Source organism: Micrasema longulum, unplaced genomic scaffold (assembly GCF_059751315.1).
Source record: "Micrasema longulum isolate JH-2025_06_02 unplaced genomic scaffold, ASM5975131v1 h1tg001653l, whole genome shotgun sequence".
NCBI classification, from domain to species: Eukaryota; Metazoa; Arthropoda; class Insecta; order Trichoptera; family Brachycentridae; genus Micrasema; species Micrasema longulum.
The window spans coordinates 1-216,986 of record NW_028278832.1 but is presented as its reverse complement, the minus strand read 5'-3'; the positions used below and the strand labels follow the sequence as shown (position 1 = coordinate 216,986).

Below are 216,986 nucleotides of genomic sequence, written 5' to 3'. Positions count from 1 at the left end.
TCGACCTTCCGGGTCTAAAGCCGTACTGAAGCGGCGACAGTCGCGTCTCTAGGCAAGGCTGCAACCTTTCGAGAATCATTCTCTCTAACACCTTTCCCAGCCCGTCCAGCATGCAGAGAGGTCTGTATGCAGACGGGCCCGGTGGTTTGTTGGCCTTGGGAATCAGGACCAGCCTTTGCCGCTTCCAGGGTGCGCCGAAGATGCCCTCATTGAGGCACTTATTGAACATGTCGAGCACCTCACCGGAGAAGTTCTCAGCGACCACCCGTACCACCTCGTTTGGAATTCCATCGGGTCCTGGTGCCTTGCCATTTTTCAATCGCCCGACAGCCAGGGATAGTTCCGCCCGAGTGAAAGGTGGTGGTCGGGTAGACTCCTCTAGTGAGTCATCCAACGCGTCCCTCCTCATCGGGCCATGATCAGGAAAGAGTTTCCCTACCACGGCTCGCACGTTCTCCGGCTCGCTGAGGAACGGGTCAAAGACGCGGCCACGCAGTTTCTGCCGCACAAGTTTGTACGGCAGCCCCCACGGGTCCGTGTCGATCAGTTCACATAGTTCCAGCCAGCACCGTTCTTTGCTCTCTTTAATTTCCTTTTTTAAGGCATTTTTTGCATTTTTGAAGAGAACTCTTCTCTCCGAATCTTCCGGGCGTCTTTGCGCCCTCCTACTGGCGGCGAGACACGCCCGCCGGAGGCCAGCTATAGTGTCGTTCCACCAATACACCTGCCTCCCGCGGGGCCCGCCACCCCGCTTTGGCATAGAGGCGTCGCAGCCCCTAATTATAGCTGCAGTCACCTTAGTGACTGCTTCTTCAGCGGTGTCCTCAGGACGTAGGTCAAGTTCCTCCGCGATGGCCTCGGATAGGACGTCAGCTCGAAGTCGCTTGACACTCCATCCGATTGGCGAAGGGTCAATCTGGCGGCTTCCACCATTCATAAGCTGAAAAGCTATATAGCGGTGGTCGCTCGCCGAATAGTCATCTGTCACCTTCCAGCCTTTGATCTTTCCTATTGTCGTCTCATCGGCGAAGGTGACGTCGATGACTGACCGGGATGCGCCTCTTCTAAAAGTCGGCGCATCTCCAACATTCGCCGTATGTAGACGCAGAGAGGCCGCTAAAGCGCCGAGAATCTGCCCTCGTCGGTCTGTCGTCGCGGATCCCCACTCCGCCGCTTTCGCATTGAAGTCGCCCGCGACTATGACCGGGATCCTCGCATTTTGGGCATCATCTCGAAGGCCCTCCATTTGCTCTTCGAACAGCTGTGTCGAGGTATTCGGGGAGCAGTAACAGGAGTAAATCCTGTACCCGTCTACCTCTATCCAGGTCCATCCGGTTCCTCCACCACCTGGCGCAGCCTTTGTGATTTGTAGGCCTGAGGGCAAGTAGATCGCCGCCCTCGTGGTCGGATCTGGGTACCATCCCCTTTTCAGGTTTCGGTACTGCTCCGACACAATGACGACATCCACCCGCCGCTCTCGTGCCACCTGCAGCATCAGATCCTGGGCAGCTTTGCAGCCATTCAGGTTGATCTGCAGGAATCGGATGGTCAAGGAAGGGCCTTCTTTGGTCTCTTTCTCGCGGATGCGAGCGCCTCTTGGAATGTCTTACATCCGGAGCTTCCACTCCGGTGTTTGACACTCTCTCTGCGGCCACTGCCAGCACAGAGGAAACAGTGTGGGCTTCCCCGGCAGTCCGAGGCTTTATGTCCTGGCTGGCCGCAGTTGCGGCACATTCCAGATCTGTCCGTGGACTGACACGTTGCAGCCAGGTGCCCGTACTCCAGACAGCGGTAGCATCGTGTGAGGCTAGCCCGCTCCCGGACTCGGCACACAACCAGGCCAATCCTGAGCTTACCTCTATTCAGGAGCTCGGTGGTGTGTCGTCCATGAGGAAGCACACACCAGCACACCTGGGTGCCTCCAAACGAGGGTCGCAAACTCAGAACCCGGATGTGCTCCGTCCTATCCGGGTCAGCCTGTTTCACCAGGGCGTCCATAACGTCCCCGATAGTAACTCCTTCGTCAAGGTCCCGAATGGAGACCGTTGTAGTGGGGATCATACGACGCACGATCGTACCTTCCCCAGCAATCTCCTTGACGATCATTAAAAGGTTTGCCACGGATCTCTTGGCTTCCAGCAGAAGATCTCCTGACTTGGTGCGTCTGGCAGCTCTTACCTGAGGCGCATCAGGAGCGATCATCTTCGGATGTTTGGCCAATTTTCGGCAGATTTCCGCATAAGAGGCTGAATCTGTCGCCTTGACAATGACTGCCTCACTTTTGCATGGTCTGCCGACATTCCCTGTATTTTCGCGATTTTTTCCTTTATTTTTCTTCTTCGCGACTTTTTTCCACTCCCCATCTGTTGGTGGTGCCATCCGTTTCGCTTGAGCTGAGGTGGAAGGAAGACCCTCTAACGGAGAGATGGCGGGGGATGGAAGGAGACTCTTTGCCTTGGGCATTTTATCTCTTTTTAGAGCCGGTTCTGGCGGTTTTGCAACTTTTGCTTTTTTGCCATGGATCGAGATGTTCAAGGGCACATTTTCCTTTCCCGTGATGGAAGTGGGAGACGCGGAAAGATCCTCCAAGTGCTCATCAATTAGTTGGAGGGAATTGGTGAGAGACACGATTCCCTCCTTCACAGGAAGATGAACATTTGTTCTCCCTCGGATAAAGATTTTGAGTTTCTCCAACTCAGCGCGATGTAGCGCAAGCAACTCTTTCAGCCGCGAAAAGCTTCCTGTAGCAGAAAATGCGGTGGGGGCCAGGTCGGCCACCCCCTCCGCACTGCGGTCACTGGCTGACGATGCCCGGGAGCCCGCTTGCTCACTCCCGACCACCGGTACTGGGCGTCCGACACCCTGCACCGTAACTGTAGATAGTGAATTTGACATAATCATACAGGTTGTGTCTGTTCTTAGTAGTCACCGAAGTGACGACAAGCCCCCCTACCACGACAAGGTGACAGACGCAGGGGGGAACCTAACCTAACCTAACCTAACCTAACCTAACCTAACCCAACCTAACCTAACCTAACCCAACCTAACCCAATATTTAACAAAATGAGAAAGGCTGATCTTGAATTTCTACAGATCATTGTTTAAGTATTCTATTAACACGTCTGTGAGTAAGTCTAACTTTTCTGTCTTTTTTTCAAAGGACCTTGCCATAGAGAACACATTGTTTGATAGATTTTGAAAAAAAAATAATTTATAAACCAATATAATGATTTATTATAGAAATAAATGATTAGTGATACTTTAATCCACAAATTTGGAATATCCAGTGACTGGTTTCATCGCCTTCGCGACATCTTCGAGACTGGTATCTTTGGAGTTCGAGCAGATGAAATTGAGGTGCATGTCTGAGTTTGTGAGGATAAACTCGAGGTGCATGTCTCAGAGATATTTGTCTCCGTCAAACACAGTGGGCTCTGCTCAGAGATTAAATGTATAAAATTCGGAGTTTCACAAATCACAAATACAGTTCAAGGAAAAAAATTGTTTTGTTAGTACAGTAGAGTCTGTGTTATCCGACCGTTTCGCTTATCCGACCTTGCCGCGGCCGGTTGAGGTCGGATAGTCAAGACTCTACTGTAAATCTAATTTGACATGACACTTCATCTGTGGTCATTAGGTTTGAACCAATCCCACTTTACATGGACCCTGTGCCTTCTGAACTGGCTGTACCTATTATTTGCAGTACTTTTTTGGTTGCTTCGCTCAGCGAAGGTATGGTTGACGAGTTCACTGTTTATCTGCGCTTTCTTCGGGATTCTGCATTTTCGCTTCGAGCCTTACGTTTTAAGACTCACCAAGCCTGAAATACAATTTTATTCATTAGTGAACATTCTAAACTTGGCAATGCCAAGAGATAATATAAATAAGTATATATATTTATTACCATGCGCCATCAGTCTTCCGTTTGGGTGGGCCTAGCTCAGCCAGTTCGTTGGCCAGCCGATTCCACAGCTACCAATCTCCCAGCCGCAAACTCTGAGTGATTGCTCATAAAATTGATTAGCCCTTCTATTTGATTATTATTGATGCGGGTTTGTTTACTGAAATTTAAAATTAAAAATGTAACTTTGATTCAAATAACAATATTATTTTTAAATAAGCGATAATTTAGTTACAATTTTCGCGTAATTTCCATCGCATGCGGATGTGCACTTCAGGCTTTACGAGTGGTAATAATTTATTCTTATTGATCTGTCACATTCGGTTTGTTCATGTTTTCCATTGTTTTCAAATTGATGCAATATGATACAGTGTGACGCGTAGAAAACATAAATACCCCACCTGCAAACGTTATAAATTTTCATTCAGGATAGCAAAAACGTTATATTTGGTGATAGGTATAGTCAACTCGTGAGTGACGCATGCGCGTGTGCACGAGTATTTTTTCTCATTTTTTACACTCACGCTAAGGGTATAATTTGTGCTCACGCTCTTGCGATTAGATGTTGAACTATGAAACGTCAATTATAAAACCGTCTAAATAACGAGAAAAAACTAATGCGTCTGGTCAATCCAACATAATTAAGTATTTTGGATCATGCTTAAGGTCACAATAATGTTTCTATTGAAAATCATCATTTTTGGTTTTATGTGTTCGAATTCATTTACGTAATTTGACCATGTCAAATTGACCATGACCAATTTAAAATGTAATCATCAGTATTGCCATATAGGAAACCAAGTTTAACCGCGTTCAAAAAATAAAAATCCCTAAATTACACCACGTTATATTCTCGTCCGAAAGTCGAGATCTTCTCGTGGGTATAGAGAGGGTTCAGAATACCACCCCTGGTGCGATTCCCGACATGGTTGATATGAAATATTTATTTAAAAGGGTGTTTTCACACTAGAATATTTCGTAGTGCCGGGACTGGTACCTGAAGCGTAAGACTGATCATCTTACCTTCATGTAACAAAAATGATCAAGATATGCTGCGATTGGTGTACCAATGCAGTGCTCTATGCACCTTTGGGTGTGGAAAGGAGATGATGATCATGATATTTTAGTTTCCCTATCTACAATGAACCTTTTCCTAAAGCCCCCATTTACACTTCATGCTGAATTATTATTTATTTATTTTATTAGGTAAACAAACAGTATGTACACATATATTGCCAATTTCTTTGTATATTAGAGTAAGAAACTCATGCACACACCAAAAAAATTGTTTACACTTAATACAATAATTTAAATTATGTTCAATATAATAAATGTAAAAGTAACGAAATGAAAAAATATTTATATAATAATAATGTTAAATGTCTGCTTCTCTCAAAATTTCAATAATTATACAAACATAAAGCTTTGTTATTACACTGTGAGCAATATTATGTATGTATAGTGCAGCGTTGCCAGTACTACCGATTTTTCGGTAGATCTACCGATTTTAGGAGCAATCTACCGAATTCTATCGAAATTCTACCGATTTCTAAACATTTCCTTGTTTTTTTTTTCATAGAACAAAATTTCAATACAAATAAAACGAATACATATTACAATAATTTATTGTTTGTTTGCTCACTTAGGTCGCCATCTGTTGATTGTTAAAAAAAATCCTTATCTATCATACATAAATGTACAATGAATTATATATTAATGAAATGCATTGGTTAGTATTGTTGAATGGTGATTCCCGGTTATTTTCAAATACATAATATTGTGGTCAGGGCCGTCTTAAACTAGGCTGGGGCCCTTGGGCACACAAGAATTTGGGGCCCTTTTGGAAAGCAAAAAAAGCGAATTATAATAACATTTTTTTACTAATAAGTATAAGTATGACCATTTATTATAGGTAATCAAATACAGTATGATATAATATGTCATTAATGATATCGGAATGCTGCTGGTTTTTTGGTTACGATTACAATAACTGTTTCTTTCGGGATTTCTGTTGAGCAAAATCTTCTATTATATCCTTAAAGTCAATTTTTTGAAGGATATCACTTTCTATGCACATAATTGACAAATTACTCAGTCGTTCTTGTAACATTGTTGTTCGCAATTCATTTTTCTTGTATATCGCACACATTCTTGTATATACCTTCTGATAAGATTACTGATTTGTGAAAAAAGTGTAATGTGCCCGACAAAAATGTTCTGAGAATAAATGTGTGAGAGAAATTGTCGGTCCTTTGGGGCCCCCCTGAGATTGGGGGCCCTGGGCACAGGCCCCGTGTGCCCTTATGGTAAAGACGGCACTGATTGTGGTATGATAAATCATGACCATAGAATTTCATGACATTATTGAAAAATGCATATATATCTTTGTTTATCTTACGAGGAGAAATGTAAAGGGATCACCTTGCATATAAAAATGATAGAAATGGTTTTTTTTCAGTTAATTAAATATTTAAATTTAGTTGAATCATTTTGTCTTAAGTAATTTTTTCAGTACTTTAGCAGTTAGCAGATTTTACATTTAAAGAACTTTAAAATATTCATTATTTCTTTGTTTGACAACAAAGTTTGACTGTTGATTGTAAAAATGACTAGGAGATATAGAGACAGAAGACCCATCAGTGTCAGGACCTCTATACTGCAAGACGCTTCTACCTGCAAAAAAAAACTATTTATACCAAGTCATTGACAGGCCTACAATACACAATACTTGTATTTCCACAGAACGGGTATTAATATACATCATTGAATATATTTTATGAGAATACATTCAACCGATGTATCTTTTCTCATAAAAAAATCATGCATAGGTAACTTAGTGTTATATCACTAATATCTATGCCTTAAACCCTTGAAGAGTTTGTATGGTTACACAAAATACAGTATTGTTGAAATAGAAATAAAATATCAACATAACCTCAAAGTAATAAAACTAGTTTGACTTGTATTCAGGGCCAGTTTTGCTAGCCGGAATCAATGTATTTTGGTGATTCACATATTGCAGTCCTTTTGGTTTTCAATTGCTCATTTATCAAGCGTTTTCGACTATTTAAAGCAATTGCCTTAGGCGAAACGGCGCTTTCATTTTGAACAAATGACAAATTTTATTTTTGCCCCCCTCTTCACCTTTCCCGAATCTACCGATTTATTTTTGATCCATCATCCACCGTAATGAACATCCACATTTCCTCAACTCTTCCATCTGTTGACGTTTGTGAAGTAAAAGAGCTAAAACCTTATCACATGGGTGAGATTCACCCGGCTGAACCAAATCACCTAACAAGGCAACGCTTGAAAACAATTTTCCAATTTTTATACTTCTTCTTTTACCAGGTAGTTAATTCAACAATGTTTGAGTATGTCCAAATGCTTGCAGACTGGCTGGATTTCTTCCCTAGGGAGTTATTCATATTTAAATTTATTTCAACAGAGGGAAAATATTTTTGAGACGAAAGAAAATTTTTGAGAAGAAAGTTTTGTAAATGCCTAGACATCCATATTCCCTTCTCAAAAATGTTTTCCCTCTGTTAAAATACATTTAAATATGAACAACTCCCTAGGGAGAAAATCCAGCCAGTCTGCAAGCATTTGGAAATACTCAAAAATTGTAGACATTAGTTGTTTCTTAAAGTATATTTAATATCTTTTTATAATTGTTCTCTCGGTATTATGCTATAAAAATTTTTAAAAAAATATTGTTATATTAAGATTGATTGTTATTTATTTCTTTGGACATATTTTATGTGCGTTTTTTTCTGATAGTAATTTTATGTCAAAATTGTTTTTTTTTAGGTGTGTGTATGTATATTATATAAACTTTTATGTTACTGTTTTTTGGTTAGAAATGTGATTTTATTAATAAAAATGTAATATATCGAATCGGTCTTTTTTTTCTGCTTTTATTCCTAAACATAAATTTACTTTACCAATGTCGACCAATATTGATCGATTTATACATATCCCTATTACATCGATATGGACGATCGAGTTCACAATGTGGCGCAGCACTAAGTCAGTTACTGCATAATCTATGACTTGCTATATTTACACGAAGACAATACAATGAATATGACAATATTGTCATGTCCCGGCTCTGCGGACAGCCTCGACTGCGCAGAACATAAACGCTGGGACAATACGAAAATTTGGCCACAGTTCACACGTCACCGCTACGAAAATGAATACACGACGGCGTTGGTTAGTGATTCTGAAGAAATTTGAGACATCTTCCATATGCAGAACGCGTATTGGACACTGTTGTAATGGTTCTCACCTGTTCAGAATACATGTCCGGGACTCTGCCATGTGCGAATCATGCTTTTTTTGGATGCCCCATTAATGATTGTTATCCTGAGTTCCTATGCGACCTCTCCGATAGCAACATCCCGTTCCTTATTCATATTCTTACTCTCCTGTCCCCACCCAATAAACGTGTATTTAAAGTTATATGTAAATATCTAGTTATAAATGGTGTAAGGCTGTTAATATGTTATATTATTATATGTATATATTACATTAAATACTAACTCACTAACTTGTATATATTATATTACTAACACATGTGTAAATTTGTAAAAAAAAAAAAAAACTCGACACTGGCCAGAACACCCGAGTTGAGATGTGAAAAGGCCATAAAAAAATGAAGAAGAAGAAGACGGCGTTTGTTACGAGCGAGTTCTCGAAAAATCTGATTTCTTTTATATTTATTTATTTATTTTAAAGAAACAAACAGTCGACAATGATATAATAACATTTTTTTAAAATACAGTTTAAAGACAGACCAGCAAAGTTTCTAAATAAAAATCATACATATATTGTGTTACAACAAAAGGATGTGTATTTGTATGAGAGTAAGTGTAGATGTGTATTAGTGTGGGAGTAAGTGTTCAGGAGTGTGCATCATTAAATAGTAAGTGGGATCGTATCGCAGCCAGAAATAATAAGTCTTAATTAATTTTTAAATAAATTAAGGGGCATGTAAAATATATCAATAGATGAAAAAAAAACATTATAGTTAGAGCAAAAACGATAGAGGAAAGAGTGTTGTGCATAGTTAGTGCTACAGACGGGCAGATGGAATAAATACTTATTTCTTGTCACGCGAAAGGGGACATTAGGATGTATTGGAATTGTTGGAAGATGAACTAGATAATAATAAGAAAAAATTATGGATTCGCAATTGTATGGCGCGCAGATATCTAAAAATAGTCACTTGAAATAGTATTTTTATTATATATTGAGTCTTAAAAATGGTGAAGGAAAGCAGTTGAACTTTCCGACAAATAATGCTTGACGATTGCGAGACGGTCGATTTATAAATAAATATATACCTATGTAAACATCATAATGGCAAAAACATTTTATTTTAATTATTATTATCCCAAGACATGTTTTTGTCCTACCATTGCTGTTTACACGTGGACAATGGTCGAGTCCTGCGCGCGGTGGTGGGGGGTAATCATTGTTCCGCGGAGGATAGTTTGCTCCCGGCCTGCCCATCTATCTCGGAGGCGATGTCCAGAGACAAAGTTTTGTCCTACAAATTGCTGTTTACACGTGGGCAATGGTCGAGTCTTGGGACAAAACAATATTGTATTGTCTACGTGTAAACAAGGCTTTACTGTCATGTATCGGAGTGCTCATACGCTATACTTGTCCCGCGCTATCTTAGATTCAAAATGAAGATACTAACTCTTTTTTTTCTATGATATATTTTGTTGTCCTTTAATAATAAGGAATATTTTTATGTTTTTTTTTAATGTTTTCTATTTCCTTTTTTAATTACTATAAAATAAAAAAGTACCTTACCATCTTTTTCAGAATATTTTCTTTTCTCTTTCTTAATAATAAAAAATATTATACCTGTCTATTTATCATAGGAGCAAAAACTCATAAACATTTCTTGTATACCCACGAACAGGCCATGCATTTGTGCGATTTTTTGTTTACTATTTTTACCGTTAATATGTATTTCATTGCTATGTAATTATCCTTTATTTTTTGTATACTTTGTTTTACCTCTTATGTATATTGTAAAAAAAAAAATTATTCAAATAATTTAAAAATAAATCAATTAAAAATAACACATTAGTTAGATACACATCTCTTCTGGTCTTTGAGGTGTTGACTGAGCATACCCTAGAGAAACTTAGCGGGATAAAGCCATGGGTAATATCCGCATAGTATGAGTACTTCAACTTAAATGGTCCCCAAATCATCGAGCCACCAATTCTTAGTACTTGTGTACTACCGAAAACCCTGGCAGTAGGCAGGACAAATTCTAACATATTTAATGAACTACTACAAACTGTTTCGATCTGATCTGAACTTAAGTCCTTTATGGTACAGATTGTTCTGAATTGTCTGATTATTTAAGTTATGAATCATCTTTTAACAATAGATAACAAATTCAAACATATGGTTGGGGAGACTTCAAATAATCTGTAGATTGAGGAAGAAAAAAGTTTAAATAAAACAAATGAATTTTCATTAATATATTTGTACAAATAATGGAATATTTTACATAGGAGAAGGTGCCACATACAAAACTATTGCACTATCTACTTTGTCGATTACAGTAAATTATCCAATTCAACCATAAAAAACTTTAAAATTACATAAGAATATTGTTACGCATATACAGACAAATATTAATTCACCTATTGGTAATGATATTCTGCACATTGAGAAAGGCAAACATTTAATTTTGATATTTATTATTTGAGTATGAATGTAGGTGTTCCATGTTTACAATATTATTTAAGTTTAATATTTGGAAAGGAAATAACAGAAAAACAACAACCTAGTTTATGTCTTTAAAGAATACTGCAGAATGTTGAATATAAGTACAAACTCAACGCAATGTTATGTCAATGACACAGTTGCATGTTTTTCTTTTTCACGAAAGTTAGCAAGTGCACAAATTACTTGGAAAATTTGGTCCTGATCTAGGTAAACATTATGCTTGCAGATCTCTTAAAACAAATAGTTAAATATAGATCATTGCAAAAACATAATATGTACTTACTGTTTCAAAAGAAAATCGAAAGATGTGGGAATTTAAGTATTATGCAAAAAATACTTGAAAATTCTTTACAAAAATCATTACATAAAATGCAGTATTTTGTTTTAGATTTTGTAATGATTATGGTGCCTATCAAATTGGTATGTACTTTATATTATTCTTATTAAAAGTTAATTCTATTTTGATATTAAATTATGATTTCAAAGATGAGACACAGAATTGATATGATATTAATTTAACATTATGACATTCTCACATAGAATTAAGATTCTTAATTCCATGTATTCTCATATAAATAATGAAATGGAATGTCATGCTCTTGCTAATTGCAAATCAAATGGTCTGCAATTGATTTAATGAAAATATTTTCAGTTTTATTTAATACCATTCAGCCCTTTTTATGATCTCTTTGTACTAGTAAGATGAAACAAATTACTGGGTAATTTAGGAGTAAATAACTCTTGTAAACTCTGTAACAAGCGGACTTTTTATAATATTGCAATAAAACAAAGCATTCAAAATATTGTGTGCCAATTTTAGAAACAGAACCTGCTTCTATTTGTCAGTAACAAGTCTTTATTTGATGTAATTATTAATTTGGTTAACTCAAAATTTTTGTGTTGCATGTCTTGTGATCTTTTACTTAAAGTTATCTTCTAAAGCCAGCAAATCCAACTAAACCTTTTCTTTATCTTAGTGCTGATGTTATCGTGTTTTCTTTTGTATCACGGTTAGATCTGTGATAAACATAGAAATATGTATAGTTATCGATATTCGAATAACAATTTTCTCCATTTTACTGATCAAATTATTTTTTTGGGGTTACATTATGAATTTCAACAAATATTAAAAACACATTCCCCAATTTGACAAATCATTTTTCGCAAAAAATTGTCCATTTGTTCTATGGTGATTACAATGAAGGCAACTGTGAAAATCTATAGTATTAACGGTAGATTCATTTGGAGACATTGGAGACCAATCTTTAACCGTGGCCTTTCAGTATGGACATTTACAAATAAATTGCAGTTGGATAGTCTGAGCTTCTTCGTTGAAAGACAGAAGTCTAGAAAATGACTATGTTTTAAAGTTTGCTTTCTATCCGGCATTCCAATATTTCGTATGATTTGCTTTATATTCGCCTGGGGTTTACACATATTTATTTGATTTACATATTTTGTTGTGCATTTGAATGAATTAAAGACATTACTTTAATCCAACATCCATTTAAAAATTAACAGAAAAAGCACACAGCCACAGTAAAGATATTAATAGCTGGTGAACAAAATGGGATCAATTCAATTTTATAGGACAGCCGAAAAATGAAAACATCTAACTCCACGCAATTTTTAAAGGAGTATTGCCATAGAATTAGACTATTATGATTCTATGGAGTATGCATTACATTACATTTATGCATAACTGCAAACTGCAAAATTATATCGTTTTGATCGTCAGCTCCTTATATGTTTGTAATAAGTAATAAACATATCTTAAATACAATGTTGCTATCAAAACAATTCAATTGATTAGGTACTCATTAATAATATAACTATATTTAAAAAATCTTTGGTTAATATCATAAGTTTTCAGAAAACAAACAATAAATTTAGTACAGCGTATTGTGAAATTCACAATCCAAACATATTTCAAAAGCGTATAAATATTTCTCGATCTGTCAATTAATTAATATTCATATCTTTTCAACTTATTAGTACGTGAAAGTGTTATTATTTAAAATGATATGTTCATCAAGCATTCCGAAAAATTCATAACACTTTTTTACTAACGTAAATTATGTTTCCCATCAATATTTCTGGTTTCATTCATGTAATACAATATTATATATAAATAACTTCTTAATTAGTTTACAGGCTATCACATATTAGTTTCTAAGTACAAATTGCATGTTAAAAAGATGACAAGGTGCATATACAAACATCGGACATAAAACTATAATTGAAAATACACTATCAAAACAAATGTTACTCGAAACAAAAAATCAATGTCACTGTCTTCATAAAAAAATCAGAAATCCACGATTTTGCAGTCTGATTATTTATACATTGATTTATTTTTACATAAAATTATTCCATTGCTTTTCTTAAGTATTTTTGTCCAGGCAGGTAAAGAATACAGTTCTGTGAGTGAAATAATAGAACCAGAACTCTGGAAAACTGTTTTTGACTTAATGGCTGCTTTCAAGTAAAAGTCCCGAATAACAAAACTGTGTTCAGATAAGTCCGCCTCGTTTTAAAGTTGTTAACATGGTTGCCTACCATTCTTGAGATCGTAGATTTGAAGGTGGGTGGATGTAAAATATTGATTTTATAGGTTTTTTTAACTGCAATATTTCATTGTTCCTGGACTGACAACTGAAGCATAAAACTGATCACCTTACCTTCATGTAACAGATGTTCAAACTATGATGCATTTGGTTTACCAATGCAGTGCCCTATGCACCACTAGGTACGAAAAGGGGGATGATGATAATGATGACTTAAAAAAATCATCTTATTGATAAGCTGAAAATATATTAACTTCAAATTTTTGTTTTGACATTTTCAAAGACTTTTTAAAATTAAAATTTAGCATTTAACGAAGACGTATTCTTTAGTCTTTTCAAAAAACATAATAATGTTCATCATGTTTTTGTGAATATTATGTTTTATTTTTTGATTATGGAAGTCCAGTGATGAGTTTTGGTACTGTCATAAAATTGTGGAAATTTATGAATTCCTTACAAATTAAAATATTGAAATGATTCCTGGACTATTTTTACAAAAATTATAAAAGCCTTCACAATAAATAAACGTCTTACTCATTGGAATAACAAAATTGTGTTTTTAGTAAATAATCTAAGTTAAAATGAATAATTTATTTTATTCTTTAAATAAATATATTATGTACATAATAGATGCATGTAATTGACTGTTTGTATTGTTTTGTATGTGAATCAATTAGCTTTCTTGAATTTTTTAAATATTTATAACAGTATGGATGTTATCAATTTGAAATAATAAACAATTATAATTATGTTTTTAAAGTAAATAATAACTTGAGTTAAATGTATTATGAATATTAAAATGATGGAAAAGTGCCTTGTTAAAAAAATGACAATCGACTTATTAATGTAATAAAAATAATATCTTGTTGCTGTCGTATGTAAAACTTAATTATTTTTATTGTTCAAACCTTTTTTTTATAAAATAACAATACAATATACTCAAAATATATGTCTATTATTGTCTAAAAGTGGTAAAAAAACTGTTGTGTTTCTAATTCACAAATTATGTTTTTAAAGAAGGGATTTCAACTAGTAAAAAAACATAAGTTTGAAATTATTTGTAAAAAATGAGATACATTGGTTTATTTGAAGGTAATATTCAAGATTATAGAGTTTACAAAAGTGTTCGAACTAATTAAAAGATCTCGTGTAAAAATGGATAAATTGTATTTTATGTTTAAGAAACGTGCTTAAAATTTGCTGATTCTTATATTTTAATATCTTTATGATTATCCTAACAATTTACGGTAAAGATTACTATGGACATTCATTTTATTGTGTCTACAAAGAGATATATTAAACATATTAAAGCACTTTGTATTTTTTTTCAAGTTTTACATTAAGAACTTACATTGCAAATTGTATACTCAATTACAGTAAAACTTATTATATCAGTTGATTCACACGTCGTGTTAATGCAGCGTTATGAAAATTCTACACAATTATTATTATTAATATACTTTATTTATACACATTCTTACAAAACAAAATAAAAATGCCTCTTACTCTATTCTATGTCTTACAAGAACAGAATGTTAGTTGCGGTGGTTGTAAATATGAAGCGAGTTAGATATTACAAGGAACAAAGCAATTATAAAACAAAAAATGAAGGTGTTCGATTTACAAATTTAAAATAAGATTTATGATAAGTATATTTTTTCTTTGTTAGAGTAGAAAACAATTGAGGGCGCTGGTGTTCGTGCAGCATTTTAAAAACAGTGGAGAACAATTGGGTGTTGCCAGCGTAAAAATAACTGATTTTTACTCTTTTTTTTTTGACAGCCTGACGCGCAAAAAAATGGCCGAAATATTAACTTCATAGCTTTATGAAAATGTCATCTGTTCTTGTAATACTGAGACAATGATAAGCTTATATTAATAATAGTTTATTTACCTTTTGATCGACAAGTTTGTATTTTAAATCCCCCAGAATTTACAATTACCCCATTTTTTTACATGCACGTGATGTAATATATATAGTCAAATCTACATAAAAAATTTCAACAAACAAATTTTCATGACTAGGGTCAAATCAGGCAACAAAACATTTGAACAGTTTTTTTTTTAGAATATTGAGTAATTGAAAATATAACAACTACACATAAGTTAGAAACTTTACAGTACTTTAGTAATAGTTCCAAAATATGTTTGTATTTTGATGACAATGGGCTTATCAATAAATAGTTAATTTATATACACATTTAATTATCTTAGTATATAAATGTAGAAGAACACTTAGTTTTCTTCACAATGGAATGAACAACATTGAAATAGAGTTTGTTTTCATAAAACTTAAATAAATTATGGCATCAAGACCTGTTTCATGATACAATTAGTTTTTTTCCTAACGATTATCATTTTTAGAAGTGATTATCTGTAGATGATATAAATATGCAATATAATTTTCATTTCATATGTCTGTCATGTCTAAAATATATTATTATAATTCTTTAAATGAGTCAAAATATCTTTAAATATTTTAGACTTTTATAATATTATTATTTTTTATGGTAAAATTACAATAAAAATAAAATAATGTGTAACATTTGAAATAACAATGAAAAAAAAACACAATCATATATCAAAACTCGTATTTCTGTATTCATTTTTGTATTTCTATCACCTGTGATTTATTTTGTTAATTTAAAAAGTTTGATTTCTAGATACATTAAAAAACGTTTTTTTAATTAAACCAGAAAGAAAAAAAAAATTGGGAGATAACCAATTAGGAAAAAAAGAGTCCCATAACGCATGTATAAGGGTTTTAAATGGTACAATGAGTTACCTTAAGAAACAAAAGTAATGGAAAGTCTTCAAATATTTCATATCCATTAAAAACATATTCTCGATAATTTTTAGTATTAAATGTCATCTTGTTAAAATTTTATATTAGTTCTTAAGATGTTTTAAATTAATAACTTAATAAAGCACGAGTGAATCAAAAGTAATACAGATTTTTTATACATAAATCAATTAATTTTGAACAATTTATACCAAGTAGTTTTTTTTCATGAAACAGATCCTATTTAATTATGCAATCACCAAATTAAAGGCTATGCTATAATAATGATGAAACTATAACCTTCAAACAAATGCATTTCAATTTAATTATGCCAAAAACTGATATGTTCCATTTAGTTGACTTTCGGTTCTTTCTTAAATCCATAGATAAACGTTCCTTAAATATGAATCCAAAATGTAACTAATTAAGAACTTCCTAACTAAATCCATCTTGAAAATAATAGGATGCTTTTCTTTTCACTATTGATTAATTGGAACAATTACAGATAAGTATCTGTCAAATAATTTTGAATCCTTCTTAAATATATACATGCTTCTACTTTCTATTCTGTTGTATCCCAACTTAACACAGGCCAAGGCCTCATAGAGTTAGGGATACGTTATTATTATTTTTGTAATATGCATAGAATTAGAAGTATATTATAATTCTATGGTAAAATGTACTTTTGTATGAATTAATAAATGAAAAATAAAAAAAAACATTATTTTACTGAGATAAAATATAACTTTAAATTTGTCCCAGTAATTTGTTTCAAACTATAAATTATAGAAAAATTTCAGTCATTCAACAGCCGATATGAACATCAATATTTTAGTATAAACATACTGTAGAAATTACATGATTACAACAAAAACATTCTTAACTTAACAAAAAAAAAGAAATCATAAATACGTGATAAGTAGTTTGAACTAAAATATTTAAACTATATTAATATGTATTTTTAAATGATATTTGAAGGTTTAATTAACGAAAAATACCACAAAATTTGTTTGATTAACAATCTTTATATTTCTTTACAAAAACGAAAATTTAAATTTGTTTTTCATTGCTTTTTTATTTAGTCTATTATCTTCAAACTGTAGAACATATTTTTCTATTTTTATCACTAGCTGAAAATAACTATTCAATTGAAATATTTGAGTTAGTCATAAGTGCACACAAATTTATTAAAATAATAAAACAGTTTTTGGCATAATTCATTGTGACAATTCTTATATAATTGGAATCTAGTGTACTTACTATGTATCCGGGGAATGTTAACATCACAATATCTAAAAGCAATCTATGTAAATAAATCCTAACACTCACACACACACTTTAGTTTCACGAGTGCAATCCTTAATTAGAATTTTCTAGAAGTGTCCGTTTGTGTTCTAGGGTGGACATTTGTGAACATTTCTTAAGGTTTTGTGGTCGTGTGATGACAAGTTGATAGGGATTTGCAGGTCTCTATCTAAAATCAGCTTTGAAATGCAGCCTTTTAGGCCGACGTTGTAACGCCCCACTGTTTCTGGCCAGATAGCTGCCATGCCACCTGGAAAATATTTGTTTAAAGATACAAACTTTTTGAAAATTATGTTCTCAATTCCGTAGCTCTATACTTCAAACTAGTGACAAATAAATTAACCGAATTACATTTGAAGCATAAGGTACACAGGTGAAACGATACATGACAACATCTTAATATTAGAGCATCCAATGCCGTGTCCTTCTGAAAAGATAGAATGAGGGTCGTCCTGCTGGCAGAACCCAAGCCCCATGCGTGACTCCGGGTGTTTTTGACACTGTGTTCATAAAAAAATGTCTCTTTTACCTATACGCAGTCGCCAGGTCTTATAAACCCACTATTTTGGCCAGGCTGATCCTAGAAACATGATTTTAAAATTTTGCTAAAAAAGGAAGAGGCGCACTACATACAAAAACTGTATCCTGCTAGCAGGTATAGATATCCTAATATAACCAAAAATATATGTTTTATCAGTAAGTCGTAATGTCCTGCTAGTAGGACCCAGGACGTTCTATCATTAAAGATGACATAAAATTATTCTCACGGTAGAGAATTGAGTATTCAAATGTTGAAATAAAATATGCATTTGGTAGTATTACAAAATTGAAAAGAAATAGATACATGAATTTTGCAGTAAAAATCAGGTAAAAAACAAGAATATTGCAAATCAAAAGACAAAAAACAATATTAATATCGCCATAGAAAAATAAACAATTAATTTATTAGGTCTATTTTACATAAAATTTGATTTCTTCATTTTACCCTCCTGAACATTTACATGATTTTCTATCGGCATGTTCTAGCCATATTATACCCTATGTTAAACAATACTAAAAATGATTTATTTATTACATTTCTTAAGGGCAGGCAGCCTTTGCTGGTGCACCTATATCGTTTGTACTGCTTTTTGTTTGCATTTTTCTTCCTTAAAAAAAGCATCCAAATGGTTTTTTAGCTGGTCGACCGAAATGCCTTTGAATCGTTTCACATTCCTAAGAGGTATGTTTTTCTTTTACGCAGTCATCCAATTTGCTTAAATTGGTGATACCAGCAGCAAATGCTTTTGTTTTTGAAAATTTTATGTCAAAATTAAAAACTTTCGGATCTCCTCTTTCCACCAATTTATATAAACAATATTGATTACCTATGAATAGCCCAGAATCTGTGTTCAGAGGTCTCATTCGACCAGGAGAGGCCTTTCCAACTGCTCCAAGTCCATCTATCTCAAGAACTCCAGACTGACCCTTCCTGTAAATAGAAAATACATGAAAATAGTGTATTTTAAAAGCACCTCTTAGCAATTGAACACAATGCAGCTACATTTTTCAATGCACCTGTTTTAATATTTGTTTGCACCACAGGCCAAAAGACCTGACAACCGTGGTGTATTGCAGGACCAAATACCTTGTGTTAAGAAAAATGATATCTTTTTTTTAGTACCGGGAATTGAACCCATGGGGGATATTCCAAACGCTCTCACGGCCGTAGAAAAAAACATTCATCTCGGGTACTTGCAGGGCAGATGAGGAAACATCTATACACATTCTATGTGATTGTGACGCTTTACATCATAAAAGGAACCTCATCCTCGGGGGACCACTGCACTGGTTAAACCTGAGGATGTTAAAGAGCTCGCCCCCTACATAATAACCTAATACATTAAGGATCTGGGCTTGAAGGGGAAGATTTAGGTTTGAGAAAAATCACATTTAATTTTTGTGTTCTCACCAAGAGTTGAACCCTGAACCTTCTATGCGTGAGTCAAGGGTTTTAACCATTTCACCACGCAGGTTGCCGGGATTTAAAAAATATTATAACTGAGTGGTTTTTACAGCGTTATTCTGAGTGACAGATTATTATTTTTTTTTTAAATAAATATTTGTGTTCTAAGCATTATTCTGGGTGACAGATAATTATTATTTCATCCATTTTTTTGAATAAATATTTGTGTTTTTATGATTTACCTATTTATTTATTAGAAAATGAGAACCAAGTTGTGGTAGAGTGTGGTACGATGCTCGGACCTCTGATCCCTGGGTCCGGGACACTACCCACGGAACCACACTCCTGGGTTATTATTATATTTAGCAATCTTTATATTTTAAAATAAATATTTTTCAAAAAATAAATTGTGAGGCTCAAAAGGATGAAATTTCATAGTGCCCGAGATTCTAATAATTTAAATGAGGCCTGAAGGGCCGATCAACTGAGGCCCTCAGGGCCGATAAAGCGAGGTCCGAATATCCTAGCGTGTAACTGCTAGTAAATATTTATTTATTTAAAATAAAACCGGAATTAATTTGAACTAATGGTAGTGCAAACTATTGTATAACTACTTATCGGCCTTCGAATTTTTTTTTCACCGGTTTTCAGACGTACCCATCTCTCTGTCAAGACTCACACTTTATCGGATAATATTATCTAATTACTAAAATACACCATCACCAAAGTACACGAAGTATTCAGGAAAATATTTAATTACTTGCACATATTTTTTATATTTTTTTTTATTCACTACATGGAAATATTTTTTGACCCATAGTAAAGGACGTGACCGAACACTGTTTGTTTCACCTTCACCATTCACATTTATTAGATATATCCGCTTGGAGAAGACGAAAATCACCCAAAGTTGTCAGTTTAAATATTTGACCATAAAGTTAATGCTTTTAATATAAATAATAAATTTATTTGATTTATATTACCTGACTGCTCTCGCTCTATGCCACAATCCATCGTCAACTTTAGTTTGGTTCGCCCTTATAATAATTTCACCATTGCCAGCGTCATATCTGGAAAATCATGGTCATTATTAAAATTAATATTTTCTTAAATATATGCGTATAACTGCAAAAGAGATAATTAGGAAGTCAGTGCTACTGGAAATTAGATATAAAAAATGTGTTCTTACACCCGGTAAAAATTACAGCATTTAATTATTGTATATCGAAGTTTCTTGAAAATGTAAGAAAAATGGTTTGACTAAAATAAACAACGCCACAAGTTCACTCGGATAAACCGATGATAGTGATGTGATAGATTTCCTGTTTTCGGGAAGCTAACTCACTAATCAGCAGAGCTCTCCGACGAGAATTGTGACATCACGCGCGGTGTAATTTCAAAATTACAAAGACACAATTCTGAATACATTTTTTATATTTATTGATATTAATTTATTTATATTTTTCTAACATGATCTACAAAACTTGGACATTTAGAAAAAAGTTAATTATGTATTGAATAATGAGAATTAATTGGTTGCATTATTAATGGCTCCATAAACAGCACTGGATCAAATGGGCGCTAGCACTTTGTCACTAACTGAAAAGAGATAAATATCCCTCTATTCATTACAAGGACTCAGAATCACTATAATACAATAATCATTGGTGCAAGTGTTGATAAGTACTTCACACTTATCAACCATTTAAATACATTTAGTAATTAATGCCTTCAGTTAAAAAAAAGAGACTACTTTAACATATTAACCTAAATGTCAAAAGACCAGCTTCGACTCCAAGAGACATGAAGGTATCGCCAGGAGCCATTCCATCTCTTCCCAACCAGAGAAGAAGTCCTTCTGAAGAATGGCTACGGAATCTGATGTTTATGTCAACTGCATGGCTGCTAAGCCTATAAGCAATATAAAAAAAGACATTGGTTTTATTTAATTATTATAGTTCATTTAATTAGTAAAGTTCCTTTAATTATAAATTTAGGATGACCAGCAAAATTCGTTGTCTCAGCATTAAGAATCTACGTAATACACGAGCCAGCAAGATCGAGTAAATACCATTTTAAACATTTTGTACGAGATCGATGAAACAATGTATTTTTTTATTTACAAGAAAAAGAAAAATTGCATACTGTATTTGCCCGAACATAACGCGGACTTGAATGTAACATGACCTATATATTTGGAGTAGGAATGAAAGGAAAAATTCAAATATGAAAAAACAATTGATTAGGTAAGTCGTCTTATAAAAAATATGATTATATGATACCTCTTCTGCCCCCAGATCTCACCTACGCAACCAACACGCGCCCAAACTGTGCGTGCTGTTAATATAAATGTGCGGCGAAAAGGCTTGGATGTGTGCGTAGGTAGTGTGAACTCTTCTAGACACATCCTAAACCCCCGGATATAACGCAATTGTTTTTTTTAAAAGTATTTTTATAACTTGGTAATTTTATTCAAAAAAACGATTAAGTGTTTTTTGTTGGAAAAAAATGTAAAACCTTAATGTGAAATTAAAAATACTAAATAAAGACCTTCACTTAACAGATTTTGCTGGCGCCACGACAATAAGAATATTATTAAGGGAAGATTTTTCAAATTTATTTGTACGTATGTTTTTGGTTTGAATAAGTTTCGTCCGTTTTTTTTTAAAATTTGAAATGAGGACCAAAAGTAAAACAAAATTATAAAGGTTGTAACGTCAGTCAAAATAAAGTTTTCTGTCCTACAAGATATTGTATTTTGAACGCTTGTAGTCAAATAAAATAATATTTGTAACATAAAAGCAAATACAATATCTCGTAGAAGAGAAAATTTGCTTTTACTTTTGGTGCTATTTTTTTTAATTTGGAACAATACAGCCATAACTTATATTAACATCTAACACCTTTGTCTTAAAAACTCGTTTTTAAAGTAGGCATTCAACTGGGCTTAACTCGAATCAAAACACTTATAATTTTTTGGGTTGTGGCTTATTATTGCATGGCTCATTTGGTACCTAATTCATTTAAAGATCCATCTTTTATTCTAATACAATTTTCAAATATTCAAGTAAATTGCTATTCTTTAATTTTAATTGTATTATTTTACTCTATTTTCTTTCTTTAATTTTTTTTTTCTTTAAACTATTTTTATCTGTTCATTATTTTATTTTATTGTATGTTTATTATTTTATATGTATACAGTATTATGTCTGTACTCTTTTGATTTGATTATTAATCAAAACCAATGTCTGAGCACCCGATGACCAACTATTATTGAATAGTTTATCGTGACAAAATATATTTTAATACTTTGTTTACTTTATAATGTATTTATATTGTAATAATGTGTATATTTTATTGAATAAAGACTCCATGAAAAAAAAAAGATGGCTTATTGTTATGCGCATAACTAATACTGTAACTATAGTCCTTAAAATATAGCTTGATTAGAATGACAGCTGTCAAACTAATTTAATTAGTGATGGGAAATTACTGATCACTGATCAAATCGATTTTATCAGTTATTTCATGCAATCACGAAACTCTGTTTCCGAAAATTGATATAAAAATCGAAAAAACTAGCCTATTGTAGTGTGTATAACACAATTGTTCACCAAAAAATGAGACATTTATACTTTTTTCATGAACAACATCAAACGAATAATTTTTTTATTCGATCAATTTACATTGATCAATTTGTCCCATCTCTAACGTTTTTGCAAAATGATGTAACCTTGTAAAGCTAGGGTTTCCTAGGACAGCGGTGCCCGTATTTTAACGGCCGTAGTGAACGGTGATGCGGTGGACAGCCGTCGTAACGATGACTAGAGTGTGGTTTTCTAGGAAAACGGTGTTATCAACACTATTTAACACCGTTTCCCTAGGAAACCACTCTCTAGACGACGTTACGACGGCTTCCCATCGCATCACCGTTCACTACGGCCGTTAAGATACGGGCACCGCTGTCCTAGGAAACCCTAGCTTTAGAACGTCGTAAATAATTAGGCTTATTTTAGTTTTTTTTAGTTTTGAAGCTGATTAATGTTGATTTATGTTTTAAGCATTGTAATAAAAAAAAAATTATCACGCCAGATACAAATGATTTTTCGTGTGTCAATATACATAACTCCTTTGACGTTGCTACAAAGTTATGTCGTCACTTTTTCTGACAACTGTCATTCTAATCATGTTACATTTTAAGGACTATAATAATTAATATGTACGTAGTTTTTTTTACCTTTTTAAAGCAAGTGGATCTGTTATTTTGATGAAACTGTCATATCCTTCGAAGCTAGGGATATCTTCAGAGAGGTCTAAATATTTTGAAGTCTGTTTAGACTCTAGAGTACTCCATAGTTCATCTTTCATTATACTTTTGTCTTCTTCGATTAAACGTCCAACATGCACCTGACTGTTTAAGAAGCTCAATTTAGATGCATTGTCTTTAGCGTCACTTAGCACCCAATCTGTTTGAACATCAGAGATTTCTGATTCTTCCGTAGGAGATGCGGTAGTTATGAACGTTGCATCGATATTGTCCTTGTTTTCATCACGAAATTGTGAAAAGATGTACGGTTTTGGACCTTTCTTGGCCACAATGCTTCTATGGATGGAAGAGTTTGATTGTTTATAAGGGACATAGCGTATTTTTTCAGAATGTCCGTGTGAGTGCGTGTGGTTGCTCACATGGACGTGAGGTTCTGATGTTTCGTTGAGGAAGATAGTACATTTTTCATTTTTAATTCTGAAACAATAAAAAATATATTATTTCCAGTTATTATCAGGTACGATGTACGATGCATATGATATAATGAACATATACTTATTTCATATCGTGGGGCAGTTACGACAACTAGGTAACCTCAAAATTAGCATTTTTGAGTTACCCACTAAAAACACATATTTGTATCTTCCTCCATGAATGCTACAAATAGACAAGTCGTGATTTATGACTTGTAACTCACGAACGCTCATTTTTAAGCTACCTAGTTGAAGTAATTATCGATATAAACTATCAATTTCAAAGTTGCAATCTGCATTTCGTTGAGTTTTAACAAGCATAAATAATCTATTCTACCGCGAAACCGTCCAATTTTGCCCGTTTTTTGCAATTATGTTAATTTTCTCCAAAAAAATGTAAGTTGTGCTTTACTTTTTAATTACGAAGAATGACCTTGGTAATCATTGAATTGGGCTACAATTGTAAATTCAGTCATATTTAAATGCGATTCAAGCAATTTTAAATTTTGATGGCGGGCAAAATTACCTCCATGTTCCTCCATGTTTGCCCGCAACCATTATTTGTTGAACTGTAGCTCATATGACGTTCTTGTCTAAGAACAACTTTATTGCATTATTAATTCAAGGGCAAAATTGTCGTTTGAGTATATTTTCAATGGCTAACTAATAAAATATTCGTCTAAAAACAATTGGGAAAATTTACCTGCCAAACTCTATTTGTTTTCATACAAGCAATTTATAGGCCTTAGGGTTGTCAAAATCTGGTTAATAACTTAAGAAAAATTAATAAATCTCGTTAATTTCAAGAAATGTTTTATTTAAGTACAAATACCAATAATCCTAGTCTCAATTACCTAAATGACAATTTTTAATATCAGGTAGGTACAGACATTTAACGAAATGGCAAATACTTATACCTATGTTGTGAGAAATAATAACTGTTTCAGGAATATAGTTAACGAACAACTAAAAAGGTTAAAACTAGACGACATTAATTAAAAAAATTAATATAAATTATTTTGGAATCAAAGTTCATAGCCACGAAAGTGAAAAAATATCGTTTAAGGGTGGATAATAATGGAGGCTGGTTAACTCAAGACAATGAAAATGATCTCATGTAGAAACAAATTGTATACCACGCAAAAAATGATAAATGCTTCAGAAACTATTAAAAAGTAATATAAGGAATATAAAAACATATTATCAAATAAATTAAGAAAGGCAAAAAATAATTTAATTAAATTATCCACAATAATGATAATATTTTTGAAATTCTAAAATACCTTATGTGTGCAAAACCTTCATAATAGTTTTGATTTAATTTAAACTAATCATTAAAATAATAAAGTGACAACCCTAACACATTTTTTCGTTTGGGCAAAATTGACAACCCAGAGGCTCAACTTACGCCTTTTAATTTGCCCATCGTCATAATTCTAGATTTAAGCTACTGACAGCACATAATATAAACAGGACATGATCTAAAAACCTTTGTCTATATTATGCAACAAGAAAAACTTACCTTTGTCTTTGCTATTGAGCAGTATATTAAAAAACACAGAGTCGTAATTGGCCCGCAACAAATTACACTCGCTCTTTGACAGTTTCTGACAAGCCACCGAGTAAAGTTAGCGACTAAAGCTTCTGAGGGAAGTTAGTGACATAAATCTTCTTTCGTCCTTAATGTACCAAATTTACCGAAATCAAATGGAAATATATTTTTTTAAAGGTTGATCATCGATTAGACTTTTGGGGCAAAATATCCATCCATGGCAAAATTGGACGGTTTCGCGGTATCTCAGTTTCTTTCACTACGATATTCCCATTCGACCATTTCAATAGTTATTTTTCCTACTAAAATTTTAATTCCCTTGTCATATGATCTTAAATTAAAAAAAAAATATTTTTGCACCACAACAGGTCTGAGACCCACATTTAATTTATGTGTTTTCACCGGGAATCGAACCCGGAACCTTCCGTGCGTGAGTTGAGTTTGTTAGCGATTACACCACAGAGGCCGCCAACATTTAACATTCATCAGAAATCACTCTCCTTGAATACATCGTAGACTTTTGTAATGAAGAATTGCAGGTCTTCTTCATTCGTAGCAATAAGAAAGAATATAACTGCTTTTTGATTGTATTGAAACACTGAAAATGAAGGGTTACCCAGGGCTGCAGACACAAGTGTAGTGATGTAGTCTCGGTCGACAGAATGCTTCTCCACAAGCTCCCGGTATGCAGGCATGGGGACAGCCATCTATGTTGACTCCTCCGAGAGCTGAGGACACTATTGAGACCTCGTGATCATTAATGACAACCTGAAACGTTGAAAAAATATTATCATTTTTGGGTCATCATTTTAGGCAAGCAGCCTTTGCTAGTTTGCCGGTGAGTAATACAAATCATTTACTTCGTTGTACAAAGTGGAGTAGGGCACTTGTGTTTTTTATCAGATGAAGATCAAGAGGGTCGCAGACTTAAAATGAGGCTTTAGGGAAATTCGCATGCCAACAGTTTTCAGTCACAAACATGCATCAGCGGATGGAGAAGAGCCTTTTTTCGGTAGAGACCGTGAAGATCTATAGGACTTATTTATTTTTTAATAGAGAGTTTTATTATTTGCCTTGTGTGATTAAGGTTCTGTAATGGGTATTCTAACCTTTAGATGTTTTTATTATGTGAGGATCTGGTGGGATATTTTATACAGGGTGTTCTTTAAACCCTGTCACATCCGAAACCACGATGATCAGTATGGGCAAGAAGACATATTAGTATATTAAAAAAAATATTTAGAATGAAGAAATTAAAAAAAAAATATGAAAAAAACAAATGGTTACTGACCTCTGCAGGGGAGAAGCGAGGAGGGCATGGCCACGCGGTTGACAGTGTATCAGACTCCCCCTCCCCTCTCCTCGTTTCTCCCCCGCATAAGTTAGCAACCAGTTGTTTTATTTGATATTTTATTTTTGTAAATTTTATTCGTTCTAAAAAAATATTTTAATCTGCCAGTATGTCTTCTTGCTCATTCTGATCATCGTGGTTTCGGATGTGACAAGGTTTAAAGAACACCTGTATATATATTTTTATTTAAATTGTTGACCTCGCTTATAATGTACAAAGTTTATATTTTAAAAGGGGTTTTTGTTTCCTGGCTATCTTCTGAGTAATATTAGAAAAGGGCTATTTACTTTTTATTGTTAGCTATTTAGGCTGTTGACATTTATGGGAACTTTTCCACATTTGTTTAATGAAAAGGAAATCACAGAAAACTTATTCAAAAGAAGCCGGACTACTCATAGACATCAATAGTCCCCCATTACACTCAAAGAGATCACGGTATTTTGTGTCCTGTTATCGTTTATCATCTTTGTTACCTGTAGTAGTCTACCATGTAAGATACTAGCTCTTGCGGTAAATCCTTGTGATTTATTTCGGAATGGTCAGCGATCAGTCTCGTCAGTCCCGTCAGTTTTATTCGTAAACTGGTTCGAATTTGCCGTAGTGACGAAAAAACTACCGAAAAACATATTCAGCAGATGTAAAACTATTAACAGACATCAGCAGACCTAACTTGGAAAGAGAAAGCACTTCGTTGATGCTTATAGTTTACATAAATTTCGAATCGGTGCAACATCGTTTGCTAAGAAAAGTAGCATGGATGATTGGCCTCGAGAGGGGAAACTACACTTACGGAGAAATTGAGTCAATGTAAAAAATCTCAAGTCTACAAAAACGTAGAAATAACATCGACTCCATATTTATGTTTAATTTACTGAATGGCTTAATTGATGTATCTTTGTTACTGGAACAAGTGGCATTCAATGTTCCAATCCGCCGGTTGCGAAATAATAATGTGCTGTTCCTCGATCAACACAGCACAAACTATGGCTTGCATGCACCAATGTCCCGATTGTGTCGTATTGTAAATTCGAGATAAGATCTGGAATTTTTGGTGTAAGTCTTTATAGATCTAAAAAATCACTAAGATATGCCGGATCTTGTCTTGAGGTAGTAATTTAATTTTTTTATTGTCCTAGCTTTAATTTTATTTAATTGTATTTTATTTTATTAGTGCCTGTATTTATTATAAGAAATTGTATTTACCATCGCTAGAATGGACTGCATAAGTCCGTCAAATAAATAAATAAAGGCTTATAAAATTTACTGCCACAGGTATGTTCCTTCTAGGTTAATTTACTTTTTAGCTGTGACTTTAAATTATGTTTTGATTTTCACACGCACATTAGGTTAAAAAAATCGTGTGTGGCGTAAAACGCTTATGTATATTTTACTTTTTTTTTTTTAGACCTTTTGTATGCATCCCGTAAAAGACTCGTTGATCCCTATTCGTTTTTGGACAGCTCTGTACTGGGGTAGCCCTCCCAAGTATAGGTTTTGGGACAGCGACAGTTGGGTAAAGGCCCCGGTAGTGAGTCCTTGAGCGGACTGTGATACGGTGAACTCGTCCCTATCGTTTTCAGGAGCCAGGGAGTGAGAGATCAGAGTGAGGATTGCTAGCCGACCCGTTCTGGAGACGTTTACCGTATACCACTCTTGGAGATCGATCTTCTTTGGACTCCTAAAAATAAAAAAAATATAAAAAGTTATAATTCAGTATCACCCTTTCCCTTACTTTACCTGTGAGCACACGAATTTCTCACTTCATGCTCTCTAATATATTATGTCTAATGAGTCTGGCAATTATCTGACCAATTCCAACTCATTCTATTTCAATGGGTCAAATGTGAGAAGCTTTGTCTCATGTGCATGTAGGCGTATTCTGCTTAAGATGACATACTTAAAGGAGAAATTCGTATTTAAGATAATTATTTTTAATAACAAAATACAAAACAACGTGTACTATTTATCTGCTTTAATTAATAAAAATATATTTTAAAATTTTTCTAAAAAGGAATAATAACCCGCCAAGCCTCTATTTTGAGGCTTGTCAGCTGGTGGGATATAGAGGATATGGAAGGAGGTAATGATAAATACACCACAACACCCAGACCAATTGAGAAAAAACATATTTCTAGGATTTTTTTTCTTGCAACTGGCGGGAATCGAACCCACGACGCCAGTGTCACAGTTGGCCGTCTTACCAACTGCGCCATGGCGCCTGTGATGTTAACATTCAATTTCAATGGAATTATAGTAATTATAGAAAAAAACAAGACATTTTACACGTTCTTAAGATGGCACGAGTGTGTCTAAGATGACGCACTGCTCTTTTTTGCATAATTCGCGTGCATCTGCATTTATCTTAATGTTTTTTTTAGATGGTATGTCAGCACACAATGTGTGGCACCACCTTGCACATAATTGACAATCATCAGATTTTCTCCTGGTTTTGCATTTGCCATAAAAATAATTGCAATCCACCATGGTGGATAATCATCTTGGGTCATATTTTTACTGTAAACAGAAGCAAAATCATAATTTAGACGTTCTTTACGTATGACTCTATTAACACTTTATTTTCGTGAACTTTTTCAAATGTTTTTTTTATTCCTCTTATATTTTTTTCGTATGTCATCTTAGACCGTGTTGATTTACGTATAGAAACAAAATGTTTGTTATGTTTATCCAAAAATCTTGACATGATCCTTATTTCTTCGCTACACTCCAAGAATAAGATCCACGTTAATAACGTAATAAAACTTAAAGTATCACAAACCTGCCATTCATGCAAAAGTGAAAAGCAAAAATCAACACGACGCATTTGCGCGCACTATCCGCTGTATATAATTGTAATATTAGCTCTATTTGTACACGTTGCTTAAACTATATTTCAAGACTCTTAAGTTAATGATTTAATGTTTATTACCAGTATGTCATCTTATCAGGTATGTCATCTTAAGCAGAACTCCCCTACCTGTTTTCTCATATCACATGAGTTTCAAAACTCGTCTAGGTACAAGGGTTTCATTTTTATAATGAGTTTCCCGAATAAATAAACGAAATCGAAACCCCCAAAATACGAGTATTTTGAATCGAATTTGAAAAATATTAGAAAAAAATATTGATATTAAGTGTAACGTAAATTTAATGAAAATGTTCTAACGATTTTATGAACTGACCTTTTAAAAAATATTAATGTTTTGAGATAGAAAATGATTTTGTAAACAAATAGCGGAGATCTGCCTTAGTTGACGATACAACGGAGTTTTAAATTATTTTATCAAAATTATTACATTACATTTTTACAATTCAATTTTATTTAAAGCAATTAAAAAGTATTACGAAATGGAAAAAAATATTTATGAAGAAAAAAACATATCAAAATTTAAAATAATGGTCAAGACATATGTGATAAACAATTTATAAATTAAATATATTTGCAATGTTATTATTAGAACACACATAACAATATGTATGATATGTGTGCCCTACTTTAAGATTTAAATTAAAAAAAAAAAAAAAATATAAGCTCAGTAAATGCCTTGACTTCCATATTCCCTTATTTAAGGTATTCTCCATCCCTGTTGTAATTTTTTAATCTAAATGACTCCCGAGGGAGTGAAATCCAGTATTTTGTCTGCGAACATTTGGACAAACTCAAATATTGTAAATCCAAGAAAGTTTTTTTTTCTCAATTGGTCTGGGTGTTATGATGTATTTTTCATTACCTTCTTCCATATCTCCTCTATCTTACCTGCTGACAAGCCTCAAAATAGAGGATAGCGGGTTATTCCTTTGAAAAAAAATATTTTTAAAAAAAAGTGGTAGTGTAGGTACTGGGTATTTCAAATTAATAACTAATATATGTTTACATATATTTTTAAAGAAAAATAAATAAATGCGTTCTTATGATTTACCCAAATATTTCATTTTTACTGCCATTTTCAGCGAGTTGTAGATAGTAACTCACTATTAGAAAATGGAAATAAAGTTGGAGTAGAGTACGATTCGAACCACGGACCATTGGTCGGTGAGTCCGAGACACTAGCCACAGGACCACAAGCCGATTCATATTCAAGTCTAAGTTTTTGTGTATTTTTATTTCGCTGTAATACCCGATCTAAAAATGAATCTTCGTCAACTAAGGAGGATCCACCCTATCGGAAAGACGTTTACCTTCCCATTGTACCTAATCAGGGCACAGATGCTTACTAAACCTAGTAACATATTCAGCAGATTATGTGACATACCTTATTATGCCCTGCCCGGTCCCAAGATCGAAAGCGAATTCCACGTGTCCATTTTTTAAATAGAGGGCGAAGAAATCCCCCATTCCATCCACCCTGTGAGAGTTATACATGACAAGTCCATTATTGGCACCAGCTTTCAAAGTAACCTAAGGAAAAAGTAACATTATTATTTGACAATTCTATTACATAATTTCAATGCTTAGCTGAAAACGAGGAAGGCCGAGAATAATGAGGAACGCCTTCGGGGAATTGGATACAAAAAATATTTTTTGACGCGCGGTAAAAATAAAAGCTATAAATTATACGGAAAAGTTTCTTGAAAATGTAAGAAACACATTTTAATATAAACTAACTACTTTGAATGACGTCACTAATTCACATGAATCAACAAATGATAAGAGGGCTGTGGAAGGTTTCCGGTTTACTTATCGTCAACGGACCAATCGGCAGAACTAACCGATAAGTAGCGGAAGAGAACTTGAGACGTCACACGCGGATTAATTTAAGAAAAACAACATTTAAAAAATCATAGCGCTGATAATAGCATACTTAAAAGTTAAACAAAAAAAAATTTTTGGCTTAGCATAAAAGTTTCCTTGGTCTTCATAGACCAACTCTTCTTTTGACCAGTTTTGGTTGGCTTTGGTATTGCTTTAAGCAAAATACTTTTTATTTGTACTCGAAGATTTACAGAAAATAAATAAAATAAAACTAAAAAAAACTAAAAAAATAATTATAAAATAAATAAAATAATAATAATAAATAAAATAATAAAATAAATGCAATCAATCAAATTTCAAATTATAAGACAGAAATGTTTAAAATACGTAAAATAAATCAATTAAATAAAATGAAAACTAGAACTTTGTCGATAAATTCTTATATTTTGTTAATGAGTTAAACATTTTTGTTCAGCTTTTATTGTTTATGTATGGAAATATATAACACACTGTGATTTAATTTAATATTTTAACAAATAAGAAAAATAAACATATTACAACAGAGATAAAGAACATTTTAGAGAAGGTAATGTACTAGTCTAGGCATCTACAGGGCTTATGACCTGTCATTGGCTGGTTTAATGGCCACTTTACACTTACCATTTACCATTCTGCCCATGTAAATAAAATAAGAAATAATTCAATGAGATGAATCTTACCCGCATAAATAAAGGTTTCAACTCTTCGACTTCACAAACATTAACAGATGAAAGAATTGAAGGAATAAAGCTGTTCAAATATGGGCAGAATGGTGAATGTTAGGCGGTGTGTAAAGCGGCCACTTAAACCAGCCAATGACAGGTCATAAGCCCTGCAGATGTCTAGAATACTATATTACCTTCTCTAAAATGTTCTTCATCTCTGTTGTAACATGTTCATATTCACAGCTCCCCAGGGGAAATATTGTGTTCTTTTATTTTATTATTTTGTGGAGGGGCCTATTGTCGGATTTATTTTTCTGAAATTACTCCGCGTGTGACGTTTCAAGTTCTTTTCCACTTCATCTTGGTCAGTTCTGCCGATTGGTTCGTTGACGGTAAGTAAACCGCATATCTTTCACAGTTCTCTTATAATTAGTTGATTCGTATGAACTAGTGACGTCGTTCGAAGTAGTTAGTTTTTATTAAAATATTTTTTTGAATGACAGATCATATGCCCTGTAGATGCCTTGACTGCTATATTACCTTCTCTAAAATGTTCTTCATGTCTGTTGTAATATATATATTTTTTTTATTTGTTAAAATATTTAATTAAATCACAGTAAGTAATACATTTCCATTCATAAACAATAAAAACTGAACAAAAATGTTTAAAAAAAACGGTAGACCGCGTACATTAAAAAAATTCTAGACAAAAAAAATGGGGTTCGATGTTATTAATTTTAAAATAATAAAAAAATTACTTTGCAAGGATGACAGATTCAAAACAAAGGAGAAATCCCCAAACCCCGTGAGGTCCGGGACCATTAAAGGTAACCATTTTGTTGATATAATTTGACTGCATTAAATTTAATGTTAACACTTTATAATTTCGTGTTTTTAGATGGTCCCATCTTCAGAATTTCCTGTCCAAACATCTCTCTCTCTCTCTCTCTACACGCTTAGATGATATTAAAATTTACGTAACTCAGAAATTTCGAGCGGTCCTATCCACTTAATGGCAAGCTTTTGTGAAAATATGTACCGAATAAATATTTAGTTTTCATTTTGTTTAATGTAAAGTAAAACAAATTTTCTAAACAGATTAAGAAATAGAAAAATACCTGTCCATTGACAAAAGATACCTATTATTATATAATATAAACAAAAAATAACGCTGCGTTTTCAAATCGTACTGAGTCCGCTTGTTTTCATGAAATTCAAAATCTTGTAACTCGTCATCATGCAATAGGAAATTTCTTTATAAAATGGTAAGTTAATCACGTCTGAAGAAACATCTCCTTTCTCTTCCCTTATCTCTCCTCCTTTCCCTTTTCCTCTATTTTCCTCTTTCCCATTGAGTAATAGTTTTGATTTAAGGAAATGTATAAACAAATACGTTTATTTCTATTTTTATATATCCTAAGCTTTTAATTTTTATTTTCTATTGAATATGTTATGTAACTTGAATTATAAAAATAAAACTATAATTTTATTGGTTGGTTGGAAGAAATTGCCACTTGGCAATAAGCCCGCCAATGTACAAATAAAATTATTTACAAAAAGTTAAATAAATAAATAAATAATTAAGGTAATTGATATTCCTTAATATCAAAACAAAGAAAATGCTTAATCCTTAATTGCAAATTTTATAATTAAATTTAACTGTATTTAAAAAACGTTAAACATTTTTCTTTATATTATTTTAATTAAATCCTCTTATTTAAAAAAATGTTAATCTGGGGTTACTCCGTGTGAATCTGTTAGGGATCTTTTTTTTAAAGACCGAGTTAACAAAAAACATTTTTTTTTCTTGTATTTCATTTCAATTTAATTGTAATGATAATATTTTCTTTTTTAACAAATGAAGCCATACACAAGTACCTATGTTTTTTTGGCATTGTATTTAGTGATATTCAGGAAACTATTGCTCAAACTATAATGCTTTTTTTTTTCATTTATTGGTATATTTAACATGCCCCTTAATTTATTCAAAAATAAATTCAGACTCATTCTTTCTGGCTGTGATACGCTCCCACTTGCTATTTAATGATGCTCACGCTTACACACACCTGAACATTTACTCCCACACAAATACACACAAACACACCTCTACACTTACTCTTATACAAATACACTCAAACACACCCCTTTGTTGAACCACAATTTAATATGTATGATTTATTTAGAAACTTCGCTGGTCTGTCTTAAAACTGTATCTTTTTAAAGTTTTTATTTCATTGTTTACTGTTTGTTTCTGTACAATAAATAAACAAACTATAATCGACCTATGATTTTGGTTTATTAGTAAATCCTGTTTATTTTTATTGGTTATGTTTATTGTGATTATTTAAGTTTGCATTGCTTATTATGTTAATGATAATTAGGTCAATTAGATTATATATGTTTTTATTTTATTATTATGTTAACTTTGTTAAATAACTAATTTACGGCATGTTTTACTTATTGTAAAATGTTTCCCTCGGCACGGAACACCCCAGTGAGGGAACATTATTCTGTATAAAAAAGAATACAAACATTCTAAAAGTATAAATACATGGCTTTTGTTTCCTTTGAATAAATAAACGAAATAAATCAATATTTTTACATATTAAAACTAAACAGAAACAGATGAAAAAAATATTTTTTTTACAACGTGATTGACTTAGGCCATAACATTACGATTATAAAATGAATTCAAAATGTACAAATGTTTTTATTTTTGAATTTAGAAAAACTTAAAATCCAACCTGCAGCTCCAGCCAAGACAGCGCTCTCTCTCCTAAGCCATGGTATCGAAGGAATGATGATCCGTTGAATCTCGGTACCTGAAAAGAAAAAAGAAGTACTTAACATCATTACAAGGGGAGAAATCACCGAGGGCGTTGTTCCAAATACCCCCCACCGATGGGAGCAGTTGGAAGAAGTGTACGAGGAACTGCTCCGCATATGTTGGACTGAAGAGGGCTGCAGAGAATAGAGACCAATGGAGGACGAGATGCTGGACTTTGCTGCAAACCAACTAGGATTGAGAATGCGAAAAAGAATAATATGGGAGTTGCAGTATTATTAACCTTTCTTATAATGCAAAAGGATTCTGTTTCCTGTGCCTCGATTATGAACGCTATCTTCATGTGTATATATCGAGACGGTATACTTAACTTCTGTGCTATCTGTATCTTACCTCGGTATGTTCTATCTACTTGTCATATCGACATCATATGATTGAAACAAGCCAATGGAATGACCGCTAACAATTAGTCCGCGTTCCTTACGTCATTAACATTTAAAATAGTTCTCATTAATATTTAAAAAGGCTTCTTTAATAAAAAGTGCTCACTTTAAAGCGATTATAAACTCCAATAAATCCCAAATCAAGCAAAAAATGCTCGCTTTAACATGAATTTTGCATGACTTGTGGAAATCAACTAGACGGTACGCTTAACGACCGTCTGTATGTATCTACCAATCGACTACAAAGCCGGCTCCTATAACGTTTCGATACATACACTCGGAAAGATAGTAAAACAGATGGAAAAAAATATAATAACTAAATTATTTTTTTACAGTGGTAACTTTCTGACGCATATAATTTGTGTATGACGCTTAGATACTCTTATTTGTTAATGGGATAGAATTTAGCGACACTATTTTCACATCTAGGTGTTCGTTCAATTAAAGTGACAGTTATTTCGGAATTTAATTCGCCTTCAAAGATGACTTATTTCTCCCTCATATTTTTAATAGGCTTTTGAGAAAAAAAGTGTCAACTTCAAAACGATTAACATTTTTAATAAATTATAATTAAAGGAAAAATTGCTCGGTGAAATTTTTTTTGACACTTTTAATGCGTAGATAAACGTATCGGGGGGTTCTAGACCCGTCGGTACAAACCGATGTACTCACATCAAAACTTGATATCGGTAGTGTACCTTTATAGTCAATCTGAATACTTTTATCTTCAACTATGACGTCATACTGAAGTTATGTCATTTTAGAGCGTAGATATGTGTACCGTGACGTACGCTTCCCCTTGTTTCATATCGATGTAACCGATACAAAAAAAACAAAATCAGTCAAATTTTTGGGAACGGAAAACGGAAATTAGAGACCTCGATTTTGTCGATTTTAGTTAGGTATAATCAGTTCGACGTGCTGTTATATTTTTTGCACAGTATTCAAAAAGGTATCTGCAAGAGGGTGACAGAAACACTATATTCAAATCATAGAATTAAGAATAGTCCAGAAGGAGCGTAGAACCGTATTTGAATACATCGGACTGAGTCCGAAAAAATCCCCACTTAGCCCCACTTTCACCACGCGCATGCGTAATATTGCCAGATCGCGAAAAATATAATCATAACACAAATTTAAGATATTAAAAAAAAGCCAGTTATTAATTTCTCTAAAATTTTATTGTACACGCGGAAACATTGATTGACACAACAGAGTAGTAGTAAAGGATCATTTAATAAGAGTAATTTAATTAATTAACTTTGAACTTAAAAAATAAAACAAGTTTTATTTGACATAAACGGATATTTTTATGTCATGTTAAGTAATATTTGATGTTCTAAAAATAATGTCAGTCAAACGTCCACCACGACGTTGTTTAATCCGAGAAGTCCAATTTTCATTAGTTCTCTCATTAGATTAGCAAAGTAGAATGACTATCCTGGCAACAGTAATAAAACATCAATTTTGTTTTCTTTGACAATCTGACAGATGGAAAAATAATTTAGTTTTTAAGTAATGCATTTGCTACTTACACATGCATTTGCTAATTACACATGAAATGTGATTGCATCCTGATTCTTGAAGATCCCAGCAGTATTTTTACATTTTAAAACGATATAACACGGCATAGTTGAATTCAAATCGGGGGTTGAGTACTGAGCGACCACGTCGTCTACAAAGAAAATAATGGGTCAAAACGTAAAACTGCCTTTTTAAGAGTAGTTTAGTCGCCTTCTGTTTGATGCGCGTATGCGGTTTTAGGATTATTCTTAATTCTACGGTTCAAATACTCTTAAAATTATTTTATACGGCCATTCTTCCAATACGGCTGAAGTATTTCTCAAACTTTTCCTTCCGGGCGTATTTTTCTTTCGCTTTCACGATTCCTACTGAGGAGGTAAAAAATTTTTTGTGTACCAACATCAAGAAAATTACACAGCAAATATCATTTCCCGCCGGCGAACACAATTTCGCACATTTCTGATTTTCCGCAATAAAAGCGAAGATTTCTCTTTCTTCGCGTTTCAATATTTTATTTCGGCGATTCGGAGCGGCCCAAGTGAAATAAAGTGGAAAAACTCGATGCTTATGAAAGTGAAGTTGTACATTACGCTGGGAATTGTAAATCTCCCCGGGAAATTTGAGGGATGTTCAATATATTACTGGATTAAATTATTAATCGCTGGTCGGAATTCTTATTTGATAATTTTCAATATCATTCAACACATTTATTCTGATTTTTATTTTAAAAATGCGTATTAAATTACGATAATTTGATTTTGTATCTGTGTTTTATAAGCGTTATACAACTTAAAATTGTAAAAAAGACGCACATTTTTGTTTAAATGAGTTTGTTTTTAATGACTTTTAATATATATATATATATATATATAAATCATTGAAATATACCTACTCCGTTCCGACACTACCCCTGAAAATGTCCGTTTTGAGTGAAATATGCCATTCGAAGCGTAAAATTATGTTATTTGAGAGGCAAACGTCACCAAGGCGATTTTTTTTTTTAAAGTTGCATAAATCAATTTACATTGAAAGACCAAGTCATACCTCCTATAAATATTTGTATTCACACAACAAAATGCAATGAAGGATATCAGTTTCATAATGATAATTGCCTTCAAGTCACTGAAAAAAATAGCATAAATATATTTGGGCATTCTAATTGATAAAAATATAAAATAGAAGGAGCAAATAAATAATATTGTAAATAGAATGAGAAAACTTAAATGTATATTTATTAAATTAAGGAATATATTAACCATCGAAAAATTAAAGTCAATTTACTTTGCATTCGCCCAATCCATATTATGTACGGAATAATCGGATGGGGTGGTGCTTTCAAAACAAATATTTAACCGGCTGAAAAAATATAAAAATTAAAGTTATTTTGAAAAAAACGTCTACATTTTTCACTGTTTAATTATTAAAAAAATTTAAGGTTTTAGATATAAAATTGCAACATTAAAAGAATTTTTTGCTTCAAATACATTAAGATAAAATAAATATTAGTATTTCTAGTATTATTATTATTATTTTTAGTAGTAGAACAGTTGGTAATATCTTAATTCCTAAATTAAAAACAATCACTGCACAACATCATTATACTTACAGAGGAATATTTTTATTCAATGAAATGAACAAAGATAATAAAAAGTACAGTGTATTCCTATACAATATATTTAAGAAAGAAGTGAAAAATTACATCTATAATTCTTCTTTATGTAACACTAATTGAAAACATCGTTTATATCTTTTTCGTAATTTATTTATGTTATCCTAAATATATTAATATATAAATAAACTATTGTAAGACGTCACTCCCCATTATGTACACAACCATTGTTTATTTCTTTTACGTAATGGGAAACGTTAATGTAAATATATGCATTTGATTAATGTAAAAAATTGTATTTAGTTGTAATATTGTATTTTTATTTGTTATTAATAAAAAAACACGAATTATTTGTATTTTACTATTTGACTTTATATTATTATAAACGAGAGTATTAAAAACTAACATAGAGGCATATTTGAGGTGATTTTCACAAAAATGGCGCTTTATAAATTATTCAAATATAATAATAGAAATCTCCACCAAAAACGGAAAATTAGTAAGTGATGCCTAAATAAACTATACATAAAAACCTACCTACCTAAATAATAGCGTAATTCAAAACCGTCTCTAAATCTTGCAAAAACAGATTTCAATTACACTACTTGACACCGCAAACTTGGTATTCTGCATTGAATTATTGAAGCATGATTAGAAAATTCACAGTTCTTTTTTCAAAGTTTTTCGCAAATATCTCAGTAATTCCTTAAGTGGAGATTTCTTAGTTTGCTTCTAATACCCTAATATAAAAACATGCAAAAAGCATACTTGAAAATATTTCTTTAAAGAAGAAAATGTTTTTAACCACAATATTATTACTATTTCTAATATTTACTCAACAACAACAACAACAACAACAACACTCTTTACTCTCTTTCACTAATACCCGTATGCAGAGACGGACCTTAAGGTGAGGAGAGTACGTTCTATTGTCTTCACCTTCGGGTTATTCTCCGCATTTGAAATTAGAATGAACTTTCCTCACCTTAAGTTTTGTCTCTGCATACGGGTATAACTCTAAAAGCTTGCATTTATTTTTTTATTACATAATATCTGTGATATTTAGGTAAAGAAGTACTTGTCAGTAAAATTAAGAAAATAAGTTATATCTCCTCTCTTCATAGTAAAGTGTTATTTTTTTTTAATACATATATTTATTTTTGTTAATCTTTGCTTTTAATTTTTGTGTAAAATTGTAAGATTCAATATGTCCATGTATTTATAATTTTCTCAAACTGAACGGTTTGGGTAGGTAGGAAGAAATTGCCTTAAGGCAATATGCCCGCCCTTATATGTATATTTATTGTATATGTATATAAAGTGTCAATAAATAAAATAAATATGCAGTTCCACTCTATAAGGTTCACGGAAGGTTTAGTGAAGACATGAAATTTAGGAAAAAATAATTCATTTCAACAACTCAATGATAAAATTAGGAGAAAAAAAAACGGCTAAAATACCTTGTTAGTACAGCTAATTTATTATGAAAAATGAACACAATTTATCCTTTTCATAGTTTTTTTTAACATTCCAATACTTCAATTTTTTTATATGAAATTAATTTACTATTGAGAATTAACACAATTCACAAATATCTTTCTGCGTGATACTATCCCTATTAAACATACTTCCAAACACAAAATCTACTTGTTTTTCATTTAATCCAACATTGATTTCTTTCAAAAGCCATCAAATTCCGTAAATTATAAAAATTAAGTATGAAAATTATAATTGTATATTATCTATTAAGTGTTAACATAAATTGTGTCAGTTGATTTCCAAATTGAGAAGACACAACAAAAAAAAATAAAACAAATTAGACAATGAATCGTAGCATTTTCACCGTACGCTGCATAAATATCGCGAGCAGCTTTGATAGCTTTAATCCCTTGATTGAACACAAACAGAAGGAGGTGTCAAAAATGTTAATTCTCGTCTACGTTATATTTTATTTTGAAGGCATGTTATTGAACAAAATAATGTCTTATAGAGCAGAAAATTTTCCTTCAAATTACTTTTGGTGCTCATTTTTAAATTTGGAAAAAAACGGACAAAACTTATGTTAACACCTAAATTTCATCTGCTTATTAACTCTCCTATTAATAATTATCAAAACATCTTACACGTTAATATATCACAACAGAGATGAAGAACATTTAAGAGAAGGTAATATAGAAGTCTAGGCATCTACAGGGCTTATGACCTATCAATGGCTGGTTAAAGTGGCCACATTACACACTGCGTAACATTCACCATTCTGCCCATATTTGAACATCTATATTCCTTTATTTTTTTATCTGTTCTTCATCTCTGTTGTGATATGTTAATGTGAGCGGCTCCCCAGGGAGTTGAATCCAGTCCTTGTCTACAAAAATTTGGACAAACTCAAAATATTGTTGATCTTACACGTTTCCTACTATTTATCTTCCTTGAAATATTTATACGTTGATCAAAGTTATTTTAGGATATGTTAACACGAACTTTGAGAAAGCCAAGTGTTATTATATTATAAGCAAGATAACAATGTATTTTTTTAGAAATACGATGTTCTAAAATATTAATATAGCTTATTCAGGATCCAGGCGGTTTGTGTGTGCAATAGATTCAAAACGTGGACGAGTGTTTTCGACTCGACCGCTGCTCTCAGGTAAAAATAAAATCAATGAAAGTAGAAAAAAGAGAAGGAAAAAAAAACATAAATGAAAGTTGTTTAAAAATAAAATATAAGTTAAAAAAGTTATTTTAAAGTTTATAGTTAGTATTTAAAAATGAAAATAATATTTAAAATGAAGAAAATTTGTAAAAGTAATTAAAATAAAGAATGAAAAACATGCTCAGATGTAAAAATAAAATAAAATAGTAATAACATTTTTAAAAAAGGAAAAACATAAATATACAATACATACTTTAAGGGAATTCAAAGAAACGATGAGAAGAATCTTTAAGTGAAATATAAGACTATAAATTTAAGTCAATTAAAAAAACATCTTCAAAATTAATTGCACATTATAGTAAGAGCAGCAATATATTGATTTGAAATACATATATAATATATAATATACTAAACTATCTGACGTGAAGGGGCCTTAGTCTATAGTCGATGACACACACGTGTTAAATTAGTTCACCTGAAGTAGACTAATGACTGACGATGCAATGTCATCATTTTCTATCGAATCCAATACATACGTATAATGCAACTCTAGCAATATTGCACATAAAGACGGGGTCGTCGCCTTGCAGTACATTCACATCGTCTCTACCATGGAGAAATGAACTACAAAGGAATATGGTCTATAAAGAGACCACAGGACGCAGCCAACATCAGTCAGCCCGTTCAGTTAGTGAGCGCAACAAGTTCAGTTTACTTCAATCCAGTTCGATGACGTCACACAGTTCCAGCATGTAGTTCAAGTGCAGTCTCTTCAACCCATCATCGCCGCTACGCTCATGCTACACAACCAAGTGCTTTATCTTATTCGCCATTTAATAAATACGCATCAAACAGCAACCTCGTGTCTTCTCTGTCAATCTTTAACTGGGGTAGGAACTCCAACCAAACCCTCAACTACTTTATTCCTACAGACGTGATTAATAATAAATATTAATAAAAAAACATAGCAACACATGTATGTGTAGGGGAAGATATCTTCCCTCGGTCCTATTTGAAGTTTTTCCTTCACCATTTTTAATGCGTATTTTGAAATACATTTTTACAACGTCCTATCATAGTTCAACTCGTTAACTAGTTGTAAGATTTCAATTTGGCATAAAAATATGATTCATTTTTGAGCTACGTCCGTTTTTAAAAAAAAGTGGATGTATCGTCTTAATGGTACTGGAACATGGCAATCTCGTAAATCAAACAGTAGAAAACATTTTGATTCAAATTTATTTTATTTTTCACTTATTTAGAAGTATAATAATTGAGTTACATGATCGCCTTCTGGGGAACTGGCAACAAGACAGACATAACGAGAATACAAAGACAACAAAATAAAATTCTTAAACTAACATACAACCTACCCTACCTGACCTCTACGACTGAACTGTACAAAAAAACACACCAGTTTGACGTAAACTACTTGACTTAAATTGAGACCTTAAAAATTGTGCACAAAATAACACTGGGAAACATACAAGACGACGACACAATATTAGTCAAAAATGCTGACATACACAAATATAGCACCAGACAACAACAACACTATCATATTGAAAAAGCAAAGACAAACACAGCACAGTCAAAAATACTACATAATGGACTTAAACACTACAACGACTTACCTTACTACTTGAAAACTTTTACTGGAGACAAATTTAAAATCAATCTGAAAAAGCACATGATGACTGAACTAACTAGACTAGACGAGACATAAAATGACTAGACAGTATTAAATTTCTAATGTAACCCTAACGGTTTTTTTAAAATTGTAAAGAAATAAAAAAAAAATAAAAAAAATAACACTTTCAAAACAAAGCGTAGATGTCAACTTGCGAAGAAAAGGCGTATACAAATAGAAGAAACGAAGTCCGTATACAGAGACAAAGTAATACGGCGTTTTATCCTCTCCGCCGACCGGCGCCGGCGTTAGTACACACTCCACTGATCAAACTAAAATTGTTCCACTGTCTCTTAATTCTGACTACAGTCTGCCTCAATCTACCCGCGTTCCCCTTTTATACAAGAGAACAATTAGTTTTTGTTATAAACAAATGGCCGGCGTCAAGACGCCATAGTTAATAATTGATTCGTCTAAAACAAAACTGCGTAATTCCAAACATGACAAAGTTCTATTTCCTTTATAAGAAATATTACGCAGCAAATCTAAAAAAATAAGAGCTTTACACACGAATTGCATTGTTCAAAGAAATAAAGTCATACCAAAATATATTTTTCTTAAAGCGCCCTGTTTTACCTACTCTTATAATGTGACAAACACAATACACATTGTTTCTTATTCAAGACACAATAGTCTAAAAATAATGATAAGGCAAAAGTACATCTTTAAAGCTTCAAAGCTTAAATACAAGTACAAGAGAATATTAGTATTAATTGCGTCATACAAAATATTATCCATGCGCTTACGCGAAAAGACATAATCAGAATACTCTAGTAGGCCAAATAGAAAAATAAAATATCTTCAGAAATCGGCTCATAAAAGGTCTAAACAGTGCATTTGGGACCAAGGTACCACGCATGTAATGTGATTTGGTCTTAGAGGTGTTGTACATTGGACCTTTAAATACTATTTGAAGGAAATCAATGATTTTGAACACGGATTAGCGTTTATTTTTCAGATTTACTAAACACAAAATAAATATAAGTACGCGAAAGAATAAACAACTTTAAATAATATTTTCATCAATATTCTATATAAAATGAAAATGAAAGTAGGTTAAATGCTGTCGAAATGCGATCCCTCAGGTTAATCTGTGGTAAACCGATGTATGATAGGTGTACAAATGTCGAGATCCGTTAACCGTGTAAGGCTGAGATATGCATTATTGACAGAACCAAGAAAGGGGTCCTGCGTTGGTTTGGACATGTAGAGCGAATGGACAGCAAAAGAACGGCTAAAAGGATCTACGATGCGAATGTTGATGGATGCAGAAAACGAGGAAGGCTGAAAAAGACATGGCACGATCAAGTCTATCAAATACTTGAAGATGGACATGTCAAAAATAGGAATAATCGGCGTGTGTGCATGAGAAGATGTATGAATGTAGAGAGAGCGAGGTCTGTATTCAAAGATATAGTGATATAAAGTTCTATCCTCTCTGCCTACCCTTACGGGGAAACGGCGTGATGGTTTGTTTGTTTGTTTTGTGTTAAATTCAAACTGAAAGTAATGTTTTAAGAATGACATGTAGATCCTATACTGTAGATAAAAAAATATCCTATTGAGTTGAATCCCAAAAAAATATCCTTATTGGTTATAAGAGAGAAATGTACCAATGGAAAAAAAAATTGTTATGTATCTCGGACCGGTCCAAGGTACATATCATTAAAAAGGACCAAGGTACAACACCCCCACTTCACGTAAGAAATTACCAAATAGCCATTTTTAGGTTAGGTTTTTATATAAAAAAGTCATGTGATAGTAAGCTAAGATTAAATAATAACTGTCTATTTATCATAGGAGAAAAATTCATAAACTTTTCTTGTATACCCACGAACTTTGTGGGATTTTTTTGTTTACTATTTTTAGTGTTAATATGTTTTTCATTTCTATGTAATTATCCTTTATTGTTTAATGCTCAGTTTTACCTCTTATGTATACTGTAAAAAAAAATACAAAAAAAAATATTAAAAAAAAAAATACTTTCAATCATTAAAAAATATCGATTGAGCAATAATAAAATACAGGGGGTGAGGAAAACATACAATATATAAACAAAAAAACTTACTTTCTTGATCGAAAAAGGTTTTTTTCACTTCACTCAAATGCTTTGAAATTAGCAACTGTCAAATGACGTTAATAATCCGATCTAGTGGATTGATTACAAAATTATCATCAATTCATTTTTTTGAAAGCTACAAGATTGCACACAATGGTAATAGGACCCAGGTACACCTGGGTCCAATGTGCGACATCTTCCCCTATATAAAATGGTCACACATACAAGTTTTATTTGACATCGACCCTCTACAAAATGATGGCAAGAAAAATATGAAATCTGACATGGACTTGTCTAGATCCAAACAACAGAAATATTGATTTTAAAAGTTGTTTAAGCTGCTATATTTTATTGTTCCTGGACTAGCATCTAGCACCTGAAGCGTGGAATTGATCACCTTATCTTCTTTGGTTTACAAATGAAGTGTACTATCCACCACGGGGTGTGGAAAGGGGAATAATTGTAAATTTCTGAGAGTCTAGACATTTACATGGCTAATGACTTTATATGTTATTTTTTTTATTTTATTTTTCTTTTCTTTTATTTTTCCTTTCTTTCTTTTCGTGGTCATGTCATACCGCATAAATGTGCTATAAACTTTTTAATAATTAAAAAAGGAATGGCCCCCGCTCAGACGCTGTAGTCTTTGTGGGCATTTTTTCCAATTTACGTCAAAGCTTAATTTTAAGATGTATTTTTCTAAAGCGTATTTTTGTAATTATATTTCTATGTAAATCAATAAATGTATGGAAAAATAAAGAAATTAAAAAAAAAAACAATGTAATGCTGTTTAAACAGTATTTTTTATACACGAATTTCCACAGTACAAACTGAAAAAAAAATAAGACGTTTCTGATATTTTGTTTTCGAAAATTTTTCGACACTTCAATTGAAACCTTTTGCGAATCCACTTAAATTGCATGACTTAACAGTTTTCGAAACTGGCTGTTAAAACCAAAGATTTACGAATTAAATAATTATCCAGTAAAGCTATTTAAAAAAATTAAATCATCTAATGGATTCTAGTGTTTCAAGAGTTGTTGGTTAATTTCTATCGACCATAGACTTAAAGTATTCCCATAGAAAACAATCAAATGTCGTCAAATTACAGGGTTGTGGAGATGTGGAGAACTATTAACAGGACCATTTGTGTCGCCAAACTTATTACGCACTTATTTAGGGGTTCCATAAGGAGGTTTACACGTGTGGTGAACTGAATACTAATTTAAAAAGTAAATTTTCACTATTTGCAAGCTTTGTTCCAGTTTAAGGTTGATATATTTGGACATGATAATATTGCCAATTGTAAGTTCTATCACGATAATTTTTTTTTATTTGTTTTAAATGCATTTGAGTTCAGTAGAAAATCAATTCGTTTAATGTTATTCAAACATCCATATTCAAGAAATGTAGATGTTCGAATTTGGGAAGAATGTTGAACATTAGACAGTGAGTGAAGTGATCACAACCAATCAATGACAGGTCATTAGCTTTGTGAATGCTTTTATATAGTATTTTTTCTTAAAGGTCAAACAGCACTAAAGCGTTACTGCGCTGCACTGCACCGCGCATCGCAGCAGTAAAAAACAATAATTTCATTGTTTTGCATGAAACAAACCGGACTAGAGCTGCGCTACGCTACGCAGCACTCCAAATAATATTTTGACGTGCAGAACCTCTGCACTGCAGCTACGCTCAATTGTGGATTGACTTTAAAGATGTTCTGCTACTGTATTTTCGTTATTTATCTATCCTTACTAATTTAGTTAAAATGATTTCAAATCAATTTTATATTTGAAGCACTAACTGTGGTTATTCATCATAAAAAAACAACTTAGTTTTTAATCACCAATTTTTTTTTCCTCTTACCGGTTTCAAAGCTAAACAAGTTTCTTTTTCAAGGTCTACTCAACTAATGAATTCTTTTCTATTTTATTTTATCATTATGCTGCCAACGAAGCTAATAAATCAAGTCATTTTGTCTTGAAAGGATGGTTATGTGAAATGGGTACGAAACTAAACAGGAGTGGACTAAAAGAAATATTGTTAATTTTGTTATTTATTGTATTTTTTTTATTTATTAATCTTAAGGGAATGAAATATGAGAAGTTAAAAAAGCGATTCGTAATAAGAAAAAAATAACCGAATAAACAATATTTATTTTAGTCCACTCCTGTCTAGTTTTGAACGTATCCATTTCACATTACCATCTTTTTAATACAAAAATACTTAATTTATTAGCTACGTTGGCAGTATACTGATAAAATAAAAGAGGAAAGAACTCATCAGTTAAGTCAACTTTGAGAAAGAAGCTTGTTTAGCTTTTAAACCCGTCGGTGAAAATAAATAGTTAGCTGTGCATAATCACTTATTTTGACGATTTGCTCCTAGTATATCTCGATTTCAGTCAGTGGTTATTTTTCTTTCTTTCGCGCCTTTTATTTTTGCAGTAAATTCATTATACTACGCATCAAGATAGATCAAATGTCGCTTGAGTTAAGCACCTCAATTGTAAAGGTGTGTTTCCAAAGGATTATAAGAAAGCCTAAAATGCTACAAAGTGAAGAGATAATTTATAAAGTGAAACTTTATACTGCGTATAAAAGGATTTAAGATTATCCTGACACCCAAAAGTCCTATATTAGGAAGCCATCTTGCACTAAGTAGTTTTATAAAATACTAGTGGACCCGACAGACGTTGTCCTGCCCGAACGTTGGATTGCCTGCTATCATCTTGGAAAATAATTTTCATCTAGGTACTTGTTTGTGATTAAATAACAAAACTAAAAATTGTTGACATTCAAAAAATATTGAATTTAAGTAGGTACTTGTTTATGGTTGATTTCCAAAACATAAAATAAATATTTTTTCAAATATGGCATTCTTTTTGCAAACGTCAAACTCCGGTCGTCTCACCAACAAAGTGGTGTACTTATGTAGGAATACGATTTTTAAAAATGTATTGAATTTAATATTATTTTAGTGTTAACAAAAATCTAATAAAATGAAATAAATAAGTGGAAATAATAAGGAATTTAATGAAAGAATCTGATTGAGATCCACAAAAAACCAATGCTGTTTGTAAATTTTATACGCAAAAAAACAACATGTTTACATTTTTTTGCAAATGCATTCTCCTCGAATGCAACCCTGGTAGATAGATGAATAAAACATTTATGCTCCTAACTTTTTTACATATTCGATTGAAGATTTCAATATCTACGAACACGCACAGCGCAAAGATCTATATTTCTCTGAAAAACGCACATAAATCGGTTTAGCCATTTAGGAGGAGTACGGTGACATCACGCGTACACAGGAATCATAAATATAAAGATTTCTTGGTGATATGAAGTATTTTAAATATTGTACTCATTTAAGTATATTTTAAACGTCCTAGCGACAAATAATATGAAATTAATTATACTTATTACTATACAAGATAATAATATTGATGTTTTTTGTTGATATTTCTTGATAAAACTCTACAGTTGATGATTATAATAAAATTATAAATAAACTTATGAATGAAACTTCTTGGTTTAGTTTTACTTTTTATTATTTTGACCAACGAGCTCTTTCGCCTAAGTAGGCATCTTCAAGACTGGTGAATTGTTTACAACGTTTACAGTTTTTATACTATTCTTAACAAATTTTGGAGATAAGATCAAATAAGTATATTAACAGGAGGCAGAAAACATAAATATTTACAACTAGTTTGCTAAACAGTTCATTTTTGGGAGTTTTGGGACCAAAATTGGGATTAAGCTTTTATTATTTAAAAGGTCTAGGTGTAAAAATAATTATTTGATCTTATCTCCAAATGTGTTTAGAATAGTATAAAAAGTGTAAACGTTGTAAACAATTCACCAGTCTTGAAGATGCCTACTTAGGCGAAAGCGCTCGTTAGTCAAAATAATAAAAAGTAAAACTAAACCAAGAAGTTTCATTGATAAGTTTATTTATAATTTTATCATAATCATGAACTATACAAGATTATTAAAACCATTATTTAACCTATCTGGAACACTAACCCCATAATAAATTACAGCAGTGCTACTGAAAGTGAACTCATGTTTTCTTTTAAATACATAATAAATTAAATACGTACTTTTTAATAACATACAAAATGATAAATCAATCCTTATACCACTCACACACGCATTTGTCTAATTTAATTGTAAAAAAATCAATTGAACGAGAATGGTGCGTACCTATCGTAAAACGAAACAATCCAGACCAAAATTGACACCAAGTCATTGGAACAATACGCACCATCCTTCGGTAATGGCATATATGTATGTGCATCTACCATCTTTCAGAAATCAGCGAGCAGCCTGTTATTCACATGCACGGCAGTAACTGTTATACCTACAATCTACAAAAGCTACCCTTTGGATGTATTGCTTTATTTTGTTGACCATAATGTTGAAACAGTACTTTATTTTTTATTTTTACTATCTACTTTTTAGCATGAACTCTCGATAAATTATCTTCTCTGCTCAATGTTTATTTTTTGTAAATTCATTGGTGTAATTTTTAGTTACAAGAATTCTACGCGCCCATGCGCTCTGTAGCTGCAAGACGATTGGTAATCTAGCTTCAATATGTCAATTTTATCAACCAAAAAGTACTTAAATTTTGTGAATGGCGTCTAGAATTTCAACAGTCTATGCGCTCAGTAGCCACAAAACTTGTGAGTAGGTAGCCGTAAATCGGGTTGTGGGTCCTGTGGCTAGTGTCTTGGACTCACGGACCAAAGGTCCGTGGTTCGAATCCCACTCTACCCCAACTCGATTCCATTTTATAAAAGTGAGTTATTTACAACTTGTTGAAAATGGAACTAAAAATTAAATATTTTTGATAAATCAAAAGAACGCAAATATTTATTTGAAAAAAAACTCCTATTTTTAAAAACGAGTTTTTTTTTTACATCATTTAAACTCTTAATTTTTTTATCAAATTAAAACATAATGCAAACGGGGGCTAGATTACTTATGGCTCCTTGCGATTGCGTTCTGCGCTCTGCGCTGTAAGACATGCGGTCTGTAGCTGCAAGACATTCTGTAATCTAGCTTCTATCTGTTATAATTAAAATATACCACAATTGGAAACGAGGAACTAGAATCCTAATCGTCCACGCGCTCTGTTGTTGCAAGACGTGCTGGGATATTTATTTATTGTGCAGAGCCCTTGAGGTGATTTTCCCAAAAATGGCGATGCACAAATTATCCAATTCTAATAATAATAATAATAATAATAAAAAATACGACAAACTTTGGATGATAAAAAAAAGTATTTCTTTTCAAAAACAAAAGGTAAAGATTTTGCTTTGGTTACGTTTTTATTGAATTTATTATCTTCAAATAATTATACCAAAAGCCTTCTCATGTATCTAATTTTAGTCTGAATTTCAAGAAGCGTAATCTGTAAAAATATTCCAAAATAGTTAGAAGTAAATAAATGAAAATTAAATACCGCTAAAACAAAATGTAGGTATGAATATTGTAAGAAAAATATACCCCAAGGATACGATATTAATATGTATAATGTAGCCATAAATTCTGTGGATAAAATAAAGTATTTCGGAGTGTACTTGGACGAAAATTTATATTTTAAAACACACTCAATATGGAAAAATATAATTTTTGATTAAAAAATGATACAAAAAGTTGTGTTCTTATTTGTAAAACAATCATATGCCCACAGCCCACATATAAATTACGGTTTTTATATTTTATTTTTATGTGATGAAGGGGATATTAAAAATATGCAAATTCGGAAAAATAAAGCTTTGAGGATTATACTGAAAATAAAAATATATTTTAATGTAAGAATCATAGAATTAAGACTTTTCTTAATGCCATGGTAAGAATACACAATTAAGTTGGCTAACTTACTGTAAAGTAACAAATGAAATGTAATTTGAAAATTTTTATACGTAAAATAAGCATAAATAAAATAAAAAATCCAATAAAATTTAACTAACAACATCGACTTACGAAACTAGGGATAAAATAGATTAGATTACCCATGAGATATTAAACTACTGGGAGTTTTACTCAATTCTGACCTATCTCTTGACGCTCAAATTAGTAGAACGATAAGTTCATGCTTCTACCAGCTGAGACAAATTAAATGCATACGCAAAAATTTGCCGGTTGATGCCGCCCGTCAATTAATAAATGCGTTTGTAGTGTCTAGAGTCGATTATTGTAATGGTATCTATGCAGGTCTACCAATGAACAAAATGACTCGCCTACAATCTGTATTGAATGCCGCAGCGAGACTTATTTTGGGAATCTCTAAGTTCAGTCATATCACTCCACTACTTCGGGAACTACACTGGCTACGTTTTCCACAGAGGGTCGAATACAAACTCTGTTGGCTTATGTATAAGTCACTGCACAACTCGGCTCCGGAATATCTAAGGGAACTATGCATTCCAGATGAACTAGCTGACAGGCGTCTCACGCTTAGATCAGCTACGTCTACGGCGAGAGGAAAAGTTATTATACCTCTACGCAAACAGCGCACTAAATTTGGTGAGCGCGCATTTGCGGTCGCAGGCCCTATGGCATGGAATGCTCTCCCAGCAGAGGTGCGAGGCTGTGAAAGTGAAGTGATGTTTCGGAAAAAACTTAAAACCCACTTGTTCTCTAAATCATTTGAATAAATCCGTAGCACGTGACAACAAAATAAATGGTTTTGATTAAATTACAAATTTAAAAGCTTCAATTAAATTAACTTAACAATAGAATCACCATGTAAAGCGCCCTTGAGGTATTTTATTACGAAAATGGCGCTATATAAGTTATCCACAATAAATAAATAAAATAAATGAGGAGAAAAACATATTGCACAAATGTACAAGGGATTAAAATTGTACAATGAGTTGCTTGAAGAAATAAAAGAAATGAGAAGCCTTGAAATATTCCAAATTAATTTGAAAAAACATGTTATTAAGAATTGTTTATAGAAAAATTAAATATTAAAAGTTTATATTAGTTATTAAGATGTTGTGAACTAACTTAATGAAGCATAAATTAATGATAAAATGGCGGATTATACGCGCTGTTAATACCAGGATTTTTATCTTATTCTAAAAAAAAATCTGTGCCGTAATTTATGCCAGTATATAATTAATTGAATAAGACTCTCCATGTTAAATTCACTGCAGAATTTTCTCTGGAAAAGCGAGGTAAGTCCGATTTAATACGGATAGGATTTCTAATTTGTTAGTAATGAAGTGACTCCTACTCTGCTAGTGCACTTATCCGTCTAAATAGTTAAGCTAAAAGCTTCTATTAACTACTGTTTCAGAGCTTTTAAACAGTCAAGTATTCTCATATATAGAAGCACAAGCTCCTGCAACCTATAAATGAAACAGCTTTTGATTAAAAACAAATTCCTTGAATGTGATGATTATTAAATTTACGAATTTTGAAACGAAGTCGAATGTATTATTTTTTTAAATTGTATAATGACCTGAGAGTCCCCTTTACTATTTTTAATTTCAGTTCCAAAATAAGGCGTTTATTAGCAAAAATAATACCTATAATTTACTTGCAAAACCAAAAAATAAATAAAATTAGAGTAAGTGCTTATTTTAACGAGAACCCTAGACGAATGTTTTAATAAAACAGTTTTGATTCAAAACAAATAATTTTAAAGCAAAGTCAATCGTATTAAGTTTTTTGTTTAACGGCGATGTTTTGAGTTTGTCCAAATTTTCGTAGACATGAAATGAATATACGACATTTTAGAGAATTCAATATGGAAGTCTAGTCATGTAAAGGGCTGATGACCTGTCATTGGCTGGTTTAAATGCCCACATTTCGCGATGCGAACATTCACCATTGATAATAATTATGTTTAAAAATACACATTTCTTAAATCTAATCTCCATTTTTTTTTTTAATTAATGAGCTAAAATCTTTATTCATACGGGAGAGATTCATCTGACTGAATTATTTCCCTGTATAGTGGACAACGTATTATACATATACATTTTACGATTTGTTGGTTGGATTAGTTGGTTTATTAACCTAGTAAGTAGCTGCAAGACGTGTTGGGATACTTGTAAGGCTAAAAAACAAACGTGGAAATCTCCGTTTTAATCAAAACTGAGTTAATCGGTTTTTATATTTAAACGAGCAATATAACCAGACGTATTTCTATTGCTTTAAAACTGTTTTCTTAACAGAAAAAATGAGATGGCTATGTTTACATTTAACATTATTATTCTTATTATAAATAAAAAATCTCAAAAATGACGGTGGCTGGAGATAGCTACTTTTGTTTTTTAGCGTCACGCTCATTGTTACAATTTAAATGAATTTCACAAAAACAGAGCTATATAAATTTTCAATAATAATAATAAATATATATTTAATCAGCCTCGTGGTGTAATAGTCAGCGCGTTAGTCTGCCATGCAAGAGGTCTCGGGTTCGATTCCCGACATGGTTGATATAAAATATTTATTTTAAAGGGTGTTTTCACAATAGAATATTTCAGAGTCCCTGCGCTGGTACTGGTGATTAAGAAACGCTGCGATTGGTGTACCAATGCACCGTATCCTATGCACCATTAGGTGCGGAAAAGGATTGATGATGATGATGATGATGATATTTACTCTAGTATTTGTGCTTTGTGTCATGGACGGTGCTGTAAAATTATTTAATTTATATGGTAGTTTAACCTTATACATGTTTTTTATGTAAGAGATGATCGAGATTTACCAACTTAGTACCCTATGTACCATCAACTGTGGAAAAGAGTAAATTTGATGATGATAATTCGACGTTTTGAAGTAAATAATAAAAAAATATGCCTCAGCGGTTAGTTTATGATTTGATGGTGTCTCCATATTTTGACATTTTACTGTGTACATTTGAAGAGTGATTTTTCAAACATTGAGTCAATATTTATGAATTTCATTGTAATCACAATTGATATTTTCTTCTTTTTTTCATTTTTGCCCAAGGGCATTTACAAAAAATAAAAAAATACATGATAACATACTTACAAATAAAACACAAAATATACAGAAAAAATATGTAAAATTACAAAGAAAAGTTAGAGAGTTAGAAAAATTAGAAAATAAATAATAAAAGAGTTATACAAAGTAATAAAAAAATTGTAATAAAAGTTAACAAGATAAAACAAAAAGGATATAAACAAAATATGCAAAGGTATTTAATGATATAAATTCTGGAAAGCATACAAAGTAAATAAAGTGTTACGGTAAGAAAGAAAGAAAAATGTGAGTAAAATGAATAATCAAGCAAGTAAATTATTATTATCGAGAAAAAAGAAGAAATAAAAAAAAGAAGAAAAAAAAAATGAAATGCGTATTTGCCAATACTTACATTCAATTGGATATTATAGCAAATAAAAACAAGTATAGGGTAATAAAAATACCCAAGTTAATACTTTTTTAATTTATGGAATTTAATTGTCAATAATAGTTTGACGAGCAGCTACAAATAAACTTAATATTGTGGACTAGCAAGATATGTTATTCTGATATGTTAAACTTAAATGTAATTCTTATTTATGTATTATGTAGGTGCGTATAATATGTATTTGTATGTTCGTTTTGAATCAACGTTCGCGTATTGCCAAACCTTGTTTTATTGTTGACATTATATCGTATTTACTGCATTTTGTGGTTACCTACCGTACTCGTATTGTATGGGACTCGCCGCTCATTATTCTTTCAGTGTGTATTAGTTAAATTTTAAAATAAAATGTTTTTTTCTTTAGAATACGGTTTTGAAATTTGACATACTTTTAAATAATACAATTTATAACATTTCTTGATTAAAATTTTAACAAAAAGGTTTCAAAATTTTTACCAAGCTCTTTCTTGTACCATTTTCAATATAATTACAAGTTTACAACAATTATTTTTTTATACTTACGCACCCACGCACACGCGCCCTCTTCCTCATTCATTCCCACACGCACATGTACCCTCTCCCTCATTCATTCACGCATACACACATTCACATACACATGAATACAAACGTCACACACATACAATTACGTAAACTCTTTTCTTATTATATTATGTGTATTTAGATTTACAGTGGATTTTTTAAATTGGCTCTAGTATTGTGAATTCTATTCTACTTATTTTGTTAATGTAATAGCTGTAAAAATCCCAAATAAAATAAATAAATAAATAATAAAGTATTAGACAAAATGTCTGCAGCCATTTCATAAGTGTTACCTTACTTATACAGTCTAGGTATCAATGAGCTGTTATGTTCTTTGAAAGAACAAATAAGCCGTACAATCAGCAATAAAATATGTTTACTAACTGTCACTAAAGTCTGATAGTTAGAATTTCACATTTGTTTTCAAAATACACACAAAAATCCTTATTTCAATAAACGTTTTGAAAATGTAAAGTTACCAAAGTGTATTAATTAATCTTATTGCATGATTCAAGTCTGAAATCACCTTGACATGTAATGCAAAATAAATCACTTGATCTGATAAAAGTGGACAAAACACAAATTACTGTTTTTCTAAAAACGGTCATTTTGGGAAGGCACTTTTCATTTGAACGCATATTTTATTTATTCAACAATTGTAGTCAGAATTACTTGACGTGTTGTTAAACCCGTGATGTAATAGACTGTAAATATTAGGTATAATAACATTATGAATGACAAGTTAATGAATAGAGAGCTGTTTAGCTGACAATTTGAATAGAAAAATATCTCCATGTTATCTGCGGAAGTCGTATTCAGTAAGACAATTGCCTTATTCACGGGTGAATTCATTTATTTTATTTTATTTATTTATTTCACATAAAACATTATATTTTTTCGTTTCTATATGAACACCTCACTGGGCATAACCCGTGTCGAGGCATTCATTTACATTATTTTAATATTATGTTGTAGTACATAGTAAATAAATATAATATATTTGATGATACTGTATGGATTTAAATATAAAATATAAATAGCAGACATGCAACAATAATTCCGCTTGACTCACACGCGGAAGGTTCCAGGTTCGATTCCCGGTGAGAACACTAAAATTAAAATGTGATTTTTCTCAAGCCTGGGTGCTCTGTGATGTAATTCACCACTGTAATTAGGCCTCCTGGCCTGTTGTGGTGCAAAAAAAAAATGTAAAAAAATGTTAATTCCATAGACAACTGTTTAGGTGGGGTGACTATTTCAAGGCAGTTTTCGGGATCCAAATCCAGAAGCCATTTTTTATCAACTGATTTAAATTTCTGTTTATTTGTATTCAATTTAAAATAAAGAGGTAGAGGGTTGTAAATTTCGGGAGCAAGGTACATGTGACTCCTCTGACCAAATGATGTTGTCATTTTAGGTGGCATGAATAGTTGTCTCTTTTTTCATCTTGTTTCATAGATTGTATTTTATTAACTCCCACGATTTTTATGTGTGTGAACGAGAAGTGCCCTTGCGTACAGTTGCCTGACGTCCAGAACACCTACTCGTTCAAACACCTTCGTTGTGGGTGTTCTGATGGGGACCCCGAGCAGAACCTTGGGTTTATACTTTTGTGATATTTCTTAGGTATGCATATCACTTTAACTGGCTCCACCTCATACAATTATTCCGTACTCTATAATGGTTTGACACATTGAGTAGTAAACTTGATTTTAAGTTTTTTTGTCAAGAATGTTTCTTACGGTATTAAATATATAACCAAGTTTTTTAACTTTTGCCGAAACATTACCTATTTGAAATGTCTAGTCCAAGTACAATCGATTTCGATTCATAGATATTTTATATTTTTTATAAAGTAACATGTGCATTTGTCACTATCCAGATAAGTTTTATCGCAACTGTTTCATTGTTTACCTTTAAGACTGAAAAAGCACACATTATGATAAAACTGTAAATACTTTTAAATATCATTATAAAATACATAATTTACTGCCTTAGAACGGGGAAGTTATCCCTAGTTAGGCAGTTTAGATGAACCAACAGCAAAAATAAAAAATATGTATGCTTACTTTTACTACTGAATTAATATGTTGTATAAATAATCACTTGTATATTGCTGTAATAAATATGTAAAATAATAAATAAATAAATAAATAAACCCTGAATAATTAATATATCACGCTTAGGTTGTCTTTTTTTTGTGACCCTAAAATTAATAAGTTTGGTATTTTCTTCGTTTAACGTCAAAAGATTCGAGACTAAATAACCCTTGATCGTGGAAAGCGCTTTTTCTGATTACAAAACAAAAAGTAAATGTTACACTCCCAGGAGTTATTAAAGAAACTCATTTGGGACCGTACATAATTTTTTTTTTTTTTGACAATACACAATATCATACATATTAATACATCCGAAATAGAAAGAAAACATTATTGTATAAGAAACATTAAACACAATACTTTACACCATCTATATAAATTACATTAATATTTTTCACTATCAAAAAGATTTAAGTAATCTTTTTTAATTGCGACACTTCTGGATTTTTTATTAATTTTTTCGTGTTTTAGCTCATCGGGTAGTTTATTATATTTGGAATGGCCAATATTTTCCAAAGATCTACTGCCGAAATTTGTTGAGCGAAACTTAAGACACCAAGATTCCCTGAGTAACGCGTATTGTAATTGTGAATATCACGACCAAATGTGTATTTTAAATTTGAGTGAGCAGAAAAGTTTATGATATTTAAAATAGTATTGGTTATGTCATGCAGTGGCATCACCTTGAAAGGAAGTATCTTTGTTTGTCGGTAGATATCCTTGACATGGGAATCCCATTCAAGTCCAAGAATGTTTCTTAGAGCTCTGTTTTGAAGAACTTGTATTTCCGAAATCTGTTTTTTGCTAGCAAAACCCCATATAAATAATAGATAAGATAGGCGGTATATGATATGATTCTGACTTGTATTCGTATCGCTTCTATGTGCGAAAAATAGTGCATGATATTTCGCTCTAATATTGTCCTTTGGAACATAAAGTGATCTCTTTTAGTATATTTGGATTAAATATACTTAAAAATCAGCTTATAGAAATGTATGCACGAAAAATATAGCGAGGAGTTTCGAGGGTGTTGTAATCCAGTACCCCTGCTAGAAATAATAATTTATAAAATAATAAATAATAACTATATTTTTTAGATGTAAGTATCGTAAAAAATCGCTTTTGAGCCGTCTTTATTTCAAGGATGTACGACTCAAAAGGGTTCCAAATTACGGAATAGTATTTAGTACGCTGCGGACAAGTTCTAGCATTGTGATTGTGGATATAATTTGATGTCTTTTGAAATATTATTGTACTTACTTGAAGATCTAGCTGTGTCTCGCAATAGTCTCCCGCGTAGCCGAGAGGACACAGACAATGTCTCATACATTTTCCTCCGTGCAAACAACTCTTAGAGCAGCCCAAAGCACCACATTCACCTGGAAAAATAATTCAGTTGAAATACGCGCAAACGTTTCAAATATCCTAATTAACTCACTGTAGGACAGAGCATAATTACACACAAAAAATAATTCCTAAAGTTAAATTTGTACTTAGTAAACTTTTTCACATCACTATGAAATTATCTCCAATAAAAGGCAATGCAAATGTTAGGATTCGTTTTACGTAACACTCAGCATTTTCAAAATATTAAAACAATCGTAATTTGCCTGTTTATCTGAGAGAGCTCATCCAACCTCTTTCACAACAAGGACTATCTCTTTGTTCTAGTAACGAGAGAACCCCTTTAATACCCAGTCATCGCTCTTATTTTTTTGCCTCCTCTTTCACAGTAGTAGCCGCTCGATTGTGGAATAATCTACCCACTAATGTTAGAGACGCCCCTTCTTTATTTACATTTAAGTCAAGATTGAAATGTCACTATCTAAATATTTAAATTGTTCCTTTATCCTCCTTTTTTCCTTTCCATCCCCTCTCCTCTCTTCATAGTAAAGTGTTAATTTTTATATATATATATTTTTGTTAATCTTTGCTTTTAATTTTTGTATAAAATTGTAAGATTTAATATGTCCATGTATTTATGATTTTCTCAAACTGAACGGTTTGGGTAGGTAGGAAAAATTGTATATGTATATAAAGTGTCAAATAAAAAAAATATTATTTTATTTTGTTCTATTGTAAGATCACAGCTAGAGTATGCATCTGCAGTTTGGAGTCCTGCTTATAAGATCTCAACTCAACTCGTTAGATCTTGAACGAGTACAGATAAAATTTTACAATAAGTACATTTAATTTAAATCAGGTCTATCTGTGTCAGGAATAAATTATAAATCCCGATGGCTAATTTAAATTTACCGTTACTGTCAGGCAGGAGGACAATAAATCACCTCTTGTTTATATTTTTGTAAATTATTAAATAATAAAATAGATATCCCAGAACTATTGACTTTAATGAACTTTCGTATTCCACATAGACCAACAAGACTACATTATTTGTTTGACAGTCATCATAATGGTACTAATTATTCATTGAATACACCAATTATTCGCGTGCAGTGACTTTCAAACCAATACAGTGATGATTTAGATTTATTATACACCTGATGATCAAGTCCTGTGTTTTGAAAATGAATTAGGTCATAATTTAAAATTCAATAATTAAAAAGTTTTTTTCTTTTGTGTTTTTAATTATATTTTACATTTTTTATTGTTAAGTATTAACATTTATATACATCATGATGTTAGTTATTTTTATTTTTATTTTATTTTATAAATTTATTGCAAAAAAATTGTATACATACTTGATAACAGGGAACCTATATAAAACTAATTAATGTAAAATAAAAACGGAGTAACAATATTTTGAGTTTGTCCAAATTTTTGTAGACAATGACTGGATTCGACTCCCTGGGGAGCTGTTTATATCAACATATTACAACAGAGATGAATAACATTTGAGAGAAGGTAAAATAGAAGTCCAGGCATCTACAGGGCTTATGACCTGTCAATAGCTGGTTTAAGTGGCCACTTTACACACTGTGTAATAAGTAAATTAAAATAATTTAATTGTCCGCTATCATAAATGTATTTAAATCGCAAAAGGTGAATTCTATTTACACGGATTCACCAATATTCTTTTTGCAAAATGAATGTTATAATCCATTAGGGTTAATAAGTAAATTTTCAGATAAAAAACAAATAAAAAAAAGTTAAATTTTTATGTCTCAATTCATAAGTTTATGTTTTTTTTAGTGTAAGGAATTTGATACAAGCAATGTTATTTCTTCAAACGTATCACGAAATAAATGTATGAAATACAAAGCGAGATAAAATAAATTGAACGCGAGGCAATACAATATAATAATTTTATATCCAGAAATCCTTCCGGCATGAAAATCTCATCAACACTTGTTACAAGTAACCCCATTTCACGGTTTATGATCACGCCAAAAAACAATATCTAAAATCATCCCGACTTTGAAACGGGAGCCGTCCAATATTCTCAGTTATCTAACAATGTTATCGGGGGCACTTGGCGTAGCATTTTTAAATTAATTTTCCCCCTTTCGCCATTCACGCTCCCGCCGTGAAAGTTGAACATTGTATAAATCTAGTGGCGTGTAGCCGTTCTAGAATTATCGATCTCTCTGATTGCCCCGAGCGGCCATTACTTGGAGCTCAAACGATGGAGAAAACCTCGTTTTATTTCCGCGATCATATTATTTTTATATGCAAATCGCTGTTTTGATATCGGGTTTTTCCGGTATACCACAGGATTTTTACTCGGGCTCCCCTAATTTAACAAAACGTTTTATCACACAAACTATGCAAACCGTTTTGTGATTATTAGTATCATGATGGATTACTTACAAAGCGACATTTTCTTAATTAATATGTCAAAATATATATTTTTTAAAGTATGAGGCTATACTCTGTCCACCTACCCATACAAGAAAATAAGCATGATAGTAGTAGGAGAGATTAAAATACTACATAAAAATTTTTAAGTTCCATAAATCAACAAATAGAACTTAAGGAATATGGATATTAACATATTACAATAGAGATCAAGAACATTTTAGAGAAGGTAATATAGAAGTCTAGGCATCTACAGGGCTTATTACCTATCATTGGCTGGTTTAAGTGGCTACTTTACACACTGTGTAATATTCACTATTCTGCCTATGTTTAAAAATTCACATTTCCTCAACTCTTTAATCTGTTGACTTTTGTGAATTAGAGCTGCTTTAAGCTTATTTCAATGAGTTTTAAAGAAACTTTACCTTACAACAATATGCTCTATTTTTTTTAACAAAGAGTAAATTATATACATCAATATTAACATTTAAATTAAAATATAATTTGTTGCCCAAATACATGTTCAGTGATGTTCAGCGTAATAACGAAATTCATCGCCATCCTATGAGAGGAGGTGAAGGTTTCAGACTTCCCAAAACAAGAATCCAGGCAACTCAGAACAATCTGTGTCATAAAGAACTTAAGATGTTTAATGAGTTGCCAAAATATATATGAAATGCTGGGTCTATCGCATTATTTCGTGGGACAGCAAAATAAAACATAAAAGCTAGTATATGACCTCCCTTATCTAACACCATTTAAAAACTCTTTAAAAAAACTAAACAATTCAATGTTAATAAAATTTTCCAACTAGAATCTTACAAATTTATTTAAAAGTTAGACACTGATACTATTGTAGACAAAGCACTTAAACCTGAAAAACAATGTAATAAACATGGACATAATACCAAAACATCAGAACAATTCCAAAACGAGACAAGGACAATCGAGACTAATAAATCAAGGACTGAAATTATACAATAAACTACCAGACAAAAAAAACTAAACAAAAGACTCAGACAATCTTTTAAAAAGATGTAAAAAATATTATTATCAACAACAGAGTATGAATAAAAAACTTTATATTTGGTTGAATCAATTATTTGTTTCGACGTACTCGTATTTAAGTCAGAAGAATCGCACGTAAGTCGGTACTGGCTAATTTTGGTTTGTGAGGTTGCCACGCCTGACGGGACATTATGATTTGGCAACACTTCTTGTTCCCCCGCTTTTCTCTTCGCTTTTCAACGAGTTATGTGCCCACGCTTTCGAATTGTTAGTAGGTATTTTTCGCTATTTTGCCGTGAAAGTTCATACAACTTAATTCTTAAACTCGCACAACGCCGCAAACATTTTACTATTTATCATCCATCGCCGTTCATCATCATCCGCTGCGCCGCCTCCAAATAATTTCCTGATAGCGTGAGCTGATCGCCGACACGAAAGAATATATATATTTACAAAAATATCAGAACAATTCCAAAACGAGACAAGGACAATCGAGATTAATAAATCAGGGACTGAAATTAAACAATAAACTACCAGACAAAACTAAACAGAAGACTCAGACAAACTTTTCAAAAAATGTAAAAAATATTATTATTGTAAAATGGATGTAATAATCCGTAAGGGTTAATAAATGAAATAAAAAAAAACGAATTTAACGACAAAGCAAGTTTGTAACACATATATATAAATCGGGTTGTGGTCCTGTGGCTAGTGTCTCGGACTCACGGACCAAAGGTTCGTGGTTCGAATCCCACTCTACTCCAACTTTATTTCCATTTTCTAATAGTGAGTTATTTACAACTCGTTGAAAATGGCCTTAAAAAAATAAATATTTGAGTAAATCATAAGTACGCAAATATGTATTTTTTTATTTAAAAAAAAAATACTAGGCATATTACAGGTGAGCGTAAAAAAATATATAAAAATCACGAAGAAACTTTAATTTGCAAGGTAAAATGGACTTGGCTACTGGATTACTGAGCCACCGCTAGAATTCATAATTAGAGAACAAGTTGTGTTCAAAACCGAGTGTGTTACGTTATTAAGCCAAGTATAATAAATATAATTTCGTGGTCTGGTACACCCATTAGTGGAGATAAATCTAGAAATCTGGCATAATTCGGCCAAGGATTGTATTATTGCAGACTTCGGTTGGATAATAATCACAAATCATCGGGCCGCAAACCCTGGCCTGGCCGAATGTTAACTCAATTTACGATAGGAAATGAAATAATTCAGTAAAAAAACTCGTGGTGTAGTGGTCAGAGTGTTTCCTGCCACGGAAGAGGTCTCGGGTTCGATTCTCGATATGATTGATGAAATATTTATTTGATAAGGTGTTTTTACGCTTAAATATTTCATAATCCCTGGACTGGAAGCGTAAGACTGATTATCTTACCTTCATGTAAGAAACATGATCAAGATACGCTGCGATTGGTGTACCAATGCAGTGCCCTATGCAGCATTAGGTGCAGAAAGGGAATGAAGAAGAATGAATTCAATATATTTATTTTAACACTTTATATGCATATAAAGTTTACATACATATCCATAAAGACGATCACTTTGCCTTAAGAAAATTTCTTCCTATCTACCCAAACAGTTCAATTAGAGAAAATTAGTGGTATATGAACATATTGTTGGTATTTTTTAAAAATGTTTTTTTTTAAATCTTGAATAATTGTGTGTAAAATTATAAAATGGTTGGTACAAACATAATTGATAATAACGTTTCTACCTCTCTAATAGAGTGAAAACTTGTGTTTGGGAGTTCTTTTAACATTTATAACATATTCTATATAGTATCTATACCTACACATATATTTTATATTTTATTTTTACTATCTAAAACAGATTCCTTAAAATTAGATGTTATATTCTAAAATACATAAAATTAAATATTGTATGGAGTTTAGACTTGGGTAGGTCTCATGTGTTTTTTGAATTTAGAATGAAATGTTTTAATATTTGGTATTAATTTTAACGTTTCGGGAAGATTATCAAAAAAAATCTAACATATGAATAATGATTTAAAGATTTGTAATATATTGGTGTAAAGTTAAATTATTTGGAAAAGTTTTTAACAATAGATGCTTTTTTAAAGATGTCACCAATTGAAGGTATATAAAGTTCTTAAAAAAATAAATTTGAAGTCTAAGTTCTAGATTTTTAAAATATAATTTTGGCCATGATTTTTTGGGCAATTAAAAGTGGACGTAAATTCGTCTTGTAAGCTCCTCTCCAGCCTATGATTCCTTAATGCAGAATAGACTGTATGATTGCGTCGTACACAGTTTTTATATATTTATATTATATTATGATATTTTCATTTTAAAACAAAATATTGATTAACATATATTTTTTTTAAGAAATAAAAATGAACTATATTTCTACACTATATTATGAAAAGAGGAAAAAGTAAAGAGGGAAAGAAAGAGGGAAGAGAAAAAAAAAAACTCAAATATTTACGAAGTGACATTTTATACGTGATTTGAATGTAAATAAAGACGTAAAGGCGTCTCTGACATTAGCGAGTAGATTATTTCATATTCGAGCAGTTACTACCGTAAAAGAGGGACCAAAAAAATTAGAGCAGTGAATGGGTATTAAAAAAGTTCTTTCGATACTAAAATTAAGAGATAGCCCATGCTGTGATAAAGGTTGGAAGAGCTGTCTTAGATAAACGGGCGAAATGGGATTATTTAAATTATTGTGACGAAGTGATAGAATGGGAATGCTTGTTCTATGCCTGATACTGAGCCAGTGCAGTTGAGTGCGATTTCACGTGTTCCGGACACTGAGGTATAATTAAATAGACGATGCTTCATAGAACAGTATTTTAAAATTTTGTTCCGAAAATAAGCGTTGTGAACATTGCCGTATAAAACGCGTTTTAAAGTAATAAACAATAATACCAGTTTACTTTGAATTCAAAGCTGTAAATTGCGTCTTTTTACCCTGCTTCACGTTTACTGACTACAAGTTAGGTTCCGGAACTTAAGTTTGATGGAACACAAGACGGGTTTTTAGTGCTGCATCTTAAATAATAAATACAAAAAAAAAATGTGTAACTAATGAATATGTGTATTTGGGCATTACTATGGATATTTTTTTAAAATGGGATAAACATATTACCAAATTATGTAAAAGATTAAGAAAAGTTATGCGCGGCATGTTTAGAATAAAATATTTTGTACCAATAAAAAAATTAAGACTTATTTATCAGTCATAAGCGGAATCAATCATTAGGTACGGTATTACCAGTTGAGGCCTTTCTTGTAAAACCAACATTAAAAAAGTTCAATCTTTACAAAACTCGGCTCTTAAATTAATTAACAAATCAGCTAGAATTGATACGGACGAGGTACCCGAACTTTTTAAAAAGCAAGGGTGTCTGTCCGTAAATGCTATTCTATGGCTTAAATTTGTTACTAGATATCGATTTGATAGTAACTACCAGAAAAGGTATACATACACACTATACAAGGCTAGCATAACATGAATGCTTGTCAGTACCGAGTTATGTTAATAAGTATGGCCAAAGAACACTTCATTATACAATTACTAAAATTTTTAATAAAATTCCGAAGCAGATCTTAAAAGAAAATGTAGATACAACTTTTAAAGAATAAATAATTAAATGGATCATATTATGTAACAAGGCTTTATATTGATTATTATTTTATGTTAACAATCATCTTTTGAATTTTTTGTAATTAAATTTTGTGGAAAAATACGTATGCTTTTAGTTCTCGATAATGTTTATATTACTTTTTAAAATTATATAATTTCTCTAACGTTTTTTTTTGTAAAGGAAAAATAAGAAAACCGCTGACAAGCCGGTTTCGCAGTTTAGTGGGTTTCATTATTTTTCCTTTTATATTTTTTTCTGTTTATGTTTTACCTTCTTAAATAAAAATAAATACTAAAAAATATATATATATATATATTCATGCATATATCAATGGTTCCTGGTAAAAATCTAACAGGTAGGTGCTTTATTTGATTAATGAGACTCGTTTTCTTCTCTAGTATTTAATTAGTCATTTTTTTTAATGAAATATTGGCGTTCTTATGATTTACGCAAATATTTTAATTTCGGGGGTCATTTTTAACAAGTGATAAATAACGCACTATAAAAAAATGGTAATTAAGTTGGAGTAGAGAATTTGAACCTCGGACCTCTGATCCGTGAGTCTGTAATATTAGCCCCGGGACCTCAACCCGATACGTTAACTGAAAATTTGCATTTAATTAAAATTTTAATATTGGGTAATAAAAAGAACATCCAGAGATGATGGAAAAAATGAGAAAAAAGTTTAAGCGGGTGTAATTTGTACAAGGCAAGTGCCATTTTTCAGGCGTTCTAAGGGCCTTTCTTAGACTTAATGGTACTTTTTAGAGGTTTTCATATGATGACCCAAGCTTCATGGCGACATACAGCGTAAGTATTACAGTTCTTCAAGATGCCTTTAATGGAGTTTCTTATAATTTTTACAGTTGTTATTTTTTCTTTTACGTAATGAAAAACATTAATTTAAATGTATGTTTTAAATTTACAATTAAAAATGTATTTCGTAGTTATATTTAGTAATTATTATGGTTCACAAACAATACATGCCATATAGGTATAATAATCACAATTTGTTATCTAAATTTTTTGCAACAGAAAAGGAAAACATTTTTGAGAAGGTAATCTGGAAGTCTAGGCATTTAAAGAGCTTATGATCTGTGGTCGGCTGGTTTAAGTGGCCACCTTACACACTGTGTAACATTCACCATTCTGCCCATGTTTAAACATCAAAAATTTTTCAACTCTTCCATCTGCTGACCTTCGTGAAATAAAAGAGTGGACGGTAAACTGTATGGGAAAAGTATAATCGAGAAAGTAAGAAAGGTGATGAAAGATAAAGTGTGGGACGTGCAAGGAGCCTTTGTGAGTGAACGTGGATGCACGGATCAAATTTTTGCGCTGCGAATGCTAACGGAGAAGTTTTTGGCAAAAAGTCAGAAACTATTCTGCGCATTTGTCGATTTGCTAAAAGCGTATGATTAAATAGTAAGACTGAAATTGTGGGGTGTGTTGGAAAAGTATGGAGTAAAAAAATAAACCTATACGTGCCGTATCCTCTCTCTATGAGGAGAGATCAGCGTGTGTACGAGTTAATGGAGATTCACATCTTGGTTTGCGATCTCAAAAGGCGTGAAACAGGGATGTGTAAAGTCACTATGGTTGTTTAATCTATACATGGACAACTGTATGAAAGAGATATAATGTATGGGTATTGGAGCAAAAACCGATAATTTTTCAGTGAGCTGATTGTTGTATGCTGAGGATGCAGTTCTGTTAGCAAGCAGCGAGGATGATTTGCAACAAATAGTCTCTAGAATGTATGATGTACCGGAGAGCGAATTGGCGATGAACGAAAGTAAGTCAAAAGTGATGGTATTTGAAAGGGAAAGTGAGGTTACTGACTGAATAATAAATGTAAACAACGAATGTCTCGACAAGTAGAAGAATTTGTGTATCTGGGAAGCATGTTTTCAAGAGATTGAAGAGTAGATTAAGATGTTGAAAAGAGAGTGAATGCGGGCAACAAAATGAACGGAGCACTAAGCACATAAGTTGCTAGTAAAAATATGTCAATCGAAGCTAAACTGGCAGTGCATAACGGAGTTTTAGTCCCAACACTCATGTATGGAAGTGAAACATGGAACTGGCAGAGGAAAGATGAAAGCCGAGTGAACGCGGTTGAAATACGATCTCTTAGACGAATGTGTGGGAAATCAATGTATGACAGAGTTACGAATGATAAAATCAGGCGAGAGTGTAAACCTGAGTCGAGTATAATTGATAAGATTAAGAAAGGGTCTCAAGATGTTAGAATGTGGAAGAAGCTAGAAATGTTTGCCAGGATAAACGTGTGGAGCGGTCCATTCTCGCTGCCTACCCCTACGGCGAAATGGCGTGATGGTAGTAGTAGATTTATGTTATATTGACTTATTACAGAAACTATCTCGACTTGTAGTGTAGATATGACTTAGTGCGTTTTTGCAGATTGTAGAGTATTTTTTCAACAGTATAACCTCATTATTAAGTCAAAACAGCAAAATTTTGACTTAGTGCTTTTTCGCAGAATAGCCACGATACATACTATGTAAAACTGCATCAAAGAGAAGAAAGGTGCATTTTTTTGTATGAATGTGAAAGAAGCTAGGGATATACGCCAGGATAGGCGTGTGTGGCCGTCCATTCTCTCTGCCTACCCCAACGGGGAAATGGCGCAATGATAGTAGAAGAACTTTCCATTACGTTGAATCCTAACTAAGGGTCTCATAAACTTTGGGATACGTTTTTTTATGAATAAATAATAATTTATTTTTTTTAAATTTCAATAATATCAACAATGTTTTGAGTCTGTCCAAATGAACAACTCCCTGGGGAGAAAATGAAGCCAGTCTGCAAGCATTTGGACAGACTTAAAACATTGTTGAATTAACTACCTGGTAAAAGAAGAAGTACACAAAATTGGAAAATTGTTTTCAGGCGTTGCCTAGTAGGTGAATTAGTTCAGCCGGATGAATCTCACCCACGTGATAAAGGTTCCAGCTCTTTAACTTCACAAAAATCAACATATGGAAGAGTTGAGGAAATGTGGATGATCAAACATAGGCGGAATGGTGAATGTTACAAAGTGTGTAAAGTAGCCACTTAAACCAGCCAATGACTGGTCATAAGCCTTGTAATGCCTAGACTCCCATATTCCTACCCCAAAAATGTTTTCCCTCTCTGTTGCAACAAATTTAAATGTGAAATAATCATTCTTCTTTGCAGTCTCAATCCTGGGGATTGGTTTGCAGCAAAGTCCTGCATCTCGTCCTCCATTGGTCTCTATTTTCTGCAGCCCTCTTCAGCTCGACATAAGAGGCGCAGTTAAAATCTTCGCACACTTGCTCTAAATATTCCCGTCGGGGGCGCCCTATATAATTTGTCCCCTCAGCTATTCCCTCTTTGATGTCGTGCAGGAGACCCTCATGGCGCATAATGTGGCTGATGAAAATAAACAGGAGCAAAACCAAAGTAATGGCTGTGGCCCGTAATGAGCAACAAATAAATATAGTAATGTCAGGAGCAACTCTGAAAAACGCGAAAGAGTTTGTGTACCTTGGAAGCAGGATCACCTGGGATGGGAGAACAAAAAGAGAAGTCGACTGCCGCATACACCAAGCGAGGCTTGCGTTTAACAAAAAATCAAAGATTTTTGAGTCAAATAATATCAAACTAAAACTCCGCAAGCAACTTGCCAATACATATGTATGGAGCATATTGATGTACGGTTGTGAGACATGGTGCCTTACCGAAAGAGATAAAAAAGACTAGAGGCCTTCGAGATGTGGTGCTACAGAAAAATATTAGGAATTTGCTGGAGAGACCACATCACTAATGACAAGGTTCTCAATAGAATCGAAGAAGGTAGGCACCTAATCAAAACCATCTCAGAGAGGCAAGCCCGTTATTTATTATAAATCACCACCGCCATTCATATCTTCTTACAAAAAAAGTATTTATAAAGTGCGCCCAGCGCCCAGCCCGTTCTCAGTGAACGATGAAACTAGCCGATTACCTCAGCTTATTGCTCCATACAAAAAAGTACACCGTATTTTACGTCTTTAACCCAGTCACGTTTTTTCAATACTAAAACAAGCTTGCAGATTGTAAATATTATTTGGCGATTCTCTATTTGGAAACTTGTATTTAGAACATTTCTCTCGGTTGCAACAAATTTTAATAATATCAAATAAGATTATCACTATCATCATAAGGGCGACAAAAACCCGGTTCATTTAGTTTGATTGATAACTTTTCAGTTTCTGATATTTCCTTGTAAATTTTAAAAAATCTTGAGTTAAGAAGCCTAAAGACAGCCTAGGTAATTCTTTTTTTCGTTTAATGTTTGGTTATTATTAAAACCGACATCTTAATATCAAATCCATGCCAGCGTAAGTTACGCTACTCAAACAGATTTCGCAACTCATCTCTAAGTTTAAGAGCTCGAAACGTTTTCACAACTTATCTCAAATCTTTGGAGTACTTGTTAACGTCAGCACCAGCTTCAAATAATAAAGCATAATATCCCATGAAGAAGTATTCACCGGTATTCATAGAATTAAGAATAGTTTAGAAATCGCATACGAGCATCAAACAGAAGGCGACTAAACTACTTATAAATGAGTAGTTTTACGTTTAACCTCATTAGTTTCTTTGTAGACGTCGCTCAGTACGCAACTCCTGATTTGAATTCAACTATGCCGTGTTGTGTCCTTTTATAGTGTAGAAATACTGCTAGGATCTTAAAGAATCAGGATGCAATCACATTTTATGTGTAATAATCAAATGAATGTGTTTGTCACAAATCCATTACTTAAAAATTTAATTATCTTTCCATCTGTCATATTGTCTAAATTTTTTTACCCTACTTTGCTCATATAATAAGAGAAATAATGAAAATTGAACCTCGGATTAAACAACGCCGTGTTTGACATTTGGCTGACCTTATCTTTACAACATAAAATATTATTTGACATGATATAAAAATATCCGTTTTATGGAAAATTAAATTTGTTTTATATTTTAAGTTCAAAGTTCATTAATTCAATTACTCTTTTTAAATAACCTTTTACTTATCTACTCTGTTGTGTCAATCAATGTTTCCGAGTGCACAATAAAATTTTAGAAAAATTAAAAAAAGTTTTTTTGTTTTACCTTACATTTGTGGTATGGTTATATTCTTCGCGATCTGGCAATATTACTCGGTGACTTCAAGTATGCGCGCGGCAAAAGTGTGTCTAAGTGGGGAAATTATTGGACATAGTCCGATGTATTCAAATATGATTCTACGCTCCTTTTGGACTATTCTTAATTCTAAGCCGGTATTATTTTTTTCATAAACGATTTCTTGAAGACTTTCTGATCAAAAGTAAAGAAATCACACGATTCAGCCATTTAAAAATGCCATTCTTTCGAAATCGCGCTATTGAAAAATGAAGTATAGAAAAATTAGATATTAATAATAATTTTCCAAATTATTTGTGAAAACATATCTACGCAAGATTCTTATTGAAAATATAAAAACATATTATGTATTCTTAGCACATATATATACATACTTTATATTATTTATATATATACTACTTTCGCTATCTATTAAAACAATTAGTAACAAGAAAATGTTCAAAAAAGCCATAAAAAATTGATAATGGAGCTGGGTAGAAGTAAAATGGATTGACTCATTCGCCCAAAGTAATATTGAATCAACTGCTCCACAAGTGTAAAGCTTATGTTTGGTTTTTGTTCTTTCATGGTGCGTTTTGTAATTTAAATAATATAGATGTATATAAATTAATTATAATCATAAATACGTAGTGGTTAAAACTGTCTGAACATTTTGTTAATTATCTCTGTTTATTAAGTTAGTCTTCTTTGTTTATTCTCAAATGTAAAAATATTTAAAAAAAAAGAAGATTGTTAAGTGTCCTCGGCACGGGTAACCCCAGTGAGATCACATTATTTTTATTATTAATTTTAGTTTGTAAGAGAAAAAATATGAATAAATATATAAACATATGTTTACTTTTTTAATTTATTGATACAAATACATACATATTACAAAAAAAATTGTTTATTCCAAAATTCATATTTTTATTTTTTTATTAAGGCAATCCATCCTAAGAAAGATGATTTCTCAAAATTCATATTTTTTTGTTCAAAAACTCATATTTATGAAAAAAGTAACCTTACACAAAAAATAGCCAATCTCCATATGAAAGTATTTTCTCAACCCTTCCTCATATGGGTATTTTCTAAATAATCATTTTGTGACCAAATTTATTTTCTTCGCTTCTGTATCTTATATTTTTCTATTCAAATTTATGAAGATATCAATGGGAAATAATCTTAACCCTATAGCGACCACATAAAATGAAGATTGGATCATTATTCCCGAGCAACGAGCGTGAAAGTGTGAACCGAAGACCGGTCAGGAGAGAAGGATTACCATGTCACCTTTCAGACGAACAAAATTGTTGATCGTTTCAACGATCGTTTCTATTTTATCTTTCGTTACGATCGTTTTATTTAAAGAGGGGACAGGGTGTTAAAATACTTATTTGATCTTATCTCCAAAATATGTTAAGAATAGTATAAAAACTGTAAATGTTGTAAACAATTCACAAGTCTTGAAGATGCCTACTTAGGCGAAAGCGCTCGTTGGTCAAAATAATAAAAAGTAAAACTAAACCAAGAGGTTTCATTGATCAGTTTATTTATAATTTTTTCATAATCATAAACTTTGGAGTTTTATCAAGAAATATGAACAAAAAATATCAATTTTAATTTTGTACTTTTATCAAAGACTTCTGTTTTTCTCATTATTCCAATAATTGAACCATTAAACTAATTAATTAAGTAATTTCTCCTAATACCACGCAAACAAAGCCAAGGTTAAAAGCTATTCGTATTGTTTATATTACAATGTTCTGTCTGGTGATGTAAATATTTTGTTTGTAATGTATTGCAATAGATTTAAATTTTGATAACCCCAGAGGGTGAAATTTAGCCTTACCTACAAACATTAGGAAGTTTGTTCGTTAGACTGTAAATATCTTTTACATGTGTATCTCAAGGCAGATCAACAATATACTTAATAATAATATAAACGTTTAGTTTGACTGAAACGAAAAATAAAAAAATCCTAAGGTTTACAATACGACGGGACTTTGTTGTTTGTTTTCGGCTCTAAGCAAGATTTTAGTTTTTGTGTTAATATCGTATTTCGTGTTCGCATGCTAGCTCCCCGAAACAGAGAATAACGTGCGGCAGTAGCAATAAGTGATACCCAAGGCCAGGGGTGCGAAACACCCCCATTCCAGGACACCGAATGAATTATTAACCAACCCCCGAAGGGTTGATTTCGAACCTATAGGGTTGCGAAATTGCCAGTGTGTGTTCGTAAATCTATTTGATTCTGCTGATAACATTTTTTTCTCGGTCCAACGGATGAAGAATACAGTTTCGAGTGTAAAATAGAACCTTAATTCTGGACGAGCGATTTCAACTCAATAGCTACTCTCGAGTAAATATCCTGAGAAAGAAAATCGAGTGGAAAAAATTTGGACTAGTACAGTGGTAGTTGGCGATTACACCTACAATCCTTGAAGTCCTGAATTCTATTTCTGGGACGGTCAACGTGAAATCATTGTTTAGAAGGTGGTTTATTACTTACTATCACTGGATTGGCAACTGAAGCGTTAGACTAATCACCTTACCTTCCCGTAACTCATGATCGAGATACATTTCATACATTTTTCTAACACAGTTCGATATGCACTAGCAGGTGCAAATTAATGAAATGTTTTGCTTTGTAAAACATGCACAATGAGGCCAAGACTCGTGACAATGTTATATTGAAATTTAAACGGTCACAAGCGAAGCCAAAAATTGACCTGATCGTGACGTATAAGTGGAGGTGTGGTCAATGCAGTGGACCGTTTTCATAGGAATTCAAAATGACTTTTTGTGCTACTAAGTAGTAGCACAAAGATCTCGCAACCCGCCTAGGAATTGCTGGAGCAACTTTCACCATGATACGTGCTGTCTGGAACTCTAGTCTATACTCGGTCAAAACAAAATACCGATTCTTCAACTCGTGGACAATGCCAGTACCTATACGGGTGTAAATCTTAGCACCTTACCAAAGCTCAAAACACCAAACTTCTGAGTTTTGAGAATAAGTGCTTAAGAAGAATATTAGGTATAAGGTTTTTGATTTTTTAACTAACATTGATTAACGAGCGTCTTGAGGATGCAGTGGTGGACCTGACTTGGACATGTGCTGCGCATGCTTCAGGAGAACTTAAATCCAAGCTGCCTCTTATTTAAACCTGTGGGCTCACGCCGTCCTGGAAGGCCGTCGATGACGATCTTTCGACTTTATTCGGTGGAACTAAGGGCCGCTGGATTGACGTGGAAGGAAGCGAGAGTGCTGGCTGGCAATAGGGTCTCCTGGAGACGATTGGTAATGTCCACATGCTCCACTTAGGAGCGGATGTAGAAAAGAAGAAGAAGATGAAACAACACAGTATTTTATAGATCCTTATTAGTTTAAAACTTAAAAAAAAGTGATAATTCTCTATTACACAGCTTAAGTAAAATTAATAACATCTTTATTTCCTGATAACGATTTGTGGTATTCGGCAACCCGAATAACAGGAGTTCGGATAAACGAAGTTCTACTGTATTTGTAGATATGTTAATTTTTTACCTTCTTAGGATTTGTACCATGTGGCAGAAAACACAGAAAAAAGTGGTTTTTATAAATAAATTGAATTATTAAAACACCGTGTCCGTTTAATTTTTTACTTAATTAAGAAAAAATTTGCGACTAAATTGTGATAAATCAAATTAAGTAAAATGAAGCCATTCCTTCCCTGAAAATTCCGAATAAAGGGTGGCTTAAACGGATCAAATTTCTTTATCAGAAATTATGCGACGCGGGGCGGTAAGCTCCGAAAACGGCTCTTCATCGCACGGAAAAACATCCCTTAAGGGCTTCCTATGGCTTACTTGACGTTCGTTATTTGTAGAGGAAAATACCAGGATATAAAAGAAATTAAATTGTGAACAGAAATTGACTTTCATTAAAATTTAGAATTTTCCACAACATTTTGAGTATGTTTTCTACATCTTTGTAGACAAGAACTGGATTTAACCATCCAGGGATTTTACGAGTTTATTTTTAAGATATCTTAACAGAGATAAATATCCTATTTAAAAAATATGCTTTTACAAAAACGTGACATGTTGGACCTTGACAGTCGTGACGTCAAGATTCATGACAATGTTCTAGTTAAGTTTAAACGGTCGCAAACAAAGCTCAATATTTAATCTAATTGTGAGGTAATAGGGGCGTGGCCAATGCAATGAACCGTTTTTACGTGATTTAAAATTATAAATTAAAAATATTTTTTTCCGCTACTGCAAAATATAAAAAAATATATTTTGCTCAAATATTTCAAATTGTAAAAAATAAAAAAGTGTAGCATATGTAAGTTATGTTTACTGTATAATTGCGGATGTCTGTAATAAGTTTTATTGAACGTTTTTTTTAATTTAAATATATTTATATATAGTTGGATAATTTATATAGCGCCATTTTTGTGAAAATCACCTCAAGGGCGCTGTACAACTAATAAATATCCCAGTACGTCTTTCAGCTACAGAGCGCATGGACGGTTGGGATTCTAGTTCCTAGTTTTCAATTTAGATCAATAAAAAATTATAACAGATAGGAGCTAGATTACAGGACGTCTTGCAGCTACAGAGCGCATAGACAGTTAGAAATTTAGCCCTCATTTACACATTTTAAAAATTGACAAATAAATTTAGTGTGTTAATGATACTTAAAAAAAAAATGAATAATAAAAAGGAGTAAGATTATAACACTTCTTGCAGCTACTAAGCGCATAGATGATTGGAATTCTATACCCCATTTACAATATTTAGGTATTTTAAAGTTGATATATGAAAGCTAGATAACCAATCATCGTGCAGCTACAAAGCGCATGGACGAGTGAAATTCCAGCAAAATTAAAATGATATCAATAAATTTACAAAAAAATAGAGCATAGTAGTAAGTTTGTCAAGTGTTCATGCCAAGAAGTAAGCAATAAAAAACTAAATAAATGAAACACTGTTTCAACTCCATGGTTAACAAAGGGAGATAGTTGTCCGAAGAGAACCTTTTGTAGACAGTAGGTAGATACCGTCGCCATGTGGCCCACTGGCTGTTTGATAATTTTTGGCAACGCACGTGTGTAAAGTTACTGGGGGATTATGCCTATTGTTCCAGCGACTTGGTGTCCATTTTAGTCCGTATTATTTCGTTTTATGAGACGCAACATTCCTGTTCAATTCACTTTTTTTATTGAAATTACACAAACGCGTGTATGAGCGGTTCGATTTATCATTTTGTATGTTATAAGAAGGCAGATATTTGAAATATTATGTATTTATTTGCCGAAATATTATGTACTTATTTGCCGTATTACTCAGGATATCCTAAGTTAATAAAACAAAATAAAATATATCACAATAGATGATTGCGCAAGGTTTTCGTTTGTCAAGTTTAAAACTCTTATCTTCAGTAGTCCGATTTCCAAAGCTTTTATTTCTTTCAATGGATGCATCGTCATCAAGGGACAATGAAAATTCAATTTGTTCATTGACTTTTGTGATCTGAGAAGGAACTGGTAAAGCTTCTTGATATTATGACTTGGTTTTTTTAATCTATACATTTAACTTTAACTACAACAGTACGTGCACTCTGCTTTGGCGGACTTATTGCTAAAAGCAAAAATATTTTGCCATTAATAAACGCCACTAAAACTAAAAATGTAAAGGTTAAAATCCTGAAATATTAAATCGAGTGGAGTTGCGGCCTGGATTTGATACATGGCAGAGTCATCATCACCCCCTTTTCCACTCCAATTGGTGCATAAGAAACTGTATTTGTAAACCAAATGCAGCGTAGTTAGATCATCTGTTACATACATCTGATACGAACATCGAATGTTAAGGATCTGAGCGTTAGATTTGTGAACACCCTGACATTTCATGAACACATAGAGACAATCAGTAGTAATGCATTAAATATGTTAGGATTTGTTCTGCGTACTGCCAGGGTTTTCGAAAATACCCGCGTACTGAGAACTCTTTGCAACTCCTTGGTGCGAAGCAGACTCGAGAGTGGCTCGATGATTTGGGGGCAACATGAACTGAAGTACTCTTTTGTGATAGAAAAAAACCAAAAGAAGTTTCTGAGATATCTCTACATGAGAGAGTGCAAGTATTATCCTTGGCTCTACCCGACTTAGTTTCTCCAGGGTATGCTGGGCTACAATAGTTTAGAGACTAGAAGGAACGTGTATTTGACTACACCTTTTTATCGATTGTTGCGCGATGTGATCGATAATTCTGAGATTATAATGAGCATTGGTTTGTATGTTCCTGATAATTACCTAAGACAGCGTTAGCATAGATTATTTCATATTCTAATATATAGGACTAACCTGCCTATGGTTATGCCTGATGGCTACCGCTATGCTGAACAACATCGCTCTGGATATTGATCTGTTTTACGTATCCGAATCCTTCTTTGATATGAGTCTCTTTCATGTATTTTTTTCTTTTTTATAAAATGTACGTATTGAATATATGTTTGTAATGTATATGTTGTATTAAAATAAATTAATGGAATTGAATAGAATAAAGTGATCAGTTTTACGCTTCGGGTGCCAGTCATTTTTAATCATCATTTAACGTTCACCCTACCAGCAGTTGAACCCAGAACCTCAAGAATGGTAGGTCAACCACTATACATTATCACTTATGTTCACTCGATTCACTCATTCAGGACTTTAACCTGAGAGCAGTCATTGAGTCGAAAACAGAACAGACGCGAAATATTGGTTTAAAATGTGGTTTAACTATAATATTACATACATTGTTCCTGGACGGGTATCTGAAGCGTCTTATCATTTTACCTTTCATGTTACAAAAAAAAATCCAATCGAGTGCCTAATATAAATGATTAATTTTAATGTATATTTTATTTTAGCAATAAGCGCAAAAAACGATATTTTTTGTCAGTGTTTTAATTTTTTTATAAACGGTTATTCAATAAATCACTTGTCTTAATAAAATGGCAAGCAATATTCATTATCCTTTTAAATCCATTCAGAAGATTATTCTTTAAGAAAATTAATTTATAACCAAGATTCTGTCAAGAAATACAAATAATCACTCAGAAAAGATATCAACTGTAAGACTCCTTGATACAATGACGAATTAGTTGTTTATGTAGAACATTTTTAGTGAGAAAAATATCGTTTACCTACAGCTCTTAAAATAATTAACACGCCCTTATCAATCTTCCACCCTGAAAGATATTATTTTGTTAATCAAATTATTTTTTTAGGGGGAAATCCAACACAAAACAAGCTGCTTCAAATACGTTTTTAATACAGTTTCTTTTTCAGGACTCTGAAAGCTGTAAAGGTTTTTTACAACGTAAGAAGAAAAAACTGTCATGTTTCAAAAAATAACTAACGTCTTTCTGATAGCCTAAAATTTAGAAAACATCCAATATTTCTTAGCAAAGATTTCGCTCAATTGTAAATCTAGCAAAAGGAAAGTTTGTCAACTTATATGAAGGGGAAATACGATCCAGAATGTTTTTGATGTCATCTATATTGATGTTTAATAAGTATAGAAAACATATTGAAACAGGATGCTACTAAACTGATAGCTTATATTGACGCCCTCCGTTCAATGGGAATTATAAAATACACGCAGTGTCCAAATCTATTGCAACAGAGAGGGAAAAGGTTTTTGAAAATGAAATGTGACCTGTCATTGGCTAGTTTAAGTGGTCATCTTATACACTCTGTAAAATTCAGCCTGTCTGCAAACTTTTGAAAACACTCGAAAGTTTGTTTCAAACTATCTGGTATGAGAAAAAGCATGAAATTCAAAAATATTTTCAGTCATTGCTTTGTAGGTGAAAAAATTTAGCCAGAAGAATCTCACCCACATTTATAAAATATTCAGGTTTTTCCCTGTACAAAAATGAACAGATAGAAGCGTTGAGGAAATATGGATGATAAAACATAGACAAAATAGTCGATGTTACACAGTGAGAGAAGTGGCCACCAACACCAACCGATGACAGGTCATTAGCCATGTAAACGCCTAGACTTCCATGTTGCTGCCTTCTCTAAAATAGTTTTCTTCTTTTTGCAATAAATTTACATTCTAATAGCTCTCTGGCTCGAACCGTCAGCGTCAGTAGGGTCGCAATGAGTCTCATCTTGCTGGAGTCTGTGATTCTATTAAATGCTGCGAGTTGCATTCCACTGGCAACACTACTGACTAGTCCAAGTCGTTAGCGTCCACGTCGCGAACCCTGGACAATGGAATCACACTCATAACGGTGGGATTACGGTAGATAACGAGAGGTTGAAAGGCGAGTTTCTGGCGCCTCAAAGCCAGAACCAACCAGCTTAGGGAAGGTAACTCCAACAAAAAATTCCACCAAAGTAGGCAACGGGAAACCTCTCTGGTCAGCTTTTCCCAGGAATCATTACGGCAAATACATCCTACAAGCATTGTCCTGGCCTTGGAGTAGCGAAGGGCCGAAATGCTTCTATCCGAAAAATTCATAAAAAATTGTATTTAATAAATATTAAATTACTACAAGTAACCGACGAAAATAACAAAAAATTTCATACAAATAGACTCATTTTTTTACTTTATTTTTATCTTTTTTATACATTATTTTTTATTTATTTATTTATACACTTTATCAGAAATAACATTTTATGTTAACTTTGCCCAGCTAACAACGGTACATATCCCGTTCCAAGCTAGGCAATTACATTTTAATACATGATAATAAATAAATTTAAACGGGTTGTGGTCCCGTGGCTAGTGTTGCAGACTCACGGATCAGAGGTCCGAGGCTCGAACCCCACTCTAACCCAACTTATTTTTTTTTTGTATTTATTTTTATTTAAAAAGGTAAACATGAACAGAAAAAAATATAAAAGGAAAAATTATGAAATCCACTAAGCCGCGAAACCGGCTTGTCAGCAGAATTCTTATTTTTCATTTACAAAGAAAAACGTTACAGAAATTATATAAATTTAATTATTTTTTTCTTAAAAGTTTCTTCAAAATTTTCTTTCAAGATCTGTTAAGGAATCTTATTGAAAATTTTAGTAATTATATAATGAATTGTGTAATAGTAGTTTAATTTTCGACAAGTGAGTTATTTACAACTTGTTGAAAATGGACGCCAAAATTAAAATACTTGGGTGAATTATAAGAAAGCTAATATTTCTTTTTTTTAAATAAAAAAATAATGTTTTACAAGTTAATAGAAAGCACAGACTAATAAAATATAAACTTACTCGTATATACATTTGATACATATACATACACACATACACACTTACACATATGTACATTCACACACATATATATATATATACACATATATACATAGATACATACACATGTACATACACCCATATGCATACACATACATAAATTCATAAAATAATATATTTAATACAATGCGAAACTCCATAATTGCCATTTGTTTACATATTTAAAAAAAATATATTTTTTTTTATATTTCATTTTTACATCCAGTAAGCATCTCTTATCCGCGGCATGCATCAACCTTTTTGACTCTCTACGACCAATGTCATGAAAGAGCGAGGTCAACACCTTCCGCAACTTGACAACACTGCCGCTTTTCTACGATTCTGCCAAAAAGTTATGGACCTACTTGCCAACGCGATAGTGTTGTCTCGATGCCAGGACAGTGTTGACCCCTTCACTTAGTATCAGATTTATTAGAGTATATTGTATTATGGTTGTGGTTGACGCTTGAGTATTTGTCTCTATTTATGTATGTAACCACTACCGTTCTCAATATATACTGTTGAACAATATCAAGTACTCTGAATTCTTTGACTTTATAGACAATTGACGATAATTATGTTAACTTCCCGTTGTTATCGGGGCCATGGCTTGTAGATTGTATATTTTTATATCAATATTAGCTTTAATTTCTACATTTAAAGAATATTAGCTAACTTGAAATATTGTACATATTGCGAATAAAAACATATTGTTTTTAACCACGTTGATTTTCAAACGGTTCCCGAACGGCAAAACAGCATTTTTTTGATTATCGGATTGAAACAGGGCTCAAAACTTGCGCATTTGTATGCTTATTGACAGAAATATACTTTTAAAAATCGTGCATGCTGATGAAAAAAAATATTAAAAGACATATCGCGTACACGCAAAAGGTTTTTTTTGTTGAGAAATTAGAATTTATACCGTTTACATTTTGTGGCTCTTAGTCTATTTCACTTCTTTATAAATAACATGACCAAGAACTCACCACGAGAAGGTGTGTACAATTCAATTTCTACCCACACCCTACATAATCAACAGTCAATTTGAGTTTATAATATGTGTAGGATTTTAGTGAGGTGGTCCCGCTCCAGCTGGTAATGGACAGAGAAGACAATGTTGAAGTTTTATGCGTGTTTTTATTACATGTTGAATAAGATCCAGCACTTGGTTGTGTAGTGCGAGCGTAGCTTCGATGATGGATTGTAGAGACTGCACTTGAACTACATGCTGGAACTGAGTGACTGACTGACTGAACTTTATAGGACTGGGCGTTGACTGCGCTTTGTGGTATCTTTATACGCAACGTTCCTTTGTTCTTCATATTTCCATGGTAGGGACAATGTTAATGCACTACAGAAAATTGATCTCGTGTATCGCAGAATGTTATGAATCGACTTTAATAGAAAACGCTGACTGGCTTCTTGGAGTCATGACGCTAGATTTTAGTAGAAATAATTTATCACGAGTGTGTTATCGATCACGGACTATAAACCACACATATGTTTTATTATAAAATACTATTTATTTTAAAAATAAAAATTTGGGTAACATTGATCTCGAAAAAAAAATTGTGCTAATTTTTTTTTTGCTTGCTTTTTGCAGACGATGTTGATCTTTATTTAAAAATTTATGTCAATTATAATATAACGAATATGTTGGTACGTACTTTATATTTGACATACCTGGTAACGCACTAGGAAGTTTTAAGCCGAGCAAGAACGAACAGAGAACTCTTAATCAACCAATGACGGCAATTTAAATAAATTAGAAGTACTTCAAAATTGAGCCATGAGAATAGTGTTAAAGAAAGGTTCATAAAAAAAATATTAAAAAATGCGAAAAGAACTTAATTGAATTGAAATAAAAAAGAGACTGATATATCTGTACCTCAAAGGGTAAAAACACGGGAGTCCCCTTTTTGCCGTTTTGAATTAAAAAACGCAGGAATTATCGGAATAAGATATTTAATATGTGAATAAGTCCACTTTCATTGTAAATAGCTTTTTTAAGATGAAATAAAAATTTGCAGTCCTCTTGTTTTGATGCATAAAATATCATTTTTTAATAAATCAACATAATTATTATTTTTCATTTAAATTTCTTTATAGATTGAAATTAGCTTATTTGGTTCAAAAACTATCATGTTTTAGAAATTGAACAATCACAAAATATTGTTTCCTGAATATTTCATTCAATGTGATGACTCCTGTGGTTTTTCCTTTTAAGTACAGATAAAATATGGTTGTCGATCGACCCAAATACTTTATTGATAAGATAATCATCATCATTATATATTAATATTTGCAACAACTATAGTGAAGGTGTAAAGTGGGTTTTGCATGTTGGTTTATTTGGTGTCCTGATGAAGAGACGGGTACGTCTTGAAACTGGTAGACATAGAAAAGTCGATTAGTGGTTGTATAAAGATATTAAAAAACATTAAGGTAGGTACAGAGTTTAATTAAAAATGAAGTAAATATTTATATGCAAACTTAAGATTCACGTAAAATTTTTGACCACAAAGTTAATGCTTTAAATATTAAAATTAGTAAATATTATTTTTTATACTAATTGTAATATAAACTAACTAGGGGAGTTTATGATTATTAATTATTAATTATTATCAATTAATTAATGTAATTATTCTTATGCTGATATAGAGCCAATGTTAAATACTTCTAGTCTACATAAACGTAGAACTAATATTGACTCCATATTTATGTTCGGCATACTAAATGGTATAGTCGATATTCCATCATTACTGGGACAAGTAAAATTCAATATTCCGACTCGTAGGTTCAGAAACAATGAAGTACTGTTCATCAATCAGCATACAACAAACTATGGCCTTAATTCCCCAATGACCCGTCTTTGTCGTATTGTTAACTCAAGACAAGATCCAGACACTTTTTTGGTTTAAGTTTACAACTGATTTAAACGAGCACTAAATAAATAGTCCAGATCTTGTCTTGATATCCCTTATGTTTGTCAATGCTTACTTTCTTTTTTTTAATGTTTTAAACTATTATTTTATTGTAATATTAAAACCCTATAAATTGGATACATGGACAATGTCCGTTAATAAATAATTAAATAAAATATTTGGGGCTTATAATGCGTGGAAAAAATTACCCCCTGCTACATTTGCGTTTAAAGCAGAAGAAAGATGAGCTGGTTACCTCATATTCGAGACTGGACTGTAAGGATTTTGAAGTAGATTTTGCGGGCAGCACATGACTGGATTGACTGGTCAATAAAAAAAATAGTTTAAAAAATATTATTACGCCGTGATTTTTTAGGACACCGTGTTTTTAAGTGTATCAAGTTCCATCTCAAGCGATTTGTTATCTCTTAAATGCTTCAGGGCATGTTGTTGGATAAATCGTTATAAGTTTTCCAACACCGGCACCATATCAAATACATCAATAAGTTGTCATACCCTGTGAGAAAGTAATACGGATAGTAATCTTAAATTTATTTTCAAACTCGTTTAAAGAGTTGTTGTAGAAAGTCTAAAAGGGGCAACTAATATGGTGGTATCTCTAAAGAATTAACCCTTTGAAAAAGAGCTTGGTTCGCGTACACTGGAAGACCGTGGTGACTCGATGCTATTTGGTATATGATCCGTTGGAAGATTTTCTCGATTTGAGATTAGCTAGCTCTCAAAAGGCTTCTTCTTCAATGGCGCTACTGCCCAAATCGAGAATTTGCCTCCTTCAATTTTTACCTCCAACTCCAACTGCCTTCAGCAGCTATTTTCCAATGTGTAACTTGTAGAAGTTGTGCTGCATCTTTTTTTAATTCATCCTCCCAACCCTGTCTTCTAATCTTTCTTTTACTCACTGGATGTCCAGAAGAGTGGGCCGATGATGTATGAAGTTTTTTATTTTTTTAGACATCAAAGTAAAAGGGGTCTAAAAAGTAGCATTTTGGATCACATTGAACGTAAAAATTATTAAAAAAAATATTCCATACTACTTTTGGCTCTCAACCGAGGTTTGAAGTTTATCATTGTCTGAACATTTTGTTAATGATTTATATTGATAAAATATTTTTTTTATTAGTAAAGATATAACTTAATCACTTTTTAAATTTGAGCACCTTTTAAAACTACCGAAATGCAAAAAGTTTACACTCCGCTGAACTGATTCCGTTGAGCGCCTGGGTAATATTGACGAAAATAATGGCTCATTAAAACAATGCTACCCATTTATTACAAAACATAGAGCAACTCACGCCTTTAGATGCTTATTTAATAAGATTTTATGCACATTATAAAATTTAATTGGACGGATTTTCTTACTTAAATACGAAATGGTAGCTGGTTGAGCGCAAAAAAACGACTTTTTCGAAAATTTCAAGCTCTGGTTGCGGGCCAAAAGGATAATCAAATGTTTTTTTTAATGTTTTTTGCATTCTGAGTAATCTAAAGGGCAACTTTTTAGACCCCTTTCATTTCAAAATTTGAAAAAAAAAATATCGGCCCACCATAGGATTTTTTTATACGTGTCCAGCCCATCTTGACCTGAGCAGTTTTACGTGGGTTGAGATTCTAGTGGATATGCTGTACAATTTGTCATTTTTCCTAGTGCCACGGGACCACGAATTCGGCGAAGAACTATACTTTCAAATATATCCAGCATCTCAGCGGACTTTACTGTCAGTGTCAGTGCCTCGCATCCATACGCCAATACCGTCCTTATAATGGTCTTGTACAGGGTAATCTTCGTTTTCCTATGGACGCTTCTTCACTTTAACACTGGCAGCAAGGAGAAATATGTTTTGTTGCCCGACTATACTCGCTTCTTTATTTTTGTATCTTCCTCGTTACATTTCGTGATATGAAAGCCTAAGTACGTAAACTGGACTACTGCTTCAAAGGAGTCATTATTTGTGAACTTCACGCTACCTCTTGCTCTTAAAGACGGGTTTTGGCTTTGAGTAACAAACTTTGTTTTATCTTCATTAATTCTCAAGCCCACCTCGCGGTTTTTAGAAGGTAGAAGATTTTTTCTACAGTTGTTAAGGATCTTCCAACTGTATTTATGTCATCTGCATATACAATCTGACTACTCTTGAAACATATATGGAAAACCAATATCGATGAATGTTCTGCGGATCTCATGTTCCAGCATTAAGTTAAAGAGAGTAGGGTTTTTGCTTGTATATGTAATTTTTAATACTATTGAAATGTTATTTGTGTTTTTTTATACTTTTTTAGCTTGTATACGTAATTTTAATATGTTTTTGATTAATTTTTTTTAACCTGTATTGGGTGTGCGCATATTTTGTTAATTTAAAAAAAACTTTTTTTATTTTGTACTAGTTCAGTTTGTATATATACATTATACATACATGTAATTTTTAAACTTTTTATATTTTTTAATTTTTCTTTCCCAGATTGCATAATGTATACATAATTTTGAATTTATTTCCATGCCTAGTAGGTATTATGTTCATTTTGTTAATTTTAAATATTTTTTATACCCTTTTTAATTTGTAGTATATCATAACTTGAATTTTTCTGCTTTTGTAAATAATGTTACAGTTTAAAATATAAAAACGTCTTTAAATAAATATTGTTATCTGTATGTCCCTAAATGAGTTTTTTTAAAAGCTCCTTGGGAATATTATATAAAATTATGTATAATATGTTTTCAATTTAATAAAAAAAAAAAAAAAAAGTCCTTGGGTAATCGTAAATGCTTCCGTTAATTTTCCTTCTATATTAACTTGGCTTCTTGTGTTGGTCATTGTTGCTTTCATCAATCTTATTAGTTTGGGCGGGATGTAAAATTGTAAGAGAACTTCGTACAACTTTTCCCGGTCACTATCGTATGTTTGCTTGAAACTTCTCTGCTGCTCTCAAAAGGCAGTGCAATAAAATTCCTTTACACGCGGTGATGAAACATCGTGTTACCTCAAGCAAAAGACAGAATATTCTGAAATTCAGACATTCGAAAAACAACAAACAAAGAGGCATTATGTTAAATTCTTTTTCGACAATTTATAAAAAAGTTAACATAATTTAGGCCTGTTAAAGCAAAATAGTCGGCCTCTTGGTGAAGTGATCTTGTGACTATTTGTACAATCCATTAGAATTATTTTACTTACTCTACATCTCGTTTCACACGTCACATCTATACAATACCAAATAACAAAAAGACTTTACTTACTAGCTCAAAAGGTTTGATTTAGTATTTAGTAAAAAATGTAAAAAAAAATAGCATAAGATGCGACGATCGTTAGAAAAATATGATATTACACAGTGTGTAAAGTGGCCACTTAAACCAGCCAATGATAAGTCATAAGCCCTGTAAATGCCTAGATTTCCATATTCCCTTCTCAAAAACGTTTTCCCTCTCTGTTGAAATAAATTAAAATATAAACAACTCCCTAGGGAGGAAATCCAGCCAGTCTGCAAGCATTTGGACATACTCAAACATTGTTGAATTACTACCTGGTAAAAGAAGAAGCATACAATTTGGAAAATTGTTTTCAAGCGTTGCCCAGTAGGTGATTTGGTTCAGCCGGATGAATCTCACCCACGTGATAAAGGCTTCAGCTCTTTTACTTCACAAAAGTCAACAGATGGAAGAGTTGAGGAAATGTGGATGTTCAATCATGGGGAGAATGATGAATGTTACACAGTGTGTAGAGTGGCCACTTAAACCAGCCAATGACAGGTCATATACTTTGACAGGCCCTGTAAATGCCTAGACTTCCATATTCCCTTCTCAAAATCTTTTTTCCTCTCTGTTGAAATACATTTAAAGGTTAATAACAAAGCTATTTTATTTTTCTTATATTATAATGAAGAGCTTAAATATTAAAAGGAACGTTTTTGCTGGGAGCCATGGGCGTGGAAAAAACAGTAATCAGTCTTGTATTTTTTGTTTGGTAATGTTTGGCAGCGCCCTCTGTTGACCGGTTTTGCATTCTGTGTGATGTTCAGTTACATATTATAGTGACAAAATAGTCAGTTCAAAACACCTTCTAGATCGAAAATCCCAACACACTGCAGGCGTTCTGATCGGACACACTTCGCATAAATATCGTTGCTCAATGTTTTATTTCTAAAAATACAATAAAAAAACTTGGCGTCTTTTGCAAACAACATGTTACCAAACATTCCTTTTACATTACTACGAAGGGTGGGGGGGTATAAGAGAGAACAGTGTAGACATGGGAAGGGGGTAAGTAGTATAGGAGAACTGGGTAACATTGCCCTCCCGTGATACAATGTGTCCCGGACGCCAATGTTTACGGCTCTCTTGTTCGCGTTTGGCACAGGTTTCCAAACGTTCCACGGAAAAAATATGGTTGTTTTCTGATAGCTAGCAAAAACCGAATATTATTTTATTTATTTATTTTATTTTATCTGGGATTTTTACAGCTATTACATAAACAAAATAAGTAAAAAAATCTTAACAATGCTAAAGCCAATTAAAAAAATCCACTGTAAATATAATGACACATAATATTTAAGAAAAGAAAATTAGTAATTGAATTTGTGTGACGTTTGTATTCATGTGTATGTGAATGTGTGTATGCGTGAATGAATGAGGGAGAGGATACATGTGCGTGTGGGAATGAATGAGAGAGAGGGTGCGTGTGTGTGGATGCGTAAGTACAAAAAAATAATTGTTTAAAACTTGTAAATTGTATTAAAAATGGTACAATAAAGAGCTAAGTAAAAAGTTAGAAACCTTTTTCTTAAAATTCAAATGACGAAATGATATAAATTGTATTTTTTTTTTTTTTTTAATTATGTTAAATTTCAAAACCGTATTCTGAAAAAAAGAAAAGGGCATTTTATTGAAATTTAATTGATACACATCGAATGAATAATGTGCGACGAGTCCTATACAATACAGTAGGTAACCACAAAATGCAGTAAATACGAAATAATGACAACAATAAAATAAGGTTTAACAATACGCGAACGTTGATTAAAAATGAACACACAAATGCATATTATATGCACCTACATAATATATAAATAAGAATAACATATAAGTTTAATAGAAATGATTCGGATTATAAAAATCAGGTGTCACAAACAGTTGGCCCGCAGTACGGGGATACATAATTATATTAATTGATCTTCTCACTATAAAACTTATATTTGTTCAGGGATAGAGAGCGACGGAGAGGAGGATGCGGACAAAGACAATTGATTACCTATGGCAGTTTTGATAAATTTAATATTTTTGGTAAATATATCTATGTCGTTAAATTTCCTGTTATACGTATCCATAGTACGGTTAATCGTAGCGTTTTTTGACGAATTTGTTCTGCATTTAGGTATGTGAATTATACTTAAAACATGTTCATATGCGACTTTTAATATTTTTTTTACTCAAATCAATTAAGGTAGATGATAATAATCTGTAATGAGAAGATGGGGTAATTGGTAGAGCAGAACCATGATAAAATGTACCCGGATTAAAATGTTTACTACTATTTTGTTCAAAAAGTTTTTTATATTTTATTTATATACTAACGGTTCGAAGAACCTTTTACAATAAAAAGTTTTACAGAAATAATAACAGCAGTGAATAATTTATTATGTAATGTATAATATGAAATAAAGTAGAATAATTAAAACCCAACAACTAAGTGAACGTAAAATATTTAAAAAAAAACACAAAAAAGTAAAAAAGAAACATAACATATCTAAGATGACAAATAAAATATAAAATGAGAAAGAAGGAACAAGATACCTAGATATTCAGTACGTACGTTGATATAGGAAATACGCATTATATGTAGCTGGGTATGTATACTAAAGATATTGTTTGAATCGCGTTCACCCGAACGTTCTCAGTGAGAATTTTAGGAATACATATTTGAAGGTTTTATTTCGTTTTCATGATGTTTTTTTTTTGAAAATTCATATTATTTTTTAAGTTTAAAGGGATGCGCTGCATCCACAGTATCTGTGGACGAAACGCGCCTGGTATGTATATAAAGTAAATAAGAAAAGTGTTAGAATTAAAAAGCAAATTGAATTTTTTTTAAATACAAAAAAAATATTATTCACAAATTAATATAAATAACAAATAATAAAAATCTAATTTTGTGCATATAATAAAGTCTCACTACTGCTACTAGTACTACCATCAAGCAATTTCCCCGTCGTGTTAGGCAAAGAAAATGGACCGCCACACACGTCTATCCTGGCATAAATTTTAATGATGTGATAACTTATATTTACATATAAGTTATTAATTTAAAAAATACTTGGTACACTTCCACTTGTTTATTTTGACCAATTAGCGCTTTCACCCTCTAATGGGCATCTTCAGACTGGTGAATATTATACAGTGTAAGGGTAATTTATATAAAACTAAATATTATCTTAAGTGTAGGTACATTTAAAAAATAAGTTGAAAAAATACAATTCGAAATATTTTAATGGAACAGAGTGAGACAAATTATTGAAACATGTGTTGGCGGTATACTTTTAAGAGAATATTCTATTATATGAAAAATATTTATTGTTTTATTACAATGTACAGGGTCTAACTAAGGGGGCTAATAGGGGTGAGTTTTTAAATTCTATCTGTTGATTTATTAAAATTCTATCGCTATTATTTTTTATCATATTTATTTCTAAAATTTCTAATCTATCTAACTTTTGACCTTTATGTCCTACATGTAAATTTTTAATGTTTTTTGATAAAGCTTTTTGCTTGTACCAAGTGTACCAAGTATTTTTAAAATTAATAACCTATATGTAAAAATAAGTTATTACATCATTACAATTCCACCAAGAATTGTCAATTAATAATTTAAATGAAATAAATTTTAAGCTTATTCCATATTCATACATCTTGTCACACGTGCCCTTTGGGTCTACCTGCTTTTGACATAGCCAGACTTAACATTTAGTTCATCAAATTAGTTCATCAACTTAGTTCAACAATTGAGACTCACTCTACCTTGAACTCTATGCAGCAGAAAATTATGTTTTTTTTGGAATATAATATCTAATTTTAAGGAACTTGTCGAAGAAAATAAAAATGAATATAAAACGAACTCCCCCTTTAAACAAGAGTTTTTACTATATAAAATATATTAAAACGTCATTATAATTTATGTATTCTAGATACCATATGTAATTTTCGTATTTATTTAAACAATTTTGATCTATAAATAAAATTAAAAAGAAATAGAATTAGAACAAAAAAAACGGAATACTGAATTTAAAAAAAAAAACTTTTTTCAAGTCGCATTGTATTTTGAGTTTCAGTACGGAATTTTTTGAAACAAATTATCTTATGAATTTTTTTATATTTTTCGCCATTAAAAAAAATTAAAAATCATATCAATAACGATTTGAGAATCCTTACACGAAAATATATTACGATATAGAAGTAATAAAGTTCAGTTGAGAATGATGGATGGTTATATTGTCTTGTAAAGTTACTAGTAAACCAGTTGGGGTGGCAATCATATAAATCTACCCCCTGAAACGAACATAACATTTAGACAAATACGAAACTTGAAAATGTAGTGATATTAATTTAAAAATAAACAATTTTTTTTTTCATATAATAAAATAAATAAAACAACTTTGTTTTTAACCAGTAATTTTTATTTTTCACCGACCGGTTTCAAAGCAAACAAGCTTCTTTGTCAAGGTTTACGTAACTAATGAATTGATTCCTTTTTATTTTATTTCTATCATGTTCACTAAATACTACACGTGGACCTAACAAATCAAGTGGTTTTTTCAAAAAAGGGTGGTAATTTGATATCTTTATTTTCGAAGTATGCCAGGAGAGGACTAAAAGAAATATTGTTTATTTGGTTATTAATTATTGTTTTCTTATTATGAATCGCTTTTTTAATTTCTAAGATCTCTAAGTTGTCTAATTTTAATATTTTATTTTCAACATGAAGTACTTTTAATCCAGTGTCTTTATTGAAGTTATGATTATTTTCTATCAGATGATTTGTGAATTCAGAAAAATTATTATTATTTAAACATCTTAAGTGTTCTTTTACTCTAATATTAAAGTTTCTTTTAGTTTTTCCAATGTAGATTGAATCGCAATCATTACAATTTAATTGGTATATTCTAGATTTATTATATTTATGGACTTTGTCTTTGTGATTTTTTAACAATGTTCCTATATTATTAGTTGTGTAGAAAGCCGGTTTAATGTTTGATGGTAGGGAATTTGATAATTGTTTTGAAAAAATGTCATTTATAAAAAGAATCCGCCTCCATTGTTTTCGCGGGTTTGCTTTATTTACAGTGGGAGTCTAATATAAATATTTGTTTATAAGTTTGCGTTTTTGTTTTTGATTGAATATTTTATCAATTAAGTTCTCATTATATCCTTTTTTATTAGCAATCTGTTTTATTGTATTAAGTTCTTTTTTAAAATTAGTATCATCTAGTGGAACGTTAATCAACCTATGCATCATTCAATGAAATGCGGAATGTTAATGGGCAATTGGTTGATTTGAAGAATTATGAATAATTGTGTCTGTATATGTTGGTTTACGGTATATATCGAAATCATTTTTTTTATTGTTAAAGACAAGTCAAGAAAGTTTATTTTTTAATCTTTTTTTATTTCTAAAGTAAATTTTATTTCTTTACGTAATGAATTTAGGAAATTTAGAAATGTCTTTTTGTCTTTTAGAAATATTGTCCTTTAGGAAATTTAGAATGTCGTTTAGAAACGTTTTTTTTTCAATTGAAATTCATTATATCACAGGAAAAAACTACTGCCTGCTCTTAAACTAAGCGTAGAGCCCGAAATTAAAAAAATAAATATCTAAATTATAAATCACTTGCGCAGGCAGTTTTATTAATGAGAAAATTGGACATAAAAAATATTTTCTTTCACGCGGTAAAAATTAAAGCATTTAATCGTAAGGTAAAGTTTCTCGAAAATTTATGGAAAAAAACTTCTGAATCTCTTTAATTTCACAAACATCAACAATTAATAGTAAATAAATAAATAGTTTTGTCGCAACAATTCACGGACTTATACTTGTAATGCCGTATTAAACAGACTTCATGAACTCGGTAATAGTTATTCCCACGTATCTGATATATTTAGTGTAAGAACAATTCCTATAGAACAAACCTTTTGAACTTTATCAAAAATGGTGAATGGTATTTGTATTTATTTTTTCATGCATTTCATAATATATACAGTTTTTTGTTCACTTTACCCAGCTGTATGAAACAGAACTTATGATTTTTTTGTTGTATTACTGTAGAATGTTTTATTATCAAAAACTTTCTATTGAGTATGCTAAAATTTTAGGTTACTTTTTTAAACATAAATCTTTAATAATTTTTAGGTTTTATTTTTTTTATAAATCTTGGGTATAAGGAAATTTACGTTTAAAAAAAAAAAATACTAAGCCAAATATATTAGTATTATAAATGTTTGTAAACGGCAGATTTGCCGTTTATGTTAATAAAATAAAATAAATGAAAGAATTTAAGGAATATAGATGTTCAAATTTGGGCAGAATTGTTAATGTTACACAGTGTGTAAAGTGGCCACTTAAGCCAGCTAATGACAGGTCATAAGCCCTGTAAATGACTTCTTTATTACCTTTTCTCAAATATTCTTCATCTCTGTTGTAATATGTTAATATTAACAGCTCCCCAGGGAGTTGAATCCAGTCCTTGTCTACGAAAATTTGGACAAACTTAAAATATTTAAATATATCAACAATATTTTGAGTTAGTTAAAATTTTTCTTTAACTCCCTGGGAAGCTGTTTTTATTAACATATTACAACAGAGATGAAGCTTGACAGAGAAGAAGATTTGGACAGAGATGGACAAACTCAAAATCTTGTTGATAAATCGACCTGGTTCATGAAGAAGTACACTTATTGAAAAAATAAAATTTTCAGGCGTTGCCTAGTATGTAGGTGAAATAATTCAATTAGATGAATCTCACCCGCATAAATAAAGGTTTCAGCTCTTTAACTTCACAAACATCAACAGATGAAAGAATTGAAGGAATATAGATATTAAAATATGGGCAGAATGCGATATGTTACACAGTGTGTAAAATGGCCACTTAAACTAGCCATTGACAGGTCATAAGCTCTGTAGATGCTTAGACTTCAATATTACCTTCTTTTAAATGTTCTTCATCTCTGTTATAATATGTTCAACAAACAAACAAAGAAACCATCACGCCGTTTCCCCATAGGGGTAGGCAGAGAGGATAGAACGCCATATCACTCTATCTTGGCATACAGACCTCGCTTCCTCTACATTCATACATCTTCTCATGCACGCACGCCAATTATTCCTACTTTTAACATGTCCATCTTCAAGTATTTGATGAACTTGACCGTGCTATGTCTTTCTCGGTCTTCCTCGTTTTCTGCATCCATCAGCATTCGAATCATAGATTATTTTAGCCATTTTTTCGATGTCCATTCGCTCTACATGTCCAAACCAACGCAGCACCCCTTTCTTGATTCGGTCGATAATGGGTGTCTCAGCCTTACACACTTCACGGATCTCGACGTTTGTGCACCTATCATACATCGTTTTACCACACATTTGCCTGATGGATCGCATTTCGACAGCATCCAACCTACTTTCATCATCATTTTTCCAATTCCATACTTCACTCCCATTTATTGGAGTTGGCACTAGAACTCCGTTGTGAACTGCTAGTTTAGCCTCCTGCGATAAAAAAATGTTTGCCAAAGTAGATTTCAGTGCACTGTTCACCCTGTTCCCGGCACTCCCTGTGTAAGTGAGTGTAATATGTCAGGGCGGCCTCCGTGGTGTAGTGGTCAAGACGGTTGACTCACGCGCGGAAGGTTCCGGGTTCGATTCCCGGTGAGAACACAAAAATTAAAATGTGATTTTTCTCAAGCCTGGGTGCTCTGTGATGTAATTCACCACTGTAATTAGGCCTCCTGGCCTGTTGTGGTGCAAAAAAAAAATGTAAAAAAAATGTAGTGTTTAAGTCCATTGTATAGTATTTTTGACTATTCTACGTTTGTCTTTGATGTTTTTGCCTTTGCGTATATTTTAATATAACCCTATTTGTTTGATTTAAATTATTTATTGACAATTCTTGATGGAATTCCATATTTATGATGTAATAACTTGTATTTACATTTAAGTTATTAATTAAAAAATACTTGGTACACTTCCACTTATTTCTTTGACCAATTAGCGCTTTCCCCCTCTAATGGGCATCTTCAAACTGGTCGGAAAAATTGGTAAAATGCAAATATATTTAAATGTTTTGCAACACATCTAGGGGAGTTTAATTACTATTTTGAAACATGTCTAGTCAATACATTCACCAGCTAAAGCCACTTTGTTCAGTATAGAGCCCCCTTAATACACGTTACCACACGCTCATAATATTCAAATGGTATCTACCAACATATAAAGCTGGCGTAAGTTTATTTTGTAGAATACACATTGAGTTGAATATCACGTACGTGGAATGGAATTCAGAACAACAAGATGGTAGGAGATAGAACCACTCAAAGATATCGATTTCTTCAGAACTCTGTCAATATAGACGACTACTCGAGTAAACAACGAGCAACAACGAGACGACTCAAAACTGGCTCACAGCTAAAGTGGTCAAGCGAACGTATATGCTTAGTGCATTTTTACATCGAAATAAATTAATAAAGTGATTATAATAATATCTAAAGATTGTCGTGCGCCACCAAATAAAAAGTGGTTTTTCAACAAAACCCATTGAAATATCAGCAGTTATAAATATATTTATGTTATAATTTCAAAATACAGAAACAGACATATAAAGGCGGGCATATTTACTTAAGGCAATTTCTTCCTACCTACTCAAACCGTTCAGTTTGAGAAAATTGTAAATACATGAACCTTTTGAACTTTTTCAAAGATGGTGAATGGTAATTATATTTATTTATTCATCATTCATTCATTTCATAATATATATGTATACAGTTTTTTGTTCACTTTGCCTAGCTGTGTGAAACAGAACTTATGATTTTCTTGTTGTTTTACTGTAGAATGTTTTATTATTTAAACTTTCTACTGATTATGCTGTATAATTTTTGGGTTAAATTTTAAAATCTATATCTTGTATAATTTTTGGTTTAATTTTTTTTATAAATCTTGGGTATAAAGAAATTCAAGTTTTAAAAGAAAAAAATATTAGGCCAAATATGTTAATATTATAAATGTTTGTAAAAGGCAGATTTGCCGTTTATGTTTATAAAATAAATAAATAAATCAATAAAAAATTGAATTTTACAATTGTATAAAAAAATTAAAAACAAAGATTATCAAAACACTGATCAAGCAAATGATAATTGCACAAAAAGCTTAATTAAAAATTATTTTAAGAGTCCCAATTAGAACTAGCTCCCTCGGTATATTTGAAAATCTTAATGTCAAATCCATAAAACAACTTTATGTAAAAAAAATTGTGACTATAAGCACGTTAACATTATTCTCTACCTTCCGTTACAAATACAAGAGTTACTAGATACTCCACCTTGATGCTGCAAAAAAATAAATACAACCTTCGGTCAAAGTGGATTGACCTACTACTCGGTTAAAGTGTACAATCTACTTCCATTATCCATGAGGACAATTAGTAAGTTCTCAAAATATAAAATTGCTCTTAAGAAATGGATAGTGGAGGTGGATTGCGCACGGATCGACGAGTGGATCAAGCCAAATATGTAAAATGTATGCACTATTTTTTTAATTTTTTTTATTAGTCCATATAAATTGGTTATGTTTTTTATGAATAGTTTTATTTTTTATTGTTTATTATGTTAATTATAATTAGGTTAATTGGTTTAATAACGTTTTTTTATTGTTATTAATTTTTTAATTTTGTTAAATAGCTAATCTTAAGGGCACGTTTCACATTTTGTAAAATGTTTCCCTCGGCACGGGACACCCCAGTGAGGGAACATTATTCTGTATAAACAAAGAATACAAACAATGTAAAAGTATAAATAGAAAAATAAAATACAAATCTATTAAAAAAAAATTAGCACTATACTATGAAGAGAGGAGAGGGGATGGGAAGGAAAGAAGAAGGATAAAGGAACAATTTAAATATTTCGATAGTGACATTTTAATCTTGACTTAAATGTAAATAAAGAAGGGGGCGTCTCTAACATTAGAGGGTAAATTATCCCACAATCGAGCTACTACTACTGTGAAAGAGAAGGCAAGAAAATTAGAGCAATGACAAGGTATTAAAAGGGTTCTCTCGTTTCTAAAACGAAGAGATAGTCCGTGATGTAAAGAGGTTGGATGAGTTCTTTCAGATAAACAGGCGAAGTGGGATTATTTAAAATATTGTGAAGAAGTGATTACGTGACAGATGGTCGATAAACGCTGCATTTGGTTTTCAAATCAAGTGCCCTATGCACCACTTGGTGCGAAAAAGGGAAGTATCATAATGATGTTACTTATATGTTTGTACTTGCATATACTCATATCAAAATCATAAACATTAATACAGTTTGTATAAATTATATAAAAACTTTTTTTGACTTGGCCCATTGCGTTATTTCTTAGATTGAGCATGCACAGGGCGTGACTATGTATCTATCCTTAATAACACTCCGAAAGAATAACGATCAATACTAGACTTTTAAAACAAAGTTATTGGTTATATTGGTTTTTGAAAAGAACACAATATAACAAAGAAACAAACAAACAACATTGCACACTCGCCAATAAAAACAATTCATGCGTTTGCAAATGAATACGTAAATGATATATATATTCCTAAATTCTGTTTCTCTCTCCCCGGTGATGTGTAGCTAGTACACATTGCGTCTTATAACTATAATATCTGTATAAATACAAAAAATATTGGGTTTAGATTTTCAGTATTCCTCCATTACACATTTACGTATCGACTGAAATAATTCGTTATTAAATAATAAGTACTTATTAGGCACGAAAAAGCATTTAATCGGAAATCGGGAATAAATTACAAATATCATTAGAAGTATACTCACAGTATACCAATAACACCTGGCGTTACACGTCCACTACATGTCCAGTCACGTAGTCCAGTACCAGCTACTTAGTGACTCTCGGGAAGTCGTTAGCGATACCCAATGGTTTTTTCATGTTTTCAGCAGTTAGATTTGAAATACACGAGGAAGTATGGTAGTTATCCGTGAGTATCCCACTGCTTTCCTCTCAGACGTGCTTGAAACCAACAGTTTGCAACTTAGAAGCGATTGGTTTACACTGACTTATTTTTTCAGACTGATTAGAGGTTTTCACGAGAACTCAGTCATTTTTGGAAGTATACATTTTTATGTTAGCTTAAGCACATACTGTTTTACCCCTTAGCTTCCAGAACCAACCTGCCTCTGGTTATGCTAATTGGAAGAGCATTCAGGCAGCTAAACATCATCACTTTGGAGATCGACATCTTTTACGTCAGTGAAACTATTCAGAGGCAAATATTCTTGGTATTGGACAGTATTTTGCCTTTTTAATGTTAGACCATTGTTGAGGGGTTCCTCGTTTGATACATTATCTTAATATAACGCCTTGAATATTTTGTAATTTGTAATGTTATTCTGGTAAAATAAATCAATTTGAATGATATGAAATCAGTTTGTTTAACGGTAAATTTAACGATCCAAACCGGGAACAAGGAACATTCCGTTTCTCGATAACAGCTTAAACAGCAAGTATGTCAAAGCAAAAAATAAAAACAAAGCCAACACGTATGCGAATGTTATATTTAGGCCATACATATTTCAACAGCAATACACTGGAACCTTGTTTTACACGTTTTCGAAATAACACGGTCCAAAAATTTAACAATGCATTATTGGAATAGAAATATAATATCATATTGCAATTTGGCTTGGGGAGGTTGCGCTCGTTCAATTCTTGAACCAGTGAAAATAGAACAAAAATGAATCATAAAGGATCAGTTCAACATCGTTTTTAAGAAAGGTAGGTGTTAATTAAATCACAGCATTTATCGATATTATTCCTGGCCGATTACCTTTCGTTCCTATCCTTCCTTTGACACATCCCTATGGTACCTACCTAACCTCAAGATAGAAGATATTCAAAATTAGAAGATTCGGATTTAGAACAAAAACCAAACAACATTTTTGACTTGACATAAAATCGGATAAATAGTGGTTGGAATCGTCGCGCGTCGTGGAAAATATTGTTATTTTAAAGTTCATTTGTAATCCAGTGCCAGAAACATTCAGATTATATTAAAGGTAGGTATCCACTCTATGTACCTATTCCTTTCTCAAATATTTCCCAATTCACAAAACTGAATGAAATTCGATTTTCATTTACAGTCCGCCTTTTCGTTATCAGTAGGCTGGAGGTTGGGCTTACCAGAGACCAATATACGAGTACGTATAACGAGTAAGAAACTATTTAAATTTGTTGCAACAGAGGGGAAAACATTTATGAGAAGGGAATATGGGAGTCTAGGTATATACAGGGCTTATGACCTGTCATTGGCTGGTTTAAGTAGTCACTTTACACATTGTGTAACATTCACAAAAGTCAACAGATGGAAGAGTTGAGGAAATGTGGATGATCAAACATAGGCAGAATGATAAATGTTACACAGTGTGTAAAGTGGTCACTTAAACCAGCCAATGACAGATCATAAGCCTTGTAAATGCCTAGACTCCCATATTCCCTTCCCAAAAATGTTTTCCCTCTCTGTTGCAACAAATTTAAATATGAACAACTCCTTAGGGAGAAAATCCAGCTAGTCTGCAAGCATTTGGACATACTCAAAATATTGTTGAGTTAGAAACTAGCTTAAATGTATCTTCTCTTCAAGACCGTCGGAATAAATCCGACCTTATAGTCCTATTCATAATTCTCAACTCACTATTGGATGCGCCTGAACTACTGAGCACAATAAAATTAAATATCTCAACTAGAAACCTCAGACAAAACTTACTTTTTCATACCGATAACCATAGAACTAACTATGGTTTTCATTCTGCCAACAAACATACCAGTCTTGATTTCTTTTGAATTGATTGATTTGAATCAAATTCAATTATAAACACCTCTCTCCCGCTTTCACTCCCACCAAGTCTACTATTTACCATTGTGTCTTCCTACTTTCCTTTATTATAATTTTCCTTGTTTCAATATGTCATTTAAAATGTCTATTGGGCGTATTTATAGATATATAAATAAATAAAGATCATTCTATGAAAAACCCTTGTTGTATCCGACGGAAGATCTATTCGCTGAGTTTAATATATGGGATGTAAGACAATTGTTTGTTAGGTGCCTACTGCTTAAATTTTATGATAAATTAAGTTGGGTCAAACAAACCCAACAAAATATAAACACTCGTTCAGCAACACAAATTAACAGTATTGTCCCATACGTATCAACCTCATTTGGTAAAAAGCAATATAATATGATTGATCCAAAAATACTTAATGATTTAATGCCAAATATAAAAGAGTCAAAATGTAAAACAAATTTTAAAATAAATACAACCGCACATATAAATAGTGCAAAGATATTTTTTTTAGAAAAATATATTTGATCAATAAACGTATAGCTTTATATAGTTGGTACACTTATAACTTATATTCTTATGTATTATGAGTCGTGGTCCCGTAGTAGTATTGTGGACTCACGGGCCAAAGGTCCGAGGTTCAAATTCCACTCTACCACAACTCGATTTCCATTTTTCCAGCACAAGTTATTTACAAATTTTAGGAAACGGTCTGAAAATTTAAGTATTTGAGTAAATAATAAGAACTCGAGTATTTTTCTTTTATAAAATATGAAAAAAAAAAAGTTTTTTTATTACAAATTACACTCTATTATTTTTGTTTAAGTCATATTATGTATTCTTAGCAAATATAATATAAACTTTATATTTATATAAAAACGATTATTTATTTCTTATAATTGATTAGCTATGCATTTTTAATTAAGTAATTTTAGTTTTTTTTTGTTATTGTTACATTAGTTTAGAACTATTTATACTTTAAAAGATTAAAATCTCCAGGCTGAGCCATGTTAGATGGAAACTATTCTAACCAGAGAACGCTCCGTATTCATTTTCGATTCGCTAGTTTTATAAAGATTCCCTTGTAGTAAATATTTATACTTATATATGCAATAAATTTACAAAATAAAAAAACAAATCTACATCACCCTTTTTTTAAATATTTTTTTTATATGCCAATGTGTCTTCTTGCTCATACCGATCGTCATGGTCTCGGATGGTACAGGGTTTTGCAAACACGCTGTTTATATATCGGACTGAACTAAAATTGTAAAATGTCTTCTTCGGCACAGGTTTTTTTAAATAAGGAAAATATTTTTAATTCATTTATATAATGTATTCTTGTGAAGGATTAAATAAATATAGAGTCGGAAAAATGACACATGAATCTAATAGTCAACCACCTATAGGCAGAATGTTGAATGTAATTCAGTACCTATGTAAATTGATCTCTTAATCCAGCCGATGACAAATCATTAGCTCTATAATGTCTAGACCTTCATACTTTTCGCAACTATATATTTGTTTTAAAAAAATCTTACATTTACATTTACGGTCTAGAATTTAAACTGTTTACGCGCTCTGTAGTTGTAAGACGTGTTGTAATCCAGCTCTTATTTCGTCGGGTTTCTGGCACAAGTTGATAACTACGAAATTCGGAAAATGAGATGTGTTCATAAATGACCCCAAATAATCATTGTTTAAAAAGCATAATAAATAAAAATATTTCGTATTTTATAAATACAAAAAAAAATATATAATAATTAACTAACGGTTTTATTTGATTGCAATGAGCTTTTACCATTAAAATTTTAATATTTCACGACTAGTAAAATATTAGTTAGCAATTTGTGCCAGAAACCCGACGATTAATAAACTATTTTTAAAAAAACACTTAAGTCAGTCATTTAATCATATAAATGAAGACGAGATCTCACATCGTTCATGCGCTCTGTAGCCGCAAGACGTAAGTTCAGCGCCCGCAACGTGATTTGCAAAATGTTCACTATTAATTATCCATAGTAACAATAACAGCAGTTTTCCGATCCGTATTGTATGGGTTTGAACTTCAGTATAATATCGCTTGTAACAAACGTATTTTTTGCGTTTTTTCATGAATTATTTGCTGTTTCAGAAACGTCAATACAAGCTTGCCTTTAAGGGGGTATAATTTCAGACTAAATTTGTAAGTCCCGAGCAAATGGTTTCGTAACATGGAAGGTTGTTTAGCTTTTCCAGAACTTAATTCGTTTATGCTCGTAAATTTTACTTCATACTTGATTCTATTTCTCGCGAATTTTTGCCGCTACATATTTTGTTATTTGGTAAAGCCGTTGGTTAATACATCTGACATGCTACATACCATTTCGTATTTATACACGAAAGAAAACACACAAAAAGATTTAAGGTCTGCTTTCACGTGGAGCCTTATATACGTATATATTATAATAATACTCCTATGTATGAATGGGCAACAGGATAACTTAAGATGGGCGCTCGAAGACATAAATTATGAGCAGGATAAATCAAGACAGAATATCTTTTAAATAAATTGCGAACATATTCAAACTACCCTTGCGGTTGGTAAAAATCTAATTAAGAGTGGAGTGTGCTTCTTACGGCTCTTAACCATTGACCATTGGCCAGAGTGGGTGAGAACGCCCAGCTCCTTTTGAAATGTGGTTCAAAAGACGCATGTCACCTTCTTTTAATATTTGAGTACTGAAATAACTTATGATAAAAAAATATGTTACAGAGATAATAGCATGATCATATGCAGCAAACATATCAAAACCCTAGATCAGATTAGTTAGTTTAGGTTTTGAGTTAATGATGCTAGATGGTAAAGAATCACTCCCTTCCCATTTTTTGATAAAGAAATACATAAGTCAACTTTGCCATATTTATGGTCTAAAGTCCGATAGTTCCTTATGGAATTAGACTGAATCATCAGACTGGTGATCATACTTTCATGTATTATAACAAAAAATGATCAAGATACACTGCGATTGGTGTACCAATGTAGCGCCTTATTCACCATTAGGTGTACCAATGGTGTATCAATGTAGTGCCTTATACACCATTAGGTAAGGAAAGGAAACAACGTTTCATTATCCCCCACATGCCGTAAGCCTAGGAAGGGAGGAGGGGCGAGTTGCCAACTTCTGGTGTTCAAAATTTCATACATAAAACCAAAAATCAATAATTTAAATAATTTTAAAAAAGCCCTTCAGATACCCCAGCGTCAAGTTATTTGAGGATTTTTTTAATATGGAAGATCTGAGATATAAGGCAATTATATATTACAATATTTGAGTTTGTCCAAATGTTCGTAGACAAAAGACTGGATTTCACCCCCTCGGGAGTTATTAAGATTAACAAATTACAACAGGGATGAAGAATACCTTAAATACGGGAATATGGAAGTCTAGGCATTTACAAGGCTTATGAGTATGTGAAATAATTCAATCAGATGAATCTCTTCACAACAATAAAGGTTTCAGCTCTAACTTCACTAAAATCAACAAACGGAAGAATTGAAGAAATATGGATGTTCAAACATGTCAAGGTGGTGAATGTTACACAGTGTGTAGAGTGGCTACTCAAACCAGCCAATGACAGGTCATAAGCCCTGTAAATGCCTAGACTTCCATATTCCCTTATTTAAGGTATTCTCCATCCCTGTTGTAATTTGTTAATGCAATTTTATATTTTTAGAATAATAATGTTTGTCAAAGCAAATTATTCTATCAAATCCCAAAAGGAACACTCCCACACTACCAGAAGTCAAACTTGAGGATGGGTCATGAGGTCTACCACGAACTCTGAATTTGGGCAAAGAAATTCCAGGTTTTTGGGTCCCAAAATATTCAATATGTTACCCAAACATTGCGAAACCATGACTCGGATTCAATTTAATAAATTTGTGAAAAATTGGTTACAGGGTTTAGGTAGAGAAAAATCGAAAAATTTACTCAAACATTCTTACATAATAAATGGTATAAATTAATATTGTATAACTGTCTGCCTTAAAACAGGTTGTATCTAGTTAGGCAGACTAGACATGATCCAGAGAAATCTATTACCAAACTGTGTATGTAGTAGATAAAGTAATTGTTATTTTTGGTAATAAATCGTTATTATTATTGCTGTATCGTATTCCACGAGATGTTTGGAAATCGGTAAAAATTTTAATGAATTCGGTAGATTGCTCCGAAAATCAGTTTCCATGGATAGATGAGAGGAAAATACAGTAATAAGACCGGTAAGAGATAAATACCAAGAAATATAATTCTATAGAGAGACAATGAATTATTTATCTATACAAACAAGGTTTTAAATGGACTGTACAAGTTTAGGTAGAAATAAGTAGGAGTATGATGACTTTTTATTTGATTTAAGAAAACTTTTATATGAAAGCTTCATAAACCATTACGTAGATATGATAGATTGATAAATTACTTACATGTTGGGTTTGATATTAAGTATTTTAAAATACTTTTAAATCGAAGTGAGGTATTTGTAATATATTTTCAAATACAGTTTTCTCAATATGAAGTACTTTGAATGAACTCTCTATGGAACTAGGGGATCGGTATGTTTTTATGGCCTGTTTAAACATATGGAATCTAAATTGTTCTCTAGAAATACTAAGACCATTATTTACAAAGCTCTTCTCATATCAGTCCATATGGTGCCGAATGATAGTTTATGACCGAAAAAAATGAAAATATGGTATAAGTATTTAAAAGAAAAATATTAAGGAAGATATTTGGAACTGAAAACTAAAATGGATTGTGGAGGAGAGGTTTTGGTCATGAATAAGAGGCACTGTATGGTGAAGCCAACACTGTGCAATTCATAAAAGTAAGTATATTTCGATGGTTATTCCATGTTCACAGACTGAATAATATTCGTACTCCCAATATAATTCTTTATACCGCTTTGGAAAGCAGATTAAGAAAAGGCAGACTAAACTAAAGATGGCTAGATGATGTAAAAAGTGACATGAGAGCAACTAGCAAGATGAACAGGAGAAGAGCCACAGGGTGTAGGGAGGAATGAGGACAGATTCTGGAGGAGGCCGGTGCCCACAGAGAGCTATAACACTACTGGTGATGATGATGATACACGTGTTGGGGACCCATAAGCTGGACCACGTCCGGAACAGCGAAGTATTGAGTAGAGCCGGTGAAACGAGAAAAATCATTAAAAGGTTTGCCCAACAAAGAGCAAACTGAATAGGCTATAACATCAGGCACCTAGGCCTGATTATTACCATCTAAGAGATAATTTCCGAGGGTAGAAACTACAGAGGTCACCCAAGAGACGCTTATAAGGACCAAGTAATCAGGAGCTTACGCTGTAGCAACTACATGGATCTGAAAAGACTGACTGAGGACAGAAATGACTGCAGTGAACGAGTGAAGTTTGTTGCAGACCATTTCTCAGGATTGCTACCCTAGAGAGAAATTCTTAAATCTTTTTACTTTAACAAAACATACAGTTTATTCTGAAGATGATCCCTGCAATGGTAGCCGAAAGGACGGAACGAATCCGACTTACGCGGGTCACCCAAAAAATATTCAAATCATTTACAACTCATTATTATTTTCCTATCTTCATTCCCCTTTCTGCTCTCGCATAAAATTATCGAAATGCGCAGCCTTTGGTTCACCAATGCAGTGGCCTATGCACCGTTGGGTGTGGATAAGGGTTTGATAATGATGATGCTATGGCACTGAACAGAATTGAGAAAATAGCTCTCAAAATACCAAATATTCTTATACGGCGTAAATAACTGGAAAAGAGAAGCCTTTTTCATAAAGAATAATGATAAATTCGCTTTCGGGTCACAAATCGAAAATTTTAATTTCATTTTCGAATCGCGATACGTCGCGATAAAGCTTAGAAATTTCTCGAATTCCGTGAAACTCGCCTTTTTATTTCACGGAGGGAACATTCCGTGGCGGATTTCTTGAGAAAAATCAATATTACCAAGGGTGGTACAACTACCCAGCAGGTACCACCGTGTCTAGGGTGCATAATTTATAGTAATGGGGTGAACTGAGCGTCTAGCAAATGCCTTACCTTTATTTGGAAACCTGTTTCATGGCCGGATAATTAACTTTGCTGTGAAATAAGCTGAAGGAATCCATTTTTTTACTATAATTCGACTCGAGTCTATTTCTTTTACACACACCTAGGCAAAATAATTGATTCATGAACTTTGAAAAAGCAAAAATATGTTTTTTCTGAGTGTCTTCTCCCGGATTAAAACTTTTTTTCTACCCTCAAGAAATAAACTTGTTTCTGAGCTTTCATTTTTAATAAAAAAGCTTTTACTCGTACGCTTTATATGCGTGGGGTTCATAGTCCATTGATTGATGACACACATGTACTAAATAATTACACGTGAAATATAGTGCGACGACCGATGAAGCAACTTAGCGTTTTCTATTGAAACTAATATAACATATTATGCAAGTCTAACTGTATTGCACAGAACGACGAGAGCAAAGTCCTGCAGTACATTAATATCGTTCCTACCACGGAGACGTGAAGAAAAAAGGACCGTGGCCTATAAAGAGACCCCAGGGCGTGGCAACGCCCAGTCAGTCCTTGTGCAGCGTGCAGCCATTTCAACACTTCATCGCCGTAACACTCGTGTGACATAATTAAATTATTTATTTATTCGCTATGTAATAAATACGTATTAAACTGCAACCTCGTGTCTTCTGTCAATCACCAACTGGAGTAGGAGCTCCAACCGTCAACCATAAAATTCCTACATATGTTTCAAAAAGGACCGATATAGCAATATTTACCAGAAATAGTCTTATGACTTTACAACAACACCGTATCTGCTATCGATATTTTATTTTATTTATTTATTTAATTATTTATTAATTTACACGCCCTACGGGCTTTTACATATATTAGAAATTACATTCAAGTGCAGCAGTGAAACATAAGTATGTTAATTTAGTTAAAATGAAAGATAACATAAGACAAACTAAAAGATACATTAATAAGTAAAAAATAAGGAAATGTACCAAAATAGGTATAGGGTACATAGAAAAATATTTAATAAATTTACATATAAAAACATACACACATATATATACATACATATAAGTTTATACATTATTATAGAGATATATTAGAAGAAAATAAAATAAATAAAGAACAATATTAAGAAATTTTATACAAATTAATTTATAACCTTTTGAATACTTAACCTATAAAATATATTTTATTAAAATTATTCTTAAACAAATTTGATAAAAATACCGAACGCACATAGAGGTACTTAACAATATATTTTTGACTAAATGTCATTAAATATTTACTTAGGTACTTCTCAAAACCGGTAGACAAAGAAAGGTCGGTAAGTTGTTAAATACAAATATTTAATAACATTTAGTAAAATGTTTGACCACAGAGTTAAATAATATAATATAATTTTTATTGTCATAATACAATTATTTAATTTGTTCACATCTTTATGCTACCCGTTGTAACTAAATTGAAAAAATCCAGCAAAAATTTTTCCCGGTTCATAAATTTTAAATTGTATTTAAAAACAATAATATTATCTTACATACATTGAATTAAATTGAAACTATTGATATAAGAATAATATCTGATCTGTTTTTTTGCATAAAACTGTAAATAATCTTTTCGATGCTCATGATTTAGTCAAACGTATCTATTTCAAGGTGTCTCATAGGCTAACGAGGCATCATATTTATTTTAGATATAAATATATATATCTAAGTCAAATTTGCACATTATTTTTCGGTTCCCGATAATTCACTCTCTCGGGAATAAACACACTGATAACCAAAAAATAAATGTATTTGCCATAACTTTATCAAACTTCAAGAACCAATTATTCTTGGAGATTATTTTCTATTATTTTATTTAAACATATATACATTTTTTTATTGTCCTATAGGTGCTAATAAATAAATAAATAACCCAAAAATACAGTTTTTCCGGTCATTTGAAAGGTTATATCAAGAATTCAGCCATTTTGGAGATTGTTAATTTTTATTTTCGGGATGGATATCTCACACAGCGTCAGAACCGATTGCTTACCTCTCAGCATCCCAGAACCAACCTGCTTTTGGTCATGCCAAAAAGAAGAGCAGTCAGGCAGCTGAACATGATCACTTTGGAGATCGACAGTGAAACTTTGTGTAAGAGAAAAATACTCTTGCTGTTTGTGAGTATTGTGCTTTCATATTTCATATTCATATTGTTTTTCTATTTAGTTCTTCTACTTGGTTTTTCGTATTTTTTATTTTCTCTCTATCTATCCTCGCCTCTGTTGCATAAACCGTGATTTGGTCTGACACACGTTCTGTATATCCGAATTATGTTTCCAATAATCATGTGTTCATTGGACTATACGACATTTCTGAGGCATCCAGATGTTTACTAACTGAGATGGATATGTTCTCATCATCACTATGGTAGCATCATCTGCATGGCATGTGATGTTAATGACCTTATCCCCTTTTATATGTTCACTACTTTTTTTTATTCTTAAAAGCTTTTTTTATATATATTTGTTCTGTTTGTGTAAAAAACGGTTTTAAGCGTTTATATTGTTGTTGTATATTTAGTTATAAAGGTGCTAAACTTGCTTTGTTTCTTTGTTGTTCTCAATATGTGTTATTTTCTAAATGCTAATATTATATATGTCGCGAATTAAGTTTTTGTAACTCCTGGGAATGTAATTCAACGTATTATACTTGTAAAATACTTAACGTTTTATGATTTATAAATAAAAAAAATAATATCGGGACATTGGTTTAGGGGATCCGTGTCTGATATGTTGTTAAAATTTGAAACCTTTGATATTTTGCTTGTCATTGTGACTCGGTCCAATAAATAAAAATTGTAATTACTTTAGTATTTAATGGTTCTTACCAACAGCGAATCCATCCAAGGAATCCCCCCTGGGTTTGGCCTGGAACCGGTAATCTCTCCCGTTAATTTCCAAGGTCCTGACGCATCCCGAATACCCGCCCTGTACGGATAGGCGGCCCAGTCCGCTCATGTTACCGGCGCCCCCTAAGAAGACAGGCTCCAAGAAGGTCATTCGCGAGAAGAGACCCTGGAAACAATAAAATGCTTTATTATCTTTATATATAATTCTTCTGTACGTGTGATGTAATCAAACTCTTCTTAAACGGCTTAACCGATTTACATGCGGTTTTCATAGAAATGTAGATCTTATGCGCTGCACGTGTTCGTAGATATTAAAATCTTCAATATAATATGTAAAAAAGAAGTAAGCAGCATAATTGTTTTATTCATCGACCTACCAGGGTTGCATTCGATGAGAATGCATACAAAGAATGGAACGATGTTGTTTTTTTGCGTATAAAAAAGTTTGTTTTTAATTTTTTTAAGTTACGTTATATTCACAAAGAGCATTCGCTTTTATGGATCCCAATCAGATTCTTTCCTTAAATTCCTTATAATTTTCACCCATTTATTTCTTTTTACTAGATTTTTGGTAAAACTAAAATAGTAATAAATTCAAAACATTAAAACATCGTATTTTTACATAAGTACACCCCTCTGTCGGTGAGAAGAGCCGAGTTTGACATTTGCAAAAATAATTTTATATTTGAAAATGAATTATTTTATGTTTTGGAATTCAACCATAAACAAGTACTTAGGTCCCTGCTTAACAATAAATTTTTTTTTAAAGTAATTGCAGGCAAGCCAACGTTAGGGCACGACAACGTCTATCAGGTCCAGTTGTGTATATCAACTTCAGTTGCCTGTCCAGGTGACATGAAATATTCTAGTGCTAAAACACCCCTTTGAATCAACATTTCACGTTAACCATGTTGGCAGTCGAACCCGAGTCCTCTCGCATAGTAGGTAAACGCGCTGACCATTTAAACTCGAGGCGGATATTTAATTACATTATATTCGATACCAAAATTTATCAATAATATAATTTTTTTAATAATTCAAAAATATTTTCAGGCTGTCGTTTTCTTAGTTTCATAAAGTATATTATTGTATAATTTTAAACCCTTGGGCAATATGATTTGCGTATTAGTTTTTCCCTTGACTAATAATCTTATTTTTTTACAAATCAGGTTTTGTATGTATGGCATTGTTGGTTAAATTATATTTTACATTTTATTTTTTATTTAACCTCTTAATTATTTTATTAATGAGAATCTAAGTATATCTCCATATTGTGATGTTCACATCAAGAATATTGAATCAGTTCAACATCGATTTTTAAGAAAGATAGGCTGGAGGTTGGGCTTATCCAGAGACCTTTATACGTATAATAAGTTGGAAACTACCTTGAATATATCTTCTCCTCAAGACCGTCGAAATAAATCCGACCTTATAGTCCTATTAAAAATTCTCAACTCACTCTTTGATGCGCCTGAACTACTGAGCTCAATAAAATTAAATATCCCAACTAGAAACCTCAGACAAAACTTAATCTTTCATACCGATATCCATAGAACTAACTATGGTTTTCATTCCCATATGCCTAGAATTCTTAGGTCTGCCAACAAACATACTAGTCTTGATTTCTTTGACAACAAGTTGTCTTCTTTCAAACGATCACTGAATCAAATTCAATTATAAATACCTCTCTCCCGCTTCCACTTCCACAAAGTCTACTATAAACCATTGAGTCTTTATAAAAATAATAATTATGGATAACTAATAAAGCGCCATTTTCGTAATATAATACCTCAAGGGCGCTTTACAAAGTGATTATATAGAGATATAAATTTAATTTTAACTTTTTAATTTAAGAAAAATAATGTACTTTTTCATATTACTTTTCCGCTACATGCTAAGAATTTATTCAAATGATTTAGAGAACAAGTGGGTTTTAAGTTTCTTCCAAAACATCACTTTACTCTCACAGTTTCAGATTTCTGCTGGTAGAGCATTCCTTGTCACTCTTAGAGCAGTCTTTCTAATTTTTTAACAATAATTTTCAATGCATAAATGTGTCCATAAAAATGCCCATTGGGCGTATATATAAATTAAAAAAGAAATATATTGCTTTATTTTAAAGAAAACTATTTATTTATAAATAATTTCTATAGCGAAGTATAAATTATGTATTTTAATGAGTGAGTGACTTGGTGAACCAAAAAATCATTTAAAAAATGTGTTTGCGTTAGTAGACGCACTAAATTTATTTATATGAAAACTTTTTGCTACGCACATGTAAAGAAGGAGTTTTTAAATATTTGAACAGACTTTTCGTATCTGAGAATATAGAACATAGTACGTTCACGAGTAATATCGATATATTACTGATTAGCAGTTATACAAGTAAGCATACTAATATTTCAATACCCTTTCTTACCTAAAATTGTAAACAATAATTTCGCTGAATTAGGAAATTTAGAAACAAAATAGACTTTGTCTTTAAATAAAGGTTATTACTTCAGGATAAATTACAGTATTGCCATCGAGCAAAAAGAAAAGATAATGAGCAACAAAACTGGCGCCATTTTTCTTTTATCTTTGGCAACACGCGAACGTTTTAAGCAGGAAAGCTTTGTGCTTTTATGGCTGTTATTATCAAAGGGAAAGCGCACCGCACCTGCATAGAAGCTTTTTTATGCTAACGGTGTTTGTGTGATCACAATCGCCATCAAAGGAGCGATTTATGAATACGAGAAAAAGGACAATGTAACAAAAAAGGGTGGTTCCAATAAGCTATTCTTTGGTTTTCATAAATATAATAATTAAGTATAAAATCAACTATGTTTTGAGTTAGTTCAAATGTTGGTAGACAGGCTGAATTTCCTCCCTAGGGAGTTAATAAGACCTAAATTAAAAAAAAAAAAAAAAAATCACACTGGCAGGATCGTGACTATTGTTACACAATGTATAAAGTGGTCACTTATATTAGTAAATGACAGCCCTAAAATTCCAAAACATTAATATTACTTTGCTGCATTAACATGTTTTAATACTTTTAAACTACTTTTAATTACTTATATTGGATATGTACGAGTATATAAAATCAATATATTGCTGCTCTTACTATAATGTGTCATTAACTTTGAAGATATTTTTTTAATTTACTTAAATTTACTGTCTTATATTTCATATAAAGATTCTTTTCAACGTTTCTTTGAATCCCTTAAATTATGTATGTGTACATTCATGTTTTTCCTTTTTAAAAATGTCATTACTATTTTATTTTATCTCTACATCTGAGCATGTTTTTTACTCTTTATTTAATTTCTTAACTTTTAATTACTTTTACGAATTTCCTTAATTTTTAATATTATTTCCATTTGTAAATACTAACTACAAACTAAAAACTTTAAAATAACTTTTTTTACTTTAATTTTAATTTTTTAACAACTTCCATTTATGATTTTTTTCGTTCTCTTTATTGTACTTTCATTAATAACCTTACATATAACTACTTTATAATATAGAAACTTCACTGGTCCATTAGAGTTAAGTCTAACTGTGTAAAATATAAAACCGTGTAACTGTACTGTATGTTTCCTAAATAAAGGAAAAATAAAAAAAACAAAAATAAAAAATATAAAAAATACTACAATCTTAAAAATGCTTTTCCTCTTTGTTGCAATTTTAGAAGTAGGAAATCGATTCCAACAGATCAAATCGTGTCCGGTGGAATGAAAAATAAAGATCTAGGTAGATTAGTATTATTTTAATTATTTTGACAGTGTTTTTTTAGTGTTCAATTATTTTTAGTACGGTCGAACTCCGTTTATCCGAATTCCACACATCGGCGTGATGGTAGTAGTAGTGGAATCACCAAATATCCAGATCGTTATCAGGACATAAACAATAAGGAAGTTTTAATTTCAACTGAATTAATTGCGCAATTAACTTTACTGGACATGTTTAAGTAAGTTTTTGATGTAATCCAATTATCTGAACTATTTCAAAAGAAAATTTATCAGTCACTTATTTATTCAAATAATTGGAGTTTAATAGTATCATTTTTGGGAAAATGTTATTTTTTACTGTTATTTTTGCTAACTTTTATTTATTGTTTTTTTACTTATTTAATAATTGATTTTGAACTGTTGTTTTTAAAATCTATTTAAAATATATATTTTTTTAATTGCATTGGAGAATATTTTTTCCTCTTTTTTTATTTTCATTCCTATTTTTTAAATATTTTCAGCATGCCTTTTCACCTTTCTAATATCACTTTCACTCACGCACGGAAGTTTCCGGGTTCGATTCCCGGTGAGAACACAAACATTTTATGTGATTTTTCTAAAGCCTGAGCATTCCGTGTTGTGTATCACCACTGTAATTGGGCCCCCTGGTTTGTTGTGATGCAAAAAATAAGTAATTAAATTTTTGATAACTTTTAATACCACTTTATAAAATACTGTATAGTATTTGTGTAGAAACACAGCACAGAAAAATAAAAGCATAAGACATAAAATGCTGTATAACATGTGAAACATGTCAACAATAAAAAAATACGTATAACAGATGATAGTTTAAACGCTACAAGTATTAATGTAGCTCCATATCCTCCGTTTGGTGAAGGAATGACGATAAACATAAATTAATTAATCAAAAAAATAATATGATAATATTATTTTTTTCATAATAATAAAGTGGAGACCATGGGCAAACAAAAAAAGTGTTGGAAGGCCACAGAAAAGATGAGTCAACCACATTATTTAATTTTTTATTTTATTTTGTCTTTAAATAGTACAAACATAATAAATGAATGTCCTAATATTAACTTATTTCTAATTATTATTATTAAAACATATACTAATTATTAACATTTTTCAAACGATATACGTACACTTAAAAAGAAAACTTTTATAAAGCTAACACGAAAATTTATCTGCTAAACACATGTTTTTTTAATTGACATTTAAATGAAATAATATTTTTTGCTGTCTTATTTCCAATGGTATTTCCTTATGATATAACTGTACAGCTCGGTGCATCAATGAGTTCCGTGTACTTGTTTTCTTACGAAATGGTAGTCTTACTTCATGTTTATTTCTTGTTTTATATACATGTTCACATTGATTAGAAAAAACCTTTTGAGTCATCACTTTAGTTGACGTACTGTCATAATTTTTGCTTGTTTCAGCATCAACTTTATTCTGGTGTATTTTTTTTTTCAAAATTACTCTCATAGCCTCTATTCTGCAGAACAGTAAGTTTATTTTTTCCCCATTGCCTCTATTGCCGGTAAAATATGGATGATGAAAGCGGGTGATAGGAAGGAATGGAGACGTTTGGAAGAGACCTTTATCCAGCAGTGGAGAGAATAAGGCTGAAGAAGAAGAAAAAGAAAATTACCTTCAAAATTGGAATCCATAAAAAATATTGTCGAATTTATAATTTGATCGTGTACCTACCTGCGAAGTTTTATTTTATTTTTTTGCCTATTTGAAAAAACCGATATAATTTATAAATAGGTATGAAATTAATTATTTCAAATTTCTAAAGATAATTATTGGAAGAAACCTTAACTGTATTAAGTATAAATCAATGATGTATTTTTTAAATTAAAATTCCTGTTCATAATTCATTCCCATAAATCGTAGGGAAAAGCAGGAAAAATATTCAGAAGTTGTGAAACATGGTTTTAATACATAAGGGAATAACTTTAGCCCTAGCCAACCCTTGAATTTCATATGAAAAAGATCTGATAAATTTTACATGGAAGGGAAATAGACAAATCCCCATGGATAAAGAAATTAACAAGCTAATGGGAAATAATTACCCTTTAGTATAGAAAATAAAGTTTAAACGAAAAAATAATTCACAGGCATGGTTCGTTCCTAGTTGTGTCACTAATAAGCTTTGTCTATGTATCTGTACTTAATAAATGTAAATGTTTACATTGAAATAATATGTAACAAATAAATTGAAGTAAGAAAAGTAAAACACACAAACAACCCAGTCCTTGTCTACAAAAATTTAAACAAACTTAAAATGTTGTTTATAAATCTACCTGGTTCATGAAGAAGTATAGAAATTCAAAGAAAATAATTTTCATGCGTTGCTTGGTACTTGGTATGTAGGTGAAATTATTCAATTGGATGAATCTCACCCGCAAAAACGAACGTTTCATCTCTTAAACTTCACAAACATCAACAGATGAAAGAATTGAAGAAATATAGATGTTCAAATGTGGGCAGAATGGCAAATGTTACACAGTGTGTAAATTGGCTTCTTAAACCAGTCAATGACAGTTCATAAGTCCTGTAAATTCCTAGACTTCTATATTACCTTATCTTAAATATTCATCATCTCTGTTGTAATAATTCGGACTCGTGGTGTAATGGTCAGCGCGTTTGCTTACCATGCAAGAGGTCTCAGGTTCGATTCCCGACATGGTTGATATGAAATATTTATTTAAAAGGGTGTTTTACACTGGAATATTTCATAGTACCTGGAGTGGTATCTGAAGCATAAGACTGATCATCATATCTTAATTTAATTTAAAAAAAAGATACGCTCAAATTGGTGAACCAATGCAGTGCCCTATGCACCATTAGGTGCGGAAAGAGAACAAGGTTGTACTTTATTGATATTAACAGCTCTCCAGGGAGTTCAATCCAGTCCTTGTCTACGAAAATTTGGACACACTAAAAATATTGTTGATAAATCCACCTGATTCATAAAGAAATATAGAAATTGAAAATATTACATTTTCAGGCTTTGCCTGGCATGAAGATGAAATGATTTAATTGGATGAATCTCGCCCGCATAAATGAAGGTGTCAGGTCTTTAACTTCACAAACATCAGCAGATGAAAGAATTGAAGGAATATAGATGTTCAAATGTGGGCAGAATGGTGAATGTTACACAGTGTGTAAAATGGCCACTTAAACCAGCCAATGACAGGTCATAAGCCCTGTAGATGCCTAGACTTTACTTTCTATAAAATTTTATCTATCTTTATTGTAGTACATTGACAGCTCCTTAGGGAGTTGAATCCAATCGTTGTCTACAAAAATTTGGTCTTTAAAATTTTGGCTTTGTTTGATAGCCTTTTTACAAAAGAAAATATTTTAATACTTTAACACTTAATTTGTTAAGACTTCCTTAATTTTTTTTTGATAAATAAAAAAAAATGAGCCAAATTGCGGTTGAACGATGTTTAAAATTTAAACCTTTAATCTGTTAGTTCACAGAACTACCACGATCTTCAATCAGGCTACATAAACAATTTACAAAAAAAAAATATCTTAATATTATGAAATTCATACAATCAAAACTTATGAAAATTGTTCTTTGTAAAATTTTTCCCTAATTTCAGTAATTATTTTCAGAAAGAAAAGCTCCTTTTGCGGAAAGCTAATAATAGCTGGAAGTTAAATTATCAAGTCAGGTTGATTCAAGTTTCTTAAATACATACAAGAAAATATGCGACTCAACTTTTTGAGTCGCATCTCGTTATCTCTACATAATTCGTTTTAATGACCACAATTTCCAAACCATGAACATTTTTAATTGTACAAAAATATTACTGTAACTCAGTTTTTTTGCATATAAGTGTGTATTTTTTAATTATTTTATAAAGAAAAAGAGACAAGTACAAAAAAATTATGAATCTAAGTTTTAACAAAAAAAGATGCACCGATGTGTTTTTTAAGAGTATCTGAAATAATATTTCCGTACAAAATAATCTGATAACTTTGGAACTTTTAAGCTACAAGAAGGTAAACTTGGAGCACATTATATTCGTTTGGGCTTTAGTGGATTCAAGGAAAAAGGGAGGTGAATTTTTACAGAAAGGGATAAAATTGTTTTCAAATTTTATTATTAATTCGCCGAATGATTTTAAAACTTTTTAAAAGCGTTGAAACATTTTTAGAAGCCACCAGATTTATGTATCCGATAGGATTGGTAATCACAGAGAGAGGGAAAAAAACAAGACCACGGGATGTTTTCAGAAGTTTGACGACAATATCCGCAGCAGAACAAATAGGAATCGACAATTTTCTCTTCTTTTCCACATCCGCTTCTGAGTGGAGCATCTGGACATCACCAGTTACCTCCAGGACACCCTATCGCTAGCCAGTACTTTCGCCTCCTCCCACGTCAATCCAGCGCCCTTTAGTTCCACCGAATAAAGTCGAAAGATTGTCATCGACGGCTTTCTAGGACGGCGAGAGTACGCAGGTTTAAAAATGAGGCAACTTGGGCTTAAGTTCTCCCGAGGCATGCACAGCACATGTCCAAGCCAGGCCCACCGCCGCATTTTCGAAACACTCGTTATAGGAGGCTGCTGCGTCCGTTTTTGGACTTCAATGTTAGTTATAAAACCGAACCACCTTCTTCTTAACATTCTCCTCAAGCATTTACTCTCAAAACTCAGAAGTTTGATGTTCTAGGCTTTTGGTAAGGGGCCAAGATTCACACCTATTTAGAAGTACTGGCATTATACAAGAGTTTAATAATCAGCATCCCGTTTCAACCGAGTATAGACTATCTACATGGAACTGTCTGTCTTCGAAAGACGATGGTGATGTATACTTAATTTGAAGACTGGGAAAAACAGCCTTTCTGGTGACCGCATAGTTCTATACGGGACCAGCACAGTCGGCCACATTTCTCACACGTCAGGTTGTAGGAGGGCTCCAGTACGTAGCTGCTTTCATCGCAGTCTTTTAAACCTCAGACTTATCAGCCATATGTCGTCGTGTGCCGCTTTTCCCTCCTTTACCGGCTCCTTTCCACACACCTCTATCCCTGGCAAGATCTTCCCAATGATCAGCGTCAATGCAAAAATACTATATGTCACGTTTACAAACATCTTTAAATCGCAATCGCTGACCACCGTGGGATCGTTTAGCATCACAAAGCTCTCCATACATAACAACTTCCGGTATTCGGCAATCCTCCATTCGACTCACATGACCGAGCTATCGCAGGCGTCTTTTTTTTAAGATCACCATCGCTGAAAACATCTGAGTACGGGTTAATATTTTTGCATTTGTCACTGTATTCTGCCACGTCACGCCAAGAATACGCCGCAAACATCGCAAATAAAAAGGGTTGATTTTTTTTTCTTGGTGTCTGTAAGTAGGCTAGATTTCACCACTGTATAGGAGCGCGTTGAGTACACAGGCTTGATAAACTTGTACTTTGGTAAATATGGTAAGTTTATAATTGTTCCAAACTCTGTCTTGAAGCTTTCCAAATGTGGTAGCTGTTTTTCTTATTCTACAGTTGATCACCTGATCTAACGAGTATAGACTAGATTCCCAGATAACACGCATCATGTTAAAACTTGCTCCAGCAATTCCTAGGCGGTTGCGAGCTCTTTGACAGTCAAAAATATTAACAACAAATATTTTTCATCTTTTTTTACCATGACCTGATAAAAACCGGGTAGGCCAGTAATCAGGGATAACCAAAGGAAACCAAGCGCTGGCGGATTAAATAAAACAGTGAACATCTCCTCTCTACATCTTTAATGACGACCTTACCAGGAATCAAACCCGAAATCTTAGACGTACGTAAAAGTTCTTACCAGTAGAACCCCAGGTGGATTAATTTCAATATATCTTTTTTCAGGAACTTTACTTTAGATAAGTCATCGACTCGAAAACTCTCCTACATATTTGTAATTCCATTTTTCGCACATAACTGTATTTTTATTTCAGGAAAACTATATTTACCCACTAAAATATAACTATGAATTTAGCTGGAAAAGGTCTTATGAATTTAATCAAATGTTGGCTGTCTTAATTAAATATTAATAACAGTACAGGCACCAAAGCGTAGTTGGTTAGAAGACCAACTGTGAAACTGGAGTATCAGCGAGTTCGATTCCCGCCAGATGCAAAGATAAATCTAATATATTTAATTTTTCTACTGACATTTCTTAAACGAACCCGGTCACTGGTAAAAATTTATAAATTAAAGTGGAATAAAACTATAAACGTATTTTTATTACTTTGTATTTAATAATGCTTTATTAAGTTCGTTCATACCATCTTAAGAACTAATATAAACTTTAAAAACATTACAATTTTTTTATCAAATTTTCTCAGTTACATATTTTTTAAAATTAATTTTAAATATTTCAATTTTTTCTATATCTTTTATTTCTTCAGGTAACTCATTGTACAGCTTCAATCTCTTGTACAATGAGTTTTGAGATTCTGTTTTTCTCCTCATTGGTAATCTTATCTTTTTTTACCCCTTGTTTCATATGTATGACATTGATGGTTAAATCTTGTTATTGTTTTTATTTTATTAATCCCTTATTATTTATGTTATAAGATAAAATCCAAGAAAGGTTTTTTCTTAATATTTGTCTAGGTTTTGTGGGATATAAATATATTAATATCCTTTTTTCCCCAGCTGCTGACAAGCTTCTAAAAAAGATGCTAAGCGGGATTTTCCTCTAAAAAAAATTTTTCTTTTTATTTTCCATTTCATTTCTTCCTCTTATTTTCAATCTGTAATTTTTCTTCAATCTAATTTCTGAATAAAGATTGTAAGAGTTTAAATGTAAGATTGCTTGTGCTATCAATATTAATTAATTGGTTATATTATGTCACTAATACATATTGATTTTAAACGCTTCATTAAACATTTATTGTTTGGCTTTTCAATTGGAATGTTTAATTTGAAATTCATAAATCTTAAAAACTTGTGCTCGACCTTCTCCACACTGTTTATATGGGTAACATAATAAGGAGACCAAACTGAGGACCCATATTCTAACTGACTTCTTACTTGGGTCATGTATAATATTTTTAATGCATCAACAGACTTAAGTCTCTTGTTGTTCTTATAACAAATCCTAGGGTTTTTGTGGCCCTATTAACCATCTTGTTCATATGGGTAACAATAGTTAATTTATCATCGAAGACGATACCCAGATCATTTATTCTCTTTACAAGAGTTAATGTTGTATTACTGATGCCATATTGAAAAATAATTAGATTTCAATTCAAGAAAATCGCATTACATGACACTTATCCACGTTAAGAAATATAGCATTTCTGGTGCACCAGGCCTCAAGATTATCCAAATTTCTTTGAACAATCGAACAATCGAAAGGAGTGACATCGTAAAATATATTAACAATATCGTTAATGAATAAAAGAAATAAAATAAGGCCCAACTGAGATCCCTGTGGAACACCACTCTTAGCAATAAATAAAGAAGATACCTTTAACTTTAACACAAATAACTCGATCAGATAGATAACTGTCTATCCAGTTTAAAAACTACCAAAAATCCCCGTAGCCTTTGAATGTATGTATTATAAATTTATATTATATTTTAATAGCTTCAAGTAGCAAAACCGGTATTTTTGTACTTAGTGAAATTGCTAGGAATATTTACTTGGCATTTTATATTAGCACTTTTATTTTGGTACTATGACTAAATATCGCAGTTTTGCAGTACTGAGACACGAGTTAAATGTGGCTTACGTAAGTAAAACATGCTTATGTAAAAATGTTTTTCCAATGTCATAACAGGAGACCAATGCTATTCAAAAATACTTTTAATGGCAAGCGGACATCGAAAAGGGGACGAAACGGGATTAATGCAAATCCAAACGCCGAACTTTACATATTTCAGCGTGCTTTTTCCAAAATAAATTACATGCCATTTTTCTGTGCGATTTACGCCGGCCATAAATAAAGCGTCGAGTAATCGGGTATTTTTACTAACGAGTCAAAGCGGATTATGAACTTTGCGTTTAAAAGGATTCATTTAGATTGTGTGGAAATCTGCGCTATAGAATGAAAGTTTATCATCAAAATGCATTAATGTAGTGGTCCTTATCCGGAAGCCAATGTCCAATATCACCTGAACTACTACGTCTTTAGGTCAGTCAGCGCAGAAGGTATAGGAAAAAATGAATAATGTGGAATTACTTCGTTTTTTTAATTGTTTTTAAGACTATTAAACTAAGCCAAAAAAAAATATTTTTATTTTTATATTTTGTATTATCAGCGTTATGGTTTTGTTTTTCTGAAATAACTCCGCGTGTAACGTCAAAGGTTTTTCTCTGTCAGTTCTCCTGATTAGTTCGTTTACGGTAAGCAAACCAGATATCCTTCGCAGCTCTCACATCATTAGTTGCTTCATAATGGTTGGTTTCTATACACGAGGGAGTGCGGATATTATCCATGGCTTTATCCCACTGAGTTCCTCCAGGGTATGCTCGGTTACAGCAGTTTGAAGACCAGAAGGAATGTGTATTTAACTACGCACTTCTTTCGATTGTTGCGCGGTATTATTGACAACCCTGAAATTATGCGGAGCATTAGCTTTTATGTTCAGGATCTTAGACAGCGTCAGCATAGACTGTTTCACATTCCAATATACACCATATACCAACTTGCCAATGGTTATGCCTGTTGGAAGGGCTATCTCTATGTTGAACAATATTTCTTTGGACATTGACATTTTTTACATCTCTGAGGGAGTTTTTCCTTAAAAGATTCACTTAGTTTTTTAACATATTATTCTCTGGATAATATGTATACTTATGTGTTATTTTTATATATACCTAATTTTACCTTATTATTTTAATTATTTATGTACATACAAAATGAAATATCTTAATTCATACATATGAATTAAGATATTTCATTTTGTAATGTACATATTTGTTTATAATTTTTTTTTTTATTATTAAATTTCATAAAAGGTACATGTTTTAAAAAAAATCTATACCTATCTACTTTTAAACATCTAGTTAATGTTATCACTGTAACTCTCCAAAAAAGATACTAACTCTTGTGCTTGGAGAGTGAGTTATATAAGTTTAAATACGAGTACATGAGAAAAAATAAAAACAGATATGAATAAATAAAATTGAATAAAAATTGAAATAAAATTTAATATAAACCGGTGACATCGTTCAAAGTAGTGCGTTTTTATTGAAATATTTTTTATTTCTTTTCGTACATTTTAAAGAAGCTTTTCAGTACAATTTAGTGCTCTTATTTTTACCGCACGCAACAAAACATTATTTGTATCCAACTTCCCGTAGGGCTGATAGTTTAGTTTCTTCAGTTTATGGTTTCTAAATATAACATCAGAATAGACAAATATCACACACTCCGAATACCGATAAAAATATGTGAAATGAATTAAGAAAAATAAATAGTATTTTGATAATCGATATGGATATTGTGGAGACATGTTTTAATTCATAATTGTTATAATAAACTTGTTAAAAAATACTTCTCCACGATCCGTGACATGTTTGGCCTCGACAATTATGACGTCAAGACATCCTATTTAAATTTAAACGGTCGCGAACAATGGTCAAAATTTAACTGAATCGTGCGTAGTCAATGCAAAGAACCGATTTTGCAGAAATTAAAAATGATGCATTAAAAAATATTTTTTATGCTACTAATAATAACAAAAAAAAATTTTTTTACTCGACTGCATTTAATAAGCCCTCATTAATTTATAATTGCATATTTCCCTAAAGATTGGCGTACGTAAAGTACGGATGTCAATTTGCTATATTCCAGGAAATGGAAAATGACTTCAATTCTCCATTCAGAAGCAAAGTGAACACTGTGAACACCTACTATAAAGTAGTAGTATCCTTATTGAAAGGGTTCAGTAAGTAAAGATTAGAAATGAGTATGTCTAAATGTTTGTAGACAGGCTAAATTTCACTCCCTAGGTAGTTATTAAGATCTGTATTTATTGTAACACAGAAGAAAAACAATTATAACAAGAGAATATTATATAAATTATTTATTTAAAATTCCATTCGTTAGACATTAAAATACGGGCAAACGTCATTTTGCGCCGGTTCGATTTATGTCAATTTACAATTACGCCGGTTGGTACCGGCGTGGGATTCCCCGGTTCAGCCGACACCAGACGACAGTAGGCGCCACAATTCTAATAGCAGACACCCTTTTACACGTTGTTCTATTCTATTACCGTGTACGCGAGCAGCCTATTGTGTGTGTGAAATTGTTTCCGAATTGGTTTTTTGTTTTATTTTTGAGAAAAATATAAAGGTATGAATGAATTTTTAATTTTATTATTATTAAAATATTTGTAGTTTATGCTATGATTCTGCAAGAAAGGAAACAACAATCAAAGCAAATGAAATTGGATGCTTTTAAAAAAAAAGTGTGCTAATTTAATTTAGTACTGACGAACTGGTGAGCTAGTATTTATTATTAAAAAAATAATTATTTTTATCAAGAGATTATTATTTATTTTGTAAACTACTTTAAACTGTTTTTATAAAATAAATTTATAATTTATTTTAAATATAGATGGGATTTACATTAAATAAACATGTTAGATTGTTCTTAGAATTTCGACACGAAACCTAATTTTATATCTTCCATTATATTTGTGTTCATTTTACGCCGATTTTTTTTGTGCCGGCGTCTCTCGGCACGGAATCCCGGCGTAAAATGACGTCTACCTGGATAGACATTTCCAGGGCTTAAAACCTGTCATTGGCTGATTCAAGTGGCCACTGTAAAATGTAAAAACTGTGTTTCTTTATTTTTTTCAACTCTTCCATCTGTTGACTTTTGTGGAGTGAAAGGACTGAAACCTTTATTGATGTGGGTGAGATTTGGCTGAAATATTTTACCTACTAGGCAACGCCTGAAAACACTGATTTTTAAATTCTATAATTCTGCCTATGGTAGTAAGCGCATCAGCTTTTCATGCAAAAGGTCTAGGGTCTGATTCCCGGCATGCTCGACATAAAATATTTATTGAAAAAATGTTTTTACACCAGAATATTTCGTAGTCGCTGGACTGGCACTTGAAGCGTACGACTGATCATATTACCTTCACGTAACAAAAAAATGATCAAAATAAGCTGCGATTGGTGTACCAATGCAGTGCCCTGTGCATCTTTAGGTGCCGAAAGGGAATGATAATGATAATAATTCTAAATAAATATAAAAAATAATAGCAGGTTTCTTCAGCAATATTTAAAGTATGGGGAACAAGAAATCAAAATGACATAAACAGACTACAAAGACAGCAAAATAAAATATTAAAGTTAGTATATGACCTTCCCTATCTAACAGCAACTAAAGAACTTTTTGAACAAACTAAACAAATAAATGTAACTGAACTCTTTAAAGTAGAATCTTTAAAATTTATTCATAAATTATCTACTGATGTAATTGTAGACGAAGAATTAAAACTTGAAAAAAACTGTAGTAAACATGAACACAATACGAGAATATCAGAAAAATATCATACACAATCTTTTCAAACGAGAAAAGGACAATCGAGACTTATAAACCATGGACTGAAATTATACAATAAACTACCAGACAAAACTAAATAAAAAACTCAGACAACCTTTACAAAAGATGTTAAAAATATTATTATTAACAGTAGAATGTGGATTTTAAAAGTGAAAATATTTTGTCAAATGTATGTAACCCGTTAGGGTTTATCAATGAAATTTAAATAAATAAAAAAATAAATAAAAAATGCCCAAAGTGTGTAAATTGACCATTTAAACCATTCTATGACAAATAATAAGCCCCTTTATAGCTAGACTTTCATCTTCCCGAAAAAAGTTTTCCCTCTCTGTTAAAATTATTTAAGAACTTCCAATTACTTAAGTTCTCGTCGTAACTCTTGGACTCCATTACCGATTAAGTACTGTATTATTCAACATGTATTAAATACACATCGAACATAATGTCGATTCATTTTGTCACCTCCGACTGGGATAGGAGCTCCCAGCATCGACAAAAAATCTGTTATTTAAGGACATTTAATCGACGTGATAAATATCTGTGATTGAGCTCTTGGACTCTATTGGCTGCCTTTCAGCTTCCCAAATCAGGTTCGACGAAGACGAATTTTGAATAAATTTTAGCGAATTTAAAATTGTAAAAATGAGAATATTTAATTTTAATACAAAAAAAGAGAAAAACCTTACATATATTAACTTTAATTTTTAAATGGCACGACCTTGAATGTACAGCGTTTTAAAATGGCGAAATTGTATGATGACCTTTTTTTCTCAGTCTACAGCTTTAAATCGATTAGGTTTGATATAGTTCTTTAGTAATAAAGTTTAATTTAAAAATCTCATTACAGTTTGGAAAGGAGCAAAATCCTTACGTTATACACCTTTATAGGATTCACTAAAATTGGCGTTTAGTTTTTATTACGTCACAGTTTTCATTATCATAGTTAAGCCACTCACGGTAAATGCATAATGCAATTTGCTTGGAAACGGGGCCCCTAGTACCCGGAACTTATGTATTCCGTTTCAAGTCATTTATATTCTCCGCGACTTCCATCAGTATACATCACTAGAAAGCATTCCCACCAAATACTGCACAGCGCATTCAAAGACTTAGTCTTCTGGGCGATGCCGTAAAAGAAAAAAATGCTCGTTGCTGAAAAAGAAAAGCTACCCCAAAAAGCTCTCTGTGATAAAGTAGCCTTGGCATCCACGTATGTGCAGAAAGAAGATAATAATATTAGTACATCATTATATATTTTTTAACGGTTTTATTTTCTTACATAACATGACAAATAAAAATAAAATATTTCTCTTAATCTTCTTTTTATTTTATATTTTGTTTCACCTTTCGATTATTTCTAAATTATTAATTTTAATGTTATATTTCAAATTTCATCAGTATTTCATTTTTTTTTATGCTCTTTATTTTTTATACATAGATTACGACAATTATACGAGTACGTAGAGAGTGGACTCCTTAGTTTTAGAAAATGATATATATTTCAGTGCATAAAATATGATTACTTGAATAGGGAATTGTTTAGTAATAATTTAAATCGTATTAGTAATAGATCCGATTGTGTACTGTCAGTTCCAGGATGCAGAACTAAGTTCGCACAGAGGCACTTCTCACATCTTGGTCCAAGATCCTTCAATTTTTTAACCAAAGAACTACAAAACATTAAATCACTGGTACATTTTAAAGTAGGTTTGAGGAATTGGATCAGCATGGAAGGAACAGATAAACAAATTCTTTAAAAAAATAATTAAAATTAAAAATAAATTCATTCTGCTAATAAATCACGTGTTCGTAATATATTATCAGCATATGTTAATTCAGTTTTTCTTTTATTTTTTTCATGTTCATGTCATACCATATATATATGCTATTAAAAGGCGGCCTCCGTGGTGTAGTGGTCAAGACGCTCGACTCACAGACGGAAGGTTCCGGGTTCGATCCCGGTGAGAACGCAAAAATTAAATGCGATTTTTCTCAAGCCTGGGGGTTCTGTAATGTAATTCACCACTGTAATTGAGCCTCCTGGTCTGTTGTGGTGCAAAAATAAACAAAATAAAAATAATGGCCCACCCTCAGACGCTGAAGTCTTTGTGGGCATTTTTACCAATTCATGTTATAGCTTATTTCTGAGATGTATTTTTTTAAAGTGTATTTTTTAATTATATTTCTTTGTAAATAATATGTGTATGGAAAAATAAACAAAAAAAAAATATTAATTATAATTTTGCGGGTTTTACTGATATTGTTAATTAATTTTTAAATGCTATATTTTACTAAAAATAAAACTCTTTTTCAAAAGGGAAAACATTTTTGAGAAGGGAATATAGGAGTCTAAGCATTTACAGGGCTTATCACCTGTCATCGGCTGGTTTAAGTGGCCACTTTACACACTGTGTAACATTCACCATTCAGCCAATGACAGGTTTTAAGCCCTGTAAATGCCTAGACTCCCATATTCACTTCTCAAAAATGTTTCCCCTCTCTAATGCAACAGATTTAAATATGAAAGCGTTTTTTGTTTGTCCCTTGAATCATGTTCCGTAATAAGGTCCCAACACAAGCGAAGGGGATGCGGTAGAGAGGAAGTCTAGGAGGGAAGAGAGTGAAGTCTGTAGTCACTTCCTGTTTGCATAAAATCAAAAACTGCCTTCTGTCAGAAGTGCTTTGCATCTAACTTAAAAGTCAGCATAAATTTTACAATTGAATCACACGTTGACCAACTTTTTTTAACGTAGAAGCAACACGAAATTATATATTTTTTCTTTTTTGTAAAATGGTTGACCAATTTGTATACTATTGTAAATTATTGTGTTATTTTTCATTCTCGATGATAAGGGTCGGGACAAAATACGCTCCTGACGTCACTGCGACATATGTAGATCTGTAGAGACGGGTCACCCTAAATTAATTATTCTCACCCTCTAAATAGAGGTTCTTAAAAGCCAGACTAAGGTATGCATGGTGGTATTTCTAAAACATGTAATTGTGAACTCATAGAATTTGTGGAGGAGTACAAATATTTGGGTATTTTTATAGATCATAATTTTAAATGGGATCGTCATATATTTTAACTTTGTGATCGATTGCGGACTATTGTGAGCACTTTTGATAAGTTATCTTTTATTTTGCCTAAAATCACTCTAATTTTTTTTTTCTTTAGTAGAATCAATATAAGATATGGTTCAAAGTCGTGGGGACATTCGACTAAAACTAATATTTAAATGATCCAGGGTTCTACAGTACTCTATAGTTAAGAGAATTGTACCAGCAGAGATTTACGAACAAAGAAGTGATAATGTTCTCCTGTACAAAACAATCAAAACTCTGCCTGTTCGAGGATTACTGTGGCTTTGAATCACTTTAGAACTATTTAATAATAATACATTAAAATTTCTTCTCAAACATAACCATAATACACGCTTCACGTTTAAATTCTTTAGTTGCTGTTAACTTTAATATTTCATTTTGCTGTCTTTGTAGTCTGTTTATGTCATTTTTATTTCCTGTGCCCCATAGTAGTTGCATATAAAATATTTTAGTTTTTACATAGGCCTTATACATTTTTTTCCTTAATTGTTCAAGTATTATTTCATGTTATTTGTCTGTTTGGATTTATTGACGTTACTTTTGGCGATTTCGTTCGCTATTTGTATCCGTTCTCCTATGGTATACTGGTATTAATAAGTTCTGATTTCTTTTCTAGAATACCTTTGAGCTTAACAGAGTGCTTAGTATTCAAATAACCCCTTATAATTAATTATTTATTGATTTTCAGATATCGAGTCGGAGACGGGTGTCGAGTGTTCGGTGTCGAGCTTCGCGTGTGTCGGACACATGTTGCACGTCAAGCGACATATCCGAAAGCCGTTCGGATTATATTGTGAACCTGTCACGACACATATATGACGAGGGTTGACACACGGCGTACAGCGACACATCTCTCAGGGATGTGAGATTCGTAACGTTTGATATAATTAATGATTTGGTTAAATTAAAATGATACCGGGATGTTGACTTAAAGCCGAGTTGGGAATGAGTAGGAAGTTTAGAATAATATTTCGCCATTATATCCCTATCTGAACCAACCGAGTGTGCGTATAATAATAATAACTATTATTATTTACCTTCTTTATTTACATTTAAGTCAAGATTGAAATGTCACTATCTAAACATTTAAATTGTTCCTTTATCATTCTTCTTTCCTTCCCATCCCCTCTCCTCTCTTCATAGTAAAGTGTTATTTTTTTTTATACACATTTATTAATTTTTGTATAAAATTGTAGGATTCAATATGTCCATGTATTTATAATTTTCTCAAACTGAACGGTTTGGGTAGGTAGGAAGAAATTGCCTTAAGACAATATGCCCGCCCTTATATGTATATTTATTGTATATGTATATAAAGTGTCAAATAAATAAATAAATATGGATAACTTATAAAGCGCCATTTTCGTGATATAATACCTCAAGGGCGCTTTACAAAGTGATTATATAAAGAAATAAATATCACCGCGTGCTAAGGATTTATTCAAATGATTTTGAGAATAAGTGGGTTTTAAGTTTCTTCCAAAACATAACTTCACAATCACAGTTTCGGACCTCTGCTGGGAGAGCATTCCATGCCGTAGGGCCTGCGACCGCAAATGCGCGTTCGCCGAATTTAGTGCGCTGTTTGCGTAGAGGTATAATAAGTTTTCCTTTCGACGTAGATGTAGCTGATCCAAGCGTAAGACGTCTGTCAGCTAGTTCATCTGGAATGCAGAGTTTCCGTTAGATATTCTGGAGCAGAGTTGTGCAGTGACTTGTACATAAGCCAACAGAGTTTGTATTCCACCCTCTGTAGAAAACGTAGCCAGTGTAATTTCCGAAGTAGTGGAGTGATATGACTGAAATTTTAAGAGAGAGATCCTTTTTCTATCTTTTTAAGAGATTATAAAAATAAGTCTCGCTGCGGCATTCAACACAGATTGTAGGCGAGTCATTTTATGCATTGGTAGACCTGCGTAGATACCATTACAATATTCGACTCTTGACTCTACAAACGTATTTATTGATTGACGGGCGGCATCAACTGGCAAATTTTTGCCTATGCATTTCATCTGTCTCAGCTGGTAAAAGCATGAAAAGAGAAACTTATGTTTTACTTACATTGAAGGTAGAGTAATCTGTTTTACGCTTGAATTGCCAGTCAAGAATCAGTGAAATATTGCTCCTTTAAAACCAATAATTCAAATCGAAATTAGAACCTAAAGTATTATTACTGTGTCACTATTTACAAAACGAAACCAGCGGACCCGAGAGACGTTGTCCTGCTCAAACGTTGGCTTACCTGTTATTACCTTGGAAAAAGACTTTTCATTGATAAGTAAGTACCTAGGTACGTATTTATGGTTGAATTCCAAAACATAAACTAACTCGTTTTCAAATATGGAATTCTTTTGGCAAGTGTCAAACTCGGCTCTTGTCACCACAGGGGAGCACTTTATTCATGAATGCGATTTTCAAAAATGTATTTATTTTAAAAAGAAATTAATGGGAAAAAAATATAAGGAATGTAAGGAAAGAATCTGATTGGGATCCATAAAAAGCGAATGTTGTTTGTAAACATTCAAAAACAAACTTTTTTAAACACAAAAAAACCACCCCTTTCCATTTTTTGTATCTAAATTACTTTTCGCTTAAAATCATTATTATTCCCTTTTCGCACCCAACGGTCATTGTGCACTACATTGGAACACTAATCGCAGCGTATCTTTATCATTTTTTGTTACATGAAGGTAAGATGATCAGTCTTACGCTTCAGGTACACGTTTAGGGACTATGAAATATTCTAGTGTAAACTTAACCATGTCGGGAATCGAACCCGAGACCTCTTGCATGGCAGGCAAATGCGCTGACCATTACACCACAAGGCCGCTTAATTTAAATCACTATTATAATCAATACCTAAAAAAGGATTGAATAATTAATGAATTTCTTGCAACTACAATCAATCTGGTTTCTATAATGTCTGTCATTAATACAATATTTACATAATTGTCTTTGCTTTTACTTTTAATTGTTTTGTTTGTAGTTGTGTTACTTTTCATGTTTTGTATATTTTGTGCTTAAAATAGACTGTCCGGAAGTTGACTAAAATTAAAAAATTAAAAATACAATTTTTTGACTTCCATCACAATTTTAAAATATGTTTTCCATGGCTGATGAAGTTTACATAACTTTCTTAGGGGTGGAATCCAATCGTGTCTACAAACTTTTCTACACACTCAGAAATCGAATATTTATTTGACACAACCCTAAAATAATTATGAGTTTGCAAATATTTCACGCGTTTCATGATACTCTTGGTATTTGGAAGTAATTTAACAAACGGGTGACGACACAAACGATTATTTTACGCAGAATTTCTTACTAGGAGCAAAGGTTTTCAGATTCCACTACTTTTATAAAATAATTTCCATCGAATTGACGCTTTCCTACCAAAAAAGATTGGATCATTTTGTCTCTAGAGTGTATATTTATTCATTTATACTTTTATATTGTTTGTATTCTTTTTTTATACAGAATAATGTTCTCTCACTGGGGTCCCGTGCCGAGAGAAACATTTTACAAAATGTGAAACATGCCTAAGATTAGCTATTTAACAAAATCAACAAAATAATAACAATAAAAAAATGTTATTAAACCAATTAACCTAATTATAATTAACATAATAAACAATAAAAAACAAAAATATTCATAAAAAACATAACCAATTTATATAGACTAATTTTAAAAAATCATAAACAGTGCATACATTTTACATATTTGGCTTGATCCACTCATCGATCCGTGCGCAACCAACCTCCTCTATCCATTTCTTAATAGCAATTTTATATTTTGAGAACTTACTAATTGTTCCTATGGACAATGGAAGTAGATTGTACACTTTAACCGAGTAGTAGGTCAATCCTCTTTGACCGAAGATTGTATTTATTTTTTTATTTTTTTGCAGCATCAAGGTGGAGTATTTAGTAACTCTTGTATTTGTAACGGAAGGTAGAGAATAAAAGGGGGCGATGATTATAATAAGTAACAATTATTTGGTTTATTTTTCCATAAACAAAGTAACATTAAAACATTATTTTCGACAGCCAAATATAATCGGGAGCTGTGACGATTCTTCCCTAGAGCTAGGACCATCCAAATACATGTTTGTATATCATCATAATCAATGGTGCTACAGCCCGTTGTGGGCCCTGGCCTCCTCCAGAATGTGTATCTATTCATCCCTGCACCCTGCGGCTCTTCTTCAGTTCGTCAAGCTAATCCAGCCATCTTAATTTTTGTCTGCCTCTGCTTTGTCTGCCTTCCGGAGTGGTATAAAGAATCTTTTTTTGGGTACGGTTATCATTCATTCTGTGCACATAGCCCAACCATTGTAATCTTCTTATTTTGATGAATTGTGCAAAGTTGGGTTCGCCGTACAGTGCCTCTAATTCATGATTAAACCGTCTTCTCCACACTCCGTTTTTGTTGACAGCGCCAAATATCTTTCTTAATATTTTTCTTTCAAATACTAATACCATATTATCATCTCTTTTGGTCATAACCTAACATTCGGCACCATACGCAATGACTGGTCTGAGAAGAATTTTGTAAATAATGGTCTTAGTTTTTCTAGTGAGCAATTTGGATCCTAGATGTTTAAACAAGCCATAATAACGTTCGTATATGGTTCGGAGAAAACTCTCTCAATCCGTTTATAAATAAAGTACTTAATTATTTTTTTTAAATACAAGTTCAATAAAAAAATTGACAAAAATAAAAAAAACATCGGTTTAATCATAAAACGAACTATTAAAATAACTTTTGATTTTGATAATATGTATTTTACATAAAATCACACATTTGAAAATTTGTTTTCCGGTAAAACGAATGAATTAATTCAAGACTGTTGGAAGGTTTCTTTAATCAGGATTAAATGAAACCTCTGCGCGGTAATAATCTTCGATTGACTACAATGTTATTTTTATTGCTTTTCTGCTTACCAGCCCGCCATGATATTCTTCAACCACCACTGATTAATAAATTGATTATAATTTAATACCGAGGTACTTGTTTGTGACTAAATACCAAAACCAAAAATTGTTAATATTAAAATATTTAATTTAAGTAGGTACCAAGGTACTTGTTTATGGTTGAATTATAAAACGTAAAATAAGTATTTTTTCAAATATGGCATTCCTTTTGCAAACGCCAAGCTCCGGTTTTCTCATCAACAGAGGGGTGTACTTACGTAGGAATACGATTTTTAAAAATGCATTGAATTTAATATTATTTTAGTATTACCAATAATCCAGTAAAAAAAATGGGTAGACATTATAAGGAATTTAAGGAAAGAATTTGATTGAGATCCACAAAAAACAAATGCTGTTTGTAAACATTCGAAAACAATCTTTTTTTATGAACCAAAAATCAACATCTTTCCATTTTTTTTTTTGTAAATGCATTCTCCTCGAATGTTACCCTGGTAGATCAATGAATAAAACATATATGCTCGTTACTTATTTTTTACAAATTAGATTGAAGATTTTAATGTCTACGAATAGGCACAGCGCAAAGATCTATATTTCTCTGAAAACCGCACGCAAATCGGTTAAGCCGTTTAGGAGGAGTTCAGTGACATCACACGTACAGGGGCATTAAATATACAAAGATGGGCCAATATAACCAGCAACTTTCCTTATACGGATGTGGGTGCATTCTATTGCACCTCAAACCCCTAGGAATCTTTTTATGCTAAAACCATAGAATTAAGAATAGTCCAGAAAGAGCGTAGAATCATATTTGAATACATCGGAGAGCGTAATATTGCCAGATCGCGAAGAATATAACCATAACACAAATGTAAGTTTAAAAAAAACCATTTGTTAATTTTTCTAAAGTTTTATTGTGCACTCGGAAACATTGATTCACACAACAGAGTAGGTAAGTAAAGAGTCATTTAAAAAGAGTAATTGAATTAATGAACTTTGAACTTAAAATATAAAACAAATTCATATTAAATAATATTTTATGTTTTAAAGATAATGTCTATACCACAGCGTTGTTTAATCCGAGGTTTAATTTTCATTATTTCTCTTATTATATGAGCAAAGTAGGGTAAAAAAATTTACTACCCTGGCAACACTAACGAAATTTGCATTTTGTTTCTTCGACAATCTGACAGATGGAAAAAGAATTCAAATTTTAAGTAATGCATTTGTTATATACACATTTATTTGCAAATTACAGATGAAATGTGATTGCATCCTGTGTCTTTAAGGTCCTAACAGTATTTCTACACTTTAAAAGGACACAACACGGCATGGTTAAATTAGAATCAGGAGTTGCGTACTGAGCGACGTCTACAAATAAACTAATGGGTCAAAACGTAAACCTTCTCATTTACTAGTAGTTTAGTCGCCTTCTGTTTGATGTGCGTATGCGGTTTCTAGACTATTCTTAATTATATGGCTAAAGCAGTCTGATACAACACGAGCTTGCTCTGGTAAAGACACTGGCATTATAATATACTCCGGAGATTAACTTGCAAATGAGTTTGCTACCTTCCTGAAAACTCTTGACAGGGTTTGTTGACTAAACCGGTGAATATTGGCACAGTAAGTCGTTTTGAATCTAGGGAAGATTAAAAAAAAGGAAATATGTCTATACGCATTAAGCAATTACGATTTCAAGACTGTCAAATAAATTGACGGAAATAGTACTAATTTTGTTACATACCTCATTACTAATGGAATTATTAATAAATGCTAGGTTTTTTAATGCGAATGTCTAATGACTTCAAAAACATTAAAACATTTATATTGCTATATAACACATATGTGAGAAGTCAATTAGAATATGCTTCAATTATATGGAATCCCCAATATAAAATATATATAAACAACCGAGAAAAGATACAGAATAAATTCATTAATTTAATAAAATATAAATTTTGCTGTACACCAAATTCAATTCAAACTCTGGAGAATAGAAGAGTGATTGCAGATCAAATATTCTTGTTTAAACTAGTAAACAACGTCGTAGACTGCCCTTTACTTACAAGTTCTTTAGAATATCTTGTACCCAACATAAAAATACTCCATACTACATTATTTTCCCGTACCTAGAACTAATTCAAGGAAAAACGACTTTTTTTCTAGAGCATGTCATTATTATAATACTGTTCTCTCCGGTCACGCAGACATTTTTCATCTCTCCTATGAGAAATATATAAGATTCCTTATAGACAGTACACCCGTTTAATTTACGATGTCAGTAATTATGTATTTTATTTTATTTCAATTTTATTTTATTTTTATTTGGGAAATCAACAGTTCTACATACATATTTTTAGTAAACAAACAGATATAGTGTATAAACTCAGAACTAATAACAGATTTCCACATAGTATACAAAGTTAGTAAAGAAAATATATTACATATCTAATAAATACATACAATTTATACATATAAAAATGTTATTTTCGTGTACTCGATAATCAAAGATTTTTTAAATATTTATTTTAAGAACATTAAGTTACTGTAAATTGGGCGGGATAAGGACAAACATGCTTGAAGAGAGGATAAGGAGGGGAGGGGAGATGTACATATTTATTATTATAATGTCTACTAAGTTACATAATACATTTTTAGTGTAAATTTTAAATCTGACAGAGCGATGTTTGTGTAATCTATATTTTTAAATTTTGTATTGTACATTGAAAAAGTCCTACGAAAAAAAGCATTTTTAACATACGATGTTTTACTTATTGGTACATGAAACAGGTGGTACCGTCTACAAATTCTGGCTGGCACATGTATTGTTATTAAACCAAGCAGCTCTGTACAGTCAACCATTCCTGTCATAATTTAGTAAAGCAGTAGTTGGTCCGCACACACTCTGCGGTATTGTAGAGAAATGATTCCATGGAAGGTGGAGGCAGTGAGAGTAGATACATAAGAAATACCGGTTTTGTATTTAAGGTATGTACTCGTATGTTCATTATTATATTTTTGTACCCTTTACATTATGTTTATATAACTTTTTTCTTTTCTTACTCTTTAAATTTAAATTTATCTTATTTCTATTTACTTTATTTTTCGTACTGGATATAAGTATATGTATTTTTATTTTATTTGCAACTTCTAAGTGCCTAACAATTGTAAATTTCTTTTATTTTGATACCGATAATGCACTTAATCAATAGCTTACACGACTGTGGATTTTTTTTTTACTGTTTTCACCATTTTCGTTTATATGTATTCTTATTTTCTGTATACAATATATGTAAAAACTGTGTTTTTTTCTCAAATAAAAATAAACAAATAAATTACAACCCCAGTACCGAATAGCAGCTAGGACTCGGAGTTCTACTGGTATTTTCCTCCTTCTAAATCAAATCTCACCAATGATATAACATGCCTCTAATTTTCTTTAGATAAACGATATTTCATTTAAATTATCTCTCTAAATAATTCTTAAAAGGGTCGGCTCTTTTTAAAAATACTTTTTGAAAACAATCTGATAAAGTATCCATTTTGAATACCGAAAAATATGACTTTTGACAGATCGCGTGCTTATTCCAGCGTTCAACCACATTATGTGCAGGTATAAGTTTGTATGGTCGCTATCCCAGATTTAAATCGAGTTTTACTCTATGCGAGGTTTACAAGTAATACTTTTCGCTATACCAACATTATACTACTGCTATTCTCAAGCATAACTTTATACTCGATTTATAAGTAAGGCTTACAATAGTGCAAGTTAATGGGTATCAATTTTGTCAAACTTTAAAGTTTAACTGAAAAACATTTAGCGGCTTAATTCATTCATAAGCTCGTCAGCATAAATGTTCATCAAATAATACTGCTAGATTTTTTATAGGTTTTAGTGAAGTAAAAAATCTCAAACTTTTATTGTTGCGAATAGATTCATCTTATTGAATTATTTCACATACTAAGCAACACCTGAAATCAATTAATTATTTTGTGTATGGTGAATGTGACGTTGTATTTTAGTATTTACATGTTAATGTAGTGATAGTCCTTAGCGATAGATATTAAAAGTCAGTAAGTTGGTTTTACATAATCGGGTTGTGGTCCTGTGGCTAGTGTCTCGGACTCACGGACCAAAGGTCCGTGGTTCGAATCCTACTCTACCCCAACTTGATTCCCATTTTCTAATAGTAAGTTATTTACTACTCGTAGAAAATGGCACTCAAAATGAATTATTTGGGTAAATCATAAGAAATAATAAATAATTATAAAATAATATTTCTTATTTATTTAAAAAAATAAATATATATACCTACTATAATTTAGTGACATTTATTAAATTGTTTGTTTACAAAATTGATTATTTTAGTATCAGTTTCAGTGCCGAAATACGGCGTTTATTAGCAAAAAATAGTACATACTGTACGACACGACACGACAAAAAACACCATATCACACAATACGACACAATACGATACGACGCGACACAAATCGATGCGATGCGATGCGATACGACACGACACGATACGGCACGATATGATACGATACGAAACGATAATATTCTACTCTATTTTACCGCTTAAGGACTACGCCCGAGCATACTCGGTCGGCTATTATGTGCTAAAATTCCCACACCCGAGATAATTCGGGCAAACTTTACCTGCAGAAAAGACCACTTCTAAATGTTAACTCGGGTGAAAATAAATCATGTAACGAGCCAAAAGGCTTTATATCTAGTTCTTTGCATTTATTTATTTTTATTTGGGAAAAAAAACAACAGTTTTTACATATATTGTATATGGAAAATAAGAATAAATATGAACGAAAATTGTGAAAACAGTCAATAAAAATTTTCCACAGTGGTGTAAGATATTGATTATTGAGTACATTATCGGTATCAAAATAAAATATCTAAAAAAATGATAGGCACTTAGAAGTTGCAAATAAAATAAAAATTCGTATGCTTTTATACATTTATAAAAATAAAGTAAATAAGATAAATTTAAATTTAAAGAATAAGAAAAGAAAAAAGTTACATAAAAATAATGTTAAAGGTACAGAAATATAATAATGAACATACGAATACATACATAATTACTGGCATCGTAAAATTAAACAGGTGTACTGTCTATGAGGAATTTTTTATATTTCATATAAGAGAGATGAAAAATGTCTGCTTGACTGGAGAAAACAGTATTATAATAATGACGTTTTAATGACATTTATAAGGCATATGACAAATAAAAATGTTTTTTTTTTTTTAATTTCTTTAATTTCTCCACTCACAATATGCACCATAATATAATCAATATTCATTCCCGCTTTTAGCCTAAAATGGCTTCAATGAAGGATGTAGTATAGTATATGTTCATTAAATAAAATTCATTCATAAAAAAGTTTATTTTTTCGGGTTTTCTATTTTTTTATGATTACTGAAGTGGTTAATCAAATAAACAATTTTGCAAACGGAATTTTTCGACTGTCGTTTGTCGCGAAAAGAAAATTGTAAGTCATAAAACATTTGTATTTGAGGAAAACATAAATTCAAATTATAATCTGGCACCAGTGGCGTAGCTGTGTTACTTTGTACACGTTTGCGTTCATACAAAGTAATCTCTCGCGAGTTTGAAGATGAAGACGTGGAAAATGGACTGAATACCAAATGACCCAGCCCAGAAATGGCGCTAGCGTGCTTCCTAGTGCCGGCGTATAATAAATGTGCACGTTATTCCGATACTAGACGCACTTCATATCTTACAAATATTGCGGTAAGTTCGAAATAAAGAGAAAGCAAACTACGATAGATCGTCTGACTAACTTGCAAAACTCCAATCTCCAAAAAAAAATTTTACAGGAGGGTAAAAAAACTGTATAATTTGTCGCAATTGTACTGTTTTTTCATCCACCTGTAATTTATTTTTTTTGAAGATTGGAATTTTCAAGTTAGTCAGACGATATGTACATTAGAGTGGTCCGATGACGTATGAAGTTTTTTTTTTTTTTTTTAGATATCAAAGTGGAAGTGGTCTAAACAGTTGCATTTTGGATCAGATTGAATGTGAAAATTATTTAAAAAAATATTTCACACTACTTTTGGCCTTCAACCGAGGTATGAAGTGTATAACTGTCTGAATATTTTGTTAATTATTTATATTGATTAAATGTTTTTTTTGTTTTTAAAAATATAACTTAATCACATTACAGATTCGAACACGTCTTAAAACTACCGAAATGCAAAAAGTTTACACTCCGCGGAAAAGATTCCGTTGAGCGCCTGGCTAATATTGACAAAAACGATGCTCCCCATTTATTACAAAACAATGTGCAACTCACGCCTTAAGATGATTTTTTAATAAAGTTTAATGCACATTATAAAATTTAATAGGACTGATTTTCTTACTTTAATAAGCGGAAAAAATTGACTTTTTCGACAACATCAAGATCTGGTTGAAGGCCAAAAGTGGTATCAAATATTTTTATAAATATTTTTTGCGTTCCGAGTAATCCATAAGGCAAGTTTTTAGATCCCTTTCATTATAAAATTCGTAAATCGGGTTGTGGTCCTGTGGCTAGTGTCTCGGACTCACAGACCAAAGGTCTGTGGTTCGAATCCCAGTCTACCCCAACTTGATTCCCATTTTCTAATAGTGAGTTATTTACAACTCGTTGAAAATGGCCCTCAAAATTAAATATTTGTGTAAATCATAAGAACGCAAATATTTCTTTTTAAAAAAAAAAAAAATAAAAAAAAAAATAAAAAAAAATAAAAAAAAAAATATCGGCTCATAATTATTTATTCGATTTAGTTGCAATTTCATATAAGCAATCGTCAAAAGTAAAAATGAAATACGCCGATAAATAAATACTGTTGCATTTTTGTCCCAAAATAAGTACGAGAAAAAAAGATATATTTACTTTTTTCTCGGATCGTATTTCTATAAAACCAGTTGTCACCTATACGATACTAGATGTTAGTTTTGTTTATTTATAATTAAATATGTAATTATCGATTTATTGAATACATTTAACTGTACCAATAGTATATATCTGTACCTCAGAGGCAGATGGATGCGAATCCAGAATTTGGTGAAATGACATTTCGATTTTCGTATCCAGTTTATGATCAAGTCCATTGATTTAAAAAAAAAAAGTCTTGTAATGAATAAACCAGTGTATTAAAATACTGAATATACAAATTAATGTTATAAATTATTTGAAACCACTTAGAAAATGTGGATTCTTTAGGCTTGTGTTGAACATTTGATTGATTAATATTAAGGAAACGATAAGTCTTTTTCGTCTTTTCTTCAATTGTAGAATTAAAGACAGATCTTTACAACTTTAAAATTTACATCAACAATGTTTTGAGTACGTCCAAATGTTTACGGCGCATTCTAATATATATACTTATACATACACACGCACACACCCTCACATACACAATAATACACCTTTTTTAAAAGTATATTTTTTGTACCACAACAGCCAATGAAACCCTAAAGCAATAGTGGCTTAAAGCACCCTTGTTTCAGAAAAATTCACATTTAATTTTTGTGTTCTCATCTGGAAGCGATCCCGGAATCATACTTTATTTACAAACATACCCTTACAAATTATAGAAACGTATAAAATGAATCATACATGAATCACAATGAACATTGAAATAAAATGTGTTGTGGTCCCGTGGCTAGAATTTCAGTCTCACGGATCAGAGGTCTGAGGTTCGAATCCCACTCTACCCCAACTTACTAACAGTTGGCTATTTACAACTGGTTAAAAAACGCCCCGAATATTGAAATATTCGGGTTAATCATAAAAACGCCAAGATTTTATTTTTATCAGAAAAAAAGCGTAATTACTAAAGTAAAAGTTATACTTTATAAAATATAATCAAAACACGTTTTATACAATTTATTATCTTTATATGGTAATACATTCAAATTTAAAAATAATTAATAAATGTTATTAAATATTTGTATATAACCACTTGCCGTTATAATGCCGTTTTTAAGGCCATACTCGCTGATAACATATTATAAATATTTAAATCATTAACTTAGTGGTTATAATGATTCACAAAGTTAATTATGGTTTATTTGTAAACATTGTACTTTTTTTTGTAATAGCGGTTGTTTTTTCAAAATAGTTAAAACATCATTTTATGAATTTCTTGTTGATAAATACATTTAGATGATTAATTTGTATTTCTTTTCGTTTTCGGAATAAATATATTACGTTGATCCGTCATTGCTGACATATTCGTGAAAAGAGGAAAAGCGCCGAAGAAAATTTAATTTTACTTAAACATTTGAATTAATTTTATTTCTTGCTTTGCCATGGAATATTTCTCTTCGTTTTAATATAAAAATGGGTTCATGGTCTTAATTACAAAGTACATTTTTACAAATAACGTAAAATATTCTTCAACGTTTTTTTCACATTATTAAATCAATGAGATAAAACAAAAAACAAACCTCATGTTGTCAGAAATCCATCACCGCTTAAACGAATTTGACCACTCGGGAGAAGAAAAAAAAACACCTTTATTTATGTGTGTTCAGTAAAATTATGGCAACGAATTTTTTTAAATATTTAAATCTTACTTTACAATTATGTATTTGATTTTAATTTCATTTTTACTAGCAATATTTACAGCTGAATTGCATATTTGGATGATTTATGCAGTGGTGCCACATAAGCTGTGATGTTTGGAATTTTGATTTATGATTAGATGTTTTTGGAATTATCATAAATTATTTATTTATTATTTGTCACGCATTGTTGTTTCATAACAGAAACAACAAAAAAGCATAAAATGATTTTATTATATTTTAGATTATTTTGTAAACTTGCCAATCTTACTCTTTTTTAGCAGTATTAACCTGGATTGTTCTTATTTTTTTTCTTTATAAATGTTTTGGTGTTAAATAAATGTATTATCAAAAATGGATTGCCTCGACTACATACCAATTTTGAAATGTTTACACAAACTAAGGGACTCTTTTTTAACAAAATTGATACAAGTTCACAAACACCCACACCCTCACGTAGACCTTTACACCCTAATACTAACCCTCACACGCTCTTATGCACCCTCTCACACGAACGCACCCCCACCACAAGCAAACACTCACACTTATTTTGATATATTAACAGTATATTTGGGGATATCTGTTATTGGTTTTATATGATATTCTATTTAACTTTTTTATATTCTACATATTACTGTTGATATCCTCAATCGTTATAATCACTTTTATATCCGCATTCAGTGGTGCAAAGGGCATTGCATTGTTCAATCAAATAGAACGTATCTCGATCACCTAGATCAAACTTTCGCTTTAGGAGGCTGGCCAATAGGTAGGAAAGAGAGGATGTGGAAGGAAGCCATAAAAAAATAATCACAACACCCAGTTGCTAGAATTTCTTTCTAGCAGCTTTTCGAAATATAAAACATACCGACAGGGTAATGTCTTATCTCTCTGAGATAATAACTAATTTTTTGTTATTTTTTTGGTATGTAATTTACAATAAATCTGTAAATTCTGTTGTTTTAAAGACACTTTTCATTTCTTTAATTTATTTTTTTTATTTTTTTATTTTTATTTGTTTATTTTTCCAAACATGTATTATTTACATAGAAACATAATTTAAAAAATACACTTTAGAAAAATACATCTTAAAATTAAGCGATAATATGAATTGGAAAAAATTCCCACAAAGACTTCAGCGTCTGAGCGTGGGCCATTCCCTTTTTAATTATTACAAAGTTTGTAGCATATATATATATATATATGGTATGACATGCCCATGAAAATAATATTCTCTCATACAAATACACTCAAACACACCCCTTTGTTGTACCACAATTTAATATGTTTGATTTTTATTTCGAAACTTCGCTGGTCTGTAAACCATATCTTTTGTATGTTATTATATCATTGTTGACTGTTTGTTTCTGTATATAAATCAATAATAAATAATAGGTTGTACCTGCGATTGCCCTTAGTACTTTCATCTCTGACGTTCGGAGCGGTTATTTAGTTTTTCTATTTAGTTTTTCTATTTAGTTTTCTACTTGTTTTTTCGTATTTTTTCTTTTCTCTCTATCTATCCTCGCCTCTATTGTATTCACCATCATTGGTTTGACACACGTTTTCTATATCCGAATCATGTTTCCAATGTGTTTATTGAACCATACGACATTTCTTATGCATCCAGATGTTTACTAACTGAGATGGATATGTTATCATCATCGCTATAGCTGCATCGTCCGCGTGGCATGTGATGTTAACGACCTTATCTCCCTTAGTAGATTCACCACTTTATGCATTCTTAAAGTTTTTTTGTTCATATATTTATTCTGCTTTTGTATAAAAATGTTTTTGGCGTATATATTGTTGAACAATGTTTGAGTATGTCTAAATGCTTGCAGACTGGCTGGATTTCCTTCCTAGGGAAGTATTCATGTTTAAATTTATTTCAACAGAGAGGGAAAACACTTTTGAGAAGGGAATATGGAAGTCTAGGCATTAAACCAGCCAATGACAGGTCATAAGCCCTGTAAATGCCTAGACTTCCATATTCCCTTCTTAAAAATGTTTTTTCTCTCTGTTGAAATAAATTTATATATTGTTGTGCTATATTTAGTTATAAAGCTGCTAAACTTGCTTTGTTTCTTTGTTATTCTCAATATGTGAATTTTCTAATGTTTATATTATTTATGTTCCGAATTGAGTTGTTGTAATTCAATGTATTTTACATGTTAAATACTTTGTGCTATTTGATTTATAAATTTAAAAAAAATTAATATGCAACACACATTGAAAAAAAAAAACTTCTAACCGACTGCGCCTCGGTGCCTGTCAACCTTAAAAAAATAAGTATTAAAAAATATACTTAACGTTTATTTAAGTGCGCCACCTGTGTATCGTTACAGAAAACCGTTTGACATTTCCTCAACTGACAAATGGGTGACGTCACCGAGATAGAGAGAGTGGAAAATTGCTTCCCAGAAATGGGCCGACGGCCATAAATTTTTCCCGGGCACCTTCCTTTAACGGCTCAATTTAATGAATTCCCCTCTGCTATATTTTCTTTTATTTTCCATACGACCCGTGTCCCGAGTATAAGGGAAACTCCATCATTATAATGTGACCTGTCTGTGTACGTCTTAATATTTCAGTACAATGAACTTAGTACGCACACAGTTGTACGACTACTAATACTACATCACCAACATTACTTTTGTGAGTTCCCGACATTTTAGATCAGATCCAAACAGTTTGTAGTAGTTCATTAAAGAGGTTAGAATTCGTCCTGTGTACCTCCAAGGTTTTCGATAGTATACGAGTTGATCGCGTTACTTGCCCGTTAGCAGATGCACGCTCAAAGTGCTGGTTTGCGGGATGCGTTATCCTTTATTTACTTTGCTACTGAACCCTAAATACATTGACTGCAATCACCTACCTTATTCTGGGTTCTGACACCTTTATTGTCTGAAACTTTTGTCGCTTGGCAGTCAGGATCAGATTCGATCTTGTTGTCAGGAAGGAGGGGCACTTGACGAATTACACAATACAGTGAATTTAATAGTTATTGATTGCAAAACATCTTCTTTGAGATCACGGTGAGAGTATAAAAATCACATGTACACACGCCCAGTTCAGTTGTTTTTATGACGCCGGAACAATGTCGGTACCCACGGTAGGCAAATGCAACATCTTAACCAGAGCCCCGTAGGTAGCAAATAAATCCAAAGGTCTCATCCAAGCAAATGTGCTATATATATAGATGTGTGCACATAGAGTTAATGTGGAACCACGAGTACTGAGAATTCATTACAACTCGTCGGTGCGAAGTAAACTTGAGAGTGGCTTGATGATGTGACGACCATGTTAGTTGAACTACTCTCTTATGGTGGAGAGCATTCAGAAGATTTTTTTTAGATTTGTCTACATATTATCCATGGCTTTATTCCACTCAGTTTCTGGGTTTACAACAGTTTAAAGACCAGAAGAAATGTGTATCTAACTATCCATTTCTTTCGATTGTTGCGCGGTACTATCGACAACCCTAAAGTTATGGGGTTCTTAGCTTTTACTTTCCGGATAATTGATTCCCTTAGGCCGCGTCAACATAGACTGTTCTACATTCCAATATACATGACAAACCTGCCAATGGTTACGCCTATTGGAAAGGCTACCTCTATGTTGAACAATGTTGCTTTTGACATTTATATTTTTAACGTCTCTGAGAGAGTTTTTCTTTACAAAATATTTTTTCTTTTCTTAATTAATTTATAAGTAAAAAATATTTCTCTTTATCATTTTTTTTACATCATTATATATTTTTATATATAAACATATACTATTTACCTAAATATTAGTTTTCAATAATAATACATATATATATATATATATATTTTAATGTTATTCAAAATTTACTTCTTAGTTATTTTTTTAACTGGTTCAAAGTATTTCTAATACCAAATTATCTTTTTTTATCGATAATTCTATAACTGGTAATATTTTATTATTTTATATAGTTTATATTTCTAAATTAATAATATTGTTTTAAATGCTCTGTATTACTTATAATTATGCTTACATGTATGTATATTTAATTGTATTTGTAACTAATATGTAAAAGGCACTAAGTGCCGTTTATTTCAATAAAATAAAATAAATAAAATAAAATATTCTTTTTTTAAATATTCTCAAGATATTATGTATACCTACGTTTTATTTTGATATTTACCTAATTTTGTTGAATTTTGATTATTATTTGTATGTATGAATTAAGATTTTACATTTTGTAATGTACATATATATATATATATATAAGTAAATAAAATTGAAATTAATCATGCCATTTCACCGTAGGAGTAGCCAAAGAGGATAGACCGCCACACGCGTCTATCCTGACATACATTTCTAGCTTTTTCCACATTCATACATAATATCGTATATGCCCTTCGGATCTGTCTACTTTTGACATGACAAGATTTGAGATTTCGGTTTATTTGAACATGCCACATCTTCTTGGGTCGTCCTTGTCCCACGCTACCTTTCATTCTTACCATATAAGAAAAAAAAATCGTATTTATCACATTGCATTTATTATGGATAATGAAGATTTTTTTTAAAAATAAATATTAGCATTCTTATAATTAACACCAATATTTAAATTTTGGTGGCCATTTTCAATAAGTTGTAAATAACTCACTATTAGAAAATGGAAATCAAATTGGGGTAGAGTGGGGTTTGAACCTCGGGCCTCTGGCCCGTGAGTCCGCAACACTAGCCACAGGACCACAACCCGATTCTAAGATCTTTTAATATTCTTATTAAAATGAAATATATATATATATGTTTACATAAATGTTTTACCATATTTTCGTCATCCATTCGCTCTACATGATCAAACCTTCTAAGAGACCCTTTCTTCATTTTATCAATTTTCAGATTTGCACACTCGCCTTAATTCATCATTTGTGACCCTGTCGTTCGTTTAGGAGATCGCATTTCGACCGCGTTCACTCTGCTTACATCCTTCCTCTGAGAGTTCTATGTTTCACTGCCAAACTTAAGTTTTGGGACTCAAGATCCATTGTGAACTGCCAGTTTAGCTTTGACTGACATATTTTTATTAGCAATTATTGCAAATAAATAAAAACAATTAAATGTATAATGTAATTTAATCTATTTCTAGGAATTGTATTGACAAATATCATATGTATGTTTTTTTAAGTATGTATCTTTGTCGAATTACCTACTATAATAAAATAATATAAAACAAAGATGAATGCATCCATTCGATTGTTTTACTGAAAGTTTGACTTAACCATCTAAAATAACTACATTTAATCAATCAAAAAACATAAAAATTTTACATGTAGGACATAAAGGTCCAAAGTTAGATAGATTAGAAATTTTAGAAATAAATAGGATAAAAAATAAAAGTGATATAATTTTAATAAATCAGCAGATATTAATTAAAAACTCACCCTTATTTTTTCTCTTAGTTGAACCCTGTACATTGTAATAAAACAATAAATGTTTTTCATAGAATAGAATCCTGTCTTACAGTACACGCCAACACATGTTTCAATAATTTGCCCCACTCTGTTCCATTGGAATATTGCGTATTGTATCCCTTTCAACTTATTTTTAAATGTACCTACACTTACGTCAATTATCCTTAAGTCTGAAGATGCCTATTAAAGGATAAAAGCGCAAATTGGCCAAACAAATTAGTGAAAGTGTACCGAGTATTTTTAATTAATAACTTATATGTAAATATAAGTTATTATAACTACATTTAAATTTAAATTCAGTTTGCCTTTCTGTTTTGTAAAGATGTACACGAAACAAATATTTTACTTTTACATTCAAATTATTATTGAATTATTTTCACGACCCCGCAGCTACAAAATGTCATGAAATTATTTTATATTCCGACTGAATTTGTCGACAGTTCAAAAATATGTCTGTTTGATGATTACAATACAATACTTTACTGAACAAAAGTCTCTTTGCGCAGACATATTGAAAATACTACATTAGGGTGTGTCATTTTTTTCAACTTTCGAATTGAGAAACGTAATAAGTCTCAAAAGTTGCGTTTTAGAAAAAAAATAAGAACACTAACTAACTAACTAACTAACCATCACGCCATTTCCCCGGAGGGGTAGGCAGAGAGGATAGAACGCCACACCACTCTGTCCTGGCACACTTCCTTTGCTTCCTTCACATTCATACATCTTCTCATGCACGCACGTCGATTATTCCGACTTTTCACATGACCACTTTCAAGAATTTGTTGTACTTAATAGAACACTATTTAATATAAAATAATTAACATATGTTATTATGTGTCTGGCTCACTCAAATGTCACAAAGTTTTGAAAAAACATAAGAACACAATTTAAAAAAAATAAAATATATGTCTTTGGCTCGCTAAAATGCCGCTAAGTTTTGAAAAAATACGAAAATAGTAAATTTTTGAATATTAAAAAAAACTTTTCTGTTTTAATATTACACATTATTTAGCAAACGCCTTGTTTATAATAATAAAAATTATGTAAATTTATTTTTTTATTTTTTTTTAAAAGCGAAAGAAGGAGAAAAAAACGTTAATTTTCATATATTTAAAAAAAATGCATAATGAAGGATTTTTCAGTAGTATCAATGTCACAATAATGATTTATTTTACATTTTTTATTTTTAAAGTTCTTTTTTATCCTTCACCTCTCTTCCCTACCCCTCCGCATCCCTCCACGACTATCTTTTCATCATCATTTGCGCAATAACGTACGCGCAGCTCGTAAGATCGGATGTTACAGAACCGTAGGTCCAAGAGATCTATCTAATCTCCGATCTATTCGTGGCGGTTATCTTACAAGTCGTGTGTTCAGGTTATCTTAGGTGTCTCTTAATTTGATTCACTACATTTATAAACACACAGTTTTTTCGCGATTACTTCGATTGCTTACTTAGAAGAAATTGATTAATATGTCTTCTAAAAAAAGGAACGAGACTTTACAAAATCCCACTTTTTAAACTAAACTCCAAAGGAGATTATTATTTACAACTTTTGAAACCTATTTCACCCAAAACAATAATAGTCTATTTTTTTGTATGGAGCGTGACACACCGTAACCTACATGAATGTCAATATAAAATCTTCGAGATTATTTTATTGATTTAAAATATAATAAAGTATACGCTTCAAAGGACTCGTTAATCAAATTTCAACAAGTTTGACAGACATTTCGGCAATGCAGGAAAAAAATAATAATAGGGGGAATATGGGATCGGAGAGAAATCATATTTTTATGAAACATCGGCTAATTGAAATGATACTCATATTAGACTACGATATTTACCTCTCTATAAAGTTTCCAATCTCCGTTATATTTATCGGTAAATTTATATGAATTCTCTAGAGGATTGATTTCAGTTAACATATTTTGCCCATACTCAAAAACAGAAGTTTGAATTTTTGATGTTGCGAGTATTTATTTGATCAGATAGAAATCGCCACAGACAACAAAACTCATAAATAATGATAACAAAAATATGTTAAACTGGCGGGATATGATCCTTTGGAAGATAATTCCAATTCGAGATTAGTTAACTATAGTTATTTAGTATTATTTATTTATTTATTTCGACGGCTTACACCTTTGACAAAGTGTAAAATAATATTGAAAAACCATTTTAATTAAATTAACACCTGTACACAAGTATAAAAATATAGATACAAAAAAAAAATCAACAGAAAATAAAGAAATAATAAAGGAAAATTAAGTAAGACATTAAAACATAGATATGCAGCAAATTAAAAATAAATAAAGAGTTTAAATATAAAAAAGATTGAAGTAACAGAGCGATGTATTATAGTATAAACAGTAAAACAAGTATAACACTTAATACATTTTTATAATTTAGAAAAGAAGTGATTAAAAAATAATGATTTTAATTTGTAAAAAGATAAATTAAATAAATCGGAGTTTCCATGTTTGTTCGCTAACATGTGGAGCCGTGGAATAGGTGAGTGTTTAGCATAGTTTGAACTATGCAAATCAACAGCAAAATAAGTATTTTGTCTCGCCCCACGCTGTCTCACATAAAAATTCACACAATTTAAAAGTTCGGGACTGTCAATAACATTATTTAATAACTTGAAAAGCAGCACTTAATCTGATATTTCCTTTCTATCACTAAAACATATTAATTTTAACTGCTTCATTAAGCATTTATAGTTTAGCTCCTCTATTGGAATGTTTAACTTGCAATTCATGAATCTTAATAACGTGTGTTGGACCTTCTCCACACTGTTTATACGGGTAACATAATGAGGAGACCAAACTGAGGATCCATATTCTAACTGACTTCTTACTAGGGTCATGTATAATATTTTTAATGCATCAACAGACTTAAGTCTCTTGTTGTTCTGATAACAAATCTTAGTGGCTCTATTAACCACCTTGTTCATCTGGGTAACAAAAGTTAATTTATCATCAAGATGAAACCCAAAACATTTATTTTCTTTGCAAGAGTTAATATCGTATTACTGATACCAATGGATTTTCAATTCGAGAAAACCGCATTATATGACACTTATCCACGTTAAGAAAAAGAGCATTTCTGGTGCACCCGGCCTCAAGATTATCCTAATTTCTTTGAACAATCGAACAGTTGAAAAGATTTTTAATAAGTCTGACGATCTTGAGATCATCAGCAAAAATGAGTATTTTGATATCGTGGAATATATTAACAATATCGTTAATGAATAAAAGAAATAAAATAGGGCCCAACTGAGATCCCTGTGGAACACCGCTCTTAGCAATAAATAAAAAAGATACTATACCTTTAATTTTAATACAAAGAACTCTATCAGATAGATAGCTAGCTATCCAGATTAAAGCCTTTGAATGTATGTATTATCAATTTATATTATAATTTAATTATAAGGTACATTTTTGGTCTTAGGAAATATGACCACATTTCTGATTATCGTAGGCAACTGAAATGGCTCAAAATAAGACAGCGGAGAGACTATCACTCCCTCTCACTTCTGTTCAATGTACTTCATAGTCCTAACGCTCCAATATACCTGCGTGAAAAATTTCAACGTTTATCGGTTCATGGTTTACCTCTTCGTTCTAATTCTCAAGGCACTCTTTTAATAACATACTCGGTTAAAGTGTACAATCTACTTCCATTATCCATAAGGACAATAAGTAAGTTCTAAAAATATAAAATTACCACTAAGAAATGGATAGTGGAGGTGGGTTGCGCACGGATCGATGAGTGGATCAAGCCAAATATGTAAAATGTATGCACTGTTTATGAATTTTATTAATTAGTCTATATAAATTGTTTATGTTTTTTATGAATATTTTTGTTTTTTATTTTGTTTATTATGTTAATTATAATTAGGTTAGTTGGTTTAATTACGTTTTTTTTATTGTTCTTATTTTGTTAATTTATTTAACTTTGTTAAATATATTTCATAACTTTGTTAAATATTATTATCTTAGGCATGTTTCACATTTTTGTAAAATGTTTCCCTCGGCACGGGACACCCTAGTGAGGGAACATTATTCCGTATAAAAAAAAAGAGAATACAAACAATGTAAAAGTATAAATAAAAAAAATAAAAAAAATACCCATCCACAATTCCTCTTTCTTCTCTAACTCATATAGTGTCTATGCGGCTCGACTGTGGAATCATCACATCCACCATCAAAGATGTTAATACATTATCTCTGTTTAAATCACGTCTGAAGAAAGATCTCCTTTCTCTCCCTTAATCTCTCCTCCTTTCCTTTTTCCTCTATTATCCCCTTTCGCATTGAGTATTAGTTTTGTTTTAAGTTAATTTATAAACAAATACGTTTATTTCTATTTTCATACATATTTAGCTTTTTAATATTTTTTTTCTATTGAATATGTTCTGTAACTTGAATGATAAAATTAAAACTTTTATTTTATCGGTTGGTTGGTAGAAATTTCCATTTGGCAGTAAGCCCGCCAATGTACAAATAAAATTATGTATAAAAGTTTTTAATAAATAAATCATTGCTTCAAGTAGCAAAACCGGTATTTTCGTACCTAGTGAAATTGCTAGGAATATTTACTTGGCATTTTATATTAACACTTTTTTTTGGTATTGATACTAAATATCGCAGTTTTGAACTGATACACGAGTTAAATGTGGCTTACGTAAGTAAAACATTCTTATGTAAAATGGAACTAAGATTGCTTGCATAAGATTGATTTTTTACTGAGTTTACAAGGTTACAATGAAGACGACGAATGCGCGTGCACCAAATTTAGTGCTCTGTATCTCAAAAAATGAGTCTGGCAAGTGCAATGCGTGTATTCGTAAATACTTCAGTATCACAGGAAATACGTAATATTTTCGAGATGTTTCGGAATCACCACGGGACTCGTTTATTAATAAGCACTGTTCAATTTTGCAAAGCCACAAAACCACCCCTGAGTAGCGCCTGTTAACGTCACTTAACTTGAACATTCTCATCCCGATACGCCTGCTATTTACGAAGCCCCTTCGTATGAATTCCGAAACATCTCGAATGGATAACGCGTCGGGTATGCTCGAATACACGCCCCCCTAATGTATTTGGTATTTCACCAATGTTAATCTTTTCATAAGGGTTATATCTTTCTTACCTTTGATCTTCCTTGCACGTGTCTACCTCCATTGAGCTGAATCCAAGCATCCCACCTTCTTCTATATAGATTCAGGGTGTTCCACTGGTTCAGAAGTACGGGACTATCAGACCTGACCACACCAGGACCTGAGCCGCAATCAAATCTGAGGGAGAAAAAAAAACACATCAGACTGAAATGTATAGAATCTAGTAAATGCATTATTTCCAAACTAGTCTCAAATATTTAGAAAATATCTCTGTTGTAATATGTTAATATAAACAGCTCCCTATTGAGTTGAATCCAGTCCCTGTCTACAAAAATTTGGACAAACTCAAAATATTGTTAATAACAAAATCATTAAATATTGATATTTGCTTTCGAAATAACTTTTCTTTTGGATTTACATTAGATTACTGTTCATTTTATGTTCGAGAATATTTCTTAACTTACTGTAATGCTACTTGGGAAAACCTGTAATTATCTTATTTGTAATTTGTTTTAATTTATAATATATATGAGATAAATAAAGCTGTTGGTTTGTTTTGGTCTGTACATTTTTACTTCTGTTCAATGTACTTCATAGTCCTAACGCTCCTATATACCTGCGTGAAAATTTTCAACGCTTATCAGTTCATGGTTTACCTCTTCGTTCTAACTCTCAAGGCACTCTCTTAATACCCATCCACAACTCCTCTTTCTTCTCTAACTCATAAAGTGTCCATGCGGCTCGACTGTGGAATCATCTCCCATCCACCATCAAAGATGTTACTACATTATCTCTGTTTAAATCACGTCTGAAGAAACATCTCCCTTTTCTTCCTTAATCTCTCCTTCTTTTCTTTTTCCTCTTTCCTCTTATTTTCTTTGTACCATTGAGTAATAGTTTTGATTTAAGGTAATTTATAAACAAATACGTTTATTTCTATTTTTAAATATTTTTAACTTTTTAATCTTTTTTTTTCTATTGAATATGTTCTGTAACTTGAATTATAAAAATAAAACTTTTATTTTATTAGTTATTTGGAAGAAATTGCCATTTGGCAATAAGCCCGCCAATAACATTATGCACAAAAGTTAAATAAATAAACTTAACTCAATTTCGTTAAAAATGGTCTGTTGGACAAAAACGAAAAAAAGCGACGTTTTGTTTTTTCCGTTTTTCAGAGTTGCTGTATAATCAACACGTTTTAGACCGGACACCTGCATAAAACATCTTTCTAAATTTTAAGCGTTTTAACATTGTCATTTAAAACATCCACATTTCTTCATTTAAAGTTACAGAGCGGTATGTACAGTAAAGTATACAGAACTTTACAAAATCAACAAATTTAAGAAATGAAGAAATGTGAATGTTCAAACATAGGCAAAATGATGAAAGTCAATGACAGGTCATAATTCCTGCAAATGCCTAGGCTTCCATATTACCTTCTCTTAAATGTTTTTTCCCTGTTGTAATTTGTTAATCCTGATGACTCCCTAGGGGGTGAAATCCAGTTTTTTGTACACAAACATTTGAACAAACTCAAAATATTGTAATCAATATGGAATAGTTGTTCAAACAAGTGTGTATAGGAGCTAATGACAGGCGATAAGCCCTGTAAATACCTAGATTTGTATATTGTCTTCTATAAACAATCTTTTCAAAATTGTAATGTATTAATACATGGGTATTCTTAATAGGGAGATTTAAAATAAAGGAATGGTTCATTATATAAAAGGTGACATTTATTACGCCATTTCAAATTTCGACTAAACTTAGGTATCTGGGATTTTATTAAAACTAAGAATCAAACTAAAATTTGTTAAAATAATTTGAACATAATAAATTAGACATGAAAGTGGGCGAAGCAAAATTTTATTTTTGAAATGAAATACAAGCATTTTAAATCACATACATTTTTGTGACATTTTCCTTTATTTCTACGTTAAATTATGACTTCGGTATTACATTTACAAAAAAAAAACAAATTTTAAAATACTTTAGTTGAAACTTTTTTTTATAGAATCGTATTCTTTTTTAAAAAAAAAGATAATTCTGGTTGTAATATACAAATGATTACAACAAATTTAAGTTCGATTCTTTGTTTTTATTAAAATCGCAGATACCTAAGTTTAGTCTCAATTTAAAATGGCGTAATCTGCCGGTCTAAAAGTAATTATATTTAAGTTACATAAAACTTTTAAGTATATTTTTTAACAGAAATACCTTTAAAAATTATTGTTCTTATCTAATTTATGTTTTTTTATTATTTTATTACTGCGCGATTAAAAAAAAACATTCGTTTTAAAATGGCAAAATCGTACGATTTCCTCATTATACGTGCGTTTTACCAGACTACAACTTTAATTGTCATTCACCATCATTATAATAACAATAATATCCTACACCAAATATATCCGATACGTGGGAAAAACTATTGCCGAGTTCCTGGAGTCTATTTAATACAGCATTACAAGTATACACTGTCCGTGAATTGTTGCTTCAATACAGTGGTACCTGTCTAGTAATTCTTCCAGGCACCATGAAGTTGATAAGAAATAACAGTTCTGGGCAATCACGTTTTGAATTTACAATTCTGAATAAGTTTAATGAGTCTTAAATTTTTCTTCCATGTGACGTTGCTCAAAGTAGTTTGTTTTTATTACCTTTTTCTAACATTTTTAAGAAACTTTGAAGAATTTAGGTAGTTCAGGGTTGGAGCTCCTACCCCAGTTAGAGATTAACAGAAAAGACACGAGGTTGCTGTTTAATGCGTATTTATTACATGGCAAATTAGATACAGCACTTGGTTGTGTAGCGCGAGTGCAGCGACGATGATGGGCTGAAGAGACTGCACTTGAACTACATGCTGGAACTGAGTGACTTCGTCAAGCTGGACTGACTGACTGAACTGAACTTGTTGAGCTGACTGACTGGCGTTGCGTCCTGTGGTTTCTTTATTGACCACGTTCTTTTGTAGTCCATTTCTTCACAGTAAGGACGATGTGAATGTACTGCAGAAAGATGCTTCTAATTTATGTGCAATACTGTAAGAGTTGCATTATAATGTTGTAAAAGACTCTATAGAAAAAGATGACACTGCTTTTTTTGTTCGAAACGTTTTAGCAAGTGTGCATCATTGATTATGGCCTATGAACCCTACAGTACAATACAATGTATTGTGTATATTTTCCAATCTTAGTTGTTGGTTGCATCTATCTATGTAGGTAAACCCGTACAAAAAAAGATGCAAATTTTTTGTTTATGTGTATGGTGTGGTGTCAGTAGTGTATTACATCCGTAGACAACACAAAAAAAAAAGGTTTTTAATGTTTCTGACATTGCATTAGTTATATTTCCCAGGCGCCATTTTCTAGGGGTAGGTGCATAATCATTACACGTTCCCCGTATGTACCTACTAAGGATTTCACACCTTTATTTCTTCAAGGCGTTATTTCACCAAGGTAGAAGTCATTCTGTACCGTTAATGCTTCGGGCGTCCAGGGAAAATTCTAATTAAATTCACTTCCGGAAGGTAGGCGTCTGCGTCGCGACGCTTTTATCCAGGGTAGCGTTTCAGTGCAGTAACCACATGAGAATTATATATGCTATGAATCTCATTACCAAGACATTTTACACGTTTGTATGAATATAAACTTGAAGTACATTTATAAAGTTTAAAAAAAAGAGTCGTCCAAAACATTGGAGATATTATTTGATACTTATCACACCCTATTTTATTGAAACTAATTTCTAAAATACAAATAATTGGTAATTTCTTAAAAAAAAAATAAAACTTAGATCACAAAATCAAAAAAAAAATCGAAATCTTAATTCAGTTATACCAAATAACTATTTAACCTGTCAATTGTTTACTTAATTATTATTTTAACTACTTACCCGTTTCAATTAAATAACATTTATTTATTTACGTTTTAAAGAACCTTTTACAAAATCATATTAGAAAAATAACCACAGCACTGCACAAATTGTGTTTTTGCTTGTTTTGTGATATAAACATCATATTAGTTTTTTAGATGTATTAATTTTAAGATGGGCTTTTCTACTAATCAATTAAATTATAACAAAATTTTAGACTCTCTTAAATTAACTAAATTGCAAGAACGAAGAACATCGACCGATCTTACGACTTTATATAGAATAGTAAAACCAATGTTCGGTACCCCTGATCTACTGAAATTGATTTCATTCTATGTACCACCTAGGTTAAGCAGAACATCTACAATATTTTATTGTCGAAATTCTCGAACGGTAGCTCAATATAACTCACTTATTGTTAGATTACAGAATACCGGGAATGAATATACATCATATTTTGATATATTTAGTTTATCTCTGCCTAACTTAAAAGATAAAGTGACAAACATATTTTTATCAAAAAGAGCAAATCATCTTCAGGAGATTGGGTTGGAATAGTTATAATTTGATTGATTAATGTAATTTGTTATTGTATAATTTCTTTAAAATATATATGTATTTCAAGTAATTTATAATGTGTACAGTAGGAGTATATTAATCTTACATACTCGATTTTTTATATTTTTAATTTTAAGCACTCTTTATACCACATATATGTAAATGGCAGAAATGCCGTATATAAATAAATAAATATTCACATAAAATGTGTAAAAGTGGTTTTTTATCTACACTGCAGAACCTACATCTAAAAGTTTTAGAAAGGTTCATTCTGGCGAGATGTTTGTTCATGCAATGCCCTGTAAGGACTCCAGTAATAACCCTTACTTGGTTTCGGCTAAGTAGGTCAAAATCAAACCTTCGCGAGAACCCTTTTAGAAGGCCGGCGCTGACCACTCTAAAAAATAAATTTAAGAGTAATTGAAATATCTTGATCAGCAAAGATTTTTTTAACCTAAACGCATTGACTTTTAAAAAAAGTTATTTAGTTCGTTTTAATTTAATTTTAAGCTCTAGTTAAACTTTATTTTAGTAATGTGCGTATCTTAAAAAAGGCCACAAGATCTCTAGAAGGGGTCCGGATAATTCTAGGGGTCTTTCAATGTTGTAATATATTCGATGCCCTAATTTTTTTATGTTCAATAAACCGTTTTGCAAATTGTACAAAAGACATTATATTTGTTTTTAAAGTCAAATAAGTAAAATCAGCGAGTAGATATTGACACTCAAAAAATACTGAAAATACCTCAGAGTAATAATATACCAAGCTATAGAGGAGCCCAAACGTAGGAAAACCGTTCTATGACTATTGGGTATTAAGTTAGTTACAGTTCCCAGCAAAACAATGGGCCATACTCATGCCGAGAATCGCCAAATGGATATTAATTTGCATTGTAAATATATTTAAATATGTTCCTTTGTATTTATAATTGCAGGATTATTCCGATTCATTTTTTATGATTCGCCTTTATTTATTTATGTTACATTGATTAAGACATAAATCCCAACTTCATGGAACCAAAGTCCTGTGTTGAGTTATTGTTTGTTTGTCCGTCACATCTCCGAAACGGCGAGTCGTAGTGGCCTGAAATTTAGACACGTCATTTTAGATTTTCAAGTAAAATTTAATTCGACGTCTACTTGATAAACACTCAAACTTTATATGGATGCCTAGTGCGGCCCCGACATATTGCCCGTAAGTAACTGTCATTATCAACAGTAAACATACTTTTATTCATAAATTTATCCCCTTAATTAAGAAAAAATAGTAAATGAAGTAAATGTGTTGATATAAGGAAAGTTTTAAATTAACGAAATACACGAGTCAGGACAATAAATGCCAAAAATTGATGTTAATCATAAGAAAATATTCGAAATCAATTACCTATGAAAACTGTCTCCTTTAACACCTTTGACGCTCCTACTGTTGTAACCAAACATACTGCAATTCACCATTATCGATTTTTTATTTATTATAACGTAAATATCCAAGTTAATTACAAACAAGCCAAGCACAGCAACAAAGACATCCGATAGTACCGTTACGCGTATATTGTCAAACAAAACAAAATGGCCACCAATTTGTTGCAAAGCAACAAACCAACATCGCTTGCGTTCTATGAAACATAGTGATAGGGCTTCTCTAAGTTGACGCATTATTACTCTGAGGAGAATTATATTTAACAACGGAAAGAATATTTATTATTTAGCTCATAAACGCGTAATAAGATAATGGACATATTGGCATTCATAACTCAATTTTTTAAAATTGGTCTATTGAACATACAAGAACTAGGGAAGCGTTTAATCTTATAACGTCATTGCGCCGACAATATTTGTTAAGTGATTTATTTTTTAAAAAGCATTTTTAACTTCTTGTTTAATGTTTTTTTTCGTTTCGACAAAATTAAGTTAATTATTTCGTCAAAATAAAATTACGTATTTTTCCTTTTTATCACGAATAAAAATGTATTTAAAAATATAATCCATCAGCAAAAGATACATTGTTTAAATTATCTCCTTTAAAAAAACGTCGATTCACAGATATTGCCGGCGCAACGATGATAAACTGAGTTCATATTTTTAATTCCCTTGTAATTAATGAGTCTTTTTATCGTGTATTGATCACAAAAGGAAGGAAATTTGAATCTTATTCATGATCAATTCGACAAACAAAACAAAAGAGAAGTGATTGAAATTCCGAACAAGAACTCCACGAGGAAGCGAAAAGTAATTTTGTTGTTTTTTCAAACATCTGAGAATTTATTTTTTCGGAATGAAAACTGTTTAATATTCAGACTGTATTTTAAGGAATTGTCGCAAGTATTTATCAAAACAAAAATGAAATATTAATTCTGTGGCAGTTAGGTAAAGATGATTCTGTGGCATAAGGTAAAGTTTTTTGCGGGGACCTATTTTGTACTTGGTTATATAAACAAGTCAAGCTATAATAAAATAAATTAAACAACTTTGTTTTTAACCACTAATTTTTGTTTTTCACCGACCGGTTTTTAAAGCAAACAAGCTTCTTCGTCAAGGTTAACGTAACTAATGAATTTTACCTGTCTTACTTCGAAAATAATGATATCAAATTACCACCCGTGTAAGAAAAAACGACTTGATTTATTGGGTCCACGTGTAGTATTTAGTAAGCATGATAGAAATATAAAAAAAGGAATCAATTCATTAGTTACGTAAACATTGACGAAGAAACTTGTTTGTTTTGAAACCGGTCGGTGAAAAATAAAAATTAGTGGTTAAAAACAAAGTTGTTGTATTTATTATATTGCAATGAATAACCACAAAGTTAGTGCTTCAAATATAAACTTTATAAGTCAAGTTATGTTTTGTCTCGTCTGGTGAGCATAATTATCATACTGTGTTTTTACAATTGATTTGTATTTGCGTACAACATAATTTTTCATGTTATCAAGTGTATGGTATTTTTTACCGTCCTGCATTTACCCTTCCTTTTGAACTCTTAAAAGACTGTGGTAAATAATCCCTTTGCGTACGGTGATGTAACATCGTGTTATCACAAACCAAAGACGGAACATTTATACCAATAAAAATTCAATGTAGTTTTTACAATGTAGTCAATGTAGTGTTGTAAGAAGAGTGAATGCGGGCAACAAAATGAACGGAGCACTAAGCACAGTAATTTCTAATAAAAATATGTCAATCGAAGCTAAACTGGCAGTGCACAACGGAGTTTTAGTCCCAACACTTATGTATGGAAGTGAAACATGGAACTGGCAGAGGAAGGATGAAAGCCGAGTGAACGCGGTTGAAATGCGATCTCTTAGACGAATGTGTGGGAAATCAATGTATGACAGGGTTACGAATGATGAAATCAGGCGAGAGTGTAAATCTGAGACAAGCATAATTGATAAGATTAAGAAAGGGTCTCTGAGATGGTTTGGTCACGTAGAACGAATGGACGACGAGAGAATGGTAAAACAAGTATATATGGCAAAAATGAACGGCAACGTTAGACGAGGACGACCAAGGAAGACGTGGCATGATCAGATAAACCAAAATCTTAAGTCTGGTCATGTCAAAAGCAGACAGAACCGAAGGGCATGTATGACAAGATGTATGAATGTGGAAGAGGCTAGGATTGTATGCCAGGATAGACGTGTGTGGCGGTCCATTCTCTCTGCCTACCCCTACGGGGAAATGGCGTGATGGTAGTAGTAGTAGTTCAAAAAATTTCTTTAGATTTACTTTAAATTTATTTATATTATTTTTAATAGTTTTTAGTTCATTGGGAAGATTACTATAATTTTTTACACCTTTGAAGACAAAGCTATTTTGACCATGACTTGTGTGGAATTTAGGTATTTTTACATTATGTTGGTATCTTAGAGACTTATTTATCTTTAAAATTATTTTATTTTTTCTTCTTTATAAATTTGTATTATGGAATTTATTTTATAAAGAGTGTCTACAGTATGAACCTTAAATATTTTTTACAGACTTTATGTATTGAATGTTGAGGGTTTCTTTAAAATGACTTAAATAATTAATTTTTGTACTATTTTAAGATGGTTTAATATATTGGCATATGCACCACCCCATCCTACAATACCATATTGTAACAAAGATTGTACAATTGAGTAATAAGCTTTTTTTAAATTATTGATTTTTAAAATATTTTATTTATAATAACAAAGTTTAAAAGTACAAGAACGGTTATTGTTTCATATAATATTGTGTATTTTTAAAATATAAATAAGACATGGAATAAAAGAAAACCTAAATCTAAACATCATCCATAAGATGATAAATTTCTTACGGCCGTTGAGTTGATATTAATGTTCACCACCCGTCGAGTCTGAAAGGACTCTCTAAAGTTAATTCAATTAGTCCTAAAGATAACAATTATTCCCGTAGGACTTGTAAATAAAAAAAATAGCAAACATTCTTTCACTTTACTACAGTTCGAATAATTCCACTTTGCCTGTTTATCTAGCTCTTCAAACCTCTATCATAACATGGGCTATCTCATCGTTCTGATTTTTTTGCCCCCTTTTCCACATTAGAAGCTGCTCGGTTGTAGAGTAATCTACTCACTAATATCAAAGGCACCCTTCATTGTTCGCATTTGAATCACGATTAAATTGTCACTATCTGAATATTTGAGTTTTTCGTTTTATCTCATTCCCTTTCTGTTTTTACCGCCCCTCCTCTTCTAGCAGTACATTGTATATTTTACTCAAATTAATAAATTTCTTTTTAAAAATTCATTTTCAAACTATCCAAACCAAATGAAAATGATTTTCTTTAACATAGTATGACCATATTTACTATGTTATTTCTCAAATAAAATGGTTTGGCAAGATATAAATAAATATCCTAAACCGTTTGATCCCTGAACAAAGAATAAGTATTCTTTTTTAATTATATTATTTATGGCATAGAATTAAGAATAGTCCAGAAACCGCATACGCACATCAAACAGAAGGCAACTCAACTACTCATAAATGAGTAGGTTTACGATTTGACCCATTAGTTTCTTTCACGTCGCTCAGTACGCAACTCCTGATTTAAATTCAACTATGCCGTGTTGTGTCCTTTTAAAGTTTAGAAATACTGTTAGGACCTTAAAGAAACAGGATGCAATCACATTTTATTTGTAATTTGCAAAAAAATGTGTATATAACAAATGCATTACTTAAAAATTGAATTCTTTTTCCATCTGTCAGATTGTCGAAGAAACAAAATGGAAATTTCATTAGTGTTGCCAGGGTAGTAAATTTTTTTACCCTATTTTGCTCATCTAATAAAATAATTAATGAAAATCAGACCTCAGATTAAACAACGCCATGGGGGACATTTGAACGACATTATCTTTAAAAAATCAAATTTTATTTAACATGATATAAAAATATCTGTTTTATGTCAAAAAAAAATTGTTTTATATTTTAAGTTCAAAATGTATTAATTCAATTACTCTTATTTACTTTTTACTTATCTACTCTGTTGTGTCAATCAATGTTTCCGAGTGCACAGTAAATTTTAAGAAAAATTAAATAATAGTTTTTTTACCTTACATTTGTGATATGGTTAAATTCTTCGCAATCTGGCAATATTACGATCAGACTTAAAGTATGCGCACGGCGAAAGTATGTCTAAGTAGGGGAATTTTTGGACACAGTCCGATGTATTCAAATATGGTTCTACGCTCCTTCTGGACTATTCTTAATTCTATGATTTATGGTTAAGAAAAATATTTTTCTTGTTTTTTTTTTTGAAAACTCCATATAAAAAAAACAGTTGTTTATATTTGTATCGTAAGGAAATTGCAATATAAAAAGGTTTTTTTTTCAAGACGATACATTAAAAAAAACAAATGAAAACTAAACATTATACTCAAAAAACCAAATATTTTTAAAATTAAAAAAACTTGGTTTCCAATATAATTATTATACAGAAGATTGTAAGCTTAACCAAGCGGGTAACAGATCGACGCAAAATTAATTCCCAGGAGTAATTTTTTAAAAATTATTACTTCAAAATGGTCGAAACTACTCAAAAATGTCAAAATACTCGTATGTACCAACCGTGATTAATTACATCAAATGCATTCTCATGAATACATGAGTTATTATACACCTGGACAAATATGTACCGTCAGAGAGAAAAGCGCTAAAGCAACATACTCACCCTTACATGTTTAAATATTGTATATATATATGTGTCTGCCATGCAAGAGGTCTCGGGTGTGATTTCCGGCATTGTTGATGGGAAATATTAATTTAAAACGGCGTTTTAACACTAGAACATTTCATCGTCCCTAGACTAGCCCCTGAAGCGTAAAACTAATCGTCTTTCCTTTGAGTGACAAAAATGATCAAGATACTCTGCGATTGGTGTACCAATGCAGTGCCCTATGCATCATTTAGAGCGGAAAGAGAAAGAAGAAGAAAAAATATATGTATATATGTATATAAATTGACTAAAATCAACAAATAGAAGAATTGAAGAAATATGGATGTTCAAACAAAGGCAAAATGGTAAATGTTACACAGTGTGTAAAGTGGCCATTTAAACCAGCCAATGACAGGTCATTAGCCCTGTAAATGTCTAGACTTCCATATTCCCTTATTAAAGGTATTCTCCATCCCTGTTGTTATTTGTTAATAGTTTTTTAATTTATATAATTAAGTTTTATATAAATTATCCTTACACTGTTATATTCACCAGTCTGAAGATGCCCATTAGAAAGTGAAAGCGCTAATTGGTCAAAATAAATAAGTGGAAGTGTACCAAGTATTTTTAATTAAATAACTTATATGTAAATATAAGTTATTACATTAGTTAAATAATAATTCAAATTCTACGTGGAATAATGGTGGAAAAATCATTAACATGAAAGATCTTCAAATGAAAAAAAAGAAATAAATAAATGGCTTCTAAATGCTTTATAGTGCCTGTTAATAAATAAATTAATAGAAAATAAATAAAATAATGTAAAATAAACCTGTCATTAAAACAAAAAATAATGTGTCCCACCGAAGAGTCTTTAGACTTAGTGGGTAACAAATTGTTATATGTATTTAAAATTATTAAATAAACGCTGTTCTGCAGCACTGAAACTGAAAAAAAGGATGTATGGACAGAGGTTGATACGTCATCGCTACCCCATTTCACGAGGCGCACTCATCTTCCTCGATTTCTTTTTCCAAGGTTTTAATCCAAAAATATTTTGTAAGAGTAGTTTTTGGGTCGAAAACATTCGTCCAGGATTTTTTTACATTTCCGGTACAAAATTGTATCCTTTATTTGCCCGGACACGGGCAGAACCACTTATTAATTGCCTATATTATAAAGCAAACCTTTCGTATTTTGACGCCACACACTTATAAATTATTAGTTAGAACACAACTTATGTTACCACGTCCTTTTCTGTGATATAACTGGCATTGGCGGGCGTTGCAAATTGCACCTAATTAATATATATCCATCTATCTTCCGATTTCCTTCGAGTACCTAATAGAAAACTCCAAAATTCATCTAGTTAAGTCCATTAGAGATTTAGGAGTTGTTTTGGACTTTATACTGACATACAACGAGCATTTAGATAATACAGTTAATAAATCACGGAAATTACTGAGCTTCATTAACAGAATATCCTCTGATTTTACTCATGTCCGTACAATCAAAACTCTTTATTGCTCAACTGTTCGCCCTCTTCTAGAATATGCCTTCGTGGTGTGGTCTCCATTACATGTCAATCGCATAAATCAATCTTACATCGCTTGCTTCGAAAAGTAGCGTGGATGCTTGGACTAGAGACAGGTTATTATTCTTATGCTGATATAAAGTCAATGTTAAATATTTCTAGTCTACAAAAACGTAGAACTAATATTGATTCCATATATATGTTCGGCATACTGAATGGTATTATCGATGTTCCATCATTACTGGGACAAGTAAAATTCAATATTCGGACTCGTAGGTTGAGAAACAATGAAGTATTGTTCATCGATCAGCATAAAACAAACTATGGCCTTAATTCTCCAATGACCCGTCTTTGTCGTATTGTTAACTCAAGACAAGATCTGGACTTTTTTGGTTTAAGTTTACAACGATTTAAACGAGCACTAAATAAATATTCCAGATCAAGATGTTCAAATATGGGCAGAATGGTGAATGTTACACAGTGTGTAAAGTGGCCACTTAAACCAGCCATTGACAGGTCATAAGCCCTGTAGATGCCTAGACTTCCATTTTACCTTCTCTTAAATGTTCTTTATCTCTGTTGTAATATGTTAATACAAACAGCTCCCCAGGGAGTTAAATCCAGTCCTTGTCTACAAAAATTTGGACAAACTCAAAATATTGTTTATTTTAAAAGTTCAATGATTCTTGGTTTATTTTTATTAAGCAACGAATGGTTTCCAGAACAGATTGCCACAATCTGGTCTTTGTACCAAAGTGTCACGATTTATCTTCTCCTTTCCTTTTTGTATATTCTTTCTTCCCTCTACCCCCTCCCTTTCCCACCCCCACTCCATTTCCTCGTTTTTTAGTCCTGATGAGATCAACACAGATCCTTCAAGGATGGTTTGTTTCTAGCCAGCTTTGCCTTGAGCCCGTATTACATGAATCAGAAAACGGATCAGATTTCGACTTGGAAAATATTGTGTTTACTAAACACAAATTGGTTTCAATGTTTTGTTTTGAAATAACGTCAAACTTATAAACAAATTAGTATGAAGCTCAAAATATAATCTAACTAACTTACATAAAATACAATCTTAAACTTTTTTAATTTTTTAGTCAAAAGTTTAAGATAATTATTTATTTATTGCAAAGGTACATATTGCATTTCATAAAATAATTGTGTACCTTATCCAAAGTCCATAAGACCAACACTACCCTACAAAGGCTAAAAGTCGTCTCTGCTGAATTGCAAATTGTACTTAAGATTAATGTTCTATGCTTTGCCAATCTGATTTCTTACTTTTTTTTCTTTATTTTATTTTCTTTTATTCAGGAAACATACAATACAGTTACATAGTTTTATATTTTACACAGTTAGACTTAACTCTAATAGGTCTATTATCAGTATCATCTAATAGGTTTATTATCACTGGTCAGTGAAGTTTCCATATTGTATAATAATTATATGTAAGGCGGCCTCCGTGGTGTAGTGGTCAAGACGCTTGACTCACAGACGGAAGGTTCCGGGTTCGATTCCCGGTGAGAACACAAAAATTAAATGTGATTTTTCTCAAGCCTGGGTGTTCTGTGATGTAATTCACCACTGTAATTGGGCTTCCTGGCCTGTTGTGGTGCAAAAATAAAAATAAAAAAAAAATAATAAAAAATAAAAAAATTTAAGGTTATCATTGAAAGTACAAAAAATAGAAGGAAAAAATACATAAGTGGAAGTTGTTTAAAAAGTAAAATTAAAGCAAAAAAAAGTAACTCAAAATACTGTAGTTGGTATTTACAATTAGAAATAATATTAAAAATGAAGAAAAATTTTTTTTGGTAAGAATTTAAAAAAAAATATTAAAAACATGCTCAGATGTAAAAAAAAACCTTTTCAAAAAGGAAAAACATAAGGATACACATACATATTTTATGGGATTCAAAGAAACGATGAGAAGAATCTTTAAATGAAATACAAGACAGTAAATTCAAGTCAATTTAAAAAAACATATATTATTAACTATCTTCAAAATTGACGACACATCATAGTAAGAGCAGCAATATATTGATTTTATATACATATACAATATAAGTAATAAAAAGTAGTTTAAAAGTATAAAAACATGTAAATGCAGCAGAGAAAAAAGAAAGAATAGAATAACAGGTATAGCAAGTAATCTTTAAAATTTCAAAAAGCAATAAACGGAGAAGATTTTTTACCAAAGGCCGTTGATAAAATTTCATAAAAGCGATTTTAGCAGTAATACAAATTTCGGTAGTGAAATTTGTTTAAAAATAACAATATTAATGTATGTTTGTTTTAATTTTTTTAAGTGTATATCTCTTATTTAAGAAGCAGAAATATCTTGTTGGTTAAGTAAATGTGTAAAATAATAATATCAAAATAATTTCGCGTCTTTTCGTAATATATATTACGAAAAAACCGCGAAATGTATTTTTTTACCTGCGAGTTACAGTTGAGTTAGGATAGGTTCAACACAATGCAAAGTTAAAGCATACATATTATTAAAAAATACAAAAATAAAAATTGTAACACCAACATTAATTTTAACATTTGTACATCACGCACCACCGTGTGTGCACGATTTTAGGATTAATTATATTATTAATGATTTTAAGGAATTTATTTATTTATTTAAACGCCTTGTAGGCTTTTACGTGTATTTCATATATTTATATATAAAGAACTGGACATAGGAGCTGGACACAGGAGAAAGACTGATATCCATTTGCGAGAAAAAAATCCTGCAGTTTTTTGGGCATATTTCCAGGGGAGATTCTGATAGTTTGGAGAAAACTATTCTCCTGGGAAGTGTCGAAGGGACAAGGTCGCGTGAACGTCAACCGACAAAATGGAGTGGCACAGTAACTGAATTATCAGAATCATCACTGACGAATGCCTATAGAAGAGCACAAGACCGTTCCAGATAGAGGGAGACTGTCCACAGGCGAGCCATGTCTGGAGTGAGGCGTAATCACCATCCTCAGACATGAGGCACGGATTGAAGAGATATATAAAGAACACACATGTATTTTACAAAAAAGTAACAAAGAATTGAAATGTGGTGATACAAATAAGAAAATAAAAAAAAAACTAATCTTACATATAGTACATACATAAATTTATTCCAGTAGAAAGAATAGAAGTTCATTTTTCTAATCGGTTATATGAAAAAAAAACTTAAAATTAGAAGAAGAAATAAAAAATGAATAATACAGATATAAGTTGATAAAAGATATACAATTTAAAACAACATAGTTTTATTTACGTATTTAAATTTATTTAAATACTTAAATAATACTATGTAGCTCCTAAAATGGTCACTTCCCTTAGACAAAATACAATTTTAAATATTAAATTTGTCCGAAAGATGGCTTTCATTTAAGAGAACTTAAAATGTTCATCCAGATCTTGTTGCCACGAAAGAAAAATGTTTTGAGCAATAGTCGTACGTTTCTTAGATATTTAATTATAATAATAAAAATACTTTTTGGTTTTATTCCACTTTAAAAAAAATAATTATCAGTGACTGGGTTACTGGTCTGACGATGTCGGTCACGACGAAACCCGGTCACTGGTAAAAAATTAATAAAAATAAAAATAATTAAATAAAAAATAATAAAAATAAATAAAAAATATATAAATATAAAAATGGAATAAAACTATAAAGTATTTTTATTATAATAATTAAAATGCAGTTCCACCAAGAAATGTCAGTAGAAAAACTCAATATATTAGGTATTTAAAATTAATTATTCACCGATAAATGTAGGGAAAAGGGTGGCTATTTTCATGTCATAAAAATAGCCAATGTAGAAGTTCTTATATATTTTTTATTTTCGATTTTCAGATTTTTGTTATTTGTTTATAGACTATGAGCCTTACTCATAAAATTTGTTGAAAGTTATGTCTAGACATAGTGGTAAAATACGAATAAGAATACCATCCTTATTATGGTGGTAGAATAAGCACGATATTCTCACTATTATTCTACCACTATACCTAGGCGTAACTTTACTCCAGGTTTATAAGTAATGTCCTATCCAACTATGCCATTTAAAAAAAAATATGTATCGTTTAATATCAGCTGATTCGTATGAACTAGTGACGTCGTTCAAAGCAGTTCGTTTTTAATAAAATATTTTCGCACATTTTTTAGAAACTTAGCCGGATAATTTAATGCTCTAATTATTTTTACCACTAGCAAGAAAACTTTGTTTGCGTCCAATTTCCGTAGGGCTGAAGCTCCTTATTGTTCAAGATGTTATCAAATCGGTAGAGTTACTATCGAATTCGGTAGATCGGTAGATTGCTTTCAAAATCAGTAGATCTACTGAAAAATCGGTAGCATTGGCAACGCTGCATGAAGGTAAGGTGATCAGTCTTACATTTCAGGAACCTGATATATCGCAGTTTAGAACCACCTTTCTGAACAATATTTGATGTAGACCTTTCCGGGAGTTGAACTTGGAATCTCAAGAACAGTACGCAAACAAACTAACTACTACACTTCGAGGCTGACTTATCTCCTCTCGATTTTCTTATTCACGTATTTTACCCGAAAGCAACTCCAGTCAAAAGTACTCGTCTAGGATACTAATTCTACTTTACACACATAAATTTATTTTAAATTTATCTGGACACAGAGTTAAATAAACATATGCAGCAACTACAAATTGGTTCACAAAGCTAAAATATTTTTTCTCAAATATATATATTTTTTTTTTTTAACTCCTTTTTTTCAGAATTCTGTTCCGTATAAAATTCAAAGTTCCGTTTTTATGTTCAAAATTATGCCGTGATGTCAGATCATATTAAAATAAACCCAATGTTGGAACGCGAACGATGAGAAGTTTGTTTAGATTGCCTTTATTGCAAGTTTTAAATTTTTATTTATCTTCGTACATTTAAAAAAAGTTTTATTTGTTTTTATGTTCAATGGGCCAGGCCTTGGGGAAAATACTTTTAATCTAAGTTTGCTAGTTATAAAATTTAGTGATTTTAATTTTTGTTGAAATCCATAAATTAAAACTGTTTTTTAAAAAATATTTATACTTACTTTATTAATTCATTACAGCAGAACGTATATCTTAAATACAAAAGTAACGTATTCTAAACTCCTTGAGACCAAAATAACTTTTTGTTGCGTTAGGATACAACATAGGTGAAAATAGATGCATACATTTTTAAATAAACATATTAAAAATAAAATTTTAACATAAATAACAATGAGGATCAATATTTTGAGTCTATTAAATTTTTTTGTAGACAAGAACTGGGTTAATTTGGATAAAGGTTTTCAACAGATAGAAGATTTGACGACATTCAGATGTTCAAAATAGGCTGAATGGTAAATTTTACACATTGTGTAAAGTGGTAACCTATACCAACAAATAACAAGTCTTTTTTTTTCGATAAAATATATTTATCTTTAGATTATATTCAGTTGACTTTTTTTACCCCCTTAGATAACAATAATTAAAAAAAAAGCAGAATGAGAATATGAGAATATACAAAATAACTCTAGAAATATTACATTAATAAATAAAAAGTCGGACACAAAAAAAACAAAAGGAGCTAAATACCACTATTTAGTAACTAAGCCTGCTTAATCGTCTTTGTAATGAATCAAACAGTCTCATCGTGTATCATTACAGTTCAAAAGTTCAGCTAGGATATTTATCGCAGCAATCCGAGTGTTTAGTTTGCATTCAAGCTCCCATCTCGGCCTATCAAACATTGGACAGTATATAAGTATATGTTCTACAGTCTGGTCAGTGATGCCGTCACATGGTCAGCAACTATCGTCTCGCAGCCCAAAGCGATGCAGATATTCCCTCATGCATCCATGCCCCGAGAGAGACTGAGTTAGTTCGTATGTAGGCGTTTCATGCTTCCAAATTGTTTTGGCCTCGTCTGTTCTTCTCAAAAGTTGCTTGATCCACTTATTGGTAGTTTTTTGTATCATATATTTTCCTCTTTCTTCTTCTTATGGTTTCTCTCCCCGATGGAGGTTGTAAGTCATCGTTGCGATTCTTACTTTTTTGGCAGCTGCCCTGAACAAAAAATGAGTGCTGCAATGGAACCAGTCGCGCAAGTTCTTAAGCCAAGAGATGCGCTTTCTACCTGCACTGCATCTTTCTTTAATTCTTCTCTATCGAATGACTTGTAAAGTTTTATATTTTTCGCCTCTCCTCACATGCCCAAAGTACTTAAGTTTTCTTTTCTTTATGGTCTTTACCTTTTTATCTTATCCCATCCGTCGGAGAACATCATCGTTTCGGACTCTATCCACCCAGGAGATTTTTAATATCCTCCCGTAGCACCACATTTCAAAGGGTTTGATCTGTTTTGAAGTGTTTTGGGTGAGTGTCTACGTTTCAACGCCGTAAAAAAGTACTGAGAAGACGTAACATCGAGCAATGTGCATTCGGAAGTCTAAATTAAAGTCTCTACTGCAAAGAAGGTCACGCATCCTGAAAAAGCAGTCTTACGCCATCTCTATTCTGATTTTGATCTCTTGCGAGTGATCCCATTTATCATTCAGCCAGCATCCTAAATATTTATATTGATGAGCTTGCTCAATACCCTGCGCTCCAAGTTTTAAAGTCATTTGTGGCTTTTTCCGAATAACCATACAATTAGTCTTGGAAATGTTAATCTCTAGCCCTTTATTCAAACTTCCTTTGTGAACTTTGTCCAATAATAGTTGCAGGCTTTCCATACTATCTGCTAGAAGGACAGTTTTATCCGCGTATCGGATATTGTTTATAATTTGTCGATTTATGCTAATGCCGTTTGTTAGTTCATTCAGCGCATTTCTAAAAATGGCATATTTTCCTCCACTCATTGGATTTATCTTTTGAAAAGAACCACCTGACATGTCTTGTTGAGACTTCATAAAAGTTCGGCCTCACTTTTTTGACCGTAGTAGGTTTGGCTAGCTCATCTGCTCTCTCATTTTCGATTTCCCCAACGTGAGCTCTAACCCAGCAGAATCGAACAAATATGCCTCAAATTCAAATTCAAATTTATTTATTCACAAAGTAACATAACAAATAACAAAGGATTTAAGACGTTAAATTGGAACTTTATATCAAACCAAGATCCTTTGAGCAATGGTTTGACATTATAAAGGTATAATACTCCCTAATAGCTAGAGTATTTGCCTCTTAAACATAGTTTCACTAATGTGAAAGATGTCGATCTCCAAAGTGATAATGTTCAGCTGCTTGACTGCTCTTCCAATCGGCATGACCAGAGGCAGGTTGGTTCTGGAAACCGGAAGGTAAAACAGTCTGTGCTGACGCTGTCGGAGATAGCCATCAGGAACATAAAAATTGATACTACCTAAAATGGCCGAGTTATCGATAAAACCCCTTAACAGTCTGAAAAAATGGGTCAGTGTAGACCCATCCCTTCTAAGTTGCAAACTATTGGTCCCAAGCATACCCAAGAGGAACCTAGTGGGATAGAGCCACGGATAACTACCATACTCCCTCATGTAGAGATACCTCAGAATTTTTTTCTGAACCCTCTCCAACATGGGAGTATCTCGCTTCGTGCGGACTCCATATCACCGATGCACTCTCAAGCCTCGAGCGAACCAACGAGTTGTACAAAATTCTGAGTGTACGAGGATTCTCAAAAACCCTTCAAGTTTGGAGAATAAAACCCAACATCTTTAGTGCAAGGTCACATGTTATCTTGATGTGAGCATGAAAAGTCAATCTGCTTTCATAGATTAACCCAAGAACCTAAATAGCCTCGTCAGTTCATGAGCCTTTTAAATGCCTAGACTTCTACAAATTGTTATTTATCTCTGTTTAATATATTAATAACAATGGGGAAATTAAGTGGTTTAAAAAATATATATTTATTTACAGACGGTCGAACTAAGCTAAATTCTAATTATTTTTTATTTCCACCCTCGAGTATTTTTCTCACAAAATTGCGTGTTTTTTTACAGTATGCTGAATTATTCAGAGAGTTTATCGACTATTCGTTAAGAACTTGCTTTTTAGGAATAAAAATACGGAGCTCCATAAAATTTATTTTCTTGGTCAGAAATCCTACACGTGGGTCCGGGGACGCCGCGCCGCTGGGAGTCTTATTTGGATAGATGGTCTACGTTCTCAAAGGAAAAGGGTGCGGTAATTCTTTAAACATAATCACGCTTTATCCCCTCAGGGGTAAGCAATGATGACAGGACATACATCATAGTGGGATAAGAACATACTAGTTTGCATACTGTAAACGTACATACGGGAATAGAAAACACAGCTGCATTATAAGATTATTTATCACTTTACCAACACTCCGAGTAATAAAGCGCCACTATAGTGAACTGTTTTCGTGTAAATAATGATTCTATTAAATTGGACAAACGAGAAATTTTGTTACAAGATTGCGTATATTAAATGAAACATTCATTTTATGTATGTATATTACCTAACATAATAATTACATAACACCCACCTTTTAACCCTTGTTCATATATTTTTTCCATCTGTTTTACTATCTTCCTGATAGTAAGTATCGAGAAGTTTAAACAGCCGGCTTTGCAATCGCTTGGTAAATAAATACAGTGGAAAGTAAGCATACCGTCTTAGTAATTGTCAAAAGTAAAATAAAAATCCTGTTTAAGCGAGCATTTTTTGCTTGACTTTGGATTTATTGGAGTTTATAATCGCTTTGAAGTCGGCACTTTTTATCACAGTAGCCGTTTTTAAATATAAATGAGAATTCTTTTTTTTTAAATTTAGTGAGGAACGCGGATTAAATTTTCGAAGTCATTCGTTGGTTGGATTTGATCGTATGATGTTGAGGTGACTAGTCGGTAGAACATACCAAGGTCGATAGAGATATGTATGTATCTCGGTATGTACCGATTGAAGATAATCTTTATAATCGCGGCCCAGGAACAACGAAATATTTATTTCACTGTAGAAACTACCTTTAGAACCAATATTTTACATCAACCCCGCCAGGAATCGAATCCAGGACATCAAACATATTGAGCGAATGCTTCAACTACCACAGTATTAAAAAAATATTTTTTAATACTTTTTAGCTTTTGTACATTCATATTAGTGCGTGGGCGAGCGTATTGCCAAGTGCGATTTTTTCAACTTAACGATGAAATAAAAGTTGTTTTTTATTAAATGTAAACGTGTGCGGTACAAAAATATTTACATTTATTTTTTTGAAAAAAAAGGTAAATTCGCGCTCTAATAATTCATTCAAATATTTCAATTTTGGGGGCATTTTTAACGAGTTGTAAATAAGTCACAATTAGAAAATAAAAAAATAGAATGGTAGGGTGGGGTTCGATCCTCGAACCTCTGATCCTTGAGTCCACGACGCTAGGCCACGGAACCACAACCTGGTTTTAATAATATGTGAATATAAATGAATTAACATCGAGGTTAGTGTTGTAAGGGGAAAATAAACTAAATGGATAGGAAAAGAGGCGAGATTAAGATGACAAGGAAGATGTTTCTTCAGGCGTGATTTAAATAAAGCTCCTGTAGATCTTTGAAAGCGGATGAGAGATTATTTTATAATAAAGACGCATGGACACTATAAAAGAACACTGTATAAGAGAAGAAGAATGGAATGAAGAAGTTCAGCTCTACGGAAAACTGGATGTAAAAAAATATTCTTACATGCGGTAAAAATTAGAACATTCAAATTGTACGGCGAAGTTTCTCGAAAAAATTTTGAAAAAAAATTTTTTTATTGAAAACACACTAGTGTGTAAATTGGCCACTTAAACCAGCCAATGACAGGTCATAAGTTCTGTAAACATTTGGACAAACTCAAATATTGTAACGAAACCAACTGGTCCAAGGAGAAGTTTAAAAATTGGAAATTTGTTTTCAGGCGTTGCCTAGGAAGTGAAATAATTCAGTCAGATGAATCTCTTCACAACAATAAAGGTTTCAGCTCTTTAACTTAACTAAAATCAACAAATTGAAGAATTGAAGAAATATGGATGTTCAAACATAGGCAAAATGGTGAATGTTACACAGTGTGTAAAATGGCCGCTTAAACCAGCCAATGACAGGTCATAAGACCTGTAAATGCCTAGACTTCCATATTCCCTTATTTAAGGTATTCTCCATCCCTGTAATAATTTGTTAAAAACACACTACTTCGCACGACGTCACTAGTTCTCCCGAATTAACCAATGATAAGAGAGTTGTGATAGATTACCGGTTTATGGTAAGTAAACTGACCAATCAGCAGAACTAACCGAGGAGAAGGGGAAGAGAACTTAAAACGTCATAAGCGGAGTAATTTCAAAAATACGAATCATGAAAAAATTATAACGCTTATAAAACGATATATTAATTTTTTAATTGCTAAGTTGAATAATCTATCAACAAACAACTGAGCTTTTTATTATCGATGGGAATAAAAATATTACAACAGAGATGAAGATCATTTAAGAGAAGGTAATATAGAAGTCCAGGCATCTACAGGGCTTATGACCTGTCAATGGGTGGTTTAAGTGGCCACTTTACACAATGTGTAACATTCACCATTCTGCCCATATTTGAACATCTATATTCCTTCAATTCTTTCACCTGTTGACGTTTGTGAAGTTAAAGAGCCGAAACCTTCATTTATGCGGGTGAGATTCATCTAATTGAATTATTTCACCTACATACTAGGCAACGCCTGAAAATGTTATTTTTTCAATTTCTATACTTCTTCATGGACTAGGTGGATATATCAACAATATTTTCCTTCAATATTACCTTTCTTAAATGTTCTTCATCTCTATTTTAATATGTTAATATAAACAGCTCCCGAAGGAGTTGAATCCAATCCTTGTCTACACTTCTATATTACCTTCTCTTAAATGTTCTTCATCTCTGTTGTAATATGTTAATATAAACATCTCCCAAGGGAGTTGAATCCAGTCCTCGTCTACGAAAATTCGGACAAACTCAAAATATTGATGGGAATCAAATTTTAATTTCTCTACAGTATTTATATTGATTTTGAAAATTCAATTGATTTTTCTAAATTCATTTCATATTTTTATATCGGTATTCGTGGTATGTGATATTTCCCTATCACGAGGTAACTTTTTAAAATGGTCATGTCCACATTTGTTAAATTTGAGTAAACGTGACTTTTAGGTTCTAAATTTTCTATATTGAAGCAAAACTGTAAACGACCTGACCAAATTTGGAATTTGGCAATTTAAAAATCTTGAATTTATATGCAAATAGAAGCGATATTGATATATTTGAAGCAAAAGCGATGCTTAAAAATGAATGTACAAAAATATTCGAAAAAAAGCTCATTATCGGGGTTGACAATTTTTTAAGTGAGAGGGCGTAATGGCTTCTCCGCTGTAAAATTTTGAAACATTTTGTAGGGCTACAATAATCAAATATGTGGCCATATTTCCTTAGACCAGATTAGTACCTAAAGGACGCATTCTGAACCGTTCAGGATTTTTACCAGAGAGTAGAGTAGAGAGAGAGATAGAGAGTCAAAAAACACTCATCCAAGAATCTGGATTTATTTGGACACACAGAACTGTATTTTTATTTCAAGAATCAAATGAACCAAGTGATATTTTATTGATGGAAAAGCCAAGTTTAAAAAAAAAAATATTCTTTATTCGGATAACCAACAGATACATTTTTTTATAAAAAAAACAATATGAAATAAGGCAATTACAGTTATTCTCAAGCACCACAGTTAGTCAAAATATATTCTCAAACATAAAATAAACAATGATATTAGTATGAAAAAATAATTAACAAAAACACTAAAATTATTTTGAAAGCAAACGCCACACGTCATTATAATTGTTCGCAAATAAATCTTTGTTTAGTGATTTTGTTATTGCATTAAAATTATTGAAAGTCCGCCGTAAATATGAATTTTGCCTATAATTATTTATTAATTAAAACTTCAAGTAGAAAGAATAAGTACTTTGGCGGACTTATTGCTAAAAGCGATATCTTCCAGCCAACCAAAAAACAGATTGGTGAAAAAAAAGTTATTGGTCTTGGATAGGATTGGTGATTATCCCAAAAAATTAGTACATTCATAAAATAAAACAAAACCCAATTAATTAAAAATAACTGCTGTTTTTTAATTGAGATATAACTTGGACATATTAACTTTAATAAAATTTAAAAAAAAACATTAAGTTAGACACGTTAACGAATTCCAACAGAGATGGAGAATACCTTAAAGAAGAGAATATGGAAGTCTAGACATTTACAGGGCTTTTGACCTGTCATTCGCTGGTTTAAGTGGCCACTTTACACACAGTATAACATTCACCATTTTGCCTATGTTTGAACATCCATATTTCTTAAATTTATCCATTTGTTGATTTAAGTGAAGTTAAAGATCTGAAACCTTTATTGTTGTGAAGATATTCATTTGACTGAATTATTTCACATACTAGGCAACGCCTAAAAACAATTTTTCAAGTTTGAAACGTCTTCTTGGACCAGTTGGTTTTATTATAATATTTGAGTTTTTCCAAATGTTCGTAGACAAAATACTGGATTTCACCCCCTCGGGAGTCATTAAGATTAACAAATTACAACAGAGATGGAGAATACCTTAAAGAAGGGAATGTGGAAGTCTAAACATTTACAGGGCTTATGACCCGTCATTGGCTGGTTTATGTGGCTACTTTACCCATTGTGTAACATTCACACTGTGAAATCTAGTATTTTCTCTACAAACATTTGGACAAACTCAAATATTGTAACTCGAGGCAAGATCTGGACTTTTTTGGTTTAAGTTTACATCGATTTAAACAAGCACTAAATAAATGGTCCAGATCTTGTCTCGATGTCCCTTATGTTTGTCAATGCTTCTTTTCTTTTTTTTAAATGTTTTGAACTTTTCTTTTATTGTAATATTTAAACCTTATAAATTGTTAACATGGACAATGTCCGTTAATAAATAAGTAAATAAACAAATAAATAAACATGTTAAATTATGAGAAATGTGGGATCAGATCCAAGGAAAGAAAAAAAGGGATAAAAATACACATTTAAGAAGAAAAAAAAGGAAAGCAGTAATACTCAAAGAGTTTAGGATTCTGGGGATATATAATAATGTTTCAGGTGTTTCTTAAAAGTTCGTGGCTAGAGATTAGATTAGACGAGACAAGAGTAGTATGAAGAAGAAGATTATTCCTAAGAACTTTCTGTGGTACATTAATAGAGAGTAAATATAGTAATTCACGACTCTCAATTGAACCAGAAGAAGTTTTGAAAAAAATAAAAGAGAAAAATGTTATCATATTGACTTTCACTCTTCGCAAAGTAACTCGCATCAGTACCGAACTTAATAAGGGTAATCGATACTTAATTAACCAAGCAATTTGTGTAATTCAATATCTGTGAAAGTCGAGTCCTACTTCGTCGGAAACCTAAATAATGTAGGCGATAATTACTAAAAATACATTATCAATTCGGGAAATAATTTAATTATGTATATTGTAAGAAAAGATAATACGTCTTACGCCTCAAACACACCGTTCTTTCTTAAGACATAGAAATGAGATAACATATTAAGGATAACATTAGAAATAAGTTCGAGAAAATATTTGATATTTTTAATACAAACTCTGAAATGCATTTAAATATAATCTCACCCGCTATTTTTTAGAAAAGGAATAAATTTATTTAAAAATATATTAATAAATTTAACTTTGTTTTTTTGGATACGTATTTCTTTGTATATAAATTGTACATTTGTGGGTTTTATTGCCAAATTCCAACCAACTGATAATAAAAAGGTGTTATTAAGATTATTTAAGCTTTCACATTGATCCAAAAAACGTATTATTTATAAAATATGATTGTAGCATTATTTTTCTTTTTCATTATAACCTAGCTAAATACTAGTCACTTTATGTTTATGTTAAATTATTCTCAATTTTAATTTGCTATTTTTATATTTAGAACATAAGTTTTTCTCACTTCAATTTCTTATCTTTTATTTGTATGATTCTTTTTTACTTTTTTGCAGTAAAAAAAAACTAATTTGTTGAGTTTTAATTGAATTGTATAGATATATTTCATATTGTATATTACATCATGAATTGTTCACTGCTGTGATTATTTCTGTAAAACTTTTTATTGTAAAAGGTTCTTTGAACCGTTGATATATAAATAAATAAACACATCTTAAAGTAATGAAAAAACATAATGCATTACGTATTTTAATACAAAAAATGCTTGCCCTAAATTCGATTTAGATAATTCATTATAATGTTCCATAAAATTAGTTGTAATATTTATAATTGTTCAAACTGTATTATAATGAAAAAGTTATTGAATATCAAGGGATTTATATTTTATAGTCTGTCAACTAAAATTGACCAAACAAATCGAAAAGATAGCCACTAAACTATGATGTATGTCATTTATATTTTAATGTCTAGGGAAACCATAAACAGGTACCTAAAATTCAATATTTGAAAATTAATAATTTTTGTTGTGGAATCCAATCATAAACAAGTCCCTAGATATCTACTTATCAATTAAAAGTCTTTTTCCAAGGTAAAAGTATAATATATATTTAAATATCAAGGGACTTATAGGGACGGTCAACTAAAATGGACCGAAAAATTCGAAAAAATGGGTGAAAAACTTAGATATATGTCAAATATTATGTCCCTGTTAATACTTAACGAATTATTTATTTATCTCTTTCTGAATCAATTATACGATACGCTCTAACTTCCTGGGGGTTATCAAGTGAAACTAATATTAATTTTATTCAAAATTTGCAAAATTCTATGATAAAATTGCTACAACATAAAGGTGTACAACGCGAGAGACTTAATATTTCAATATCATTGATGTATAAATCTGTAAATAAATTATTAGTTAGGGCCCTACTTTCGTACAAATTAATTTGTCAGCATGCGTCGCACTCCGAGTATAAACACAAGTTGGTGCATGATTGAAACACCAGGTTTACTAGTACGAAAGGGCTAGCTGTTTTTAGATATTGCAATAAATATGTCAAAAGGACACAGCAATACAGTATACTTAAAATATTTAACATGTTACCAAACAATATTAAAAATACTGAGTTAAATACAGGAGTGAGACGTTTGCTCAAGTTATGGTTAATAAAAAAAGTTTTTTGTATTAGTGATAGTTTTTGATTTTTGATAATGTAATATGTAATGTTTTTCAAGTAAAATTATTGTTAATGTAGGTTAAGTGTGAATAATTGACGCAATTTATAAGAACCTGCTGACGAGTTGTATGTATGCAACTCAGCAGAACTTTAATTTAAGACTATTTTGTTAATATTTTTGAAAAATAAATTTTAAAAATATATATTTAAATGAAAGACTAAGTGACATTTTTAACTTAAGAATGAAAAAAATTGTAAACCACGATATTGTCAATTCATGTCTATCATGCATAATAATTGGATGGGGTGGAGCCTCAGACAAACACATAAAATCATTAGAACTATCTCAACAATTTATACTTGAAAAATCTACCTTTTTTAAAAAATTACATTTTGATTGTTATGGTGGTTTAAATAAAACCATTTCATAAAATTTGGAGTTTCTGAGAAATTCATAAAATTCTGTTGCGAGTGAATTTAAGTAATAGTTAAAAATTAATTTATTATTTACTTTCATGTATTTATTTACTTTTTGAAACATTCAATTTTAAGTTATTGATATCAAAACCAATAAGATATTTTATTTAAATCAATTCGCATCTTATAGTTGCATTTGCATATCATTTTGGACGTTCGAAAATTGTATGCTAAAACATATATTGATAAAATTAACTACGTCTTAACAGCAAACAATATATCAACCCGAAGTGTGACGTCACAGAAACACGTTGTACCGCGGACGAGAACTTCTTTTGGGCAGAATAGCTCCTAAAACCCGATGTAACTTTTTCACAAAAAAATAAAATAAACCAGAAGCTTATTAAGTTAGGAAGAAAAGAGACTAAAAACTTGTTAAACTACGAGGTGTGGCAGAAAAGTAATGAAACATGGCAACACTGCGTTGTTGCCCTTTATAGAGCACGTGTATCAGTAACTTTCTATAGCCCAGTGCGAGTTTCAACTCCTTACGTTAACCACGTGATTTTTGTGGCTGCTGTTAGTGAAGCTGTGTTTTAGTTGTGTGTCACGCAAAATGGAACAGCGGAAATTGGAGCAACGTTGTGCCATTAAATTTTGTGTTAAGCTTGGAGAATCGGCAAGCGTGACGTTTAAAAAGTTAAAACAGGCCTATGGGGAACATTCTTTATCCCGAGCATAAGTTTTTCGTTGGCACAAATCATTTTTAGAAGGCAGAGAACACGTTGAAGACAAACATCGTTCAGGGAGGCCTTCAACTTTGAAAACTGACGAAAACATCGAACAAGTAAACACTCTTGTGAGATCAGACCGTCGGTTAACATTAAGAATGTTGAGTGAACAATTGAATCTTAACCGTTTTGCCGTTCATTAAATTTTGACTGAAGATTTGCTCATGAGAAAAACCTGTGCCAAGATGGTGCCGAAAAACCTCACAATTGAGCAGAAGGAGATTCGAAAAAACGAGTGTCTTGATCTTCTTACAAAATCGCTAATGAGCAAGATTTCTTTAGTCCTGTGATCACAGGTGATGAATCATGTTTTTTTAAATACGATCATCAGATCAAGAGGCAAAGTGAGGAATGGCTCACTGCAAACTCTCCTTGACCAAAGAAAGCTCGAATAAGCAAATCGAAAATCAAATCGATGCTGATTTGTGTTTTTGACAGAAGAGATATCGTCCATAAATAATTTTTTCCTCCAAGACAAACTGTAAACCAAGTTTCTTATAAAGACGTCCTTGAAAGGCTCAGATAAAGAGTCATTCGCGTGAGAACACACATTGCAGGCAAATAGATGCTTCATCATGACAACGCTCCATGCCCTCTCCTCTAAAGGTATTCCTGTGGTTCCTCAGACCTTTTATTCACCTGACATTAGTCCCTGTGATTTTTTTCTTTTCTTTAAACTGAAAAATGTCCCCAAAAGACGTAATTTCGGGACTTTAGAAAATACTCAAAAGAGTGTAACAGACATGCTAAAGACCATACCGGTTGAAAACTTTCAGCGCTAGGTAGGTACAGTAGGAACGACGTCTCCTTCGGTGTGTAGTTGCCAAGGGAACTACTTTGAAGAAGATAACATTGATGTTTGAAAAAAATAAAAACTTTTGCAAATAAAAAATCTGACTGATTACTTTTCTGCCACACCTCATATGTTTTGGAATTCAGCCATAAATAAGTAACTGCTTAAATTCAACATTTGAATATTAACAATTTTTAGTTTTATAATTCAATCATAAACAAGTATCTAGGTACCAACTCATCAATGAATGAATGTTATTTCTAAGGTAATAGCAGGCAAACCAACGTTCGGGCAGGATGAGTAATTGTATATAATTTTAAATATAAATGTAACGACTCTACTTACATCAATTCCACATATCCTCTATGCAGGACGATGGCCAGGTAATCCCCGGCCATGTCCGTTCTCTCTCCGGTAACCATGAGGATGCCATCACGAGCCGTGGGGCGAAAGTGCAGGCGCAGGCGGACCCGCTTGTAGGCGCCGCGCAGCGCTGGAAGGGCGAGCCAACCGGAGCCGGAGAAACGAGGAATTGATATTTGTGGAGCCACTGAAAAGAAAACATGACTTATTAACTCTTGTGTGGCTGTGGTGTAACACGAGTATACATAGGATACAAGACTTGATATCTATCTCTCGTATTTCTTTAAATCTTGTCTGGCCAACACTACTTGCATCCCGGGCCGCATTATACGATACATCGATACATTGATAACTGTATGAAAGAACTGAAAGATTTAAGAATGAGAGCAAAAATGAGTGGTATAATTGTTAACTGTCTTCTGTATGCGGATGATGCCGTGCTTCTTGCTAGCAGCAAATGAGACCCGCAATTCTTGGTAACAAAACTTGGCGGCCTCCACGGTGTAGTGGTCAAGACACTTGACTCACGCACGGACGGTTCCGTGTTCGATTCCCGGTGAGAACGCAAAAATTGAAGTGTGATTTTTCTCAAGCCTGGGTGCTTTGTAATGTAATTCACCACTGTAATTGGGCCTCCTGGCCTGTTGTGGTGCAAAAAATAAAAGTCTACGATGTGCAAGAAAAGCGATTTGCTTATGAACGTTGATAAATCGAAAGTGATGGTTTTTGAAAGGGATGAAAATATAACTAAATGTGAGATCAGTGTGAACGGAGATATTCTGAATCAGGTAGAAGAATTTGTGTACCTGGGAAGTATGTTCAGTTGGGATGGAAAGATCGAGAAAGATATTGAAAGGAGGGTGAGTGCCAGGAACAGGGTGAACGGTGCACTGAAATCTACTTTGGCAAAAAATGTTTATCGCAGTATGCTAAACTAGCAGCTCACAACGGAGTTCTAGTGCCAACTCTTATGTATGGGAGCGAAGTATGAAATTGGAAAAATGATGATGAAAATAGGTTGAATGCTGTCGAAATGCGATCCCTCGGGTGAATGTGTGGTAAAACGATGTATAATAGGTGCACAAATGCCAAGATCCGTGAAGTGTGTAAGACTGAGACATGCATTATCGACAGAATCAAGAAAGGGGTGCTACGTTGGTTTGGACAAGTAGAGCGAATGGACAGCGAAAGAACGACGATCGAGTTCATCAAATACTTGAAGATGGACATGTCAAAAGTAGGAATAATCGGCGTGCGTGCATGAGAAGATATCTGAATGTAGAGGAAGCGAGGTATGTATGCCAAGATAGAGTGATATGGCGTTGTATCCTCTCTGCCTACTCCTACGGTGAAACGGCGTGATGGTTTGTTTGTTTGTAGTTTAAAAAAAAATTGCAACAAATTTCATCCTATAAAAAATATTATAAAAAAAATTAATGCTGAGGTAATCTGAAAGCTCAGTCAGAAAAGAAAACACATTGAACCAATAAAAGAATGTATTTGAATTGTAAAACCCTAACTCTATGAGGCCATAAGCCCTGAATATTATAATCAGTTTTTATTTTCTACATAAAATTAAATCAAACGGATAATTTTGATTTGTCCATAACGCTCAGCATCAATTGATAATTTAGAATCATCTTTATTATTGCAGCCGGTAAATTAGTACTATACGCGACAAAGTTGGCTATGTCATCAATAATGTCTGTCGCGTATCTGTAGCCAAAATTTTGACGCTCAATCAAAACGTCTCCTCTCCTCCGACAAGCCATAACGCCTGTCAACTTTACTTGGGATGGAGTGAAATTGATTGCTCTAGAAGGGGGTACGAATCCTGGTAAATTATTGGTCCAGCTGCTTAACGTCACTCTATTAAGCGAACTGCCTTGAGTTCAATTCGAAGGGTAGTTTAACAAGGCATTTTCACCGGAGAATAACCATATGGAATATTGATTTCCTTTGTAAAGTAGACCATATAATTCATTCTATTAGAAAAGATGTATTTTATTTTACATTGAAATATCTGCCTTAAAAAGGGTTGTACCATGTTAGGCACACTACACATAATCCAGAGAAATCTGTAACCAAAATGTAATATTTAAATAAATTATTAGGTTTGTCGATAAACTATTATTTAATTTAGAAGTATACACAACCTTCTGTCATTGTCGACAAGGAAAATTAGTACGTTATCTAATGAGGAAGCTTAGCGCTATGGGAAATTGGACAAAAAAATGTTCTTTTGAGTGTTAAAAAAACATTCAATTGTATTGCGAAGTTTTTCGAAATTGTTTGAAAACAATAATAAAAATGAACTACTCTAAACTGCGTCACAAGTTCGAACGAATAAACAAATCATAGAGAATTCTCATTGAGAAAGGATATTATGGCATCTGAATATTATTTGATTTTGTTAACGTTTTGCCAATTAACAAACAGCGTCAGTATAAGATAGTGACAGATCATTTCCTAGATTGCAATTTTAAATCCAAGATAAACCACCAGATCATGACCCGACAAGTATCGGCACAGCAGCTGATGGTACCACGACAGAAAAACTACTATGGTGACAGAACAATGGGTAGTGTAGTACCAAAACTGTACAATTTAATACCAGCTAAAAACCGTGAAGAAAGAAACCTAATTTCATTTTAAAAAATAGTCAAAAAATTATTAAACAGCAAGTGAAACTTAAGTGTATAAATATATTTTATTCTTCAATTATTATTAAACTATGTACTTACTTATAATTTATTTTTTTAAATGTAATGTAACCCGCAGACAAGCTTCGGCTTTGCGGGAACAAAAATACAATTGTGTATGTTACTTATTTGTTAAAATGAATAAAACTTAAAAAAAAAAAAAAAGTTAGATATTATTTTTTATTTAACAAGCCGAAAGCCCTTTGAACTCTAAACTGAAAATGTAAAAATGTTCTAGACATCTAGACTATTATGGTAGTTTATTATAAGAGTATTTATATCATTTCTAAATATTCACGATTTAAAAAAAAGATTATATTTTTGAATTTACAAACATTTGTTGACATGTTTGATCACAAAGTTAATGTTCTAAATGTAAAAAATAAATAATTCTTATATCTGTGTCCATGCCGATTAAATAAACAGTTCTGGGTGTAAAAAAGTACCAGAACCCTGGACGAGCGTTTTGACTCGATAGCTACTCTCATGTATCCCGAAAAATCCTGAAAAGGGCAATGGAGAGGAGATAAGTCACTTTTTTTTTTTTTTAAGGAATAACCCGCTAAGCCTCTATTTTGAGGCTTGTCAGCGGGTGGGATGGAGGGAATATGGAAGAAGGTAATGAAAAATACACCACAACACCCAGACCAATTGAGAAAAAAATCTTTCTTGGATTTTTTTCTTGCAACTGGCGGAAATCGAACCCGCGACGCCAGTTTCACAGATAGCCGTCTAACCAACTACGCCACGGCGCCTGTTAAACACGCCACTTCGTTGTGTAGTTGTTGGCGCATCCACCTACCATTCTAGAGGTCCTGGGTTCGATTTTTGGCAGGGTGGGCGTGAAGTATTGGTTTTTAATAAATGTTGTTATAGTAAAAGACCTATGGGCGTCAATAAATAAACCAATTGATTTATTTTACAATTATCACGTAATATAGACTGTAATACAGACCAATGTATATCTTTTGTTTAAAAATAAAGAAAGGTGTTTTTTTTATCAATGTTAAGCAAACATTAGTGCAAAGTTACTTCTCCCACTCCTTGATAATGCAGATGTATGTTACCTAGTTGCTAATTCAAAATTGCTTGATATGTTCTAATGATTGCGAAAGGTATGTGTGCATTTTATCTTTAATCTTCGCAAATTTGTCCACAAAACGAAATACCGCACGCAACTATGTACACTTACTAAGTGTCAGGCATCTAATAAATATTTACATTCTTTCACTTACAAACAAAATTAAGAAAGGTCTTTTGCGATGGTTCGGTCATGTGGAGCGAATGAATGATGAAAGAACGGCTAAAAAGATTTATGATGCGAATGTGTCTGGTTGTAGAAGTCGAGGAAGGCCGAGAAAGACATGGCATGATCAAGTACAACAAATTCTTGAAAGTGGTCATGTGAAAAGTCGGAATAATCGACGTGCGTGCATGAGAAGATGTATGAATGTGAAGGAAGCAAAGGAAGTGTGCCAGGACAGAGTGGTGTGGCGTTCTATCCTCTCTGCCTACCCCTCTGGGGAAATGGCGTGATGGTTAGTTAGTTAGTTAGTTACATTCTTTCACTTCTTCATAATATTTTAAATAATCCCACTTGACCTGTTTATCTCAGAGAGCTCTTTTAACTTTTTTAACATGGGACATATTCTCTTCTTTCTAATAACGAAAGAACCTTCCTTACAATACAAAGACACCGCTCTAGTTTTAAGCAGTAAAAGCTGCTCGATTGTGGAATAATCTACCCACTAATGTCAGAGACGCCCCTTTATTTTCATTCAAATCAAGTTTGAAATGTCACTGTGTGAATATTTGAGTTTTTTTTTCTCCTCCTTCCCATGCCCCAAATTTTCTTAGTGTAGTGTAAATTTTTAGTAAAAAAAAACATATGAAAAAAAGTGTTTGTTTATATTAATTAATTTGACAATTGTAGTCTGTATCACTCGACTGTTTGTATAACCCAGCACATAATAGGGAAAAAAAAAGTTTTATACAATTTTTATTTATAAGTTTTCTTTTACCGTTAAGTTTTAACAAATTTATTGTTTTCAGTAAAAAATCTTAATGTAAAAATTCATGACTGAATCTAAGTTTAAAATTTATATACCTCAAGAAATTTTTTGGACTCTTTCAAGAAAATTTGTAGTTGTAGAAAAGAGTCCATATTCTACTCTAACTGGCTTCCTACTTATGAAGTGTACATCAACTTCAAAGTGCCTATGTTTTTGAATTTATTACTCACACGTAACATGAAGCCTAACATTTTTAGAGATTTACTAATAATGTTATTTATGTGCCTAATGAAGGATATTTTTTTTAATCAAAAACGATACCCAGGTCGCGCACTTTAGTAGTTGAGCCTAACTGCATATTACCCATCAAATAATCAAATAAAATTGGGTTTTTTATTCTGAAAAATCTCATTATGTGGTATTTTTTATATTTAATTGTAGTTTATTGGTGGAGCACCACTGGATCATTTTATCTAAATTACGTTGCAGAGTCACACAATCATTTACGGAATTAATAACTTTAAAAATCTTCATGTCATCGGCAAACAGCAATATCTCCACATCATTAAATACATCCATTATATCATTAACAAAGATAATGAACAGAATTGGGTCCAAATGAGTTAGTAAAACGTAAAATTAAATTTTAATTATCTGATAGAAACGTTTAATTAATGTTTTCTAAGATATGTCTAGGACAGTTTAGGTAAGTAGAAAGAAATTGCCTTGAGGCAATATGCCCACCCTTATGTATAAAAATTATTTTTGTTTATAAAGTGTAAAATAAATAAATAAAAGATTAACAAGGCACCGGGATTATATTGTTTAAGGGATCAAACGGGTTCATTCGTATTCAACTGGCAGAGTGTTTTTGCTGAGGTAAAAGTCAAGAGATATTTTTGATAAGTCATCCCCAGACAAATAAGTCCCTCGACTCTGGTTAATCTGGGTCGTTTTAAACAAACCCTCGTATTATATTTCTTATTGAAATAAAAACACGTTTTATAAAAATCACAAAGAGTTTTAGTGTTTTTAGCGGCCTATTTGAAAAGCATTCTCACAAAGCAAAATGGAAACTTTGTATTCAAAATGAAATTGAAATATTCAAAGGTACATTTTTTAATCATTTTAGAATTGAATACGCTGATAAAACTTTTTCACTTATTCCACATTCAACAATGTTTTGAGTGTGTCCAAATGCGTGCAGACTGGCTGGATTTTCTCCTAGGGAGTTGCTTATATTTAAATTCATTGCAACAGAGAGGGTAAACGTTTTTGAAAGGGAATTTAGGAGTCTAGGCATTTACAGGGCTTATGACCTGTCATTGGATGGTTTATGTGGCCACTTTTCCATTACTTATGTGAAGTAAAAGAGCTGAAACCTTTATTGTGGATTTTAAACATATGCAGAATGGTGAATGTTACACAGTGTGTAAAGTGGCCACCTTAACCATCCAATAACAGATCATAAGCCCTGTAAATGCCTAGACTCCCATATTCTCTTCTCAAATTTTTTTCCCTCTCTGTTGCAAAAAAAATTAATATTCCACATTGTTTTTCTTACTAAGTTTTCTACCAGCCTGACAGTTTTTTTAAGGTTTTATTTGAAAATTTGCCATAAGTCCCATTGTAACTTTACATTGAAAATAAAAGATGTACGAGTTATATAAAATCATCTTGATTCTTTTAAAATTATTCGTGATTATGCTATAATGTGTTAAATTTTAGAGCTCTCTTAAATTATATGCACCGAGCAAAAACGATTTGTTCATCCTGAATGCAAGACCAATTTACTGTTGACATAAAATAATAATTTAAAAAGCTGTTTCTTCACCCAAATATTTCGCAGTCTCCTTGACTGGCGCCTAAAGCGTAAGACTGATTACTTTGCGTAACAAAAATGATCGATATACGCTGCGATTGGTGAACCAATTCAGTGCCCTATGCATCATTAGGTGCGGAAAGGGAATAATGATGATGAAGTAAAAAGTGATAATATCTTAAGTCTAATGCTAAAAACATGAAAAAACCATTAGCTCACGCTAGCAGCGCGGGCGTAAGAACCGACTTTGACGAAAATCGAAGAGCTACTAACTTAACTAATTGGCCACTGGGAGAAGATGTAGAAATTTTGCTGTTCGCACGTGTAACGCGTGAAATTATTTCTCTCACTCCCGAATATAACGGTATTATCGAGAGTGAGACGTAAAGAGTGTGTAAGACAATTATATATTAGGTTAATCATTTACTGCGAACTCCGCAATATGCGACACATTGATTAACTTTCTATTGTATTGGTGATTTATCTCCGATTTTAGATAAACTGCTTGTTTCGTTCCCAATAAACATTTATTATTTAATAAAAAATATTTTAACCAATGCCTACGTGTGTAACGGAGGAATACTGAAAATCCTAACCAATAATGTACGTATTATATTTATTTATTTATAAATCAACGGTTCAAAGAACCTTTTACAATAAAAAGTTTTACAGAAATAATCACAACAATAAACAGATTCATTATGTAATATATTATATAAGTATATAATTCAACTGAATACTTAAAACTAAACAAATTACTTAAAGTAAAATATATTTTTTTTAAACGGCAAAAAAGTAAAAAATAATCATTACATATCTAAGATGATAAATAAAAGATAACAATTAATGTGAGAAAATCTTATGTTCTAAATATAAATATAACAAAGTAAAACTGAAAATAATTTAAAACAGACATAAAGTGGCTAGTATTTAGCTAGGTAATAATGAAAAAGGAAAATAATGCTACAATAATACTTTATAAATAATACGTTTTTGGATTGATATGAAAGCTTAAATAATCTTAATAACATCTTTATTTTATTAGTTGGTTGGAAAAAGTTAGAATTTGGAAATAAATCCGCAAATGTATATTTTATATATAAAGAAATAAACAAAAATATGTATCCAAGAAAACAAAGTTAAATTTAATAAAATATTTTTAAAAAAATTTATTCATTTTCTAAAAAATAACAAGTGAGATTACATTTTAATGCATTAACAGAGTTTGTATTGATAATATCAAATATTTTTTTGAACTTATTTCCAAACCTATGTTTTCTGGATAAAGGTGAAATATTGAATAATATTATAGAGAAGGTTTTAGATGCAATGCGTATTAGCTACACATCACAGGAAAGAGAGAGGTAATCCCAATAACATTTTTCATCTTTGTTGTAATATGCAGGAATCAAATCAAAGGTCTTTCTGAAAAAATATCGAGCTGTTGGTCGATATTTTTGTATGATATTCAAAATCATAACATCAAGTTTAACTTTAAACCAGATGGTTAGCAGTCAAAATTTGTAATGGTTTACATCAGTTGGATGTAACAGAACAGTCTAACAAGTGGCTTAAGATTTGAGCAATGTCGGTTTAACTTTGGCTATGAAAAAAATCGTTTTGTTTTCATGCTATGTAACCGAGAGTTAGATTTGACTGTCCTATTTGCGATTTTATTTCAACTGAAAGCCGGGTTGGTACGTTGAAATGTCGAGTAGTCTTGTTGTACTGAAATAGGGATGAATTGAGAATATGAATAGGGGTAGGTAAAGAGTTGTTAGAACCCTTAGTACCTACGTATTTTGTACCTATACATCAAAGAACTACGATTTTAAGTTGCCCACAAAATATTTTTTATTCATTTTTGTTTTATTATTTAAATAAAAAACATTCAACAAAATGTGTCATCATAAAAATTTTAACCTAAACTCCTTAAAGTACTTTTTTTGTTTGTATTTGTTTTTTTTGTTTTTTTTATTGAACGAAAGTTGTACAAAAAGTTTAAATGTTTAGTTGACAAGAAATTAATTTTAAAAAGGCCTGTTTAAAAGAGTCAAAGGAAGTATCTGAAAAAAAAATTGGGGAATGTGGAAATCGAGGCAGTTTTAGGGCCATAACCTGTTATAATCTGATTTCAAAGTTCTTTTAACGCACTATGAACCATTCACCATTCTGCCCAATGTATGTAATTTCCACATTTCCGCAACTTTTTAAAGGTATGTTTGCGAGATTTCACATTTTCAAGTTATTTTTAAAAGGTGATATCCTGATGAATTTAGTTAAGTTTTTTTAAACAAAATTGTTCGTGTGATCTTTATTTAAATATTTCAAATACATAAATTGGAATCCCCCTTAGGCGTGTAAAAAAAATATCTTCAAAGATGTATTAATATGTTTGTGGAAAAATAATTTAATATTTTCACAGTAATTTACTTTCTTATTGAGAAAGGCTGGTAATATTTTCTGATGCGATGGTCCTTTTTTATCGCGGGGGTTGGATTTTCCCTCTTAAGGGGTGTCTATAAATGTATCGCGTAGGTACTTTTCAACCCTTACGGAGGAGAATATAAGTGGAGGAAGCTTCGAGAGAAAAGTAGTGATCGATAATGTATAGAAATATGTAGAAAAAACAAACGAGAGTAATAATCATTATTTAAGTTTTTTTTTATGGCATTACAGTAAAAATAAAGTAATTAAGTATATATATATATAGTTGGATAATTTATAAAGCGCCATTTTTGTGAAAATCACCTCAAGGGCGCTGTACAATTAATAAATATCCCAGTACGTCTTGCAGCTACAGAGCGCATGGACGGTTGGGATTCTAGTTCCTCGTTTTCAATTAAGATCAATCAAAAATTATAATAGATAGGAGCTAGATTACAGGACGTCTTGCAGCTACAGAGCGCATAGACAGTTAGAAATTTAGCCCCCATTTACACATTTTAAAAATTGACAAATAAATTTAGTGTATTACAAAATAATAATAATATGAATAGTAAAAAGGAGTAAGATTACAACACGCCTTGCTGCTACTAAGCGCATAGACGATTGGAATTCTAGACCCCGTTTACAAAATTAAGGTATTTTAAAGTTGATATATTAAAGCTAGATAACCAATCATCGTGCAGCTACAAAGCGCATGGATGAGAGGAATTCCAGCAAAGTTAAAACAATATCAATAAATTTATAAAAAATAGAGTATAGTAGTAAATTGGTCAAGTGTTCATACCAAGAAGTAAGCAATAAAAAACTAAATAAATCAAACACTGTTTCAACTCCATGGTTAACAAAGGGAGATAGATTTCCGAAGAGAAGCTTTTGTAGACAGTAGGTAGATATCGTCGCCATGTGGCCCGCTGGCTGGTAGATAGTTTCTGGAAACGCACGTGTGTAGTACTATTATGCCTTTTGTTCCAATGACTTGGTGTCCATTTTGGTCCGTATTATTTCGTTTTATGAGACGCAACATTCCTGTTCAAATTCACTTCTTTACATGAATATTACACAAACGCGTGTATAAGCGGTTTGATTTATAATTTTGTATATTATTAGAAGGCAGATATTTGAAATATTATGTATTTATCAATAAATGTCAGTGCACTGTTGTATTTTTTTTTAATTATGGGTGTAGTGTTCTAAATAGCAAAATTTAGGTACTTTCACGTCAAAAACTGATGCATTCTTAAACGGTTTTAAAGGATTCATATAAAATTTTATGATTTTAAGGTTACAGACGCAATATTTATGTAAGTTTCCATTGTTCACTATTTGTCACATATTTTGTTAAGAATAAAGTATAAAACAATGCTATTAAATAAATAGTCTTCTTTTTTCCACTGTTTGTTGAAACATGACTACACTACTACACACTTATGATTTATAAACATTAACTCATTGTTTTCTAACATATAACAACTTATTTTCAGATTTATTATAAGATTATAAGCTACGGTTGGGGAGGAACTGTATTTCACGCCCAGCCCGTACCGTGGCTGAGCGTAGTATTTATAGGTCTCAAAATGTAAGTACGCGACCTAGAACAGGTGGTAATATTTTAATTCCTAAATTAAAAACAACTACTGCACAACATCATTATACTTACAGAGGAATATTTCTCTTTAATGAAATGAACAAAGATAAATAAAAGTACAGGAATACAATATATTTAAGAAACAAGTAAAAAAAAACATTTATAATTATTCTTTATGTAACACTGATTGAAAACATCGTTTATATATTTTTTCAAATTTATTTATGTTATTCTAAAAACATTATTAATTAAAATATAATAAACTTTTGTAAGACGTCACTCCCCATTATGTACACAAGAATTGTTTATTTCTTTTACGTAATGGGAAACGTTAATGTAAATATATGTATTCTATTATTATAAAAAAATGTATTTAGTTGTAATATTGTATTTTAATTTGTTTATTAATAAATAAAGACTGACTGTAGATGATTCGTAAATGTGAAGGCAATCGGTTTCAGACAGAAGGGCCGGGAACAACAAAAGCTTTATCTTTAAACCTAGTGTTTGAATAGATAATAAAAACGCAACAAAACTAATTTTTAAAATAATATAATTAAAGAAAATTTAAAACGCAATATTTTGTCGCGAAATGTTTTTTAAACGAAATATTTTGTAGTTTTTGACTTTATTTATTTAACATTAGAAAAATTTCACATACTACGAATGCCAATAAAAATATTTGAAATGGATTTAGAAAAATGTATTTAATTTTAAAAAATCAATATGGATATTTTGAAAAAATGTTTTCATTTACAATTTGTAAAATTTAACTGTTAAAAAACGCTTCCACGAAAACGCGAAAAGATTGGCCTCGACAATCAAGATGCGAAAAGTAATGTACGACGGTATAATTGAACGCTCACGAACGATGGTCAAAATTTAACCGAATCGTGACATATTACAGGTGCGGCCAATGCAATGAAACGCTTTCGCGGAAATTTACAATCATTTTTTTTAATGTCCTGCTAATAAACATATTTTATTATTATTATTATTACATATCTTTATATATATAATTCCTCTGTACGTGTGATGTTATCGAACTTCTCCTAAATGGCTTAACCGATTTACGTGTGGTTTTCAGTGAAATGTAGATCTTTGCGCTGCGCATGTTCGTAGATATTAAAATTCTTAATCGAATCTGTGAAAAAAAAGTTAGAAGCATAAATCGTTTTTTTATCAACCTACCAGGAGTGCATTCGACGAGAATGCAGAATTTACAAAAAAAAATGGAAGGATGTTGTTTTTTTTGTACTTAAAATGTTTTTTTTTAATGTTTACAAACAACATTCGCTTTTTATGGATCCCAACCAGAATCTTTCCTTACATTTCTCATAATTTCTTCAAATTTATTTCTTTTAAAAATAAATACATTTTTGAAAATCGCATTCATGAATAAAGTGCTCCCCTGTTGATGAGAAGAGCTGAGTTTGAAATTTGCAAAAAGAATGTGCAACCATAAACAAGCACCTACTTAAATTCAATATTTGAATAAATGTTAATATTTTTTGGTTTTGGAATTTAATCATCAACAAATATCTAGGTACCTTCTTATCAATGAAAAGTCTTTTTCCTGGGTAATAGCAGGCAAGCCAACTTTTGGGCAGGACAACATCTGTCGGGTCCGCTAGTATATATGTATAATTATACAATTAGTAATAGTCTATGAAATACTGTTAATTTTTGACATATTGTAAAAGAAAACATTATATTTCATTATTTTAATTTAAGTATAAACTCCTCAGTTGAAATGAACGAAATGAAAAAGCACGGAATAAATAGGAATCTCAACATAATAAAATCGAGAAGCAAAAATCACCCTTCTCCATACTTGCATCAATAGAAAAGCCTACTTCTCCACCTTTTCAGTCCTCGAGAGCCCCTTCAGGAGTTATTGATTCCGGAACAAAAGACTGAAGACCTTATACAAACCAGAATACGGCCAACTCTTCTCATTATTACCAGACTCCTAGTCATCACAGCTCTTTTACACTATTTTTACATTTTCATCCCTATTCATGAAAAAATTCATAACGTTTTGTGCAAATCGTGAATTGGAAATAGAAGGCTAAGATCTAAACTACGCATGCAAACAAATTATGTACACATATTATTATATATTTGCATTTGGTTTTGGCGATTACGCATGTGATTTGATATTTTGTATTTTAAATATATTATTAAATTAAACTTTGTTTCCATGGATACGTATTTTTTTATTTTAATTTGCCGTACATAATATAAATTGTTCATCGGTAGATGTATAGCCAAATGGCCATTTATTCCAATCAGCTGATAAAATAAAGGTGTTTTTTATCAAATTTAAATTTTCGTATTGCTCTAAAAATATATTTTTTTATTTATTTATTATATACGGCCTAAGCCAGTTAAAACAGTTATATGATGAAACAAATGTACTCGAAACTGATCAAAAAGAACATAAAACTACATTATGTAGCAAAGACAAACGAGGACATTAAAATAATCATAGAGAATATATCACAATCACAATCAACATATAAGACTTTGAGCTAAACCATGCCAATCCATCTTTATCCCACACTAATGTGTTTTTTTCCTTTCATAATGTATTACTACCGTATTGTTTTTTTAAAAATTTTTATCTAGTTGAATACTAACCACTTTATTTTCATATTAAATCATTCTCAATATTACTTTGTTATATTTATATACAACTTTTTTTTTTCATCTAGACTGTCTTTTTTTATTAAGATGTGATGTTCCTTTTTCACTTTTTGGTTATTTTTTTATTTATTTACAATTTTAAAAAACCCGTTAGGGTTACATTAGAAATTTAATATTGTCTACTCATTTTATGTCTTGTCTAGTCTAGTTATTTCAGTCATCATGTGCTTTTTCAGATTGAATTTTAATGAATTTTTATTTGAATTTTTTAAATTTTAAATTGCTAATTTTAAATTATAGAACGGCTCTTCTTCTGTATTTCATTGGATAATATTTCATATCTAGATAACTATTTGTTACTATTGTTAAAAATTGTTTAAACTTCTTCATCAGTGTTTTCTTTTTCTTTTTTCGTTTCATTTCTTGAATTTATTTATAAGTACAACATATTTCTCTTCATCATTTTTTTACATAATTATATATTTTTATTTGTAAATTTATACTATTTACCCAAGTATTAGATTAAAATAATAATACATTTAATTTTTTTAATTTTTATCATTTAATGTTATTAAAAATTGTTTCCTTAGTTTTTTTTAACTGGTTCAAAGTATTTCAACTACCAAATTATATTTTTTTATCAATAGTTCTATAATTGTACTTAACTTTTTTACTATGTAAAGTTTCACTTTTTATTTTGCATGGCAGTGTGCTTCTTATTGTTTCTAAATGTATACAAAAAAGCGTTGTTTATCTTTTAAATTTTTACGCACTATGTTTGTACTTACCTGTATATTTTTTGTAAATGCCGCTTGGGCGTATTGTAAAATTAAATAAAATAAATAAAAATAAAAAATAAAATAAAAATTGATAATATTTTTTTTTTCAAATACCTATGGTTTTCTTTTTTAGACTTTCTTAACGTGTTAATTAATAATATTGTTTTAAATGCTCTGTATTACTTATAATTATGCTTATATGAATGTTTATTTAATTGTATTTGTAGCTAATATATAAAAGGTACTAAGTGACGTTTATTTTAATAAAATAAAATAGCTCCCTAGGGAGGAAATCCAGTCTGTAAATAAACATTTGGACATACTAAAAACGTTGGTGAATTTTGTCCATTAGGTCAAAACAATAAGGTCATTGTTGGTGTATTTGTTATTTAATGCGTCTGCTTGATTTTTATGAAAATTTATTTTATCTTTTATCTATTAAAACAGAGGATCCCCTTTCAAGGAAAACTTTTTGCAAAACAAGTTGATAAATATGAACAAATGCAATCTTAATACGTTGGTTTCAACCCGAAATAAAGTAAATAATTGTTAAAATGTATCTTTATCGATTTTCTTCGGTTCTTTGACAATAAAGCGATTTATCTTACTGACCTTAAACATAAAGTTTCCTTTTTTCAGAATTATTTTCACTCCGTATTCTAGACTCGTGGATACAAAATGAACTGGACTGTTAATAAAGTATTTATTCGTATGTAAATCGACTACCAATCCAATACAGCTAGAACCCATTTCACTATAATACCCGATCCCCTGAGCCAAATACGAAAATATCTTCAAGAAAGGTTTGAAACCTTTTTAAAGATAAATTGATACACTAAATTATTACTTTTTGTGCCACTATTTCTAAAAACAGCGATGATGAACGTTACTGGGCATAATGCAAAAAGGAAGTCTAGACATTTCACTCTGAGTCCAGGCGGATAAAGAACAAGGTTCTGTTTGTGAAATAAAACCAGAACCCTTCGCGAGTGTGTGACTCGATGGCTGCTCTCTGTGAATAAGGAAATCGAGTGGAGATAAGTCCGCCTAGTTGCGTAGTGGTTGACGCTTTGCCGACCATTACCTTGAATTCGATTCCTGGTATGGTGAACGAGAAATATTTATTACAACGGTTTCCTTTTCGCGGTTCGAAAGTAATTCGACTTCGGACCTCTAAAATAGTTCTTGCAATATTAACCAGATTTTTTTTTCACATTGTAAACAATAATAAGTAATAAATAATAATGTGAACTCACTGGGGGGTTACCCGTGCTAAAGACGCGCAGTAAATTTAATTGAATTCATAATTACACACTCAAAGTTTTTTTTTTTATGTAACAAAGAGAAATACTTAAGTTGTAATTACTTACTCAAATATTAAAATGTTTCCACCATTTCCTAAAAGTCGTAAATAACTTGTGCTGGAAAAATGGAAATTGAGTTGTGGTAGAGTGGGATTTGAACCCGAAACCTTTAGTCCGTGGGTCCACAATACTGCCGCGGGACCACAACCCGGTTTAACAACACTTGAAGATGGAAAGAACTGTGCCTTTCAAAACTAGTAGTGCAATGAAATGTACTCAAGTATTAAACTACTTCTAATATCTATTAAAACAATTAGTAACGAGAAAATGTTTAAAAAGGCTATAAAAATGGATAGTGGAGCTAGGTAGAAGTAAAATGAATTGTCTCATTCGCCCAAACCAATATTGAATCAACCGCTCCACATGTGTAAGGCTTATGTTAGGTTTTTCTTATTTTCATTGTGTGTTTTGTAATATAAATAATATATATGTGGTACATATATACCTAGTTTTTAAAACAGTCTGAATATTTTGTTAATTATCTCTGTTTATTAAGTTAGTCTTCTTTGTTTATTCTCAAAGGTTAAAACATTTCAAAAAAGTTTATTGTTAAGTGTCCTCGGCACGGGTAACCCCAGTGAGGTCACATTATTTTTATTATTGTTTATAGTTTGTAAATGTAAAATATGAATAAATAAATAAAATTAAATAAAAAATCTTGTTATTCTACAAAAGTAATGCTGATACAATCAATAATATTCTTAAAATATTTCGTTTTTCACATATAATAGGCAATTCGGAACTTCAGTCCTACGGGAAATTGGATACAAAAAATGTTTTCTTGCGTGCGGTAAAAATTGGAGCAATAAATTGTACTGAAAAGTTTCTCGAAAATGAACAAAATACATAATTATTATTAGTTTGATAACAACGCACTACTTTGAACGTCGTCACCAGTTCATACAAACCAACCAATTATATGAGAGCTGTGAAGGATATCCGATTTGCTTACCGTAAACGCATCAATCGGAAGAACTGACAGAGAAGAATCTCTGACGTCAGACGCGGAGTTATTTTAGAAATACAAAACGAAAAATCATAGCCATAAGACGATAAGTATTTAAAAATAAATAAATAACAAAATTAGCTTAGTTTAATAGTCTTTTAACAAAGTTAAAAAAGAAAAAAAAGACACTGAAGTTCCGCATTCCATTCGCTACATCATTATGTTTTGATAAATTAATTTACACGTAAAGCCAAGCAGAGCACCACAGAAACAAGAAATTACACTTTTTTTACACACTTACACACAAATTAGAAATTCTCGAAATTAATAAATTAAAAAATAAACCCGACGTAGAATTACTTAATAAACAGATAACACATGTGCATTCTCCATTACTTTACTCATTGTAATATAATTTTACTGATGACTTTTTACCCTTTGTTTTTCAGAAATCATTATTTACAAAACCACACTCACGAAGGATGGGACGCTTAAAATAAAATCAAATACTTAAGCTCTTTAAAATAGCATTATATCAACTCATTAGTTAACCCAAAGAATTTTTTTTTTTAAATGAGCCTTAAGATAAAAAGAACTTTATTTAATTTACTTACATATAACTTTGAATTGTCTATCCTCACCTCTGTTTTGTATAAATACATTTAACTCTTTAATAAAGATACCAGTCTCGAAGATGTCGCGAAAGCGATGAAACCGGTCACTGGATATTCCAAATTTGTGGATTAAAGTATCACTTGTGTTTTATTTATATAATAAATTACAATGAAATTCCATCAAGAGTTTTCACTTACAAACTTAAATGTTTAAGAAATTACACGTTTAAAATCCTCGCTTTTGACTAAGGCCATTGTGAACTTCACATCCTGCTGAGAGTAAAGAAGTGGCTAAACTTCCTAGCCGTTTCTTAGCGTGTTCAAATTTCTAGTTCTCCTTTGAGAGACGTTAAATCCTGCTCCAATTTAGTCATGAGGACCATCAAAGCGTAATAATTTGTGTGTTTATAAATTTCAATTCGCTTGGACCATTTCCCACTTCATTAATTAATTAAGATAGAAACTTTGTCGGTTTGATGTTATTCATACAGGATATTAAATTTCAATTACAATAACTGCAAGGTGAGGCTTTTGAGCAAATTATATTTAGGGCTTATGTCGAATATTGTTATTCTTCCTAGTGGACAAATTGCAATTACACAAATAGCAAACAGTAGCAAAATCCGTTTATTCATTTGTATAATCTTGTTTCAAAAATCTATTAACATTATAAGGTTATAATATTAAAACAACAACAATAACAAACCATCACGCCGTCTCCCCGTAAGGGTAGGCAAAGAGGATAAAACGCCATATCACTCTATCTTTGCATACAGATCTCGCTTATTCTACATTCATACATCTTCTCATGCACGCGCGTCGATTATTCCGACTTTTGGCATGTCCATCTCCAAGTATTTGTTGGATTTGATCATGCCATGTCTTTCTCGGTCTACCTCTATTTCTGCATCCATCAACATTCGCATTCTAAATATTCTTAGCCGTTCTTTCGCTGTCCATTCGTTCTACATGTCCAAACCAGCGCAGGGCTACTTTCTTGATTTTGTCGATAATGCTTGTCTCAGCCTTACATACGGTACGGATCTCAACATTTGTGCATCTATCGTACATAGTTTTACCACATATTCGCCTGAGAGATCGCATTTCGACAGCATTCAGCCTACTTTCGTCCCTGTTTTTCAAAGTCCATACTTCGCTCCCATACATCAGGTTTGGGACCAGGACTGCGTTGTGAACTGCTAATTTTGCCTCTTGCGACAAACATTTATTTGCCAAGGTTGATTTAAGTGCTCCGTTCACACTGTTCCCAGCACTCACCCTTCTTTCAAAATCTTTTACAGTCATTCCATCTCTAGTGAAGATACTTCCCAGATACACAAATTCCTCTACTTGTTTTAGTATAACTGCATTCACAGTGATTTTACATTTAGTAATACTTTTATTTCGTTCAAAAACCATCACATTCAATTTATCGACATTCATCAGCAAATCGCTTCCATTGCATACATCGTAGACCTTTGTTACCAAGAATCGCAGCTCCTGTTTGTTGTTAGCAAGAAGCACAGCGTTAAATCACCCATTTTTGCTCCCATTCCTAAGCTTTTCAGTTCTTTCATGCAGTTATCGATATACACGTTGAACAGCCATGGTGACATCACACATCCCTGTTTCACTCTTTTATGAATGTTAAACCACGATGTGTATAATCCGTTTACCCTAACACATGCTGTGCTGTCTTTATACAGATAAGCAATAGTTCGTGTCAGATTTCCGCTCACTCCATACTCCGATAACACCTTCTTACTGCCGACAAAAAGTAGGCCAAAACTATTTAAAATGCAGTTTTGAAATTTGATATATCGCAAAAAAGCTACATTTATTTATTTATTTTAATTATTTAATTTTACAATACGCCCAAGGGGCATTTACAAAAAATATACAGGTAAGTACAAACATAGTGCGTAAAAATTTAAAAGATAAGCAATGCTTTTTTGTATACATTTAGAAACAATAAGAAGCATACTGCCATGCAAAATAAAAAGTGAAACTTTACATAGTAAAAAAGAAAAAAAAATAATTAAATGGATATAATAAAAGTAATTGAATTAAAAAGCAAATTGTAAATAACTTGTAAAGATTTCAAACAAAAAAATAAATACATTTTCAGATACTTATAAGTATAAAAAAATAGTATCAACAAATTATTGTTAAAAACAAATAATGAAAATTAGTTAACAGTAAGTATATATGTGAAAATAATATAATATACGGTACACAAAAATATTTGATAAATTAATATCAGAAAGAGATAAGATAATAATAATACACATCAAGAACAGAGAAAGAATTGTATGAAAAAGAAAGTTTTATTACGACATTAATAATTTGTTTCAAACAGTGCATTTAAGAACGTTTTAAAATTGATAATTGTCGTATTAAAAATGTTTAGAAATTATTACAGCCTAAAATACAGAAATTTCCGATGGTTTTCTAAGGTTTTTTTTAAAGAAAAAACTGGAAGCAGATACTTTTTTTTTAGTATAGGCTGTTTGAATTGAAACACATAATTTCTTTAAAAAATATAATTTATTTATCAAATTACGTGTCATTTATTTTTATGAATTAAAATTTTCACCATAAAATCAAGCTGACAATATTTTTGATAGCCGCATTTGAATAAGTATTTTTATCATTACAGCTATAATAATTCATTACGCCTATAAAATTTATGATACTGTATAGGTAGGTATTCAATTTGCAACCTTCTAGTTGTCATAGCAAAAAAAGAGTCGTATATACTTATAGCAAATAGAATGCTGATTACGAATCGATAAATAATTGAAAAAAGACAAAATTAAAGGTGATTTGAGGCGGTTAAGGCTCTGATGGAATAGGACAGTACACAAAAAATCAGTTCGAAACAGTCATTGGATTCTTGACAAAATATGATTTACTCACTATAACAAGAGACTTTTTTTTTTGAAACCAAAAAACAGGCTTCAGCGAGCCCTAAAAAATTGGCATTAATAAGTAATACTTAATCTAAACATTCCTAAAATCTACTTAAATTAACAAAGTATATGAATAACAAAATGTCTGTATGTATCTACTTTAATCCAGGCGGAAATGGTAAATGTGACATCGCGAGTCAGGAGAGACAACACCGCTTGCTTCCATAATGCCTGGCCTTGCTGTAGGAACACATCGACAGTACCGTTTAGTGAGATTTCGTTTACTGTTCTGAGGATCCTTGGCAGAGGGGAAAAGAATCCGATGTTAGTTTTATAATTTCCCACAGCAAAGACAGGATTGGTACGCAAGTTACGGCGAGGTACGTAAAAGTTTATCTGTCTAGACGATCAAAATATTTGATTATAAAAGTATTTGATCCGATTTTAAATATTAGGATACCATATTATAGAATTAAATTCAAGCAAACTACGAACAAATGATTCATACAATGTAATTGAAATTTTCGGGCTTTTGAAAGGCTTTTAAATCCACAGATTTTGGGCGCTTTCTTTGAAATGTGGTTAATGTGATGGTTGAATTTAAGTTTGTTATCAAAAAGTATCCCAAGATCTCGAATTGTCTCGACGTTCATTAACATTGTGTTATCGATTGAATAATGAAAAACGATTCAATTTATTTTTCTTGTGAATTTAATGGACATATATTTATTTATATTAAAAAAATAAGTCGTCTTCATGACACCAAGATAACAAAGAATGTAGGTCATTTTGTAGTTTATTACAGTCATCAATTGGTTTTAATTGATTGTAATGTTAATAAAATTTAAAGTCCCTACCCGCCCACCCGGATTTCTTTTAGAGATCTTGGGACCTCTTTTGTAATCCGCACATTGTAAAATAAATACACTTTTATATTACATTTTTCTACTCACGCACCCACACACACGCACCCTCACACATTCACCCTCACACACACATACACGTACATGAATACACACACGTCGCTTACATAACATTTGTAATATTATATTATGCATTATAAGATTAACAGTAGATTTTTTAAATTGGCTCTAATGGTGTTAATATATTTCTACTATTAATTTTAATAATAGCTGTAAAAATCCTGAATAAAATAAAATAATTAAAAACAAAAACCGCTTGTTTTTTAGTTTTAATGAACTGCTAATTATTTTTTTAATTAATACTTTTTGTTTACAAAAGATAAGGTATTTTTTTAAATTTTCATTTTCTGCTTTCAATGCCCCTCAGCACACGAATATATTAAGTCAATTTGTCAGTCACCCTCAATATAATTTTTCCGATTCTGACGGTGATAGGGTGTGTTCATTAGTTTATTAGTAGACCGGGAGAAACAAGTCCAACCGGAAGAACCAGAGCCATCACTCCTCTTCCACCCTTATAACAGTACAAGAAGAAATAAATAAATAAAGAACAAATAGATTAGGGAAACTCACATTTAAGGTTTGCGATTTAACTGGGAATGAAACCAATGACCCAGCGTCTGTAAAGCCGTCTCCGTCTTAGCCATTACACCTCTCAGGCTGCCATTGTGAGTATTAATTAAATTAACAAAAAGTAAAATTAAAAAAATTACTCAGAAGAAAAAAAATATAAGTCAAAAAGGGAGTGTGGCTAATATTTTACACAAATAATGTAACTTATGTAAATGTCGACCAATTGATTTGGGGTTTAGAATGAAAACATTGTGCCATTGGATAAGTGACCACTTTGCTATCGACTTTATAGTTCCTTGGGTCAAAGGGTGCTCTAGGCTATCGATGGGAATTATTCCTAGTGCGAAATTGGGCCAGTTCGGACCCTTGGGATAGGGATGGGCAAAATCGGTTTATGTAAATGATCGAATAATTCATAACCGTTAATGAGAATATGCGATTAACCGTTGCAATATGTAAATTTTACTTTGACCAAAATACAGATTATATCAATTAAATAATGAGCTGATCGGTTTCATAACACAGTTTAATCAATAAACAGTGAACGCTTGTATTGTATTTTGTAATAACGATGTATTTGATGCCCATATATATGTACACAATTATTTAAGAATCATCCGACGAGTTAGTTTGAGTTAATTGAATTATTAGAACCGATTTGTATCTACAGCGTAATAAAAATGAAAGTAAATATTTATTCGGCCTCGTGATGTCAGCGCGTTTGCCTACCATGCGAGAGGTCTCGGGTTCAATTTCCGGCAAGGTTGATGTAAAATATTTCTTTAAAAGGGTGTTTTAATACCAGAATATTTGATAGTCCCTCGACCTAAAGCGTAGAATTGATCATATTACCTTCATGTTCCAAAAATTATCAAATACGCTGCGATTGGTGTACCAATGCAGTGCCCTATGTACCATTAGGTGCGGAAAGGTAATGATAATTAATAAGGTAATGGTAATGATAATGAGTAACAGTTTTGATTTAAGGTTATTTATAAAAAATACGTTTATTTATATTTTTATATATTTTTAACTTTTTAATCTTTTTTTTTTCTATTGAATATGTTCTGTAACTTGAATTATAAAAATAAAACTTTTATTTTATTGGTTGGTTGGAAGAAATTACCATTTGGCAATAAGCCCGCCAATGTACAAATAACATTATGTACAAAAAGTTAAATAAAAAAAATAAAATAATGATGTAATATTAATTTGTATATGATGAATATACTATCCAACATAACTTAAATAAACTATTTTCGAGGTGCTTACATATGGTAAAAATGCAAAATCATCAATGGACTTCACGCTCTAGGCATTAAGTACCAAGACGTTAGTGACTCATTGCATGTTAAGTTTAGTTAATATTGAACGACCCTTCACCTGTATTTCATGGGTAGGAGAAGCTAGTACCTAATAGTACTAGATAATTTTTATTTCTTTTAATCATTTAGTATTCTTCAAATTGTTTAAATTTCTTTATTAATGTTTTTTTTTTCTTTTCTTTTCTTAATTTTATTTAAAAGTACAAAATATTTCTCACTATTTTTTTTTTATCAGTATGTCTTTATATGTAGTTTCAAACAAGTTACCTAAGTAGTAGTTTTAAATAATAATACATGTATTTAAAAAAAAAGTCGTTTAGTAATATTCAAAATTGTTTTAACTTTTTTATTAATATAGGTTGATTTTTAACTTTTTTTTTCACACTTTCAAAATATTTCTATGACCAAATATTTTATTTTTTATGTATTACTGGTTATATAAAAAACGGTGTATCTCTTTTTTTTGACTCCTTAATTTGTAAATAACTGTTTGGTAATAATTTGTTTAAATACTATATTTTACGTATTCCACTTACATGTATGTATTTTATTGTACATACAACTTATATGTAAAAGGCACTGAGTGTCGTTTATTTCAATAAAATAAAAAAATATCAAAAAATTAGGGCTTTCTACCAAAACATGATAACATCGGCCAAAAACGAGTTTACAATAAATATAAGAACAACACAAACAGAAAGGAATAGCAATATAGATATAAACAATAGACGACAAAAATATGTGCGTAATAAAATTATTCGATTTTTGTCATGCACATCACTAGGTATTTTGGGGCAATAACATTGGCGCGAAAAATCGGGCGGGAAGCGTGGGGTCACGTGAGACAAGATGGCGTCCGTTTTGCCGAAATGGGGACAATTCAGATTTGGAACGCGCGTGACGCGTGCCGGAAAGGTTCCTAGCGGAAATTGCCGAATATCTTGGGACAATGTCATACTTATACATATCCGTTTAAATAATGAAATTTTCCCTCTAGAACTAGCGTTTTATTTCGAGTCCTCTGTTGGTACATAAGGCATGTCTGATCTTTAATTTTAATTTTTATTTTAAAGGTCACTCCGTACAATATTTTGTCGCGCAGCAACGCTGAAGTGCAGCGACAATGCGACAAAACCTTTTTCTTCTTCTTCTCACGTCATGTCGGGTCCTCTCGACGTTGACGACCACTCGGGAGAAAGCTTCCCTATCCTGAGCAGTGCGTTGTAAAGTTGTAAAAAGTTCTCACTACGCGGGTATTTTCGAAAACCCTGGCAGTACGCAGAACAAATCCTAACATCTCTAATGTATTATTATTTATATCACTACAGAGATGGGTAGAATTTTCGTTTCAAGATTATGGATATTCGAGCGTTTACAGGGCTTATGACCTGTCATAGGTTGGGTTCAAGTGGCCACTTTTATGTAGAATTCTACAACATTCCCCATTCCGCTTATTAGCGAATATCCATATCGGTGACATTTTTGGTTTTAGTATATATGTCATGAAACAATGTATTACTACTGATTGTCTCTATGTGTTCATGAAATGTCAGGGTGCTCACAAATAACGCCCAGATCTCTAATGTATTACTACTGATTGTCTCTATGTGTTCATGAAATGTCAGGGTGCTCACAAATAACGCCCAGATCCGTAACATTCGATGATCAGATTTTGATCATTCATTTTGTAGCGAAATCCTAATCCTGGTGCATGCTCGGATGTTACGAAGCCAGGAAAGCAGTTTTCTTACGATCCTTTTACGTCCCTCTATCTTCCTCTTGATGACAAGATGACGAAACCTTTATTGTTATTTATATAACATAGGCAAATGTTGCAAATTTTGTTAAGTGGCCACATAAACCAGTCAATGGCAAGTCATAAAACCTTAATTGCCTAGACTTCCGTATATCCTTCTTTAAAATGTTTTCCATCTCCTTATAGTTAATTAGTCTCAATAGCTTCTATGGGGGTGAAATTCAGTATTTTGTCCTTGGCTAAACTCAAAATATCGTGATCTATTTGGATTTTTTATTCTTTTGGTTTTTTGCTTACTACGCTGGGTCCACGGCAGATCTGACTCTTTAAATCGCGCTGTCTCTGGTTTAAACAGAGGCAGCGAGGTTATTAGGGTATCATTCAATGCGGGAGTGTTGCGGATTTTTTATCAATCGTGAGTCCGTGGACAGAAGCTCATCAGGTTTTCGTGGTTGAGGCGCATTTCTCGAATAAGAATTTGACTAATGTGGCGAGGCAACGATTTTGTTCTCAGTTTGATATTCGAAGATTGAGTAATGGTCGTCGAACCAGTTGATGTGACGTGGGTGCAGAAATAAAAAAAAAACAGGATCAATCAAAAATGATCTTCGACCCAGACCTGTTACTTTTTTTTCGGTCTGGAAAACGTAAACCGTATGGGCGACAAAATTTCGCGAAATCCACATAAATTTACCCGTAAGGTGACGGCAACTACTGGCATCAAAAACACCTCGATTGACAATATTTTGGTTTTTTTTTCATTACAAACTACAAATCATTCAACAGTTGAAAGGAAATTACCTCACACGAAGGGAAAACTACGCTAGAGTGTTTTTGAAAGAATTTTTAATCCCGACACTTGCGAATTTTTTTATTTTACTAAGTAGTAAGACTTGCTTGATACACCATTTAATTACGTCTGTAATTACTTTGAGCATGTTTTTGATTTGATGTTTTTATTGATTTCTTTTTTTATTTAATCTTTTAAGTACATTCAGTTCTGTTTTTTTTATTTATTACTAGCGGACCCGACAGACGTTGTCTTGCCCGAACATTGTCTTGCCTGTTATTAGCTTAGAAAAACACTTTTCATTGATAAGTAGGTACGTTTATGATTGAATTCCAAAAAGTTAAAATCAATATTTAAATATTGAATTTAAGTAGGCACTTCGGTATTTGTTCATTGTTGAATTCCAAAACATACAATATTTCATTTTCAAATATAGAATTCTTTTTGCAAATGTCAAACTCCGCTCTTCTCACCAACAGGTGTGTACTTTATTCATGAATGAGATTTTCAAAAATGAATAGAATGTTAATATTATTTAGTTAATAATAATTGATTAATTAAGTTAATATTAATAACAGTTAATATTATTTTAGTTTTAACAAAAATCTAGAAAAAAAAAATAAATGGGAAGAAATTATAAGGAATGTAAGGAAAGAATCTTATTGGGATCCATAAAAGCGAATGTTGTTTATAAACATTCAAAAACAAACTTTTTTAAACACAAAAAAAACATCCTTAAATTTTTCAAAAAACGCAATTCGCCAAAAGTGTCGCTTACGTTGTTCTGCCGATTATGGTTCGATATTGCACCTTGGTGACACTATAGCAAAATAATGATTTTAATAACAAATCTCATTTTCAGAAAGATAAAGTTATTGGGTACATTATTGCGTACTGTTGATTGAGTGCATGTCGTATAGGGCAAATAATTCTAATGTTTACTTTATGTATTTGGGTTTTATGTCGTTTGATTGATTTGTTTGTATTACTACGTTCTTCTTCTTTTCTGATGCGGGATCTGGAGCGTGCGGCCGCGGTCTCAATTTGGAGCTAACACTGTATTCCTCCACTGTGATACTGGGAAATTAGAAAAAGGTGATTGTGCTGACCATGTGTATTTGATTGATCACAAACTGACAATACTGCAGTGAGGGGTACAATGAAAGTTTTAAAAGTTTATTTGTTTTGTTATTTTCGCGGTTTGATTGTAAAGAAATATTAAATTTTCGTTTAATTAGTTAAAAAAAAAAAAAAAAAAATGATATTGATATGCGAAATTGAAGAAAGACTTAAGTCTTTATTAACAGTTTCGGGAAAGGGGTGGATGCTTTCATTGTATTGCGTACATCGCTAGACCATCAATGACTTAAAGGTGGAGGGTATGTTTTCTAAAAAAATAATAAGTAGCGATGGTGAGATAAACTGGCTCTTAAGATTACTTGCCCTTACCCCGTGCGATTTTTCCTAATAAGACTGCCTTAAATCTCTCTTGTACATTAATTTTCCTTCAGAAAAAAGTGCGTTACAAGAAAATATCCGACGTGAGATTGAAGCTTTCAGTCAAGATCTCTGCTAGCAAGTTTTGCCAATAGGTGCTCCAGATTGCAAGAGTGTTTGCAACAAAATGGAGAACATCTGGATCATGTTATTTTCATAACATAAATCAGCATAATGTTTGTTTATGTTAATAAATAAATAACGTATACATGTAATTGTTACAGTTTTTATTCATTTTTAAAGTTTCAAGCCTCTCAGCCGACATCCTATAAAAACATATTCCCCTCTGAAGACCAAATAATGAAAGCATCACGTAAGATTATTTTCTTCATACTTTGATAGTTACGAAACTCATAAAAAATGTATGGATTTAAGTTGGAAGCTTTTGTTTCGGCCTTTATACCACAAAGGTTTCAAATACGGCATCCCCTCCTAAAGGCACGTTTATTAAAACTGGTGGTCAATTTATTTTCAATATTTCACATTTACCGCAACGTTTTTATGTGAAGTTGTATACTTAATTTTGTGGTTTTGTTTTTCAATTACAAACGAGCTTTATTTCGAAACACAGAAAACTTACATGAAGGGTAACTAGTTTTATTTTATCACGTTGTGTTACTTCAAATTAAAAACGTTCCCGTTTAAAGAATCGCACAGCCAAACTAGAGGATGGGTCATTGGGTCTACAAACTTTGAATTCGAGCAAAGAAATTTCATGTTTTGGGCCCCAAAATATTCAATTTGGTACCCGAAAATTGCAAAACCATCAGATGATTCAGAGAAATCTTTTACTTAAGTGTGTATGTAGTAGATTAAGTAATTGTTGTTTTTGTTAATAAACCACGATTATTATTATTATTATTTTACACTAATTGAGATGTTACAAAATATTTAAAGAAAAAGATCTTAAAAATTAAAGAGTTAAATAAATAGATGAAAATAATATGTCCGTTGTCAAAAAACTTGTATAGGTACATTATCATTAAAAAAAAAAAAAAAACTTTATTGTCAAATTACGTATAAAATGTATATGTCGTCTATATATTGTTTACAGAATTGTATTTTGGATTTTATATAATTTGAAAAAAATAAATGTTCTTCGTAAAAAACAAGTGCAACAAAGTATATTTTAAGTTTTAATTTTAAATCATTTCTATAAAATTTTAAAAATAGTTTTTCGACAAAAAAAAAAGTTAAAATACAGTATAACCAAATCATTAACATTTTTTTTAAAACAAAATGAAAATGAATCATAAGGAAAATACCTCAAAGCCGATGTATAAATGTAAATTAAAGATGTTCAGAGAATTTTCAATATATTTATATTTTTTAATAAATAGATATTTACAAGCACTGTGGTGGATAAATTGCTAAATGCAATATTTTTCTGCCGATTGAAAACAGAACTGGTGAGAAGTTGGTCAAAGTTTGAACATTTTTATAACTATATAAATAAAATCATTTTCAAATGAGTTTTTAAGTGGGCTAGTGGGGGGTAAATTCATATAAATGTATTAATAAAAATTAATTCGATATTATATTATTGTTATCATTATTATTTTATTAATATTTTTTTTATTGATTTTAGGCGAGCAGCTTGAAGCTGATGCTTGAACCTATTTTAGCGGAAGTAAGCGGTTGTCGCACTTCAACTTTTCCGAAACAAATATATTCTATTTTTTAACCCAGTGAGACTACACATTGAGATCAGCTCTTGTGACAGCTTATTCCAACCATCAACAGCCCTATTACCCGGGAAATATAAATATATCATAATGGGGGAAAAATGTGAAGGAATCATAAACCAATGTCTAAAGTAATAATGCGCCAAGATATAGAGGAGCCCAAACGTAGGAAAACCATTCTACGACTATTGGGTATTAAGTTAGCTACAGTTCGCAGCAAAACAATGGGCCGTACTCGGGTCGAGAATTGCCAAATGGATATTAATTTGCATTGTAAATACTTTTAAATATGTACCTGTGTATTTATTATTGCAGGGTTATTTCAATCTATTTTTTTATAATTCGCCTATATTTATTTAATAAAACTAAAAATACACTTGTAAGTTATTTTTTATTTATTAATTCATTTTATTCACAACATATTTATGTTACATTTATTGAAACACAAATCCCAACTCCGTGGAACCAAAGTCTTGTATTGAGTTTATTTGTTTGTCCGTCACATCTCCGAAACGGCGAGTCGTAGCGGCCTGAAATTTGGACACGTCATTTTAGATGCGATTTCAAGGTTATCGTTGCAATTTTCGAGTAAAATTTGAATCGACTTCCTAGTGCCTAGTGCTAAATGCCTAGTGCGGCCCCGACATATTACCCGTAATCAACTGTCATTGTCAACCGTAAACATACTTTAATTCACAAATTTATCTCTAAATTGAGAAAAAATAGTATCTGTGTAAAAGTAAATGCGTTGATAAAATGAACGTTTTTAAGCAACATAATCCACGTGTCAGGACAATAAATGCCAAAAATCAATGTAAATCATGGGAAAATACTCGGAATCAATTACCTGTGAAAACTGACTTCTTTAACACCTTTGACGCTTTTACTGTTGTGTGCTATTACTGTAATTCACCATTGTCGATTTTTATTTATTGTTACATAAATATCCAAGTTATTTACAAACAAATCCAAGCCTAGCGAGAAAAGCATCCCATTGGACCGTTAGGCGTTTGTTGTCAAACAAAACAAAATGGACGCCAATTTGTTGCTAACCAACATCGCTTGCGTTCAATGAAACATAGTGATAGGGCTTCCCTATAGGTTAACGCATTATTACTCTGAGGTAAAATGTCATGTAAATTACAAATTAATTTTAATGATAAAAACAGTCGTCATAACTTTTGAAATATGAAATAATCTTAGTTTTTTAAAATATACTAATCAATAAGTTTTTTATCCCATTTCACGATTTTTATCTTTAAATAAACTCCTTGTCACAAACGAGACCTCGTAGAATATTTATATATTTCTTTCTTGAACATAGAATTTCTAAAGAAAGAAGACAATAAATCTCATTCAAGATATTAAATAAGGTTACTCTTTACATTTAATATATACTGCAGTATCAGAAAAGGTTATAGATACCCCTACTTTCCTTTTCAGGCTTTATTAAAGGTTGGATACTAAAGGTTGTACTTGTTTCATTATCGCTTATAATTTTATACACAAGTAAAATAAAAATCCAAAACCAACTAAAGAACTAACATACTACAGCAGAGGTGGAGAATACCTTAAAGAGAGGAATATGGAAGTCTGGGCATTTACAGGGCTTATGACCTATCATAAGCTGGTTTTCGGCCACTTCACACACTTTGTTACATTCACAATTTTGCCCATGTTTGAACGTCCATATTTCTGCAACTCTTCCATTTGTAAATTTAAGTGAAGTTAAAGAGCTGAAACCTTTATTGTTGTGAAGAGATTCATCTGACTGAATTATTTCACATACTAGGCAATGCCTGAAAATAATTTTCTAATTTTTAAACTTCATCTTGGACCAGTTGGTTTTATTGCAATTTATGAGTTTGTCCAAATGTTTGTAGACAAAATACTGGATTTTAGCGTCGGAAAAAATCAAATGAATCAAAGAAGGTAGTCAAATGGAAGAATCGAAAAAACATGGATGTTCAAACATAGGCAAAATAGTAAATGTTACACAGTGTGAAAAGTGGCCACTTTAACCGGCCAATGACAGGTCATAATCCCTGTAAATGCCTAGACTTTCATATTTCCTTCTTTAAGTTATTTTCCATCCCTGTTGTAGCTTGTTAATCTTAATGACTCTCAAGGGGGTGAAATCCAGTCTTTTGTCTACAAAAATTTGGACAAACTTAAATATTGTAGCAAAAAAACTGTTTAAAAAAACTTAACTGAACTTTTGTAACTTAAATCCTTAAAATTTGTACACAAATAGCTAAAACTTGAAAAAATAATAACAGCACGGACACAATACGAGAATATTAGAACAATATCACAGACAACATTTCAAAACAATACACAAGGACATTCAAGACATTCAGGACAATATTTACAACAGGGATTGAAATTATATAATTAACTGCCAAACCAAACTAAACATAAGACGATCTTTACAAAACGCGTTTAAAATATTATCATTTAAAGTAGAGTATACATTTACTTTCAGGCTTGTTTATTTCATATCGTATAAACAGCTATGATACATTCCCACCTGTCCTATCTATCATGCATATGGGATTTAGCCAGCAAAAATCAGATCTCGAAAATACAAGTTCTTTAGAACAGAGCTCTGAGAAACATTCTTGGACTAAAATGGGATTCCCATGTCAAGGATATCTACCGACAGACAAAAACACTTTCCTTTAAGGTGATGCCACGGCATGACATAACCAATACTATTTTGAATATCGTAAACTTTTCTGCTCCCACAAATTTAAAAAACACATTTGGTCATGATATTCACAATTACAAAACGCGCTACTCAGGGAATCTTCATGTGTCTAAGTTTCACTCAATGAAGTTCGGCAAAAGGTTTCTGGAAAATATTGGCCATCCCGAATTTAATTAATTGCCCGATGAGCTTAAACACGAAAAGTCGAATAGAAAATCCAAAAGTGTCGCAATTAAAAAATATTACTTAAATCTTTTTGATAGTGATAAATATTAATGTAATTTATATAGATGGTGTAAAATACTGTGTTTTATGTTTCTTTTATAATGTTTTCTTACTATTTCGGATGTATTAACTTTGTATGATTTATGCATTGTCACAAAAATGTTTTCCTAATATGTTCGGTCCCAAATGAGATTTTTTAAACACTCCTGGGAGTATAATAATATATGTTCTTTATGTATTATATAATTTATTAAAAATAAAAATAAAAAAAAAGAGTAACAGAAATAGTAATTACGTTCATTAGTAAGAAACTGTGTAAGTACTGTATTGTCCGAACTGAGGCTGACCGAACTGACTAACCAAAGATGATACCACTTATTTATAGTTGTCCAGTGTTCACTTTACTTTATAGTAGGATTTTTGAGGTCGTGTACTAATTTCGTGTTTCTCAGCGATTTATACCCATTCGTATCAGCAGTTTGTTATTAAGTCAATTTAGTGTTTTGATAATCTGTTGTTGACACACAGAATATGTAAGATTCCATTTCTGCAGTGTCATATGACAGTGGGTATTTATTTCCGGGTGAACTTGAAATCGTACGGGTTTATAATTTTTTTTTTAATAACAATAAACCCACAATCTTTGCTTGAAGTCACTCATACGTAAAAAAATAAGTCTTTTATGAATTTAATTTAATTAAAAATGTTTATTTTTACGAAAATTTGAAGTTTCTTCGTTTGTTACCTGTAATTATTAACGTTTATTTATTTTTTAATCTGAATATTCAGTTGTTCGTACAAAAATGTGAATTTAACTTTGTCGACACTTGAAGAAAATTATGTTAAATTCCCATTGTAATCGGGGCCCAGCTCATTAAATAAATTTTAAATAAGCAATTTAGTATGAAAATATATTTAAAAATTCAAATGACTTGATTTTATGTGCTTTAAGACTCGAACAGATTTCTTTAGTGAAATTATTGTACCTAGTTGACCTGAAAACGGTTTTTACGTACAAAGATCTACCCTTAATTTCCTATCGCAAGTCTTTAACACAGACATTGATTCAAATTAAGCTGAAAAGATTACAGAGTCAATGTAAATCCTCTCTTTGAAGAGACCAACCTATGTTTCTTTCACTTAGTTAATGAAAACAAGAAACCAGATAAAATTCTTTCAGAAGAAAAACTCTGAAACGTCTTGATAATCCTTTAACATCCTTACTTGCGTTCGAAACTTTCCCTTTTAAAGGAAGGATTTCCTCTAGACCCTTAGAGCTCTAGTATTATAGGATCTCAATGATGAAAAGAGATATTTAAAAATCTATGTTTTACAAGAGAAAACTGAACGAATAAAGAATGTCGTGTTATATTTTATACCCATCGAAAAAGTACAACAGATCTTTCCAAATATGAATGGTAAGCACACGTTTTCTAATAAAACTAAGGGGATTTTCATAATATTTTTCGGAAATGGATGGCTCAAAACGAATACGGTTTCTTGGAAGAAAATGATCCTTTTCTTTCATGAAAAAATGTACGGTATTTTTCTCAGCCGGACATAATACTAAGTTAAAATATATTTAAAAAAAACAAATATTTGTTGGGAAAATTCGTTTTTATTGTGATTGAAAGAAATAGAATACACTTTTATATATTTTTTTTAAGTGATATCCTACAAAATGTGCCCTTGGTCTCGGGCGATGGTTTGTGGACAAATATTTACCACATACCTAAACGAGACCATTATCCCGGCTCTTGAAGGACTAAGTCACCATTTTAGTTATCATCGGAGTAATTCTCATTCAGCGCATCCACGTCGCGGGAGTGGGCATTATTCACTTCAGTAGACAGGAGTGTTTAGATGGCTAAATTTGGGTGAGGATCCAGTATTGCGGGGTATAACGCGATCTCTTGTCCAGGGCTTCGGGTGAAGACCTCATCGGCTGTGATGGCGGAGATGAAGTGCATCAGTACGGCGGAACAGGCGGAAGGAGCACAAAGCTTCTCTCGGGCCACCCGGACATGCTTCGGACTATGGGCTGTTGGAAGACAGCGGCGTAAGGGCAAGACGTTGTGTTGAGGATGGCAACGGAGGAACGATAGTCAACGGTGGCATCCTAAGCCCCAGTTCACAAGAGGGGTTACTGTCTCGGCATCAGGTGGCAACCGGCCGTAAAACATAAACCAAACAACAAATCTCCTAGTTCAAAGTGTAGACTGAGGATCGGGAAGGCTGACCCCAAGTGTAGGGACATACAGCCAGAAAGAAGAAGATATCCGACATAATGCGTTTCGCGACTAGAAGTTGCTTTTTCCAACTAACCCAGCGTTATTTCCGAAATAGTGCGTGGTATATTGGCTTCTAATGCTGTAAGAATTGCTGGCTTTTTCCATAGACCATTGACTTTCCATGGACAATGAAGCCCTATGGGAAATAATTCAATGGCGTCAAATCACAGGATTGTGGAGGCTAATAAAGAAGAACATTTCTGGAAACACTGTTTGCGCAAAACACGACACGCAATAAGTTTACTATATTAAGGAGAAGCCTATACGTTGAATCGAACAGAACAGTGATTTTTAAAGTACATTTTCGCAATTTTATTATTCGCAAGCGTTTTTCCAGTGTTAGGCGTTCCATTATTAATTTAAGTTTTAAAGAGCGCAAATGATAAAAACCATTAGTTTGACAATCGAAAGTATAAGCAATCTAAAATTCTGTCGCGACAAAAAAAAGAAAAGTTATTGCCTCTTGTATTTTCACTTTAGTGTGTAAAATTTTTGCTTTTGTGTTTATGTATCTGAAAAACTTTAACTAGATTTATGTATTACCTTTTGTATTAATTTATAAATAAAATAATTTCGCTTTCTGCAAATAAAATACACGCGGCGTGAATAAATAGTAACATTGGACGAGAACGCTCCGGAAAAAGTGGCATTATTTTTTTTCTAGTTCCAGTTATTCATTGCTTTGCTTGTACATACAAAGCTTTTTTACAATATTTTTTATCGTTTGTTTTTAGGAGTCTAGCGTTATTATTTTTATTTTTTTTAAATTATCGCGTAGGTCCTCTAAAGATCGATAAACCTTCCCGCAGTGGACTTGTTTCTCATTACTTCCTCTGGATTGTCAGAAATTACGCCATGTTGTGCGCACATTTGCTTGCAGTGAACCTCTCGGGCTCAAACATTCGTGTTGTATTATAGAAAACGTTCTGACAGAACAGACCATCGCAAGGAAAGCATTTTTTTAAAACTTATGGAGATACTTTCTGAAATATGTCCGTTCAAAAATATCCAATACACCTCAGCTTCTTTTAAATTATTAGCATGATCAGACTATCTTAAGTCTAGTCATGTCAAAAGTAGACACGATCGATGGGAATGTACTGGGTGTTAACATTTGTTATGTCCGTTTTTTCAAAAATTTAAAAATTTGCACTAAAAATAAAACAAAATGATACGTCATTCAAATAAAAAAATTCTGCTCTGCAAGAAATTGTATTTGCTTTTACGTTACAAACATTATTTTATTTGATTATAAGCCTTCGAAATGAAATATAATAGGGTTGTGGTCCTGTGGCTAGTATCTCGGACTCACGGACCAAAGGTCTGTGGTTCGAATCCCACTCTACCCTAATTTGATTACCATTTTCTTATAGTGAGTTATTTACAACTCGTTGAAAATGGCCGTCAAAATGAAATATTTGGGTAAATCATAAAAGCGCATATATTTCTTTTTTCTTTAGAAAAAAAAGGTCAAGTAGACAAAAATGTGCATTTTCGACTCTTCTTTCTGTTTGGTCAAGTGAATAAACTCGCTCGCGATATTTGCGCAATGTACGGTAAGGATATTATAAATGAAAGGACAGATTATCGATGGTTTTTGCGTTTTAAAGACGGAAATTTTAACTAACCATTCTCGGAGTTTTGAGTGCGATTCCTGTCTGGGTTGACGTGACATATTATTTTTAAAGTTTTTAAAACAACAACGCTTAATTGTCCCTGTACTGGTAGGCGAAATGTAAATGTTACCTTACCTTCTATGTCACAAAAATGATCTAGATATGCCGCAATTGGAGTGCCCTATGCACAATTATGTGTGGATAGGGAAATAAGGACGATTTTAATAATTTAAAAAATCATCAATATTTTTTATTTCATCACAACAGTGCAGGACTCCCAATTACAGTGGTGAATCACGGCAAAGAAAAAACAGGCTTGAGAAAAATCATATTTAATTTTTGTGTGCTCACCGGAAAACGAACCTTGAACCTTTTATGCGTGAGACAAGCGTCTTAACAACTACACCAAGCAGGTTGTCATGATGATTTTTTTAATAGTTTGCACCAACATTTGTATGCGGTATCAATTTTCTATTTAACTTAAAAATTTAACTTAAACTTCTGTCTGTACTCTCGTAAGAAAATAGAGGTATTTTAATTATTATGGTCGTTACAGGTTACGATTATTTTAATTGTTATGTCCACGTTGTATATCACAATAAAATGGAAATGAGAATAGGTTACATTTTCTTTATCAAAGGGCGTAAGATGAAAAAATCCCTATAAAACCTTTCGGTCAAATTTAATCAAATTTTGGAATAGTTTAATACCGGCCGCGGCCCCAGGAATAAAGCACTATTCCGAATTCAAAATAAATCTACGGAATTACGATTCCATCTTGCGAGGGTTGTGCAGGAATTCCCCACCGAATAGGTTTTATTTAGGTATGGCAACACGCACAGAACAGCCGGAAAGTATCGATTAGCCCACCCCACCCTACCCCCAATGGACTGACAGTAGCCAGGTAGCATTAGGGTTCCCAAAACGATTTTTATTTAAAAATACAAGATAAAAAAATAAAGTACAAAAAACTCATTAGCCAAATCTATATAACTGTACGGAATAATCGGATGGGATGGTGCTTTTATAACAAATATTTTACCGGTCGAAAAAATACAAAAATTAATAATAAAATTTATTTTGAAAAAATCATCTACCTTTCCCACTGTTTAATTATTTGGAAAAAAAAATAGGTTTTAGATATAAAATTGTAATATAAAAATAATTGTTTGCTTCAAATACATAAAGACAAAATAAATAGTAGTATTAGTAAATGGTAACATAGGACAAGAACGATCCAGAAAGACGTGACATGTTTTTTTTTCTGGCTAACAAGTTGTCTTCTTTCATGAGATCACTGAATCAAATTTAACTATAGCCACCTGTTTCCTGCTTCCATTTTTACCTTGTCCAATTTTGCCTCTAATATGATATCATCATCAACCCATGTCCGCTCCCTAGCTGAAGCATTTGATATCCACAAAGAGCCTTTATTTAGAGCCATTTTTATCGGCTGCCAGCTCCTGTGTGTCCTTCAAGTCAGGTTTGCGTAGTTCTGACATAAACCGTTGTAGAACAGTCAGTAGCATATGTCAAGGACGTCAAGAACCTGATGCCTTAAAAAGTAAGCGAGCCTGGTTAAGGATCTTATCAGGCATCCACAGTATATGGCTCAGCCAACCGTATCGCCTCCGCTTGATAACAGTCGTTTTCGGAGTTTGCTACATCCGTTCTCTTATTACTTCATTCCTTACAAACCTAAGATTCTA

At 31.8% G+C, this 216,986-nt stretch overlaps 1 protein-coding gene and 1 non-coding gene across 2 annotated transcripts; both read right to left on the bottom strand.

Moving 5' to 3' along the window:
• Positions 1-16,494: 16,494 nt before the first annotated feature.
• On the bottom strand, positions 16,495-180,240 carry SP2353 (EGF like, fibronectin type III and laminin G domains protein pikachurin; the record flags this gene model as incomplete). The annotated part of the gene is made up of 13 exons (XM_088237136.1): positions 16,495-17,567; positions 18,685-18,788; positions 20,246-20,332; positions 21,030-21,173; positions 23,500-24,006; positions 26,171-26,322; positions 28,313-28,583; positions 31,156-31,301; positions 35,044-35,121; positions 58,367-58,485; positions 107,896-108,082; positions 150,454-150,598; positions 180,036-180,240. Coding segments are annotated over 13 exons (2,306 nt in total), but the record flags the coding sequence as incomplete, so codon positions are not given.
• On the bottom strand, positions 129,070-129,142 carry TRNAG-GCC (transfer RNA glycine (anticodon GCC)). Its single transcript has one exon. It is a non-coding gene; the product is annotated as a tRNA-Gly (tRNA).
• Positions 180,241-216,986: the final 36,746 nt, after the last annotated feature.